The 288,358-nt window shown below is 49.5% G+C and overlaps 2 protein-coding genes and 2 long non-coding RNA genes across 15 annotated transcripts; 2 read left to right on the forward strand and 2 right to left on the reverse strand.

Moving 5' to 3' along the window:
• Positions 1-6,447: 6,447 nt before the first annotated feature.
• Positions 6,448-14,559, forward strand: LOC141276376 (uncharacterized). 2 transcript variants are annotated; one of them, XR_012325868.1, is made up of 4 exons: positions 6,448-6,496; positions 8,293-8,549; positions 9,260-9,443; positions 13,753-14,559. It is a non-coding gene; the product is annotated as an uncharacterized lncRNA (long non-coding RNA). The 2 variants fall into 2 exon arrangements; XR_012325867.1 differs by lacking the exon at positions 6,448-6,496 and having other exon boundaries at positions 8,192-8,549.
• A 960-nt stretch (positions 14,560-15,519) lies between these two features.
• ECRG4 (ECRG4 augurin precursor) lies at positions 15,520-97,816 on the reverse strand. Of its 6 annotated transcripts, none has more exons than XM_073790956.1 (4): positions 22,057-22,225; positions 20,144-20,191; positions 17,992-18,149; positions 15,520-15,895 (listed from the first exon to the last, which is right to left on the reverse strand). In XM_073790956.1, exons 1-4 carry the CDS (start codon positions 22,133-22,135, stop codon positions 15,737-15,739), a joined length of 444 nt encoding a protein of 147 aa, XP_073647057.1. In that variant the 5' UTR covers positions 22,136-22,225; the 3' UTR covers positions 15,520-15,736. The 6 variants fall into 6 exon arrangements, with proteins under 6 accessions (XP_073647057.1, XP_073647055.1, XP_019786592.1 ...); XM_073790954.1 differs by lacking the exon at positions 22,057-22,225 and adding exons at positions 83,460-90,002; positions 95,264-97,816 and having other exon boundaries at positions 15,521-15,895; positions 17,992-20,191; XM_019931033.3 differs by lacking the exon at positions 22,057-22,225 and adding an exon at positions 83,460-97,816 and having other exon boundaries at positions 15,521-15,895; positions 17,992-18,836.
• Positions 97,817-108,906: 11,090 nt separating this feature from the next.
• On the reverse strand, positions 108,907-241,303 carry NCK2 (NCK adaptor protein 2). Of its 6 annotated transcripts, XM_033838544.2 has the most exons (6): positions 241,071-241,302; positions 240,107-240,251; positions 177,895-178,076; positions 147,160-147,401; positions 127,660-128,369; positions 108,907-110,148 (listed from the first exon to the last, which is right to left on the reverse strand). In XM_033838544.2, exons 4-6 carry the CDS (start codon positions 147,383-147,385, stop codon positions 109,954-109,956), a joined length of 1,131 nt encoding a protein of 376 aa, XP_033694435.1. In that variant the 5' UTR covers positions 147,386-147,401; positions 177,895-178,076; positions 240,107-240,251; positions 241,071-241,302; the 3' UTR covers positions 108,907-109,953. The 6 variants fall into 6 exon arrangements, with proteins under 6 accessions (XP_033694435.1, XP_033694437.1, XP_033694440.1 ...); XM_033838546.2 differs by lacking the exon at positions 240,107-240,251 and having other exon boundaries at positions 147,160-147,398; positions 241,071-241,303; XM_033838549.2 differs by lacking the exon at positions 240,107-240,251 and having other exon boundaries at positions 147,160-147,398; positions 177,776-178,076; positions 241,071-241,303.
• Positions 241,304-243,472: 2,169 nt separating this feature from the next.
• Positions 243,473-246,522, forward strand: LOC141276377 (uncharacterized). The gene is made up of 2 exons (XR_012325869.1): positions 243,473-244,124; positions 246,132-246,522. It is a non-coding gene; the product is annotated as an uncharacterized lncRNA (long non-coding RNA).
• The last annotated feature ends 41,836 nt before the right edge of the window (positions 246,523-288,358 follow it).

Here is a 288,358-nt window from a genome sequence, read left to right on the forward strand (position 1 = left end):
GCTCGTCTGGAGCTTGTGCTCCGCAACAGGAGAGGCCACAACAGTGAGAGGCCCACATATCACAAAAAAAAAAAAAAGTCTACAGACAATAAATGCTGGAGAGGGTGTGGAGAAAAGGGAACACTCTTGCACTGTTGGTGGGAATGTAAATTGGTGCAGCCACTATGGAGAACAGTATGGAGGTTCCTCAGAAAACTAAAAATAGAACTACCATGTGACCCAGCAATCCCACTCCTGGTCATAAAATAAATCTGGAAAAGATAAAAACTCTAATTCATAAAGATACACGCACCTCAGTGTCCACTGCAGCTCTGTTTACAACAGCCAAGACGTGGAAACAACCTAAACGTCTATCAGATGAATGAATAAAGAGGATGTGGTACATATATACAATGGAATACTACTCAGCCATAAAAGAGAGTGAAATGATGCCATTTGCAGCAACATGGATGGACCTGGAGATGATCATACTAAGTGAAGTCAGACAGAGAAAGACAAATACCATGATATCACTTACACGCGGAATCTGAAAACATGATACAAAGGAACTTATTTACAAAACAAACAGACTCACAGACACAGAAAACACACTTATGGTTACGAAAAGTTGAAAGGATGGGGAGCGATAAATTAGTGGTAACAGGTACACACTACTATATTAAAATACATAACTAACAAGGACCTACTGTATAGCCCAGGGAGCTATACTCAACATTCTGCAATAAACTATAAGGGAAAAGAATCTGAAAAAGGATAGAGATATATGTGTATAACTGAATCACTTTGCTGTACACCTGAAAGTAACACATTATAACTCAACTAGACTTCAACTTATTTTTTTTTCTATATTTTTTTGCGGTATGCAGGCCTCTCACTGCTATGGCATCTCCCACTGCAGAGCACAGGCTCCGGACGTGCAGGCTCAGCAGCCATGGCTCACGGGCCCAGCCGCTCCGCGGCATGTGGGATCTTCCCGGACCGGGGCACGAACCCGTGTCCCCTGCATCGGCAGGCGGACTCTCAACCACTGTGCCACCAGGGAAGCCCCTAGACTTAAAAAAAGAGGAGAAGGAAGGAGAGCAGTGTCTGGACCATGCCACCTGCCCATGCCCAATTTAAGAGTTAAAGTTCTTGAGGGAACTCAGTGCTCTGTGGTGACCAAAATAGGAAGGAAATCCAAAAAAGAGGAGATACATGTATATGTATAGCTGGCTCACTTTGCTGTACATCAGAAAACAATATTGCAAAGCAAATACACTCCAATAAAAATTAATGAACCTCTTGGTCAGCATTTTCTCCCAATGGGAATTTCATTCCCATATTGAAGCTTTATATGAAAATGGTTGGTTTCAAATCCTGGAAAGTAATTCTGATCCGTCGAGGAAGACAGTATTTCTCAACTTAAAGGGGATGGTTGGAGGACCAGGTGGTGTGATTGGGAAAGCACTTGGCTCAGGGCCTCTGACCAAGCTAGGAGAATATTCCACCTAATGGGAGCACATGTATTCACCTGGCCATGGGGAGCTCCTAACAGAAGGCACCTGGCCGTCAGTGCAGTGTCGGGAGAAAACAGTAGTTTGCTATTTCCAGGCGCACTACAGGTTCCTGAAACTGCAGGCCCATGAGGCAAACACTGGAGGAGAAGTGAGTCCTGACAGGGGGGCGGGGGGGGGGAAGAGGGGGGCCCTGTCACAGAGGGAGTCAGGGGGACATGGATTAGGTAGACTCTGTGATAGAGGGATTCAGGGTGGCAGGGAGGAGATGGACCCTGTCACAGAGGGGGTCAGGGGACAGAGAGAAGGTGGACCCTGTCATAATGGTGCTCAGGGGGGCAGGGAGGAGGTGGACCATGTCATAGAGAAGGTCAGGGGGGCAGGGAGGAGTAGGACCCCGTCATAGAGTGGATCAGGGGGGCAGGGATTAGGTGGACCCTGACATAAAGGGTGTCAGGGAGGCAGGGAGGAGGTGGACCCTGTCATATAGTGGGTCAGGGTGGCAGGGAAAAGGTGGACCCTGTCATAGAGGGGGTCCAGGCGCAGGGATTAGGTGGACCCTGTCATAGAGCAGTTCCGGGAGGCAGGAATTAGGTGGACACTGTCATAGAGGGGGACAGGGGGGCAGGGAGCAGGCAACCCTGTCAAGGGGGGTGGTAGGAGGGCAGGGAGTAGGTGGACCCTGTCTTAGAGGGGGTCAGGTGGGAGGTGGACCCTGTCATGGAGGGGATCGGGGGGCTGGGAGGAGGTGGATCCTGACATAGTGGGGGTCAGGGGGGCCAGGGAGGTGTACCCTGTCATACTGGGGGTCAGGGTGGCAGGGAGGTAGTGGACCCTGTCATAGAGGGGGTCAGGGGGGCATCGATTGGGGGACCCACTAATAGAGGGAAACGGGGGCAGGGAGGTGGTGGACCGTGTCATAGAGGGCGTCCGGGGGGCACAGAGGAGGTGTACCCTGTCATAGAGGGGATCAGGGTGGCAGGGAGGAGGTGGACCTTGTCACAGAGGGGGTCAGGGTGGCAGGAGGAGGTTGTCCCTGTCATAGCGGGTGTCAGGGAGGCAGAGATTATGTGGACCCTGTCATAGAGGGGGTTAGCGGGGAAGGGAGGTGGTGGACTCTGTCATAGAGGGCGTCAAGGGGGCAGTCTGGTGGTGTACCCTGTCATAGAGGGGTTCAGGGGGGCAGGGAGGAGGTGGACAGTCATAGAGGGGGTCAGGGGAGCAGGAATGAGGTGGACCCTGTCCTAGAGGGGTTCTGGGTGGCAGGGAGCAGGTGGACCCTGTCACAGAGGGCGTCAGGGGAGCAGACAAGTGGTGTACCCTGTCATAGAGGGGTTCAGGGGGGCAGGGAGGAGCTGGACCCTGATATAGCGGGCGTCAGGGGGGCAGGGAGGGGGTGTACCCTGTCATAGAGGGGTTCAGAGGGGCAGGGAGTATGTGGATCGTATCATAGAGGGGGTCAGGGGGCATGCAGGAGGTGAACCCTGTCATAGATGGGGTAAGGGAGGAGGTGTACCCTGTCATAGAGGGGATCAGGGGGCGAGGGAGGAATTGGATCTTGTCAGAGGTGTTTAGGGGGGCAGGGAGGAAGTAGACCCTGTCATAGTGGGGTCAGGAGGACAGGGATGAGGTGGACCCTGTCATAGAGGGGATCGGGGGGCAGGGATGAGGTGGACCCTGTCATAGAGGGGATCGGGGTGCAGCGATTAGGTGGACTCGGCCATAGAGAGGGTCAGGTTGCAGGGATGAGGTGGACCAAGTCAGAGGGGTTCAGGGGGGCAGGGAGGAGGTCGACCCTGTCATAGAGTGGTTCAGGGGGGCAGGGAGGAGGTGGACCCTGTCATAGAGGGGTCAGGGGTACAGGGAGGAGGTACACCCTATCATAATCGGGTTCAGGGGGGCAGGGAGGAGGTAGACCCTGTCATAGGGGGAATCAGTTGGGCAGGGAGGAGGTGAACCCCGTCATAGAGGGTGTCATTGGGGCAGGGAGGTGGTGGACCCTGTCGTAGAGGGGGGCAGGGGAGGCAGAGATTATGTGGACCGTTTCATAGAGGGGTTCAGGGGGACAGGGAGGAGGTCGACCCTGTCATAGAGGGGGTCAGGGGGGCAGGGAGGAAGTGGACCCTGTTATACAGGGGGTCAGGGAGGCAGAGATTAGGTGGACCCTGTCATAGAGGGGACTAGCGGGGCAGGGAGGTGGTGGACTCTGTCATAGAGGGCTTCAGGGGGGCAGGTAGGAGGTAGACCCTGTCATAGAGGGCGTCAGGGGGACAGACAGGTAGTGAACCCTGTCATAGAGTGGTTCAGGGGGGCAGGGAGGAGGTGGACCCTGTCATAGAGGGGCTCAGCGGGGCAGGGAGGAAGTGGACCATGTCAGAGAGGGGGTCAGGGGAGCAGGAATGAGGTGGACCTTGTCCTAGAGGGGTTCCGGGTGGCAGGGAGCAGGTGGACCCTCTCATAGAAGGAATCAGGGTGGTAGAGAGGAGGTGGATGCTGTCATAGATGGTGTCTGGGGGGCACGGAGGAGGTGGACCCTGTCATCGAGGGGGTTAGGTGAGCGGGGAGGAGGTGGACCCTGTTATAGAGGGGGTCACGGGGGCAGGGAGGAAGTGGACCGTGTCAGAGTGTTCAGGGGGGGCAGGGAGGAGGTGGACCCAGTCATAGAGGGGGTTAGGGTGGCAGAGATTAGGTGGACGCTGTCATAGAGGGGCTCTCGGGGGTAGGGAGGAGGTGGACCCTGTCATAGTGGGTGTCAGTGGGGCAGGGAGGAGGTGGACCCTGTCATAGAGGGGGTCAGGGTGGCAGAGATTAGGTGGACCCTGTCATAGATGGGGTCAGGGGGGCAGGGAGGTGGTGTACCATGTCAGAGCGGTTCAGGGGACAGGGAGGAGCTGGAACCTCTCATAGAGGGGTTCAGGGGGGCAGGGATTATGTGGACCGTGTCATAGAAGGGTTAAGGGGAGCAGGGAAGAGGTGGACCCTTTCATAAAGGGAGTCTGGGGGACAGGGAGGAGGTGGACCATGTTATATAGGGGTTCATGGGGGCAGGGAGGAGGTGGACTCTGTCATACATGGGTTCAGAGGGGCAGGGAATATGTGGATTGTGTAATAGAGGGGGTCAGGGGGCAGGGAGGAGGTGGACCCTATCATAGAGGCGGTCAGGGAGGAGGTGGACTCTGTCATAGAGGGGGTCAGGGAGGAAGTGGATCCTGTCATAGACGGGTTCAGGCGGGCAGGAATTATGTGGACCGTGTTATTGAGGTGTTCAGGGGGGCAGGGAGGAGGTGTACCCTGTCATAGACGTGGTTAGGAGGGCAGGGAGGAGGTGAACCCTGTCACAGAGGGGATCGGGGTGCAGAGATTACGTGGGCCCTGTCATAGAGAGGGTCAGGGGAGCAGGGAGGACGTGGACCGTGTCATGGACGGGGTCAGGGGAGAGGGAAGAGTTGGACCCTGTCATAGAAGGGATCGGGGGGCAGGGATTAGTTGGACTTTGTCATAGAGGGTCATGGGTGGAAGGGAGGAGGCTGACCCTATCATAGAGGGAGTCAGGGGGGCAGGGAAGACGTGGACCCTTTCACAAAGTGGGTCAGGGTGGCAGGGAGGAGGAGGACCCTGTCACAAAGAGGGTCAGGGGGGCAGGGAGGAGGTGGACTGCGTCATAGAAGGGTTCAAGTGGTCAGGGATGACGTGGACCCTGTCAAACAGGGGGTCAGGGGGGCAGGGAGGAAGTGGACCATGTCAGAGATGGGGTCGGGGAGCAGGGAGGAGGCGGACCCTGTCACAGAGGGGTTCAGGGGGGCAGGGAGCAGGTGGACCGTATAATAGAGGGGGTCAGGGGGCAGGGAGGAGGTGGACCCTCTAACAGAGGGAATCAGGGTGGCAGGTAGGAGGTGGATGCTGTCATGGGGGCGTCTGGGGGACACGGAGGAGGTGGACCCTGTCATAGAGGGGATCAGGGAGGCAGGGAGGAGGTGGACCCTGTCATAGACGTGGTTAGGAGGGCAGGGAGGAGGTGGACCCTGTCATAGGGGGAATGAGGTGGGCAGGGAGGAGGTGAACCCTGTCATACAGGGGGTCAGTGGGGCAGGGAGGTGATGGACCCTGTCTTAGAGGGCATCAGGGGGGCTGAGATTATGTGCACCCTATCATAGAGGGGTTCAAGTGGGCAGGGAGGAGGTGGACCCTTTCATAGATTGGGTCAGGGGGGCAGGGAGGAGGTGGACCCTGTCATAGATGGCGTCCGGGGGGCACGGAGGAGGTGTACCCTGTCATAGAGGGGATCAGGGTGGCAGGGAGGAGGTGGACCTTGTCATAGAGGGGGGTCAGGGTGGCAGGGAGAAGGTAGATCCTGTCATAGAGGTGGTTAGGAGGGCAGGGAGGAGGTGGACCCTGTCAGAGGGGTTCAGGGGGGCAGGGAGGAGGTTGTCCCTGTCATAGCGGGTGTCAGGGGGGCAGGGAGGAGGTGGACCCTGTCATAGAGCAGGTCAGTGGGGCAGGGAGGTGGTGGACCCTGTCTAGAGGGGGTCAGGTGGGCAGAGATTATGTGCACCCTTTCATAGAGGGGTTCAAGTGGGCAGGGAGGAGGTGGACCCTTTCATATATTGGGTCAGGGGAGCAGGGAGGAGGTGTACTCTGTCATAGAGGGGTTCAGTGGGGCAGGGAGTATGTGTATCGTATCATAGAGGGGTTGAGAGGGCCAGGGAGGAGGTGTACCCTGTCATAGAGGGGGTCACGGAGGTAGGGAGGAGGTGGACACTGTCATAGAGGGGGTCGGGGGGCAGGGATTATGTGGCCCGTGTTATAGAGGGGATGAGGGCGGGCAGGGAGGAGGTGTAACCTGTCATAGAGAGGGTCTGGGGTGCAGGGAGGAGGTGGACCGTGTCATAGAGGGGTCAGGGGGGCAAGGATTATTTGGACCCTGTCATAGAGGGGGCCATGGTGGCTGGGAGGAGTTGGACTGGAGCGGATAATCATGGAGCGGATCGGGGGGCATTGAGGAGGTTGAACCTGTCATACAGGGGTCATGGGGGCAGGGAGGAGGTCGATCCTGTCATAGATGTGGTCAGGGGGGCAGGGTGCAGGTGGACCTTGTCACAGAGAGGGTCAATGGGGCAAGGAGGACGTGGACCCTGTCATAGAGGGGATCAGGGGAGCAGAGATTAGGTGGACACTGTCATAGAGGGGTTCAGGGGGCCGGGAGGAGGTGGACCGTGTCAAGAGGTGTCTTAGGGGGGCTCGGACGAGGTGGACCCTGGCATAGAGGGGGTCAGGGTGGCAGGGAGGAGGTGGATCCTGTCATAGAGGTGGTTAGGGGAGCAGGGAGGAGGTGGACACTGTCATAGAAGGGGTCAGGTTGGCCGGGAGGAGGTGGACCTTGTCATAGAGGTGGTTCGGGGGGCAGGGAAGAAGTAGACCATGTCATAGAGGGGATCAGGGTGGCAGGGAGAAGGTGGACCCTGTCATAGAGGGGCTCAGGGGGGCAGCGAGGAGGTGGACCCTGACATAGAGGGGTTCAGGGGGACAGAGAGTAGGTGGACCGGGTCATTGAGGGGTTCAGGGGGCCAGGGAGGAGGTGGACCCTGTCATATAGTGGGTCAGGGTGGCAGGGAAAAGGTGGACCCTGTCATAGAGGCAGGGCAGGGACTAGGAGGACCCTGTCACAGGAGTTCCGGGGGGCAGGGAGGAGGTGGACCCTGTCATAGAGGGGGGCAGGGAGGCAGAGATAAGGTGGGCCCTGTCATAGAGGGGGTCAGGGAGGCAGAGATTAGGTGGACTCTGTCATAGAGGGGTTGGGGGGCAGGGAGGAGGTGGATCCCGTTATAGATGGGGTCAGGGGGGAGGTGGACCCTGTCATAGAGGGGGTCAGGGAAGCAGGGAGGAGGTGGACCCTTTCATTGAGGGGTTCAGGGGGCAAGGTGGAAGTGGATCCTGTCATAGAGGGGTCCAGGGGGGCAGGTATTATGTGGACCCTGTCATAGAGGGGTCAGGGGTTCAGGGAGGAGGCATACCCTGTCATAATGGGGTTCAGGGGGGCAGGGCGGTAGTGGATCCTGTCATAGGGGGTATCAGGTGGGCAGGGAGGAGTTGAACCCTGTCATAGAGGGAGTCAGTGGGCCAGGGAGGTGGTGGACCCTGTCTTAGAGGGGGTCAGGGGGGCAGAGATTATGTGCACCCTATCATAGAGGGGTTCAAGTGGGCAGGGACGAGGTGGACCCTTTCATAGATTGGGTCAGGAGGGCAGGGAGGAGGTTGACCCTGTCATAGAGGGGATAAGGGGGGCAGGAATTATGTGGAGAGTTTCATAAAAGGGTTCAGGGGGGCAGGGAGGAGGTGTACCCTGCCATAGAGGGGGTCATGGGGGTAGGGAGGAGGTGGACCCTGACTTAGAGGGGATCAGCTGGGAGGAATTATTTGGACTCTGTCATAGAGGGCCTCAGAGAGGCAGGGAGGAGGTGGACTCTGTCACAGAGGCATTCAGGGGGGCAGGGAGGAGGTGGACCCTGTCATAGAGCGGGTCACGGGGGCAGGGAGGAGGTGGACCCTGTCATAGAGGGGGTCAGGGAGGCAGGGAGGAGGTGGACCCTGTCATAGAGGGGGTCAGGGGGGCAGGGAGGAGGTGGATCCTGCCATGGACGGGAGGACAGATAAAGGGGTGTGGGATGCGCAGCCTAATCTGAGCTCTAGTTCGTGTTCTGTTCGTAACTCACGTTGCGTCTTGGAGGTGACATTCTAACCCTCTGTCCATTGTCACCACGTGTAAACCTGAGAGTAGGTCACCTGTTCTTTCCGGGTGCAGTCAGGCTCCCCCAGCACACTTTCTAGAGCGATTGCCCGGACAGGCTCTGTGCGAGGCTCTGAAGACTTTCTGGCACAGATGGTGGTGATCATCATCCTGGGTTCACTGTCCACCTGGAGAAACATCTGTCCCACAATCCCCTGTGCGATTGATAATTTTCCCAAAGGAGGAGGCTTGGAAGAGGCACCCTGACAGGGAGATGCCCTGGAAGAGCTGGGGCGGAAAAGTGACAATGACAACACGAAGCTGTGAAGGAGGTCTGGGAATTAAGAGACAGAACTTTCCAGAAGAAGGGAGGGCAACGGCAGGCTGAAGGGGTTGGGAGGCTGGGGCATGTGGAGTCTGAGCCAGGGGAGTGGGGGAGGGAGGAAGCTGGCCAGGGAGGCAGAGGCCAGACCTCCTAGGACTCGTGCATTTTCACCTTAACCTCAGAATAACTGGAAGTTTTCACCCTGGATATATTACAGGAATTGCACTGGGAAGCCCTTCACACAGGGAGTTTCATGAATGGGGGAAAATATTGCATTATTTGTTTCTAATAACCCTTAACTCAAATTTACCCTTTTCTTCCATTATAAATGTCGACAAGAAACCGCAGTAGTGTCAGGTCTTACCTGGGACTTTGTCACCAAGTATACCTGTCACAGATCTCGTTATTTGTACCATGACGAAGAACATTTATTACCATGTCACAAATTTGTCTTTTAAAGTGTTGATACCTTTTTCAATATAGCTGCTTTCATTTGTAATCTTGTGGATTTTATGTATTAAAAAGCATTATTCTTAGAAGAGATTTCCTAAACACACTGAAATGGTGAAGACCGTATGATTTTAAATCAATGATCAAATGGGAGCCTCTAGCAGTGGCGGCAGATTAGATAGATAACCTGAGTCATCAATGCTCCGGTGGGAGCAGATGAGCTGCTGAGTACGAGTTTTAAAAATCTTTTTAAACTGCATCCCTTAGATGATACATGAAGCAAGGAATCTGCAGAATCCCAGAATGAAGCAAAAATGGCCTGGAGGATTCTGCAGAATCCCGTAGAGCCTGTGCTTCTCTGAAGGCTGCCTGGCACTCGGAAAAGGAGACAACGCCCGGGTCACATGCCCCCTATCAGACTGAGCCCCCAAAAGGCTGCACCTTGATGAGGGTAAGTGACAAACTAACCCATCACGGTGAAAAGGGCAGTTAGGAGGCTTCGGGTGGGAGTGGATGGGTGGGTGGGGGCACCAGGAGAACAGGGACCACGAGGGGTCCCTGTTTGGTAGACGCCCACCCCCCAGCCCTGGCCCCTGAACCTTAGGCCACTAGCAACAGGAGAGCCAAGTGCTGGCTGGAAGAATCCAACTTAACTCAGGCTCAACGTTGCGCGCAGCAACGAAGACCCAACACAGCCAAAAATATAAATAAATAAATTTTAAAAACCCAAAAAACAGCTCCAAAGAAAATGAGTACATCATGGTTAGAAATTACATGACATCAAGCAGGTGAGACACCATGAGTGAGAAGCAATGGGTGGCAGCTAGAAATAGAGCCGCAAAGACTTCAGATGGTGGAAATAAAGTTTAATACCTTAAAGGAAATGAAAGGGAAACTTGAAAATCTGAACAGATAACAAGACATAACTAAGCACATTTGAAAAAGGGAAAATAGAGAAATTTATACACCTGAATAAAGTTCAAGAAATAATAGGATGGGGAAGAGGTAACACTCAAAGAAATAGAATTTTCCAAATTTGTTGAAAGACACCAACCCTCAGATTACAAAGCCCAGCAAGCCCCAAGCAGTATAAATATATAGACACAGGTGTAAGTTACAAAGGTGGGTCTGTTATAAAAGACAGCTGGAGAGGACGCTGTCCCCTCCCCACAGGAAAGACAGGTTACAGCGAAAGCCTTCACATCAACAGTGGAAACCACAAGGCTATATGACAGTATCTTCAAAGTGCTGATTAGCTCAACCAAGAATTCTATACCGAGTAAAACAAGGCAAAGTGAAACTTGGGAGTTTACCATCAAGGGACCCTCACTAAACGGATTCTGGAGGATGGAATTAAGGCCAAAGGAAAATGAGCTCAGAGTGTGGTCTGAGTCTGAAGGAGAAATAGTGAACCAAGTGGATGTGTGACATCTAATCAAACCAGCAACTGTAAATGAAACAACGGTAACTTATGGGGAAATAAAGCAGACTAGATTTTAAATGCCAAGTTATTGGAGGTTATAAATTGGGAGGGAAGGTTGCAGAATCAAGTATTTTGGGGTCCTTGTACTGTCCAGGAGAAGACTATGGCTACTGATGACTGGTAACTTGTTAAATATGGATTAAATGGGCAAACACTAAGAACAGACCCAGTGTAACCTTCAAAGGAGGTGAAAGGAAAAGAATAAGTGAAGGAAAACGGTCCAAATGAAGGCAAGAGAAGAGGAAAAGGGGGAGAGGAACACGTAAAACGGGACAAGTCAAAATTCAAAATGCAATGTTAGAGATAAAACCAAATCACAAGGGACTTCCCTAGAGGTCCAGTGGTTGAGGCTTCGCCTTCCAATGCAGGGGGTGCAGGTTCAATCCCTGGCCAGGATACTAAGATTCCCGCATGCCGCATGGCCAAAAAACCAAAACATAAAACATAAGCAATATTGTAGAAAATTCAAAAAACACTTTAAAAATGGTCCACAACAGCAACAAAATCTTTAAAAAAGAAACGAAATCATAAATCACAATACATGTAAGTGGACTAAATTCTCCTGTTCAGACCTTAAGAATTATACCCTATTTTAAAAACAAAACAAATTTCAGCTATGTACTTTTTGCAAAAAACACACCTAAAGCACGCAGAAAGATAAAAGGCCCAACTATGGAAAAGACAGAGCAGGCAATTAGTAACCAACAGGAAGCAAAATATAGTCATATTAATAGCAAAGGAGAATCAGGCAAAAGCATCATTAGAAATAAGGAAATTTGCTGCATAACAATAAGTGATTCCATTCACTGGGAAAATGTATCGATTCTAGATGTGTGTCCCATGTGAATTTGTGTATAGCCTTGTGTGAAGCCAGACTGACAGCATTAAAGGAAAAACTTGTCAAATCCATTGTCATAGTGGATTTTAACACACTTATCAGTAATTGGTAGATCAAATGAACCAAGAAAATTAGTAAGAAAATAGAATATGAACACTGTCACAATCGGGCTTGAGCTAATGCATTTGACTGCATCTGATGTCTGGAAAAGACACATTTCTTTCAGGCACACGTGAACACGTGCTGGTTTGGCACATGCTCAGATGTAAAGCTGGCCTCAGTATACTTCAAAGAATTACAATCGGACTACATTGTTTAAAAACCGCAATGCAATTAAGTTAGAAAACAAAGCCAATAAGATAATTAGAAAAATTCATTCACTTGGAAATTTAATAACACTTGTAATCGACTCATGGGTCAAAGGAGAAATTGTCATTGAAATTAGACAAATTCATCATCTAACTTTTCACATCAAACTCATGGGATACAATTCTTGAAAGGAAACTTAGAATGGTAAGAATTTGCCTTTGAAAAAAAATAAGGCTCAAAACTGAGCTAAGGTCTAACATAAATCAAAGACCCACAGATGCAGAAGGAAGGAAATTAAGAGAACAGAAATTTATGAAATAGAGAAGCACAGCAACAAGGCAAAAACTACATGTTTGAAAAGACAAGATTCATTTTTTTTAAAGGCACAAATGAAATGGAGTGAAAAAAAGAACTACAGATGTTACAGAGAAAAGAAGATACTAAGACCAACTCTCAACACACTTCAAATTTTCATATAATCGATGACTATTGAGAAAGATAGAATTTAGCGAAACAGATTCAAGGAGAGAAACGAAGCCAGAATCATCATTTACCAGAAAAAGAAATGCATTCAACGGTCAAAAATTTTACCATGAAGGAAACACCACATGCAAGTGGCTTTATCAGAATGCTCCCAAACATTCAGGAAACAGATAATTCCACTCTTACATGAAAAAATGGTAAACAATTCATTTTAAGAAGACAGTATAAACTGGACACCCAAACTGCCCGAAACGGAATGGGAAAGAACACTACAGCCCAATCTTCCTCACGAAAACAGATGCAAAAATTCTGAACAAATATTATCCAACCAGATCCAACAATGAAAAAAAAATCATGATCAAGTTAGTTTTTATTCCAGGAATGAGACTGATTAATATTAAATGTATTACCAGAACTGTTAATTACCAGATTTAAAAGGATGTGTTATCTCAAAGATAAAGAAACTAGAATTCAGTATCCATATATGACATTTAAAGTTTTCTTAGCATATTTTTAAAAGAATAGTAATTTCCTTAACTTGACAAAAGACATCGACCAAGAACATCTAGCAAACATACTTTATGGAGAAGCAGGGCAACATTTAAGATGAGGAACAGAGTGAAGACGTCCTTCCCAGCTCGCCCGCCCCGCCTCCCCCTCAACACTGCACTGGGCTTTGCGCCAGCCCCAGAGTAGTTAAGGAAAAGAAACAAAAGGGTTTTTTTTTTTTTTTTTTTTTTTTTTTCCCCCCCAGGTACGCGGGCCTCCCACTGCTGCGGCCTCTCCCGTTGCGGAGCACAGGCTCCGGATGCGCAGGCTCAGCGGCCATGGCTCACGGGCCCAGCAGCTCCGCGACATGTGGGATCTTCCCGGACCGGGGCACGAACCCGCGTCCCCTGCATTGGCAGGCGGACTCTCAACCACTGCGCCACCAGGGAGGCCCAAAACAAAAGTTTTAATGTAACTCTGTTACTCAAGCTCATACTGCTCGCCACAGGACAGGCCAATAATCGAGAGACGAGCTGTTGGGCAAAGAATAACGACTTCCTTCAGAGAGACCCCAAACCCAGAAGACGGCAGGCTCATGCCCCAAAGAACCCTCTTGCTGAGTCAGAATTCAGGCTTTTATACTAAAAGGGGCGGGACTAAAGCCAAGCACTTCCTGGTTCCCGGCAGCCTCCAGAGGGGAGGTGTTAATTTCTCCCTCGTGCAGTCATTCACAGGTGGGCCTGCTCAGGAGGTTTCCTGGGAGCTAAACACAGGTATTTTAGCTGAAAGCCCATTACACCTGGGAGGCAGGGGTCCCAGAGATGGGCCTTATGGAGAATTTAAGCTTATAGGCAGCCTCGCCTTAGAGATTAACTGGTAACAGGATACAGAGGTTCTTCCCGATTACCGTTACCCACTGTCAACGTCCAGTCCACAGTTGTGGGAAGAGGCACAAAGGCTGCCCGGGCTATTTCCCACTGAACGGGGGCGATGGATGTTCTTTAGAATCTTTAGTTGGTAGTAAACATTCCCCATTTTTCGAGACAGAAATTCAAGATAAAACACAAACAGCACATACAAGTGCTAGCCTTCAGAGAAGCAAACGAACCAGTTCACGAATCGGGTCAAAGTCCAACAACTCTTTCCTCTCTCCAACAGGGTACACCCCACTCCAATACGAAACACACTGGCTTGTTCCAGAGAAAAAGCCCCAAACGCCGCAAAAACAAAACAAAACAAAAAGCCCCAAACGGAGAGGAATCAAGTTCCCGGCTGTTCACACCGGAGCCACTTACCCTACTGTACGCAGCCCGTCGGCTCCCAGATGATTCCTTCCTTCCACTGCCCAGCGCTGGGGCGGCCGGTGCTGCTTCAGAGAACTCTGAAGGCAGATCCCCAGGACAAGGGGTCCCGGCAGCTGCTAGGGTCTTACCCCAGAATTCCCCAGCCAGGGCTGGCAGGCCACGAGCAGCAAGGCTCCTGGATGGCTTCATCAAAATTCGTTACCAAGTCCAAGCTTGTACTGCTCGCCGCACGACAGGCTAATAAACTGAGCCGAGCTGCTGGGGCAAAGAAGAGTGAGTTTACCTGGGAAGCCAGCAGAGCAAGATGGCGGGCCGGACGCCCAAAGAACCGTCTAGCTGAGTCAGCACTCAGGCTCCTTTTATACTAAAAGGGGCGGGACTAAAGCCAAGCACTTCGTGGTTCCCGTCAGCCTCCGGAGGGGAGGTGTTAATTTCTCCCTCAAGCAGTTATTCACAGGTGGGCCTGTTCAGGAGGTTTCCTGGGAGCTAAACACAGGTGTTTTCGCTGAGTGCTCATTTACCTTAATCTCTTGCAGGCAAGGGTCCGAGATGGGTCATTGTGTGCAATTTAAGTTTATAGGCAACGTCCCTTTAGTGATTAACTTGTAAGAGAATGCAAAGTGTTCTTCCCTATTACAACTCTATGTTACATTAAAATGTAAAGTAGTACAACTGATGTGGAAAACGTGTGGTGATTTCTCAAAAACTTAAACAGAGTTACCGTATGACCTAATAATTCCACTTCTGGGTGTATCCCCAAAAGAATTGAACGTGGGGACATGAAGAGATGTTTACAGACCCACTGAACTATGCGTCTAAAAATGCTTAAAATGATGGATTTTATGTTGTGTATATTTTACCACAAAGTTTTAAAAGCTGTAAGGATTCCAAAGGATTGTCCACAAACACGGGTCCCCTGACGCTGGTAGGTACTCCTCACCAAACCCAAGGGTTTGTCATCTGCAGCTTGTGAATGAGGATGTGTTTCAGAGACTATATGCAAAATCACGTATCATTTTTCTGAGAAAACTTCCATCAGGCTGTCAGAGGGTCTGTGACCCACACGAGTTCAAGAGCCATTCTGCGGGCCCCTCCCCTCTGCATGTGTCACCTCCCCACTTTCCCCCCCTCCCCCTACCCACCCCCAGGACACTTTTCTCTTTCATTCACTCAGATTGTTTAAACATGATGCAATGTATATTCTTAAATCTTTCTTGAGCTCATTAGACAAGGTTTAATTTTTTTAAGACAAGGGAGGCTCTGAAATCAACCAAACTTCAGTGTTTTTTCTGTTACCCCCTTTTTCCTGCCTCACAACATTAAACAGGTCCGCCTCCGGCTCGGGATGTGCACAGCCAATCTGCAAACCCGTGTGGATCCTCAATCCTCCAAAACGTGTTCTGTGACCTTAAATAATTTCCAGCTAAATTTTCTTACTGTATTTTTATTTTTAATTTGGCATTTAGTGTGGACTGAATTCTAATACATTGAATACACCTGCTCGGTCCCATGGCCGGGGTGGTGGGGATTCTTGGAGGGGAGGTGCCTCTGAGAAATTGCTTCAACCTCAGAAACGTGCAGGGAAGGAAAACGCTCGCCAGCTCAAGTTTCATCCAAATGAACTGAGACCTTTTAACAAAATGCTTTTATTTCTATTTTTTAATGAAATGCATTGTTAGGTATTTGCATGAAATCTCGAAAGGCATTTACGTTCTTTGCTTTAACACTTCCTTTGTGGCCACAGAAAGCGGGTAGGAAAGATGAGCCGAGACCAGGCGCAGCAGACACAGGCCGGGCGTGGTGCGGAGCCCGCGGCCCCGAGCCCGCCTGAGGGACGGTCAGTAGTCGTCGTAGTTGACGCTGGCTCCGTGCCTGAAGCCATGGGGGCTCCGGGGACCGATCGCAGCGTCCTCATCGTAGTGGCGCTGGTGGTAATCGTAGTAGTCGTGCCCATTCCGACCTCTGTTTAGCCAATAGGTGATGTCATCCTCAAATTTCTGGAGGAAAGAGGATGAGAGGGGATGAACTCAAGGACACCGTTTCCCAGAGCACATCTTACGGACGCTGTTTCTCTGGGATTTTTCTTCAACGATGAACAACCCCTCCTAAGAGTAACTCCTGCCACAAGGACCTACTGTACAGCCCAGGGAGGAATTATATTCCATATCTTGTAATAACTTATAATGGAAAAGAATCTGGAAAAGAATATAACTGAATCACTTTGCTGTACACCTGAAACTAACACAACATTGTAAATCAACTCTACTTCAATAGAAAACAATAAATAATCATTTTTTTAAAAAAAAAATAACTTCTGGCTACAGCATCCCTGGGCCAGAGGTCGATACTAACCAGATGGAAAACACTGCTGAAAACTTTTTCCCCCAAAGGAGTACAACCCCTACCCTTGAACACGTCTGTCTGTGAGTTCTAAATATACCCCAGACTTCAACATTTTTCTCTTTTTCAGTAAAGAAAATGGACATCTGCCCAATACAGTAACAGCCGGGCCTGTCCCCAGGCACTGTGCATCTGATGTGGCAGACGCTGACCCCCACCGCGTCCCACCTGGGCTGCTGCGCAGGCTGCGGGCTTCGTAAACATGGTGCATGAAACCACATTGCAGCCTCGGGGCAGGGAATTTGGACACGTCTGGTGGTGACACTCTCACCCCTGTTGTGTTGCTCAGACAGGCCTGGATGCAGTGATTCAGGCCACAAACGCTTACCACGTGGCCACGATTCAACCCTCATCCCCGTCTACTCACTGGGCCTGGGGCTGCAGCCTCCTCTGACCCTCCCCCAGGCCCTGCCCTGAAAAGGAAACAGCTGGCTTGTCTCACAATACTGCAGATTTTCCCCTAGTGAAGCAGGCTCATTCCTTGGTTTCTCTCATATTTTAATCTTGTTTGAGGTTTCGGCTTAACATATTTTTTTTCCAAAAAATTTAAAAAATATTTTATGAAAACAGAAATAATGCAGGGCTTCCCTGGTGGCGCAGTGGCTGAGAGTCCGCCTGCCGATGCAGGGGACACGGGTTCACGCCCCGGTCCGGGAAGATCCCACGTGCCGCGGAGCGGCTGGGCCCGTGAGCCATGGCTGCTGAGCCTGCGCGTCCGGAGCCTGTGCTCCGCAACGGGAGAGGCCGCGACAGTGAGAGGCCCGCGTACCGAAAAAAAAAAAAAAAAAAAAAAAAAAAAAAAATGATGTTTCTGAAGAGTTCAATTTTGTTCGCCTCTTGCAGTATTTTGTATACACCTCCATTCACAATATGAGCCACGAGCCCGTTTGGAAAAACCCTTCCAGCTGCCTCCGTGGAAGATGCCACCCTCCATCCACTCCCTGGCTGGGGCGGTGAGCTGTGGTCTCCACATCAGGACTCACTCAGCACAGCCCTGTCCATCACCCTGCAGACTCGCTCCGGGGCAGCAGAATCTCACACCTTAACTCCGCCGCTGGCTGATCTGTGCCTGGTCCCCGGATGGGAGTCGGTGATGATAAGCAGTCTTTTTCCTTAATCTGGTGAATATGTCCACTCGTGCTACCTGGACACATGAACTGAACCGTACTTCCTGCAAATGCATTGACAAATTTTCCCAAAAACATCTGCAAAGACCCGTCTCTCTTTAAAAGTCGCTTTGCATCTCTTTCCATTATCCTCATGGGTCTTTGCATCGATCTTGCTGTTTCTGACGTTTATTTGAGGCAAAGTTGAAAATGTTTCAGGAGGTGGTGAGTTATTATTAAGGACACCCAGGCAAAACTGACCAGATACATTAAAAGAGTCCCTAAGAAAACCAGATTCTTGATGAATTTAAGTCCCAGCTGCTTTGGGCGGGGATGTCTCTGGAACTCTGCTTCCAAAACCTGATGGGAGAGGTTCCCATTTGGGCATAGTGGGATGGAAAATTCCAGCTGATACCCTTGTGCCTGACGATCATGTGGTCCCATACCTGGCAGCTCTTGACACAGGATGGGGGCTCTGACTTCAGGGCAGATAACAGAACTTAACTCTCTGTGCCCGTTTCCCCAAAGCAGGCCTCCCCACCCCCATCCTGCCCGGCGGGAAGCCAGGCTCCAGCCAGAACACCCACCGCTTCGTCGAAGCCCAAGTACAGGAAGTGCTGGTACCACTGCTGCACCTCGGGCCGCGTGCGGTCCCACAGCTGCCGCTTGAGCCGCCCCGGGCTGCTCAGGAACTCCTTGGCTCTGCTCTCCTGGACGGCCACCGGGGTCGTAGGGGGAGCAGGAGCTGAAACGAGGGGTTCCCCACCCGCAAGTACAGAGAATGAGTCCTTTCCTCCTCGGGGTGAATCGCTCTTCTCCATCGCCCTCCCCGCCCCCACCTGGCAGGAGGCGGCCTTAACTGGCGCATCCTCCCTGCAGGGCACGGGTACTGTGCGGGCTCCCGCCGTCTGTCCCGGCCTCCGGGGTAGCGAGCCCTCCTGTCCAGGCATGGCCACGTAACAGGCCCAGGGCGGAAACCGAACTCAGCTCCGCCTCTGCAGCCCCTCCCCAGGCCCAGACCCCGGGCCCCAGGCCCTGGTGCTCCCCCTGGGCTCTGCCGCGGGGAAACCGTCCGGTGTCCAGTGCCACTGGCTGCGCGTGCCTCGTCTGCACGAACACGAGCGTGCTGGGATTGCTTAGGGGGCCAGGGGAGAAAGAGCTGGAGCAAGGGTCTGAGCAGGCCGGCCAGCGAGCCCAGCGGAGCAGCGAGTCCTCAAGTCAGGCTGCAGGGTGACCATGAACGCTTCGACCGCCTCTTGATGGGGGTGACCCTCGCTTTCCCACGGCTTCCCCGGACGCCTTTCCATCGCGGACTCAGCTGCAGAAAAGGCCCCGCTTCGGCAGGCGTGCTCGGGGAAGTGCTGCCCGGCTCCGAGCCTCTGTGCCGTCATCTGCAACACGGGACTGATGGGCCCGCTTCCCCTTATGGAGGCTGCGCAGGAAAAGGCAGTCAAATGCCCTGTGTCCCTTGGTCACGTGGATAAAGATCAGGCAAGCACATTTGTGTTTTCACCTCCTGTTCACCTGTGCATCTCCCTCAGGGCCTGTTACACTGTTCTGTACACAGTAGGTGCTCAATGTGTGTTTCTTGGCTTGAGCTGAACAAAAGCTGAGGATGTACACGGAGGAGTCGTGATCACCTCGGCCGTTGCTCTCCAGGGCCCCCGTCACCCCTGGTGTCCCCGGGAGATGGCTGTCCAGCACAGGGAGGGGAGGGGCCATCTGAGGGGCCTGGGAGGTCGGGGGTGGACCGGGGCCTTGGGAGCAGCTGGAAGAGCCGGGGAAGATGCTGGCGGCTCCCCCAGGAGCCCCTCCCCCGAGAGGGGCCGTGTGTGCCCAACAGGTGTGTGTGGGGGGGTGTCCCCGCGGGGCCACCTGGGAAGCAGGTGCATAAGCGCTGGCGCCCCCCATTGGGGAGCAGACTTCAGCGTCCTGGAGCCCCCGTTAATCCAGGGGAAAGAATAAGTAGTTAGAAATTCACCTCAGAAATGTAGTCTTGGGAGGAGATATGGGGATGTATGCATATGCAGAGCTGATTCACTTTGTTATACAGCAGAAACTAACACCTCATTGTAAAGAAATTATATTCCAATAAAGATGTGAAAAAAAAATGTAGTCTTCATTCTAATAGATAGATAACTTGCTAATTTCCAGGTGAAGACGAGTTCTGCGGGAGAATGGCTTTCACAAGCCCACACAATGATCGAACTGATTACAGCGGGCCCGAACTCACCTGCGTGGCTCCCAGACAGTTCTGTTTCTACGACATTTTGCTGCGTTACCATATCTATCGGAGGCCGGTTCTTCACAACAGGTGTCAGTAACAAAACGGTCTTTCTGTTTAACCCTCCCCCAAGAGCTAGTTGGATACGGAGGACGCCCATGATACCACTCTGTGCTGCCCCAGAACGGAGGCTGTGTGTGCTCTCGATTCAGGTATGTGCTCTAAGGGGTATCACGATTCTAAAATAAACAGCCTTCAATTAACACTACAGCTCTGTTCCTTTTATTTCTGAGTCCACTCTGACAGCTGTCAGAAAAGCATTAACTGGCAATAATATTTACCTGATGAAATACCGCACCACATCCCCACAGGACGAGCCCTTCAGATCTGCTAACCTTCTACGGAGTAAACACTTTTGATTTTCCAAACACAAGCCTCAGGTGAGGACATCGACATCGCTGTTTCATTGCAGCCTGGTTAAGAACGCAACCCTTATCTGTGTGGGCTATACTTACCTTCCCCTTTCTGAAGCATCAGCTTGAGTTTGTTTCCACTTACGCCACCTAAAGGAATGAAAATGGAAATCATTTCAGGGTTGTACTGCGCCCTTAAATTTCTCACATGCAAAAATCCACATTGGAAAAAAATCACTTCATACCCCTATGTTGCTTTAGCAACTTGGTAGCATTACATTATTTAATGCTTGTTGCATTTCCTGTTGTGTAGAAAAAGCAATTCAGGCTGCCTGTGGCTCAAACTAGTGACAAGGACCATGGCCGAGCAGGGCACTTTGAGCTACTGGAGACCATCTCAGCTGTTCTCCAGGAAAAGTGACGTTGTCCTTTGAGCACTTCTGTCATAATATTCGGGCAGCCACCTGTCATATGCACCTGCCTGCAGACTTAACTTTTCATGGTACAGTCGATCAACTAGTGTCCCCCCAAATTCATACCCACCCAGAACTTCCGAATGTGAACTTATCTGGAAACAGCATCTTTGCAGACGTAATGAGTTAAGGACCTCGAGGTGATATGATGCCGGGTTTAGGGTGGGCTCTAAATCCAGTGACCGGTGGTGTCCTTATAAGAGGAGGTGAGGCCACAGGGAAGGCAGTCGTGGGAAGACGGAGGCAGAAGTGGAGCTTCTCCACCACAAGTCAAGGCATGGGGCTTAGAGCTCTAAAACCTCAGCCCCGTTTTGTAACTTGCCCTGATTGTCTTAAAATCAGGCATTATTTGTACCATTTATTGTTGTTTTGATTCAGATCTAAAAGCGTTTCTACACTCTACAAAACGATTTTCATTTGGTGTCCTAAGAACTTTCACATTCCAGCTCAATGATGATAATATTTTAACTGATTCCTATCACTGCATTCTCGGTATAAACGAAATAAGATACAAGTTCTGAAAAGGACTAGCGTATAGCCGATGCCCACTTGCTGTATTCAGATGTGCTTCTTAAAATGGGAGGAACAAAGAGGGAGGTGATAAAGCACGCGATGGGGAGTGATGGACTGGCCCCCCAGTGGTCCTAGATTAGAACAGCCGTCATCCTCCCCCCACCCCCCTCCCAGGGCTCCTGCTGCCCCGCCCCCAGCCCGCGCTGAACATCCAAAACGCCGAAGCTGAGCACCAAGGGGGTCCTGCCTTTCCACCCCACCGTGCGGCTGCTTTGCGGTGGAAGATGCACCAGCCTCAGGGTGCTGGGCAAGTCACCTCCCGCCCTCCAGCCTCAGCAACTTCGCCGTAGACCTGGGGTCATGACCCCTGCCTCTCAGAGCCCCGAGCCTCAGCGGCGGCCCTTGCCGGCATGAGCCGGGAAGGACGGTAGGAGGGGAGGTGCACTGTCAGGGCAAAACCTCTGATTTCAGGTCGCCCTTCTGCGGTGGGGATGTGGGCTCCCCAGGGTTCAAAAGTCCACACCCCGAACCCGCCGCATTTACGGCGTGTGTGTGAATGCGCGCATTCTGTAGGGAACCGGGATTTTCAACCCATTCACGGAGGGCTCCAAGAAGCCGAGAAAGTTAAGCCTTTCTCGCTTGAGAACTTTTCCCCAGCTGGGAGGTGAGGCCCGCTCGCAGCTCTGCAGACCTGGAACTTGACCGAGCCAAAGCGCCGGGAAGGGAACGCCTTGTAGGCACTCTGGGGATGGCCCTTCTGCTCCGCTCAGCCCCGGGCGCACCACCCGCCTACAGCGCCCACCGCGCCCGGCGCTTCGCGTTCAGCCCGAGGCTTCTCCGCCTCCTTTTCCAAGCTTGCCGCGCACATCCGAGCCCCTGCCCTTGACCCAAGCACGCCACTTCCCACCGCGCAAGGGCAGAACCCAGGACCCCCTGTCAAACCTTGGCCCTTGCCCGGGCTCAGGATGGGCGCCTAGCCCCCCCGCCCTCACCGAGCCTCTCCACGGCGCCCTGGCATCGCCCCCTTACCTGGGCCCACGCACAGCAGCAGGAGCAGAGCCAGCGCTGGCATGACCAGGGCGGCGGGCCGCGCGGAGGAGGCGGCCATGGCTGCAGAGTGCGCTGGAGGGAGATGCGGGCGCCTCGGCTGCCGCTGCGCGGGGAGGGTCAGGCGCGGAGGCACCAGGCGTGGGGGACTGCGCACGGGAGGACCGCGCATAGGGGTACTGGGCGGGCGGTCCCTGCGTCCCTGCCGGGGCGGGACCCGCCGGGCGGGCGCTGTGCCTTGAGGTCCCGGGCCAAGCGTCCGTGCCAAGCCACCGCGCCCCTCTCTCTGGCCGCGGCTCCTCCAAGCCCACGGGAGGTCCGGGTGCGGGGGCCGCCAAGGACCGCGGGTGAGGGGCAAGCGAGGTCCAGCCGCTCCGGGAGGGGCCGCGGCATCCAGAGAGGGGAGGCCTCCGCCCGGGAAGGGCTGAGGATGCTGTGCCGGATCCCCGCTCAGGCCGCCGGGTCTCGCGCCTACCTGCCCCCTCCGGTTCGCAGTCCCACGCCCCTCCGCACCGTGCGCCCCGGCCTCCCCAGCCCGCTCCCTCCCGCGCAGGCCTTTGGAATGTCCTGGATTACAGATGCCTTTGGCAGTTCTGTGCTTCGTGCTGGTTTGAACGTCTCCACACTCTGGGTTCAGAGCTGCGTTCCAGGAGAATATCTCACTCCAGACGACCCCGATAGACGAGGCTTTTATTGTTATTTTTATTTTTTTGTGGTACACGGGCCTCTCACTGCTGCGGCCTCTCCCGTTGCGGAGCACAGGCTCCGGACGCGCAGGCTCAGCGGCCATGGCTCCCGGGCCCAGCCGCTCCGTGGCATGTGGGATCTTCCCGGACTGGGGCACGAACCCGTGTCCCCTGCATCGGCAGGCGGACTCTCAACCACTGCGCCACCAGAAAAGCCCAGACGAGGCTTTTAGTAACCAGGAGCCGGTGAGCCCGTTTGGTATTCTCAGGACGTATTTCGCCCTCGTGCGCCCCGGCTCCACGCACACTGAAGCGGTACCGCCGTGAGGCCCCGCGAGAACCGAGAGTGCCTTCCCGGGCCGCAGGCCTGTTCGCACACGAGGACTCCTCGCAGGCAGGGCGGCTGCTGAGAACTAACCTCTCTAGGCCTGTCTGCAGCGCGGCCGCTTCCCTTTTTAAACCTTTGCACCCTGACCCAGCTCTCCGCGTGATGCGGCTGGCGCTCTGCAGAAAGAAGCGCGTTTACGCTGAGCCAGCAAAGACGAAAGGACCAAAGGGAAGGCGAGAGGGGCTCTGGGAGAACCCCAAGCCTTGGGCGCACGGGCTTCAAGAGGCGCCAGAGAGAACCCGGAAGGTAACCTCATACTTGCAGTGCTGGCGGGGAAGTGCTTATAAACCCCGGGGAGCTGAGATAGGATGAGAAGAAGCAAAGCAGTACCTGTCCCTCTGCCCAAGGACAAGAACGTTTATAGGGAGGAGGGAGACCCAAGCAAAGGACTGGCTTCGAACAGGCGTGGAAGATATTAACCGTAATCTCTCCCTTATCTTGCGGGGGTCTCCCGGCGCAGTCCAATCTCCAACAGCATTTGCTTCTCCTGTAACACTGAAATTCTCCTCTTAACCAGGGTCTGATCTGAACCCAGTAGTGTTGCCCGTAAGGACAGCAGCCCATCTCCTTGAGTTTTCTTTTTCCCTCTGGTGGAAACAGGCCTTCATTTCACACCCTCCCACTGACAGTTAAAAGGAACGTGGCAATTTTATTTTTTGTTAATTCCAAGACTCCAAGAGGGGAAAAAAAGTCTGCTTTAATCAGCTCATGCAGTTGTAGGATTTGAAGGCAAAGTAAATATTGAATCCTCATTTTTTATTAGCCTATATTTTAAAAAAACCCTCAGTTGCTGTTTTAATGTAGAATTGGTTAGAAAAATCAAGGATCCCACAGAAAATTATTTTACAAGAATTGTCAGTAAGGTGAGAAGAACACATCCTGAGAACTAGGCCCTGCTTCCTCTCCACAGGGAGGGGTGGAGGTGACGTCATTCAGCAGCATCCCCGGAACTGCTCCAATGACGTCCTTGGGGCCGGGCAGAAGCAGCCTGGGCCCCAGCAGGGCAGTGGTGACGTTGCCGGAAGTGGAGACCGACGATGCCTCTTCTTCCTGAGCTAAGCTTACACCTCCAGCCAAGGAGACAAAACCGGTGACCATCTGAGGTAAAGGACCGATCTGGTAATCACATAAGGCTTTGGTGTCCACTTGTCTGTTTACACTCTTTACAAAACAAGAATGGTTTCCAGGAGATTCCACAGTTCCCGGGGAAGGGGAACATTACACACCCTAAATAATGGCTGAATTCACCATCTCTGCCATTAATAGAGACAGTCCCTTTGTGTCAAGTTTTTATTGAAATGTAACATAATATAGAAAAGTGCGGAGATCAAATATACAACATAATGATGGAGAGACCACGTTACCAGCCCTCCGGGAGCCCCTGTGTCCCTTCCAGTCGCCCCTCACCCCACATATAAGTTTAGTTTGAGGCAATCCTCTTTTAAAAACACTTCACTGGTATTTTATTTTCATTTCCTTAAAACGAACAAAACTCAAAATACAAAGACTTTCGATTACCGGTAGGAAGATACTAACGATAAGAAGAAGGATTAAAGGGGTCAGATTCATGACTACCAATTGAATCCAAGTTAATTCAGTATCAATATCTGTTTCTCAAATGCTCAGCGGACATCCCTGTAGACAATCTTCCAGAGTGAAACGTCTTTGGCTCCCGTGTTCGTGTGCCTTACACATTGTCAGTAACATTTATTGCCGCGGAAAAGGCACACAGAGCATCGTGTCCGCCTGTCCCAGTCTTTTGTCCGCTTCCATCCATGCCACGTCTCTGGTTGCTTGGGTCCTACTCACTGGGGTTTCTCTGTCTCTCTCTCTCCTGCACAAACATGGGAGGGTTCACTTGTAGGGAGGGCATGGGAGAAAGGTGACTGTGATGGGGCCCAGGGCCATTACTGCCGCTTCGGTGAGAGGTTCGAGGTGTGATGAAACCCCCCATGTTTATTCACAGGAAAACAGGGGTCAGTAGCAGGAGCAGCCCCGTGCCTTCCCGGGGGCTGCCAGGCTCAGGTGCGCGGCTGGAGATGCTGTGCGGGTCCCCACGTCCAGCTTCCTTTCCGTTTGTTTACTTGTTCACCTGTATTTACTTATAAAATGAGGCACCATGAAAAGTCCTTTTCTTCCTATTTACTTAAATTCGCCATTCCCTTTCTCCCTCTACTAATGCTGGTCTAGTCCTTATTCCTTATTCCACCGTTTCTCACACTCGGTCTCAAAATCCCAAGGCGCTTGTTCAGGCAGGTTCCTGGGCCACACTCCCTGGAACTGTGACCCACTTGATCTTGAGGGAAGCTCGGGGCTCTGCGTCCTGCTGCCCTCGGCTTCCACTCCGCCGAGGTTGTCCACTGACACGCCTACATGTGGCCTGTCTGGCAGGAGGGGCCCGGGGTAGGTCCTGCAGGGAGGCTCAGGGCTCCCAGAAGAGTATCCCAAGATCAGCTGTTCCAAAAGACAAGAAGACGAAGCTGCCAGCACCTTAAGGTCTTGGCCTGGAAGCTGACCTGAGTTAATGCCACCATATTCGCTTGATGGAAGCAGTCACAGAGCCCACCATCCAGGGGGCCTTCAGGGCGACGCCAAAGGTCCCATTTCTCAGTGGGGGGGACGTCAAAGGTTGTGTGGCTGTCTTTAGTCCACTACACGGAGCCACCTTTCAAGGTCAAGCTTAGATGCTGCCTACTCCAGGAAGTCTTTCTTGCTTCCCCCTTTGGGCCAGGAGCATAGTTTCCTCTGAATTCCTCCAAGCCTATGTTCCCCATGAAGGTTTCCCCATTCTACCTTATTTTTCTTTGAGCTCCTCAAATTGTTTGTTCCCTTTTTTACGACCCCATAAAACTGACACCCAATAAATACTGCATGAATAAATGTTGCCATCTAAAAGTGAATCTGTAGTTACACAGACCTTGTACAAATGAGATCGTTTCATACGTCTTTAAGTTTGATACTAGAAAAGTACATGTTTTAGCTAACGAAAACTCACAGCAGCCCAAGAATAGTAATAAGGAAGGACCCCTGAGTAGAGACCCTCCCCGAAGGCCAGCGTAGAAACTGCTGACATTGCAGGACTGGCAACTGCAGGGTTAATCTTCACGCTCAGCGGTGGGTTCTCAAAACTCCTCTCCTGTTTATTAAGCAAAGTCCCACGTTGGAATTTTAATAACTTCTGCCATTTCAAATAACTAACTGAAGCCAAAGACAGGGAAAGCAGGAGTTTCCGTTCCACCTAAAAAAATAACGAGAGGCACAAAGTCCTTATTATGCATAGCTCTGCTCATGGAAGGCTCGGTGAGCAGGGCTCTGGGAGGAGCCAGGGACCCACAGACAAACGAGGTCTTAGGGATGTGACCCTGAAGGCAGACATGGCCCTTGGTGATGGTGTCCTGCAGGCAGACGTTGTCCTCGGTGCAGGTGAGCACAGATCCCTAGCCCAGGGTGTACAGACAGCCAATGTCTCGAAGCAATGGTCTTCGGATCCCTAAGGGGCGTCTGGTGAAAAGAGATGATGCTACTAAAACAGACCCGCATGTTCAATGGGGCCAGTTTCCAGTCTCTCCACACCTTAAAATTTCCAGCATTTTAACCAAAACTATCCTGAAAGCTGAGGAGACCCCAGAGACTCAGCGTGGACTGCCGCGGTTGAAGGCAGCGTAGCTGCCCGCAGCAGAACAAGCCCCTGTGAACTCTGCCTGAAGTCCTTTGCCCTGTGGGGCAGGGAGCACGCGGATTCTCAGCATAAAACCCAGAGCAGCGGCTCCACCACCCGGACGCAAAGGATGGTGTAATAGTTGGGGCTGTGCTGCTCCAGGCGTGAGGGGTCCCAGCCTCGGGCGCCAAGGCCAAGGCCAGAGGGCTGCTGTCAGAGCCAGGTCCTGGCTCCACGCTGGGTGGCCAGGAACCGATGAGGCCTGCCGTCGCCTGGCACAGATGGGGCCACAGTACCGACAGGGCCACAAGCACCACCGTGATTCTTCCTTAATGATTGACTCAAAGTCGTCCTTTCAGCTTTGACAGATACCGTGAATCCCAAAGAGGTGGGATGGGGTCTTGCCGCGGCCTCGTTCCTGCAGTCATGGGTCATCAGTGATGGAGCCCGGCTGGGGTCTCTTCGGGGCTGCCCGATTAAAGCATCAGCACCCACTTGGTCCACGGAGCTCCCCCAGATCGCTGGGCCTGTTGTAATCGCCTTTTGTTTCTGGTGGTGTTGCGTTTCATTATGCATTGAGGTTGTGAATTACTGAGTGCAGAATTTTAAGACAGCGGTATGGGTAGAGTGAAAGTGTGATTCAAACTAGCTCCCTCCAGCCCCGACGAGAGCACCCAAGATTCACTCCTTCTGCTAGGGCAGTGTACTTCCAAGACTCTCCACTCAAGTACAAATATGTGTGAGGGGGTAATAACAGTGAAAGATCCTCCCTTCACGGAGACGGAGAGCTGCAACGGTACCATCACTGGCCCGCATTCTGTCCACTCCAAGGATGGAGGCACCTGTTAGGTACAAAGGGTGGCCCAGGGAGGCAAAGCCTACAACTAAATGGTGCTTTCAGATTTCCGAGTCCTGCCCGGGTCCCGCAAGGCGGGCAGGAGCGCCCCCCCCCCAACATTTTACAGATTAGGAACCTGGGGCGTCAGAGGTTGTGACTTGGCAGTCAGCAGTTTGCCGATTCATCCCGGCGCACTTCCGTTCCTCTGGTCTGTTGGCATCCTCAGGTGGCCCAGAGACAAGAGGCCGTGCTGGGTGCCGTCCGTGGGGAAGTGTGAAGTCCGATTCTGGGCTGTTTGAAAGCTGTCTCAGAACTGGCATTTTAAGGGCCCCAAACAGTCACGATTCCTATCATTAGAAACAAGAATGATACAGCTTTATATAAGTGATTGATGGTTTATAAACACCTTCACATACAGTTCATCATTTCAAACTCGTGGGTCAGAGGTGAGGTCATTCTCTTCTGCCAAAGACCTGTCTCTTCGTCTTCAGATTCTGCTCAAGAATCTCGTCTCACCTGAGATATTTATGCAGGAAGTTTCCTTTTATCTTCGAGGGGTATAATGCTTGTTTAGATCATCTTGGCATGCTAGTTTCAAATCCTTTAGGTATTTCCTTTGCGACATTTAGTCTTTGCTCTATTTTTTCTCCCGCGTGTGTGCGCGCACATGTGTGTGTGTGCGTGCGTGCACGTGCGTGTGTGTGTTACACGGGGAGGGAGGTAGTTTTAAGTCATTTTTCGTGTTGCATCGGTCAGAGACTCCAGCTCGGGATGTGTACCCCTGAGTCACTGTTTACAGCCTCCTCAGGACCTCATCCGTGGAGGACTGCCTGCGGGTGCAGGAAAGGGGCGGGGTGGCCCTGGGCGCTGGAGCAGCTCCAGGACTCCGGGGGAGGGTTTTGTCGCAGAGGGGGGCCCCAGTGGCCCTTTTCCACTAGTCTTGTCTCTACTTGAAAGGTCCTGGGAGCAGGGGAGCTCTGACCCGGCAGGGGTGACAGCGGTCACAAGGCGTGGCCATACGACGACACCCACCCCCATCCCAGACCACGGTGGGTGAGCGCAGTGACCTTCCCTCCATCTGGTAGCCCCAGGGCACCAGTCAGTGAAGTAAGGAATTTATCGGAGCCCCGCTCTCTATCATGCAACCTCTGAGTTACCTTTATTTTAATTTTTGTATTGAAGTACACTTGATTTACCACGTGGTGTTAGTTTCTGGTGTACAGCAAAGTGATTCAGTTATACACACATACATATATATATTCTTTTTCATATTCTTTTTCATTATGGTTTATTACAGGATTTTGAGTAGAGTTCCCTGTGCTCTACAGTGGGTCCTTGTTGTTTATCTATTTCATAGCCTATAGTTTGTGTCTGCTGCAGCAACACGCGTGGACCTAGAGATGATCTCATCCTAAGTGAACTCAGACAGAGACAAATATCTGCTGAGTTACTTACATATAACTTTCCCCAGCTACCCCAAGCCTAAAAACGGAGGCTAATAACACCTACATTCCCTCCTGACTGCACAGGGGTGCAGCTGAGGAAGAAGCAACAGCCCATAGTTCAAGTGCGCAGTTCAAAGAGTTCTGAGGAAAGTACACAGCTGTGTAGGCAGCACGCAGTCCCAGTAAAGCATGTTCCCCTCACCCAGTGGGGTCCCCGCGCCGCCCCCAGCCTCCCCCTCCCCTGCCCTCTGGCCACCACTGACCTGCTTTCCACCACAAAACACGTGCATCTGACTTTTCTCGAATCCACGCGAATGGAAGCCTGCAGCACACACGGCATCGGGCTCCCTTCACAAAGCATCGTGTTTTTAACTTGTCCGTGTTGTTTTGTGTATCAGGACTGTGTTCCTTTTCATTTGTGAGATTTATATATATGTGGGTTGGAATATTCCTTGCTGTTTTTGGTTTTCAACTGATGAAATGATGACCATGTCAGTGGCATATTGGATAAAAGACCGCAGAAAGCCTGGACCAACCAGAACTGGCTCTGCAGCCCAGACCAGGACGAAACCTCATCTCGCCACGTGCAGGGAAGCGCTGCCCTGTCTGACACTGACGCTTCTCTTTCTACCTGCCTCTACCAACTCCCTGCCCCGCTCCAAACACGTGTGCCTCCTCTGAGGTGACCTGCTCTCCAGGTGTCGGTTGGTGACGCCAGGAGTGGACAGTGGATTCCAGTCTCTTCCCTGGGACACTTGGACGTGTGTCAGGGGCAGCACGGCTCAGTGTGGCCCAGGCTCTGCTGGGGGATATGGGGAGCAACAGCTGGGCCCGTGTTCGCCACGTGCAGAGCGTGTCCACAGCCGTGGAGGGAGCACGGCGATGAGACACGGGCAGCCAGAGCTCCGCCGGGTCCACCACCTTCCCAGGCCTCTGTGACGCGCCGCAATCTTCCCAACGAATCCAAGTCCTGGCTTTAGTGAGCTCAGTAGGACTTTGTCACTTTAGACCCAAAGTCGCCTGATACACAGAAATTTCCAGAGACAGGCGGCTCCTGACTCAACACGGACCCTGAAATGGTGTGAAAGTGACAGTCCCTGTCCCACAGAGAGTTCTCTGTTAGGGTTCATGTCATTGCACTTGCGCCAAAACGGCTGTGCACTTCCCTCTTACTCCCACCAGGCTGGCAGCGGACGGGGTGCGGATGCCCCGACTCGCAGGCAGTGCTGGAAGCTGCCGGGCAGGGAAGGGAGCCCATAGCATTAACAAGAAGCAACAAGTTCGGTGCTCTGTGACCACCAGAGGGGTGGCATAGGGAGGGTGGGACGGAGACGCGAGAGGGAGGGGATATGGGGATATATGTATACATAGAGCTGACTCACTTTGTTAGACAGCAGAAACTAACACACCATTGTAAAGCAATTACACTCCAATAAAGATGTTAAAAAAAGAAAAAGAAAGAAGCAGCAGCAACGAGGCTCTCACCTGAATGCTGGGGCATTCGTGTGATTTAACATTAAAGCACTTTGTGCCCATGGGAGGGGGGCGTCTTTCGAGCATCTGTCCTCCTGCCCCTCGCGTACACCCAGCCCCGGGTTGTCAAGATTGGACTTGGATGTAATTAGCAGTTACAACTCCTCTAAGGCCCCCTGTATACGCAGCCCATGGTGATTATACCAAGCACTGTGGTTTCTTATAATAGTTGATCAAGTCATATTTTGCACAGCACGAAAAAGGGCCAGAAGTATTCAGATACTCTGCCAGGAAATAAAATTCCAGAGGTTAAAAGTTTCCTCACAATCCCAAGAGGCTCAAAGAATATATCGGTACAATTTTTCAAGCTCACTGTTTCGAAGATCCTTCAGGGTGGGGGACATGCCTGCCTCTGGTGTTGGAGGGAGACTTCAAATAAATACCTTTGGTGGAATTTAAAGGCATCCCTGTTTAAAAGAATCTGCTTCGACGCCGTGGAAGTCTAATACATGATTAACTGAATATTTAGTTGGTCCAAGATTAATTGTCACACATGTTGGTGAAAAGGACTTCAATTAAGTACCACTGACTATGGATGCAAGTGAAACTATTTTGACAAAGCTTAGATGCACTTATTTTTTTTCTCGGTCAGCTTCTGTTTCGTCATCAAAATTCCTGATGATGGCAAACCTGTGAGAAGCTTGATAAAGAAGATTCAGTTGTTCATGATCTGACCTGTAGGTCCAATTATACTACCGACAAGACAATGCCTTTCACCTCCTCCAAGCGCATTTAATGTTCAAAGAGTTGGGAGATTATTTAAACATCAATGAGTACAATCATGCCAGCCATGCTTTACATAACCCATCTCCCTGCCTGTAGGAAGAGGAGAATTTAAAGTTTGTTCATTGACAGAATCAACGCCAGATCAAACAAGAATGGCAGAATCTTTCGAACGCAAAACAGCCACTTTCCAGGACTCTCTCAAGCTCTCAAATGTACTGGCAGAGGGACCAGGCTCATTCCCAGAAGTTGCTTGTGTTCTGGTAAACGCTGTGGGTCTGACTGTCCTGTGAATCCGCTATCAGGACGAAAGAGGCAAAAATGCAGGAGAAGATGGAGAAGATGGAGAAGGTCCAGGGAACAGCGGTCCCCCCATGACCCTTCCCCTCCCGGTGTTGAAACACCCACTGAGGTTGTTTCCTGAGGCTTCTTGCCCACTGACCCTTCCTCTCCCACATGACAGGGTAGCTGGAGGACCACAGCCTCCGTCACTGTAGGTCATCCCCCTTTAAGACCACTGGTTGTCGAAGGTGCGATCAGATCTTGGAATAACCGGCTGGAGACTAGCTCACCTTGGCTGCCAGGGGCTGGGGAAGGTTGCCCAGAAAGGACCTTGCCCAGGCCCGGTTAGGAGCTGCACTGGGAGGGCTGAACCTACCCAGGCTGGACTGGGGAGCTGATTCTGTATCTGGAGGGTCGAGAAGCAAGGGTGTCATGGGCGGAGGACAGCTTGGATGCGTGCGTAGGGTGGCCCCACATACTCTTGTCCAGGACCAGCTCAGGGAAGACAGACGCAGAGGACCTGTGATGAAGATCGGTGGATAAATAAATCCAGCCAAACTCAGACCTTGTCAACAAGGTAGTATCTGGAGCCAAGAGACAAAAAACCACAAAAACAACCAAAGCAGAGACTCAAGGGGAGGAAAATGGGGACAGGAATATAATCGATAAATAAACACTGGGTGGCAGGATGCACGTCGTCAAAACCCCAGCTGGGGTGTGAACCAAAACACACGGTGACTTTCACTGCTGCGGGCAAAGCCCAAACGTGGTGAGGGTCAGGGGTAGGGGTGGGCTTCAGCCCGACTCTTGTTACTACGGGGACTTAGTGTAGGAACTGTAGTGCCTGCCACAGTGAAAACTCCACTACACACACACACACACACACACACACACACACACACACACCCACCAAAAACCCCACAACAACCACCTTAACAAGAACACGTTTTACGGGATGAAAATAAACACCACAGACTCATGCTGGGAAGTGGACGCTGCCTGTTAGAGATGCTCTTCCCATAAGTCTTTCAAGTTATTGTCACATGCAAAGATGTCAGTTTGCACAGTTTTTGAGTTGGTTGTGCACATCACAACTTATCCGTTGCTGTACAAAGGGATAAAGAAATAGAAAGTAAATTTTAAGAGTCACTGCGGCTTTCGTGTTTTGAATCACCTGGCGAGGACACAGGAGGCCGGGCGGGAGGCCCTGAGCTGTTCCAGGTGAGAGATGATGGAGGTGGACGAAGGTGGTGTTGGAAGGGGCAGAGAGCTGTGTGCAGAATTCAGAAGACATTCGGGGTGGAGAATGGACAGGACTGGGTGATGGGTTGTGGAGGATGGGATGGCGAGAGGGGCACTAGGGTCTCTGCATTTCTGACAGATCTGAAATCTGGCAGATCTGTTGAATTTGAAAGACCCATGACACGCCCCGCGGGAGTGCCCAGCGGGCAACTGAACATCCACGACAGGTCTGGAGCTCACGTGAGAGGCCGGGCTGCAGATGGTTTGGGAGCTGTCAGTGTATGGGCGTCTCTGATTCCACAGAAGTGGAGAGATTCACCCAGGAAAATGGGCCAAAGTGGAAAGGTGAGTGCCTAGGATGGAACCTATAGGGAAACCGACATTTAAGGGCACATCCAAAGAGACACCTAGAAATAAGATGGAGGTGGGGAGGGTTTGGCTGTTTTTTAAAATTTAGGTACTCCTGGAAAGGACACATTATTAAATTCCTAACCCTTCAGTATAAAGTAGTGTATCAACTTTGTCCTGAGAGGAAAATGCATGAACACCTCAATTGCTAAAACAGACAGGTCCCCAGAGACCAAGTCTGAGTGCTGGATCGCCTGCCTACTCGTAATGGGAGAGCGGCCAAAACCTTGCTCATCTGTAAAGTGGGAACCCTCCTAACACATGCCTGCTTACTCCCAGGGCTGTGGAGAGAAAGGGGGTTATAGGAAAACTCTACCCGTGATCTCTGATCCTCTCATTGCTGTGTGTGTGTGTGTGTGTGTGTGTGTGTGTGTGTCCTCGTGCTGCTGTAACAAATTACTGCAAACCTGGTGGCTTAATTCAACACACACTTATTCTTTTACAGTTCTGCAGGCCAGAAGTCTGCAATTCATTTCACTGGTTCAAATCAAAGTGTGGGCAGGGCCGCGCTCCCTCCAGAGGCTCAGGGGAGGACCCGTTTCCTGGCCTTTCACAGCATCTTGAGCTGCGTTCCTTGAACTCATTGGCTCCCGGCTCAGGTTTCCATCACCCAATCCAGCAACATAGCATCTATGCTCTTCTGTGTCAAACCTCCCTCTGAGTCTCTCTTATAAGGACCCTTGAAATCACACCGGGCCCACCCCAGGGTTCCAGGACAATCTCCCATCTCAAGATCCCTGACTTAATCACACCGCAAAGTCTCTTGCCAGATAAGAGAACATTCACAGGATCCAGAGCTCAGGACAAGGACGCGTTTGGGGACCAATTATTCACCGACCGCACCACGTGTGCTCTGTGGGATGCAGGCGGGGGAGGAGGGGTGGTGCTGGGATGGGGAGGGAGCCAGCCACGTCTCAAGGCAAATCCAGCTTGATGGTCGAGGTCCCGCTGTGTCTACATGGGGGGTCGGCAAGGATGGAGGGGGGGCGAGAGTCACGCTCAGGTCTGAACCCGGGTCCGGCGGTTCTCCGACTGTGGTCCCCGACCAGCTGCACTAGCATCCGGGAACTTGGGAATGCACAGTTTTGACCGCACCCCGGATCCCCCGAGACAGAAACTCTGAGGCGCTGAGAGTCCTGCCCAGGATTCAGATGCTGGCTCGCGGTGGCTCAGGTCTGAGCAGGGCCCGGAAGGGGGGTGAGGCCAGCTTCTCAGCGCTGTGCTCAGCTCAGCAAAACCATGCAGAGCTTTAAAAAACTAACGTTCGAATCAGAACCTGAGGGGGGAGGCCCTGGCAGTGGGTTAAGTTCCCAGGTGACGCTAAAGTGCCCCCCGCCCAGTGCAGGGGCCCTACCGCACAACCTGGCCTTGTGGGGAGAAGTCGGGGTTCCTAAGTCAGCACTTCTCAAACTCGAGGGGGGTCAGAATCACTGGAGGGCTTGCTCAGACTCAGATTCCCGCCCCTCTGCACCCCGAGAGCGGAGTCAGCAGGTCTGGGTGAGGCCCGAGATGGTGCATTTCTGACGAGTTTCCAGGTGATGTCGACCGTGCTGGCCCAGGACCTCACGTGGAGAACCTATGCACTAATGTGTAACTTTAATACCAGCAGCCCACCCCAAACACGTCCCAGACCAAGTTAAGACCACTGAGCCTAAAAGCCTTAGAAATTAATTTATGAGATACTTTTCCCTGTTTTTACTTTAGGGCAGACGGCACTGGAACTTAACTATCAAAATTATGGTGTTTGTGACTTAAAGAAGGGGAAAAAAATAGGGTGGAAATGGAGTTTAAGGGGAAAGTGAGGGGAGAAGGACATTAAAAACAGGTGGGGGCTTCCCTGGTGGCGCAGTGGTTGAGATTCCGCCTGCCGATGCAGGGGACACGGGTTCGTGCCCCGGTCCGGGAAGATCCCACGTGCCGCGGAGCGGCTGGGCCCGTGAGCCATGGCCGCTGAGCCTGCGCGTCCAGAGCCTGTGCTGCGCAACGGGAGAGGCCACAACGGTGAGAGGCCCGCGTACCGCAAAAAAAAAAAAAAAAAAAACCCCAAAAAAACAGGTGGGATGGAGGAAGAATCCCCAAATGACCCTAACCGGCTTTTCAAATGGCCACACCTGACGGCGGTGTGTGTGTGTGTCCGTGTATGTTTGTGAGTCAGTGCCAGAGCACTGATTTGGTGAATAAATCCTCCGATGTTCAGAGACAGCTCTCGACTTCTAACTATGAAGGGATAATTTTCAGTTTGGGCCAAAAACGTAAGACGGTATCTGTCCAGACACCATCTGGGGGTCCTGCCTGCTCCCCTGACATCTAAGTCCATCACCCCCAAACCCTCAGTTCCAGGCCTCGCTAGTTCAGGCCCCTCCGGAAGATTCTTGTTAGTCTCTGGGGAACTTGAGTCATTGTAGATGCTGAAAAGGGCTGAAAACCTTTGACTTCCTTCATTCTTCTTTTTTCATCCCAACGGGAAACTTAGCCCTTTCACCAGTGTTCCATTAAACCTTTTAAAAGTCACTCCCACCAAGACTTTCTGTGGAAGACTCGGGGGCCAAGGAAGCTGCCTGGTGCCTCATCGCAATTCCCCGCGCCCCCTGCCCCGGGCCCCTTCACCTGCCTTGTCTCCCACCTCTTGCCTTGATCGTCTCATGAGCGGAATACATCCTTGTGCAAACACATCCCCCTTCCCCTCTCACACCTGAGGATTCAGCTGCGGTCCTCTGGAGCAGAGAGACCCGCCCTCGATTACAAAAGCCATCATCAAAACATCTCTTTCAAACAAATCATTAGATTTCTGATCACATTTTGAGGAATTCTGGTGAACAGTAATGTTCTCTGCTTTAGCAGGAATATTAGCTCTATTCATCCACTCTGTCTGCAATAAACTTTCCATTTTAGAATCGCTTCAGATGTAAAGTCAGTGGGACGCCAGCATGGAGAATTGCTGTATGCCCCACACCCGATCCCCTGTTAACATCGTACGCTACTGGGGTATAGTTTTCACAATCAGTGAACCAACAGTGACGCATTATTATTACTATGTCCATGCTGTGTTCAGATGTCCTTAGTTCTTCCCTAAAGTCCTTTCCTGTCCCAGGATCCCATCCAGGACACCATGTCACATCCGGTCATCATGTCGAGTGTGTTTCCCCAAGCTCCTCTGCAAAGTGACAGTTTCTCAGACTTGCCCTGTTTTTAATGACCTTTCCCACTTTGAGGTACTCTGTAGGAGGTCCTTCAATCTAGGTTTCTCTGGTGTTTTTCTCATGATTACACTGGGCTTATGAGATTTGGGAAGATGACAGAGGTGCCGTGTCCTTCGTGTCACATCATGTCATCAGTGAGTTATCACTGATGACACTGACCTTGGCCAACTGGTGGAGGTCATGTTGGTCAGGCCTCCCCACTGTAAGGTTACTCTCCCCACCCAAACCCACCTTTGTCCACACTGTCCTCTCTGGAAGGAGTCACGCAGCACAGTCCACACTTGAGGTGGGAGTTACACTCCAGCTCCTTGAGAGGGGAGTGGCTACAGACGGTATCTGGAATTCTGAACTAAGCGCTCCCCCCGCCCCCAGTTATTTATTTACATTCATGTATTTTTGCAAGTACAGACACATGGATATTATTCACACTTTGGATTAAAACAATGTTACATAGTTTTCTTCCTCAGATTGTTCTAGCTTTGGCCATTCTTTCAGTTGGCTCCTGTGTCCTTTTGACATAAGCCCATCATTTTGGTCTTCCAGCTCTTCTTCACTTTCTGGCGCTACAAGATGCTCCAGGTTCATCTCCAGGTACAGACCCTCCCGCATCCCTAGACTCAGCCATCTGTCCAAGGAGCCTTGGTTCCTTTTATTGAAGAACGGTATTAGAAACCAAGATCTGAGCACCAGCTGTGCTCATCGCCACTGGGGTGTCATTGCTCCTAAACCCTCTCAGCACAAGAGAACTTGGAAATACGGGAGTGTGTATTCACCTGTGTGTGTACTACTCACTGTTATTTCTGCATTTGTCCATCTGTGTCTAGGTTAAGCTAAACATGAATCTATACTGATGTCTTATGGACTCTCAGAATTCCACACTGTTCATCCTAGGCTTTCCCCTTGGTCACCTGTGACCTCCCACTGCACACACCTCTAAGAAACAACTTTATCACCTGAGTACAGTGTGCAAGGACAGTGTCTCTTATCTTCAGCCTTCCAGGCTCCTCTTGTGCCCAGAGGTACTCAGGACAGCACTGCCCTACCATCTTTAGTGAGGCTGTGTCATACTTTGTGACACAGTTAGACTCTCTTGTCAGTCTACATTCCATCCTGCAATCCCTGACCTCATAACTGATTTTTATAATCTGCACACATTAAGGTTTACTCTTTGTGCTGTAAGAGCCCATGGGTTTTGGGGCTTCCCTGGTGGCGCAGTGGTTAAGAATCCGCCTGCCAATGCAGGGGACATGGGTTCGAGCCCCGGTCCGGGAAGATCCCACATGCTGTGGAGCAACTAAGCCCTCGAGCTACAACTACTGAAGCCCGTGCTCTGCAGCAAGAGAAGCTACCGCAATGAGAAGCCCCCACGCACAGCAATGAAGACCCAATGCAGCCTAAAATAAATAAATTTAAAAAAAAAGAGTCCATGGGTTTTGGCAAATGCAGAATGTCACGTCTCCACCACTACAGTCTCATCCAAAAGAGATTCTTAGCCCTATGTACTCCCCCGTTCAACCTTCCTCCCCCAGCCAAGCTCCCGGCAATCACTGATCTGTCTCCCATCTCTGCGGTTGTTCCTTTGCCAGAGCGTCATATAAATGGAGTCATGGGAGCACACAGCCTCTGTAGACTGGCTTCTTTCACTGAGCGTAACGCATTTAAGATTCGTGCACGTGGTGTGGTTTGAATGTCTATTCCCTTCTAACCTCTGAATACTATTCCACTGTCTGGATGGACCAGCTTACCCATCACCTATGGAAGAACATCTTGCTTGTCTCCAGGTTGGGCAATTACGAATAAAGCTGCTATAAACGTGTGTGTGCAAGTTTTGAGTGCACGTAAGTTTTCAGATCAGCAGGGTAAACACCGAGGAGTGTGATCGCTGGATCAAGGGCTAAGGGTTCGTTTAGCCGTAGGAACTGTCAGACTGTCCTCCAACGAGGCTGCAGCGCTTTGCGCTCCCACCTGCCAGGAGGGAGAGTCCCCGCTGTCTCATGTCCTCACCAGAAACTGCTATTGTCAGTGTTCTGAATTTTAGCCATTCTTTAAAAAAGTGTGTACTGGTATCTCATTGTTCATTTCCTTTTTTTTCCCAATCCACGCTGGAGCGTGGCCAGTTTGGAGCATGGAACAAATTTTCCCTGGCCCTGGATTCTGTGTTTTATTTTTTAAATATACGATTTCATCAAGACCAAAGGGCTTAATGGGAAGCAGTAGCACCCAGCTCTTCAGCTGCCCCTGAACCGGTGGAATTCGTTAGTGTGTAAACAGAAGCATCGGCCTGGTTAAGGGGGATCTGGATAGAGAGCAGGGGAAAATAAAGTTACTAGAGAGTGGGGTGGGACACAGGCAGCTTTGGTCACGGCAAAAGAACAGCTTTAAATACCTCATTAAAATATTTACAAAGAGGCAAACATTTTTTACCTTAGGAGGTGGTGGTGGAGAGTGGAATTTTCAGTGTCCCCACTGCTCACAACTGTTTGCGCGCAGGACCAGGAGAAGCGCCCCTGACCAGCTGGTGTGCAACCGGCATGCAGCCCGGCCACACCCTCCTCTGCACGGGGTGTGACTCTCACTTACTCCCGACGAGCTCTCCAGGAGCCCCCCACTGGAGGCGTGCGCTCTTCTGTTTCAGGCAAGATCTTCCTGTTTTCCGGCCGCCTCTGTCTCACAACCAGCACAGATCTGTTTATGCAACTGTGCTTTGTCTCGAAGGGAACATCGCACGCCAGAAAATGAAGGAAGATCAGACTTCCGCCTCGAGCCGGCCTGCCGCGCTCCTTCAGCCTTTCCTCCCCCCCTCCCTCCTTTCCTCACTCTGATCCTTGATAGAATCTTTGGAGGTCTGGGATCGCACTGGCATCACATCCCGCAGCTACGTACACCAAGATCGCAGATCCCTGAGGAGACGTCGCTGGAGCCTCTGCTGACCTAGACGATCTCCCTGTTCTCTAGTCCACACCACGTATCTATTGTAAAAAACAAAAATATTTTTCTGTTCCTAAATGATCCAGTTTTTAAAGTTCACCAAAAATGATCTGGATAATTCTCAAAATACCATGTTGTAACCGAGCAGGACCCTATGGGGCCTTCCCAGAGCAGACCCCTGCACCCCGTGTCCTCTGCCTGCATTTTCTCTATAGAAAAATTTTAGCCAAAGAATAAATCTAATCAGAGAAGTGAGAAAATGCAAAAAGAAAGGAAAACAGTCAAGCAAGACAAAATAATACTTTAGCCATTAAACACAGTCAAGGACTTTTAGTTCCTCCTCAAGGGCTATAGAAACTATTCTGAGCCACGTCCTTTGAGCTGTTTTGCAGATACTGAAACCCCCTCCAGGTGGGAGAAGTTAACTGCTGCTCACAAGCACGGAGACCCTAGACCGGTTACAACCAGAAGGTTGATGATGCCGACTCCCGATGACCTCACCACCAGCCAATCAGAAGAGTGTCCACGAGCGGACCACACACCCCTGCAACTCCCCCCCACCCTGTCTTTAAAAACCTTTCCCAGCCATTTTTTTAAAAATTTTATTTATTTTGGCTGCGTTGGGTCTTCGTTGCTGCACGCAGGCTTTCTCTAGCTGCGGCGAGCGGGAGCTACTCTTCGTTGTCGCGTGTGGGCTTCTCATTGCGGTGGCCTCTCTTGTTGCAGAGCACGGGCTCTAGGCATGAGGGCTTCAGTAGTTGTGGCGCATGGGCTCAGTAGTTGCAGCTCGCGGGCTCTAGAGAGCAGGCTCAGTAGTCGTGGCGCACAGGCTTAGTTGCTCTGCAGCACGTGGGATCTTCCCGGACCAGGGCTCGAACCCGTGTCCCCTGCATTGGCAGGCGGACCCCCAACCACTGCGCCACCAGGGAAGCCCCTTTCCCAGCCTTTTAAGCACTAGCTGCCCCGGACTCCTTGCTTGGCGCCTGCGGTGAACACTGCACTTCCCTTCACCACGAGCCGGTGTCAGTAGACCAGCTTTACTGTGACTCTGTGGTGGTGGATTTATTTGAATTGAAGGTACCAGGATGCAGCCATGATTTAGAAAAATGTATTACTTCTCTCTCCCCACGGAAAGGGACGAGGAGTAATGATGCCCTGGGAGTGACAAGCACCTGCAGTCCCCAGAGTTTAGTTTCTTAGAATCCCTCGCCACTAAAACAGGGATCCTGGGCTAAATGGGTCTGGAGCAGAGAAAGCACGAGGCGAGCCTGGAAGTGCTCCCAGGCCAGTGGCGACTTGCAGAAGCTTCTCAGCTACCACGGGGTCCAGCCAGGAACCGACCCCAGCTCCTCAAACGCCAAAGCCAGCCGTCCTCTCCAGGTCCCTGGGCTGTGTTCTCCACTGTGAAATCTGGACCTTGGTGTCACTTTTTAATTTTAGCGTTTTGTCCCAGTCATCAGAGCAGTACCTCCCTCACCTTGTCTTCTCCTCCTTTGCAACAAATAAGGCTTTTTTTTTTTTTTTTGGCCATGCCGTGTGGCTTGCGGAATCTTAGTTCCCCTCCCAGGGATCAAACCCGGGCCCCTGGCAGTGAGAGCGCCAAGCTCTAACCACTGGACCACCAGGGAATTCCCCGATAAATTAGGCTTTTCCAAAGCCAGTCCCAGCCTGCCAGGATCCAGGCTTCGGCTCTGAGCTTCTTTGACGTTGTGAAGTCTGCAAAGCTTCCCTGTTAAAAACCCTGCGTGAAGGTCCAGACCAGAGATGACTTGGGGAAATGCGTCCTGCAGACCGTCCTTCCTGCCCTGTGTGGTCACTTCCTCCTTCTTCTCCTGGGAAGAAGCAGATGAGGAATGAGGGCAGGGGTGAGAGTGGCAAAAGCAGAAGAAATAGAAAATACACTTTTTTCCAATGAATATTGAAACTTTTCTTTTCTTTTTGGTAGAAAAGCTTTCGGTACCACAAATTAAATTGCACTCCTGACACGAGCTGAAGGCAACTTACATGTATCAAGTGCACAGAATCCAAAAGCGTTTCCCCCATTTTCCAGAATGTTCTCAGGAGGCTCCTCCCCTGTAAAATAAAGGGATACTGGGGCCTTCACCTCAGTATGGGTGCTGTGTGGGCATCAAAAATTATCTCCAGACCATTAATTTCCACATGCATCTGCTCGAGGAGTTCTTCCTGCCTCCATGGCATGTTCATCTCCATCTAATTCACTTTTTTTTTTTTTTTTTGGCTGCATTGGGTCTTTTGCTGCTGCACAGGCTTTCTCTAGTTGCGGCGAGCAGGGGCTTCTCACTGCGGTGGCTTCTCTTGTTGCGGAGCATGGGCTCTAGGCATGAGGACTTCAGTAGTTGTTGGCTCGCGGGCTCTAGAGCGCAGGCCCAGTAGCTGTGGCTCACGGGCTCAGTAGTTGCAGCACACGGGTCCTAGAGCACGCGGGTTTCAGTAGTTGTGGCTCACGGGCTCTAGGGCGTGTGGGCTCAGCAGTTGTGGCGCACGGGCTTAGTTGCTCCGTGGCATGTGGGGTCTCCCCGGACCAGGGCTCGAACCCATGTTCCCTGCATTGGCAGGCGGATTCTTAACCACTGCGCCACAAGTCCCTAATTCACATTTCATTGTCCATCTTCACGCTACAAGCGTTGTCAAGTCCTGTAAGCATTCGGGGGTCCTCGACAGCCCCCTGGGCTTCCCGACACCACTAACAGCTTTAATTTCCAGTCAGCTGCGATTCAGGACCACCAGGGCTCAGTGCCTGCCAAGAAGCGTCTCGCCAGTAGCTCCTCATTTACCAAGTCTGTGCAAACAACATGCTTACTTAGAAGTGAAGGCTGCTGACTTTCTCCCTGCTTCTTCCGGGTACTCGGGTCACTCAGCAGCGAAATCGACACTGAGCACGGCTGCTGCCGTCCCCTGAGGGCCTGGCAGGGATCCCCAAAGGCAGTTTCCCATCTCTGCGGCTTGGAGGCCTGAGACACCCGTGGAAATCATGCCTGCCGGGCTGCTGAGTCTTCCAGCCAGCGCTCCTCAAATGTGAGAAACGCACAGGCCATCTTAAAGGCGGAAAACTGTGCACGGTTGAGAACCCAGCTCAAAGGCTCCTCTTCGAACAGCACTGCAGAGAAACTGACACTTCATTTCAGGCAACGTCCTTTCATTGCAAATGAGCACGGAAAAGAGTTCTGTCTGCACAACTGGTGTAGGTTAGGACGCCCTGCAGCCCTGGCAGGTGGGGGATGGCTCTCATCCTGAGTTTTAGACTTGTTCCCTGGGGAGTTGAAACAGCTCACACTTTTACTTCTCACTCTGCCTCGCGGCCCAGCTTCTGGGTGTGAAAGTGTCTCACTGAACCCCTGCTGCCCAGCTGCTCTTCCATCCTCCAACCGTCCCGAGTCTGGAAGGGTCCTCTGGGTTTCTCAGAGATGGGAGGGGGGCGAAGCTCCCCCAGGGCCATGGGAGTAATCACAGGAGGCCGAGCCACATGCACTGCGGTGCCGGAGACCAAAGAGCCAGGGAAGGTGGCAAAGAGAGCCCTGGGGTGTCCTGGGGGTACCTGCACGTCATCCACACCAGACCACCCAGTGCAGAGCCAGGCTGCCTGCACCCGTTTCCAAAACAGAAAGTGAGAAGACAAAGCCCAGCCCCTTCCCTTGCTGAGTCCTGTAGACACAGGTCAGATCTGGGCTGGGAGAAGAGCATTTTGTTTTCTGTTTGTTTGTTTGTTTTTCTCTTTTTTTAATGTAAGTTTCAAGTTGGGTTAATTTTTTTTTGAATTTTATTTATTTTTTTTATACAGCAGGTCCTTATTAGTCATCAATTTTATACACATCAGTGTATACATGTCCATCCCAATCTCCCAGTTCATCACACCACCATCCCCACCCCCCACCCCTTTCCCCACTTGGTGTCCATACGTTTGTTCTCTACATCTGTGTCTCTATTTCTGACCTGCAAACCGGTTCACCTGTACCATTTTTCTAGATTCCACATATATGCGTTAATATACAATATTTGTTTTTCTCTTTGACTTACTTCACTCTGTATGACAGTCTCTAGATCCACCCATGTCTCTACAGATGACCCAATTTCGTTCCTTTCTATGGCCAATATTCCATTGTATATATGTACCACATCTTCTTTATCCATTCATCTGTCGATGGGCATTTAGGTTGCTTCCATGACCTAGCTATTGTAAATCGTCCTGCAATGAACACTGGGGTGCATGTGTCTTTTTGAATTATGGTTTTCTCAGGGTATATGCCCAGTAGTGGGATTGCTGGGTCATATGGCAATTCTATTTTTAGTTTTTTAAGGAACCTCCATACTGTTCTCCACAGTGGCTGTATTAATTTACATTCCCACCAATGGTGCAAGAGGGTTCCCTTTTCTCCACACCCTCTCCAGCATTTGTTGTTTGTAGATTTTCTGATGATGCCCATTCTGATTGGTGAGAGGTGATACCTCATTGTAGTTTTGCTTTGCATTTCTCTAGTAATTAGTGATGTTGAGCAGCCTTTCATGTGCCTCTTGGCCATCTGTATGTCTTATTTGGAGAAATGTCATTTAGGTTTTCTGCCCATTTTTGGATTGGGTTGTTTGTTTTTTAATATTGAGCTGCATGAGCTGTTTACATATTTTGGAGATTAATCCTTTGTCCGTTGATTCGTTTGCAGATATTTTCTCCGATTCTGAGGGTTGTATTTTCGCCTTGTTTGTAGTTTCCTTTGCTGTGCTAAAGCTTTGAAGTTTCATTAGGTCCCATTTGTTTATTTTTGTTTTTATTTCCATTACTCTAGGCGGATCAAAAAAGATCTTGCTGTGATTTATGTCATAGAGTGTTCTTCTTATGTTTTCTTCTAAGAATTTTATAGTGTACGGTCTTACATTTAGGTTTCTAATCCATTTGGAGTTTATTTTTGTGTATGGTGTTAGGGAGTGTTCTAATTTCATTCTTTTACATGTAGCTGTCCAGTCTTCCCAACACCACTTATTGATGAGACTGTCTTTTCTCCATTGTATATCCTTGCCTCCTTTGTGATAGATTAGTTGACCATAGGTGTGTGGGTTTATCTCTGGGCTTTCTATCCTGTTCTATTGATCTATGTTTCTGTTTTTGTGCCAGTACCATATTGTCTTGATTACTGTAGCTTTGTAGTATAGTCTGAAGTCAGGGAGTCTGATTCCTCCAGCTCCGTTTTTTTCCCTAAAGACTGCTTTGGCTATTTGGGGTCTTTTGTGTCTCCATACAAATTTTAAGAATTTTTGCTCTAGTTTCCTAAAAAACGCCATTGGTAATTTGATAGGGATTGCATTGAATCTGTAGATTGCTTTGGGTAGTATAGTCATTTTCACAATATTGATTCTTCCAATCCAAGAACATGGTAGATCTCTCCATCTGTTGGTATCATCCTTAATTTCTTTCATCAGTGTCTTATAGTTTTCTGCATACAAGTCTTTTGTCTCCCTAGATAGGTTTATTCCTAGGTATTTTATTCTTCTTGTTGCAATGGTAAATGGGAGTGTTTCCTTAATTTTTCATTCATACTTTTCATTAGTGTATAGGAATGCAAGAGATTTCTGTGCATTAATTTTGTATCCTGCAACTTTACCAAATTCATTGATTAGCTCTAGTAGTTTTCTGGTGGCATCTTTAGGATTCTCTATGTATAGTAACATGTCATCTGCAAACAGTGACAGTTTTACTTCTTCTTTTCCAATTTGTATTCCTTTTATTTCCTTTTCTTCTCTGATTGCCGTGGCTAAAACTTCCAAAACTATGTTGAATAATAGTGGTGAGAGTGGACATCCTTGTCTTGTTCCTGATCTTAGAGGAAATGCTTTCAGTGTTTCACCATTGAGAATGATGTTTACTGTGGGTTTGTCGTATATGGCCTTTATTATGTTGAGGTAGGTTCCCTCTATGCCCACTTTCTGGAGAGTTTTTATCAAATGGGTGTTGAATTTTGTCAAAAGCTGTTTCTGCATCTATTGAGATGATCATATGGTTTTTATTCTTCAATTTGTTAATATGGTGTATCACATTGATTGATTTACGTATATTGAAGAATCCTTGCATCCCTGGGATAAATCCCACTTGATCATGGTGTATGATCCTTTTAATGTGTTGTTGGATTCTGTTTGCTAGTATTTTGTTGAGTATTTCTGCATCTATATTCATCAGTGATATTCACCTGTAATTTTCTTCTTTTCGTAGTATCTTTGTCTGGTTTTGGTATCAGAGTGATGGTGGCCTCATAGAATGAGTTTGGGAGTGTTACTTCCTCTGCAAGTTTTTGGAAGAGTTTGAGAAAGATGGGTGTTAGCTCTTCTCTAAATGTTTGATAGAATTCACCTGTGAAGCCATCTGGTCCTGGACTTCTGTTTGTTGGAAGATTTTTAATCTCAGTTTCAATTCCATTACTTGTCATCGGTCTGTTCATATTTTCTATTTCTTCCTGGTCCAGTCTTGGAAGGTTATACCTTTCTAAGAATTTGTCCATTTCTTCCACGTTGTCCATTTTATTGGCATAGAGTTGCTTGTAGTAGTCTCTTAGGATGCTTTGTATTTCTGTCGTGTCTGTTGTAACTTCTCCTTTTTTATTTCTAATTTTATTGATTTGAGTCCTCTCCCTCTTTTTCTTGAAGAGTCTGGCTAATGGTTTATCAACTCAAAGAACCAGCTTTTAGTTTTATTGATCTTTGCTATTGTTTTCTTTGTTTCTATTTCATTTATTTCTGCTGTGATCTTTATGATTTCTTTCCTTCTGCTAACTTTGGATTTTGTTTGTTCTTCTTTCTCTACTTCCTTTAGTTGTAAGGTTAGATTGTTTGAGATTTTTCTTGTTTCTTGAGGTAGGCTTGTATAGCTATAAACTTCCCTCTTAGAACTGCTTTTGCTGCATCCCATAGGTTTTGGATTGTCGTGTTTTCATTGTCATTTATCTCTAGGTATTTTTTGATTTCCTCTTTGATTTCTTCAGCGATCTCTTGGTTATTAAGTAATGTATTGTTTAGCCTCCATGTGCTTATGTTTTTTATGTTTTTTTCCCTGTAATTCATTTCTAATCTCATAGCATTGTGGTCAGAAAAGATATGTGATATGATTTCAATTTTCGTAAATTTACTGTGGCTTGATTTGTGACCCAAGATGTGATCTATCCTGGAGAATGTTCCATGCACACTTGAGAAGATGTGTAATCTGCTGTTTTTGGATGGAGGATCCTATAAATATCAATTAAATCTGGTCTATTGTGTCATTTAAAGCTTCTGTTTCCTTATTTATTTTCATTTTGGATGATCTGTCCATTGGTGTAAATGAGGTGTTAAAGTCCCTCACTATCATTGTGTTACTGGCGATTTCCTCTTTTATAGCTGTTAGCAGTTGCCTTATGTATTGAGGTGCTCCTATGTTGGGTGCATATATAATTGTTATATCTTCTTCTTGGATTGATCCCTTGATCATTATGTAGTGTCCTTCCTTGTCTCTGGTAACATTCTTTATTTTAAAGTCTATTTTAACTGATATGAGTATTGCTACTCTAGCTTTCTTTTCATTTCCATTTGCATGGAATATCTTTTTCCATCCTCTCACTTTCAGTCTGTATGTGTCCCTAGATCTGAAGTGGGTCTCTTGTAGACAGCATATTTATGGGTCTTGTTTTTGAATCCATTCAGGAAGCCTGTGTCTTTTGGTTGGAGCATTTAATCCATTCACATTTAAGGTAATTATTGATATGTATGTTCCTATTACCATTTTCTTAATTGTTTTGGGTTTCTTTTTGTAGGTCCTTTCCTTCTCTTGTGTTTCCCACTTAGAAAAGTTCCTTTAGCATTTGTTGTAGAGCTGGTTTGGTGGTGCTGAATTCTCTTAGCTTTTGCTTGTCTGTAAAGCTTTTGATTTCTCCATCGAATCTGAATGAGATCCTTGCTGGGTAGAGTAATCTTGGTTGTAGGTTCTTCCCTTTCATCACTTTAAGTATATCATGCCACTCCCTTCTGGAGTTTCTGTTTAGAAATCAGCTGTTAACCTAATGGGAGTTCCCTTGTATGTTATTTGTCGTTTTTCCCTTGCTGCTTTCAATAATTTTTCTTTGTCTTTAATTTTTGCCAGTTTGATTACTATGTGTCTCGGCATGGTTCTCCTCTGGTTTATCCTGTGTGGGACGCTCTGTGCTTCCTGGACTTGGGTCGCTATTTCCTTTCCCATGTTAGCGAAGTTTTCGACTATAATCTCTTGAAATATTTTCTCGGGTCCTTTCCCTCTCTCTTCTCCTTCTGGGACCCCTATAATGAGAATGTTGTTGCGTTTAATGTTGTCCCAGTGGTCTCTTAGGCTGTCTTCACTTCTTTTCTTTATTCTGTTCTGCAGCAGTGAATTCCACCATTCTGTCTTCCAGGTCACGTATCCGTTCTTCTGCCTCAGTTATTCTGCTATTGATTCCTTCTAGTGTAGTTTTCATTTCAGTTATTGTATTGTTCATCTCTGTTGGTTTGTTCTTTAATTCTTCTAGGTCTCTGTTAAACATTTCTTGCATCTTCTCAATCTTTGCCTCTATTCTTTTCCTGAGGTCCTGGATCATCTTCACTATCATTATTCTGAATTCTTTTTCTGGAAGGTTGCCTATCTCCACTTCATTTAGTTGTTTTTCTGGGGTTTTATCTTGTTCCTTCATCTGGTACATAGCCATCTGCCTTTTCATCTTGTCTATCTTTCAGTGAATGTGGTTTTTGTTCCACAGGCTGCAGGATTGTAGTTCTTCTTGTTTTCTGTTTGTTTTTTAATTTTTTTTTTTTTATTTGGCTGCTGCATCTCGTGGCATTTGGGATCTTATGTCCCTGACCAGGGATCGAACCCAGGCCCCAGCAGTGAAAGCACTGAGTCCTAACCACTGGACCACCAGGGAATTCCTGGGGGAAGAGCATTTTGAATCAGATATAAAAGATGGAGAAATATAGCATATTCTTGGATTGGAAGAATCAATATTGTGAAAATGACTACACTACCTAAAGCAATCTACAGGTTCAATGAGATCCCTATCAAATTACCAATGGCATTCTTCACAGAATTAGAACAAAAAATTTCAAAATTGGTGTGGAAACACAAAAGACCTCGAATAGACAAAGCAATCCTGAGAAAGAAAAATGGAGTTGGAGGAACCAGGCTCCCCGACTTCAGACTATACTCCAAAGCTACAGTAATCAAGACAGTATGGTACTGGCACAAAAACAGAAATATAGATCAATGGAACAGGATAGAAAGCCCAGAGATAAACCCACGCACATATGGTCACCTTATCTTTGATAAAGGAGGCAAGAATATACAATGGAGAAAAGACAGCCTCCTCAATAAGTGGCGCTGGGAAAACTGGAGAGCTCCATATCAAAGAATGAAATTAGAACACTTCCTAACACTTCCTAACACAAAAATAAACTCAAAATGGATTAAAGACCTAAATATAAGACTGGACACTATAAAACTCTTAGAGGAAAACATAGGAAAAACACTGACATAAACCACAGCAAGATCTTTTTTGACCCACCTCCTAAAGTAATGAAAATAAAAATAACAATAAACAAATGGGACCTAATGCAACTTAAAAGCTTTTGCACAGCGAAGGAAACCATAAATAAGACGAAGAGACAACCCTCAGAATGGGAGAAATACTTGCAAACGAAGCAACGGACAAAGGATTAACCTCCAAAATACACAAAGAGCTCATGGAGCTCCATCTAAAAAAAACAAACAACCCAATTAAAAAATGGGCTGAAGACCTAAATAGACATTTCACCAAGGAAGACATACAGATTGCCAACAGGCACATGAAAGGATGCTGAACATCACTAATCAGAGAAATGCAAATCAAAACTACAATGAGGTATCACCTCACACCAGTCAGAATGGCCATCATCAAAAAATCTACATACAGTAAATGCTTGAGAGGGTGAGGAGAAAAGGGAACCCTCTTGCACTGTTGGTGGGAATGTAAATTGATACAGCCACTATGGAGAACAGTATGGAGGTTCCTTAAAAAACAAAAAATAGAACTACCATGTGACCCAGCAATCCCGCTGCTGGACACATATCCAGAGAAAACCATAGTTCAAAAGGACACACGCACCCCAGTGTTCACTGCAGCACTATTTACAATAGGGCAGGACATGGACACAACCTGAATGTCCAATGACAGATGAATGAATAAAGAAGATGTGGTACATACATACAATGGAATATTACTCAGCCATAAAAGGAACAAAACTGGGTCATTTGCAGAGATGTGGATGGACCCAGAGTCTGTCATACAGAGTGAAGTAAGCCAGAAACAGAAAAACAAATATTGTGTATTAACGCATATATGTGGAATCTAGAAAAATGATAGATATGAACCTATTTGCAGGGCAGGAATAGAGACACAGACGTAGAGAATGGACATGTGGACATGGTGGGGAAGGGGAGGGTGGGATGAATTGGGAGATTAGGATTGACATATATACACTACCATGCGTAAAACAGCTAGCTAGTGGGAACCTGCTGTAAGCACAGGGAGCTCAGCTCGGTGCTCCGTGATGACCTAGATGGGCGGGATGGGGGAAGCGAGGTCCAAGCGGGAGGGGATATAGGTATGTGATGGCTGAGTCACTTCGTTGTACGGCAGAAGCAAGCACAGCGGTGTAAAGCAGTTATACTCCAATAAAAAAAAGGAGCAAAGTGTTCCCTGGAGACTACACTAAATGTTTACAACAGAAAGTGACTTTTCTTAACATGTCATCAAGAGGCGTGACCCAGATGGAGAAAGAGATTTGATATCACATATTTGAGGCGGGGGGTGATTGGAAAATTCAAAATCATCGCATGTTTGTGTTGACGATTAAAACATCGTGATCACGTCTTGAAGGCTCAGGCTCGTGGGATGTGGTGAACAGACTTCCTTGGGCCTCAGTGGTCTGAGCCACACCACATTCTAGATGCCCTCGGCCTGCACGGCTCTCGTGACGTCGGTCTGTCTCACGTGATGGGTGTCACTGTTGGACACGGTCTTGATCGAGGGCCCCGTCATCAGCCAGGTGACCACCGAGTACGTGCAACTCTCTGGTTGGCCGGAATCAAACGTCGTCTCTTTAGCCACATTGGACACTGATTTGTCGACTTCCTAGAATCAGACTCTCGGTTTCCCTTGCTTAAATGTAAGACTGCACTACAAAGGCGCTCACACGTGCTCAAACGAAAGAGCCAATTGCAAGCCAGCGTGTACTTTGCGATTTAATTCCTGCAAAACAAACCACACATGCAGTCACTGCCCGCCCCCCTGCCCTCCCCCACTGAAGGCAAAAGGACTGGAAGCAAAATAGTGGCGTTTTCACTGGGCAGTGGGACCCTAGATGGTTTTTACTGCCTCCTTTTTCTTAATATGCATGGTCTAATTTTTATGCCATGAAATTCCCTCCTAATTAATGGTATCATTCCATGACATTATCCCCTTTGGAGAACTTGTGTTCACTTTGCTTTAAAGAGGAGGAGTATTAAGGTCGGATGGATCTCCACGGGGTTAGTAAAGCATCCCTTGCAGCAGACATCAGAGGAGAAGGGAAGTTAGCCCGAGGGTTGTTCAAGAAGGATTTAAGGGACCCACACTAATATCTGGCTCAGAGCCTAGAATGCACACTTTTACCATTGCCTCGTGGGTTCGTTTTCTAGGTTTACAGTCATTTTTCTCCTATGAAGTTAAGTCTTTACGAGGAAAAATTGCATTAAGATAATACTGAAGGTTTCAAGTGATCTTCTGTGTGGGCCATTTATTTTCTCACCTGAAGTGATAACTGCCTCTTTGTGACATCATAATTGCTTGCTGGAGACCTGACTATCACGTCACCAACAGAGGATGAAGCCTGCAGGTAAGGCAGAAGCTGCAGGAGCCGATGAACCCCCAGGAAACCAGGATTTAATTTTCATGCACATGTCAAAGTTAATAAAGGGAAAGCAGGAGAGGGTGACAATTTCACTTTCATGGTATGTCTGTGATCCTCACCACACGGGCCCACACTGTTTTCCATGAGCTGCAGCTGCCTTTCCGTTTCCTCCAACCTGAAACCAACAGGCTGTCCAATCATGAAGGCAGTGATGGAGGACACAGGCACCGCAATCTCCTTTCCGGTGCGAGCAGTGGAGGCGAGGGTGGGCGAGGCGAGGGGTGGTACACAGGCCTGAGGAAACTGGATCTTTAAGGCTGAGAGTCAGTGTCTAAAGATAAAACGTAACCTGCAATATTTAATTTAGCTAGTGTTTTCCCTAGACATGGAAGCTTTAAGTATTTCCCTACTGAAAGCAATTTTACTAATTTTGTTCTTTTTCTATTATGAAGCACACCATCTATTCTCTTCCTCCACAGTGTTTACATATTGTTAAAATAATTGCATATAAGGTAAAACCTCAAACAATGAAAAGGCTCACGGTTTAAATCTTCTGGTTAACTGAAGATTAAAACCCAAAGACTCTTGTTTTCACCTTGTGGGTTGAAAACATTTTTACACGTGAAGGTTCTGGATAGATGGGTCTAGTTAATTGACATTATATCTGTCCTTTAGATTAGGTCCACGACACTGTTTTCCACTTACAAGATCAGACCTTAACAACTGCAGGAAAGGCACGTGATTGTGGACATGACCTCACCGTCCAAGGAGCTAGATCAAATGACACTCGGGTTTGCCAGTCACTCATTTTCGAGAGTGTAGGTTTACTGCTAATAGCATTTTCTTTCCTCAGACCTTTCAGCTGCTTCAGAAGATAATTTCACTGTTGCCCTTCCTATAACCCTAAGTCAGCCTAGCCTAGGTTCATGATGTGGAAACAGACAGCGCTACATCTCCGTGGCTTAGCGCTTCAGAGCTAATTTCTTGTTCATCCAAAGTCTTGTACTGTCCAAAGGCAGGTGAGGCTTAGGCATCAAGACTCCGTCGGGCTCGCAGCCCTGCCAGCTTCACACAGGGTCCCCCCGCCTGTCGTGCCACCGACAGGGAGACGAGATTGAAGAGCAGCACGTGGGCTTTTCACTGCCGTGGGCTGGGAAGCGAGTTACGCACCGCCATCCACTCTGTGTATAAATCTGTGGCCACCCAACCACAAGATGCTGAGAGGCGTGCTTTTCTGTGTTGTCATCAGGAAGGATGCGGAAGCAGACTTGGGGTAGCAGCTCTTCCATGTCAGTCTCTTGAACCACTGTGAGGAGAAGTAAATGCCTTTTGTTGAGAAGGTCTGAGACCTTGACAAATTATATATATATATAATTATCTATAACAACAGAATATATGATATGAGATATAGATTTCAGGGTGCTCTGGAAAAAGAGGGGGTTCCACTGCCACAGACGCTGAAGGGCACTGGGCCCTGCCTTGCACACTCGGTTATTCACAGAACACTCTGATGGGGGCACGGAGAGGTCCACAGCTCCTCTCTGGAAAAACACATGTAAAACTGGACAGAATTGTCTCAAGTATCCATTCCAGGGCACCGGAAACCAAAGGCAGCAACAAACTTAGAAGCGTTCTTGGAAGAAGTGCTGGACTTCCGAGGAGGAGGCTGCGGCCTCGCTGCCCAGGGCTGCTCTCAGCCTCTCAGAACAGCAGCTGTGTTGTCAGAATGTACACTCCTGGGGGTTGGGGGAGCTGGGGGAAAAGCCCGTGACTGCTGGCGAAAAGTGCTGGGCTCAGTGGGGGATGAAGGAGGGCGGCGGAGACCGTCCGTGTCCGAACTGCAGGCAGCTGCCCCAGGCTCCTCTCGTGACCAGGCCTCCTCCTTGGGTCTCGTCCTCAGCCTGCACAGCCCTATTGTAGCCAGAATCCTTCGAAGTCAGGGTAGCACGAATCCCCCGCCTCCCATTTCTGATCCCCCTCAACATCTGATCAAGTTCCTATTTGCTGCCATCTCTCGGGGGATATCTGACCACGCTGGCCTGCCCTCAAAGAACTGTGTGAAGGCAGTTTAGCAAAAGCCTCCCCCACCCTTGATGTCTCCGCTTAGTAATTTTCCAGCCACCGAGCTGCGTCACCTGCCCCTTGGTCATAAATCTCCTCCTGTCCTTGCTGTGCTTGGAATCGAGCCCAGTTCTATACTGAGGGCTCTTTTCCCCCGTTGCGGTAGTTCCTGAATAACATCTATTTTTACCACTTGGACTACTCTCCAGCTCTGGTTTCTTAGCAAGGGAAAACCTGCAGCTTTAATAGCCTGAGATTGGAGACCCAATTAGGGCAAGCAGCAGACCCATGAGAAATTTAACAAAGAAATTGCAGAAATGAGAGAGCTATAGAAGGACTGAGATGAGCCCTCTTCACATCCCTGAGTGACTGGAAAACTATTCAGTGTGGAAAAGACCCAAGGGGGCCTGACAAAAAGCGAAACCGGAGGTAGAGCTGCAACTTACAACGCATTCTCCAACCCACACAGGGGTCCCTCAGAGAGGGTGTGAGCCTTACAGACTCGAGGCCTGAAGCACTGGTGACTAGAGAGCTATGTAGACACAGAAGCAGCACTTAGGAAAGGCAGGCAAAAAAATATAAGAACAAATAGTTAGTAGAGACATCTCCTGTACACCACAGGGGTGACAGATTCCAGGGTTTAGGTCCAGGCAATGATAAACAAGAATCACAAACTAAAGAAAAATAGAACAGAATCTAGAATTGCTATAATACATGATCTAAAATGTCCAGTTCGTTTAAAATTTTACTAGACTGAAAAGAAAACAGGAAAGTATGACTCATACTCAGGGGAAAAAAAAAGGCAATATAAACAGACTGAACGGGTCCATAGTTTGGATTTAGTAGACAAAGACTTCAAAGCACCTATTATAAATATGTTCAAAAAATTAAAAGAAAAGGGCTTCCCTGGTGGTGCAGTGGTTGAGAGTCCGCCTGCCAATGCAGGGGACACGGGTTCGTGCCCCGGTCCGGGAAGATCCCACATGCCACGGAGCGGCTGGGCCCGTGAGCCATGGCCGCTGAGCCTGCGCATCCGGAGCCTGTGCTCCGCAACGAGAGGCCGCAACAGTGCGAGACCCGCGTACCGAAAAAAAAAAAATTAAAAGAAAATATAACAACTCAACAAATAGACAATCTCAATAGTGAAACAGAAATTATTAACAAAATTAAAAATTAATTATAAAGTTGTAAATAATTAAAAAATGAAAAAAAGTCACCAGCTGGGCTTAGCAGCAGGTTGCAGATGGCAGAAAGGTGAATTAGTGAATTCAAAGATTGAGCAATAGAAACTATCCAATCTGAAGAACAGAGAAAAAAGACTGAAAAAATAAATGAACAGTCTTAGCAATATGTAAGACAAAATCAAGTGTACTAGGAGAGAAGAGGGAGAAAAAATAATTGCTGCAAACGTCACAGCTTAATCAAAACCACTGATCTGTAGACAAGATGCTCAGCAACCCTCAATAGGAAAAGCCCACAGAGAGCCGCAGCTAGACCTACGCACAGCGTTACCGCTATCGGTATCTCAACTAACGTGAGATATATATATATAGCAGGTGAATGACAAAGATGCAAGAGTACGAGACATGTTGAAGACGGCCAAAGAAGACAACATATAATGAGCCACTGACAAGATTAACATGTCTTCCCATCAGAAACGGTGCAAGCCAGAGGCCATGGAATTGCATATGCAAAGTGCCAGAGGTCAGCTGCAGACCAAGAATTCTACATGCAGTGAAATTCCTCTTCACAAATAAAGGTGAGATTAAGACACTCGCAAATAAACAGAAGCTGAGCCCTGATCTACGAGAGTATTTTTAAAAAGTCCTTCAGGATAAAAGGAAATTGATTCACAGGAATGCACAGAGAACACCAGTAATGGTAAATATGTGGGCAAATGTAAGACTTTATTTCTTTAATAAATGTTAGATTGTTTAAAGCAGCAACTGTAACATTGTATTGTTGAGTTTATAACATACATACGTACAATATGTATGATGATAACAGCCGAAAAGAAGTGGGGGCAGGGAGAAGGAAGTTATTCTGGAGCGCAGTTACTGTATTTCACTGGAATTGAATCAGTGGTCACCTGAAGAATACTGCGATACCTTGAAAATGCATACTGCAATTCCAAGAACAACCACTAAGAATAAATAACCAAAAATATAGCTAAAAATAAAATGGTACACCTAAAAATATTTGTTTAACACAAAAGAAGAAAGTAAAAGGGAACAGACGCTTTGTACTATCTTTGTAACTTTTCTGTAAATCTGAAACTATTCTAACATAAAATTTTTATATCAAAAGATAAGCAGAGGGCAGAAGACCTAAATAGACATTTCTCCAAAGAAGATATACAGATTGCCAACAAACACATGAAAGAATGCTCAACATCATTAATCATTAGAGAAATGCAAATCAAACCTACAATGAGGTAACACCTCACACCAGTCAGAGTGGCCTTCATCAAAAAAACTACAAACAATAAATGCTGGAGAGGGCGTGGAGAAAAGGGAACCCTCTTGCACTGTTGGTGGGAATGTAATTTGATACAGCCACTATGGAGAACAGTATGGAGGTTCCTTAAAAAACTAAAAATAGAACTACCATATGACCCAGCGATCCCACTACTGGGCATATACCCTGAGAAAACCATAATTCAAAAAGAGTCATGTACCAAAATGTTCATTGCAGCTCTATTTACAATAGCCAGGACATGGAAGCAACCTAAGTGTCCATCAACAGACGAATGGATAAAGAAGATGTGGTACATATATACAATGGAGTATTACTCAGCCATAAAAAGGAACGAAACTGAGTTATCTGTAGTGAGGTGGATGGACCTAGAGACTGCAATACAGAGTGAAGTAAGTCAGAAAGAGAAAAAAAATACCGTATGCTAACACATATATATGGGATCTAAAAAGAAAGAAAAAAAAAAGAAGAACCTAGGGGCAAGACAGGAATAAAGATGCAGACCTACTAGAGAATGGACTTGAGGATACGGGGAGGGGGAAGGGTAAGCTGTGACAAAGTGAGACAGTGGCATGGACATATATACACTACCAAACGTAAAATAGGTAGTGGGAAGCAGCCGCATAGCACAGGGAGATCAGCTCGGTGCTTTGTGACCACCTAGAGGGGTGGGATAGGGAGGGTGGGAGGGAGGGAGATGCAAGAGGGAAGAAATATGGGGACATATGTATATGTATAACTGATTCCCTTTGTTATAAAGCAGAAACTAACACCATTGTAAAGCAATTATCCTCCAATAAAGATGTTAAAAAAAAAGATAAGCAGAGGAGAACAACTAACATGAGATATATAGAAGGTAAATGACAAAACAGTAGGTATAAGTCCAGCTTCATCATTAAAACATTCAATGGGCATGGACAAAACAGTCTAGTCAAAAGACAGATTATCAGAATGGATAAAAAATGGAAGACTCAATGACAGGTTGTCTTCAAGAGACATATTTTATACTTAAACACTCAATCTGACTGAAAAAAAAGGACAGAAAAAGGTATACAAGGAAACATTAACCATAAGAGAGCTGGGGAGGCTGTATTATTATCAGACAAAATTGAATCAAGAGAAGTAATATTACTAGAGACAAAGAGGAACATTTCCTAATGAGAGAGTCAAAACATCAAGAAGAAACAGCAATGATAAATGTATGTGCACCTAACAAAAGAGCCTGAAGTTATATGAAGCAAAATTTGAATGAATTGAAAAAAGAAATCAATTCAACATTTATAGTTGGAGATTCCAATATTCTTCTCTCAGTGATTGACAGAACAGCTAAATGGAAAAAGCAATAAGGATATAGAAGACTTGACCACCCTGTATATCAAACTGACCTAATTTATATATATTCTCTACTGGCATGTCTATAATACTCCACTAAACAACAGAAGAATACATCATCTTCTCAAACGCACATGAAACATTCTATAGGATAGACCATATGGTAAATCACAAAGAAGTCTCAAGGAAAAAGGACTGAAATCATACAAAGTATGTTCTCCAACTAAAAGAAAATTAAATTAGAGATCAATAATAGAAAAAAACTCACCAAACCAGCAGTAGAAGGGAACTTCTGTAACCTAACCCACAAATATTAGAAAGCTAAACAACATATTTTAAATAATCCATGGGCCAGAGTAAATTACCAGGGATATTAGAAAATTTCTTGAACTGAAAAAAATGAAAATACAATGTATCAACTTTTATTGGTTAAAGTTTTATGCTTAAATGCCTATACTCACAAAGGAGTAAAATCTAAAATCAATAAGCTAAGCTTTGAACTCAAGAAGATAGAAGAGAAGAGAAAAATCAATCATAAAATAAGTAGAATGGAGGAAATATCAAAGCAGAATTCAATGAAATAGAAAGCAGAGAAAGAATAGAGAAAATCCATGAAACTATAAGTGAGTTCTTTGTAAAGATTAAAAATGCGATCAACCAGAGGTTGGAAGAGTTTTAGTAAAGGTTCAATAAGTAAATATTAAAAGCTCTGCAGGGCTTCCCTGGTGGCGCAGTGGTTGAGAGTCCGCCTGCCGATGCAGGGGACACGGGTTCGTGCCCCGGTCCAGGAGGATCCCACGTGCCGCGGAAGTGGCTGGGCCCGTGAGCCATGGCCGCTGAGCCTGCGCGTCCGGAGCCTGTGCTCCGCAACGGGAGAGGCCACAACAGTGAGACGCCTGCGTACCGCAAAAAAAAAAAAAAAAAAGCTCTGCAGATTATGTATGGTCTCTGTTGCATATTCTTCTTCTTCTTCATTTTTGTTGTTTTACAACTCCTTAAAAATGTAAAAACCATTCTTTATTCCTGAGTTATACAAAAACAGGCTACAGGCCAGATTTGGCCCATGGGCCAAGGCTAACCCCCGAGCTATACTGAGCAGGAAAAAAGACACAAACTGACAAAATCAAGAATGATAGAGGAAACATCATTACAGACTTCACAGTAATTAAAAAATTTATAACAGATTATTATGAACAATTTTATGCTAACATTTTAGACAACTTTGAGGAAAAGGAAAAATTCCTTGAAGGATACAAATTACAAAAACTGACTAAAGAAAAAAGTTTTAAAGTGAATTAGACTTCTATCAAGTAAAATGAATTGAATTAGTCATTTAAAATCTTCCCATAAAGAAAATCCCTGATCCAGATGGCTCCACTAGTGAACTCTATCAAACATTTAAGAAACAAGTCACACCAACCCTACACAAACGCTTTCAACAACGGAGAATAATGGAACATTTCCCAACTCACTTTACGATGCCAGTATTACTTGGTACCAAAGGCAGACAATGATATGCCAAACCACAAGATCCTATTCCTTACGGATATAGATGCAAAATTCTTCTAGAAACTTAGCCAACTGAATCCAGCAGCATATGAACAAGATTAGACACTATGACCAAGTGGCATTTATCCCAGGAATGCAAGATTAGTATAACATTTGAAAATCAATTAATGTAAGACACCATATTAATAGAATAAAGAACAAACATAATAGATGCAGAAGAGAAAACATTTGACAAAATCCTACATTCATTTATGATTAAAAACTCTCACCAAATCAGAATAGAAAGGAATGTCTTTGACCTAATACAGAGTATCTACAAAAAGCCACAGCTAACATCATACTTAAAGGTGAAAGGCACACTTGTTCCCTAAGACTGGGAACTGGGCAAGGGATGTCCACTCTCAGCACTTCTAGTCAGCATTGTACTAGAATTTCAATCCAAGGCAATTTATCAAGAAGAAGAGATAAAAGTTACTCAGATTGGAAAGAAAGAAGTAAAACAATCTCTATTTTCAGATGATGTGATCTTGTATACAGAAATGTTGATGTATATGACTAATAAACTATTAGAACTAATAATTCAGAAGGTTGAAGGGTACAAGAAAAGAATTCCATCTTCAATAGCATCAAAGAATAGGAATAAATTTAGATAAAGGGGGCAACACTTATACACTGCAAACTACAAAACATTATTGAAAAAAATAAGATCTAAGTAAATGGAATGATCCCATGTTCATGGATTAGGAGATATAATATTAAGACAGCAATACTCCCCATACTGATTTACAGATTCAGTGCAGTCTCTATCAAAGTCCTAGCTGTCTTATTTGTAGAAATTGGCAAGCTTATCCTAAAATTCGTATGAAAATTCGAGAGACCCTATATAAGTAAAATAATATTGAGAAAGAAGAAAGAAGTTGGAAGATTCTTAACAGTTATGAAACTCACTACAAAACTACAGTAATCAATACTGTGTGGTACTGGCAGACATATAGAGCAATGGAATAGAATTTGGAGTCCAAAAATAAGCCAGTACATTTATAATCAGTTATAATCAACTTATCATCAGTTGATTTTCAACAAAGTTGCCAAGACAATTTGATGGGGAAGCACAGTATTTTCAACAAATGATACAGGGACAACTGGTTATTGACACTCAAACAAATGGAATCGCGCCCCTTCCTCATTTCATACACAAAAACTGACACAGAATGAATCATTAATATAAATATAAAAGCTAAAACTATAAATCTTTTAGAAGAAAATACAGGAGCAGATATCCACGTTCTTGTGTTAGGCAAAGCTTTCTTAGATATGACACCAAAAAAATGAGTTGACAAAAGAAAAAATAGATAAATTGGACTTTCTCAAATATAAAAAAATTTCTGCTTCAATGAATACCATCAAAAAAGTGAAAAGACAAGACACAGAAATAGGAGAAAAATAGAAAATAGAAAAAAATTAACCCAACTTTAAAAATTGACACAAGATCTTAATAAACGTTTCTCCAAAGAAGATATAGAAATGGCCAATAAGCACAAGAAAAGACACTCAACACCATTTGCCATCAGGGAACCTCAAGTCAAAATCATATGGAGTCCCCACTTCACACCTGTTAGGATGGCACAATGAAAGAGACAATTATAACAAGCGTTGAGAAGGATGTGGGGAGATAGGAACCCTCATACACAGTCGATGAGAATGTACAATGGTGCAGCCACTTTGGAAAAGTCTGGTAGTTCCTCAGAAGATTAAACATAGGATTACTACATGGCCCAGCAATTCTACACCCAAATTGTTCCCACCCTCAAATGTACCCAAAAGAAAACATACGTCCACATAAAAACGTGTACATGAATATTCATAGCAACATTAATCAATAACAAACAGTGGAAACAACCAAAACTGATGAATCGTTAAGTACATCCACAAAGTGGAATGTTATTCAGCAATAAGAAGAAGCGAAGCACTGACACACACTACAGCGTGAGTGAAATCTGAAAACATTATGCTCAGTGCAAGAAGCCAGTTACAGACGACCACATGTGGCATTATTTCATTGTATGAAATGTCCAGAGCAGGCAAATCCAGAGACAGAGCGTCTAGTAATGCCTCAGGCTGGGGCGGGGGAACTGGCGCGAAATGGGGAGTGATTCCTAGTGCCGCTGCAGTTTCTTTCGGGGGTGATGAAAATATTCTAAAATTGACTGCGATGATGGTTGTACAACTCTTCGAATATACTAAAACCCACTGAATGGTTAGAAAAGCCCAATGGGCGTGCAGATGCAGTATGTATTTCACACGTGAGCTAGCTGGTGTTGTAGGGTCTAAATACTGAGCCTCCAGGGTGTCCACCACTGCGCTGGGTGATGAAGACAGACACACTTATCCTTCACAGAGCCCGGAGCCCGGCTTAGCACATGTCAGGCAGTCAAGTTCAACACTGACAAGTCTCAAAATAGAGAATTTAAAACAGAACAAATTCCATGCTTTCCTTGTGCTATATTCTGTCTCCGTCTGTCCACCGACTGGGAAGACATGAACCGTACGAACTGCGTGAAACCGAGGTTTCCAGGTGCTGGGACGCACATACCAGAGGGAGCTTGTAATAAGCTAGACCTTTGTGTCCAGGTGCAGGAGGTTTGTTTCAAGCCCCCAGGGAGTATTTTGGCGTGGTGTTGCTGGGTTGCTTTATGTATTTTCCTGATGGCATTGACCATAAATTTCCATCCGCTTGTAGGGGTTCCCGTTCTTCTCAGCAGGCCGCTGATCTATGCCATAAACGGGCCAGCCGTCCCGCACTCACCGGCCACTGAAAGTACATCCGCTCACAGACATGCCAACAGGCTGGGACCAAACCACAGGTCTTGTCTCCACCAGTTGCTCTTTCCATCTCAGTCTGGAAGATGGTTCCCTCTGATCTGTTCCCTGGTAACCTGATCCCCTCCTTTATCATCTCCAGGAGCCCCAGCTAGGTCTTCAACAAAAACTCCTGCACACATGCCTTCCCCTCATTCAACCACAAGCTTCTTTAGGAAGGGCTGTCTCTCTTTAGCCTTCTTTGTGTGTTCCTGTACTGAGACTCACACAGCACTTTCTATAAAGTGTGCACAGGCAATGCAACTTTCGGTTCAGCTACCACTATTAGCCAGAGACTAGCTGGGACTCTTAAAACAGATTTTTCCTGCCATCTATTTCTGGTAAAAGAAAGTAGATTGTAAAACCCAAAGGATTGTGCTAGCAATTTAAAAAACAAAAAGATTTTGTAAAAACCTTCTGGGATGCGTCCAGGATAAACAGACAGACGTGATCTTTACCTTCACAGTTTCATTTGGAGTCGAGGGCATGCTTGCCACACTTGCTTGAAATGTCATCCCTAGAGATTCATCTTTTAGTTCCAACACTTTTCCTACTGTGTAAACGTAAATTCTCGAAAGATAGGTAATATATCCAAGTCACATGGTTTTTACTGTTGTAGTGTGAATTAGTTGATTGGTTTCTCAGGCGACAGCTCACAACTCCTGAGGACTTGTTTTTGAAAGAGATACAAAGACACGGCCCCCAAGTTTATTATGGAGGCGGGTGGGCAGATCCAGCCGAGCAGTGATGGTGTAGGTGCGGAGTCCGCAGGTGAGCTGGCAGTGCCGGCACCCAGTTGGAGGATACGAGGTGCCTCTCAGGAGAAGGGGCAGAGGCTGCCGGGAAGGGAGGGGGAGACACACCCACCCCAGAACGCACGCGCTGCTGCCTGGGGCCGCTGGAGTTCTGCGCTCTCCGTGGAACGCGCCACTGCGGGGCAGCAAAGCTGTCGCGAGGTGTCTGATCCCAGCTCACCGCGGCCCTGTCGCTCTGGGAGGCTGCTTCTCTAAGCTGTGAGAGGTTCCTTGAACTCGGCCTGAAGGGTCCTCCAGCCTTCCAACCCTTTCTCCCCACCAGGCCCTACTTACATGTCAGAACTTCCTGACTCCCCGCTCGGGCTGCAGAGGAGGCTCCCCGGCGCCCGGTTTCTCTCAGGACCCCGCCGCCCTGGCTGCTTGTGCTTCACCAGTGACCCCTCCCCATGTTAGACCACAAAGGCCTGGAGACACAGTGATGCTATTCATCTCTACAGCTCCTGCGCCCAGCAGAGAGGAGACCCTCAAAAAAAAGTAATAACAAAAACAATTGTCTTAACAAATGAAGTGAACAGTTTACAGTATTAGGTTCACAGAAGTACAGCCATGAATCAGTATTTCTCCGAGAAAAGTATTCTTCCCCAAGGGCTTTGCCACGATGGGCTCCTTGGGTGGGTAGAGAGCTATTTATGAAAGCAGGCGTTTTCACCTAAATCCTCAGTCTCCTGGAGAGTTCAAAGCCCCTATGCACACATATTCTCAATTTCGCAAGGCAAAATGTATCTTTCCCACCTGTGGTTTCACTGACAAATTATTTACCAAGCTAGAAAGGCTTTCTGCTGGTCCTTTGAAGAGGTCTCTTTTGTTCTCTGCCATACGACTCAAAAGCAAGAGCAAATCCACACTCAGGAATAACTGCCGCATACCGTGTGGGCCAGACAGTGCTCGGTAATTCAGTCATCTGGGCCCTTTCCATGCGAAACTGATCTTGGCTAACGGGGACAGATGAATTATGCGCTTGGGATTGGGTCTGGCAACACCATAAATCACAAGGAACTAGGTATCCTGAGACTGAATTCCTCCTACGTCTTCCCTGCGAGGGAGGAAGGGTCAACCGACTGGGAGCCACAGACCCTTGGGAAGGCCGTGCTGCCTGCTGGGCCCAGGCGCTCCCTGGCTAACGGGGAGGCCCCTGTCCTTCGACCAGCTTTTCCCGTAGGGGTCCCCTGCCCTGTCAAGTCTGGGAAAATCAAACCAAACACTAAAAGACTACAGCACTAATAATACAGACTGAAGGATTTCCAGATCTCCAAGGATAACATCTTATCACAGATCATGACTAATCCATCCTTTTTTTTTGCTGTGATTTTTAAACCTCATTTAACCTTGATAACTTCTTGAATTTTTTTTTATTTAAATAGGTTGAAATGATATAAAAGCAAGTAAATAAATAGGCACATAAACTGGAAAAAAAAATCATTTTGGCTCAGGGATTCCAACACTGTGAAACTTTAATTAAGCACAGACCAACTTACTAGACTTCTAAATTAGCTAGGATTTTTAATCTCCCAGGAGGCATATATAATCACGTACTATTAACTTCGGTCTGTCCACATCTTTAGGTATAATGTTACACTGGCTGAATTTCTATAGCCCTTCATTTTGGAAACCTGGGATTCACTGATAAATTTACTATTAGCACCTTTTTCTTTCAAATATTCCATTTAAAAAATAGCTTATATACATATTTAAAAACAGCCTACACATGCTTATTTTTTTTAAATAGCTACCTCCCTAAGGGAAGTCTGATGGACACAGCCAAGTTCAGAAGGCGTGCAATACCACGGTGCAGCTCTGACACTGGCCAGGCAGTTAGCACACACTTCACGATTTACGGACTTGGCCCCAAAGAAGACTCCCCTCACTTCAGGCACCAGCCACAAGTCCCAGGGTTCCCAAGGCACCCACACTGCTGACCACCAGGCTACAAGTCCAGAGGATGCTCACATCCCTCTCGGGTTCAATAATTCCCTGGAACGACTCACAGGAAAACACTGTACCTATGATTCCAGTTATTATAAGGGATATAAGTCAGGACCAGCCAAAAGAAGAGACCCGGGGGTGAGGTCTGGGAAGGTTCCAACTGCAGAGCCTCGTAGGATTAACGTGCACGACCCTCCTGGCACATTGATATATGGTTACCCATCAGGAAGCTTAATGAAGATTTAGTGTCCCGAGTTTCTGTTCTGATTTTATTAAGTAGATGATTGATTAAACAACTGGCCACACTCAGTGCCTCCTTGTCTGGACTGTGGCTTCCACATCAGGGGTACACCCTGGGGAACATGCCAGACACCCCGCTGGACCGTGGAAAAGAACATCAGAACATCGAGTTACATCTATATTGATTTTTCATTTGTTTGGTAGTTTTACGGTGTGCAGAAGACATTAGTGTAGAAGTACGTGCATAGACATATAATGGGGCGATACGCTCAGACATTTTTAACGATAAGAATTGTGCTCTAAATCAGATGGAGAGCAATGTTTTAGAGACTGAGGAGGTAACATCTCTCCAGGCTAAAATCCTACATTTGGTTCCTTCTAACAGACCGTGATGTATTCCCCTCTCTTGATAAATTTACCCCAATACATGTTTGTTTTGTTTTGTTTTAATGAGGCCCTCAGACCTTGGGAATAATATCACACTTTGTACTGATCTCGTAGTGTTCAATGTTAGTTCTCTAAATTTGAAAAAAAATTGTTTTTCTCTCCACTCTGCTGTAACAGTTTCCACGCTGGCAAATGCAGTCAAACCACCTCATCTTTCCAGGGGGGAGGACCAAGATTGCTGGCCTAGGCTAGAGAGCACCTCCCTGTCTTCTCTTTCTCTTGTACTGGGGGCAGCAGTCAGTGTCTACACCTCCAGACACCTGTGGGAATCACAGAGCTGTCCTCAGGAAGCCAACAGGTGGTGCTGTGGTCCTGTGCTCCAGATGGAGCCTGGGACGCAGTCAGAGAGCTTGTTCCCAAAGGGAGGACAGAAGGCACCTGCCACCTACCTGCGCTTGTCAGGTAAGGATGCTCTGCCTCACTGTATGATTGTGGAAATAATGGCAATTCTCAAAGGCAGCCCTGAAAGCTGGCGGAGACTGAGAAGACGCTTCCATTTTCCCCCAAACACAATTTGACAGTAGCTTTCTTTTTGGCTGGAATTCGGGGCTGGAAATTATCAAAGTTCCCAAGGCTGCAGGACACGGCCGGCCACGGTGGGCGGCCCCAGCATTGGTGACGGTTTCCTGGAGCTGCACCTGTCGTGATGACCTGGTAAACAGTCCACGGGGGGCACTGGCTGTCCAGATGGCCCCTGGGATCCATCCTGTCAGCAGACCCCCTTCCCAGCCCACCCAGACCCCCAGGTACCCAGAGACACTCCCCGCTCTCCTTCCTCTTGTCACACACCAAAATGCACCTTTCCATGGCCTATCTGTCTCCGGTAACTGCAAAGTATTTGAATGAAGACTTCTAGAAACAATTTTTCTGTTGAATTGAAAACATTTTATCAATTTCAATTTCTCTAAAACTGGAATATCTGGCCAGGCGTCGGGGAGGCCAGGTGGGGATATTTACGGTACAGGGCACTCGGGTTCCCTTAAAGCCGTTGGTTTTCCACCCTGGCTGCACAGAATCACCTGGGAAGACTTTTAAAATCCTGCCGCCGTAAGGGACCCCTGCCAGGGCCATGTGAAGATCTTTGTGGGCCCCTCCTCTGTAGAAAGTACTGAAAATCGTATTTTACGACTGTGTTGGTAGAAAGACAAATATCTTAATGTTGCATGTTAAAACCTTTCATCTAAAAGCTTTTTCTTCTGATTTTAGACAAAATACAAACACTCTGTGGGCCCCAGGCACCATGCCAGCTGCGCCTGGTGGGTGAGTTGGCCCTGCCAGGAAGGGCGAAAGCAGACTCTTTTGGGTGGAACTAAGGCTTCAGTGTTTTTCCTAACATCCCCTGCTATTCCAGGGAAAAGGCAAGGTAGACGCTCACGCCAACCATCCCGGAAGGAATGCCTACTCGCCGGATGGTGAAAGAGAGACCAGAGAGGGCGCCTTCCTCTGGTCCCAACAGACCACAGCCAGCCAGGGTCAGCCTGAAATTCTGGCAGGACGAAGCAACACTAACTCCATCATCATCACGCCGCTGGGATTCTGACGCTCGCCTGCCTGATAAGACAGCCTTGAATCTTAGAGTGGAAGACACAGAAGACCTGTACACCCATCTCGTTTCTAGATCTGCAACAGCCCTGTTGTGGAACTGCCTGGGCCAAGGTCATGGAGAGGGCCTGGAGCCTCCACATTTCACTGCAGGCCAGGTGTGGGGCAGGACGGAGCAGGGCCCATCACTGTGCCCAGAGGCTTACTGGACCTGGCATCTCACAGATGCCATTTGAGCCGAGTTTTAACAAAGGTTCTTGGGTTGCCATGGAGATGAGTTTGGGGGCTGAGAAGGCACAAAGCTGGAATTGGAGGGGAGTTCGAGTGTCCTCCAGTGCCATTGACTTAAGTGTTTCCCATTAGGAATCAGGGCATTAATTAACTGCAAACACCTGAGTCATTTTCTTGGCGCCCTTTCTTGCAAAGGCAGCCAAGCAGCAGAGCTGAGAGCTTAGCTGGAGGAATTCTGTGTGCCTTCTGTGTACACCCCCTGAAAGCAAGTGACAGCTATTGTCCTCAAAACCTGCATTCGTACAGTTTCCTCATAGCCATCAGATTAAAAATTGGGATTGGTGCATAGATAAGACAGAGATGGAAATAGAGCCCAGAAAGTGAAGGAAAGGGCTGTGGGGAAGTAAAGCTTAAACGTTGATGACAATATATGTTTTCGTTGGTGGGGATGTCCTTCTCAACACTGCAATCAACACAGCTCGAACCAGCCTTTCTGAGCCCATTACTGTTGGCTAGTTATTATGGTTTCTCATCAAAGCTATGCCCAGCGAAGTACAGCATAGAAATGTTTTAAAAGCCCTTGATCTATCTTGCATTACTATTTTAAATCACTGCTTAGAGGAAGACTGAAAAGAAATATACCAGAATGGGCTTCCCTGGTGACGCAGTGGTTGGGAGTCCGCCTGCCGATGCGGGGGACACGGGTTCGTGCCCCGGTCTGGGAAGATTGCACATGCCGTGGAGCGGCTGGGCCCGTGAGCCATGGCCGCTGAGCCTGCGCGACCGGAGCCTGTGCTCAGCAACGGGAGAGGCCACAACAGTGAGAGGCCTGCGTACCGCAAAAAAAAAAAAAAAAAAGAAATATACCAAAATGTTAACAGGATTTGTGCTCGAGTGACTGGATTGTTTTATGGTTTTTCTTCTCCCATATTTTTAACTTTTTATTTTGAATTAGATTCACAGAAAGTTAGAAAAATAGTACAGAAAGATCCTGTGTATCCTTCACCCAGCTTCCCCCAATGCTTACATCTTACATAATAACTATAATACAATCACCGAAACCAGAAAGTTAACTATTAGCCTGACTACAGACCTTATTCAGATTTCACCAGTTTCTACATGCCCTTGTGTGTGTTTCCATGCAAATTTATCACATATGTAGATTTGTGTTCTCATGCTTTTAAAACTTTTTATAATGCAAATGTTCTTGTCTCATTATAAAGAGAAAAGCTTTAATTTAAATTCTTTTGTGGGAATCTCCCAGAAAAAAAATAAAAACTCTGAATATGTACATTGCTAGGCTCAAAAATATTTCTCGTTAAATTACTTATAAACAAATTTAAACCACTTAAGTGTCCAACTTGATGTAATTGAATGGAATTAGCTGGAGTACATTCGCTTACTGGATGTTGTGCAACCGTATGAACTGTTTATGGAAAAGGATGTGATAACAGGCAGGTGTCATGATGTGGTTAAGTGGAAACAAGCTACAGAACTGCTCAACCGGATAAGACTGTGCAAAGAGGCCGACACACACGGTGGGGGAACGGGAGGCAGACACACTGAAACCATTCTTCTCCACTTTTCCTATATTTTCCAAAATTTCCTTCTTGAGAAGGACTTTCAATTTTTTTTTTTCCCCGGTACGCGGGCCTCTCACTGCCGTGGCCCCTCCCGTTGCGGAGCACAGGCTCCGGACGAGCAGGCCCAGCGGCCACGGCTCACGGGCCCAGCCGCTCCGCGGCACGTGGGATCCTCCAGGACCGGGGCACGAACCCGCGTCCCCTGCATCGGCAGGCGGACCTCCAACCACTGCGCCACCAGGGAAGCCCAGGACTTTCAAATTTTAATGTGCATCACCGGTGACCTTATTCAAATAGATTCTGATTCAGCGGGCAGGGGTCCAGGCAGCAAGCAGGGGCCTAAGATATGGTTCCAACAAGCTCCCAGGTGATACCGATACTGCTACTCCATGAGCCACCCTATGCAAACAATGGATTATAAGAAAACGGACCTTTTAGAAATAAAGTGCTTCTTATGTTTAAAACTGGCCCCAAATGCCAAAGCGTACCAAAAAAAAAGCTCATCAAAATCTCCACATTCCACTTGGATTTCAAGTAACAGAAGTGCAGACCTGGCCTCGTCCAGCACTAGATGGTGAGATTATTCCTTTGCTCTGAGTTACCTGATTTTTTTGGCCACACCACGCGGCATGCAGGATCTTAGTTCCCCAACCAGGGATCGAACCGGCGCCCCCTGCATTGGAAACGCGGAGTCTTAACTAATGGGCCGCCAGGGAAGCCCCCTGAGTGCCCTGATTTTACTGAAGGAGGGAGCATAGTTTCCTACAAACTCTTAGCTGTACTTGCTTCAGTCCAAGGCTTGAGTTTTCCTGCCACACTGCCTCCTGCGGAGATCTTATTTTGTCCCCTTATCATGATGCCTAAGAACCTAGGACCACACAGAAGGCAGGAGAGCAGTGCTCTCGGACCCGACAACCACCTGCTTGTTCAAGAAAAGTAACTTGAGGAACCCAGACGCCCCTTATCTCTCGGCGGCCTGAACCATGAAGCACTTTATTTTTCTTTTAATCTTTCAGCAGGGGCTGTTTCTGTTCTTTGGTTGCCAAATTAGATTACGGTGCAAAACTTTCTATTTTTAAAACACCGCGGAGTCTTTCTTGGGAGTCAATAAAGCAATATATGATGCCTTTTATTTATTTCGTCATTCATAGATTCCAGGGCTCTTCTGTGAATAGATTTGACCTTTATGACATATTCTTATTAAAACACATGCATGTTCTGTGCAGAATATATGGACTTTACAAACTATAATCAGAAAACAAACTCCCTAAGCTTACACGAGGGTGTTTTTTGCTTTGCTTTGGTTTAGCCTGGATATAACATGCACATCTCTTTATGAAGTTGTTATCATACTGTATTAACAATCTTGTAATATCTGTGTTATGTTACTTCATCCTCAGAGTAGCCGTGGGAGGAAGCAGGGCAGATGTTGCTAATTCCAGGTCACCGGATCGGCTCACCGCAATGGTTATTCCACAATGGTTCCCAGGGCTGTCGAAACTGCTCCTTCTAGGACCTGGTCTGGCACCTCTACGGGGACACTGCCTGAAGGCCACTCACAGCCTAAACTGCTCCACAAATATATCGATGAAACAGACTAGGAGAAAGGGAAAGTTACTCCTAAATATTAGTTGGATGAAATGGAATTTATGGAGTACTGCCACCTTGGAAGAGGTGGACGCAGTGAACTAGACTGTTTCCGTCTGTTACTGAGTCCAAGCTCGTCCTGCTCACCACACGACAGGCCAATAAACTGAGAGACCAGTTGCTGGAGCAAAGAATAGCGGCTTTATTCGGAAAGCCAGCAGACCAAGAAGATGGTGGGCTCGTCTCCGCAAAGAACCATCTTGCTGAGTCAGACTCAGGCTCCTTTTATACTAAAAGGGGCGGGACTAAAGCCAAGCACTTCCTGGTTCCCAGCAGCCTCCGGAGGGGAGGTGTTAATTTCTCCCTCCTGCTGTCATTCACAGGTGGGCCTGCTAAGGAGGTTTCCTGGGAGCTAAACACAGGTATTTTAGCTGAATACTCATTACCTGGGAGGCAGGGGTCCCAGAGATGGGCCATTATGGAGAATTTAAGCTTATAGGCAGCCTCGCCTTAGTGATTAACTGGTAACAGGATACAGAGGTTCTTCCCGATTACCGTTACCCACTGTCAACGTCCAGTCCACAGTTGTGGGAAGAGGCACAAAGGCTGCCCGGGCTATTTCCCACTGAACGGGGGCGATGGATGTTCTTTAGAATCTTTAGTTGGTAGTAAACATTCCCCATTTTTCGAGACAGAAATTCAAGATAAAACACAAACAGCACATACAAGTGCTAGCCTTCAGAGAAGCAAACGAACCAGTTCACGAATCGGGTCAAAGTCCAACAACTCTTTCCTCTCTCCAACAGGGTACACCCCACTCCAATACGAAACAAACTGGCTTGTTCCAGAGAAAAAGCCCCAAACGCCGCAAAAACAAAACAAAACAAAACGCCCCAAACGGAGAGGAATCAAGTTCCCGGCTGTTCACACCGGAGCCACTTACCCCACCGTACGCAGCCCGTCGGCTCCCAAACGTCGATTCCTTCCTTCCACTGCCCAGCGCTGGGGCGGCCGGTGCTGCTTCAGAGAACTCTGAAGGCAGATCCCCAGGACAAGGGGTCCCGGCAGCTGCTAGGGTCTTACCCCAGAATTCCCCAGCCAGGGCTGGCAGGCCACGAGCAGCAAGGCTCCTGGGTGGCTTCATCAAAATTCGTTACCAAGTCCAAGCTTGTACTGCTCGCCACAGGACAGGCTAATAAACTGAGCCGAGCTGCTGGGGCAAAGAAGAGTGAGTTTACCTGGGAAGCCAGCAGAGCAAGATGGCAGGCCGGACGCCCAAAGAACCATCTAGCTGAGTCAGCATTCAGGCTCCTTTTATAGTAAAAGGGGCGGGACTAAAGCCAAGCACTTCCTGGTTCCCGTCAGCCTCCGGAGGGGCGGTGTTAATTTCTCCCTCAAGCAGTTATTCACAGGTGGGCCTGTTCAGGAGGTTTCCTGGGAGCTAAACACAGGTATTTTCGCTGAATGCTCATTACCTTAATCTCTCAGAGGCAGGGATCGGAGAGATGGGCCATTGTGTAGAATTCAAGCTTATAGGCAACATCCCTTCAGAGATTAACTTGTAATAGAATACAAGTTAACTCGATTAATTAATAGGTTCTTCCCTATTACAATTTCCCACTGTTAATGTCCAGTCCACAGTCTTGTGGGGAAAGGGATGAACGCTGCTCTGCCTATTTCCTGCTGAACGGGGGCGATGAACATTCTTTAGAATCGTTAGTTGGTGGTAAAAATCCTCTTTCCTTTTCTATCTACAACTACTTGAACCTGATGAAACCCCTTAGCAGTTTGTTGTCTAATTTGTAATGGAACCTGGGGTTTTGGTTCCCTATATATATATATATATATATATATATATATATATATATATATATATATATACTAAATAAAGATATACACTAAATCCTTGTGCTATTTACATGTACAAAATTAAATACGCTGCCCCTTCTCCGCTACAGTGGAATCCCCATCTACTTCGATTTGGTGGGCAGACCTGTTGGAGGTGAACTCATGAACAGAGCCCAAAGTTTTAACACAATCGGCAACCACTAGGTCTGTTAGAGCATTTATAGCTTCTCCCACCGGGCAGGCACCAGGAGCGGCCTTCCATACACTATTTCAAAGGGGCTTAATTTAAGCTGCTTCTGGGAGCCATTGATCTGTAGCAGGGCAACTGGCAAGATCTTATCCCAGGTTAAATTAGTCTCTTGACATAATTTAGAGCTGTTCGTTTTTAACGTGCGATTCATTTTCTCGTTTTTTCGTGTTGCTTGTGGTCTCCAGGATAAATGTAGTCCCAGTGCTTCAATCCAAATCAGGGGATAATTTCCTTAAGGAGGGCTTTAACCACTTCAGAGACTTTCTGTCCGGGTGACATACGCTTCCACCCATCCTGAAAATGTCCACAAACACTAGCGGGTTATCTGAAATTTCCTGCAGCTCAAGGCATTTGAGTCCAGTCCTCAGTGGCTCGGGTCCCCATCTGGGGAGGTCTGATAGCCATCCCTGGGTTATTTTTAGCACAAATCATGCAGGTTGGGTGACTCCTCTGCTGGACTTTGTAGGTTAGGCCCCATCACATATACTTGAGTCCATTGCAAGGTGGCATCTCTCCCGTAATGGCTGCTATTACGAATGTGCTGCAGGACAGGGTGCGTGAGCACCTCGGGAATCAGACGACTGTGCGCTACATTTCGAAGCAGGCGAGGTATGATCCGGTGAAACCCTGCTCCTCGGCCTTCTCTTTGTCCTTGGTGACTACGCTGGCTGGTATTCTGACCAGTCAGTCTGTGGGAGAAGTGACCCTCTTGCCTCAGAGGATATTGTTTTAGATTAGGTGTCCCAGCGGCCCTTTTTAATGCGGTTCATATTGGCCGTGTGTTTTTGGCCTTCCCGGGGTGCCATCCGCACCCACTTCTGGTCTTACCTTTTCGTAGACCTTGGGGAAGAGCTCTGTCTCCTTTCCTGCGGTTCTCATGAGCGCCATCCGTAGGCTTAACGCGCATTCTGGTGGGACCCTGAGGTCAAGCTGTTCTGGTGAAGGGCGAGGTCTATCAGAAAGCCCGTCAGCTCACTCCCCAGGGTCAGTTTCACCCGGGGCTCCTGTGGGACATGAAGCACCTCAGGTCCAAGGGAGCCCCTGGGCCTCTTCATTCATCAGAGTGTTCCCCTCTTTCTATCACGTGGGAGGCTCTCATCTTTTATTATTTTCCTTCTTATATTTTAGCCCAGGGCAACCTGTCTTGCAAGGTTCTTCCTCCTGACATTGTTCCTTCCCCAATGGGGGCTTACCGAAAAAGTGCCGTTTCCTTTTTGCATCTTCTTTCTTCTGTTGTTGTTTCCTGTTAAACACTTTAAGTGCCCCATCTACCAATTGAGAAGGGTTCATTCCAAATGCATCATCTAATTTTTCCAACTTTCTCCTGATTATCTAAGGCACTTTGCCCCAAAAAGTTCAAATTTACCATTCTAATATTTAAAGGGGCGGGACTAAAGCCAAGCACTTCCTGGTTCCCGGCAGCCTCCAGAGGGGAGGTGTTAATTTCTCCCTCCTGCTGTCATTCACAGGTGGGCCTGCTCAGGAGGTTTCCTGGGAGCTAAACACAGGTATTTTAGCTGAATGCTCATTACCTGGGAGGCAGGGGTCCCAGAGATGGGCCGTTATGGAGAATTTAAGCTTATAGGCAGACTCCCTTTAGTGATTAACTGGTAACAGGATACAGAGGTTCTTCCTGATTACACACCCAGCCTACATAATGACACTAATCAGAAGTGTATTAACACCAAGCCTCTAATAAACAGATTGTGGTCTTTGTACGCAGCGGAGTTCTATAGTCTAAGGAGAACAAATGCTCTCCAACCACATGCAACAGTATGAATGAATGCAACTGTAAACATAATATGCAGTGAAAGAAGCTATGCACAAAAGAATACACCCTGCATGGTGACATTTATATAAAGTGCAGACACAGACAAAAGGAATCCATGGTGTCAGAGGTCAGGAGAGGGTTCCCACTGGGAGCGTGGTGACTGGAAGTGGCAGGAGATAGGATTCTGGGAGCACGGGTAACATTTATTTATTTTGCTGTAATAAACAGACTTTTAAAAAAAACACTTCATTGAGTTATGATTGACGTACAAAAATCTATTTGTATTTAACATATAAAACTTGGTGAGTTTGGACATAAGTATGCACCTGTGAAACTATCACCTTGATCACCTACAAAAGGTTCCTGCTGCCCTCTTAATTATTATTATTCTTTGTGTGTGTATATATATGATAAGAACACTTAACATGAGACCTACCCTCTTAGCAAATGTTTAACTATACGATACAGTATTACAAACTAGGGGCACTGGGCTGGACAATATATCTCTAGAATATACTCATTTTGTGTAACTGAAACTTTGTACCCTGTGATAATACCTCCTCGTCCTCCCCTCCCCCCGGCCCCTGGCAATCACCCTTCTACTCTCTGCTTCTGTGAGTCTGACTTTTTTCGATTCCATGATCACGCAGTGTCTGTCCTCCTGTGTTCGACTTACTTCACTTAGTATCATGTTCTCCAGGTTCACCCATGCTGTCACATATGGCAGGATCTTCTTCCTTTTTAAGGCTGAATAATATTCAACTAAATGTATGTATATGCGATCATATATTTTTCTTAATCCATTTATTCATCAGTAGACACTTAGGTTGCTTCCATGCCTTGGATATTGTGAATAACGCTGCCGTAAACATGGGAGCAGAGATACCTGAGATCCTAATTTCGATTTTTTGGATACATACCTAGAAGTGGGATTGCTGATTGTACGGTAGCTCTATTTTAAACTTTTTTGAGGACTCGCCATGCTGTTTTCCACAGTGTCTGCACCAATTTATATTCCCACCGGTAGTGCACGAGGGTTCCCTTCCCCGCAAGTCCCCCCTCAGCAGCTCTTGCTATTCTTGTCCTTTTGATCATCGCCATTCTGACGGGTGTGAGGCGATACGTTTCTATGGTTTTGATTTGTGTTTCCCTGGTGATTAGTGACGTCGAGCATCTCTTCATGCACCTGTTGGCCATCTGTCTGCTCCAGGGCACGGTTCCACACCCTGAGCTTTAAAAAATTCTGGTTATTTGAGGATTTTATGTTGTTGAGTTTTGGGAGTTCCCTGTATACGTTGGATATTAACCCTTTGTCAAATATATGGTGTGCAAATATTTTCTCCCATCCTGTCAGTCGCCTTTCATTTTGTTGATTTTTTTCCCCTTTGCAGCAGCTTTTCAGTTTGTTGTTTCCCACTTGTCCATTTTTGCTTTTGTTGCCTGTGCTTTGGGTGTCGTATCAAAGAAATCATTGCCAAGACTGATGTGGAGGTACTTTTCCCCTACGTTTCTTCTTAGAGTTTTATGGTTTCAGGTCTTACATTTAAGTTGTTAATCCATTTTGAGTTAATTTTTGTGTCTGCTGTAAGATAAGATTGCAATTTCATTCTTTTTTATGTTGACATGCAGTTTTCCCAACACCATTTATTGAAGAGACTATCTTTTCCCCATTGTGTATTCTTGGTACCTTTGTTCAGATCAGTTGACAAAAGACGTTGAGACCAAAGAGAAACGTAAAGACTCTGAGTAATATTGTTTCGTGATATGGGAGAGAAAAAAGACAATATTTCTTCATTAAAATGTGATTTTTCAATATTTCTCATTATCAGGTTAACGGGCACGTATTATAAGACTCCCGAATACGTCACCCGTGTTGCTAGAAATTCACATGTTCAGATGGGCCATCCACTTTTCTGTGGGCTTTTCTCTTGGGGAAGGTGGCAGCTCTCTCTAAATACAGGGTGGCACATTTTGCTTCTTGATCTGGAGGAACATTGGTGCACTCTGGGGCCTTGCATAACCGGCCATATTCAGAAGGCGTCCCCCCGGCTGGGAAGGGGTGGCAGCAGAGACGAGACTTGCTCTGCTTTGTAGCCTAAGGGCAGATTGTCTGAGTCTTCACTCTTTGGGAGGATGCAGCTTAAGTCGTTTGGAGCAAATTTTTCTGGGTGATGTGAAAGAAGCATTCGTTGGAGCTGCGAGTGGAAGCAAAGGGCAGGGCCCTCACGGGACAGGAGGCGTCTGTCAGCGCGGTGGAGAGTGAAGTCAGGAGCTCTGCCATGGCTTCCAAGTCTAACATCCCCTGTTTGTAGCCTCTGTTTCTAAATAAGGGAAAATATGACCAAAAGTTCCAGAGGACAAGCCATCCTTCCCTCATCCAGTTCTCTGAGGACTGTCCACGTAGAGGAAAAATTAAAAGTGAATAAAGGAAGCCGAAAATGTTTAAAGGTAGAGTTGACAATTCTAAAACCTAAGGAATTGTTTTAAGAGATGAGTTCAAAGTAAGTAGGAGCTGACAGGCAGAGAAGCTGCAGAGCACTGAGACCACTGAGTGAGGGCGGGGTCCCAAGGACACCAGAAGCATGAAGAAGTCAGGTGCAGGAGAGCCTGTGCAGGGCTATTGGTGGCTCCATGAGTCTGTCAGGATCTGCTCTGTCATGCCCAGGCCTGTCCCATCCTCCTGGTCCAGGAGGGAGTGAAGCTTGAGCCACTTCAACCGACATCTAGGAAGAGAGAACTCTGACTTCAAGGAAAGCGATTTCCTGCGAGCGCCTTGGGCGGGTCTGATTGCATCTCATTACCTAGAACATCGTATGTGACCTCCGTAGCTGCAGGAGAAGCTGGAATGCCTTTGGGTTGGGCAGGAATGTGGATTCTGTTATTTTGAGAGAAGGGAAGAACGGCTATTTCTGTCTCCTCTACAGAGGGTCATATATAAAACTCGGGATACACAAAACAGGTAAGAGAGGTGATGATTCGCTCTCCACGTGACATTTTGTTTTCCCTCCATAGCAAAAGCCGTGCCCCTCAGCTCAGCGTCTGAGAACCTTCCTGACAGTCCCTCCTCCTACCCTTCCACACTCACCTCCCAGTCACACCCCAGGCAGCCCTGCGCTCCTGCTACACGAGGGACTCTGAGTTCTGAGCCTCTGCTCTCTTCATCCCAGCCTGAGGATCAGTTCATACATGAGGGGCCGTGCTGAAACCACTGTGTTAAACTAAGTGGGCAAAGCAAGAGCAACCTCCGGAAGGGAAGCTCGTGCGCACACACACAGGCACAGACACACACAGGCACAGACACACATGCACACACGAGCCAATGACTCCCCCAGCAAGGAGAGTCCCCTGTGCACAGATGAAGAGCCAGCGGGCTGGAAGCACAGCCTGTGGGATCTGTGGGATCTGATGCCATCTCCAGGGAGACAGGGTCAGAATTGAGTCGAATTGGATGACACCCAGCTGGGGTCACAGAGAACGGCTGGGTGTGGGGAAAAAAAGCCCATGTTGGAACGGGGTGCAGAATCCTTAGCCCCCAAAGGATTTATCTGGTTTATCGGCACTAGCTGAACCCTCCAGCCTGACAGCAGTTCTAGGCGACTGAAGAGCCAGGTCTGGGAGAAGCGACCAGGTGCCAGCAGGTCCCCACAGCCTTGCTCCGTGTCCCTCTCGGACCGCAGCCAGCGGGCGGGTTTCTGGGTGGAGAGCGATGCAGCGGGGACACAGTAGGGCCGCCACCAGCACACGTGTCACCAGGAAGGCAGGTGCGCAGAATTCTGCACGGCTGAATGAGGGGGGGTTTTCACTCTGCCCTTAGCTGAGCTGAGCTCTGGCCTCTTAGTGTAGAGCTGGGGCAGAGGAGAAACATTGGAACTTAGCAAAATGTTTCAAACAATGGTCTTTAAAACTTTCCTCATTTGCTTCCATTAAACTGGACCTTACTATTTATGTGAGACCTGGACATAAGTACATTGCTTTCTGTCAGCTGTTAACTGTATGAAATGATTCAGAGTCAACTCAGAGTTGAATAAAAGCTAATATTCTAAGTACCATTTAATATCTTAGTTATATGAAAATTTTTCAATAAAATATGAGATCTGGCGGGGAGGAAAGCCTGGGCCTGCTTGAGGTGACATGAAAAACCGGCTTTCACTAGCGCAGCAGGCGTGTTACACACGGCGTCATCGAATGCTGTGTCTCCAGGGTGCACGTGTGACCCAGGACTTCATTAAAGTATGTTAACCGCACAGTATGAAAGGGCATTCTCAAGTCAACAGGCCTGCATCCTTCAAATTTCCACAGTCCAGTGAGGGGTCCCAGAGCTACACTAAACAGGTCATGGGAATTAGAAAAGATTTGCTTACTTAAAGGACATAAGGTGAGATTTATATGTTGTTCTTGTGGTCATTCCCTAAATATAGTGAACCCCTATCTTAAGAGAAATTATCTAAAACTTGGAAATAAGGAGTGGGGCACAGCTTGTTCTGTCAGTGTCACACTGTGGCATTAACAGGCCTGCCCAAGGGGTGTTTAGATCTCTAGGAGAATATACCTGTTCCACATTGCTGGTCACTGGTTAGAGCCCAGGCTGTGCGGTCACCGGTCGATTTCTACCCCCTGGAGAAGCTGTGGTTCTCTCGTCCTGTAGAACATTAAACCACTGTTTACAGACAGAATCGACAATCTCATTCTTCATTCTGTTTTTCAAGATGCCTACAACTACCCCATTCCTTCATCTGCTTTCTGAATCATCATTATTATTATATGTGTTCCCTTATTAATCATCTAATAGGTGTTTGACATATTTATTCAAGCTTAGGATGACACCATAGTTTTGACTTGTTGGAAGTTATACTCTGAGCTGTGAAAGGTATGCAGGAGTATCAATGCCAACTCCTGCCCTGTCCACAGGGGAAGCACAGGAAATCCAAAGAGTAATGATTTAGAGCCAGAAAGTTAGGGAAGTCTTTAAGAAAGCAGGGATGTCTGCAAGAGCCTGGAAGTGGGTAAGGCGTGGGCCATGACCTCCCTGTGCTTTGGGAAATTTAATTTCATTCCCTCTTACTTTTACCTCTTTGTCTTTACTTTCCTTCACTTTTGAAAACTCCAGACCCTCTCCTCCTTCCTCATGCTCACCTTTCCTCTTCTGCTCCCATCTCCCTTTGCCCCCAACCCCTTCCTTTGGAAGAACCATCCTTAGAGGAATCGGGCAGTGATGCCTCCCTCCCATAGACCCGGAGCTGAGCTCGGCTTTCAGACAAATTGCCAGTTTTGTGCAGTGGGTTGGAGCTCATTTTAAGACAAAAAGCCTTGAGGTAACAGAGGATGAACACAGAGGCCACGGAACTGGGCAATCTACATTTATTTAAAACGGTTTCATGGGGACTTCCCTGGTGGCACAGTGGTTAAGAATCCGCCTGCCAATGCAGGGACATGGGTTCAAGCCCTGGTCCGGGAAGATCCCACATGCCGCGGAGCAACTAAGCCCGTGCGCCACAACTACTGAGCCTGCGCTCCAGAGCCTGCGAGCCACAACTACTGAGCCCGCGTGCCACAACTACTGGAGCCCGCATGCCTAGAGCCCGTGCTCCGCAATGAGAGAAGCCACCGCAACGAGACGCCCGCGCACCACAATGAAGAGTAGCCCCCGCTCATCGCAGCTAGAGAAAGCCCATGCGCAGCAACGAAGACCCAACACAGCCAAAAACAAAATAAATAAATAAAACAGTTTCATGGAGTCGGCTGTTCCCTTTAATAGGCAACTTAAAACAATATCGACATTTATGTGGCGTTTGTACGGCTGGGACTAATACTGCCACCCCCTCCACCCTGAGGCACTAAGGATTATAAAGACACCGGTGGTCTGATCCTTCGGGGGAGCAGAGCAAATTTCTCCCTGGAGCTGAAATCACTCTTCCAGGGAAGAGGGGGGCCGTTGGCAGCCCGGAAAGAGGAGCTGTGCTCAGTGGTCCCAGCAGCCCTCCAGGAGAGCGCGGTCCCCTGCCGACGCCGGCCGCCAAGCCATTCAGGCTCCTCCCTCATCCCTCCGGTCAGCCAGGATCCCGATCGATCCATCAGTCGAGGCACAGAGGCCGAGACTGCTCTCTTCAGCGGTTTATCCAATCCCGTCTTAGCTGGGCCAAAAGGAAGGAGCGAAGATGATTACTTTCCTCTTACAGACCCAAGCCATCTTGCTATCTGAGTGGATCCAGAAACAAACGACAGCAACGCGGGAACTAGGACCCCAGCCTCAGCCCGGCTCACACTCCGCACACGCGGCAACTCCTGGGCCCGGAACAGAGGCTGCAGGCTCCCCTGGGTCCCCACGTGCGGATCCGGACAAGAGGCTTTCGCTAGACAACTCTACTTTCCCGTGGAAGAAACAGTGGTACTTTCCCACTTGGAAACGACTTTTGTTAAAATTTCTTTTCATGGAGAGACTGAAAGCCCAACTGTGTTCAAAAATGGCTCAGCAGAGGGGGCTGTGATGTAAACAACGTCTTCCTCTCAAGTTGACAGAGGCTCATTATCTCCAAATCGCTTCCAGCATCACCGAGATCAGCCTGTGTTGATTCCGAATGATGTCACCTCCAAGGTTACAAGACACCCGACTGCCTCTGATCTGCAGATCCCTGGGAGCCTCTGATCAGCGAACACCGGCTCCTGACCTACTTGGAATCTGCACCAGTGGAAACTGTGGAGTCTTGTAGAATCAGGGACGGATTATAGGAGTACCAGGCAATGCTGCAGGCGAGGGACTTGCACTGTCACTGACCCCAGGGCAAGGGACCCAGTCTTTTGTCTGAGAAAAAGACTGCCAAGGAACCACGGGGCGGTCGAAGAGGCCTTTGGATGGTTGAAGACTCAAAATGAGGCTAATTGTAGAGAAAAAGCAAGGAAACAAAAAAGGGAGGGAGAAACTTCAGGAGAGGGGGTCAGAAGCGGAGGGCTGGGTTGCAAACAGGATCAGACATCAGAAGACGGGCCGCCAGAGGCAAAGGCTGGTCCTCTGGGCTGCAAACCAGCTGCCTATCTGGACTGAGATCGTTTCTTTGTTGATGAGACTAGAACGTCAGAAGGCTCGGGATCACAACAGTATTGGGGTTCTGTGCTTCCCTCCAGACCAGAATTGTCCCGCCTCCCATCTGCTGCCTACAGCAATCCCCGTGTTTCTAGCGACAGCTGCTCATAGCCTTCTCTCCTTTCTAAAACGTGAGCAGCAGGGAGCACACCCCTGATGCTTTGTTGAGCCTGCCTTTCCGTTCAACTAGCAGGATTGCATACTGAGAAGTGCCTATGTTGTATGCAAACACCACGCTGTTTCGTATAAGGGACTGGAGCATCCGCAGATACTGAGGGACGATAGTGTATCCTGAACCTGTTTTCGGGTTGCTCCTTGCAAATCCTCTCGGCACCCCAAGCGTTTGGTTCCCCCCCTTTTTTTTTTAATCTATGTTTGGCTGCGTTGGGTCTTCATTGCTGCGCACGGGCTTTCTCTAGTTGCAGCGAGTGAGGGCTACTCTCCATTGCAGTGCACGGGCTTCTCATTGTGGTGGCTTCTCTTGTTGCGGAGCACAGGCTCCAGGCACGTGGGCTTCAGTAGTTGTGGCTCGTGGGCTCTAGAGCACAGGCTCAGTAGTTGTGGCACGCGGGCTCCGTAGTCGTGGCTGGCGGGCTCTAGAGCGCAGGCTCAGTAGTTGTGGCACGCGGGCTCCGTAGTTGCGCCTCGCGGGCTCTAGAGCTCAGGCTCAGTAGTTGTGGCACGCGGGCTCCGCAGTTGTGGCTCACGGGCTCTAGAGCTCAGGCTCAGTAGTTGTGGTGCATGGGCTTGGTTGCTCTGCGGCATGTGGGATCTCCCCGGGCCAGGGCTTGAACCCGTGTCCCCTGCGTTGGCGGGCAGATTCTTAACCACTGCGCCACCAGGGAAGTCCCTGGTTTCCCCTTGAAAGCCTTCCCTGGGCCCGGGTAACTGTGTGTTCGGTTTCTGAATGCCAAGCCCTTGCATCATTTCAGCGTCCGCACAGGCTTGGGCAGGATAGCACAAGTGTTCCCACTCCCTCTGTTAAGCTGTCCATCCAGGAACTGAGGCTCTCCCCGCCGCCCAGCGCTCACCCGTCCATGGAGCGGAGATGGTCCTGACAGAGCCGCACAGAGGCCGCTGCCTGCAGCTCGGAAGGAGGAGGTGGGTGCGCCCTCCTGCTCAGAGTCAACCGTTCACATCTTTTTCCCAACAGGCGAGAAAGTCCAGGCTCGCTCGATATCTTGGCACCGAACCTAACAGATATTGTTCCTTCCTTTTTCTCAAGAAAGAGATTCCTGAGCGATCGTCCGTCTCCGTGAAGCAAGTACTGATCAGCATGCCTTTAGTGTTGCCCTTCCTTTTCCAAAAACGCGTCATCATTTATTGATGGGGGCAGGCAGGTCAGGGTCGAGGGGAGACGACGAAGAGCAGGTTAATTGTGAAGCCCAAAGTGATGGCGCGAGAGGAAAGGAAATGGGTCTTGATGTCTCCATCTGCAAGGGGACCTCACGCTGCAGGAAAGGAGTCCTGCTGCCTTCGGGGCAGGACTGCTGCTGACCTCGCAGTAAAGCTTGGAAGGACCACACCCGACTCACTTGACCAATGAGGACAGAGTCCTGGTTCTTGGGGCTGACCCCTTGCTTTGTGGAGGATGCCACCGAGGACCAGAGAGGTCAAGTGCCTCACCCAACATCACACAGAGCCTCTGTCACCCAGACTTCCGTTTTTGTTCCCCTCCCTCACAACTATTTTTAGCCAATTATGCCTATGTTGCTTATTTGGCAATGTTTTCATGAGTCTAAAATTTTTGATTTCGGAGCTAATTGTATTGTTTGAAAGAAAATTGGTTGAACATCAAGGTTTTCTAACCACTACACAGATAACTTTTGATTTCATCTGTGTTATTTTTAAATGTTTAAAATTCATTTTAAAACATTTTTCTTATTTCTTATACATTTAGAAATTTTAGATACTTAAAAAATTATGGTAAGATATACATAATATACAGAAGACGAAATTTAGCATTTTAATTACTTTATGTGTCTAGTTCAGGCAGAGGTGCCAGACAGCAAACAGAAACATCCAGGCACCCTGAGGCCTGGGCTCAGAATCGGCACCGCATCCCTTCTGTTCCAAGTCACTGGCCAAAGCGAGTCACGTGGCCAAAGTTTAGGGAGGGAGATGTGTTCTTCCTCTTGGGGAAAAACCATAAGTTCACACAGCAAAGATGCAGGTACGGGGGTTGCTGAAGAACTGGGGTCAGTAATGCACCCTCCAAATCCAGCTGTGGGAAAATAACCAAGAACAACCCATCCTCTCCGGAGAGGCAGTGGCAACCTGGAGGCATCCAGATGTGCTCCTTCAGCACTGGACTGAGGACCCCAGCAGGACACAGCCAGAACCTGGGGGGGAGGGGGGGAGAGAAAGAGCCACACACCTGCCCCTCCCAGGGCGCTACCTGGGGTCCCCAGCATGGCAACAGCCGAGAGAACGAGGCATTTGCCTTCCCCACTCGGGTGGAAATGGTCCCTTTGCCTCAGATTCTCTTCACAGAATCTCAACCTCAGAATTTCATTAAATGGCAAAAACAGTCTTCTGACTATTTTGCTAGAGTAAACCCTGCTCTTTCCTACAAGAGAAAAAAGAAAAGGTTTACCTTCCACCTTGCGCGCAATCCCTCCGGGACGCAAGGACCGTTGGCATCAGAGGCTGTTGTGATGGCTTTGCTCTCCAGCAGCTGGAGGTGAGCACCTGGGATGAGCTCAAAAGCAAACAGCTCAGCCCCTTCTGCTGCTGCTCGGGATCCAGGTGTGGGGCCAGGTAATTAGAGCGACGTGCCTGTGGCTCGTCTCACTGTGGCAAGGCGGGACACACGGGAACAGAGTCCCAGCCAGGCTGGGCTCCTTTCAGATGCCAAGTTCTCATGAACATTCCGGCCACATCGTGGTCCACATCAGGGATGCAGCCATGGGAGGGCTGGGAGGTCCCAAGTCCCCCGCTGTCCGGGTCTGGTCACAACAGGGAGTGTCAGACACACAGGAGGGAGGAGATGCCGGGGGCTCCCCTGCACAGCTGCTCACTTTGGAAGGGCCCGGCCGTGGGCACTCCTCCATCCTGAAAGCTCTCCCCAGAGCTCTTCCTCAGTCATAAGGATCTGAATGACCCCTTTTACTGAGACCATGTCTTGGGGAGGCAGGGCTCTGGGAAGCAGAGTTTATGCAAAAAAGATGATCGAGGTTGGAGGTGACATGATGAAAATGGACATCAGGGAGAACAGGAGAGAGACCTCTCTGTGGATGGGTCTAGACGTGGTTAGAGAGACAATAAAACTAAGTGTATTTGTATTGTTAATCCGTGGTGGACATGACAGACTTTTTTCCATTTTACCGAAGTGTATTACTGAGGACGGACAGATGTTGACAAATCTGCCCACCAAACTCTTTTTTTTTAGTTATTTATTTAATTTATTTATTTTTGGCTGCATTGGGTCTTTGTTGTTGCACGCGGGCTTTCTCTAGTTGCGTCGAGCAGGGGCTACTCTTGGTTGCGGTGCGCGGGCTTCTGATTGCGGTCGCTTCTCTTGCTGCGGAGCATGGGCTCTAGGCGCGTGGGCTTCAGTAGTTGTGGCATGTGGGCTCAGCAGTTGTGGCTTGCGGGCTCTAGAGCGCAGGCTCAGTAGTTGTGGCGCACGGGCTTAGTTGTTCCGCGGCATGTGGGATCTTCCCGGACCAGGGCTCAAACCCGTGTCCCCTGAGTTGGCAGGCGGATTCTCAACCACTGCGCCACCAGGGAAATCCCTCCGCCAACTCTTAAAATACAAAAGCTAACCCAGACCCACAGCATTTCTGTTTGTCCCTAAGTGTCCCTCCAAGGACTTCCTCACAGCCCTCCCCCGCGTCATGGCCGTATTTCCCTCCCCATCGGCTCTGGGCTTCCTTCCTTCTGGAACAAGGTGGACCATAAGCCCTTCGAGGGCAGGTGTCCCCCCGCCACCGCTCTCGCTGGAGCGTCCCGGGCTCTGACTTGAGTCTGGCGCGTGGAGGGTGTTCAGGCACCGTCCTGGCATGGATACAGCCTTGTGACACAGCCAGGACAGAACAAGCCTGCAGGACAGGAGCTCCTAGTGGGGGCAGCCTTAGACGCTTCTCCGGCCTCTCCCAACTTTAGCGATGGAGGTGGTGGTGACGGCAACTTGACGTAGGTGTTCTTTGCTCAGAGAGGAAACCCATGCACGACTCAGCTCAGTTTATGCAACATTCCCTCTATTTGGGGCCCTGCCGACCGCATCCTCCTGGGATCCTTTCGTACACTCTCTCCCAGGTTTGCAGGATCGGGTAGTGGGGGCCGTCGGCTCCACCAGATTCAGACCCAGTTCTGGCAAGAACTCCTCGTGGGCGGCGCTTGTTTTTCCTGGTGCGTCTCAGGAAGAGGCGGGCCTGCTGGGGGCCTGCTCAGAGGTCAGTCTGCCATTTGCTGTCACTGTAACTTCCCACCCAGAAAGGGTGAGAGGGGGTGACCTGTAAACTCCCACCAGAGTCTGCTCACATCCACTGAACACACTGGAGCACGCTCTCACCTGGGCAGTGGCCACACTGGTGGGGGCCGCCCTTCACAAGAGCTCAGCCTGGGCCCTCGCATTCAGGAGGCCCTCGATAATAGTGGCTGTTTCTACTTTATAGGTGAGAAATCCAGGGCTCGGAGAGTTAAAAGACTTGCCCAAAGTTCCCAGTCAGTGGGTGGCAGAACTGGGGAAAAAAACCCAGCTCAGTTTGATCTAGAAAGTTTGCTCTTACTCCCTGACCACACTGCCTCAGCGGAGACACGGCTGCGTGGCAGAGGCCTCGATAGCCAGACTGAGCCCCCAGGGGACTCTCCCCTGTGGGGAATGGGGAGCCCTGGATAGCTGGGTAGGAAGCCACCAGAGACGTGGTAACTTAGAAGCCCATCTGGTGGCACAGAGGAGGGGGATTTCTGTGAACAGACGCCAGGGGCAGGGAGACCAGCTAAGATTCTATTTTAATAGGAAAGGGTGATGGCCCGGGAGAACGCCAAGCTTCTGTCCGGTCCCTGGAAGATAATGGTAACATTGGGGGAGGGGACCCTGGATCCCAGGGTCTGAGGATCATAAAACTGGGAATCACCTTCTTCTCAGCCATGCTGCTCATTAGCTGGGCCACCCAGGCTTGAAGACATCTAGGCAGGTCTTATTCCTAAGGGTAACCCAACAAGGGAAAGAAGAGGGTGACATACAGTAACAGGAGGATGAAGTTGGGCTGTAAGTGGAAAGGAGTGTGTGTGTGTCTGTGTGTGTGTACGTGTGAGTATGCATGTGAGTGTGTGCTGGGTAGAGGTGTATGGGAGTGTGTATACGTGTGTGTGTGCATGTGAGTGTGTGCTGGGTAGAGGTGTATGAGTGTATGGGAGTGTGTGTACGTGTGTGTGTGCACATGAGTGTGTGCTGGGTAGAGGTGTGGGAGTGTGTGAGTGTGTGTGTGTCCACGTGTGTACGTTGGATGGGGCGTCTGAGCAGAAGACCAACTTCAAGCAGCAGGTACACAGTTGCATCCGGCAGTGAACATCGCAGGCACATCCCTTCCGTGAAGCTACCTTGGTAGATGTGCCCTGTGGTCGGGTCCCTACTCTGAACGCTGGACCTTCCGAGCTACGAGAAAAAGGAAGTCCCGGCATCTGCTGTTGTCGCAGGGATTTACCCTACACGCAGCCACACACTTCGTGCCCCAGACGGCTCGTGCTTTGAGGCCACGAGGACGGTGGGGCCGTGTCTCTGCCTCGACTCTGTCGTCCTGGTGGGCACACGGCGAGGTGGGGTGAGGCATAGGCTGGAGGGGAGCTGGTGAGGCCATTTCAGAAAAGACGGGAAACGGATGGTCAAAATACTGGCTGGAGCCCTCAACAAAGGCAAGAGAAGCCTTAGGTGTAATTTTGAAAGCTTTGACAAATGCAAATTAAATCCTCAAGAGGTTGGCTGCATGTTTTGGGCAGAGGGAGAAAAGAAAACTTTTTTCAAGCACAAGAAACTGGTTGAGAGGAGCAGATGCGTTACCAAGAGCAGCACTTAGTCACTTAGCCATCATTTCCTGGGAACTCCTAAAGCCTCTGCTTTTGGGTTAGAGAGGTAGCAGAGTGACCTCAGGAGGAAAATCGGATCCAGGCTAGATTCAATCTAAGTCGATTCCAATGACTCCAAGACCCAGGGGCATTTTAAACACCACACCTGCGTCACTAACTACTTAAACAACTTGCTGACGGCCCTGTCATTTTTGAGTGGCTTTTGTAGCTTCTCACATTTCTGACGCAGCCATATTTTAAGTAAAATATTATTATTTTTAAGGTATTCTGTCCTTTCTCATCATCTTAAAAAGATCTTTATTATTTTCCTCCAGGCTGATTTCGTTGCTCTAAGGTCATCAGAGGAATCGCTCTGGTTTCCGAAAGCTTGCCTTGGAAAGCCAGCGCATGGTGGAGACCCAGTGTCCAGATGCAAGACTCACACAGCCGGGCAGCAGGAGGGCCAGATGCCCGCGCAGGCTCTCTGCTCCGACCCTGTGCCTCAGGGCGCCCTGCACCCTGATGTCCGCGTGAGGCGGGGACGGGCTGCCCCAATGCCCGGCCAGCACCCAGGGAGGTTCTCGAGTCTGATGACACCCAGGACCTCCACTTTCCTGAAAGGTAGAGACATGCTTCCAGCTGGGGGCCTCCAAGGTGAAGCAGGCGCCTGGTGGGCATCCTAAGCGGGGTGTTCATTACTTTGTACAACAAATGAAACAACTTGAAAACGATCCTGGAATGTCTCATTTTCCCTTAGTTCCTTCTTACGGGTCCATCGCTCCTGAATTTCTCTAGAATTGTTGAAGCGGACGGATCCGTGAGCACATCTCACCTTGTAGATGGGTCCAGCGGGTGTGGATGGAGAGACAGGGCTACCCTGTGTCCACCCCCCTGCCCCTCGCTCGCCCCGCCTCTGCGCCCAAACCCAAGGACGAGCCACGGCCTGGAATCTCTACGTCCTGCATCGTCCACCACTTGGGGTGACGGAGAGTCCAGCTGTCCTACGAGCGTCACAAGCGCTGGTGGCTTCTGTCGCTGGGCTGTGCCCTCCACATCCCTGTAGGCAGGTATGAGCCCTGACCTCCCCTCCTGGGGTGTAAGCCCCAGAGGGGCTGGCACTGCCCACGGTGCACCCTGAGTTGCAGCACTTGGCCTGACCAGGGCAGTCATCAGTTAACCTTCTAGAATAATGAACAAATGACCATCCCTCCCAGCGTTACTGCTCCTTCCAGGCATCTTTCCTAATCTCCTTAGCACGTCTCCAAGTCCGGGGGATAAAGAATGGCTTTGGTGTTATTTCCATGTCACCAAGTAATCCTGTCTGTCCTTCTGCTTCTGACTGTGTCACCTCCATCTTCAGTGTGAGGACAAGACACCCCTGGCAGCTCCAGAATATGAGCCCCTCGGATTCCCTGAGGCTGGGTCCAGTCAGAGCCAGCACCTCGGGGCTCCCTAATTTCCCTCTGAACAAATCGGGGTGCGGAGAAGCCCTTCCTCTTCTTCTGCAGCTTCTTCAGCCTTGTGCACTGGCCCCTGGCCGCAGGCGGGCTGGTCACCCACGGTATCTTGTACTGACTGCTATGGGTGTTTCTATTCTGTCTTCCAAAACCCACAGCCTCGTTTGTGCAGTTTCTTTAAGGGTCCGTGACCTTGGCCTTGCTTTCCAGTGACATTCCCATGGAACTTGAGAGATGGACGCTTTCAGAGCACACGCTGCCTTGGTGACATCAGCGGACTGCCTGGGTCTGCGGGAACGTCAGGGCCACGGCCGGCACGGCAGCGCCAGCTCCAGGGCAGCAGGAAGGAGGGCGGGGGGCGGACGCGGCCTGCTTGGCGGCGTGTGCTGTTTCCTTTCTGCTCCTTCCGAAGGGGAAGAGCCGAGACCCGCTTTCTTGGCCACATGCTCTCCAAGGACGTAGAGTCAGGGGAGAGAAGGGAGGTGATGCTCTGGGATGAGGTCTAGAGGATGCACGCGCCGGTCCAGCCCCCTCGTGTGGGGCAGTCACGGGCCTCCCCTCCCTGCAGACAGCAGGTGGCGGGGTCTCTCGTTGGCGCCTCCCCTCCACCCAGCAAGGCTCTGTCCTCAGAGACAAGAGCCTCTGTGACTCCTTGAGGTGGGAGCAGGGAGCAGGCCCTGAAGAAGTCTTGCTCCCCCAGAGGTTTCCCGGGACTCAGCCCGTGGATCCGGGCCTCGACCTGACCCGGCAGAGTCAGCGCTCACGAAAGTGGGGGAAACTCCCCAAAACCACACTGTCAGAAGACAGGAAGTCACAAAACGCTGGATACTGTGTTTAAAAAACCAGACTCTGCACGGAAATAACTACCTTTCATATAGAAAGTACGAGCGTTTGATAAGCAGATAAGGCAGATGGGGGAGGGTGGAGGTCCTCGGCTGCCACCCCCCCAGCCCCCTCCTGTCACCACTCACCAGGCGGGGCTGCCCCCAAAAGGCACGGAGCCCCCTTCCAGGGTCCAGTCACGACTTGGTTCATCGAAGACCACTTGCGCCGAGATAAAATGTTTTCAGCCCTTCATTTTAGACTTTTCACCCAACCATCTTTTTAAGCCTGTCAGAAGGTAGCCGTGTCACTGGGTTTCCCTGTATCTCCCTTTCCGCAGCCTCCTTTGGAGAGACTTGAAAAAAACAACAAAAGTAAGAGAAAAGTGGCCAACGAGGCCGGATGTGAGCTGGAGGGGGCTGGCGGGTCCTGGGGCAGGGCTGGACCGGACTCCTGAGGGGAATGGGGAGCCGCTGCATGAGCTGCGAACGTTCTTGCCGCTTTAAAGCCCCTGGACAGCGTGGCAGATCCTGGCGCCCCGTTGGGACCCGGGTCACGCAGCATGTCGAGGTCGGGCCTGCAGGAGCTCAGAACGGCCGGCACCCAGCTGGGCCTCTTTGGCTGCTCAGGCATCTGGCCTTGTGAAGGGAACGCCTTCAAGTCCATCGCGTGGTACCTTCATTCCGGAACCGCAGAGCAGGAAGGGCTTGTTGGAGGTCTTGGGGCCAGGACCTCTGCTGCCCAGGTCCTGGATCGCTGGGTCGCCGCCATCCCCGCACTGCCCCGAAGTGACCTCTTCCCAGCGTTAGCATGTTTCTCTCCAGACAGCCCTGGAAGGCTGGGGCCTCATGCTGCAAAAAGGAAAACCAGAACGTAAACTGATCAGCAACTTGGTCTTGTAGGATCCTGGGGGAGGGCGCATCTCGGTAAACGTGGCAGAAACCGGTGGGTGGGGAACGGGGAGTGTGGCTGGGTGGCTCCTTGTCCTGCTGGCAGGCCTGCATCCCCCGGAGGCAGACAGCAAGGCAGAAATTCAGGGGATGGGGGTAGGTACGGAGCAGCCCACCCCAGACCCGCTTAGCCGAGCCCTGCCTCTGACAGCCCCCAACCGGGGGGCAGTGCCTGCGAGTTCCAGGTGCTTCCACGGAGATGGGCAGGGAGGGGTCCCGGGGAGAACCGGCTGCCCTCGCTCTGCCCCAGGGGGACACCTGAGTTGGGGCTTGGGACGTGGAGGCCACTCAGTGGATGTCTGAGGAGTTGGCCACATCCAAACTCACCCCCTGATGGGACTTAGACCCAAGTCTGTCCAATTTGAAGCACGTTTTGTTTCCTGGATCAAACAGAAGAAAAAGTGACTGTTCCATGCAGACCATCGATGTCAAAGGTCAGAGAGCCAAGGGGGTGGGGATCAGTTGCACAGACAGACAGACAGACACGGCTCGTCAGAGGGGAGCCTGCTCACCACACGTGTGCCAGGAAGAAGCAGCGATGCTGGGGACTCAGGTCACAGGAGACTTTCGGGAAAGCAAAGGACCAATGTGTCTGGTGACCACACGGTGATTAAATGCTGGGGCCTCCTGGAGGACTCCGTGATGGGTAGGGTTCTCAGCCTCGAGATTTCCCAGGACAGAGGGTGTGGGCCGGGATTCTCCAGAGACACAGAACCGACAGGATACACAGAGACATACAGATGGGGTTTATCACAGGAATGGGTTCACACAGTGACGGGGCTGGGAAGGCCCACGGTCTGCCGTCTGCGAGCTGGAGACCCAGGAGGCCGGTGTGTAACTCAGGCGAGTCTGAAGGTGTAAGTTCTGGACGGAATCTGGAGGACTGAGGGCAGGAGACGGACACCCAGCTCACTTGGACGGCAAGGTCTCCTCCCCCCACCTTCCCTCTCCACCCAGGCCCCAGGGGATTGGACAGCGCCCACCTGCACTGCAGAGGGTGGTCTTTCACTCAGTCCCCCAATTCAGATGTATTTTTATGAAGTCTAGTTGATTTACAATGTTTCAGGTGTACAGCAAACTGATTCAATTATACATACATACATACATATATCTATTCTTTTTCAGATTCTTTTATAGGTTATTACAAAATATTGAGTATGGTCCCCTGTGCTATACAGTAGGTCCTTGTCGTTTATCTGTTTTATATATAGCAGTGAGTATCTGTTAATCCCAAACTCCTAATTATCCCTCCCCTCTTTCCCCTTTGGTCATCATAAATTTGTTTTCTATTTTTTCTATTTGTTTCTGTTTTGTAAATAAATTCATCTGTATCAATTTTTTAGATTCCACATGTAAGTGACAGGGTATTGGTCTTTCTCTGACTTACTTCACTTAGTATGATGATCTCTAGGTCCGTCCATGTTGCTGCAAATAGTGATATTTCATTCTTACGGCTGAGTAATAGTCCATTGTGTGCACACACCACATCTTCTTTATCCATTCCTCTGTTGATGGACATTTAGGTTGTTTCCATGTCTTGGCTATTGGGAATAGTGCTGCTATGAACATAGGGGTGCATGTATCTTTCTAAATTATAGAGTTTTTGTCTTTTCCAGATACATACCCAGGATTGCTGGGTCATATGGTAGCTCTATTTTTAATTTTTTTAAGGACCCTCCATACTGTTCTCCATAGTGGCTGTACCAATTTACATTCCCACCAACAGCGTAGGAGGGTTCCCTTTTCTCCGCATCCCCTCCGGTATTTCTTATTTGTAGACTTTTTGACGGTGGCCATTCTGACCGGTGTGACGTGACATCCCATTGCAGTTTTGATTTCACAGGTTCAGATTTTAATATAGTCTGGAAATACCCTCACAGACACACCCAGAAATAATGTTTGACCAGCTAATGAAGCTTCCCCTAGCCCAGTCAAGTTGACACAAAATTTACCATCTCAGAGGGGAAACCACAATTTAACCCAAATACTTCCCCAGGGCAGGGTAAACCTGGAACCTGTTTCCTGTCTCGTGCAGAAGCTGTACCAATCCAGGGCTGGGCTGTCCCATCTGGAAGCACCAGCACCTGCAGCCACTGGACCCTTGGAGTGTGCCTGGTCTGAACTGGGATATATTTAAGCGTCAAACAGACACTGGATTTAGAAAACTTACTTTAAGAAATCCCCAAAAAGAAAATATTAATAATTTTTATTGAATACTTGTTGAAATAAGATTATTTCGATATATTGTTTTAAATACAATATACTATTAACCTTAATTTCAAACGTACATGGCTACTAGGAAATTTAAAATGTCACCTGCGGGTTGCGCTTTTGTCTACTAAACCTGCACTGATCTAGAAGGAAAGCAAAGATTCCCTTTCGCACTTTTTCTGACTCCAGGACCCCAGGGAGGAAGGGCTCTGTGGGACTTCCAGAATTGTCTATTTTGAACTCCCCACCTGAACCTTTAGACCCTCCTGGGTCTCCAGAGTCAGAGACACCCAAGAAGATGCTCCTCCAGTCAAAAACATGCCTCCCCCTAAAAGGGCCTTGGGAAAGGGCCTTGGGAAAGGGACCCTGCAACAGCCTGGAGACTCTGCCTACAGCACCCCCAACGCCGCTACAGCATCCCGAGCCTGTCTCCAGGTGCCTGTTTCTCTGTGACCCGCAAAACGCTGTTAGCAAGCTCCAAGGGAGCTTTTCCTGGTGCAGGAATCCTCAGAGCCTTTATACGTCAATAGGTATTGTGACTCCCCGAGGGCCAAACACTTCCCATGACTTTCCCCAGATCTGACGAGGACAGATCCCTCCCGCAATTTTTGAACACTGGCTGAGCATGAGGCAAGGCTGTGTGTCCTATAACATCGGCCCTTCTGTTCACGGCCCTCCCCCTCTATAACATCGGCCCTTCTGTTCACGGCCCTCCCCCTCTATAACATCGGCCCTTCTGTTCACGGCCCTCCCCCTCCCTGGGGGAAGCGGCCAGAGCTACGAGGCACCGAGGCTGGAGCTGAGAGCGAGCTGGGGCTGCTTCCTTCTAGAATATTTTGTTCATCGGCATTTGGCAAAAGGGCAGCTGATTTACCAACAGGAGGAATTTGCCGATTTTCAACCACTTTCCTCTTCCTGGTTTTGACATTCTCTCCTCTAGCCCTTGGAACAACTTAAGTGCCCTCTGATTTACATGATCCTAGGAGAGCTCAAAAAAACATGTGTAATTTCTGTACTGGGGGTAAGAGAGGGAGCCTTCTAGCAATGTCTGATCCATTTAACTCTGGGGGGGGGAAATATATTTGGTTTCCAACAGTCAGCTTTAAGATTTGCAGAGTGTTGGCTGAAGGACCTTACTCAGTAACCATCCGTATTGTTTCATAAAGGGGCTCTAACCCTCCCAGCGTGTGGGGCGGCAGAGGATGAAGCCTCTCTGTGGCTGGTGGCAGGGAGCTAACAGCAGGCTGGGGCTGTCTGGCTGGAAGGGGGCCAAGAAGATCATTTTCTTCCATCCATTTTGCTCACAGTGGCTGCTATGACATTCCACCCCAGGCCCTCCACCCTCCTTGCCCCCTACCCCTCTGAGATCCTCCCAGACTCCACTCAGGCTACAGAGAAGCTTACAGCTCCTGCTCTCCGCGTCCATCATCGATCATTAGGGTCCCACATCTGGCCCATTTTTCTCAAAAACCAGAATGCTGCCGTAGGCTGGCCTTGTCACCCGAGGCATTTTCTTACTCCTAGCTCTGCCTTGGTTTCACATCACTCAACAATCGTTTATTAAACAGAGCAGGTACACGTGCCAGGCCTGGGGCTAAGGGTGGGTCACAAAGACAAGTTCCTTCTGGACTCTATGCAAATGGACGAAATCGGTTGAGTTGGGTTTTTTTTTAAAAAGCCCTCATTGGTTGAACACATTGTTCCTCCTGGTTTCTTTAATCTTGATGACAACTGAATGAAAGTTTGGTCCTGATTCCTGATTCGTGCTGGACCGCATCTGCATTAAGAACCCTCCCCGTGGAATCTCCCCTACCGCGCTGAGCTGGCAGCGCCCCGGCCTTGGGGGGCCTGCCTTCCCCTCTCCTTGGTGTGCAGCCCAAGGGCAGGGCCACTACCGGACGCGCGGCCTTCTCCGCCTCTCAGCAGGCCTGTCGCTGTGCTGACGCAGCAGAGACCCAGTTTCAGCTGACAACCTCATACCACAGGTCAGGAAACAAAAGAGCAATTCAGTTCTTGCGAAAACTTGCCAGATTTCCGTGCAACCGATTTTTCCTTCTTGAAGTCACTTTTTGTGTTTCCATCACAGAAATGAATTTGAAGCAAAGTGAGTCATCGCGGGTGCGCTCAGCATCGCTGGTCTCCCACGAGTAAGTCCATTCCTGCGTGAAGCTATTAATTTCCATTTCTAGGGTTTTCAGATGTAAAACAAACGTCTGATGTAACGCACACCACTGCCCTGTTACAATTAAACAGCCTCTCGCTGCCGTAATTGGCGAAGCACTTTATCGATCAGCCTAAATTGGGTCCTTGGGAAGGCTGCTTTTCCATTAGTTTGACACAGGGGAAAACAGTCACGAGCCTTTTCTCGATGGCCCCTCCCCGCCGGGTTCCAGCAGCTGCTGCTTCTTGCTGGCCTCGCGGTGATTCTCACGCCGGGGGATGGCCCAGTGCACATGGGCTTGAAGGGGAGTCTCCAATTATGGATCAAAAGGTTCCACTCAGTTCCTCTGCAACACCATTCTGGGCACAAGTGCCCCGTATGCACCAGAAGCTGGTCCTGGGGTTTAAGATGTGGCTCCCGTAATTCTAAATGTCGTCTTTCATCTACTTTTTTCCACTGCAAAGTGGGGGTGCTAGATTCCTGCCAGGCCTGACAACCTAGAATTCCTCCCATGCAGCCCACAGGGGCCCCGATCCATCCCTTCCTGCCCAATTATTAGGGCTGCTGGGCTGCCACACCCAGGCCAGCGCTTGCCCGGATCCTAGAACCGTGAGGGAGCTGCAGTAGAAAGGGTTTATCCCAGGCGGCTAGGTGGCTTCCAGAATGCTTGGGAGAACGGGAGCAGACCCCAGGAGGAGTCACCCAGCAGACCCAGCTGCGCCCATGATGACCAGGCAGGTGCCGCATCACCAGCGCCCAGCCCGCACCTGCTGGCTCCTGGGCCACCCACCTCTGCTCTCCTCAGGCAGCGACGCAAGTGTCTCGGGCTCTGCCTTTCTGGCCACCTGACTGGTTCCAAATGAAATCTCCCCCGTTTGCATCAGGGGGTGGGCCCGAAGCGATGCCAGCTTCCGGCTGCACCGAGGTGGGGGGGCTGAGGAGGGAGCCTCGGGCCTGCGGCAGCAGCTTCACTTCCTCTCGTCACCACCTCCTGGAAGCCTGCCAGGTGAGCCCAGCCCCCCGTGGTCTGTTACACCTCCTCCTCTCTGTTCCCGGGCAACATTATTGTCTCCGTAGAAAACCTAACGGAATTCACAAAAAGCTATTAGAATCAATGGGTTTAGCGAGGTTGCAGCTCACAAAATTCAAATACAAAAATCAAGTACTTACCTACATCCTAGGAACAAGCAATTGGAAATTGAAATGAAAATCAGTTTTACTTAATATCACGTCAACTGTATTAAGTTCTTACGGATAAATCTGACCAAAGGTGGGAAAGATCCGTGCGCTGAAAACGGCAAAACCTTCCTGATGGAAATGAAAGAAGATTTAAATTAATGGAGATATAGACCTTACTTTTAGGCTGGAAGATTCAATTCTACTCAAATTGATCCACAGATTCAAAACAGACCCAATCAAAATCCAAGCAGACCTTTTCCTTTTGTAGAAATTAACCAGCTGCTTCTAAAATCTATATGGAAATACAAAGGACCTAGAATAGGCGGAACAACTTAGAACAGAGTTGGAGGATTAATGCTCCCTGATTTCAACAATTATTGTAGAGCTACAATAATCAAGACAGAGTGTTACTGGCATAGACATTGGCAAACAGAATAGAGTTCAGAAGTAGACCCACCCATATCTAAACAACTTAATTTTGACAAAGGGGCAAAGACAATTCAGTGAAGAAAGGATAATCATTTCGACCAATGGCACTGGAACTATTGAATATTCATAGTTTCAAACATTCATAATTTACATTCATGTAAGAAGTTAAGTTTGGATTCATAACTTGCACCATATACAAAAATCAACCCCAAATGGATCAAGGTCTTAAATGTATAACAATAAAGCTTCTGGAAGAAAGCATAAAAGAAAATCTGTGTGACTTTGGGTTAGACAATGATTTCTTAGTTACACCACCAAAAAGAATGATCCATAAGAGAAAAAAATTAACCTTTGCTCTTTGAATGACACAGTTAATAGGATACATAGATGAGCCATAGGGCTTCCCTGGTGGCGCAGTGGTTGGGAGTCCGCCTGCCGATGCAGGGGACACGGGTTCGTGCCCCGGTCCGGGTCCGCGGCTGGGCCCGTGAGCCATGGCCGCTGAGCCTGCGCGTCCGGAGCCTGTGCTCCGCAACGGGAGGGGCCCCAACAGTGAGAGGCCCACGTACCGCAAAAAAAAAAAAAAAAAAAAAAAGATGAGCCATAGGCTGGGAGAAAATATTTGCCAGATTTATCAGAATATGGATTTGATAACTCAATAATAAGCAAACAAGCAACCAGTTTTAAAAATGGGCAAAAGGTCTGAACAGATATTTTACCAAAGACGATATCTGGATGGCAAAAAAGCACAAGAAAAGATGTTCAGCGTCATGTGTCATTAGAGAAATGCAAATTAAAGCCACAGTGAGACATCACGACACACCTGTTGCACTGTCTAAAATCTAAAAGTGCTGGCGAGGGTGTAGACCAACTGGAACCCTCCCTGGTGGTGGGCTGCAAAACGGCACAACTACTCTGCAAAAGAGCCGATTCTTGTGAAGGTAAACCTGCACCTGCTACGTGCCCCAGCTTCCCCACTGCAGGCACTTACCCAAGAGAAAAGAGGGCACAAATACATACCCAGACCGGGACTCAGATGCTTACAGCAGCTTTATTTGTAATAGTCAAAACTGGAAGCAACTCAAATGCCCACTAGCAGGTTGGGGGATAAATTCTGGTCCATCCCTACAATGGGACAGTCTTCTGCAAAGAAAAGGAATGGGTTGTGGAAACATGAAACAGCGAGGATAAGTCACAAATAAGCCAGATGAAATGTGTACACACCGTGTGATCTAGAAAATGCAACTCATCGTTGCTGACAGAAAGCAGTGAGTGGCTACCTGGCGGAGGGCTGGGGGAAGGGGTACAAAGGGGCAGGATGGGTCTGTTCATTATCTTGGTTTGGCGATGGTTTCGCAAGTGTATACCTGGGTCAAAATGATCAAATTGTGCACTTAAATAGGTGCAGTTTGTGGTATATCAGTTATAACTCAACGAAGCTGTTAAAGAAACAACTAGGACAGACTAAGTCTGCCCTCTGCTCAGACCCTCCACTTCACTGGGACGGGAAGCCCGGCTCATCCACTGGCCCGGTGGGACTCGTACCCTCCGGCTTCTCCCAGCCCATCTGCTCTCCTCTCTGCCTTAGTCACTCAGCTCCAGATGCAGCACGTGTGCTCTTCACACAGCTGTTCAAAGATATCAGGCATTTGTTACCCAGATATCTCTGTGGCAAGCTCCTTCCTTTAAGCCTTTGCTAAAATGTCACCTTCTCAACGACACCCACCCTGACCACATTATTAAAATCACATGTCCAACCAGCACCCCCCCAAAGTTCAGCCCCCTTTCCCTATTCTACTTTTTCCATAGCACTTACACTTTCTAATGAGATAAAGTAATTTACCCATTTTTATGTTAACTATTTATTGTTTGTCTTCCCTCCCCCCCCCCAATATAAGCTTCATGAAGGTGATGTTTACTGTTTTTCCCCCGATGCATGTCGAGACCTGGCACAGAGTGGGCTTTCAGTAAACATTTGTTCAGTGAATGCGTGAATGACTCACTAATACGTGAATAGTTCTCGCTCAGGCAGAGAATAACCTATATGACCTACGTAAACGCTGTTATAAAATCCAGCTCAGAAAATGCTGACAAGCTTCTTTGGAGAAACGGAAATTCTTCCTTTTAATGGGGCTGCATTTGTCTATTATTTCCCTCAAGGTTTACACATTTTATAAATTTTTTTTCCATTTCAAATTCACAAAAATCTTGTTTAAGGCGTCCTCTAAAAGCTTTGCTTTTCACATTTATGTCTTTATTTTGGCTGGGATCATGTCTCCTGTTGTAAGTAAGAGGGTGAGGGGTCCTCGACGGTGGGCTGGGTGGTCTCTCCTCCTCGCGGATTCGCGATGCCCTGCCCCCTTCTCTCGAGACCACCACCTAACAGCTACGTCTGGACCAAATGTCTGCATAATGTGGTAAAGCTGCCCTTTCCCAGTCGTTCAGTCTTAGGCACTTTCTATCACGTTCCTGCTGGACACACGAGGACTTAGCTTCTGCATCCCCTCCTCCGTCTGTCTCCCTGTACTGGGATCACTTTCTTCTGGCCATTTTCTCCCATTTTCTGGGGGTGGGAATTCCTCATAGTTGATGGTTAGTTCTTGTATATCCTATAATGTTCTTACCTCTTCTATTTTAGAAGATTTTTCTCAAAGTACTACTCAACCTCTCTGATAAACCTATAATAAGGGCATCTTATGTTTAATTTCCAGGAGCTTCTTTGTTTTCTCCCTCTTCCTGCTCTGTAGCACCATCCTTTCCCTCTCACGGCCACGCTGCGCTCCAAGGACAGAATTGTTCAACAGTGAGAGGTACGGGCTGGAAGGAGAAGAAGGGGCCCAGCTGGGGGACCTGGGGAATTCAGGTGGACAAACAGCCCAGAGCAACTCTGTCCCATAAAATATAATGTGGCCCAATTATGTCATTTTAAATTCTCTAATAGACACAGCTTAAAAAATGAAAAGAAAGAGGTTGGAATGAATTTTAAGAAAGCATTTTCTTTAACCCAATAGATCCAATACATTTTTATTTCAACATATTATTGACACAAAAACGTATCCATGAGTTATTTCACATTTTTTTGTGCGTCTTCGCAACTGGGTATGTAATTTACACTTCAGCACATCTGGACTCGCCACATTTCAAGAGCTGCACGCGCTGGACAGCTCAGGTCAGCTGCAGGCTCATTTCAAAGCTGCCCTGGCTCCCCCAAGAATGTCCTCCAGTCTTTCTGGAACCTGACCCCCAGCTCTGGCCGCCCTCCTGGCCCATTGCTCCTTCCCAGATCCCCGTCAGCCGGGCCTCACCGGCCCCCGCCTTGGACATCACCCGTATTAGTGCATTTGCTCCGGGTTTAAGCCCTTTGAAAGTGCTGGTTCCCCAGGGATTGCCCCGTCCATCTCTCCACCAGGTCTGGTTCTGTGACTGGCATCCTTGGGCTCCACATATGAGCCCAGCTTTGCTGTCCCAGCCTCTGTACCCTGGGCTACTGCCCAGCCGATCAGCCTCTCAACCCGGCTAGAAAGGCTGCAGCCTGAAGGTTTCAGGAAAGCTCGGACAGGGCTCATCCCTGAGATCCTGAGCCCTGGAGCCGGCAGGCGACCAGTTTCTGCCCAATCTCTAACTCTGGGTGGGGCGCGCCTCCTACGTGTACGGGCAGTTCTGGTCATGACTGGCTCAGGAACTGGGGTGGGCTGGGGGGCTGCTGTGTCCAGGGTCTGAGCTCAGCACCTCTGTACTGGCAGAGAGAAGGCAAAGCCAGGATGAGGCAGGACAGGGGCCCCCAGTGGTCAGGCCAGGGGCCAGGGGTGTGGAGTGAGGCCCAGGGCATCCTGGGAGCTCCGTCCGCCCCAGCCCTGAGGGAGGGGATGGGCAGGTGTGCCTGGTGAGTCAGCCCTGGGCCCCGCTGCCCTCCCGATGACTTCCAGCTCACACAATAGCACGATCGGGCCACCGCCTTTGGCTTCCGCTTCCGTTGCTACCCAGGGACTCAGCCCAGGGACCTCTAGGGACAGAGGGAATCGGCTGTGAGAGGTCTTTGTGTAAATCTGTCCTCAGGAAGGAGCCAGGGTCACGGAGAGCAGGGCTGGCCCAGGAGGAAAAGGAGCCGGTCCGACGAGCTTGGACCACTGGCCTCTGGGTGTGGGAAAGTGACAAGGAAAGCTTATCTAAGTGGTGTGGATTGACCGTGCATTTTAAGCCGGTTTGCAGACAAAGGAGCTTGAAAGTCTGAAGTCCAAGAGAGGAACCCAGTGATGGATGTCTGGGCCGGGGACCTCCCCCATCATAAAAAATCCCTGTAGCTGAGAAGGCAAACCCAGATTCCTTTTAGGAAAGTTAAGCCACATTGTTGGGGATGACAGTGATTTTTTTTTTTTTTTTTTGGTAGATAAATATATCTCAATCCTAGGAAGATTTTTGAATTAAATATATAGATGTTTAAACGAATTAAATTATAGCATTAATATTTTTGAGATAAGAAACTGTATATTTGGTAGTTCATGTATTTATAAAATTTAAGGGAATTTGGCTTGTTAATTTAAAATGTATAACTGAATTTAGACTTTTGAATTTAGGTTGGAATCTTAGCAAAAGTATAAACAGCACTGGAGTATCTAAGAGAGGTTAAGACTTAACCATATTTATACGTTTAATTTATTAGATTTCCAAAGACTACTTAAGTACTTGGAAAGGTTTGTTAATTACATAACTTAAGCACTTAAAAAGGAAATTTAATTAATAGACATATAAATGAATTTAAAATACTTAAAGGAGTTTAATTCCATTTTTAAATGAAAACAGACATTAATCAAAGTAATTAAAAGGAATTGCCTAATGCTGGGTTTGTAAATAGAATAAGAAGATTTGTAAGCTGGATTTTAAAATTTAAGGAAGAACCAGGGTTTGGTAACTGTATGTATGTGTGTGTGTGTGTATATATATATATATATATATATATATATATATATATATATTTTTTTTTTTTTTTTTTTTTTTTTTTTTTTTTTTTTTCGGTACGCGGGCCTCTCACTGTTGCGGCCTCTCGTTGCGGAGCACAGGCTCCGGATGCGCAGGCTCAGCGGCCATGGCTCATGGGCCCAGCCGCTCCGCGGCATGTGGGACCCTCCCGGACCGGATCACGAACCCGTGTCCCTGCATCGGCAGGCGGACTCTCAACCACTGTGCCACCAGGGAAGCCCCAACTGTATATTTTTTTTAACTCATGTAACTTCCTTTCGGATCTTTTCTATTCTGACACATGCTACAAGATGGATGAATTTTTAGGACATTATGATAAGCTCACAAAAGGACGAATACTATGATTCCACCCATATGAGGTCCCCAGAGGAGTCAAACGCACAGAGACAGAAAGTAAATGGTGGGTACCCGGGACTGGGGCGAGGAGCTGGGTAGTTAGTGTTTTTAACGGGGACAGAGTTGCAGGTTGGGAAGATAAAGAAGTTCTAGAGACAGATGGGGGGCGGTGGTTGCACAGCAACGTGAATGTACTTAGTGCCACCGAACTGTGCACTTAAAAATGATGAAGCCGGGGCTTCCCTGGTGGCGCAGTGGTTGAGAGTCCGCCTGCCGATGCAGGGGACACGGGTTCCTGCCCCAGTCCGTGAAGATCCCACATGCCGCGGAGCGGCTGGGCCCGTGAGCCATGGCCGCTGAGCCTGCGCGTCCGGAGCCTGTGCTCCGCAACGGGAGAGGCCACAGCAGTGAGAGGACCGCGTACCGCAAAAAAAAAAAAAAAAAAAAAAGATGAAGCTGGTAAAGTTTGTCATGTGTATTTTACCACAATTTTTAGAAAACTCACAATAGGTCACAGGCCACATGTGGTGTCTAGTTTAAAGGATTTTCCAGAAATGCTGTGGTGGATTAGACAGATAAGAAATAACAGCTCTACTGAAGGAGCCCCTCGGCTCCTTTCCAGATGGCACGTGATCGTAATCCGAGATGCAGACCCAGGGGCCGGTGGTCTGTCCTCCCACAAGGTTTCCATATAAATCAAAGTACCACTGGGACCTGGAATATACTTTGCGACCAACGTGCGATTATATGCCCGGGCCTCCTTCCGAGTGTTTAAGGTGGGTTTGGTTTAACTCTCATTAAGCCAGAGAGAAGGATGTGATTTTCATATTTCACAGCTTCCCTTTTTCTCTCTTGTTAACCAACAAATATTTGCTAAGCTCCTATAATATCGGGGAGCACAGTGTTAAGAACTTTGAGAAAAGTTTTTAGGTTGAACCTTAAGAAATTGTCAACATTCAACCATTCTGACCTGGAAAAAAAAAAGGCAATTTTGTATGGTTCAACCTGCTCTAGAGTTGTTGACAGTCTGACGGGAGAGAGGAGACACAGACACACAGAGAGGCTGGCTAGCAGCAGCTGGGCACAGATACACGCCGAGGTCTTCCTGGAGGGGCAGTGTGACTAGGGAGGACGTGGGGAGGAGGCTGGGACGAGGGCCTGATGCGCAAAGTCACTCTTATTACAAAAACGGCCGCAGAAGGGAGGTGGGAGTGCCTGGCAGAGCCTGTCTGTGGGATTGTGAGAACCTAGTTTTGATCAGGAGACGCCGAGGACCTGAGGGGCCAAGGGCAGCGGGATCGATCGCGCCGGCTTCTGGAGTTTGGACGTCATCGTGTCTGTGGGCAGGAAGGAGCGGATGGGCCTTCCTAGCAGCGAAGTGAGGAGGTGGAAGCCCACGTCCGGGAAGGACGGATGGTTGAGGGGAGGCAATAGGCAAGGCAGCGTGGCTGGCAGTTCCTACTCGGCGCAGCAGGGCGCTGTGAACCGGGGGCCCGTGAGCCCCTCCCGGAGGAAGAGGTGGTGCGGGGCTGCCCGAGAAAGGCAGGAGCAGGTGATGAGGTGGGTGGGGGATGGGAACACAGACGGAGACAGAGCTGGGCTGACCAAAAGCCGGAAAGACGATGGAACTCCACCTAGACTTTTGAAAGCAGAAGTATGGATGCGCTAACCGTTCCCAGTCAAGCAAGCATCTTTTTCAAGGGCCTCCTCAAGGCACGTCAGGGGTGAAAGGGCTGAGTCCACTCTCCTCTCAGGTTGATTCAAGCAGAGCTAGTAGACAAATATTGAGTACCTACTACTAAACACTGTTGGCAACACAAGATCCCCACCCACGTGGAACTTCATTTCAGCCCTGCGAGGTGTGTGTGTACAGACGGTAAATAATAACCAGAGAAAATCAGGGAATTATCCAGGATGTCAGAAATTGGTAAGTACTGGGTGGGGGGGGAATAAGAGCAGAATAAGGGTGATCAGGATGGCCAGGGAGGCTTCACCGAGAAGGCTCTCAAGGAATCTTTCCAGATGACCTCGATTACGAATTCAGTATTCTGCACCACCCACCGTGCTGTTAACTGACTTCGATACATTCTAAAAATTGACAAACAGGTTCCTAACAGGCGTTTTTGATGGGAACATTGACTAAAGATAAAAGTATGTTCTAATACCACCAGAAACCAAGCAAAGTCAGCAGCAGAAATCTCTCTCCTAAATATTTTTCTACAACCAGTGCAACCGATTGGACACTGATTTTTATTCACCCAATTTTGGTCCATGCCATTTAAAAAATAAAGAATTTTTAAAAATGTACTTTTCGGTCCGATCATTCATATCCACTGTAGAACATTTGGGAAATATTAGAAAGTGTGAAGAAAATAAAATGTCACCTTAAAATAATTTCTAGATAGTTTTATAACCAAGGTCACCATTCACACCTAAAAAAAAAACCCAAAATACAAAACAACAGCCCTAAGGATCTACCACGGGGAGTCAAAGGCTGCACCACAGTAGAGACGGGCTTTCTGCAAGGAACGAGCCAAAGCACTTCAGCAAAGATGTTGCCCCTAAACCTCCAACACCGAATGTGACCGGTGACGAGTTAACATCTATTTGGACATCTGCATTCTGGTTGGGCAAATATGTTCATTGGTTTCATTACTTCACGGTCATGCCTTATTATTCTCTACTATTCATGGCCTTGGAAGGGAGCGCCTGGTCTTTGTAGAAAGGAATTCTGCGTCTGAATTCCATCTGTGACTAGACCCATGTTCCAGGTTGAAATTGTTTGAACCAGGGCTCCGTGGTCCCACCAGCAGATGTGGTCTGGAAACTCGGATTACCAAAGGCTTCATTTAGATAATAATTCAGCACATTAATCTATTTTTCCCTTTTCATTAAGATCATTTAACAGGCTGTACAAAGGTTCTAAGCATTTTACGTTATTATGCAAAGCAGCTCACCTCATCTACACGTATGATAACGTCTAACAGTCATAGTATCACCCTTAAATGGCTGAGCAGAGAGTAGGTCTGCACCCGTGCTTCCAAGGCCATGAAGGCACAGGGGTTTCAGGACTTGGCGGAGGTCGTGCTGCTGGAGTGACCCAGGTCAGGCTCGGGCTTAGATCCAAGGTGGACGCCAAAGTTGCAGTTCAACAACCAGGAAGGGAGGACCGCCGCCTCCGTGGCCTTGGGGTTTCCCCAGGCCGCGACCTACTCTTCCACAGACTCACCCATCAGCGGGAGCTCGAGTACAAGGCTCTGGTCTTCGGTTGCTGACTTCGGCTGCAGAACCTGGTCCCCGAGCTGAGCTTAGGAGCTGGTCAAATGCCCGTCCCCTGGGGAGGAGGCCATGCATTTTAAGACACAGTCACCGTGAGTTTTTTGGGTTTTTTTAAACATCTTTATTGGAGTATAATTGCTTTACAACGGTGTGTTAGTTGCTGATGTATAACAAAGTGAATCAGCTATACGTATACATATATCCGCATATCCCCTCCCTCTTGCGTCTCCCTCCCACCCTCCCTATCCCACCCCTCTAGGTGGTCACAAAGCACCGAGCTGATCTCCCTGTGCGATGCGGCTGCTTCCCACTAGCTATTTCACATTTGGTAGTGTATATATGTCCATGCAGTGGGTTTTTATACCAGCCGTCGGGCCCATCCATCTTCAGTAGTGACTTCCAGTCAAGTAACAGGACCTCCCCCCCAGGATGGACCATCACCGTCTTTCCAGTTAGCTTGTGAGGCTGGGAGCTGTGCTAGGAGAGATCCAAGTGGAGGTAGAGGCAAATGAGGATTGGTTTGGTTTTTTGTGTTTTAAAAAAGCCCATTCTAGTCATCGACAACCAGATGTTTCTCTCCAGACACGGCACAGAAAGGGCAGGCTGTGAGGCTGCAGGAGGTGTGCACACAGAGTGGGAGGCAATAGCCCTGCCGTGCCGGCCCCACTCCCCACAGGAGGTCCCGGGAGCCCCTGCCCTCCAGCGGGTATCAGCGCAGTTGAGAAGCTCGTGGAGGAGTGTTTTCTCGCGGATGGAGCTGTTACCCTCAAGGTCTGAATCGCTGTATCCAGCAGTGGGGTACCACCTGCTGAGAAGAGGGTGCTCCGGGCTGCATGTCTGCATCTGGCCCCCCAACAGAATCTGGTGGTGGAGGGATCCCACTTCTCCAGTTTCTTCCTTTAGGGTAGTTTGCTGTACATGGAAAAGATTGTCATCAAACCTGTCATCTGATGATACCCTACTTAAGAACTTAGGAGACTATCATCGTTCCCCTAATATGGCAGTGTCTTGATTGAAGAATTATACTTTTAATTTTCCTGGTCACCTTCCTCGGAACAAGTGTATATTTTTAGTACGTCCAACTTTTTCCATTGCCTCTAAGTTAAAAAATATTTGTATTGCAATGGTTTTTTGTAATATTTGTAATGCAGTAGAAAACCGCATTTTCTACCATGAAAGAGGTAGACTCTTAAAAAAACAAAACTTTCTTTTACAATCCATTCAAGTCGTCGGCATCACCACATAGCGAGAGCAGCCAGAGAACCGTAAACACGTTTGTCGACCCTCGGAACCTACAGTAACGTGTGCATATTAACTAGGTATGCGGCCCCTCCAGCGAAGTGCTCGGAAGAGGCCACCCGCTGGCCCGGGAGGTGTCAGGAGTCGGGCCTTCGGGCGGCGGCAATGAGGGCGTGAGGGTGGAGCATCCTGAAGGGGTTAGCACCCTCATCAGAGCAGCCGGAGGGCTGCTGGCTCGCTCTCCAACACTGGAGGGTCCAAGTCGGAGGTCTGCAAACTGGGAGGCCCTCGCCAGAGCCCTGCCAGGCTGACGCCGCCACCTCAGACCTCCAGCCTCCAGAACCGTGAGGAGTAAATCTGTTTCCACCCCACTCGGTTACGGTATCTTGTCACAGCGACGGCAGCTGAGACAGGGCAAAGGTCTTCAGGACCTTTGGTCGTTGGCGCGTTCAGCTTTTGCCTGACGCTCGACGGCTACGGCGCTGCCAGCTGGGGCCGAGAAAGGTGAGGGCTTCCTCCCAGTAACATGGAGAAAACCAAGGGGTGTCCCCCTCAAGAGAGGTGACTTCCAGGGATGCGGGCTTGTCAGCTACCCAAGTGAGGATGCGGTCGAGCATGGCTTTGGGGCTGCAGCTCCGGGAGGAGGAGTTGGTGGGAGCAGCACGTCTTCAAACGCTGGACGAGGCTGAGCTCTAAGAGAGGGGGCGGGTTGGCTCTAAGACCGCAGGCTGAGGACCACGCTCCCTGAGGGCCTCCTGGGGCCAGAGCTCTGGGTGGGGCCCCTGAGGAAGCCCACGGGGAGCGAGGGCAGGGTCCCGCGGGTCACGTGACACACGGAGGCCTGGCTGGCGTCCCCTGTGGTCGTGGCCACAGCACACGGTCCTGTCCAGGGCGCCACCCCAGCTGACCCCTCACGACCCGCACTACAGAGGTGGAAGCAGCCCTACTGACTTGGGCGCAAACGCTCAGAAAGGCTGGATAATTTGCTTGAAGTCATGGGGCCAAGAAGGACGACCCAGCACTCCCACCGGAGTGGCCGCGTCTGCACAGGGGAGGCTGTTTCTGGGGACAGCAGAGGGCACCCGGGCCAGGTGTTAGAGCGGAAAGGATGTTAATTACGTGAACCAAACACTCACAGATGAATAACGCTGGATTCTAGTGAGCAACTGGCCAAAACTAGACCTGTGTCTATTGAAAAGTAGCATTTTAAAAGAATCCTTTCAAGCTTTTTCATCCTCTCAGTTCTGAACTTTGGTCTTGAGAAATTATTCTGGCGCTGGGCGGTAGAAATGGCGAAAAGAGTAGATTATAAACCAGTCAGTACGCAGAAACCAAAGACAAAACGGTAAGGCACCAGAAATGCTTTGTTGGGAAATGTCAGAGTTTCAGGAGATACAAAGATTCTAATTTACAATTGAAGACTTTAATGTGTGAGGCACTTTGGAAGAGAAGATGGACAGTTTTAGCTCCTAGAAACAGGATTTAATGGCATTTGGCAAAAGCCACTCGTGAAGAGCCTGGTAGCCCCAGACTGTAACGCACAGGCCGTTAATGGAAAATGAAGCCACGTTTAACGCAAACTAATGAGCAGAATCGACCTTACTGTCCTCTGCTGTCTGTGCAAAGAGGCAAGGGAACGGCAAAACCAGATTTGACCAGGAAATCTCTGGCCAGGCCTGGACAGAGCGTCGGCGGTCCACACTTCAAACCACACGGGGACCCTGCCTGACATCCCCTCCCCCGCACCCACTCTATCGACAGGCTCAGACTAGGACTAGCAGTTCACGCTCCGCTGGCCCACCTGGTGCTAGGACGTCCCGGAGTGCATATGTCCCGGAGTGCATAGATACGAATCCTGATCGACCCCACGCAGCTGGAGACTCCCACACGGTCGTTTGAGATGAAGAATAATTGTCAATGACAGCTATAAGCCTTAAAGAAGTTCCTGAAGCCAAAACGTGTGTCTGTAGTGTGTCCTTTAACTGTTTCCTCCTGAATTGCTGTGTAAATCAGTGTTTCTGCTGTCCAGGCACTCACGCTGTAGAGGGATTCCCGCATGATGTCGACGTGGTACACACAGCAGGCAGATCAGAGAATCGGGAAGAAGTGGGATTTCCATGACAATGTCCAGAACCCGCCTGTTCTGGCTAAGGTGATGGTCCACCTCACTCACCTGGACAGCTCTGTTCTTATGTAACTAGGTGCCCCCAACCTCAGGTCCCAGACACCAGATGTCTAATTTCAAAGGCAACAACTAAAGATACAATGATCTCACAGAGAGCAGGAATGGCAGATTCAGTGCAAACTCTCACCACATACCTTACATCTCCTGGAAGCCTCCCGGCCGCTGTTGGGAGGGCGTGGCCCCAAAGCCAGAGTCCTGGGCTTGTCACCTGCCCCATGAGGCACCAGCCGTGCCCGTGCGATCACCTGCCCCTCACCTTCTCCATCTGTGTGATGGGGACGATCCCAGGACGGCCTCGAGGAGCTGGGATGAGGATGCCATGGCCGGCCCAGAGGGGGCGCTGAGCACACGTCAGCTGTGGTCAGCCATGGGGGTGCCAAGGCCGCGCCCTGTGGCTCTGTATTCCCAGTGCCCAGTGCCCTTGGGGGCTCGACAAAGGCTTTCCCGAGCGCACGGAAGGCAGGCGGGACAGGGGAGAGGAAAGCTGGACGGGGGAGAGGAAAGCTGGGGGAGGGAGGGCTAGCTGACAACAGTCTGGTGAAATATTTTTAACAGATAATTTCCAAAGAGTAAAGGTAAGAGTAAAGGCAAGCTTGAGATTCCGGTTTCTCTTGGAGTCGCTCTAATTAAAATTATTTCAAGATTAAAAAATGCGGCGGTAGAGAAAGAAAACACACGAGTAATAAATTTGTTAGAACACCTCTCTAGAAACGCTCCCCGCTTCGGTCACTGAGAATTTCAGGAAAGGCTGCAGGGGCTCCTGTCCCACCGCTGAGTCCGAGCTTTGCCACAGATGAACACACACAGAGTCGTGTCATAATACTTTTTTATTACAATATCCAAAAAACTGAGTATGCAAGTTTAGGAGGTCTCAAGACCCCTTCCTCAGCTGTAGGAATGTGCCCATCTCAAGAGTGTATATTTAAACTATAAAGGAGTTCAAATGTAAAGAAAAAAGAAAATGCAATTTCTTCATAAACATTCTGTGTCTCCTACTACCAATCACATATCCTTTTGTAAACCCTGAAAAATTTCCCTGTAAAGCAAATTTTTTATATATATATAGTGTATGTGTGTGTGAAGTGTTGGTCGCTCCCCTTTCCCAAAGATCAGCTGTTTTCCTTAATCATCTGTATTAGTGTCAACAAATGGCTATAGATACATATTACTTTGAGAATTAAATACATCATTGTGAGATTGAAACGAGCCGCAGGGCAAGAGGAAAAAGCACTATATGCAGATGGCATCTCTTGGGGGAACATTTCCGAAACCTCTGTCTTTCCAAGTCTCCGGACCGACTTTCCAGGACCTCTTTTCTTTATTGCAGGTGCAGCCCCAAAGGCACTGGACAGCTTCTTCCCTCCCGTCTCACCCGGTGGTTCCAGTATTGCTACGAGTGCCCGGGGTCACCCCCGGAGAGTCTGGGAGCTGTGTGAACGCAAATGACACAGATCCAGGGATGCCGGGACCAGGACAGGTGGTCCCTGGGCAGGTGCCACCCAGGGCCCGGCCCCGCTGTCACGTGCGCTGTGGCTCACGGAAGTAAGGGCGGCTCCGGTGCACCCAAACCGCGCCCGATGTCTTTAAAGGGGGGGTTGGCTGGCACGAGCGATTTGAACAGACTAAGGCTGGCTCCCACAGAGAAGGAATAAAGTGATCTGACTCGTCCCCTTTCACCTCCCCGTCACCAAAACCGTCCAGGAGGGCCTGGGACGGCAAAGGAGGGCGGATGGCAAACGAACCGACCCGGACAGAAAGGGAAACCAGCTGGAGAGAGCAAGGACGGGGCGGCCACCGGGAGCGGGCCTGCGGGAGGGCCCGGGCCGGGGCGCCTTTCCGGGGCGCGTCCACTGGGCTCACTGCAGCGCCCGGACGAGGTAGAGCTTCTCCCCGTGCTCGCTGGTGAAGATGGGGGCCTTCTTGTAGTGATCCACCAGCTCGTCCATGGTGTGGAAGCGCCGCTGCCCGATGCAGTAGACGTTGTCCACCAGCTGCACCTTGAAATGCTTGTTCTTCCCTGATGCTTTGAGAGACACGGAGAAGTCACTGGGCTGCAGAGGAAAGAGGACACCAGTTACCACCCGGCCCTGGGCCACGAGCCACGAGCCACGAGCCACGAGCAGGGCCGGGGGCGGGGCACCGGGCTCTGCGTCCATGCCTGGGGCGGCTCCTGGTCTTTACAACGACCCAGAGGTCGGCTGAGATGCTCGTGTTCTGCAGTGAAGAAAACTGACACTTTGCTTAGTAGGGTTTCGGTGCTAAATGTATTTCATTATTTGAAACCTGGAGACTCGCTGTGGAATGGACAGCACCATTGTTAACCGCTGTTAAATCTTCACTTCCCCAAGCTATTCCTCGAATTTGTAAAAAGTCATTTCTATACAGGCAGCAGCTAGAAGTTTCACTTTCTCTAACTCCTACCACTATTAGAAGTTCACCCAACAGCGTGGTGCTGGCACAAAAACAGACACGTAGGTCTATGGAACAGAAAAGAGAGCCCCCAAATAAACCCACACACCTATGGTCAATCAATCTACGACAAAGGAAGCAAGAATATACAATAGAGAAAAGACAGTCTCTTCAGTAAGCGGTGCTGGGAAAGTTGGACAGCTACTTGTAAAGAATGAAATTAGAACATTCTCTAACATCATATACAAAAATAAACTCGAAATGGATTAAAGACCTAAATGTAAGATTGGAATCCATAAAACTCCGAGAGGAAAACACAGGCAGACACTCTGACGTAAATCGTAGCAATATTCTTTTGGATCTGTCTCCTAAAGCAAAGGAAATAAAAGCAAAAATAAACAAATGGGACCTAATTAAACTTAAAAGCTTTTGCACAGCAAAGGAAAAGAAACCATCGACAAAATGAAAAGACAACCTACTGAATGTGAGAAAATATTTGCAAATGATGTGACCAATAAGGGGTTATTTATATATATCCAACATATATAAACAGCTCATACAACTCAATATCAAAAAACAAACGACCCAATTAAAAAAATGGGCAGACGAACGGCATAGACATTTTCCAGAGAGGAAATGAAGGTGGCCAACAGGCACATGAGAAGATGCTCAACATCGTTTAATCATCAGGGAAATGCAAATCAGAACCACAAGGAGATACGACCTCACACCTGTCAGAATGACTGTCATCAAAAAGAACACAAATAACAGATGTTGGGAGAGAGCGTGGAGAAAAGGAAACCCTCTTGCACTGTTGGTGGGAATGTAAATTGGTGCAGCCATTGTGAAGAACAGTAGGGAGGTTTCTCAAAACACTAAAAATAGAACCGCCATATGACCCAGCAATTCCACTGCTGGGTATATATCCAAAAAAAAAAAAAAACAAAAACAACCCCAAATGCTAATTCAAAAAGATACATGCAGCCCAACGTTTCTTAGCAGCATTATTTACAATTGCCAAGGTGCAGAAGCAACCCAAGTGTCCGTCAACACACGAACGTATAAAAAAGATGTGGTACAGATATACAATGGAATACTACTCATTCATAAAAAAGAATGAAATTTTGTCATTTGCAGCAACATGGATGGACTCGGAGGGCATTATGCTAAGTGAAGAAGTCAGGCAGAGAAAGACAAACACTGTATGATCTCACATGTGGAATCTAAGAAATACAACAAACTAGCGAACATAAAAAAGAAGCTGACTCACAGATATCGGGAACAAACTAGTGGTTACCAGTGGGGAGAGGGAAGCGGGGAGGGGCAATACAGCAGTAGGGGATTAAGAGGTATAAACTTTAGGTATAAAATAAGCTACAAGGATATACTGTACAACAAGGGGAATATAGCCAGTATTTTACAATAACTGTAAATGGAGTATAACCTTTAAAAATGGTGAACGGCTACACTGTACACCTGTAACTTACAGAATATCTTACATCAACTATATGTCAATTTAAAAATTAAAAATTTTTCTAATTCTCAGCTATTTAAAAATAAATATTTTAAGAGCAGTGGAAAATTCTGGTTGCATTTTAACATGGTTCATAGTATCCCAGAGGTGGCTATACTATGGTTCATGTACAGATTTTATTGAGAAATGTTTAAATTTGTGATTATGTCAGTGCCCTAGGTATATGTGAATATATTATATCTTAGAAAGATATTATTACTTTTATTAAAATTAGTCTTTCATCTCATTTATTGAAAAATATGTAGGGTAAGACACTGAATGAGGAATATTCTTTGGGAAAAAAGTATTGCTGAATTCGATAAACAATTATTTACTGAACACGGACTCACACCAAACAGGCCATGCCCTGGCTGCGTGTGCATGAGAGCACAGCATGTATGCTCTGCATGGGCTTCTGCTCTCTTGGAAGTGACCATCCAGTGGGGGAAACAGATAAAGAAGGAGCTGGTACATAGGCGCAAACTGTGCTGAGTTCTGCAGAGAGAAAGGAGGGAGTACTGAGGTGGCACAGGGCATTTAAACTTGGGGCGGGAGGTCAGGAAAGGCCTCCACAGAAACCGGACCTGGGCCCGAGACGCGCGCTGGTGGGTGAGCGCTGAAGAGGGGAGGGGGGACGTCGGTGAAGAAAGGGAGAGGGTCCTGCCTCTCCGGAGGCACTAAGTGGCCGGCGCGGCTGAGGGAGAGGAGGACGGACACTGGCTTCCCTCAGCGGCCTCAGAATAAAATCCAGCCGCCCACCGCGGCCCACCAGGGCTGTCACCTGTCCCCGCTTCCCCAGATCCGACCGATGAGACAGAAGGATGCCCCTCCCAACCCCAGTCCCACTTTCACTCCTGTTCATGTGGTTCGAGCCAGCCTTTGTCCCCCTCCTTGGTCGACCATTCCCGTAGGTCTCAGCTCACAAGCTGACCGCCCTGGAGAAGCCGATAAGCTCGGCCCCCCTTGGCTACTGTCCAGCAGAAGGCGTCCTGACGCATCAGGCCGGGTAGGGCCGCGTCCAATCCACGGCTGTGTTCCGCAGGGAGCCCTACGGATGGTGGGAGCCGGATAATCCAGGTCTAAACTGAATTCCTAGAGCAGGCTGCCTCCTTTCTCCAAACCCAGGAACTTACTGCTGGTGAGCACCCACCAGCCCGGCCCCTGCTTCGCATCCCTCTCATCAGGACAACACCAGCAAGCACCCCGCCCCCATCCACTGGCTTTTACGCCGACTCTGCACACATTTGATTTAAGGTGTACAAATCTTGCAAAACAAGAGATCACTCCATATGAATGAATGACAACTCAGGGAAATGGGGGTCTGAGAAAATCCAGCTCTGGGGCGGGCTGCCACCTGTCACAGCTGTAGGCAGAAACGCATCTCAGAGACACATGGATTTATAGTTTGTATTTGTGTGTCCCTTTGCCCCACACCGAACAAATAAAAACAAACCTTTAAGGGAAAAACCTCACCTTATCTCCATACTAAACCCAGGGCTTGACGACTTGGAGGAAACCCAGGAAGAGATAGGAAGTTTTATCTCTGATTAGGCCTTGGGCTGTGTATTAGTTTCAGAATCATGGCCATTAGAGGATTAGGGGCCCAGAGCAGGTGGGGAAGGAGACACAGAACTTGAAAATTATTTCCCCAGCTTGATCTCTTAGAAATGAATCACCATGGGGTGAAGATCTTCTGAGCCAGCCCAGGAGGGCGAGTGTGGATGGGGCGCAGGGACCTTGGACGGCCCCTCAAAAAAAAAGGAATCATCACGAACGCTGATGTCACGATGACCCTGTCAAACATTTAAACAGCACAGGACATTCTAAGTAATCGTCCCGCACAATTCTCAAATCACTACCATCTTCCGGAAACTGAACACGATGGATGCGAGCTGGCCTCGGTGTTTTCAGTATTCCCGCCCAAGGTGCATGTTGTATACGGTTTTGAAAATAGAACAAACTAAAACAGGAACCGCCGGACAGGTGCTCTGCACAGGATGGCCCGGAGCACCGGCCCTGGGGCCACTGTCACACGGTGATCAGTCCTGGTGGGTGAAGGAGAAGCTCCGTGGGCAGTCACCACGCCCCTGGGTCCAGCAGCACATACACACTAGGGACCGCTCAGCTCTCTCCCGGGGCTTCAGGTTTTTGTGAAGGGACGTTTAGTTTCGAGCATCTGTTAATTTTTATAAGCACATACATTCTGTGCCATGAGTCTGTGCCTTCAGATAAGGACAGAAGGCGACTTCAGTTTCATAGTTTAGCACAAGCCAGGCACTGGGCTCCTTTTAGAGATACTTTAATCAATTCACAGACAAAGTGGCATCGTACGGAGGGAGTAGGGAGTCAGTCAGAGTCGGCGTGTGATAGGCTCAATTTTAATTAAGCCCCATGATCCACAGACGATTCTGAATTTGTTTTTAATTTAAGCTCCTTCATTTAACATCATGGTGTGTCATGTGTGTATGTGCATTACAGCAGTAAAACCAATGCAGCAGAGAAAGTAATTTTTAATTTCGTGGGCTCCTGAGTAGAAACCTTGACGTTAAGGACATAGAATGAACTAAATTTACGTCAAGCAGGGCTGCTGAACCTTTCGGGCAATCACAGTTCAGCAGGAGTACATTTTCCAATCTACGTACTAAAATGCACTGTTACGTGTTACCACTAAATCCTAAACGAAGCCTGAAGATGAAATGGATCAGTGGTTCTCAAACTGAGCTCCCAAGACCGCAGCATAAGCGTCTCCTGGGATCTGTCAGGTGAAAAGTCGAGCTCTCAGGCCCCTGAGCACGGAACCCCTGAACCAGCAGCTCTGGGGCGGGGTCCAGACATCTGTGTTTCAGGAGCCCTCCCGGGGACGCGGATGCAGTTTGAGAAATGGGCTCTGAGCCAACCACCAGCAGGGTTTTCAAATGCTCAGAGCCACGAGGACAAGACAGGAATGAGCTTTGCGGGCTAAGGAGCCTCTCGAAGGAGGCGGCCCCGCCGGGCCAAGCTCACCCCCAGGCGGCGATGCCCTTCTGACTCTGTCCTGAGAAGTCAGGCCCTGCTCTGGACAGTCCCTGTGGGGAAGCCCCCAGAAGAGACAGCAGGGACTCTCTTCCCTTCACACCGAGCCGGTGCCCTGGATCTGACGGAGACGCGGCTACTCCAGGCCCGGAACGAACTTGCCCCGCACGATCCCTGAGAAGTCGGCCCCATCGGCCTGGTACACGAGGGCTGTGATCCTTCCAGGCTCAGCTCCCAGCCTCCGGGGAGTCGAGTGAGGAAGGCCGGAGCCACACTCACCTGCACGGGCGGGGGGTGCTGGCGGGAGGACTCAGCGATGCTCTAACCCTAAGCTTGTCACAGAACCATGACAGGTGTCTGCTGGCCTGTCTGCATTGAGAAAGAGGACCGAAACCCACCAGCCCAGCAGCTGGGGCGCGAATGACCTGGAGACACAGGCCCACACGAGGGAGTGCTGTGCGCCTCCCATGCTGGGTACAGGGTGAGTCCCTCATCCAGAGCCAGCAAGCCACGGTCATTTCCGAGGCAGGGAGAGAGCTGTACCGGGAACCCCTCCCGGTGGTGGGAGCACGAGCCGGAACTGCTGCGGGCCTGGACACAGGGTCTCTGCACCATCGAGAAGCTGAAGACGCGCTTTCTCCAGGACCCGGCTGTCTCACCCCAGGGCGTGCTCGGGTTCAGAGGAGCGTGTACAGGTGCAGCAGGACTACTCATGCTGGCCCCAGGTGCCGACATGCCTCACGTCCACCGCAGGAGTCAATAAACACAGGAGGGGACGCTTCATCACACAACAAAATGAATGCGTCCACACGGACTGAACGATCTCACAAAGTGTGGACAAAAGAAGAAAGTAAGAACAGCCACAGTGCGATATCAACTGTACAAACCAGAAGCAGGCAGAACCCAAACACACAAACATACGTCTAAAACGGTAAAGAAAACGACCAGCTCCCAGTGAAAGGGAGCAGTGATCTCTAGCAGGAGGTGCAGTGCAATCAGGAGGCACATACAGGTATGTGAGTAGCTTCCAGAGGGCCGCCAACGTCCTATCTCTTGACCTTGACCTGGGTCCCATTTTTTGACCTTCCTGACCTGGGTTCAACAAGTACTTTTTAAATGAAATTTTTTTGTGTATTACGTGTCACAATGAAAGATGTTCTAAAGGTGCTGAACTTGAAACTGGAAGACTGGGCTCGGCCACTAGTGAGTCATGGGGCGGGGGCACATCCCTCTTCAAACACGGCTCCACCCTCCTGTCCACCCCCACCCCGACGTCCCCTCTTTGGGGACACCAATTACATGTATGTTAAACCTCTCACTTGGTCCTGTAAATCTTAGTTCTGTTTACGACAACAGAATACCGTAAACTGGGTGGTTTAAAAATGACAGAAGTGTATTCCTCACAGTTCGGGAGGCTGGAAGTCCAAGGTGAAGTAGCCAGGAGATTCAGTGTCTGGTGAAGACCTGCTTCCTGGTTCACAGCCAGCCACCCTCTCACTGTGTCCTCATGTGGCAGAGGGGCTGGGGAGCTCTCTGGGGTCTCTTTTATAAGGGCACTAATCCCATTCAAGAGGGCTCCCTCCCAATCCCATCATATTGGGGATCAGGCTTCAGCCTATGAATTTAACAAGGTGGGAAGTTGGGGGGGAAGGACAACATGCAAACATTCGGTCTGTAGCAAAATCTCTATGCTCTTTTCTGTATTTTCTGTCCTTTTATTTTTTTGCACGTGTATCCTAAAATCTCTCTTCCTCTGAGCTATCTTCCTATTTACTAATCCTTTCTTCAGCTGTGTTTAATCTGCTGTAAACCCACCAAGTCCTTAATTTCAGTTACTGTATTTTTTAGTCCTAGGATTCTCACTTGATTCTCCCTTATTACTTCTAATTCTCTGCTCACATTCATCTTGCTGAGTTTCTCGAACCTATTTATCCATATATCTTAAAGACTGCATTTCAAAACTCAAAATCTGGACTTCCCTGGTGGCGCAGTGGTTAAGAATCTGCCTGCCAATGCAGGGGACACGGGTTCGAACCCTAGTCCGGGAAGATCCCACATGCCACAGAGCAACTAAGCCCACGTGCCTCAACTACTGAGCCCCCATGCTGCAACTACTGAAGCCTGCGCATCTAGAGCCTGTGCTCTGCAACAAGAGAAGCCGCTGCAATGAGAAGCCCGCACACTGCAACGAAGAGTAGTCCCCGCTCAACACAACTAGAGAAAGCCTGTGCGCAGCAACGAAGACCCAATGCAGCCAAAAATAGAAATAAATAAATAATTTATGAATAAATAAAATAAAAACTCGAAATCTGTGGGTCTGTTCTAATGTCTTCCCCCACCCCTTTGATTTTGGTCATCTAGTTTTGTCTCCTGGTAATTTTTCTTTGAATGCTGCATATTGTGTATAAAAAAAAATCAAAGAGACACTTTGAGGTTCTCAATGGTATTACTGTCCTCCGAGAGGGTTTGCTTTGCTTCTGCACCCAGGGTGGGCAGGGCACCTTAGTTCAATGAGGGATGTAACTGATTACAGTCTGGTGTTATTCCCAGTTTGCCTTTGATCCCAGTGTATAGATTTTTGGGGGCCCTGCCCCCTCAGGGGGCCTGACCTCCCATTTCTGCCCCCCAGCACCATAGACTACTGAAGGTCTACTTCTCTGCTGCTCTGTGTTTGTCTCAATGTTTTGTCCAGCTATTCTAGCTGTTTTCAGAAGAAGCACCAGTCTGTAAGGAACCAGTCCACCATGAGCACATGGTCACGTGACACGGGCAGGCGGTGACCCATCCAGGCCCCAGTTCTCCACCACAGTCGTGCTGCTGAGAAGCAGGAGAGCTGAGTCACTGGCTCCACTACCAGGCTGCCTGCTCTCCTATTTTGGCTCCTTTACTTACTGGCTTTGAGACCTTGGGCAAGTTTCCCAACAGTTCTTCAGTTTTTGCAACTATGGAACAGAGATAACTCCTGAAACTGGGAAGAGACTGGGGCAGTTGAATAAACTACAGTAATGTCAGAAGCACAGCATCTTTGGGAACGTTTAAAGCAAAACTGTCACCTAGTGGCCCTTCTTTAAGCTCCTTCTATGAAGCTTTATAAAGACAGCCATCAGCATCTCGTCGATTTTTTAAAACGGCTTTCAATTAAAGTCTCCAGAGAACATACTTTCCACATCACCTACAAGAGGCCTACGTCCTATCACAGAAGCACTACACCGCACTGCACCCTGACCACTGTCATCAGTGCTTGTCTACATGGCTCTCCTACGAGGCTCTAAGCGTTCTGAGGGAGAGGCTCCTTCTTTCTTATTTTTATATATTTGGGAGAAAAAACTGGGCCTCATACATAATAAGCACTCAACAGATGGTCGCTGAGCGAACTGGCCCGGGAGTGACCGAGGCTGTACAGACCCCTACGTCTGCCACCTGGTACCTCTGAAGTCTCCTCCTGGGTTTCAGCAGAAGGAAAGGAACATCGCTGACATGAAAGCCACCTGTCTGTTCTCTCTTTAAACACAAAGGGCAAAGCACAACCTCCTGAACTTTAATGTTCAGTTCCAGTTGTCTCCTATCTTATTATGGTCCTGTTTTCTACCTGGGCCACTTGTACTATGTGTCTACCGCTGTGTAACAAATCTCTCCCAAATCCAGTGGCTTAAATAACAATTTCTAATTGGGAATCTGGGAGTGCCTTAAACCTTGACTGACCTGGGGCCGCCAAGCTCCATCAGGCTGTAGGGAAGACATGGGCTGAGGCTGCGGTCATCCGAAGGCCCAGCTGGGGAGGCAGGTCCACATACAAGGTGGTCTGCTCACATGAGCCGCTCGGAGGCCTCCGTCCCTGGTCTTGCAGCATCCCCATAGTCCTGCCTCAGCACCTCCACAACGTGGCGGCCGGCTCCCCACAAATCAAGCGGTCCCAGATGCAGCAGAGCCACATGCACGTACGACCCAGTCCCGGGAGTCGCCCAGCACCTCTCCTACCACATTCTATTCATCAGATGTGAGTTAGCAAGTGACACCCTGCTGACGGGGACGCCGTCGCCTCCACCCTTTGAAAGGACGGGTATCAGATGATTTGTGGACATCTTTTTAAGCCACCACGGGACCGCAAGTTGTTAAAGTTGTCTTGGGCTGGACTAAAACCTAGACTGGGTCCTGTACCTGTTTCCAATTTTGGAACACCTAGCTTCCGTCCTCCCTTCAATCCTATCTTCCTGCTTCTTCCCACTGTCCAAACTTCCCCATGGTTCCCTTTCTCCTTATTTGGTATAATTTCTCTTTGCAGAATACTGTGCTAACTTTTCAAATTGAATTCAAACATCACATCACTTCTTGTTCTCTCCTTCCCTCGGACTATTCTTCGAAGAATTGACTTTTCTATTCTCACAGGTTTTGAACCTGGGGTTCTGAAGAATTATCTGTTCGTTTAAGTCATTCACTCACCTGACATTTTCGGAAGTCATTTTCCAAGGGGAGTGTGAGGACAGCTGATAGACTGACAAAAAACCACCCTCTCTCAGGGCTTTTATCATCACTATTTTTGTTTTTAGATTTTAGGTCCCTATTTGAATATGAATCCCTCTGAGTACTAGACCCTGATTGCACTCCACATCTCCACACCGGATCACAGTAGGTGCTCAATAAATGCACTGACAGGTGAATCTCCAATTTTGAGCATCTCTTCCTCTATTCGTTCCTTCAGGTAATTCTTCCATCTTACCTCTTTGCAATTTCTGCTCACGACAACTTTTAGAAAGGAAAACCAATTATACCATCTTTGATACTATTTCTACAGCTTCACCAACTCGATCCATTGTTTCAAACACTTGCTGAAAAGCACCTTTATATTTTTATAAAGTAGACTCCCTGGTCAAATATTTCTCTCCTTTACTCAAGATTGAATCACGATTTTCTCAACACCAGTATTAAAAAAAAAAAAGGAGCACTGAGAAGAGTCCACAATATCCTTTGATTCATTCTCCATCCCCAATAGCCTAGGTATTCACATGATTTTTTTCTAAGCACGTGGCTGTGAAGAAATAATAGAGGAAGCAGGGACTTTGCTCCCAGGCCCTCCTGAGTCTTTAATAACCTTAAAACGTCCACATATCTTTCACTTCAGATTTTAGGGCAAGATGAGAATAGAAGTGCCCCTCGTGTGGCCTACTGAGCCTCCCAGGTGGGCGCTGGGTGGATTTCTGGTCATGCTGGTCTTCAAGCACCAACAATTGATACGAATATTTAAGGCTCTCTCTGCCCCCAAAGAGGGGTCACCTTGTCGATTTCTTATCAAAAGCTGTATCATTCTTTCCCCCTTGTCTGGTACATGGAAATTTTTCTCTCTTTTTTGCTTCTTTAAGGAAGGTACTCTTTTGTCCAGAGAAGTAGCTCCTTTGCCAAAGAAACCTGAGAGCCAGTGGGCTGAAGGCAGATTGTTCTCCGCTGATCGATACTCTCCCGGTTCTAATCTCAGAAAAGTGGCCTTCCAGGTCCATCACCCATTAGATCACCGCCACCCCCAGCCGTCCGGCAGAGGCTTTTTTCATCAAAATTGACTCCCTCTATACAGGAGCTCTCCTCTTTGTGTTTACATCAGCTTACCTTCTGACTGGCATTTTCTATTCTCCTATAAACGTGTCTCTGAAATATTTACTCTATAGGCCTAAAGCCAATCCCACAGGTGACATGATCAAATATGATGGCTCTCATTAGCTTCTGAAATAAACTTGTTTACGCAAGTGAAGAGAAATCGACCAGCAAACACAGTACGGCCCTCAAAGTCCATCTACCTAATCTTTCAACGGAAGTGTTTATGGTCCGTTTGTAAGTTAGTATGTGCGTGTGTGATTATCCCTCCCCGCGTCCCCAGATGCATTTCCTAAAGCTAATGGGAACACCTCGGAGGACAGACTTTTAGAATACTGCCCTTGTCATTCTCTGTCTTTTGGCCATGCCATGCCTGGAGTGACTTATCAATAATAAATGATATTATATATATATACACATATCAATTTACAGCCTGTGGTGTAAGTACAGACAGGGAATCAATTTTGATTAAAAGAAGGCTATATTGGGATTTCCTTGGTGGTCCAGTGGTTAAGACTCCACGCTTCCACTGCAGGGGGCGCAAGTTCGATCCCTGGTCAGGGAACTAAGATCCCACGTGCTGCGTGGCATGGCCAAAAAATAAGAAAATAAAATAAAAATAAAAGAAGGCTCTATTGGACGACTAGGGAGGGTGATCTAACAGAATGATAAAACAGCTTTCTGTGTTATGAGCTCCGTGGGGCGACTCTTTTATTTCTCTGTGCTGCTCTTGCAGTGCTACTGAGGCCACGTTTAGGAACTGCTTGGTAACAGCACCATGAGAAACACCCACAAATAGGCCAAGAGTGCAGCTGAGACTGAAAGGCTCTGGGCTGATGCAAATCGGAACCACAGTGAGACACCACTTTGCACCTATGAGGCTGGTTATTATGAAAAAACAAAAACACCAAAACAACAACTGTTGGCAAGGATGTGTAAAAACCGGAACCCCTACGCACAGCTGGTGAAAGGTAGAGTGGTGCAGCCGCCGTGGAAAACAGACTGCGGTTCCTCAAAAAATTCACCAACGAATCACCGTTTGCTCCAAAAACTCTGCTGGGTATAGACCTTCAAGAACTGAAAGAGGGACTTGCACAGACACTTACACACCCATGTTCACAGTGGCATTATTCACGGTAGCCAAAAGGTGGAAGCAACCCACCTGCCCTTTGACAGATGACGGATAAACAAAGCGTGGTCCATCCAAACAATGGAGTATCATTCAGCTTTAAAAAAGGAAGGGCGTTCTGACCCAGGCTACAGCACGGATGAACCTTGAGGACATTATGCTGAGTGAAGTAAGCCAGACAGAAAAGCACAGACACTGCATGATTGCACTTATACGAGGAGGTACTTAGTCAAATTCCTAGAGACAGAGAGTAGAAAACAGCCTGCGGCTGGGGGAGGGCATGGGGAGTTAGCATTCAATGGGGACAGAGCTCCAGTGAGGGAAACGGAAGAGCCCTGGGCAAGGATGGTGGTAACGCTTGCACAACAATGTGAATACGCTTAATGTCGCTGAACTTGCACTTGAAAATGATTAAAATGTTCAACTTTTATGTTATATATATTTTGCCACCACAATAAAAAACATTTTTTAAAAAAGTTTATGTGCTAAAAACTGGTGTAATTCCGGTGGAAACCTTATAATCTGGACAGAGGAAACCGAAGTAGCAGGATGGGTGAGGACACGAGCTCTCCTGCCTTGGAAGTTACTGCAGGAATCGGCAGGGGGGCCCTGGCAGAAGGGATGCTGAGAGGAGGGGCCTCGGCGGGGGTACAAAGGAACCCATCATTTCGTTCAGATCACCCTCGACACGGCTCAGACCCGGCTCCTGAACCAAAAAGGGTTGCCCCCCTCTGGCCTGGGGTCAGGCAACAATCGTCCCCGAACCTGACGTTTTTCTATCTCAACCTCCTTGAAATGCAACAGGGACTCTGCCCGGCTCTGGCTGGTACACGCACCGGGCCTCCTGAGTATCTGAATATCGGGACTGTTAGCTGCCTCGGATACCATCTCTGCTGGGCAAGTACGTTCCCTGCCCGCATCTCCAGACCAAAACGTAAATGCTTCTTGTAGAATTTCTTCTGCAAGTCGCCAAGGAACTGTTTCCAAAGGACACGCGGTGAAGACCCCTGGCAGCGGGGAGAGAAGAGGTGGGCCCGCCTGCCTCCAAGAAGGAAATGTTCAGCAAGCACCGACCAGAGCCGAATGCAAACGTTCCTCCCTCTGTCCAGGCTTCTCACCTCGCCCCACAAGGTGCTTCCCCTTCACCAGGGGAAGAAACCACAACCAGGGCAGAAAACACGGGCCGGAAGGGCCCACGTGCACCTGCTGGGGCGGTAGCCCCCCGTCCCTCACTCCGGGTCTGCCTGTGGGTGTGTGCTGTTAAAAACTACAGGTACAGGGCTTCCCTGGTGGCTCAGTGATTGGGAGTCCGCCTGCCGATGCAGGGGACACGGGTTCGTGCCCCGGTCCGGGAAGATGCCACATGCCGCGGAGCGGCTGGGCCCGTGAGCCATGGCCGCTGAGCCTGCGTGTCCGGAGCCTGTGCTCCACAACGGGATAGGCCACAGCAGTGAGAGGCCCATGTACCACCAAAAAAAAAAAAAAAAAAAGTTCCAATTACTATAAGAAATGCAATTTGAAAAATATAGCAAGGAACTATGCTAATCCTTCTATTCTGTTTCTTCCTGGCCAAATAATTTTAATAGATTTTTTTTTTAAGAGTAAGAGATGAAACCCAAATAGACTGTTAGTGTGGCCAATATATACAGTAAGTTATCTTTAGCAAGTCTTTTCACACGTGAATGTGCTGTATGACAAAAAATTAGTATCTAAATACTACTGTTGGACACAATAAATAAGGTGAAACAGATGCTCTCTTTGGGATCCCTAATGTCGTACAGAGAAAAATGCCTTCCTATACCACAGGCTGATGCTTCGCAGACCTCATCCTAGTTGTAACCTGTTACTTTCTATAGTAATGGAAGAAATAAAACACTGACCACTTACAGAGCACACAGAAATCTAGTTACTGGTTATTCTCCATCGTAAGCAGAGCTTCCTAACCATATCCACAGGATAAGACTGAACAAATATATAAGGATTTACGCTGAGCATCAGAAGGCAGGTAGGAATTTTGAATTTGCTAGATTTAATGAGGTTTGGATTAGCAGGTGGAGGTATGATGGTTAAATATGGAGAAGAAGAAGCCATACCGTTTCATCTTTAGCTGCTGAGGATAAATGACAATTGCAGGTGAGGGAGGAGAGCAAGGGAGGGGGAGAGAGAAGATGAAGAAAGAACAGTCGATATTAAGATTCAGGACAGGAAGGACAGCCAAAGCAGGGTGGTCTGGTTCATTCATTGACTGATAAAACATGTCTAACAGATACCTCTGAAACACCCAGCATATCACTGACCCGGGATGTTGCAGGCTATGCCAAAGTTTTGCTTCTTTTTCTGAAATACGCACATCCCTCCCTCCCCCTCCCCCCCGTATCCATCCCCCGCAAGCACAGATTTCCCAGGACTCAGAGCTGGGTATATTTTTACTTTTCAAAACAGAAAAATATGAAATACTTTTAAATGCAAAATAGCAAGCAAGAGTCGAGCTTATTTACCTTGGAATCCCTCAGGATATTTAAAAAATGAAACGCATCTTGAAGATGCACTCTAAAAGAGCTGTGCTTACAGAGGAGGTCCTGCAGTTCCCTCAACCCAAGGCGAGCCCTGGCCCCACAGACCACAAGGAAGGAAAGGAAATTAAATGGGGATGCCTCTGAGTCCGGCAGGAACGCTGACCCAGAACCTGCAAGATTATGAAGCTAAGGGCTCACACCGGCCTGGTGGTGGCTTTGGAGCCCAGGCTCTCACCTTAGACATGCCAAAATGCACAGAGAAAAAGACAAAGGAGGGGAGGAAGGAGATGGGGAGACAGTGGCAGGAAGGCAGATGCAGTGGACGGCGGAAAAGGAATAGGCAAGGGACTTGTCCATCTGTACATCCGGACGGCTCCTCGCCGCTGCAGACGAGCTGAGCACGGACTGGCTATGAGCAGGAAGACAGCGCAGCCGGCCTCTCTGTCATGGCTCTTCAGGGTGAGAGCAGCGACACGCCTGAGAGTCCGCTGAGCATGCCGTTGGCACAAGGCAGGCACGCGGACAGCAGAAGGTGCCACGTCACGGCGAGTTCCGTCAGGACACAAGCGGCCCTGCGCACCCTCGGGCCACCTGGCGGCCTTCAGCCCAAGCCAGTGCCACTGCGGGTGCAGAGTTGACCAGGTCCCAGCAAACAAACCCCTTCCTCTGCCCCGGGAATCAATGGTCCCAGCACACGATGAGCTGTCGTGAGCTTGGTTTTCTAAGTTAAAACGGAAGGAAAAAAATTTGGAAAGGCTCCCCTAAAAAATGGTTAAAATAAAATATAAACAATTAATGTTTCAATGATTTAGAAAAAGTTAGCTTTTTCTCTAATAATGTGAGACAAATGTGACACTGGAGCTTCTTCAAGTTCTGGGATGGAGGCCAGATAAAGTACCCCTCCACCTCCAAAAGGACTCAGTCCCGAGATCAGACAGTGACCACTGCCTGCATGTGTGTCCCATGGAAAAGTGACAGGTCCTCCCTAAGCCAGCGATGTCCCTCTACCTTCTGCCAAGGACTGTCCCCTAGCCCAGACCCGGACAGAAGGACGTGGGGCGCTGTCTCCACACTGGGGGGCTGCTTTCAGCCCTCTCCTTCTAAGACGTCTCTTCAAACCCAACATTCCAAAATCAAGACAATACTCCTCGACTCGGATCGAACCTGTCCCTTGATCACCTCCTACTCTGATCGGGTAACCGGTGCTTCCTCTGAGGTTCTCTCAGGAGGGCTGGAAGTGCTCCGGACCCGATTCTCTGAAGCCTCCGCCCTGATCTGTGCACGGAGCTGACCTCACGTTAGAACAACTTAACGTGATGTCCTGCCAGAAACCACCAACTCCGGATAAGAAAACCTCAGCGATATCATATGATATTTGTCTTTATGGTATCGCTTATATGTGGAATCTAAAAAAAAAGGTACAAATGAACTTATTTACCAAAGAGAAGGAGAGTCACGGAGGTAGAAAACAAACTTATGGTCACCAGGGGATAAAGGGGGGAGGGATAAATGGAGAGAATGGGGTTGACATACACACACTACTATATATAAAATAGATAATCACGGACCTACTTACTGTATAGCACAGGGAACTCTACTCAATACTCTGTAATGGCCTATATGGGAAAAGAATCTAAAACAGAGGGGATATATGTATATGTATAGCTGATTCACTTTGCTGTAGACCTGAAATTAACACAACATTGTAAATCAACTATACTTCAATTAAAATTTAAGAAAAAAAAGAAAGCAAAGAAGAGCTCAGTATTCAGACTTCAGATGCAGTTAGCGTTCAGGCCCTGTGCGTTTGCCCAAGCACAGGGCAGGCGGCGCCGACTCCACGACCGGCTGCCGCCATCAGGGGGGCCCGTTTCCACCACCACCACATCTGCCCCCCTCTCTGAAGGGGAAAATCACTTCTGGGGCCTCGAGCTCCTCCCAGATCAGTCAACAGGAACCTTGACTATGCACTTACTTATTGTGGCATCTACTTTCTCAGAAGACAACAATTACAGTACGTAGCACGAGCTTACCAGTCTTACAGGTTGCGTTTAAAAAATTAAACTGGGACTTACCTGGTGGCACAGTGGTTAAGAATCCGCCTGCCAATGCAGGGAACACGGGTTCGTTCCCTGATCCAGGAAGGTCCCACATGCCGTAGAGCAACTAAGCCTGTGTGCCACAACTACTGAGCCCGCGTGCCACAACTACTGAAGCCTGCACGCCTAGAGCCCGTGCTCTGCAACAAGAGAAGCCACCGCAATGAGAAGCCCACGCACTGCAACGAAGAGTAGCCCCCGCTCGCCGCAGCTAAGGAAAGCCCACGTGCAGCAACGAAGACCCAAGGTAGCCAAAAAAGAAAAAAGAATTAAAAATTAAGCTGAAGTCTGCAGGAACCAGTACAAAGGAAATTACACTGGACTCGATCTTCAAAACTCTCCTTTCGGGGGGACTCACTCTGGAAGGTGTATTTGCAGGGATCGACAAAATCGGTTTAGTAGTACCTCCACAATGAAAACACAAAAAGGCTAATTCGCGTGACACAGCCCAGTTCCCCCAGACGGGCTCGGCCATACACCTGAAACACAGACCTCCGAATCTGTGCTGGAAACCAATCTGCTCCAGGTCGAGAGGCCTCACGCCGCCGACTCCGCTCTCACACACAAACTCCTCTCTCTCGACAACTGTCTTTTCCGTTTCTGTTCTCTTCCTCAGTGCTTTAAAAGCTTTTCAGAAATAAACTCAGTGGTGCCTGAGGCAGAGATGTACTGAGGATTACACGGCTTAAAAAGCAAAACCAACCAACCAACAAAAGGCTGTGTCAGAACCCGGGTGCCCGCCTTGCTGAGAACATCTGATGTGTCTCAGACCCAGAGAGGAAACAAGGTCAGCCGCCAGGGCTGAGACGGGGTCATTAACGGGGAAACCAGGGGAGAGACATTTGAGTCTGCACGACAGAACAGGGGTGATCTCAGTCAAGAGGCAGCAAACCTTCAGAAGCTAACAACACACTGTACTTACCGTGCCACCTGCAAGAACGCACCTCCCGGAGGAGAGGTGCAGCTAAGGCCGGGCAGTCCAGGCGGATTTCAGCCCACGGCAGAGCGGGGGGTCTCAGAACACAGACCAACTGTGTTCATCCCTCTTAACATGAGCCCCAAATACCCTGGCTGTTTGAGGCCATTCACACACCTGAGAAGGGAATGGCACACGAATACACACACATACATACTCTCCGCTTCCTTCGAGCGTTCCACTCACCGAGGACTCTGTCCCTGATGAGCAAGCCACCCTGCGCGCCCCGTGCACACACGCACACGTATACACATCACACACACAGACCCGCACACACGTGCACACACACGGGCACACCCCTCTGCCCCCCCAACCCCGCACTCACCGAGGACTCGCTGTCGCGGACGAGGAAGTCGCCCTGCACGCCCCGCGCGTTGAGCGCACACTCGGCCTGGTGGCGCGTCACGTTCCCGTAGTACCACTCGCGGCCCGCGAACCGGCCGGCGCGCGCAGGCCCCGCGGGGCCAGAGCCGGCGTGCAGGGCCGGGCCCTCGCTCAGCACCACCACGTAGTTCTTGGGCACCAGGCCGACCTGGCCGCGCGCGTTGCGGCAGCGCCACCACTCGGGGTCGTTCTCGGGCTTCTCGATCACCTCCATGGTCTCGCCCTTGTCGAAGTTGAGCTCCTCCTCGGTGACCGAGCTGAAGGGATACAGCGTCTGCACCACGTGCAGGACCCGCGCGCCCTGGCCGTTGCTGAGCGCGGCGCTGGGCCGCAGGCTCGGGCCCCCGGGCGCGTCGGCGGCCGCCTCGTCCAGCTCCTCCAGCACGTAGTTGGATGGGAACCAGCCCACCTGCCCGTTGTAGCTGCCCCGCCACCAGCCGTCGCTGCACTTCTCCATGACGGTGACGCGCGAGCCCTTCACCAGCGACAGCTCGTCCTCGCGCTCGGCCGCGTACGCGAACTTGACCACGGCCGGGATGCTGAGGTCGTAGATGCGGTCGGCGCCGCCTCCGTTGGCGGGGAACTCCGCGTCCATGCTGGGTGTGGGCGATGCATCTCGGGCGCTTGTCTTCCTGCGGGTCCTGCCGAGGCCTGCGGAGACACGGCAAAGCTCAGTGCGGGGACAGGGCTCAGCGCGTGGGGACCCGGCATGGGCTCCACGCGGGCACGGGGCTCAGCGTCCGGCGACCCGACAAGGGCTCAGGGCGGGGCCTCGTCCAAGAGGCAGCACCTGCACCTGATATAGGACGGACTGGGTCCCGTGGCTGGTGACCAGCCACTCACCAGCAGAGAAGGTGACAGTGGCTAAAAGCCTAAAAGCTGGTTATTACCAAAACCGATCTCTCTGCTTTCCTCAAAAACCTGCTAGAGCACCAGCAAACCAAGAGGATAAAACAGTGTAAAGTCTGAAAATGATGAGAGCATCCCTGTGCCACTACTACAAAAGACCTAAAAAAATAAAATAAAAAAAAAGACAGAAAACGTCTCATGCGTTTTGGACGGGAAGTTGGACAAAATGAGCTCGCAGAGCCGCCCCAGCTCTCGGCACCCCTCAGGGCTGGCCTGTGCTCAGGTCGGCACCCTCTCCTCCATCCGAGGATACTCAGTGCCCTCCCGGGGCCACCTGGCAGTGGAGCGGCCCCACTGGGCAGAAACCCATACCCCTCCTTCCTTCTGTTCTTTTCTTTCAACACTGCAGAGACTTCCCACAAGTTGTGATGAGTGAATTAGAAGGAAAAAAAAAATAGCCGATACATTAAATCTAAGGCAGAAAATTTCACATTGATTGAAAAACCACTAATGGATCAGAAAATCAGTTTAACGGGGTTGTGACCAGCCTGTGTGTACGTGCTGTCTTCTTTTTAAAAGGGAACAAAATAGAAAATCTCAGAGTGCATCAAACATAGAATTGCTGCTTCAGTCACATATGTGAGTCAGTGCTGAGCTATAATGTGAAAATTATCCCTTCCTGTGCCTGAGGAACACAGCTGGAAAAGCCCTAAGGTAAAAATGCTTTAACCTGGTTAAAATGCACGGAATTCCGGAACCTTGTAGAAAGTGAGCCGAGGGGAGGAGGGCACGTCGGCCCCAGAGATGCGGACGTGGACCTGGACGGGGGGCCCGCCATGCCGCTCCCCCGCCACATCTCCCAGCTAAGTCAGGGAGGAGGTTTTCGTGGCATGGAAACTGTGGCCACTGGCAAACGTTTGTTTTCTCCTGAAAGGACACCACAGCGCTTTTATGGGTAGCTTGTACCTCCTTCTCCCTTAATTCCCTGCAGTAAAGACAGCTTGGTCCTGAGAATTACCTTTGCTTCTACTCCCCTGCCAGCTGGGGTGGTCAGAGGAATGAAAGGAGGCGTCATGATCGTCTCCGACCACGGAGAGTTGGGCGCTGGCTTCCAGAGCAGACCCGCCTGGCTGCGTTCTCTGCCCCGGGACACGTGCTCCGCTCAGTGCCACACGCAGGGCAAGGAGTGTGAGGTGACAGCACACCCGTGATAAGTGCTCACTCACTTGGATCTTCAAGTGGACACACCAATTCTTTTTTTTTTTTATATATTTATTTTATTTATTTATTTTTGGCTGCGTTGAGTCTTCGTTGCTGTGCGCGGGCTTTCTCTAGCTGTGGCGAGCGGGGGCTACTCTTCGTTGCGGAACACAGGCCCTAGAGTGCCTGGGCTTCAGTAGTTGTAGCATGTGGGCTCAGTAGTTGTGGCTCGCGGGCTCTAGGGCACAGGCTCAGTAATTGTGGCGCACGGGTTTAGCTGCTCCGCGGCATGTGGGATCTTCCCAGACCAAGGCTTGAACCCGCCTCCCCTGCACTGGCAGGCGGATTCTTAACCACTGCGCCACCAGGGAGGCTCCGAGACACCAATTCTTTAAGCTAATGGCTTCTGCTGTTTCTTTTTGTTCTTCAGCGTCTTACTCAAGTGCACGGGAAATAAAGAGTAAGCCGGGACACTGGACCAAGTTAAACATTTCGATTTCCATGTAAGAGTTCATTTACTTTACACCTGAAAACATGAACCTCTCAACCTCTGATTTCAAAGCTAGGTGAGTTCAACTCTGCAATGACACGGCATTGTGATGATTCAATGGCATCCTAATCCAGAGGCACACGGGACAGTTCATGGAAGTAAACTTCCACCCAGAAAGCTCGGGCACGAAGGCCTTCAGACCTCCCGGGGCCGTCAGCATGCGGAGCGGGAATGGCCAGGCAGAGTGCAATCTTTATGGGTAACGATTTCAAGAAATAACATGTAAAAATAACTCTCTAGGAGACCTTTCCAAATTTGTGAGTGAGGAAGCCTACCTGAAGAGCCAGGGAAGAGCCGCTTTTAGAATATTCATCAAGACGTAAAGGTGTCACTGCACACTCCTATACGTAAGATAGATAACCAACAGGGACCTACTGTAGAGCACAGGGAATTCTACCCAATACTCTGGAATAACCTATATGAGAAAAGAATCTAAGAATGAAACATATGTATATGTATGACTGAATCACTTTGCTGTACACCTGAAACTAACACAACATTGTAAGTCAACTATAATCCAATAAAATTAAAATATATATAAAAAAAGGCGGAAAGGTGTCAAGATCAACAGAAAAGACAACGGCAGACCTTACGCCTCGTAATACGCCATGGAAGACCTTATGCCTCATAATGCGTCGTGGAAGACACTTACGTAAGTCAGTCATACCGCTGAATGAACATACTGCTTTGTCTGCTTTTTTTCAAACACAAAATAATTTAATTACTTCAGCCTTGAGCTCCTTCCAGGAACCTTCCTAGACTCTGGGGAGAGTGAGGTAAGACAGGCACACTCCCTGCCCATAAGAGAAGCTTATATGTCTCTATCAAGACTGGAACTTTCTACATACAAACAGCCCTGGAAAATTAACCTGTTTTGCTCTAACATGACCTAAACAGTCTTTGAGGCAACTCCAGGTTGGGGTCTTGGGGGTAGCACAGCAGAACGACTGAGAGCACAGCCCCAGCAGGAATCCCGCGTCAGCCACTAATTAGCTGTGTGCTCTTGGGCAAGTTACTTAGCCTCTCTGGGTCTTAGTTTTCTTACCCTAAAATGTGGACGATGGCACCGGATCAGTCTGAGAGGGGGGCCGTAACAGACTGGGGGCCTTCGACAACAGAAACGTGTTTTCTCATGGCTCTGGGGGCTGGAAGTCACAGGTGAAGGGTCAACAGGGCTGGTTCCTTCAGAAGCCTCTCTCCCTGGCTTACAGACGGCTGCCTTCTCACCGCGTCTGCATTCTGTGTCCTAATTTCCTCTCCTTACAGGACACCAGTCATGCTGAATTAGGGCCACCCTAAGAAACCTCATTCAAACTTAATTACCTGTTTAAAGGCCCTATACAAATACAGCCACACTTTGAGATTCTGGGGAATGGGACATCAACATATGAATTTTGAGGACAAATCAGCCTAGAACAGGTACCTAAGTTCAGATTATGCATATAAAGCACAGAACGTGCTTTACGAATAATTATGACTCTTCCTAACTGGTGCTGAGCTGGGTGTTGAATTTCTTTTTTCTCAGATATTTTACCAGGAGAGGGTCTAAGTCCTCTCTGAACACTCTTGGCCGTGACCCTACGTGCCAGACGGCCACCCAAACAGAAACGTTGCCCGTCAGGCGTTTGGCACCTGGGAAACATTATCTTATGGGAGCAGAGATACATGGTGGCTGGCGCCGTGAAATGCAGGAGGCAGGTGTGTGTCAGGGGCGGGTAGGGAGGAGCCCGGCCGCACTGACATCTACATGATCTGAACCTCACGACGGTCCTGTGACAGACCCGGCTCCCCCCATTTCTGCAGATGGGAAACCGAGGCTGAACGAGACCAGGGAACTGGCCCAACACATGCAGCCAGTGGAGTGGCACAGACAGACCGTGATCCAATGAAAGCCTATTTAATCCAGAGTCACCAAGAAGCACAGTTCCGTCAGAGGCTAGCGTGAAGCGTGACGGCAGATGCTCGTTACTCGTGTCATGATTTCCATGGGCAAATGCATTCAGGGCTCTGAAATGGGGTTTCCAGATCCCCTCACGCACCCTCCCAAACTGTGATGAACACTTCCTCTGATTCTAGGGAATGAAATGGGCCCTGTGTGTCCAGGTGGAAGTGGGGCTGAGGTTAGGGAAAGAAGGTTTGGGATAAGAACTGCAACAGGAGCAACAGGCCGGGGCCCCAGGACAAGTCTGGGGACAGCTGGGGCAGGCTGGAGGGGGCGTCGGGTGGAAATGTGTAAACAGAACAAAGTCCTGGGTTGTTGACAAAGGCTCTCAGCTTCCTCTTCTTCCCCAGTTCTTCCCTGACCCTGATTCTGCCCGAGGCCAGACCCCGGGTGGATGGGGCCGAAGGGCTGGGAGCCCTGGGGAGCCCCAGGGAACAGCAGGAGGGAGGAGAAAGGCGTCAGAGGGAAGGGGACCCACCCACCAGCAGCCAGGGTGGCCTTTCTGAATGAGGACAACCAGGTGAATGGCTCCGGAGAGTCACACGGCCGGGATCACAAGGACGTCGAACGAGGAGGCTCTGGAGGTTCAGGACCCCGTCATCTCCCCCTGCCTGGACCTCCCCCGAGGCCACGTGACTGCCGCCGCGTGCCAGCTACGAGATGCCAGGTCGGAGGGGACAGAGACCCGTGTGTATGAGCCCCAAGCTCTGAACGGCCTTGGCGTCCAGGCTCTAATTCAAAGGCAAATCCGTTATCTTTTAGGGAAGGAGGCAGTGTGGGAACTCCCCTGCTCCCCACTTTCTCTGCCTGTGTATTTCCCCACATCTTCTGCTCTCTTTTTCTTTGTTCATTCAAGTCAGACCACCTCCTTCTTCCAGTTGTATCAAAAACACAACCTGACTCCAATGTGTGTTGTGATTTTAACAAGGATAATGTGATTAATTTCTTTCTATGATTTCACGTTTTTCCCGCCAGGAGAGGCAAGAGCCTCACACCCCTTCTGCCAAGTCCCGGCCCATCTTCACCTACTGAACAGCAACTAACCAGGACCTGGCCCACCAGATGCCCTCGCTAACCAGGGCTTCCGCTCGCCCCCTCTCTGGGCCGCATTTGGGAGAACGCGCTTCCTGGCCCTTTCCAAGGCCTGCTCCCCAGGGCCAGAGCACGGATTCCGGGGCAGCCTGGGCCGCAGACAGAAGCACCTCCCAGAGCAGCTGGCCACATTCCTCACCACACCCTGGCCTCGGGTACCGACCACGTGGTGTGGGACACCCAGGCAGCTCCGGCCAGGCCACGATGGACGGACCGAGGCCCTGGACGGACCGAGGCCCGGAGAGCACTAACATGTTTTCACAAGATCTAGGACGAATTCAAATGGTGTGCGTCTCTTTTAGTTCTCAAGTTCACCGTAAAATCCTCCACCGTACAGAATGTGGTGTTTGGACGTTTTGTTGCAGGTGTTGATGTGACCCGCACTGGACCCATCACATCATGGATGAGAATATGTAGAACGCGGCCACTAGGAAACCTTTCCTACTGCCAGCACGCTGCGTTCGGCGATGTTGAGTAACTTTCTTCCCGCAAAGTTATGACTTTCTCTAAGCTCGTTCAGTAATGTATAAAATGCCATACCTTCCACGAGGAAAGAACGAAGAAGGAATGGAAATCACTACTTTAAAAAAAAGCAAGGGCTTCCCTGGTGGCGCAGTGGTTGGGAGTCCGTCTGCCGATGCAGGGGACGCGGGTTCGTGTCCCGGTCCGGGAAGATCCCACATGCCGTGGAGCGGCTGGGCCCGTGAGCCATGGCCGCTGAGCCTGCGTGTCCGGAGCTTGTGCTCCGCAATGGGAGAGGCCACAGCAGTGAGAGGCCCGCGTACCCGCACCCCCCCCCCAAAAAAAGATAAAGGGATGTTATAGCAGACGACTTTAAAATATGTTCTGTCATCTTCCAGCTGGAACTCTGCAGATTTAAGATAAAATGCCAAACAAATTGGACAGTTCATACAAGTATTCCAGCCCATACATTTAGACAGCGCATCTGAGTTTCAGGAGCTCTACGGCAAAGCCATTTTATGCTACGAATCAGATGTGTGACATAAACCAGATGCAAGTAGAAAATTTCCTTGCACTTAAAATGTCATGTATACTAAGTTAAGCATAGAGGTTATTAATTTGTGGGGCTTTTTCCCCATCAGGGTTAGGAACGTCAACTGAAATTATTAATACAGAAGCTTTTTATCACTAAACGCTAAGGAGGTCTGACAAGATTGGTTCAGGGACAAAGTAGCTGAAATAACTTTTCATATAAGAGGATATATTTAATGTTTGGCTCCTAATAGCTATTCGTGGTCCTATATGTTCATTTAGTTTGTATCTAGTTTTTCAGACTAGCTTCCACTACTCAGAGAATGTCTAGTGCCAGGATTCACAGTCGAGTATCTGAATAAAGGAAGAACCTCACATTTACTAAACTGAGGGATTTTCTGAAGGGCCACCATTTAGGATTAATGCAGTAGTTCTCTCTTGCTTTAATCTGTTCCACACCCGCTACGTCATCTCTATTCAGCAGTTCCTCTCTTCTCGTGGTCTCAGCAGGGCCCAGCCCCAGGGCTCGGATCAGAACTCCCCCTGCAGCCTGGGGTGGGGGGAACCGGCTCTCAAGAGTCAGCCACACCTGTAGGCGCCTGTGTGAAGAAGAGGCCCAGAGACAGAACCTGGATGACATGAGCTGAGCCCGGGAATCCAACCACACTTCCCAATGATGTGAGCTAATCTCTTTAAATTCTCCTCTTCTTCCTGTTGTTTTTCTTTAGCTACTTTTGAGTTGATTTCTGGATTTCTGTCACTTTGATTAAGGGCTCTGGAAAAAATAAAATGACCCTTCCCCACTCTCGTTCCCCTGCTTCCACCTCACCTCCTGAAATACGCCAAACTGGTGAGCCCCCCTGAGAAAACAGGTACGTGTGGGTGAGTATGCCGCAGAAAACAGAGCAAAAGTTGGGGAGCCCCTAGGCTTGTGCGCAGGGGTGAGCAGACACAGGCCGTGCTTCCTAATCCCAGAGCAGCCTGGGGTTGAATATTTACCCCAAGAGCCCGCACTCGAGGTCTGTGATTCTGGGTGGCATGGACGTTAGGCCTAACCGACCGAAGCCCCCTGACCTCGACTTCTGCTCTGCTCTGCACGGGGACCCAGGGCCACCGGCCCCATCCGAGGTGGGTCTCGGAGGAACCCCCCAGGGCAGCCCGGAGAGCGACGGACGGGCTGGTCAGTGCAGAGCATCTGAGAGCCGGCCGGGGCTCAGGCCAAGCAGACTGGGGCGTGGCTGCCCCAGGTGGCACCTGCCCCTCCTGTCACTCAGAGGCGCAACCGCTGCTACCTGCTGGATGTGCGAGCCTGGGGAGGATGTAGAGTGTGTGGAGAACGGGGGTGGGGGGACTGGGCAGGGGTCTGGGGAGGGGACGGGGAGGGGAGGGAGGGGCAGAGACGCGCCCGGCGGAGGCAGCATGACTGTGGCGGGCAGGGCACAGAGCTGGTCCATCTCACCCTCGTCCCCACGTCACTGGTGGAAGATACTGCGCCTGGCACCGCGCCTGCCTCACTGACAGGGACCGGGTCCACTCGAAGAGGAGGACACCCTACTTCCCAGCCGCGTCCAGGACGGAGGACTAAATGCAGCCCTAGGGGTCAGCTTCGTCCTCCCTGGGCTTGCACGTCCAGCGGGTCGCACTGCGGTCACGCCTCTGAGTGAGTGACAGGAGGGCAGGCGTCACCTGGAGCAGCCGGGTGATGGCTCTCATGCCCAGGTCTGAGATGCCTGGTATTGTCCAGCTGGTCCCGGGGACCCATTTCACCCGCAGGAAACCGCAGCCCTGCGGCTGCCGCTGCCACGTCCGCACCAGAAAAGCAGACGCTTGCCCTGTAAGGTCCTGACAGCAAGAGCGGGGAACACATTCTCCTGACGGGCGGGATGTGCCAGGCCCCAGGGAGGTGAAGGGCTGAGGATAAAGTCGGGCCAGGAGCCTTTCTCCCACTAGCAGCTTAAATCGAGCTTTCGAAGGTGAAAAACACTGTCCTTTCCTAAAGCGGAGTCAGTCTGCTGTGCGGCCTGTGGGAAACACCGGGGGCTCCATGCTCCCCCCCCGAAACTGCCACGAACCCAGGGGGTTTACTTCTTTATTCCTAGGCACGCGCACCTTAGGTGTGTACCCCTCACCCTACGATGAAACGTGCCCTTACGCGCCGTATGGAACCCCCAAGTTCAGGGAGGGCTGGTCCAGGACGGGGCAGGGGGAGGAAGGAGCCTTCATGAGATGGATGGGAGCTGCCACCCCTGTGGCAGATCCACACGGCCCGCGTCGGGCCGCCAGCTGGCCGAGGGACAAGGGAGCCATTCACCGTCCACGTGCCCGGATGGTCCCCTTTCCAGCGGGTGGATGTACCAGCAGCCGGCACAAGACGGAGATGTGTCGGGGCAAAGGCTACCATCGCACAGGCCCAGGGCCCAGAACCGGAATTTCCATCCCTGCCCCCGAGAGAGCCCGTTCCCTCGTGAGCAGGCAGGCATAGAACATGACTGAATGTGTAAGTCTGAAGAAAAGTGGTTTAGAAGCACAGGATATGGTCAACCAAATGCGAAAGCCAAACGGTAGCACGGATGCGAGTCAAAAGAATTTTTAAAGAAATTGTAATTATAGATTGTAATTAAAAATACATATTCAGTACCTCCCAACACACATATCTGCTGCATCAGCACAAGCATCTCTGAGTGTGCAGAACAGGGGTGGGAGTGGGCCGCGCACGTGCACGGATTCAACGTGACCTTCTGAAGCACCACGCGGTGTCAGCCCCGGGCAGAAGCTCACAAGCGCAACTTTTTGAGCCCACGCCTGCTCAGCAAGATGAAATATGGTAACAAAAAAGAGAGCGAGCGAGTAAAGGGACGACACGCTGGTGGGGGCGAGCGGCTGGCAGACAACCGGACCCCAGTTCTGACCCCGCTCCTGCCCCACTGGCTTGTGGCCTTGGCAGTTCTGCCCTCTCTTCTCCCGTTTCTGCAGCCGTGACACAGGGATGTCAGTGGCACTGGTGGGGCGGCTGTGAGGCTCCAAAGCCTGAGGAGGGGACCGAATGTAGCGTCCCGTACACAGCAGGAGCCGCGCGACTGCGGGCGTGGTGCTTTACTGCTATTATCGCTCCTCTCTGGTTGAGGGCCAAGGTCCGGTGGAGAAAAGAACAGGTGATGCTTTCTCCACGGAGGTGTGCACGTGTCTGTTTTCTCCCTCAAATGCTCCTGCGGGACAGCCTGGCCTCAGTCCTGCTCTCTGGTTCAGGAGCAGCTAAGACACGAGGGCCCCTCTGATGCATCTCAGGAGAGGACGTTCTTCGGTGCAAAGCTGGCCTTCAGTTAGGAAGTGCAAGGGACACGCCATCTTCCAAGGCTGGACAGAAGGGCTTCCGGGACCACACGCTGCTCTGGACAAGGTGAACTCTGGTTACTAAGAGGCCAGGCCCCTGCCGGCTCCAGGGAGGGGTACTGATGTAGCTGGGCTCGGCCTCCAGGCCCTCGTTCCCAGCTGGCTTTTGTGGCAGTGCCCTGCCTGGGCCCAAGGCCTGCTCCTGGCTCTGCTGTGAAGCACCCTGTTACCCTGGACAAGTAACTCAACGTGCCTCATTTTCATAGGAAAGCTGTGGACCAGGTTATCTCCAGAGCCCTTTCCAGGATTCAAGGATTCTACACAGAGAGCCCAAAGTGTCGAATGAACTTCACTTTTTAAACTTAACTGTACATACTAGGCTACACAAAAACAACCAAAGGAGAACCGTCAGTGGCCCTTTTGGATCCTACAGCCAACTCCTGTCACCAGGGTCTGGCTGGGCATGTTGGGCTAAATACTACAGGACCGGTCACTTTAGATCAGCGCCTAAGGACCCCAACCATTTCACTACCAATCCACGCTCCACGATGAACACCCACTTGTAAATTTTCCAAGTTAGACACTCAACTGCTTTGCTCCGTGAAAAAAGCCAAAACTATAAAATCAATGGAGGTTCCCTGCAAACAGCCACCCTAGGATGGCTGGCTTCCAGGAGACCCCCAGCCCGAAAACTCACCAAGAGCTGCCCTCCAGGTGGCTTCCCAGCCGTGAGAACCACGGGGGACGATCTGGACGCTCACAGAATCCGTGAGTTTGGAAGCAGAGAAAGGAAGTTAAGAGTTGAGAGAGAGGGACGGCAGGCTGCAGGGGCTGATCAGGGGCGCGGCTTGTGGACAAAGTGATGTGAGCAGGTGCCCGCCCGTGCAGAGAGCAGCGGTGGCTGCAGGGCGCGGGGCTCAGGGCAGGAGGCGCCTGGTTGGCCTTCCAGCAGCCCCAGAGGCTCTGCAGTCAGCACCACGGCACCCGTCCTGAACAAACCCCCCTGCACCCCACACCGGCCCCGGCGACAGACACGAGCGTGTAATAGGCAAGAGGAACGTTCGAGACATATGGACGAGATCTGAAACTGAGTGCGGGCCATATGGGGAAGCGCAGTTGGAAACACGGAGAGAAGATTTTACTTAATTCTCAGCATCTGTAGTCCACGTTTTCTCTATTCTAAAACCGAAGGCTCCCACTTGAGTAACTTTGAGTCAAGAAAGGCTGGTATCGATGTTCTTTAGAAAAACGATCATTTTAATAAGAAGCAACCCAGGTGCCGGTCGCTGGGAAAGAAACTGGGAAATGCTTTACATGGTGTCCTTGTCCTTCCTCAGGGCTCGAGGGGCCCGGGGGCCAACGCGTCTGGCTTCAAGACCCCGTGTCACCGCACACCTGCTTCTCCTCTATCTCCCAAGCGTAGACTCCTCCTTCCCCATCCCCTCTCCTGGCTCTTCTCCCCTTAGCATTTTTTTGAACAATCTGTCTCTATTTTCTAATTATCCTCCCACTAATCCGTTGTGAGTTGTTTTACGTTTCTTGTTCTAAATACTTGGACACTTACGATATATGCAAACAAACCCAAGTGTATTTTGGGCTCCAGCACCACAAACGCTGTCGACGTTTCCACAGTCTGTGGGCATTACATTTGGCGGGTCATTCGTACCGCGAACGATCTCGCAGGACAGAATTCTAAAGAGTTCTAAGTTATGCCACATAATACCTAATTCGGGTTCGTACAACGGTAGATTATACAACAGAGACCGAAAAGGTCAACCTCAAGTGTTAAATGCAGCTCTGAAAACCCAGAGTCCCTGCTTTGATACGGGGAAGAGGTGATAGGTTGGAGAAGCTGGACCTTTAAAATCAAACCGAGATCGGTCAATCTTCTTCGCATGTTACATACAAACTTTTCATGGGGCGTGGTCTGGCTCTGCACTTTAAGTGAGAAAAATGTACTTTGTACTTTTTGTACTGATTCCTTAGAAGGTGACTGAGTTTAGGAAGTATGTTTAAGTGACATGTAAAAAGACTAACGGTAATTTTCTTATTCTTTATGGACATTCAACCTAGGAAACCAAACTACTTCTAAGACAAATGCACTATAAAGCATCAGCTTCTCCTCTTCGGTTTTATACAGAGCATCCTGACCACTAAGGAGCCGGGAGGCATGGACCAAACTCACGCGGCAAAGGTCCTTTCCAGCACGTGTCGCGATCAGGCTTCCGCGAACGGGTAGACGTTTCAGGACTGACTGCCTGGTGACAGTGGTTTTGATGCGAAGAAGTCACCTTTGCAACCTGATTTTGATTCTACGTGTGTAGAGATACTTAGCAAACAGATGCAAACGCCAACAGTGATTATTTCTGGGTGATAAGATCACAGGTGATTTTTGTTTTTTTCTATTTTCCAATTTTCTTTTTTTTAATAAGTATGCCAGTCTTCAGTGAACAGTTTTATAAAAGACAGGCATTTCAGAGAGGATAATTCTGAGGACTACCTGACTGCAGAAACCCGTGTCACACAAAGAGCCTGTGAATGGCAAAGACGGCTGAAATCTCACGCGCGCAGACCCCCCGGAACATGCCTGCTGCCGACACAGCTACTGCCGAAATAAGAATCGATCTGGGGAAAAGCAGGTGAGTTCCTGGGACACTCGGCTTCCGAATCATTTTAATTAAAGGCTCCTGCTCCCCTCAGTGTGACGGAACCAGGCGGTTATGGATAAGTGAACCCCCAGGGCCGGGAGGAAACGATGCTTATGAAGTATAGCTGGTCCCCTCGAGTCCCAGGGGCTGCAGCAAGGGTGGGAGAAAACCAACCCAGCCGTGCAGGCGGGACCAGGGAGCGACTGGATACACCAATACCGATGCCAAGCAGGCGGCATTTCCCTCACCCCCCAGGGCTCCCCGCAATCTGAATCCCCAACCCCCAAGGCTGACCAACAACAGCAGAGCTTGAGGAGTCGGGCAGACCTGCTCTGAATTTCAACCCATCACTTACTGCGTGTTCTTGGGCACACACATCCCTTAACCTCCGAGTCTCATTTTTTTCACGTGAAATATAAGGATGTTAGTATATTCCTCTGAGGGTTACTGGGAAGATTAAAGAAAAAGGTCTACAGGTAGGTAGCACCAGAGGGGCACACAGAAATCGTTATCACTGCCTACACGCTGGAAAACGCACACGACATCCGTTCCGGGTCTCGGGTTGAATCTGCTGCTGCATTAAGCTTTCCTTTTGGCTTCGGGCGTGACATGGGTGTCGGGAGCGCGGGGATGGTGGTTATGGAGCCCGCGGGTCCCAGGCACCGGCTGTCACAGGGCCTCCCTCCCGGGGGAGGGCTTGGGGGCAGCTGTAGAAAGTAGACGGAGGCCCCCGAGACCACGGCGGAGCGGACGCTTGGTGGAGGAACCTCGCGAAATGCCTCCAACGCCAGGGCTCCCCTGCAGGCCGAGATAGAACTGTTTACACTGGTCAAAAACTAAGTTTCCCGTCACACAGTGCGTGACAGCAAAATCTGAACTTTGGCTCCTGAAGTTGAGACGCATGCCTGAAGCGTGAGACATGCCCACCGAAGGGCCCGCCATCAACTCCAGCGCGTCTCGTCATCACGGCCCAGGTTCTCCTCCTACTTCCCTAACCCTCTGGTCCTTCTGCCGGTTGTTCATTCAGGCTGCAGACCCTTGAGTCACTTGTGACTAACCTGCTGCTTCACACCCAGTTGGCACAGAGTTCTGGGCCTTCCCTCGAAGCCCAGGGCTGGTGACATCCCCCCGGGCCACCCTGAGATCTCGTCCCCAGCCTCCTGCTGACACACTGGCACTGCCGCTCCCACCCCGAGGACCAGAATCAAGATGCCTGCCATACACCCCGACGGCCACCACCCCGTCCACCACAGGACAACCGCTGGGGCTCTCCTTTGCAAAAGCATCAGGCCTAATGATGGGGGCCTCCCCAGTGTGGGTCACCCAGGGCCCTCAGTGCCGCCGGCTCACTCACTGTCCTCCCACACGCCCCCTGCTCCCAGCCTCTGCCTCTCCCTCCACCGAAGACCAGCCCCGAGCATCCTTCACGTGACGGAGTTCAGTCTCAACCATCTGATGGGACAAGTGGTCCCTCATCCCGCCCGACAGACGCCGCAGCTGAGGCTCTGCGGCTTCCACGGCTCGCCCCAAATCGCTCAACTGGCGTGTGGGCGTGTGCCGAGCCTGGATCTGAAAAGACCCCAGCCTCACCCTCCTACGTACGCTGCTTCCGCAAGGATAAGAGAGGCCCGAGTGGCCTCATCCAGCCGTTTCTGGTGGGCCAGGAGGGGCAGCGCCACTGTCCTAATGACCCCGCGCATCCGGGCCACTGTTACTCTTCCAGTTACATCACAGGCTGCAGAGAGTCAGGGGCTGAACTCTACCCACCAGGTGAAAGAACGTCCAGCCGGCCTCCCCCGTCTGATCCACACACACCCTGTGACACGGAGCCGATCCCGACACCACGTCTGCATCCCTGCTTCAAAGCCTTTGGTAATTGTTCCCGAAGGTCACTTAGCGGGGAACCAGGTGGCTTAGAAGCGTTTCCAAGGGACAGAGCGAGGGAGGGACGACTCCAGCTCAGCCTGTGACAACCAGCGACTACAGCATCCGTCACCCGTGGCTCATCTGGACAGAGCCTGCCCCGCTTCAGCCCTACTGAGAACGCTTCTGATCACAGCAAAGACCACAGTCCCGCAGTGCCGGAAAGAAAATCCCCCCACGGCCTCCCCATCACGGAGGCTGGGGCCCATCTCTCGCCCCATCTCTGTTGTAACAAAAATGCCTACATTGAACTGGCCCAGAGCAGCCTGGGCCGCTCCGGCAGGAAGCGGGGTTCCCTCACCTGCCTGCCAGTGATACGGAGGGCACCTGCTGGATGATTACGGAAAGTTCGGAACCAAGTCCTGGGAAACCGTTCTGAGGAAGAAGCGGCCGGCACGTTCATACCCGGCGGCAACCTCGTGTGTTAGGTCCAATCTCAGCAGGTCCTCGGCGATCCTCTGATCTCTGAAAGACTGATGACGATTGTAAGGCTCTGCGGCACCGCAGATGCCCGGAGAGAACAGGAAGCCCGAGGTACAACCTCTCCCCTGCTATGATCCAGCGTCACGGCCTGGGGTAGTCCCTAAGCCACTCTACGTCTGCCCGTTTGTTCGATGTACAGATAAGTTGTAAGAAGAGCACAAAGACGTTATTTTCCCTGAACTCTCTGAGAATAGGCTGCCAGCGCCCTGTCCCATCACCTCAACACACAAGGGCATCCTCGACACAAAACCGGGACGTTAACACCGATACGCGATCACTGTCATACTCAGACCCCACTCTGGTTTTGCTAGTAAGGCCCTGGCTTTCATCTCTAAAACAGGGAACCCAGCATCACTAGGATTCCCTCTAACATCCTAGCTGCTTATCTCTGTGACGTAGCCCTGTCAAACGCCCACCCAGTAAGCCCTGACAGTCAACTTGGTGAAAAAAACCCCAGTCCATGCTAAAGGCATGTGACCCGTCTCTGTCACAGGCCTTCTCTTGGGGAAGACGCTCAGTCAGCCGTACATGGACATGCCTTGAGGAGCCCTGGGAACTTCTCCCCCAGGAACCGCCCCTCCCCGGCCAAAAGCATCAACCCAGACCGCGCAAGGGCTCCTGCAGTTAGTGAGCACTGGTCCCCCCACCGTGGCCGCTCTCTGCTCCCAGGGCTGGCTTGGAGTCGCAGAGGTGGGCACTGCTCCGGAGCTCATCACTGGCAGGTGACTACCTGGCCTCAGGCAGGGTCACACTGGGGCCAGCTCACTTCTGGTTCCACATGCCGCAGGAGGGTGGTCAGCAAAGGATGTGCATGCCTTGGAACAAGCCCTCCACGGGCGGATGCTAACAGATTATAAACGGCACCGTAGCTTCCTGGGTAGCCCAAGTCAGCACCTGGGCCTCAGGCAACCATCGCGAAGACAGTTAACCTTCAGGGCTTCGGCGGGTTCCAGCTGCCGTTGTCAAGTGGTGACAAAAACCGCTCTTCAGTAAAATCCCTCCCCGGGAGCAGCTTCCCCATCATGCAGGACTTAGCACAACACCTTCCAACACCTAACCTGCGTGGTTTGATGAGTCGGGTCGTGGAAAACACCAAGGCCAGGCCGGAGCCCAGGAATGCAGCGAGCCTTTCAAAACATCGCCTGGGCTCTGCCAGCAGGAACGGTTCTGAGGACGGCTCCTTGATATCCGTGGAAAAGCTCTCTTTGACTCATCATGGTCATAAGCTGAACGTGAGAGGAGACCTAGTGTATCGACATGCTACCCGTCTACAAACACGAGGTCATATTGTTTTATTTAATTTTAAATTATTAAGGGAAAAGGAAGAGCGTTAGTCCTTTCTTAACGGAGAGAACTTTTTGGGAAAGGTACCGCTTTCTGGAGGTTACTGTAACAAACTATTACATGCGATTAAATTAAATTGGCGACTGACCTCAGCACAGCACAGGGATACAGAAAGGCAGGAGAGAGTTCTGCCAAGTCACGGTCCCCGGCAGTTAGAGATGCCAACACACAAGGAGAACACAGGGACTTGGACGGGGAGTCCAGTGCTATTGTGTTTCAAACCAGGTGCCTGCCGGGGAAATCTTAACCGTGGCTTTAGAAACCGGGTGGATTTCCATGGCAGTAGAATTACAAATGCGGATGATGTCACGAGTCGCTATTAGAAGGTCCACATGTGTGGTGGTGTCTTTGACGTTGCTTTCACTCCTTCTAATACACAGGAGAGAGAACTTCCGCGGGGTGCGTAATCAGTCTATGATCACGCTATAATTCCAACAGCACACCCGTCACGGTAATTTACACAGGAAGCCACGGATGCTTTAGCTCCAGTCTTCTCTGTAACGGAGACCAGTGGGCGGCAGGAGAGGCTGCGGAAAGTTTTCCCACCTTCCTTCTCGACGCTGGTGCCTTGTCAGGTCTGACGATGGAGAAATAGTAAGTCACACCGCCACGGTGGTTCTTGTCTGGGTACCTCCCTTCTCTGTGACCCCGTTCAAGGGGGGCAATGGAAAACTCATGCCGAGACAACAAGGTCTCTCTTTGTCCAACAAAAGCAAGGCTCTGGGTGACCACAACAAACACATGGAAGCAAAAAAGACAGACAATGAATGCGGGCATTTCTCCTCGGCAATGGGGATACTGACCTCCAACAGTCTCTAGACTACAAATACTGACTACCACGGATAGATATGGACGTTCAGAACATAGCTTTGTTGGTGTTTTTACATTAAATAACGCTAGGTACAAACGTTTCCAAGGCAGTAATGTGCCTGACGGGGGAGGAGGCCTGGAAAAGGGTGGTCGGTCCACAGAAGAGCAGCAGGTCTCCCCAGCACGGCTCTCGAGGGCCAAGGAGAGCCGAGGGGAGAGGGTTAAGGAGAAGCCAACTTTGATTCTATTTCAGGAAGAGCTTTCTAACAATCTGTGTTCTCCCAAAATGGAACTTGGCTGGCTCTGTGGAAGGAGACGTGTGCCCGCAGAGCTGGGGGGCCATCTGTCGGGGCGGGGGAGCCAGCCTGGCACCCACACGAGGACAGGCTGGCTGAGCCAGGCCCCCCGAGTTCTGAGAGGAGCCCTGGGGACTGACTGCCACTCGTGAAAAACCGAACCCCAGCGCCAGATGTGCCGCAGAGCTCAGCTGTCTTCTCGTTCTAAAGACTGAAGGGAGGGATGACGAGCTGTTCCAGGGAATCGTAGGTAAGTCAGAGGGCTTTTGCTCCGCCTTATTTCACGCCCCAGCATTCCGTTCCATTTCTGGGTGTTTCCTTCTTTACTAGAATCTTGAGAATGTAGTTTTGAAAAAGGATAAGAAGACAAAACAAGTCAACAATGTTGAGCATCTCCAAAAAAAGGTACTTTAGTGGGTGAGAAGCTGAAATTGGAAAAAATAAATAAAATTAAGCGCAGGGCACTCCTGAAGTATTTACCTACTCACGCTTCCCGCATTTCTTAGCCACAGTTAATAGAGAGTTATAAGCACAGGACAACAACGTTTCTTTCAAGTGACTTGCTTGGAAAAAACAATAAAGAGGGTCACTTTTGTGAAAAAGAATCAGATTGCTCATGAAAAACGTAATTTCTCCATCATGCAGAATCTACGGTAGCTGGTGTGATTCTCACGCAGGCCAGTGCCTCATTTCTCTCTCCAAGTCGTGAAAATAACCTAACCCACAACACAAAATTACTACCCAATGAATGAAGGCTTTACTTGTTTTTTTTTGTTTGTTTGTATTTTGTTTTTTGCGGTACGCGGGCCTCTCACCGCTGTGGCCTCTCCCGTTGCGGAGCACAGGCTCCAGATGCGCAGGCTCAGCGGCCATGGCTCACGGGCCCAGCCGCCCCGCGGCATGTGGGATCTTCCCGGACCGGGGCACGAACCCGCGTCCCCTGCATCGGCAGGCGGACTCTCAACCACTGCGCCACCAGGGAAGCCCTTTACTTCGTTTTGAAGAGTCAGTGGACCCTTCAAGACTTCAGAAAATGAAAGGTGAATATTTTGCAACACTCATCACATTCAGAGTTTAATTTTCTTTTCAGGTTTCCTGCCTGTTCCCCTCCCTCAAGCGAAACTAATTCTCTTGTTAGAAATAAAAAGGAAAGCCTCAAGGAAATGATAACATTGACCTGTTTCAAGAGCAAACTCTTCCGTGATAACCAGTGGTCCCGGGGGCCACCCACATGGTGCTCACGGAAGGAGGCACTGCTGACCTTCAGGAAGTCACCCTCTCGCATCCTCTGCAGGACGTCCACGAAAAGGCGAGATCGGACACCATCAACTTCAGGGAACTCGGGCTCTTTCTCACGTCCGGACACCAGGGAAGGGAACAGGCACGTGGGAAGAAAGCTGGGCGCCCAGCAGGCCCCCTGCGGGTCACCCTGGCGGCCTCGCATCACACCGCCGCTCGAGTCCCCACCTTAGCTGCCACCGTCCAGGACTGCGCCGTGAAATGCCACCAGTTTAACAGAGGGAAAAAATTCCCCGGGTGCAAAGTACTTTTTTGCCATCTCCTCCTCTATGTGCAAACACCACACACACACAGGATTTCGAGAGAGAAAAAGCTTTGATGGAATGGCCTGGGCGGACCTGGGGACATGCCCGGAGGTGGTCATTCCATTTCAGGACCCTCCAGAAAGTCGATGCCAGGAGACAGAGACACGCAGGGGGGTCCGAAACACACAGAAAGGCCAGCTCACATGAACCTCCAAACTCGAGAACCTCTAGGAAATGACCAGCCGGGTATTTCTGCATTGGATCTCTCAATGTCCAGAGATTTTTTAAAAAGACAAATAGAAAGATGTCAATATTTAAAACATACCCTTTTTTTTTTTTCCTCAAATGCAAATGAAAGCGATGACCTCCACCCCGAGTCCCGCTGAGAAAGCACCGGGGCCCCGCCCTCCAGGCCGGGCCGGGGTCCTGCCACTCACCGAGCGTGTCCTTGAGGTTCTTCACGAGGGAGCCCTTCTTCAGGCTGTTCTTCCTCTCCACGTAGTTGGACGGCACGTAGCCCGTCCTGTTGGCCGCGTTGCGCACCCGCCACCAGGTCTTGGAGTCGTCCAGCAGCCACAGGCGCTCGTTCTTCTTGATGTCCAGCTCCTGGTCCTGCTGCGCCGTGTAGTCCCACTTGGCTATGACGATGACCTCCTCTGTCATCTTTCATGGAGTCCTTCTGCCAGCAAAACATTTGGAGAGGCTCGTTAGACACCCGGCCGAGGGCCACGGCTGCTGCATCCACTCGGAAAACGACACCCGGACAGCTTTTATTACGGCTCGGCAACCAGCTGTCTCCAGGGTCTCAAATACTCAACCTTAAGATGACCTCCTTTCAACAAGCTTTAGCACGCTGTTTAGAAACGGTGACCTTATAAAGCGAACCTTAATGTCGCACATGGGGAATTCTGCTTCTCTGCTAAAAACAAACAACAACAACAGAAAACTTGCCAAAAAATTCTAAATAACCGTATCACAATTAAACGTGTTCACTAGAGTAAGGAACACCAGATCCTTATAGCTCATATCTTTACATCCATTTTCTCAGGATAAGCTGACTTTTATGACCATATTTAATGACCATGACACACCCAAACCGCAACGTGGTATCCTGGATTGGATCCTAGAACATGAAAATTAGTGAAATCCAAGTGAAGCCAGTCAATTGTCTACCACTAAGCAACGTTAATCTCTCACTTTTGACAAACGTCCCTGGTCAGGTAAGACGTTAGCACTAAGGGAACCTGGGTGCGGGGTGTCAGGAATGCTTTGCACTATCTTTGCAGCTTCTTCATAAATATAAAATTATTCCTGGAACTTGAAACACAGATGTTTAGAGCAGCTTCATTCATAATTGCCAAAATTTGGAAGCCACCAAGATGCCCTTCAGTTGGTGATAGACAAATAAACTGTGGTCCGTCCAGATAAGGGAGTATTACTCAGTGATAAAACTGGGCTTCCCTGGTGGCGCAGTGGATAAGAATCCACCTGCCAATGCAGGGGACACGGGTTTGAGCCCTGGTCTGGGAAGGTCCCACATTCCGCGGAGCAACTAAGCCCGTGCGCCACAGCTACTGAGCCTGTGCCCTAGAGCCCACGAGCCACAACTACTGAGCCCGCGTGCCACAGCTACTGAAGCCTGCGCGCCTAGAGCCTGTGCTCCGCAACAAGAGAAGCCACTGCAACGAGAAGCCTGTGCACTGCAAGAGAGTAGCCCCCGCTCGCCGCAACTAGAGAAAGCCCGTGCGCAGCGACAAAGACCCAATGCAGCCTAAAATTAAAAAAAATTAAAAAGAACACAACAAATGAGCTGTGAAGCCACGAAAAGACATGAAGGAACTTCAAATGCACGCGACTAAGTGGAAGAAGCCCGTCTGAAAAGGGTGAGACTGTATGATTCTCACAAAGACTCTCTCCTTGACCAAACTTTCGTCAGGTTCCTCTGAATCCTCTTCCCAGACTAGACCTTGACTATTGTATTTCTGTGTCTGTACTTCCATGTCCATTGCTGAGTTGGTTCAGCCGGAATCCTCCACCCTCACCCAGGTGATGTCTGACCGTCCTGGCCTGTTTTCAGGAAGGACCCTGTTAGGTCAGTGCAGCCAGAATCCCCCCTCACCTCTGATGTTTCCTCTTAGTAGTTTTCCATCCGTCTACTCCCCACCCAGCTCCTGGGCTATAGATCCCCACTCTTCCTTCTTGTATGCGGGGTTGAGCCCAATGTCTCTCCCCTATGGCAAAAATCCCTCGGAGTCCTCCCCTGAGTAAAGTCTGCTTAACCGTTCTTTAACAAGTGTCAGTTTTTCTTTAATAATTCCAAGAATATAACATTCTGGAAATGGGAAAACTACAGAGACATTACAAAGAGCAGTAGTGGCCAAGGGCACAGGGGAAAGAGGGGTGATGAGGTGCAGCACAGGGATTTTTAGGGCAGTGAGACAATTCTGCATAATACTATAGTAGTGGACACGTGTCATGACACATTTGTCCAGACCCATAAAACATTCAATACCGAGAGTGAACCGTGATACAAAATTACTCCAAAATTAAAAGTTTATTAAAACAAACAAAAAAATACAGTACATTGCTTACCTAGTTAAGTCAATCCTGGAAGTAATAAAGAGCAAAGGTATACCTGAATGACTGTAACGAGTAGAGTTATGAGCTATTTCGTAACCTCTCGGGTAGAAGATGGGCATTTTTGCAGCAGAAAAATTCAACGTTCAGTCCTTTAAGTGACTAGAAGTTTACTCAAAACTAGGAAGAGATGAATAATGGAAAGACTATTGACTCAGATCCCCTTCTTTTCTGACAGAGAGGAGTTCTCATTATTTATAGGGATGGCTTCAGGAAGACAGAGGGGACCTAGCGCACTGACTCCACAAAAGCATGAATCCCATTTTAAAATAACATGACCCTTGCTGCTAGATGCTAAAGACACTTATAAATAATACATGTTCTCCTCTTTCATGAATTAACTTCCAAATTTAGAGCTAACAAACCTTTGGGGAAGGAGGAGATGTGTCATAAACCTTAGGCATAATGTATACAATATCTGAGAAGGGTGTTTACACAGATCTCATTTCCAAATTGTAGACAATATTGTTATCTACTTTCAGAAAATCTCAAGTCCATGCCGTACCTCCCTATATACTGAACTCACTGTCAGGTTAGATTTCTGAAGGTCATGAAGGTCGTTTCTCTTTTTTCAATAATAATGCGAGGGGCCAGAGCAGTAATAGGAATGGGCTTCAGAGAATATTTTATTTGAATACCGGGTTTGTCTTAATTACAGTTTCAAAAAGAGATTTGAACAAGAACAGCCCATCACTTAAGACCAGTCAAAACAATTTATAAATTTTCTGCACGACTTAACTACATGAAAAGCAGGTAAGTAAGGCACTGGCTGGGCCTGGTACGTCTCAGTGCACATCGAACAGCACATGGGAGGGAACCTAGAAAATGCTGTGCCCAGCTTCACCCCCACGGGACCCTCGAGGAGCGGGGCCCGAGCATGCACAGTGTGTCACAGGCCCCAGGTCACTCTGACAGCCCCCCTCACAGGTGCTCTTCCTGGGTCCGGGGCGTGAACTCAGCGCACTGCTCCGTCTGGGGGAGGGCACTGGAGTACATGGGGGCACTCATTCACTCTGCAAACACCCGCCTTTCAGGGAAGTGTGAGCTTTCGGGAGACAGAGGATCAGAGATTCAGTGCCTTGCTGAACAACAGAGCCACGGTTTGAGCGCAGGGCTGTGCTCCTGTGCTCACTTCTGGGGTGAGCTGGGGAGGAGGTGAGAACTAGTGTGGGGTCTTGGACAGGCTTAACCCACCCAGGAAATCTATGACTCTGGGACAGAAGAAAAATAAATTTCCAAGCACCTAAAAACTGAGCAGCTGTTCCTTGGACATAACAAAGGGCTTTAAACCTGTTGTAATTGACTTATGAAAGCTTCCCATCAGTATAAAGGCTTCAGGAGTCCACCAGATCAACAACCACCTCCCCCAGAGACCACAGCCCCCCGTCAACAACCACCCCACCCAGGGATCACAACCCCCCGTCAACAACCACCACCCCCAGGGATCACAGCCCCCCATCAACAACCACCCCACCCAGGGATCACAGCCCCCCATCAACAACCACCCCACCCAGGGATCACAGCCCCCCGTCAACAACCACCCCACCCAGGGATCACAGTCTCCCATCAACAACCACCTCCCCCAGAGACCACAGCCCCCCGTCAACAACCACCCCACCCAGGGATCACAACCCCCCGTCAACAACCACCACCCCCAGGGATCACAGCCCCCCACCAACAACCACCTCCCCCAGGGATCACAGACCCCAGTCAACAACCACCCCACCCCAGGGATCACAGCCTTCCATCAACAACCACCCCACCCAGGGATCACAGTCTCCCATCAACAACCACCCCACCGAGGGATCACAGCCACCCGTCAACAACCACCTCGCCCAGGGATCACAGACCCCGGTCAACAACCACCCCACCCAGGGATCACAGTCTCCCATCAACAACCACCACACCCAGGGATCACAGCCCCCATCAACCACCACCCCACCCAGGGATCACAGCCTCCCATCAACAACCACCTCCCCCAGGGACCACAACCCCCCGTCAACAACCACCCCACCCAGGGATCACAGTCTCCCATCAACCACCACCCCACCCAGGGATCACAGCCCCCCATCAACAACCACCCCACCCAGGGATCACAGCCCCCCATCAACAAGCACCCCACCCAGGGATCACAGCCTCCCATCAACAACCACCACACCCAGGGATCACAGTCTCCCATCAACAACCACCTCCCCCAGGGATCACAGCCCCCGTCAACAACCACCCCACCCAGGGATCACAGCCTCCCGTCAACAACCACCCCACGCAGGGATCACAGCCCCCATCAACAACCACCCCACCCAGGGATCACAGCCCCCATCAACAACCACCCCACCCAGGGATCACAGCCCCCATCAACAACCACCCCACCGAGGGATCACAGCCCCACGTCAACAACCACCCCACCCAGGGATCACAGTCTCCCGTCAACAACCACCTCCCCCAGGGACCACAGTCTCCCATCAATAACCATGTCACCCCAGCGAAGGCTGCCAACCACCAAGCTCTATCCCAGCACCTCTGAAGGCCAGCCAATGAGGACGCCTTACTCGAGTACAGTCCACCAATCAACAACCTGCTCACTTCAATGCTTCGCATATCAGCCAATCAACAGCTGTCCCGTTGTCCTAAGCAGCACCCGCAGTTAAGGGGCAACCAATCCTTGAGAACTTCCGCCTCAGATACTCAGCAGATACCGACCTGGTGGTCCGCAAAGCTTCCTGAGCCGGGCTGGGTGGGGGCCGAGCGGGCAGCCAGCGTCCTGCGTGAAGGCGGATGCGGTCAGCGTCCCTTAGGGCCCCGCTGTGGACCAGGAGAGGAGAGCCGCGTGGACGGGACAACGGGCTGGGGACTGCACGACCCAGTGGTTGAGGGAGGGACAGGATGTGAGGGCCGTGCTCAGGACGGGGCAGGAACCCAGGGCTAAGGAGGAGGAGTAAGTGACTCCGGAAGTGCCTTAGAATAAAACCGCGCATGCTTTCTCTCCTGCTTGTGGCCAGTCAGCGCACAGGAGCAGGTGCAGCAAGACCCCCGCCCCGCCCCGCCCCGCAGCACCCGGAACCCAGACCCCACGGCCTCCCCTCGGACGCCCATCCTGGAGGGAGCCGTGCGGGAGGCGAGAGTTGGGGGCTCCACACGAGGCCCCGGGAAACTGCTCCAGGAGCCCAGCCGGAGCGGTTCCTTTCAGTCACGAGCACTTTGCTATGAGCGTAGGACGGACTGCAGTAGGAAAAGGCTGGAGCTGAAACAAGATTATTCCACAACAGAAAGGAGAGTACAACTGACTTAAATTCCTAATATGGAAAAGCTGTAACAAGGAAAGTCTGAAAAAGTACATTCTGACTACTGAAACTTTAAGTCAGAAATGGGATTCTGATTTAGTCTAAGAATCACAGAGGTCACATGCAAAGCATAATGTACGTTTAACCCTCCAGCTTGGGCAGTTCAAGAACATCTAATTTTTGCCTTCATTAACTAAGCTAGTTATCACCCACCTAAAGACTACAGAAAGAAGAGCCACGAATTTAATATTTTATAGCCAGATCATGTCTCATGTCATGTGACCAGTTTGCAATAGAGCTTAGCAAGAACCCCATGTTATACCGAATAAAAGAAATTCTCAGAAAACCGAACATGATAAGCTGCTTTTCCAAGTCTTAGATGGAAGTAGATTTTTTTTTTTTTTTTTTTTTTTTTTTTTTTTTGCGGTACACGGGCCTCTCACTGTTGTGGCCTCTCCCATTGCGGGGCACAGGCTCCGGACGCGCAGGCTCAGCGGCCATGGCTCACGGGCCCAGCCGCTCCACGGCATGTGGGATCTTCCCGGACCGGGGCACGAACCCGTGTCCCCTGCATCGGCAGGCGGACTCTCAACCGCTGCGCCACCAGGGAAGCCCGAAGTAGATTTTTTTAAAAAACCCAAACAGACTAGAATAGCTATAAAAACTTTCTCGGCCCAGTAGTTGTCACTTAACTCCTAAAATAATATCAATCCTATTCTGGGACTCTCTTTCTAAAAAGGATCCCCGTAACTGCGTCTTGCCGGTTTATGACTGGGTTACATAATCCTCCTAATAGCCAACACCCCAAAATGCTCACAGGTACTTCCCAAGGGGTCACGGGGACCAAGTCGAACCACTCGGTCATAACTGCAAACAGAAAACATCAGTCAAGAATCTGGGATTCGACGCTGAGCTGAGCCATTTGTGCGTCCTCCTTGGCCTTCAGCTTATTCTGTAAAAGGGGAACAGCAATATTTGCCTCGCCTCGGAAGATACTTCGGATGCTCGCAAGCAGCCTGAGAATGTCGTGTTTAAGGGGTCGGGGTTTTGTGTCATATGGGCTGGGGTTAGAGTCCTCTGTGCACCTTAGCCCAGCTGCCCTTCTGTCACATGAGGTTCTAAGAACAGCACCTCACCTGGGAGCTTGTGAAGACAGCTCCGAGCCCCCTGCCCACACAGAGAGACTCAGAACGGGAACCACAGTCAGAAAGAAAGTGCTGTGTGCACTGCAGCACACGTGGTCAGTGTAGGGGGCGGGGCGGGGGGGGTTGGTCCAGTCTTAGTGGCCCCTCCCTCCCTTCCTTCCTTCCTTCCGTCAGGCTCTCCTGAGCAGCAGATATGCTTCCAGGGCCCCAGGGTTCCCTGGAGAGTGTACAGACCCAGGGTCTACTCTCTTGTGATTCAAGCCCCAGGCACAGAAGCACCTCTCCAGAGACCCCTCCCCTTCCCTCCCCATCTAAGTGCCACTGTCCAGGGTCTCCTCCCCAGAGGTCATCAGTGTACGACCTACGGCTGTCCTTCCCCGAGAACACTTGCATCACCTGAGGTTACCTGTTCACTGTGTGGGACACCCTGTTATGTGCTGACAGTGGCTGCTGAGGCTTCAGCCGCCCGGTTTAATGGGGCGGTGAAGGAAAGGGAGACTGATGACTCAAAGTGAATGTATTCAAAACATCTGCCTCATTCATCCTTCTACGGACTGACCAATCTAGCTGCCCTCAGAGAAGACCAGGGTCATACGGCTTTAAAAAACTGCCAATCCCACTGTGTAAGAGAAACCTTACATGGATGGAATACGATTTATTGAATTCAATTCAAAACAGAGACAGAGAGAACAGGTGTAACATTTTACCTCTAGGATGTTAACTCGGAATTTCAGAAAAATACCTGTGTGTACACATGGATACAGACATATCAAAATATAGAGCTATGAGCAAATAACTGGTTTAGAGAAGAACCAGGTAAGAAAAGAGACTGACTACATGGGAAAAAAAAAAGTCAAACTTGCCGTGATTTTCAACATACAGTCTGAATTACTCCAATAATACAATCTACTTCAAGATGAGTCGAGGATTTTTCTTTGTACCGTCTCATGCCTTCGAGGCAGTCAACCAATTATTATGGAAACTCACTCAAACAGAGGTTTTCTGTAGATGCAGTTGGAAGAATAATAGCCCAGCCCCCCCAAAGAGGTCCACATCCTCCTACCTGGAACCTGTGAATATGTCAGGCTACACGGCATAGGGGAATTAAGGTCAGCTCATCTTGAGGGAGTATCCCGGGGGGCCCGGAGTGACCACAGAGCCCCCATGAGTCGGAAAGGAGACAGAAGAGTCAAGGAGGAACCTGCCAGGACGAGGGCAGCCCCTAGCAGCTGGAAGAAGCAAGGAACAGGCCCTTCCCTGGCGCCTCCAGGAAGTACGAGGCCCTGTGCAACCTTTACTTAGCCCTGTGAGACCTGGGTGGGACTTGTGACCTCCAGAACCGGGAGAGAATACAGCAGCCACAGAAAACCAACGCAGTGAGCAACTGTGCCAAGGTCAGTCCAAACAAGGAACACTTTCTATGTTTTCCCTCATTTCTCACCGTGTTTTCCTCCCTATTTGCAAACACTTCAAGATAGTACACTTGCATTAAGGAGACCCACTCAAAGAAACAGTCTCAGAAGCAGCTTTAAAAGACCTTATAAATTCATGATTAAAGTTTCAGGTCGTGTTGTAGATAAAAGACTTTACAGAGGCCAACGAATTTGACAGGAGTTGGCAGGAACCTGTGGTGTCCTGGGGGGGACAGAAAGGTCAGTTGGTGGCTTTGTACAAGCAGTATCACTGATTACAGCTGATACGCTTCAACTTTAAGTAGGACACAATGTGGAATCTCACGGCTGTTTCAACTCTCGGCAAGTTAATTAACCTGTGACAGGGGTCAAGGTCTTACCACTTCCCTGAGGCACAAGAATACACCACGTATAAAAGAGAAAATAAACAACAGAGCAGGCTTGGCACTCCATCATAGGAGGAGCCGCCAACTCCCCTCGTGCCCGCTGGGCTGCTTCCTAAGTGTGAGCTCATCCGAGGTCTACAGACACCCTCTGAAACAGAGAGGATCTATACACATACTGAATGACTGATGAAACTGGGGCTTCGAGATATCAAATAACTCGTCCAAATCCACAGGCTAGAAAGTGCCTGTGCTGGGATTCAAACCCATGAGAACTGTCTCATCCCAAAGTCTGAGCTTCCTTCCTCTTGCAGCTGGTAGAGTCCTGGGTAGCAGAATTTTGCAGCATGGCCCAAAAAAAGAAATCCCAAGGGTAAGGCGGGTGCCAATAAACAAAAACTGAGTTTCAATTTCATTTTGATAAATTTCATCAGTGAAAACACCTGCGGGAAAGAGCAGTAGTTCCTGATCTTCCAGGTCTAATCTGGGAAGAGCCTCGCTGGTGTTGTAACGTTTTACTTGAGGAGAGGCCAAGCAAGCCCAGCCCAAGTTGAAGGGTAAACTTTCCCGATTTCAAAACACAGTGTCAGGGCTTCCCTGGTGGCGCAGTGGTTGAGAGTCCGCCTGCCGATGCAGGGGACACGGGTTCGTGCCCCGGTCCGGGAAGATCCCACATGCCGCGGAGCGGCTGGGCCCGTGAGCCATGGCCACTGAGCCTGCGCGTCCGGAGACTGTGCTCCACAACGGAAGAGGCCGCAACAGTGAGAGGCCCGTGTACCCGCAAACAAAACAAAACAAACAAACAAAAAACACAGGGTCAAAGAGCTCCATTCCTCACGCCCTTCCCTCTGGGGATGTGCGGGGGGTGGGGAAGCCCATCTCTCCTGCTGTCACCTGTCTTGCTGCCACCCTGAGCAGAGGCCTTCTTCCTGCAGCCGCTCCTGCTGGGCGTGGCTGACCAGTACAGGGCAGAGGCTTCTGAGTCTCTAAGACCCCAGCGACCTTTGCTCTGTGGTTTATTCTGGAGAAGGTCTTTTTATGATTTTTCTAACTCTGTTGGATCACAGTCAAAGGCTGTGGCCTGTACAGTCTCGGTCTTTGAGTCTGGAAAGGTCTCCTCTGTGGGCACCGATGGGAGCCATTCCTGGGAATGTTCCTCTCTGGTCGGAGGAGGCCAGGAATGGGAGATCCAGGCTCAGCACCTACCAGTGAGCGACCCTGGGGGGAAGCTGCTTAACCTCCGACCTCCGTTTTTGTCTGCAGACATCAGGATGAAATGAGACAATCACAGGAAGTACCCGATACCTGGTCAGTGCTGGATAAATGTTAGACATCCCCGCTCTACCTGTGTCTGTGTGACGCCCAGTGGCAGGTCTCACTGGACCATAATTCTATTTATGATTTTTTGAGGAAGCACCATATCACCTGCACCAGTTTGCACTCCCACCAGCAGTGCGCAGGGTTCCAGTTTCTCCACACCCTCACCAACACTTGTCGTTCTGCTTTTTGGTAGCAGACATTCTACTGGGTGTGATGAGGTACACAAAATTTCCTAAATGAACTTTCTTGAACAGGATTTGTTAGTGGATGGCAATTCTCAATCAAGACCAAATTTTATACTTTTATTATAAATCTAGGGTTTCTGCTGCACCCTCTCCCCATCTTTTATAAAGTGAATTTCTACCGTTAATTCATCCTTACTGCCAGGATCAGCGCTTCCCTCCCGCCCCAAATTAAATCACGTTAGAAAAATACCTTAAAACGTGAGTCAGTGTTCAAGAGACAATCACCCAGCAACTCATTTTACTATGTGAAATGCCTGGACAAAACCAGTATTCCAGAGACTAGCCTGTAAGTCAATACAACTCACTAGCACCTAGGAAATTTTACAGAAGAAATAGGACTGGGGACTCTGTTGTTTCAGCTAGAATCTGGGAAATACTATTTTTCCACATAATTTACTGCTCAAGCCATGGAGTTCCTATTCTGCTAACTTTTGCTAACCTCTCTCAATTTCCTCCTGGGTGTCTTAGACATTCATCACACTGGGAAGAAGGTCACGAACATTAGGTAACAGCCAAGCACCATCATTTTGGAGAATCACAGTCAATTTAATAAGCCAATTTTATTATAATTTTATAATTTTATTATATGGTATTAATTGTAAAACAAATGAAAGTCCATAAAACTGCACTGCACTTGGAATCAACACTGCCTTACACCAACCTGGAAGACATCACAGTTAATGGAGTGATGGGGAAAACACCAGCAGTGGGAAGATGTCCCCAAAAGTCAGAGTCACAGAGACAGAGCAGAAGAGTGGCTGCCAGGGGCTGGGGGGAGGGGGAAACAGGGAGAGGTTGGTAAAAGGGTACAGTAGAAGCTTTCAGCTATAAGTGAATAAGCTCTGAGGACCTAACGTAAAACATGGTGACTACAGTTGATGACGCTGTACTGTATGATAGAAACTTGCTGAGAGAGTAGAACTTCAATGTTCTCACCAAAAAAAGATAAACATGTGAGGTGACAGATGTGCTTATTAACTAGATGGGGAGAATACTTTCCCGATGTATACCTATATCAAATCACCACCATGTACACTTTAAATATCTTATAATTTTGTCAATTATACCTTGATAAGGCTGAAATTTTAAAAAGAAAAAAAAGGAAAAATACCCATTTTTGAAAATGGACATTGATATCTTTGGTGAAACCTGACTTTCCTCTAAAATGTCAAGAGAGCATGAAGTATTTTCAGACAATGCATACCACTGCTCCCGAAGTAAACAGACAGCCCGCTGTCACTGTATTTAGGGGTTTGCCATTTTTTTCCACAACCATGAAAGTAGTTGTAACTTCTATAACATAAACACCTGGTTCATAAACATCGAAGTATAAATGTCATGCGCTTCCTTGAATCACGCTAATGAATTCAGCGACACTATTGGATACCTGACCTTTCCTGGCTACCTTATTATTCAGGATTCTCTGCCTAATTATGAAACATACAAGGGTAAAAGAAGCAGAGTGGCTTACAAAACACACTCCCTGTGATCTGGGTCTCCTAGCGCTCAAATACGACTAAGCTGTCACAGTCATTGTAGTTCTTCAGATGTATGTGGTTTACGCCCACATTCCCACACATTCTGGCTTAGATTTTCCTATTTAACGGGAAAGGTAATTACAGAAAGCCCCTCTGTTCCTCACTCTGGGGACAAGGACCCGCACCCATCATGCTCAGCAGGGCAGGGACCCAGTTCCTGAGAAGGGACCTGAGCTACTCGGGTTTAATTACTAAACAGACACCTCTACAAATTCTAGAGAGATAAACGCTAACCTTTATCCCAAATGTACGCTTCTTTTAAGGAAATCTTCCCTATCGTTCAAGAAAACAATGAGGAAATAAAGATTTCTAGCATCTGTACGCGATTTTTTAAAATAAATTTTATTTTTTAGAACTGTTTAGTTTCCCCTATTATTAACACCTTCCATTACTACGATACATTTGTTACAATTAATAAACCAATATCGATACACTAACTGGAGTCCACGGTTTACTCAGGCCTCCTAAGGTGTTTCCCTAATGTCTTTTTCTGTCCCAGGATCCCATCCGGGACACCACCTTGCCTTGACTCGTCACGTCTCCCGAAGCCTCCTCTCTGCGTGACAGTTTTGCAGACTTCCCTTGTTCTGATGACCCTCCGTTTTTGAGGAGGGCCAGGCAGGTGTTCTGCACGATGTCCCTCCTGTGGAATCTGTCTGATGTCTTTCTCCCCACAAGGGCTGGGCTCTGGGCTTTGGGGAGGAGACCATAGAGGTGAAAGCCCACAGTCCCTGTGTTGTCTCGGGGTGCCTGCTGTCACTGTGACTGCCCCCTGGGCTGACCCCGTCACCTGGCTGAGTCCTGACTGTCCGGTTTCCCCCTGCAAAGTCCTTCTTCTCCTCTTCCCCCCACCCCGTGCTTTGGGGAAGGAGGCTCTGAGCACAGCCCACGGTTGCCGTGGGGGTGACGTCAGCTCCACCTCCTTGATGGCCAGGATCTGCAGAAATTATCTGGGATTTTGCCTGGGAGATCTGCCTCTTCCTTCCCATTTTTAGATTTATTCCATCATTTATTCATATTAGTATAAACGTATTTATTTTATACTTTGAGCTACAACCAATACTTCTTATTTATTTTGTTGCTCAAATTGTGCTAACTTTGGCTACTGGGAGCTCTTTTCGTTGGCTCCTGTGTCCCCGTGACACACCCTGTCATTGCAAGTGTGTGTCTGTGTGCGTGAGTTTGTGTGAGTCTGTGTGTTTGTGTGAATTTGTGTGTGTGTTTGTATGTCTGTGTGGTGAATTTGTGTGAGTTTGTGTGTGTGTGTATGTGTGTCTGTATGTGTATTTGTGCGTGTGTTTTTGTATGTGTCTGTGTGTTTTTGTATGTGTTTGTATGTGAGTTTGTGTGTCTGTGTGTGTCTGTTTTTGTATGTGTGTATGTGTGAGTTTGTGTGTCTGTTTTTATGTGTATGTGAGTTTGTGTGTCTGTTTTTGTATGTGTGTATGTGTGTGAGTTTGTTTTTGTGTGTGTGTGTATGAGTTTGTGTGTGTCTGTGTGTGTTTGTGTGTGTGTGTGTTTTTGTATGTATGTCTGTGTGTGTCTGTGTCTGTGCGTGCACATGTGCGTGTGCGTGTGCTCTGAGCACATCCTGACTTTCTGGCACCGCGAGCTACTCCAGCTCACCTTGTGTACCTGCCGCCCCGGTCTCGGGACCAATACGGCGGATTTTACTGGAACCAGCAGGACCTACATCCCACTTCTTGTGTGTGTTACACACAGAGCTCTCCTGCGCTGACTCCAGTCCAGCTCCTGGGTGTTGGTGAAAGGAAATAAGCTCTTGTGAGTGATGGGATCTGACTTGTTTTCCACGCGCCTTCCCTCCCACCACACGATGCTTTTAAGTGACACTTTCAGCTGGGTCCCCACCCTGCTCTTCACAGCGTCTGATTCTCCAGGTTTGGCGCCATCAGCCCCTCACTAACCTGCCCCGCACCGGCCAGGCTGCCCTGGTTCCACCTGCGGTCTTTGCTGTATGTACTTCAGCTCCTCCAAGCATAATCCTTTACCCTCGACTTAGCGGAGCCAGGACGCGGTAACACGTCAGGAGCATTTGCAGCGATGTCCGTGCGCACGTGCAGGAAACTCTGGTGGCACCCACTCCCCGCCAGCCCCAGGGCAACCGATCGATCGTGCAAGAGACGCACCCGCCCCCCGGCCCACGTCCTGTCGTCCTGTGTCTGACTCGAGGGAGCCTGGGGCTGCCTGGCAAGCCACGCCCACGTCCTCCGTGAACGCCCTCCCCAGTGAGGGCCGTTCCAGACCTTCCTTCTCCGCCCTTGAGCACCGCCTCCCACTCCCGCTGTGGAGCTGGTGAATGACCTTGCCTCTTCCTTCGCTGAGGAGGCAGAAGCCATCGGGGGTCCCAGGGCTGCAGGCGCCTCTGTCCCTCCGGTCCCCGGGTGACCGTCGGGGGCCACCTCCTCCATGTTGGACCCCACCCACCCCCTCTTCCCGAAGGATCGGCTCCTCTGGTCATTGCCCCTTCTCTCCACCGTGGCATGAGTACTCCTCTCTCTTCTGGGTCATCTTTCCTGCCCGCTGACGGCGGACACGGCCCATGAGCCCGTCGGGGGGAGCCGCCCTTCACTCGGCTGCCTGGGGTCACGCAGCCCTGCTTTGCCTCCTGCCTTGTCTCTTACTGGCCCCTCCTCGTGTTTCTGACCCAGAGATGCAGCAGCCAGGCCTCGATCCTCTCACCCCTGTCTCTACCCGAGCTACTCCCAGCCCGGCTCCCCTCCAGATGCCTCCTGCTACCCCATCTCAGCGACACCTCCACGTGGACGCCCCACTGCCCTCCAGACTCATCCAGACAGAGCTCGTCACCATCCACACCGAACCAAAACCAAAAGAAAACCAATCACATGAACAGCAACCACAAAATCCCGCCCCCCGTCTCCCCAGGTCCCCTCTGAGTATACGAACGTGAGACGACCATTCACCCTGGTGCCCATCGGGGCAAGAATCCTAGCACATCCCACAGAACGTGGTGTCCCCATCCATTTCATCAGCAAACCCCAGAGGCTCGCCTTCAAAATCCGTCTCAGATGCGACCAGCGCTGGCCCTGCCACCGCCCAGCTCCAAGCCAGCAGCAGCAGGGCCCGGACAAGGCAGCCTTCTCCTCCCCGGTCCGTCCCCACCCTCTGGTCTGACTCCCCAGCAGCAGCCTGTGGTACCTGCAAACAGACAGTGGTCTGGGCCTCCTCCGTTGAAGCCCCGCCATCCCTTCCCGTCACACCAGAACACAACCCGAAACCACTGCCAACGCCAGCTCTTCCCCCAGGCCCGCCCGCCCTGCTCCCTGGCATCTCCCTCCCCCTCACGTCCACATCCCACCCCTGATGACACCCAAGCCTCCGCCCAGCCCCACGGCCCCAGCTCATCTAGAAGAGCTGCTGCATCCCCCCTGCCGCCCCCGCCTGACAATTTCCCTGCTCTGCTTTCTCTCTTCCTGGCACTGACGGGGGACTTCACACATATTTTTGGCTGTTTTCTCGCTGAGTGGGACTCCTTGCAGACAAGGATTCTGTCTCCGCGCAAACCGAGCGCTTAGAAGTGCCTGAGCCCGTGCACCCAGCCAGCGCTTGAAGGCGTGCGTGGACGCTCTGCAGCTGTGCGAGCTCCACCCCCAGACCCCCCGGTGGACACAGGACACGGAGATGCTGCCTCCGACGCTGAAGCCCTGGTTTGCGGTTGGATTCAAATTTAAGAAACTTCGTTTAGAACAGTCTCACCTCTGGATACCGTCATTTGTTACTCTATGTAATGCGGGCTCTTCACTCATGAGGGAAGCCATGGAAGAATTCCAGGTGAAAATTTAAATTTTATGTCGTGCAGCTACTTTGAATAAAACGGGGGAAGAAAAAAAAAAAGAACCCCCCCCCAAAATACGGGGGAAGTACATGGAATATACATAAATATTCATGAAATACAGATCAATAAGGAAGGGTGAATCTTCCAACGTTTTCTGACAGCTGGTGAGGGAAGCAGAAGAAAAGCAAAGATGAAAGTTTAGCGCAGCTCATTAGGCTACTGAGAAGGCACCGTCTCAGACTCCATGATATACCTGGCAAACATCAGTGAAGTCCTGTCAATAAAATTCCGGCATTTCAAAACCTTGCATTTCTCTTTATCAGCCCCCCAATTTTAAAATAGGTTGTTGAACACTGAAACAACACAAAATATATATAAAACCCCTCCAGCAGAATTATAAGAATACAAGACTCCCTTTTATAAGAAAGCATTAACGTCTATAAATAGCGGTATGCCATTTGTGCCACGGCTGGCACAGTAGAAGACTCTGTTCAAAGAAAGTGTGGCTTCTCAAGTGAGAATTATCAATCTTCATAGATCAAAATATGACGAAATATACTTGTAACGAAACCAGTACCTATAATAACAAAGGACTGGTACCTAGAATATATAAAGAGTCCTGCAATTCATGAAGAAACAGACCCACAACTCAACTGAAAGCAAGTGAACACCAAGTCATTGCCCAGAAGGACAGCACAGATGATGAATCAACACAGAAAAAGCTGCACCTCGTCCATGATCTGATCTGACAGCGAGATGCCTTTTTATGCTAGATGGACAGAAATGCACCAGGTGATGGCGTGAGTGTCAGGGAGGCGGGGGGGGGGGGGGGGCAGTGGGAGTCCTCGTTTTCTGCCAAGACAGGAACACGGCAGCCCTGCCCGGGAAGACAACGTGGGGTCATCTGGTAAAGCTGGGCGCTGACACAGCACACGGGAAGCATCTCCACGCAGAGAAACTCTGCACTGGGTCGGGGGGCCTGCAAGCTGCATGCAGAGCAGCCCTGCTTACGTCGGCTAAAGAGGGGCCGTAAATGAGAAGAAAGGAGAAAGGAGCAAAAAGGCAATGGGTGGCCGAGTAAGTCAACCAATGGGGGAGAAGACCGGCTTCCCCAGGAGAATTCCAGGAGGTGACATGGGCGTCACACCTACCCTCAGGGCGGGCTGCGCCCGCAGACGCCCTCCCAGAGAGGACAAGCTAGGAGCGGACAGGGGACAGCTGACAGCCACGCCAACTCACCGACAGGTCAGATGCCCTGCGGTGAAGACGGAACTTCACCTCCGCGGTCCTCCCGCCAAAGACACGCTATCCTAGTCCAACGAGGAGAAAAAGAGCAGACAAATGCCACCCGAGGGGCACCCAACACGTCCTCCTCAAAACTGCCGCAGTCAGCTCATAAAAACAGGGCGAGCCTGAGGAACCCACAGCCCGAGGACACGTGGCAACTACCTGTGCCGTGCGTGATGCGGGTCCTGGCGGGACCGTCCACACCCGCGGTCGTCCTCACTCTGAAAGACACTTTATCTGATGTTAACACATCCATTCCTGCTTTCTTTCCATTGTGATGAACGTTTCCATGGTCTGTCTTTTTCCATCCTTTTATTGTCAACACATACACACACATCTAAAACGTCTACAAAGCATGCCAGGAGAGTAAAGGACACCCACTCGGCTGGTAGTTCACGCTGACAGGGAGGGGTGCCGTGGGGGACCAGTCAGGAACGGCCCCCGCCCCGGGGCTGGCGCCGGTCAAAGGAGCTCAGGGCCCTTTACCCGGGAACCCATCTGGAACCTGGCTCTCATCTGGGAATAAGAATTGTCCGGCATGTTAGTTATATTTTTGCAGGACAAGCCCTGAGTGACCAGGTGCTCTGAACACCGGCCCCCTCAAGTTTTCCATCCCTGAGACAGTCAAAGTGACAGCCTCCCCAGCCCCCCACAAATGTCATCCACACTGCAAGCAAAACACCTGTGGGGACAGAACTGGGTCTCCCGGGGTCAGCCTCCCAGGGACAGGGAACACCGGAGGCCCAGCCCTTGAGTCAGGAAGGACAGAGTGCAATCATGTTCTGGTTATATCAGAAGATCCGCTGGGATCCTCCAGGGCCAGGACCTCCGATCCGGATGGTCAGGACGCGTAGACGGGAGGGACTCAGACCCTGAGGGCGGGAGGGTCCAGTTCTGGAAGGGAAGGCATCGCGAAGATCTTCAGGGTTTGCAGGGTATGACACAAGTGACAGAGCGGGACTGACCACGTGCACTGCCTTCTATGAAAGTGGAACCAGTTCCCATCCCTCCTCTGCAGGTGACCCAGATACTGGCCCCACTGGGCAAGAAATCCCTAAAAGAAGAGAAATGATCATCTCCCTTTCACACAAATAATATGGACGCTGCGATGTGATTTCTCCACCAAGAACCTCCACCCCCCGGCTGGAATCTCCAAGCACAGAACACAAGGCGTAGAGGGCGGGTATCGGCTCCCGGGCCTGCTGGGATCCGAGCACCACGGTGCCCGGCGCTGCTGCCTGTTTCTCCGTCGTGTTTGTTCGATTTCTGGGCCTAAGAGCAGTCTCCCTCGAGGGCTAGCTCCCTGCAAAGATCAGAAACCACAAGTGCCAACACGCACTGTCAACAGGCATGGAATGGAATTGTTTAAAGGCTCGTGAATTATCTAACGTGTGAACATATGAAAATCCTCAAGTGCAGGACCTCAGAAGGTCCCTTTAGGGGAGACGGGTGTGAACATAAGATGCTCGGGCCCCTTCGGGCCGCTCCAGGTGGGTCTGGAGTGGGGTCCGAGCATCCCAGGCGGCCCCTCAAGGACAGTGCGCATTTCAAGGTGGCCCAGGGCACAGTGGGGGCGACTGTGCACAAGGGGAGCCGGCAGGTCCAGGAGGCCGACCCCCCGCCTCCCCCTGACCTCACTAGGCCTCAGCCCCAAACGAGCCCTGTGGCGCCCCCACTGGCAGGGGATGCAAAACCCGGGGTCCAGGTCAGCAGTTTCCAAACTGGTGATCAGAAGGGCTTGGACGCTCCACAGAAGAAGCACAAACGTCCAGGCTTCCCCGAACTTGAGCCCCTGGAGCTGGGGCCCGGGGTGCGTGTTTTCAGAGGTCCCTCCACGACCCTCAGAAGGAAGCAGGTATGGGGATGTCTCTGATGAAGCACTGACACCTCGGTTCTCTCCTCCGCCAGCTCCTTGGAATCCCGGGGAGCTTCCAGCCCCGGAGACCCGGACCTGCCTGCCCAGCCTGGAGTGCAGCCGGCAGGCACGAGGCGCCCGAGGCCTGTGTGCCTCTTCTGGAAAGAGGAGGGAGGTGGGCCGTGGTGTGTCCCTCTCCACACCGCCCCCAGCCCCTAATCCAGCGTCCGTGTCCCCCTGCGCCCGCCCCACGTGGCCAATGGGAGAACGAAGGCCAGCAGCCTCAGCCGCTGACGCTCAGGGAGGCCCCGGAGCCCTGTCCTGGAGGTGGGACTCAGGTGGCGGACGGGCGCCACGAGGTTGCTGCGCCTGGGGAGGGGTCTAAGCTGTGGCACACCCTGACCTTTGCCCAGAATCTGTGGGGTTGGCTGCGGCCCTGTCCCTAGATGCCCGGATCACAGACCCAGCACTCACCCAGTCCCTCCGCGTCACTGTCCGGGAAACTAAGGCCCAGAGGGCAACACACACGATGGGACGCTCAGCCCCTCCACCGCGCACCTGACGCTCCCGCCAGGAACTTCTGTTCCGAGCGCAAGTTGGGATCTACCCACTGGGAAAACATGACCAACGTTCTGCAAAACTGTCTTCACTATGAGCTTCCGGGTGATAACATGCGGTCATTTGAAGACGGCCTGTAAGCGTTCAGCTCCTCCCACAAAACAGGCCTCCACAGACCCAGGCTACCGACAGGGAAGATGTTCCTGCCGCTCCTGGGGTCGACGGCTTTCCTCGTTCTTGCCATCTGGGCACGGAATGTCCCTCTTAGCCTCTGTAGGTGCCACAAAATCTACCTCAAGAACTCAGGTTCAGAGCGTAGGCTACAAACGCCCGACGCCTCCAACCAAAGCCAGTCTGACTGGGGGAGGGGGTCTCGTACCCCCTCCATTTCCCACTCATTCCCAAGCAGAAAGCAGCGTTCTGTGGAAACACCCCATCTGTGGATGAAGCATTCTGCTCCCCCGGTGGGCTGGGGGCTGCCCTGGGCTGCCCTTGACCGCGGCTTGGCCCTGTGTGCCCAGGGAGGTCTGCACACAGAAAGGTGGCACGGTTACCCCACTCAACAAGCACTGAGGGGTACTGGCCTCCATTCAGAACCTGTTTCTGTTACTATCCTGTTCATTAACACAGCACCAAAAGTCGCTCTCCTTAAACTGTGATCTTCCACGGTCTGAGTTATTCATACTGTTTTATCACCATCTTGCAGCCGTACGGTTTCCAAAGAACGCACTTGTGGTGCTATACTAAAGGCCAACAGGAAAGTCGATCCTGAACAGCAGAGACCTGAAGCCCAAGGTGCTCTTCTGCTCTCTGCACTGAGACACGCCAGTGACGGGGGAACGTGGGGTCCCTGGGGCCACCAGGCTGCTCACTGCGCTTTTCCACACACCTGCTTCAGATCAGCGCGCGCTGCAGGGGGGGCCGTAGAGGGATTCCCATCCTGCCGTGGCAGTTCAGTGCTTTTCAGCTTTACTGAGGTACACTTAGCTATGCAAGGAGCTGCACGTATTAAATGTGTACAATTGGGTGAGTTTGGACATATGCAAACGCACTTGGTCCCATCACCACAAACAAGGTAATAAACACACCCATCACCTCCAAGAGATGTACCCGTTCGAGGTCTAGTTTGCTTTTCAAAAGCCTACACCCCCCTACCCGGCAATACACACAAACACACAGCACGGATACGTTTTGCTTTTCTGGAGGAAGGAGGCCCAGGAAAACACTTCACCTCTCCTACTTTTGGAACCTCAAGAGCAGCAGTGCTTTATTTAAAGCTCCGTGTGGCCTTTTAGAATCGCTCTCTCACATCTGCATCGTCTACACGCCTGGTCCAGGGACTCTGAGAGCAAACAGCGCGTGTGCGGTCAGCACCCAGCAGCCCCGGTGCAGCCGCGAGTCACGGGTCACCGTCTGCCGGGCCGTCTTGGCAAGTAAAGCAACCTCTCCTGGCTCTTTTCCATCTTTTATAAAACCGGGGTGGGGGAGACATATAGCCACATCACCTGATCTTCGAAAGAATTTATATGAAAATGCCTTTGTAAACTGTAAGGTACAATTCAGAGAATAGTGGAGAAATGACTGCAAAGTTACTAATTCAGTTCTACAATCTGTCCTAAGGAAAAGAACTGGGGGGGGGGGGGTGGGTGGGAAAGGATTCGCTTTTTGTGTTTTTAATTTGTGTCCAGCCTTCGAGGAAGCCACACTGCTGGGGCGTGTCGGCTGTGACAGAAAAGAGAAATGCTTGGCTAAACTTTGACCGTCACCTCAACCATCAGAAAAGGATGATTTCACTGCTACGTAAAGAAACGGTAAATCTCGACTCTATGCAGCTTCGCTCTGGACACAGGTGCCCTGGGAAGAGCAGGGGACCCCAGGGATGACCCCACACACAGTAAGTGTAGGAGGTCCTTCAGCCTCCACAGACGACTTCCCTCTCAGAGGTCAGCTGGTCAGCGGGGAGTCACAAATACACGGCAACATCTGGGAAGAGCACAGGTGCAGGTCCGAGGCCTGCTGAGCTGGCCCTGGGGTCTTCAGGAGGTACCGAGGCCTTTGGAAGATTCAGGTCCTGTCTCCTACACCCCAACCCCTCCCAAAGCCTTCCTCCCTCCTCCCTTCTTTAGGTTTCCAAAAGGGACTCGCTTCCAAACGCTCATTGGTGGCTCGAGGTTTTGCTAGGGAAAATAAATAAATAAAATTCACGGTCAAGTAAGAATGAAAGGCTTTGGGTCAGGAAGATGTGGGTTCACAGCCCACTCTGCCCTACGAGCACACGGTTTTGGCCAAGTTGTTTCATCTCTCAGAGCGTCAAGGGGTCCCAGGTTCAAGGTAAGCACTCAGATAACAGGTCGCTGCCGTGTCACTGCCGCAGAAGGTCAGAGCCTGGGAGCAGAAGCAACACGGGCTTGGAAGCAGCAGCTCGTGGCCAGAACAGAACACTGCTTGTGGGCTCCACTCTGTGACCCTGGGCAACCCTCTTCGCTCCCCTGAGGCTCAGTGTCTCTGCCTATGAAATGGGGGTAAAAAGATCTGCATTCCAGCCACAGATAATATCCTGCAGGAGACGGGGCGGGCGGGGGGGCAAGCACCTGGCAAGTGCCCGGTACGTTACAGCTGCTCCCACTGACTCACCAGCACGTTAACTGTGGTAGAATCAACACAGCAATATTTTTTTTAGCAACGCTCAATACCTACTGGCCAACTATTTAACCAATTATTACAGATCTAACCACTATGTCGACTGGAACGTCAAAGGCTACGGCCATCCCTAGACATTCAGTAGCCCCTAGAAAGACCCAACGAGTCCAGCTGCAGAGGCCCTACCCCAGGTGCCTCCGGGGTCCCAGTGAAGGGGGAGTGGTGGTAAGGGGACAGGATGGTCCCTTCTATTTTGGCAGAAACTCAACAAGTTACTTTCAGGTATCTAGCCTCCCAGCAACAGCTGTGACCCTAAAAACGTAATGACAGAGAAACGGGTCTTGCATGTGAAAAGTCTTTCTAAAGAATCTCTGTGGGTGCAAAGTGAGTGACCAGCAGTCTCCAAAATACCAAAAAGCTGGAATATGGTAAATTTAAGTCAACTTTACTTAGTATATGAACCGTGGGAAACTGTTGTTATAAAAATTGAGGCTGATATGAAGACAAGTAATAAAAATTTCCTTTACTAAAAGAAATATGACGGGATGCATTTTTACAAACATGAAAGTGACAGACATGCTTAACTTATTCTCTCCTGCTGGATTCACAATTCAACAAACCACTGCTGCTTCTATAGTAGAATGGAAAACGATGCGTACAGACTTAAAATCGTTATCAGCTTAAAACAGACTATTATAAGATGTTTCATGTAAGCCTCATGGTAACCACAAAGTAGAAACCTATAACAGAGACACAAAAGAGAAAGAGAAAGATATTGAAGCATACCACTCCAAAAAAATCACAAAGAAAAGAGACAAAGAGGTGAAAAAAGAAACAAAAGAATTAAAAAAACACTACGAAAACAATTTTAAAAAGGGAAGTACATACCTATCAATAATTACTTTAAATGTAAATAGACTAAATTCTTCAATCAAAATACACGGAGTGGCTGAATGAATAAAAAACAAGCCCCATCTATATGCTGCCTACAAGAGAGTCACTTCACCTTTAAGGACACACACAGACTGAAAGCGAGGGGATGGAAAGACAGTCCATGCCAATGGAAACCAAAAGAAACCCAGGGTAGCTCATTCTTATGTCAGACAAAATAGACTTTAAGCCAAAGACTGTACTAAGAGACAAAGGAGGGAATCATATAATGATAAAGGAGTTGACCCAAAAAGAGGAAATAATATTTGTAAATATTTATGCACCCAATATAGGAGCACCTAAATATATAAAGCAAATATCAACAGACCTAAAGGGAGAAATAGATAGCGATACAATAACAGTAGGGCACTTCAGTATACCACTTCCAACAATGGACAGATCATCTGGACAGAAAATCAATGAGGAGATTGACCAGATGGACTTAACAGACATTGACAAAACAGTCCATCCAACAGCAGCGGAATACATATTTCTTCTAAGGCACACATGGAACATTCTCCAGGATATCACGTTAGGCCACAAACCAGTATTAATAAATTTAAGAAGACTGAAATCACATCAAGCATCTTTTCCCATCACAATGGTGTAAAACTAGAAATCAGTTACAAGAAGAAAACTGGAAAATTCACAAATATGTGGAAGTTAAATAGCATGTTACTGAACAACCAATGGGTCAAAGAAGAAATCAAAAAACATCTTGAGACGTTAAGAGGTACAAACAACTATGTATAAGCAACAAGGATATACTGTACAGCACAGGAAAACACAGCCATTAATCTGTAATAAATTTAAATGGAGTATAATGTATAAAAATATTGAATCACTACGTTGTATACCTGAAACTAATATAATATTGTAAATCAACTACACTTCAATTAAAAAAAAGAACCTTGAGACAAGTGAAAATGGAAATACAATAGACCAAACCTCATGGGATGCATTAAGAGCAGTTCTAAGAGAGAAGTTCAGTGATAAAAACCCACATTAAGAAAAAACAAAGATCCCAAATAAACAACCAACTTTACACCTCAAGGAACTAGAAAAAACAAATGAAGCCCAAAGTTAGTAGAAGGAAGTACAAAAATCAGAGCAGAAATAAATGAAATAGAGTCTAAAAAGATCATAGAAAAGATCGGTAAAACTATGAGCTGTTTTTTTCCAAAAGACAAAGAAAATAGACAAACTTTTAGCTAGACTCACCTAGGAAAAAAGAGAGGACCCAAACGAACAAAATCAGAAAAAAAAAAAAAGAGGAGACATTACGTCTGATATCACAGACATAAAAAGGATCGTGAGAGATTACTATGAACAATATACGCCAACAAATTGGACATCCCAGAAGTGGATAAATTCCTAGAAACATCAAACCTATCAATATTGAATAGTGAAGAAATAAAAAATCTGAACATACCAGTTATTAGGAGGTTGACTCAATAATCAAAAACCTCCCAACAAATAAAAGTCCAGGACCAGATGGCTTCACTGGTGAATTCTATCAAACAATTGAAGAATTAATACCAATGTTTCTCAAACTATTCCCAAAAAACGAGGAGAGAACACTTCCAAACTCATGTTAAGAGGCCAGCGTCGGCTTCCCTGGTGGCACGGTGGTTAAGGATCCGCCTGCCAATGCAGGGGACATGGGTTCGAGCCCTGGTCCAGGAAGATCCCACATGCCGCAGAGCAACCACGCCCGTGTGCCACAACTACTGAGCCTGTGTTCTACAGCCCGCGAGCCACAACTACTGAGCCCGCGTGCCACAACTACTGAAGCCGCATGCCTAGAGCCCATGCTCCACCACAAAGAGAAGCTACCAAAATGAGAAGCCCACGCACTGCAACGAAGAGTAGCCCTCACTCACCACAACTAGAGAAAGCCCATGCACAGTAACGAAGACCCAGTGCAGCCATAAATAAATATTTTTTTTTAAAAAAAGAGGTCAGCATCACCCTGAAACCAAAACCAAGAACACTACAAGAAAAGAAAACTACAGCCCAATACCCCTGATGAACATAGATGCAAAAAGTTCTGAACAAAATACTAGGAATCTGAATTCAACAGCACATTAAAAGATCATATACCATGATCAAGTGGGATTTACCCCAGGGACGCAAGGACAGTTCAATACCTGCAGGTCAACCTACATGATACAGCACATTAACACAATGAAGGACAAAAATCATATGATTATCTCAGTAGATGCATAAAAAGCATTTGACAAAATATTCATTTATGATAAAAACTCAACAAAGTGGGTATAGAGGGAACATACCTCACCATAATAAAGGTCATATATGACAAGCCCACAGAAAACAACACATTCAACAGTGAAAAGCTGAAAGCATTTCTTCTAAGAGCAGGAACAAGACAAGGATCCCCACTCTTGTCACTTATTGAACATAGTATTAGAAGTTCTAGCCACAGCAATCAGACAAGAAAAAGAAATAACAGGGACCCAAATCAAAAAGGAAGAAGTAAAACAGTCTATATTTGCAGATGACATGATATTATGCATCATAATATCAAAAACCCTAAAGGAAACCCTAAAGACGCCACCAAAAAACTGTGAGAACAAATGAATTAAGTAAAGTTGAATGATACAAAAATCAGTTGTGTCTATACACTAGCAATGAACTATCAGAAAGAGAAACTAAGAAAACAATCCCATTTACAACTGTATCAAAAAGAATAAAATACCTAGAAATAAATTTAACCAAGAGGGTGAAAGACTTGTATACTGAAAACGATAAGACACTGATAAAAAGAAGCTGAAGAAAACAGAAATAAATGGAAAGATTTCTCCATGCTCATGGACTGGAAGAATTAACATCATTAAAATGTCCATTCTATCGAAAGAAATCTACATACTCAATGCAATCCCTGTCAAAATTTCAATGGCATTTGTCTCGGAAATAGAAAAAACTATCTCGAATTCGTATGGAACCACAAAAGACTGAATAGTCAAAGCAATCTTGAGAAAGAAGAACAAAGCTGGAGATATCACGCTCTCTGATTTCAAACTGCCGTTGACCCTTGAACAATGCAGGGGTTAGGGGCAATCAAAAATCCACTTAGGGCTTATAGTTGGCCCTCTGGATCCACAGTTCTGCTGTATCTGCGGTTCCACATCCATGGATTCAACCAACCATGGAAAGTGCAGCACTGTCGTATTTACTATTGAAAAAAATCCGAGTAAAAGTGGACCCCCACCGTTCAAACCCAAGTTGTTCAAGGGTCAACTGTATAGTCAAAACTACAGTAACCAAAACAGTATGGTATTGGCATAAAAACAGACCTTGAGATCAATAGAATAGAATAGAATAGAGAACACAGAAATAAGGTCACTTAATTGGCCTTATATGGGCACTTAGTTTACCACATAGGTGCCAAGAACATACAATGGGGAAGGTCAGTCTGTTCAATAAATGGTGTTGGAAAAACTGGACAGCCACATGCAAAAGAATGAAACTGGACCACTATCTTACACCATACACAAAAATCAACTCAAAATGGATTAAAGACTTGAACATAAGACCTGAAAGCATAAAACTCCTAAAGAGAAAACATAGGGGGTGAGCTCCTTGACATCTCTCTTGTGATGATGTTTTGGATTTGACACCAAAAGCAAAGGCAACAAAACCAAAAATAAGTAACAAGCATCTGCACAGCAAAGGAGACCATCAACAGAGTGAAAAGGCAACCAATGAATTGGGAGAAAGTATTTGTAAATCATATACTTGATAAGAGGTTAATATTCAAAATATATAAAGAACTCATACAACTCAACAGCAAAAAGACAATCAGATTAAAAAATATGCAGAGGACATTTTTGCAGAGATGTGCAGATGGCCAACAGGCACATGAAAAGGTGCTCAACATCACTAATCATCAGGGAAATGCAAATCAAAACCACCATCATATATCACCTCACACCTGTCAGAGTGGCTATCATCAAAGGGACAGGAGATAACAAGCGTCTGATGAGGGTGTGGAGAAAAGGGAACCCTCATGCACTGTTGGTGGGAATGTAAATTGGTGCAGCCACTATGGAGAACAGTATGGAGGTTCCTCAAAAAAATTAAAAACAGAACTATCATGTGATCCAATAATCCTACTTCTGGGTATCTATAAAAAGGAAATGAAAACAGGATCTGGAAGAGATATCTGTACCCCGCATGTTCACTACAGCATTAGCCACGAACGCCAAGATATGGAAACAACCTAAGTGTCCATCAATGGATGGATGGATAGAGAAGATGTGATACGTAGGTATGTATATGCGTGTAAACACACATACATACGCACAGGAATACTGTTCAACCACAAGAAGGAAGGAAATTCTGCCATTTGTGACAACATGGGCAGACCTTGAGGACATTAGGCTAAGTGAAATAAGCCAGACAGAGAAAGACAGACAATGCATGGTAGCATTTACATCTGGAATTTTTTTTAAAAGTCCAAGTCATAGAAACAGGGAGTACAAATGTGGCTGCTACGGGCTGGGGGCGTGGAGGAAACAGGGAGAGGCTGGTAAAGAGATTTCAGCTCTAAGATGAATAAGGTCTGAGGATCTAATGTAAAACATGGTGACTACAGTTGACAACACTATTATATAATTCAAATTTGCTAAGAGAGGAGAACCTAACTGTTCTCATTTTTAAAAAAGGATAAACATGTGAAGTGATGGGTGTGCTAATTAACTAGATGGGGGGATCCTTTCACAATGCATATGTGTATCAAATCAGCACCATGTACGCTTTAAATATCTTATAGTTTTATTTGTCAATTATCCCTCAACAAAGCTCAAAAAAAAAAAAAAAGAAAATCATGCCTGTGCCCACATTTACGTTTTGGGTATATTCACATCAGCAACTGACACAGTCTGCAATCCAGGTCTCGATTACTCTCCTCTACCCATAAGTCTTGTGCCCTACGCACCATCTTCCCCCGCTTAACGCCCACGTCCTTCCACTCACCAGGCTTCTCTCCTGAAAAAGTCTCCAAGTAGATTTTCAAAAGATAAACAATCTTCCGTACAGCATATGACGCTGTTCCCATCCTCCATCCCCAGGAAACACCAGCCAGCTTCCCACAACAGTGAATCACAGTCAGGGTTCAGTTATCCAGGGAAGAATTAAGCGCAGACTACACACTGTCAAGTTCATTCCAGTGGAAAAGGAAGGGGCTTGCGGCCGTGCTCCTCCCATGAGCTCCACTCCCCCTGTATCAGGCAAAGTCAAGCCAGGGAGTTCTGAAGTCCGTAATTTCAATGTGTGTGTGTGTGTGTGTGTCTGTGTGTCTGTGTGTGTGTGTGTGTGTGTGTGTGTGTGTGTGTGACTGTGTGTGTACAAGAATACAGGGCAGGGAAATGCAGTCCCTGGACACAGCGGGCTCAGGGACCCCCTCATGTCACCGTGAGATGCAGCTCAGACATCCCTCCCCAAGACCTCTCCCCTCGGCCCAGCCCCAGGGGTAGGCGGGCTGAGACGGCCCCAGCTTGGGCTGCCCGGCAGCGGGGAGGCGCTTCCGAGCCTGACCCCTCACGTAGCACTTTACCAGGTCGCCACTGCTTTCCTTTCTTTCCAGGACAGGGCAAGTGACAGGATGGCCAAGCCGTCACTTTTCCTGCGGGCACATCAAAGACCCCTGACCCAGCAGCACGTGCGGGTTCCCACCCATTACTGCTTAACCGACGTGGAGACCCATTACCCGCTAAGGCACCCAGCCTGCCCTGTGCCACGGGACCCATGACGCCTCAGCCCCACTCCCCGCTTCTTTAAAATTCACTCAGTTTACCCTGCCTCGGGCACCTGAAACTTGCTTTGAGAGCCTGACTGCAGCTGTCACCAGAGCCCCAGAGCTGTCAGGGTCGCGCCCCATCCCACAAGGCCACGAGAAAGAGAGTCCGGAACTGTATTTCATCTATTTTTGTAGCTGCTAAAACAGTCACTGCAGGAAAAACAGCCCAGAATCCAGCTGTGCTCACAGTCAATATTTATTACACGAATGGACAGCCCCAGTGGTTTTCCCACTGGACAGTTTTCAAAACCATGAAAGTAATTTTTAATAAGCAAATCAGGGCTTTGGTGTGGCTCTCATAAACGTATAGGAGTAATTATTTTAAATTACATGCATATAAATATTTTTGTAAGTATATCCGCGTGATAATCTATGTATGACTGTCCATCTAGTGGTACCCAGGCGTCGACTCTTGTTTGTGTGATGGTAACAGACTTCTCCTGGGCACCTGTGCAGAATATACTGCCCCAATTAAGCGTGTGACTTCCCCGACTCACCACTTTCTGGAAGAGGACCCTGACAGTCACTGAGAGTCTATTAATATCATCCATGACCAAGACCTTCTAAAGAAGTCCTGTCAGACTCCGTGACTGATGAATCACTAGAGAATTCTGATGACCAGATTCCAGGATTTGCGCTAATTCCTAGTTTATATTCCCATGAAATCTGACAAACTGATTAATACGTGACTGCATTTATAAACGACCAAGTTTTAAAAGGTTCCACTTCAATGACTATTGAAAAAATTGAATGGTCATAGCCAAGACTTTTTTATGTAATGGAAACCTCCGAGGATTAGACATGAAACACCCAAAGGCGTTCCACCCATATAAGGTCTGGAAGAGAAACCTTGGAGGGTCTGACCAGCGCCTGGGGGGATGTAAAAACAGTGAAAACCAGCAATGTCCTGGGGGGAGGGGGACCTCAGGGTCACTTACAGGGACACAGTAAGGGGGAGGGCTTGGATCAGCTGCTGAGATGAGCTCTAGTCTCTCAGTTCCAAACCAGGACCCAGAACTGGAAATCATAATGGACGCCTCCCCCACTTTAAACCGGTGGGAGACTGTCGTTTGCTCCAAAGAAATCATAAAGGAGAATTCATCATCTTACCCTATGAAACACTACATATTGATTCCATGCCCTTCTGCTCACCACACACCAACGGGGAATGTAACTGAAATCAAGGTGATTCCAAAAAAAAAAAAAAAAAAAAAAAAGTGGTTGAGGAGAAAAACCTGACTTATAGTAGTAGCTTTAGACCAAATGAAGGAAAATTCTAACTTATATTAAACTAATAAATCTATAGCAATAAAACCAAGAGAGTTTATAGTCCAAAGTTATACGTTCAAGAATAGCTTAAAGCCAAACTTATGGTTACCAAAGGGGAAAGGTGGGTATGTGTGTGTGTGTGTGTATATATTCAGTCATATATATATGACTAGATCACTTTGCTGTACACATGAGACCAACAGAACACTGTTCATCAATTATACTCCAATGTAAAATAAAAATTAAAAAAAAGAAATAGAATCATTCAAAGCAATTTATGAATACTAGAAGCAAAATAAGGTTTTGAGGGAAAGGTCATAAACTGGGTGTTACCCCTACACTTCGGGGCAACGCTCTGAAGGTGAAATTGGACCTTCTCAGAAAGCACTTCTACTGCCCAGCCAGAGCTGGGACCCCAGATGAACTGAACCATTAGACAGCATCTCTTATGATCTAAATCAAATGTCCCAAACCATTCGTCAGGGCTAAGAAATGTCTGTTACGACACATGCTTTTGTCCAGGGTCTGTCATGACCTCAGTCCACGTGCTGGATCACAGGCACGATTTTAACGCACGAGCAGATTCTCATGCAAACCCTTCCTCAGAATCCTTGTCTGTTTGCATGTTTTGATGGAGACTCATCTTCCCAGCATCCAAACTGGAATGACGCCTTCACTAGATGGAGCTCACCCTGAAGTCAGCTCCTATATATCCTGGACCACCCCCCGCCGGCCCAGGCGGCACGCAGGGGGCTCAGCTCCTCCAGACACAAGACTACCTGTCCGGCCCAGGAGCAGAGGCACTAGGGCGGCTCACAGGTTGGATGCGCCCACTGCCCTGCTTCCTAGCTGATGCCACCACGTGCCAAAGCAGGAACGGTGAGTCTAATTTCTGAACCAGATCCGTTGGAAACTTACGTTTTACGAGGCTCAACGAATCAGAGCTGCGTTTACTGTCATTCTACTGATGCAGAGCGAGCATCTGAGGCAAAAGCGGCAAGTGCTCCCGTCTGCTTTGGGCAGGAGGCCGCACTCACCTTCGGCACTCAGTTATGAGACAGGACGCACACACGGAGCTCCTCCGCAAGTGAATTCTTCAACTGACAGCACCCGCGAAGTCACCAAGCTGCAGGAATTCTCCAAATTCTCAAATCCAACTCAAACCTCAGCGGAGGGTTATGATCTGGGAAATCACTTGTAGAAAAGGAACATGGGAAATCTAAAAAGGAACAGAAAGAACCGTCTATTAGGACCGCTTGCTGGGTTGGTTTTAAGTCACTGGTTGAGAAATAACTGATGATTTATTTGCCTGAAACCATTATTTTTAATTGACCCCAGAAAAAAGGTGCTTATATTTACTGACCTCAACCCAAACCGAAACGCCCTCACCCTGCTCCACCTTCCAGGCCCCGGGCCGGCTCGGAGGCAGAGGCTGGGAGGGCTGGGGGCCCTTGGCCATAGCCGAGGGACCTGAGCTCCCAGGTGTCTCCAGCCCCCTCGCCCCAAAGCCCCAGTGCCCATGGCCTCGAAGACTGCCGAAAAGAAAGGCGCGGTTGCCAAGCGGAAATTCCAAAAGCCTGTCTGGGAGCCTAATTAGGGAGAAGAACCACAGAGCGTGGCTATCACTCGACACTCCATCTCCTGCACTGGCCGTGCACTGAGAGGGGTGCACCCCTTCCCCCCAACCCACAGCTTGTGCTTATTGGGGTGAGCATACACACACCACTCTGTATAAAACAGATACCTAACAAGGACCTACTGTACAGAACAGGGAACTCTGCTCAACACTCTGTTATGGCCTCTATGGGGAAAGAATCTGAAAAAGAAGAGATATATGTGTGTATAACTGATTCATTTTGCCGTACACCTGAAACTAACACAACATTGTACATCAACTCTACTCCAATAAAAATGAAAAAAAAAAAATCCCTGCAGGAATCTGAGGGCAGCACCCCGAAACTACAAGGAAGTCAAACCGAGGAGCTGACGGAGGGGACCCGCAGTCCCCCCCCTCCTGGCCGCGGAGCCTGCCGTCACCTCATGGCCACCACACCTGGGTAACCATTTTCAGTCCCAACCTATCATTGCAGGGGACCCTGAGGCTCTGTGGACCTCCGAGGGGGTTCACTGTCATCTTTAATTATGCTTCAGACCCAGAAGGGATCCGTCCTGACAGCTCACTCCGACAAGATCTATTAATTCACCCCCAGCATGAGGATGAACCAAAATGTTAAACATCCCACAGAAAAGTCGAATTCTATTTTAGTCAAATAGAAAAGGATAATTCAAGTAGGGCTTTCATAAAAATGTTATAAGGCAAGTTCATAAATTTTGATTAAAAAATGAATTCCTCTCTAGGCATTCTCTGGTATTATTTTAAGGGCTTGCATGATTCTTTTTAAACGTATGATTTAACACAGGACAAGGCACTGGGCAAACACAGCGGGGATACAAGATTGGGACAAGATGTTAGACATGCAACAGGAGGACGGCGCCCTTCTCTCTGCCAAGTGTTTACAGTAACACGACAGGTTCTGCAGAAACAGACGTTCTGGTATCTGGACTTGGGGATCCCGACCAAGGATTCTGGTTTCTCACTGTGGGACTTACCGTGACGTGCCATTTACTGGAGAAAGCCACCAGCTAAACACAGCTGTGCCCGCAAGCACCAGCGCCGTATTAGTATTTTCATGGGTCCTTCTGGACTTAAGTTGTAGTTTTAAATTTTCCATTGAAAAGTGAACATGCCTGAGTCAGATCTCCCCAAACCAATGCCCGTGGGCCTCTGGAGGCCTGTCTGGGTTGCCCTCCGCGTGTACAACGCTCTCACAGGGGGTGTTATTTAACCCTCCCAATAACCACCTGGGTTAGATATTAACACCCACTTTTATTACACGGGGATAATCTCTCGATATCTTTATTACACGGGGATAATCTCTCTAAGCTCTATTACATGGGGATAATCTCTCGATATCTTTATTACACGGGGATAACCTCTCGGTCTCAGAGAGGTGAAAGGCTCTCCTTAGTCGGCTCTAGCGTGAGGAATGCAGGCCTCCAAAGCTCTAAACCCACCGCACCGGCAGCAAACTTAGTGCCGGAGAGTTTACCTGCCCAGGGCAAAGGCACGACAGCCTGGCTCTGGAAGCCCCGTCCTCCGACACTCGGTGCAGCGGAAAAGCCAGACAAAGGTGCGGGATCTGAGCTAACGGAGAAGCCCCAACCGGAGGCTCTGCTTCAAGTTCACGTACAGATGCCCTGGCCGCCTGGGGACCGACTGTGAGAGAGGGAGGGGCAGCATCTTCCTTGAGAAAAGCATTTCACTGACGAAGCGTCAATGAACGAAGCACACACCTTAGACAGAAATGAACACAGAGACCAAAACCGCTCTCCTACTGGGTCTACATGCAGTCTGCCCACCACCATGCTTAACGTGGGTTATGGGCTTATTCTAAACCTCTGCTAAGGGTGAGCATTTCAGATCAGGTCTTCATTACAACCTGTGATCAAATCCATCAGGAACGCGTACACTTCTGTGCAGAAAACCACCTCCAACTGCAAACACTGCCAGGTTCAAGGTCACTGGGACCGTGGAGGCCCTCACCCAAGAGGTCACTCAAGGACTCCGCACAGCCCGCTCAGGCGGGAGGGGACACGTGGGACGGTGCACGCTCGTCTTTAAAGCTATTTCTCCACTAGCATCACCTGCATCTCCCCACAGAAATAGAGAGGAGGAGGAGGAAGGAGTGGAAAGGAATGAACACGAATACCAAATGCACCTCTTTCTCCACATGGATCTGGATCCGAATCACTTTACCAATGCAAAGTCCATGCGATATCTGAATTCCCTGCAACAATGAGGTTTTCTTTTTCCCAACTGTGTTTGGAAAGCCCAGGCCCAACCTGGGGGTCTCCACAGCCTCGGGGGGCATTTGGCTGTGTGCCCACACCGCCGAGGGTGCCCGGGGTGCCTGACCCAGCCGGCCTCCTGGGGAGTCGGGGCAGTTTCCCCCGAACCTCCGTGCATGTGGCCGTCCAGCGTCGGCGTCCATCACTAACGGGCTTCCCTGCAGTGGAGTCTTCAGGGTTCATGAGAGGCCCGCGCCCTTCTGCTGAGGCCCAAGGTCACTGGACACGCTGCCCTGCCTACTTGCCAACTGGCCGAACTGCCCAGAGGACTAGAATCCCCAAAAGGCTCCCCGCAGAGACCAGCCTCCCTCCTCCTGACCCGCAGAAACAGAGGAGCAGGCTGGGGAGAAGCGCTCGGACAGGCCCCAGGAGACACAGTCCCGGCGGCTCCACCTTCGCCAAGGCGTCGTCCACCTCCACGGCAACCCTGGGACACACACCTGACTATCAGCTCAGGAACGAAACCACCACACCCTCAGGCCGCAGCCAGGATTCAGGCCCAGGCCTGTCTGCCTGCAAAGCCCTCTTCCTCCCCACAAAGATCACCACTAAAGGGCCAGAACCTCGAGGTGCGGGCAAAGGTCATCTGTCGCCACCATCTCTCTGGAGTGTCTGCCACGCTGGGGGGCCCTGCTTCAGCCCCTCACACCAGGGAGGGACAGCATCACACAGCTTCCAGGACTCAAGCCCTCGACCACACACACCACCTTAATTTGAGAAAGGGGGAGGGGGGTGGGGGAGGGATGGTTGGGAGGCTGGGGTTACTAGATGCAAACTATTCTATATGGGATGGATAAACAAGAAGGTGCTACTGCAGAGCGCTGGGAACTCTATTCAGTGCCCTGGGGTCAACCATAACGGAAAAGAATATAAAAAAAAGCATGTCTATATGTGTGTAACTGGGTCACTCTGCTATACAGCAGAAATTAACACATTGTAAATCAACTATACCTCAACAAAAAGTTTTTTTAATAAATTATATAAATAAATAAAACAAAGGTACTGGGGCTTCCCTGGTGGCGCAGTGGTTGGGAGGCCGCCTGCCGATGCAGGGGACACGGGTTTGTGCCCTGGTCCGGGAAGATCCCACATGCCGCGGAGCGGCTGGGCCCGTGAGCCATGGCCGCTGAGCCTGCGCGTATGGAGCCTGTGCTCCGCAACGGGAGAGGCCACAACAGTGAGAGGCCCGCGTACCGGAAAAAAAATATAAATAAAAAATATTTAAAAAAACCAAACAAAGGTACTGTTTCCCTTAGATGTCAATGCAGAAAAAAAAATTACTGAGCAACGTTATCTGACTATTGAACACTGCACACAAGCAGAAGACTCCCAGGTTACAGCAGGTGAGCTTCATGACTGAACCTCATACTTTATGCAAAACACACCCAGGGAACCACCCAGACCCCTGATCTGCAGACAGAGCTAAAGGCAAATGTCTTTTTTCTTTTATTAACAAAGAAAAAACAGGGCTTCCCTGGTGGCGCAGTGGTTGAGAATCTGCCTGCTAATGCAGGGGACACGGGTTCGAGCCCTGGTCTGGGAGGATCCCACATGCCACGGAGCAACTCGGCCCGCGAGCCACAACTACTGAGCCTGCGCGTCCGGAGCCTGTGCTCCGCAACAAGAAAGGCCGCGACAGTGAGAGGCCCGCGCACCGCGATGGAGAGTGGCCCCCGCTTGCCACAACTAGAGAAAGCCCTCGCACAGAAACGAAGACCCAACACAGCAAAAATAAATTAATTAATTAATAAGAACAAGTCACCGAGACCTGCAGTTTAAAAAAAAAAAAAAGAAAAAACAAGCCATGATTATTATAGGCCCTTTCTTCGGCCTCTTCCCCGTCCCAATGGGACACCACTCTCCAGACCAGACCCCTCGGTGGCCCAGGTGGTCGCCCAGCTCAGAATGAACACCAGGATTGCCCCCTGACCAGGCCCACCTGGGCCAGCGTGGCCTCGCTGACCTCCCGCAGAACTAGCGGTATTTCACATCTACTCAACGACTTGGTGGAAAACTTGATTTGAGTGGGAGAATGCTGGTTTCAGACACGGAACAGAGGTACACAAAAGTCTCCTTGAATGACCTGGCTGAAGATGAACCCTGGTTCCTGCCTCGTGTGGACGGACACTGGGCCGCTGAGAAAGCGCTTCTGGATCTGACACCCGGGCTTCCAGGGAGAGGATCCACCCACCTCTCATCACCCCTCACGCAGCGGCCCCGCCAGGCCTCAGTGCTGACGGCCAGATGCGGGGTTCCACGGGTTAGGAGGTCCCGCCGAAATCAGGACTCTTACTCAAGATAAAGCTGTCCTGAAAAGGGAGCCATCACATTTCTCCGCAATGGGCTGGAATCGATTTTAAACGCTAACACTGGTTATCAGTTGATTGTGTCTGTGCATCAGAAGCTGATTAATGAAAACAGGGCAGAAGAAGTACGAGTTTCTAACTCTGTGAACAGCCTGAGGGAGACAAGTCTTCCAGGACTGAGAACAAATCTGCCAGTAGCGGGTCAACCACACACACCGGGACCAAAGTGGCCCAAGGCCATGGGTCCCAGGCCCGGCTCGGCCACCACACGTCCCGGCGGTCCTGTGCCTCTGTGTCATCTTCCGTGACGAGGGTCCCTCTGCTCCAACCTGTAGCTGTGAGATCAGCACATGGGAGTGGACGTGAGAATTATCCAAAATTGATGATGTGGTACCAGAAATGTATTAAAGCTTATCTAAAATACCATGACAAGGAGTCATAATGCAAACCTTAATGTGGACTTCAATTTTATAGTCGCCGCCTCAGAATTCTAGCAGATGGGAATTACATCAGGAACACCAATTCTGATGGTTTGGAAGCTTTTGTGTATATAGTTGATGTTAGCCTCTTAAATACAATAGTCCTCCATCCTCCAAAAGTCCTGATCGGTGTTTGTCTTGAGCTCTTTCCACTAACCCAAACCGTAGTTTTCAGAATCAGCATATATACATACGTGTGTGTGTGTGTGTGTGTGTGTATACATCTCAACGCCGTAACTAGACAGTCTAATTACATAAAACATTTTAAAAGGGTCACCCGCGTTCTTTATGAAGTGTCTGCAGGATTTCATTGTTGTCCAGGTAATTACACCACTAATAAAAAGCACGCTGACCAAATAAACCTTCAACACAAAAACACACTAGAATAAAACCCCTTTGGTTGAAAACGACAGACAGAAGGAAAGACAGACAGAAAGGAAGAAAGACACACACACAGACACTGAATTCTTATCTGAGATAACTTAGACACCAGGTGATCCAAAGGGCCCGTCTAACTGTGAGTCTGTGGAAGCACTATTTTGATTATTTTGCTGAAGTTCACGTCCCTTAACCTTTTGGGGATGAAGGACTGAAAGAATGAGGGAAACCGCAAGAAAGGCCACACACACACACACACACACACACACACACACACACACACTTTTTAAAAATAGAATCTTGGAAAGCAAGCAAGAAGCCCAGACCAGGTTGTGTTAAGAGGGGTTACAACTAATAAACTTGTGGGGCGGAATCAGGGGGGAGGTATTACTTTACTTTTAACTGGATTCTTTGCTGTGACACGTTCACACTATGTCTCTCTCGGGTAATTAAGATGGAAGCTGTGAGATCAACTCTGTCCTCCCTTCACTTCCCTCCTCTGCTCCATCTTCTGCCAGAAGCCCGGCCGGACACGGGGAGCCTGCGCCTCCACCCTCCCATCGCTGAGCGGGCTGCGTGGACAAAACGGATTATAGGGCTCCAGGGATCCGGCGTGTCACACACCCACCTGTGTCCTAGATCACATCACATCGCCGGCCTTTTAAGAGGCAGAACAGGCCTCTCACCGTGAGTGTGGAGGATAGGGTTTTGACAGCAATTAGATGAAGGTGATGGGAAAAAGAGACCGGGAACAGCCCACGCATGACCTTTGGCACCTGAGCAGCCCCTGGGAGGGCAGAACTATTAAGCTCTGCAGCAAAAGGTCGGGAAAGGTTTCGTGGGAAGGTTGGCTTTTTTGTTAATTTTTATAAATTACTGGTAACTGAGAAGCCTCCTGCAGAATAGATTTGGTTCTAAGAAACTGTGAGAAAACACCTCCCTTCACGTTGCCCTCCTTCACTTCTGATGGGTCATGAGTCAACGTGATGTGTTTCCCCCATTTCTGTGTACGTTGATGCTCGTGTAGATTACAGTATCCCATAAATGTATTCCATAAAAATTCCACAACGTATAGAATGAAAAGGGAGTTGAATAAACTAAATTTTCCCATTAAAAAAAAAAGGCTAATAGTTATAAAAATGTAACTTTCAGAGAACAAATTTATGATTATTCCAACTGAATAGAAATGTTAATGTCACTGTGTTTTTAAAGTATAATTAGGGGCTTCTGAATATTCTGAAAACGGTCAAAGTGTATTCACCCACATTTTCCCCAAACGCCAGCTGCTTTCACAATCCTGTGCCTTTATGTCTGCTATTTCTTCCGCCACCTGGGGAACAGCTTCCCACCTCCAGTCTCCCAAAGCCACTGTCCAGCCAAATCCAACTCATCGCCCAGGAATGAACTCAACCGCCCCATCTTCTGGAACGTTCTAAAGGAATGTCCTCCATTCCTGCAGCCATCGCTCTTTTATAACCAAACTCCCCTTTTAAAGGCTGTGCAGACAGAAGTGCCTCTAGGGAGGGATGTCCACAGGCTGGTGTCCATATGGCTCTCGGCAACATGACTCTTATCAGACATTCATCATCCAATAAGCTTCCACTTCCTCAGTGATATCTGTAAGATCTGATGCAACTACGGTTGCAATGCCTGGCCCACTCAGCGCCCCAGAGTCCAGAAGCCTCTTCTCCCAAACTTCAAACCGAGAGACCCCAAATCCCTTACACAACTACCCGAACCAGCCCTTCGGTATCGACACGGAGCCTTCAACACAGAAAGCAGCACATCTGTGCCCAAACCAAACGATGGTCCTGCTTACGAGCCGTATGTCTTCATTTTACTGCCATCAATTTATTTTTCTTGAGTATTTCATTTACTATATAAATTAGCAAGAAGCCGATGAGAGAGACTGAATGAATCAAAGAGGACTGCTAAACTCTAAAGCTCGAAAATGTATAGATGACTTCCCATGGCAGCTGCCCAATGGATGTCGTCCATAAGAGCCATTTAAATACTGTGTCTGGGCTGAAATCCAATTAAGTCATTTCTGTCTGAATATCCCCAAAGAGCCTCCTGCTGAGTTTGAAGTGGAAATAATTGCAAATGCCAGATTAGCTGTGTAAGCACTTCCAGAGCCGAAACCCAGCAAGAGCATGAAAACCTCCATGCCCAGCTTTTCAACTGGGCACAAAGGAAACACTTCAACGATCATCGGGCAGAAAGAAAGCCCACGTCCTGGTGCAGCCAGGTCTCCTTAGATAATCCTCGTCCCCCGCACGTGTCAAAGAAAAGCTGCGATCCATTCATTTACGCGCGCAGTGGAATGACAAACTTGGGCTCCACCATGCCATTCTGTGCACAGAGGAAACAGCATCAAGACGAGATTTCAAGCCTTCTCTGAATTCATTTCCCTGACCAACCCCTCATGCAGGACACCCTGAAATCAGTAAACCCTGAAATTCACCACCGTCTCCACGCGTGTAACTTGTTCTGTGAAAATGTTCAAGCAGAGACAGGACAGTAAGGGGATAAGATGAATCTCCCCTGTACCTTGCGATCCATGACTCAGATCTACGATTCAGCAAAACACAAGGTATCTTCAGGTGACGTGCAAGAGCTGAAACCGGCGTGTTCTAACCACACATTCCAGAGACCGAAAGGGTCCCCCCTGCCTGTTCACTGCACGCAGATCCCACTGAGACCTGCTGTACCGGACCATCTGGAGTTGGTTATGACACCAGCCCCAGGTAAGAACCACTGGTGCAGAGAAAATGAGAGCAAGTGAGAAGGGTCCAGTCGAAAAGATTTATCTCCAAACCCTCCGTATCGAACACCAGGCTTGTCTGAAAGAAGAGTCACCCAGATGACGAGGCCAGCCACGCCTCCGCATGTGACAAAGGACACAAGGAACCTCTTCCAGTGGCTGCACAGCCCAGTCTGCATCTCACCAGCTGCGCGCAGTGGAGGCTGCCACTTGGCCTTGGACGCTGGGTTTCCTTGGAGACAGTATCAGTCCCCTCGTTGATAAAAATAAAGTCACACTTATTCAATGGAAATGTGACGCACATCTGCTCCGCGCAAACACTGTATGCAAATGAGGCACAGCACAGATGCCGCCCTCCTTACGGGACTCGGGCCAGCGAGCGGCTAAAGGCAAACGTGGGATGACGCAGTGGTGCTTCTTTATTGTATCTGCTGCGAGAAAACCCACCTATAAAAAAATTCAGTTAAACTTTTCTAGGTAACTTCTAAAGCAGATGTGTACTATCCAAAGTACCTGCTAATACCTGCCTTAGAATTAAAAAAGAAAACGGTGGATACATGAACATAATAGTTTTACATAAGAAGTAACTTACGATGGACCAGAAAGCAGGTCTGATCTCTCCTTCCCGAGACTAACCTTCCAACAGTGAGAGGAACTGCGGTGTCCCTTCGGGCCTCTTCTGCAAGCAAAACCTTCCTAAGTTGAAAAATGACAGGTTTCCTAAATGTTCTCTCTTCTGGACGGACTTCAAGATAAGTCACCCCATAAGTATTTCTGAAGCCCTCCGAGCACTGTGCTGGGTGCTGGCCACACAACAGGCGACACAGACGCAGGCTTTGCCTCCACAAAGCAGACACGCGGACGAGTGGAAGGTAAGAGCCCAAACGGGGGAGCTCAGGCCCCTGTGGGTCACCCTCCATCACCTCTGTATGGGACACGTGGCCTCGGTGGGGACATCCCTGCAGAGAGTGGAGACGCTGACGATGCGAAATGCACGTCAGTGCTGCCCGAGACGCACCGCGTAGGCAGCATCACAGCTGCACGGCCTCTCACGCTGCACCTGGCAGGTGTTTTCTGAGAGGAAGCAGGGCACACGTGCATTTCCCTGACCCTCCTGGTCCACTTCTCCACTCCACTTTCAGTCCAGTGCTCCAGCTTCTCGAGAGTTTTCTTTCTGCTTCAGCCCTGGATGACCCCATCCCTCCATCAATGCCTCACCTGCAAACCCCACACGCCGTTTTCCAGGGCTCTGTCCACATTGCTGCTCAGATCGAGGTCAAGGGCAGGACACACCTGAGACCTTCCCTGGGAGGGAGCAAACTAGCAGACCATAGTCCGGGGACGGCCATCCTATCAGCTACCACTCCACGCAACAGTCCTCCCACGTAGGGAGACGGGCGTGTCACCTGGGCACGTGAGATGCCAGCTCCAACCCCGACTGGCCCGTCTTTCGACAAAATGCCTGTCTCTACAGCTCAGTTTCCTCACCTGTAAGATGCAGGATAAGGAGAAAAGCATTACCTTGCATACCTGCTGTAAATACTACACAAAGCACCTGGCAAAGTTCCAGGCCCCTAGTAGGTGCTCAAAGAAAAGGCTACTTTGTCTCCTGTACTAGCATCTTAATATAAAGGGCCGGTGGGGGGGCGGGGGCGAACAGAGGACCACCCTGTCCCCAAAACCCCACCTCTGAACTGGGCCTCCGGAGACGACCCGAACAACCCCGGCCATCGCTGGGGAGATAAGAAGCCGCTGGCGGGGGGCTTCCCTGGCGGTCCAGTAGCTAGAATTCCGCACTTCCACTGTGGGGGGCTCAGGTTCGAGCCCTGGTCGGGGAAGCTCCATGAGCCATGTGGTGCAGGCAAAAAGAAAATAAAAAATTAAAAAGTGTTTTTAAAGGTGTGCAATGCAACGGTTTAGAAAAATGAGAAGGAGAAAAGACAAAAAAAGAGAGAAGCCACTGGGGGGGTGGTGAGAGGACGTGGGGGGAGGAGAGGCACTCGCCATGTTTCCTTTGCGCCCTGGAGCCAGCCCTGGACTAGGGCCTCTCACCACTGTCCCTCGGACCTTCTCCTTTTCTTTCTGCGAACGTCCTACACCCTTTGTGTGTGTAACCAGACTGTGAAAGTAAAAACGCAACTGTCCCTCAACCATGCACTGGGTCACAAGACCATGCAGGGAGGCAAGGGAGCTGGTCAGCGGATGGGGCCGGGGCCCCACAGAGCACAGCGAGGGCGGATGACCACCGGCCGTCCCCAAGGAGCCGGCGGCCCAGGGCAGCAGGCAGGGTCCAAGGCGAGAAGGTAAGGTGACATCTAGACCTGAGGGCTGCGTTCACAAGGGGGTCCGAGCTGACCCAGCCGCCTGCGGAATCAAGCCCCAGGGCATCGGGGGCTGGCAGAGACGCCCACAGGCCTCCCGGCTTCACGCCCACTCTGTAATCTGTGCAGCAGTCTCTCTCCTGATCCTGCTCTTCCCTCCATTTAGAAAATCAGAACACCTGCCAGCTCCAATCTTCCAGCCCTCCTCTCCTTCAAGGCCACCGGAGAATCCCGGCAGGACTTACGCCAACCAGCCATGAACGCACATCATCACCCCAACTCGAGCTCTGCGCGTGCAGCAGCGACGTGCTCTCCCACTGGCTGCTTCCCGTCTCGGTGCAAGTCCTTCTCAATGGTGTGTGCTCAATACACTCTGTCTTGGAGATCATTCTTGTGGACAAAAGACAGCGACCAAAACACCCAGACACACGTGACACGTGACCCCGCGGGATCCTGCACCTGGTGGCATCTTGACGAGCGCCGAGCCCAGACGCCCCGCCGTCCTTTCAGAGAGACCAAAGTCAGACCCTGGAACGCGTGGGCGAACCTCCCTCACCGGGACCAGCTTCCTGCGTTCTCCTCACACGCACCTGCCCCTCTCTTATCTACCCTAAGCCCTGCCCCGCCTACCTTCACCTTCAGCCCACGAGTCCAAGAATTCCGTGCCGCGGAGCTACACACACCGAGGAAAGGAAACAGACCAAGGAACTGGCTGTCACTTCCTCAGCACTTACTGGGGATACAGAAGAGGCTGAGGCTCCTCCTGCGTTGTCACCTTCCGTCCTGACACCACGATGCCACTTCACTGTCCCCATCACACCAGAGAAGTCAGGGGATGCGCACAGGTGTGCCCGGTGCACAGGTGCAGTGAGAACTGCAAGCCCGCTGACCTGGGAGTCCCTAGCCTTGACCCTGTGCGTACTGCCCCTCGTGCGGAGACCAAGGAGAGCCAGACGGCGCAGGGTGACCGAGCCAGACGCGGCACTGACCCTTTCTTCCAGAGGAGCAAGTGCTTAGGGGGAAACCAGTAACGATCTCTGTCAACCATTGAGGTTTCACTGTGTCATGTGAACACAGACAAGATTTCTAAATGATACAGATTTCCTAAAGACCAGAAGCTAAACTTACTAAAGAAAGTTCTTCAGGAAACTCTTACATACTTTCCAAAATGTTCCCCCCCCCCGCCCCCATTAAAAAAATGTTGTCACTGGGACTTCCCTGGCGGTCCACTGCTTAAGACTTTGCCTTCCAATGCAGGGGGTGTGGGTTCGCTCCCTGGTCAGGGAGCTAAGATCTCACATGCCTCTTGGCCAAAAAAACCAAAACATAAAACAGAAGCAATATTGTAACAAATGCAGTAAAGACTTTTAAAATGGTCCCCATCAAAAAAATCTTAAAAAAAAAAAATGTCACTATTTTCATTCAAATTTCCCACCAGGCATCCTTACCCTCCTGCACCCAAGAACACGGCTGGCAGGATGCGGAGGGCGGTGCAGGCGAGGCCACCGTAATGACTCCTTGAATGGATGTTCATTTTTTTACCCACTTTTGGGTGCGCGATGGAGGGGGCCATCCGCCTTCTACCCCCTGCCAAACACTCAGGGACCTTCAGGCCTGTGCTGTCTCGTTTACCTACATGTAAGCACAGGAATGAGCTTTTCTTAGACTTTGATATAATGCCATTTTGTTTTGTTTATTTAAAGTAATGGGAAGATTTCAAAGAACTCACCTGTTCATGTTTGGTGTGGGCTATAAGGGACAGACTAATGACAGATGAGGAAAGAGGAACACAGACCCACAGCGTCTGGGAATTTGGTGCAGGGCACAGGGTACCGGCTCAAGCACTGGGGAAAAGGTAAGACTTCTCAAAACAAGGCCACAGGATGCCTTGGTAACCGTCCGGAAACTTCACATCCTACGACAGGACGAACTCCAAATGCACTGAAGATTTACAGTGAAAAACAGAAGCACAGGAGGACATACGGAAGAAATACTTTATAACCTTGAAGGAAGAACTTCTTTTAAATCTAAGATTAAAAATCCAGAAACCACAAAAGATGAACTCAATATATATAAATATAAAAACTTCTGTACATGTCAAAATATACTCCAGGCAAACTCAAAACACAAAGAGTTAGGGAAAATAATATTTGCAATTCATGACACAAAGGGCTACTTGTCCTGACGCAGCGAGCGCTCCCTAAAATTGATTAGAGGATGGTGGGAGGGAGGGAGGGAGATGCAAGAAGGAGGAGATATGGGGACATATGTATAACTGATTCACTTTGTTATAAAGCAGAAACGGACACACCATTGTAAAGCAATTATACTCTAATAAAGGTGTTAAAAAAATGATTAGAGGAAAAGAAAAATTGGTTAATTTGAAAGAAGAAAAACAAATCAAAAGAACAATGGACACAGGAAAACCAGGAAAGAAAATACCTGGCTCTCAAACATAAGAAAAGGTACTGCACTTCACTCATGATAAAATAAACGTAAACTAAAATCACACCAAGATATCACCTCTCACCCATCAGGTTGTGAGATCAGAAAGTACTGGGTGGCCAAAAGGTTCATCTGGTTTTCTTCCGTAGGACGGCTCTAGTAGCACTTAGTTGTCTTTAACTTCATTCGGAACAATTTTTGTTAGATTGCATGTGACAACTGTCATGTCAGTGTGCATTTAAAAAAAAGACTTATCATAATTGGTGAATTTTTGTGTAGCCGTTTTACTATCGAAGGTGGAAGAAAAAAGCAACATTTTCAGCCTATTATGCTTTATTATTTCAAGAAAGGTAAAAACACAACTGAAATGCACAGAAAGATTTGTGCAGTGTATGGAGAAGGTGCTGTAACTGATCGAACGTGTCAAAGGTGGTTTGCGAAGTTTCGTACTGGAGATTCCTTGCTGGACGATGCTCCACGGTCGGGTAGACCAACTGAGGTTGATAGCTATCAAATCGAGACATTAATTGAGAACAATCGATGTTATACCACGCGGGAGACAGCCGACATACTCAACATATCCTGATCAAGCGCTGAAAATCATTTGCGCCAGGTTTGGTTGTGAGTCACTTTAATGTTTGGGTTCCACGTAAGCTAAGCGGAAAAAATCCTCCTTGACCGTATTTCCGCATGCGATTCTCTACTTAAACGTTCTGTTTTTAGAACAAATTGCGACAGGAGATGAAAATTGGATACTGTACAATAATGTGGAACGGAAGAGATCGTGGGGCAAGCGAAATGAACCACCAACCACAGCAAAAGCCGGTCTTCCTCCAAAGAAGGTGGTGTTGTGTCTGTGGTGGCGCTGGAAGGGAGTCCTCTATTATGAGCTCCTTCCAGAAAGGCAAACAATTCATTCCAACAAGGACTGCTCCCAATTAGACCAACTGAAAGCAGCACTCGACGAAAAGCGTCCAGAATTAGTCAACAGAAGATGCATAATCTTCCATCGGGATAACGCAAGATCACATGTTTCTTTGATGACCGGGCCCAAACCACTACAGCTTGGCTGGGAAGTTCTGATTCATCCACCGTATTCACCAGACATTGCACCTTCGGATTTCCATTTATTTAAGTCTTAACAAAATTCTCTTAATGGAAAAAAATTCAATTCCCTGGAAGACTGTAAAAGGCACCTGGAACAGTTCTTTGCTCAAAAAGATAAAAAGTTTGGGGAAGATGGAATTACGATGTTGCCTGAAAAATGGCAGAAGGTAGTGGAACGACAAAAGGGGGAATACTTTGTTCAATAAAGTTCTTGGTGAAAATGAAAAATGTGTCTTTTATTTTTACCTATAAAACCGGAGGCACTTTTTGGCCCATCCAATAGGATAATAGTAGCAAGGCATCTGGGTCAACTTCCTACTTTGTGCAATTTGGTTAAGATGTGAGGGAGCTAGATGAAGGGTATACAGGAATTCTTTGTACTATTTTTGCAACATTTTGTAAGCCAAAATGTATTTCAAAAGTAGAAGTAAAACAAATTAATTTTAAGTGTGATGAAATAGCATACTGCAATGGGTGGCAGTGGGCGCAGGTGCTCACAGGCTGGTGAGGAAAGTACAGAGCCACACGGCTCCACGGGGAATGCGGGTAGGACGTATCAAAATGGACCGAAAGGACAGGGCCGGAATGCCATCAGTAGGCAAACCGTTTAATAAGTAGCACCGTACTGAAGCGTCATCCACCTGCACAACAGGATGCATGTCTCTAAGTTCTAAGTAGGCAAGACTTCCAACATACATACTTCACTCAGAAAAGTAAGGTAAGGACATGTTGGGTTCTTCTCTGCAAATGTATTTACCCACGAAGAATCTTAACTACCACTTTGCTGCCCAGTTAAGCTGCCTGTAATTACAGACCCGCAGTTTACCCTCCTGCTGAGATACATCACCCGAGTGAACTTAACTGTGTACCAGGAACCTTGGTGGGTTCACCACAGGCTTCTCCACCTAAATAATACATAAAAACATGGTTTTAACCCAAGCTACGCAGATCCTTGGGGAACCTCACTAGTCCCTTGTGACGACATGAAGATGAAAGCATTCCACGCTTCATCCATTTCTTCTCTCCAAATCAGTCCCCAAACTCTAAGGCTACTTTTTATTAAATCGAAATGCAATTCACAGACCATAAAAATTCACCAACTAAAGTGTACGATTCAGTGGTTTTACTTATCTTTAAAAATAAGTAAAGGAGAGGTGTCTTCATATTATAAGAAGAAAGAGGCAGAAAGCCAGAAGAAAACAAATGGCTTGAGTAACCTAGTACTTAGCTATTTCCAGAACATTCTGGATGTACACACAAGAAACCGTGGCCTTGGCCCTGCTGAGGCACCATCTGGATGCCTGAGACAGAAGGGAGGCTTCCCTTGATGTTAGGTTTCAGCTGCCTTTTAAAAAAAAAAAAACATGCATTGAAATTTTTAAAAAATTTTTTTCGACAAAATGATAATAGAAGAAAACAAAACTTAACAACAAGTTAACTTTAACTCCTACGCCTTTCACAGAATATCAAAATCCCACAGATAGTTATGTTCAAACACGCATCTTCGGGAAGTAGGAGATAATTTAATCCTGGCTCTGAAATAGATGGATCACGACGGTAAATTAATGAAAATGGAGTTGTAATTTGGTTCTCCTAGGAAATGACTTGAATCGATTAATACAGCTGGTCATCTGCAGTCAGACCTGACTGAAGGCGATGAAACTGCTCGGGAATCTGCAGTCAGTGTCAGAACCTTTAACAAGTTATGAAACCATAAACCGATGAGTCCACGCTACATCGCTGACAGAGTCCTTCAGTGCCAGATTTCTGAGCTGGTTTTCTTTTCTAGAAGCATCCAGTTTCTATGGGAAGGCAGACACCAATAGGATTTCCCAGTTTAAGGCCTTTTGCTTTGTTTTAACTGATTACGGTTACCAAAGGCTTGGTACCCACCCCTAAGCCCGACCGCGGGAGACTCGCAATGAATCCATGACGTCTTCCTTTACTGTTACGAGGAGCTTTGTCCACCGCTGGGCAGGGATCCCACAAGGCCAGGACCGTGACCCCCATCAATCCTGAAGCCTGAGGGGCTGTCTGGAACGTGGTCCCCCCATACCTGCGCAGGAGTGCTTAAGAACTTCATCCCACCTGCCCCCATCAGAAGGCCACCTGCCGCTAGGGGTGCCCTCTTCTCCTCCTTGGAAAGACGTGGAAACCACTTTGCCCTCACAGGGCACTACTCCCTGCCCTAGACCCTGCGTTCAACACCCACCACCCAAAAACAACACACACCGTTTATTTCTGTGCTGAATAAATTAAAAAATCAACCAAGGCTTCAGACCCTTGTCAACATTTAGGGGCTGCCCCCAAAGCTAGTATAAACGCTGAAATAGGGGTGAGTCCTTCCAAAGGTTCTCAGTGTCCAAGGGAAGAGGCCTGTAAGTCAATGTCAACTCTTCCTGAGAGGGGATGGGGGGAGGCAGGGGAAACACTGAACAAAAAAGGTTGGTGGCGTAAGATGCCAGTCAAAGGCCTAAAAAGGATAATAAATGTTATGTCTTGGGGCAGGGAATCTAAAATCAAAAGGGATTTTGGTGACTTGATCTATTTCTGCAGGACCACCCTTGTAACCATCACAGGACACTTTCACCCCCATGAGTGCCATCCAAGCAGCCCCAAGAGTCAAAGTTCACAGGAAAACGTTGAACAAAATGATCCTATTAACCCAGCTCTCCAAGGCTGACGACCTGTGAGCCGTCACCTTAGTGTCTGACTTGCCCATGACACCTCTTCCTTTCCACGGGATCAACCCGTACCGCGCTCACTTGTGTCACAGAGACATGATCAGTGTGTGTCCAGATGGCTGAACTGACCTGGTGGGGGCTGGGCGGTACTGGGGAGGGGAAGAGCGGTGACGCAGGACCTTACGGAAGGACACCACGTCACCTGTCTCCTGCATCACCACAGGCAGGAGGGATGCTGAGATCCAAGGCCAGCAAGTCCATCACAGCACCAGACACGACCACCTCCAACACCTGCTTCCGACGCCCCGCGATCACACTCCGGGCCCCCCTCTGCTAATGCTCGAGGGCAACCAGGGCCCTCGCCGACACCCCTCAGGTGTCCCGACATGAGAAAAGGAGCGAGCTCCACATCCATGTCACCTTAAACCACAACGGGATGGAATCACTCACCCCTCTTCTTAGTTGAAACTGAGTATCTCATACGACACTGAAGGGCGGCACGGAAAGTACAGAGATGGGAAAAGTTCCCCCAGAGGAAGGGGGAATGTCATCAATGACAAGAAACTTCCTAAGAGCAGCAGAGCTGCCCACCGCCCACTGGGCACCTACACTCACATGTGCCTTTGAATGAACGTCTTTCATAAGCAGGTAGCACGTCAGGATCCGCTGTGAAGTTGCAGTGTCACCAGAATCACAATTTCACCTTCAAGCACTTTAAACCGTCCTGCTGGTGGGTGTTCCACGTGCCTGCACCGAACAAGAAATCCCGTATTCCCGAGACACGTCATAAAGCAGGATCTGCTTCCTCCAAAATACTCGGTCACACACAGGGTTTTTACGACAGAGTGAAGGAAATGGTGCTTTCTGGTGCTGGGCTCTCCCTCCACACAAGCCGGCAAAGCACAAGTCATTGATGTTCTCCTGTCTTTTCATTGTAAATGGTTTACGTTTTCCTAAAGCCTTAGAGGTAAAAAGCTAGTTTTACTGGAAAAGAAGGGAGAAAAGGGAGGAAAAAGAAGAGAGGGAGGGAGGCAGGGAGGGAGGGAAGGAGGGAGGGAAGGAGGCAACCCAAGCTCTCAAGGCCCCTTGGAACCAGGCAGGGTTTCTGGCCAGACGCACGGACACGGACACGGGGCCTGATGCTTCTTGGCTGGAGGGCTGCCCCACGCGCTGCAGAAGCTGAGCGGCTCCCCAACCCTCCCTCGAGCTGTGATGATCGAAAACATCCCCAGACATCTGAGGCGATGCCACCTGTCCCCTGGGGATGAAATCACCGGGCTGAGAACCGCTGAACTAGAATACATGTAAATTAAACAGGCCAGGTTTGGGTTTTTTTTAAAACAGCAAAAATAAGACAGAAATATTCACGCATTTTCTAACTATTTTGGAATAGGATTAGAATATTTAGGCGGCAGTCGCCTTAATTATCCCTTCCAAAATAACCGAGTAAGTAGGCACACACGGTTTAACTCAATGTCACGATTAAGATACAACTTGCCCCATCATTAGAAGGCAACCCTTCAAACTCTAGTTTGGGGTAAGTGTATAGCCTGTGCTATTGTTTATTTAAGAAAACATCAAGTATTAAAAACAAATATCTAGGGCTTCCCTGGTGGCACAGTGGTTGAGAGTCCGCCTGCCGATGCAGGGGACACGGGTTCGTGCCCCGGTCCGGGAGGATCCCACGTGCCGCGGAGCGGCTGGGCCCGTGAGCCATGGCCGCTGAGCCTGCGCGTCCGGAGCCTGTGCTCCGCAGCGGGAGAGGCCACAGCAGTGAGAGGCCCGCGTACCGCAAAAAAAAAAAAAATCTAACTTATGAAGACATGTATGTGCTTGCATTAGAAAGCACTAAATACAAGGGGGAAGAGAAAAATCATCCGTTTAAAAATAGCGATGGAAGGAGAGAAGAGAGAAACACAAAGCGAACCTCTCTGAGGACACTCTTTTGGCTCTGGACCATGTAAACAGTTTACATAATTATAAACCAATATTAATTTTTTAAGTCCTAAAACTCAAAAGCAGAATGGAAACAAATTAACCAAATTATATATTGAGGTGGTGGCATTAACACAGAGGGAAAATACTCTGAAAGACTTTGAAGCTCAATCATTTGACTACATTTTCCTAGTGGGATAAATGGTGAGGACAAAACATCTTCAGCTGTTTTCAGTACTCACGGTGTTGGCAAAAGTATTGGTGGAGGTATCCTAAACCTTTGTATGGTTTGTGTATAAATAAAGTAGGATAATCAAGCGAATAAGTGATTACGTTCATGTTCTTAGGGACAAAAATTTTCGGCCTAAGAGAAAAGAGATACAAATATAAAATCAAAGAAGTAAAATACCTTGTAATTCTAATTTTGAATTAAAAATCGTGTAAATTTACAATAGATATGTTAAAAAAAATAGATCAAAACAATACCACCTTTGTCCACTGAAAAGCCCCAAACACAATGGCCAACCAGGGAGCACTGAGCATCCCTGAATCCCAAACTGTGGTCCCCGAATTCCATCTCCTACTGAAGGGAGCCCGGCCTGGGGCAGACACTGGCCTAAGAAGCCTGAAGCCCCACCAACCACCCCCAGGCAGCCGGCACTGGACGCAGCTGGGCCTCCCCACAGCAGCAAAGATTCAGCTGCAAGCGACGGAAACACTCGAGAAACGCCGGAAATCACCAGCTCCTGATTTCTCTAAAACCAGACAAAAGCCTCACTAGTGGCTTATGAGGATGCGGGGGAAGCAGCACTATTTCTTCTGAAAACTGCCAGCTAAAGCACTGATCTCCCAGCATAACTGGGCCTTGGACACAGCTGCGCGCTCTCCTCGCTGGGCTGGTACGTGTGGAAGGGCAGCCGGGGCCGAGGGCCAGCATCCCTCTATATTGATGAATCACCGACCATGGCCACAACCTCCACGCCTCCCGTGTCCCCCTGATACCAAGCAGGACCCTGTGGGGCTCCTGGGCACAGAAACCTTTCTGCCTTCCCCACTTCTTGATTACAGGAAATAGGCTTCATTCAGCCTCCAGAACCTTCCCTGAGTTCCAATGGGCAGATTCAAGCAGTTGGTAAATAGGGAAGGGAGGGGATGCAGAGACCAGGGAGAAACAAACAGTCGAGAGAAACAATAGCGCAGCCTTGGGGCAGGGTCCTGGTTCCCCTCAAGGGATGCACACGACAATATCTTTGAGCTGTTTTGCAGGTACTGAAACCCCCTCCAGGTGGGAGAAGTTCACTGTCTGCTGCTCACAAGCACGGAGACCCCAGACCGCTTGGAACCAGAAGGTTGATGATGCCGACTCCCGATGACCTCACCACCAGCCAATCAGAAGAGTGTCCACGAGCTGACCACGCCCTCTTTGAACCATTACTATGAAACTCCTCATTACCCCCTCCGGGTTGGGACACACAGTCTTGAGGGCATTAGCCCGCTGTGGCCCCCTTTGCCTGGCAAAGCAATAAAGCTCTTCTTTTCTACTTCACTCAAAACCGTCTCCGAGATTTAATTCGGTGTCAGGATCCAGAGGTCGGATTCGGCTTCACCCTGACAGAAGCATGCATGGTACCCTGGAGTCATCTTGCCAGAAAACCAGACCAGAATCACCTTTCCATCTGGCCAGCGGTTTACAGGACACACGAGGACACAGACGAATGCTTAACGGGGGTCTAGTTAGCAAATCGCAGCACTGGGAAACCCAAACTGGGGACAAAAGACCCGGTTCCTGCACCCCGTCAATCCACAGCAGGGAAAACATGATTCCACTGCAGTGTATGGACCTTGTTTGGATCTTGCTTTGAACAAGCAATTTTTCAATAAAATGTTTGAGAGAGCTGAGAAATTTGAACACTGCCTGCCTATTCGGTTCAGTTTATTAATTAACAAAAATGAATAAGGAATTTTTGTTACTGGAATATTTCCTATGATATTTTCAGATGAAAGGATATCTGGGATTTGCTTTAAAAATAAATTGTTGGAGAGGGTGGCAGTTTAGATAAACAAGACTGGCCATTAAGTGGTAAGTCCTGAAGCTGACATATGCATGAGTCATTCTTTGATTCCACCTTATGAAAACTACGCTGTGAACTAAGAAGTCCCATCTTACAACAGGACAGCATCAGAAGATATGAGAGCTTGAAGGGCCTTTAGAAAACTCTAGGCTCCAGACTGCTTTCTACACACGAAGGCCAGCGAAGCAGCTCCAGGGCAGAGAGCTGTTACCCGCGAGGCCACGACGGGCACCTCCTGTCTCTCCAGTTAGCAAGGCCTGACCGGGTAGAGGAGGTGGGGGAGGCCACAGAGGAATCGCTACAGAGCCTCGTGCACACCACACGAGCCTGCGGTTTACAATCAACTGCTCAGACACTAAGGCCGTTCCTGTTGCTTCTGAACATACTTCCAAAAAAAATTTGAAAAGGTTTTGAGCAGGTTGAACTCCCCCCTGCCACCCGCCCAAAATGAAATCCGTTCATTCGATAGTCTCACCTATGCAAAGGCTGCATATGCAACAGATATTAAAACATTTAGTGTTGGGCTTCCCTGGTGGCGCAGTGGTTAAGAATCCACCTGCCAATGCAGGGGACACGGGTTCGAGCCCTGGTCCAGGGAGATCCCACAGGCCGCGGAGCAACAAAGCCTGCGTGACACAACTACTGAGCCCGCGTGCCACAACTACTGAAGCCCACGCACCTAGAGCCCGTGTTCCGCAATAAGAGAAGCCACCGCAATGAGAAGCCCGCGCACGGCAACCAAGAGTAGCCTCCACTGGCCGCAACTAGAGAAAGCCCGCGTGCAGCAACGAAGACCCAATGCAGCCAAAAAAAAAAAAAAAAATGTAGTGTCCTACGAAAACACAGTGACTAACAGCAGCTGTGTCTCTTTCACACCGATCAGACTCTGCACACTCCTCCCGGCTCATGGGCGACAGGAAGGGTGTGAGGCCCTGATACGTCTGAATTATAAAATAATAGAAATGAAAACCTGCATCACGTCCTTCCTTACAGAGGTCACGGTGACCAGTTCTAGTATAAAGCGAGCCAATTAGAAATGCTCCTTCCTCCAGAAAAGGTGACCACATAAAACAAAGGAACACATCGGAATGCTGTATAAACATAAACTACACACATAAACATACAAGAGTAAGGACATCCCAGGGACGGTGAATCGAATCACGGCTGGAAGCGCCGGCTGGTGAGGACGGTGAGAGGGAGAACGTGCATTCCCTGAACACGCACCCCACACACCCTCGGCCCCTGCCGGCCCCAAAGGACAGTCATCCTGAAATCCGCACAGCTCACTAGTCTTCTGGGGTGAAGAGGCAGAGATGAGAGCACAGGAGGTTAAAGGGGGGCAGAGGAAACATGACCAAGTCCTTACAGTGCGGCTGTAATTGACATCCCTACCCAGGCTCCTCCAGGTGAAATCCACATTCTCTTACAAATTACTAGAAATTAAACCCTAAAGGGAAGGAGTAAAGCTCTTCTGCTCTAAGCACTTCATTTAACAAAGGAGAAAAGGCAGGTGCAGGACGGGTGAGCCCCAGGCCACAGGGTTTCGGGGTGGCTCACAGTATCAGGCGCCTTCGGTTACGCTAGTCCAGGGTATTTCCAGAGCCCCAAAGCGTCCTGAGCTGGAAGGGCAGCACCCCCGCAGTGTCCTCCAACTCCTGTCAAGTTCCAATGACAAGACAACTGTCCTCGGGGTTTGTGTGCTGATGTCAAAGGGGGGTCGTCGGGTTCTGGCTGATTCTTTATGAACCCCTGGGGGCGACAGCTCTCCTCGCCGGCCACACGGGAGTGGACTAGCCAGCCAGACCCCTCCTGGGCCACAACTCAGAGGCCAGAGCTGAAGAGGCGAACACTCCACCCACGTCCTGACCGTGCACACCAGCTGGCGGTGAGAGGCCCACCTGGACAGGGGACTCCCTCCCCCAGGTGCTCAGAGAACAGGGGCACCTTCAGCCCACCCGGCGCCCAGCTGTTCACCTGAAAGTGAGGACAGGCTGGGGGCAGCAAGACCCTCCCATGGGTGGTGAGACACTCCATGCAGCCTCGCCGGGAAACGGAGTCTCTACCGGGCTCCCCTGGGATGGGGGGGGTGGCTCGCGAGGAGGGGCCGGTGGAGGTTCACGGGGGCTCCCAGGCCCCCTGCCCAGGGATCCACTTTCCAGCAGGCCACGTCACCCGCGCCAGGCCCAGAGCCTCACCCCCTGCCAGCCAAGGCGCCTGAGAGGCAGAGCCCAGCATTGATTACCACCTTGAGTCAACTGTGCGAGAGCCACTAAAAATAGGAGATAAGCGATTACACAGGCTGCAGGAAGGGAGGAGACGAGAGTCTGCAATCATAATCGCATCAAAAGCGCCGCTTCCTAATGGCTACTTTCACATGTAAGACGCGTGCAGGCCCTCCTGGGGGCTCCGAGGAAGGAGACATGGGGTACCGCGTATTTAGCTCACAAATCAACTCTTAATCCCTCCCATCACACAAGCAGGGGATAACATTTCACACGGCAAAAGCAACGAACACTGAGGTGTTTGAAGATGGCCCACTTCTGTTCTTTTGCGTTCAGTGCATGCCTGAGGACACCAGGATGTTAGACTCCAAGGCAGACACCCCCCATCAAAGCAGGGAGAAGGCAGAGCCGACATCCACGTGTACAAGGTCAGCTAAGCTACCAACACCCGGGCTGTTCTTCCTTACCTCGCGGCTCCACCTGCGCCCGGACCAGCGGGCCAGCGGCAGCATCGCCTGGGAGCTTCTTAGAAATGCAAATTACTGGGGCCCACTCCAGACTCCTGAGGCAGGAACTGGGCACGGGTGGGGTGGGGGTAGCATTCTGTGTCTTAAAAAGCCATCTGGTTCATCTGGAACAAGTTCAAGTTTGAGAACCAGGAAACACAGGGCCGGATCCTCACAAGAGACCGTGACGGGCAATAATGTTTTACTGGGTGTTTTTCAGACCTTTATATTGGCAATATTATTAGGATGGTACCTGGCAAGAGAATCAACTTCATCAGAAAGACTCAGAGAAACTTCTTCACTGGGAAAGAACTCTCTTATTTGGATCAAAAGAAGTCGGTTAATTTTTTTCTCCTTGAAAGAAGTTACTAAACACCCGGGTTCAAGTTCACCCTCGGCCTGGTCATCACCCCACGGGAGGGTCCCAGTCAATCAGCTGAGGAAGGAGGACAAGTTCAGGCCCTGGACTGGCCCAAGCACTGGAGACTGGAGGCCTGGGGGAGGGGAGACTGGCGGAGAATGTGCATTAAAGAGACCACGGTCATCGTACAGTTTCAATAGGAATTTGTCTCTAGCCATTTAGAATTCTGGGAAGATGAAATGCAACTCCGATACATTTTTAAGAACTGAAACCAGTAAACGAGAGCTCTGTGGTCCTCTCTAGTCCTCCCGTGTCAAAAACACACAGAATCAGTACAGACGGCTTTTGTCTTAAGGCACAGGGAACTGAATGGCAATGGTTTGTAACTGACTTAAGCGCTTCTAGAATGAAGAAAAGGAAAGAAGAAGACAAGGGGGGGAATATGCCTTTTACGGATATAGAACACTGGAAGAAAACAAACACCAGGAAGCCCTAGGAGAAGGGACGCTGGGGGAAGGTCGGTCAGTTCTGCAATCGGAAACAGAAGAGTCTTACATGCCCTACACAAACTGTGACAGGTGGTACAGCTACATACATACGTAAATGTCTAAAGATACGGTATTCCTATGATTGGGCTGGCCAAAAAGTTTGTTTGGTTTGGAGTGACCAAAAGACACATTTTTCATTTTCAGCGAGAATTTTATCGAACAATGTATTCGCTAACTGAACGAACTTTTTGGCCAGCCCAATATCTGGCAAGAGATGAGGACAAAAGCAACAGTAGTTGCAGAACGTCTATCCCTGTTAAGAAGAACACTTAATCTGGGGAGACAGACAGCACCCATGGGGCTGCCGGGGGCCGGCAGGTGCCAGGTCCTTTACAGGGTTAACTTTCACGGCCCTGAGTGGAGGGAACCCCCAGGCATCTTGTGCCCAGAGAGGGGCGGGCACAGCGCCGAGGGGAGGCAAAGGCCAACCCCAAGGTGGGGAGGCCAGGCCCCCAGTCACAGGCCTTCCGGGGCCAGCCCAGGGGCGCTGGGGCGGCCGGGACGAGGGGGGTGCCGGGCACCAGGCCCTGCACCCAGCTCGCGCTCAGGTGGCGGTGACTGTGTCCGTCCAGCACTCTAGTCACGCTGCCCTCCACAGGAGAGTGGACCCATCAAAGGCCGGATGAGTGGATGAATTAACTGGTAGAGAAACGGACGGCGGAAGGGACATGAGAATAAGGCTGGTGAGGCAGGAGGTAAAGGAGAAATGCGACAGCCACACGTACATAGATGAAAAGACGCGAAGAAAAAAGAGGTGAAAGATGCTCAGTGCCGAGGAAGGCGGTCTGGGTTGGATCGTTGGCCTCTCCCTCGGGTATCTTTCGGGAACGGACCTAGCTCACCACCAGCAGCTACGAGCAGGGGCTCGCAGGAGCACGCCAGCGAGAACAGACAGGCACAGCAGGTCCCGGGAAGTAAGCCCCCTGCCCCGACCTCCTGCCAAGCCCCAAGGCAAACGGCACCTCGGGGCAGGGGAGGGGAGGGTTCCAGGCTGGGGACACTGGAATGACACCAGCCAGTCAGAGGAGCTCAGGCGGCTTCCAGGCCCCCGGAGCTGTTGTAAATCTGACATTTCCCGTATGCCCAGGGCAGAAAAACCCACTGGGTCCATGCAGAGTGTGAGAATAACCATAGTCCGGCTTTCCACCAGCTGTCTTTTGATTGAGTCCCTTTTATCTTTTTGGATAATAGGAATTACACCCCCATGACCATACCTCGACTACTCTCTCCTAGGACATCTCAAGGGAAGGAACCTTCCCACCAGGCCCCTCGGTGGAGGGGGAAAAGGACGGTCCCAGTTCTTTTCCCATCTGTCTATAAACACTACGGCCACCTCGGGCTCCAGCTGCCCAAGTGCACCCACGGTTTCCTAACTTCACCCACATCTCCACGCAACCAGCATCACAGGACGAATGACTTGTGTGTATCCTAGGAGCGCTGAAATGGGAAATGTCAGAAAGGCTAGTGGCCTGAGGTCACTCCCCTGCTGGCTCCTCGGGGCACGGACCGGTGGCTGGACCTCAGGCCCGGAGCAGGGAGCAGACGTGCCCTCCCCAGGCCAAGCCTTTCATGCCTTTGTTCCCAATTGTGATGGCGCTACGGTTTCCACGAGGTGAAGCGAGAACCTTTCAATGGAAAGTTACAGAAACAGACTCACAGACATAGAGAACAGACTCGTGGCTGCCAAGGGGGAGGAGGGGTGTGGAGGGATGGAGTGGGAGCTTGTGGTTAGTAGGTGCAAACTATCACATACAGGACGGATAAACAACAAGGTCCTCTGTAGAGCACAGGGAACTCTCTTCAATTTCCTGGGATAAATCATAATGGAAAAGGATATGAAAAAAGAATACATGTGTATAAGTGAATCACTTTGCTGTACAGCAGAAATGAACACAGCACTGTAGATCTACTTCAATAAAAAATAAATTAAAAAAAGCAAGTGTGTATTACAGCCTGACCCACAGATGTGCTCAATTGAAATGGGAGTGATTATTATTATTATTATTATGCTCACCTATGTTGTAAACACCCACAAACCTCTTCACACTGCACAGCCCTGGACCCCTCCCCACTGGGACGCGGGGAGAACGACATATATTCCTCTGCGCTCTCAGCACAGTGTCTGGTTCACAGTAGAAACACCAAGTGTTTCTTGGATTTAACGTGTCCCTTCGCCTCAGTTAAAGCAGCACCAACACTTACGGGCCTGAACAGGCTGTTTTCAACACCTTGCTACGGGACAGAATTAACCCCAACCCCTCCTCCCCCTTCCCCCACCCCCCAGCTCAACCAGCAGGTGGCAATGCTTCTCCCTGGGCACACCACTGGAGTGGGAAGAAAGATGGCAAATTTCTGTTCAAAATAACGTAGTAAACACTTTCCTGAATAAAAATGGATGACATCACTGCCAAATGCCATACACTGGACTGCGGCATGGAGGCAGCATCCGACAGAAGGGACCTGCCCCTTAGCGGAAGCGGGCCCAGACAATTACACGGTGACCCTGAAGGGCATTTCATTTTGTCCTGCAAATCCCAAACTCATTCAGATTTCTGACTGTCCCAAGCAATAACATAAAGAAAGAACAGAAATGACTCCTACTTTGCGGAAGGAAAGTCCTTGTCACCCGTCCCCGGGGCCTCTGCGTGAATCCCCACCACACACTCAGGGAACGGGCTGCCTTGCTGTTTTCACTCTCGAAGAGCTGAAGTTTTCTATTTTTAATCTCTTACCAGAGAAAAACGTAACCTGGACATATTTATACAGGACTACTCCTTGGAATGTTCATTGGGTTTCCTCATGCCAACCTGGTTTACAATCCCCAAGGCAGCAAAGTGGAAAAACTACACCCTTCTTCTAAGTGAGGGCTGCCTCCCTAGGAACCCGCCCACTGCGGGAACTACCACAGGTGAGCACACGCCAATTCAGGTGCAAAGCTGACGGCCAGCAAGATGGGCCGGCTCGGAGTCACGTCTGCATCAAGCTATTCTACCCTAAAGAGAAAGCATGTTACACGTGAGCTCCATGCAGAGTCCCAGCACATGGGCGCCCGGAATCACTCACTAGCTCTGCCTTTGACCGAAAATTCTATCGGAGGCAACTCCTATCCAGCTGTAGACCAGTTCACATCTCAGTAACATCTAATCGGGAACAAATTAATGCAGAGACCGCTAACCGGGCCTCCATCCTTCCCATCTTCTGGGCTAGGCTCTAAGTCGTTTAAGACTTTTTTTCTCCTCCCTCAGCCCACCTATTTACTTCCTCATTAGCTTATTGGGTTCTTCTTTCAAAATATCTTTGGGTGACTTGCCCTCTTCCCTCATCCCTGGTGTCAACCTTGTCGACAAATATCTCACAGCAGCTGAGCCCATACCTCCAAGAACAAGAAGAGCACCTACCATTTCAGGGCTCGCTGCCGGCGGGGCCGTCAGGGGAAAGGGGGAGGAGAAGGAAACACAGAGCACAGCGAGGCCAGCGAGGCTGCATCCACCGCGATGGGAGGGTCCAGCTGAGATGGCAGCCACACCCATGCATTTCCGCCTCAAGAGCTAAAGGGGTGCCCTGATGCCTCCCAGGGAGGGGCCGGACTGGCTGAGCCCAGGCAAACCCAGGAACCCTCATACACTGCCTGCTGCCAGGGCTGAGCCTCGGAGGAGCCCCGAGAGGCCAGGCGCCTGCCCTGTGGGCCGACCTGTGCCGGGAGCACCTGCAAACATGCATGCGTCCCTCCACGGCCCCCCAGTGCCCGACGGGGGACCTGCAGGGGTCACAGCGGCTGAGGGAGGGAGTGGCAGGGCCTGCTTCCCGCCGCTCCAGGACCCATGTCAGCTGTTCCGTGCTGCAGTATTTTTATTTACAGAAAAGTGATTTATCCACAGCAACTTGGCGCTAGGGTTGCGAATTGCTAAGCGTGTCCTCTTCTAACAGATACGAGGCTGGTCTTCCACCTGCCGTGCTCAGAGCAGTGACGTCTCTGAATTTACCTGTGACACGGCAACTGTACAAGCCCATTCGAGGGACAGGCCAGCACCCAACAGCTGAGCCGGGGTCGGGCCGAGATGGCCATGGAGGAAGGTTGGACGGACGTTCTTTTTTCCCCTCCCAACTGCACCCATCACAGCCGGAGCACAGCAAAGGGCGCCTGGCCCTATGCAACTGGTGTCCTGGTAAGAAGACGCAGACACACAGGGGCTGCCACGTGAGGGATTCGGGAGGCAAGGATGGGCGCCCACGACCTGGGAACCTGAAGCTGGAAGGGGCCGGGAGGGACCGACTCCCGTGCAGGTTACAGAGGGAGTGTCAGCGCCCTGACTTCCGACTTGCAGCCTCCAGAACTGTGAGACAACAGGTTTCTGTTGTCTTAAGACACCCAGTTTGTTGCCACAGCCCTAGGAAACCGATACAGTGAGTTTCTGGGAACTCGGGGAGGCCCCCAAGGCCAGACGGTGGCCGTTCTTCGGAAAGGCTCCAGCCTCGACAGCCGACGCCCTACAGTTCAGCGAAATCTAAGTAGCACCAAGGAGCCAGACCTGATAAAGAAGCAAATGACTTCCTCTTCGACTATAATAACTGGGGGGCTTTTAAAAACGGCTGTAAAGCCATACACAAAACACGAAGGATTCTCTTTTAGAGCTGGATCAAAGAAATTAAAAACACCTGGGATCAGACACGTGCTCTCACATCTCTGGGGAAAGAAATACACTGCGATAATCACTCAACTCACTGACCACAAAACAATGCTCTTTGAAATTTATAATGCTCTGAAGAAATACCAAAAGAAGTGACTTAATCATTTACACAAAATAAAAGCTTTAATAGGGGAGGGTCAAGAAAGTCACCTCCAGGGGATACGTATTGAAAATCAAATATCAACACTGACAAATCAGTAATGTTATCAGCACCAGCAATTACTAACCTACATCATCTCATACACACCAGACATAAGGCACGTAACACGCGGAACAGTTCACAAGTTGCCAAGCGCTCTTCAGAAGTGATCAGGGGTTGAGGCCAACTCCGTGCCCACCATCGGTCCTGAACTGTCATCAGCCACCAGCATCACACGGGACCCTGTGTTCTGCCCCTTCCCACTCGAGCAATCTCCACCCACCTGAGGCGGAAGAGACCCCCGTGGGGAGGGGGATGTCCCAGGACGATGCGTATCTTATTTTACCATCTGCCCTCCACCATCCTCGGTAGATAGAAAAGTACCCGCACATGCCTGCTCATCAAATTGTAATAAGATGTTCCCGTAAAGCACAAGCCCAGGCTCTCAGTTTCGAAAGATCTACCACCGTGCCCGGGCGGTTGACCCCTGACATGACCATCGGCGTTTCTGAGCACAGCGTACCTGGGGCAGGGGCTCCCGAGGAGCTGCAGATGCTGTGGGGGATGCCGTCCGTCCTCCTGGATTCGGCACAGCCTCGGCCGTTCCGAACAAACCCGCCCGCGAGAAGGGAGTTAGGGGAGCTGCCTCCGGTGAGTGACGAAGTGCAGGCTCCCCGGGGAGTGGGGCTGGGGGCCAGCCAGGCTCAGGCAGCTTACGGAGGGCCCTGGACACTTCTAAACAGCACTCAGCACACTCTCACTGCCACTGCGTGTCCCTTCCAGATCCTTACGTAGTTCAAAGAGAGCCCAACGCGAAGGCTCACTGCCGCCGCTTTGGTGCAAGTCCAGCGGCAGCCCAGAGCCAGGCTCGCTCCTTCCCGGCCCGCGGCAGGGGAAAGCAGAGCAGATCCCAGGAGGGGGACAGCCGACTCTCAGAGCTCTGCCCGCCCCTAACCCTCATTGGTCGACAAGCTCCGGCAAGGCAGCTCCCGTCCATCGGTCCGAGGTGCCCAGGAAAGGGCCTGGCCCCAGAGCAGCTCACTGCCCGTACGCTGGCGGGACAGCTGCCCCGCCACAGATCAGCTGCAAGTGGTGCTAGTAACGACCTGAAATAAAGGGGCGGCGCGCATCTCACCCACGGGCACGTCGCAGCAGGCAGCAATCACTGCCCCGTCACCCACCAAAAACGGCCAGCCTCACGATCGGGAACGTCAGGGACGCTGCGTCAGCCCACGTGATCTGAGGTCAGTTCTGGGGACACGTGCTCGGTGCCGCCAGTGCTGGAAAGAGGCATAACTGCCACCCGAACCCCGAACCCCCGCAGCTGCTGCTTCTCCACGGACAGCTCCGGCCAAATGATTTCCACGGATCCTTAGCAGGACGTGGGGACCCAGAGGCTCGTAGGAGAGAAGTGAAACAGTGAGGCGTATGTATTACAAAGTCGAATGCGATAAAGAGGCTGATGCGAGGGAGAAAAATCTGGAGCAGAACACACAGGCCCACAGCCAGCGAGAGACAAAGGTCCCGCGTGGGCAGTGAGAAGGGAGGGGCCGGGTTCTCACGGCTCCGGGGACCACACGCTACCCTAGCCCTGTGGCTGCAGGCTCAGCACACTTTCCACTCGCAAAGGGGTCCTGGTGTAGACAAAACTACGATCACCTTACTCCATTCCATCTGGACAGGTTGTAGGGCACGAGGGAGAAGCAGAATGTGCAGGTGGACATAAGAATTTTAACCCAGAGACCAAATAAAAATACGTGTGTGTGTGTGTGTGTGTGTGTGTGTGTGTGTGTGTGCGCGTGTGTGTCCTTTAGATAAATTCACACATATGAAGCCAGAGTATGAAAACCTGGTGATGGACATCTACGTGTTTATGACTATCAGGCCCCAACTTATCCCAGATGCTGAGAAGCAAAGGTTTTAATACTGAAAATATCACGTTTAAATCCTTTCAAATATTCTACAATAAAACTCATTACTCTTGATTAATCACGCAATTAGAAAATTTTTTTCAATTAAAAAACATATGTCTAGTTTCTCACGCATCCAAAATATACTTGGTTAAAATAACGTCATATCGGGGCTTCCCTGGTGGCGCAGTGGTTGAGAGTCCGCCTGCCGATGCAGGGGACACGGGTTCGTGCCCCGGTCCGGGAAGATCCCACATGCCGCGGAGCGGCTGGGCCCGTGAGCCATGGCCGCTGAGCCTGCGCGCCCGGAGCCTGTGCTCCGCAACGGGAGAGGCCACAACAGTGAGAGGCCCGCGTACCGCAAAAAACAAACAAACAAACAAAAAACCGCCATATCATAGGAAGAGGCAACAGTAAACAAACAGAAGCAGGAGTGGCTTATGAAAATCAGAGGAGAGCTGAATTAGACAATCGAGGGACAGCAAACATGTAAACGCCAGCGAACTCTCAGAGGTAAAGCGTATGCGATGTTACGTAAGCAGGAAGGAGAAGGGGGTCTGATCACACCCGGTTCCCGTGGGCGCTGGTCCCCCAAACTGCTCTTCTCACGTCAGTTCCTCCTTCTCTACAGCTAAGAAAATTAAGCCCATCGTACAGATTCAGGAGCTCCCCAAAATAAACATCCTGCCCGGGATGTGTGTGTGTACACAGGGGTGGGCTATACACCATGGACTCATCAAGAAGTCCAACGCCAAAGCTGATTCGTGGAATAAAATCAGAGTTCCGTCCCCCTTCCTTCTCCTGTGCACCCCCTCCCCCCACCCCAGAGTGGGGGGAAGCTCCCCCCTCCCTTCTGCACCGCAAGCCGAGTCACAGCACACGGCGCACCAGCTGGTCCTCCACGGCGTCCGGACTTGGGGGCCAAAGTCGGGCCCCGGAAACCAAGGTTAGCTGCGATGCTGCACCCTCCCCCTGGCCGGCGGTAGAGGGGGACACTGACACACTCTGATACGCAAAAGACACTATAATGACTAGATGACAATTGACCTAAAGCAGCCGCTTAATTAAATTAATGCGAAGAGATGAAAAGCCCTGAATGCTGGCCTTCGCAGTGATTCTGATAAACACTAATCATTGTTCATAAAATTACTCTCAGTAATTTCTCAATTTAAGTCTTTTAAAACCAGATTTCTGCATTTAGAAAACTATATATTGTTAGAGCATTCGTAAAGCTCTTTCTAAAATAATCTTTATCCCAATTTATGTGCACAACCAGCACGGTGACAGGGGCATCCTTTCCTCCCGTCCAGGCGCAGTGCACGGGGAGGCCAGCTGGGCAAGCAAACCCCATGGGAGGCTGCCCTGGGGCCCTTTTCCCTACGCCCAGCGCGTGGTTATTATGAGGGCGGCTGTCCTGCAGGACACACCCTCTACCCCACGGGGGATGGTTCCCTGACTGGCCGAGCACCCCACCCAGGAGGTGGGCTTCAGAGCAGAGCCACTGACAGACACACAACTCTCCCCTCGCGGCCGGCGGAGGCCACCTCCCACCATGCACGCTGGAAGGGGGACAGAGGGAGGGGCTTCCCAGGCCCCCTACATGCCCCACCCAGCGCCGCCAACATCCCTTGACAAGACACCTGCCCTAGTGACAACTTCCTCTCTTGCTCAGGGAGCTGGAGAGGGCGTGTCACCTCCCCAGGCCCACTGGAGAAGACAGAGGCACATGTGGTGACAGAAGCTGGGAGCCACGCAAAGTCTAGCCTGAAAAGAGACAGCCTCCCACGGTCAGAGGGAAGCTAGGCGGATGGACAAGGAAAGCCCTCTGCCCTGGCTCGACCCTCCTGAGCCGCCACCCCGACAATCTTCTCTTCGGTGAGAGCCAGGAGGGCGCAGCATCCTCTAGATGCCTGGGGCTGTTTCCTGCTTGGCGCTGGTGAACCGTCTGCACCAGGGCTTCAAAGAGAGGCCTGTCCCTCCACCCACCACGTGACATGCCAGGGGAACCGCAGGCCCCCGAGGCCTCACACTCAGCACCCGGATGAGAAACGCACACGCAGGCGCCCAGGACCTGTTCTCCAAGTCCAGCAGCGCCGGTCACCTCCGTTAGCCCAGGACCTGTTCTCCAAGTCCAGCAGCGCCGGTCACCTCCGTTAGCCCAGGACCTGTTCTCCAAGTCCAGCAGCGCCGGTCACCTCCGTTAGCCCAGGCCGGCCGTGCCAACCCTGCTCTGGTTCGCGTGTCAAACCCAGCGGGTGAGCAGGTCTGTGGGACGAGCGGACCCTCCCCGCCCTTGCTGGCCCACCTGTGACCCCTCGGGGAATACGCACGGCAGCTACCACCCTTGCCCACCACGGGCCAGCGCACTGGGCCACTCGCTCCGCCCACATCTCGAGTGCCCCCGCACCACCTGTGGCCTGCTGGTATGGGCATCAGCACCGCGCTCATGCCGCCGGGGAGGAAAACTGGAAAGCTCTGTTTCCCAGGCCCGAGCCAGCCAGAGGGCGGCCCTGGTGCGACATCAAAAGGCAGGCGGAAGGGCAGAGACTTGCAGTCCCTGCCGGGAGGCTCCACCTGCTTCCCGGGGCTGGGGGCCTGCGTGAGCCCACAGCTCCACTTCCTGCTCGGGGCGCAGTGCAGGGGTCCTGTATCTGCTCCCCAGACCGAGGACAGCGGCAGCTTCTTAGTTCCCGTCTTTGGGCGACTCACCTTCTCCCGTGGCTGCTGCAGCCCTTCTCACACTTCATACGCACCCCCTGTCCGATCCGGCCTGGCCGAAATTCCTGACAGCTTCCCATTTCCTAAGAGAGAGGCCGCAAGGAAGAACCCGCGGCCCAGGTAAAGCAGAAGTCACCTGGAAACGGAGGCAGTGGTGACTCCAAGTCGAGTCGAAACAGAAGGAGACCACAGAGGGCTGTGTCGCTCCTCACCTGTCAGCTGAGGTCTGATGGCTAACGATCCCTGGAGCCTGGGCAGAGCCCACATCGCCCTTCAGGACAGCAGCACTAGAACCAGCTGGGCAGGCAGCCTGCAGGGGAAGGCCGCAGCGGGAGGCCACAGGGGGAGGCCGCAGGGGGAGGCCACAGGGGGAGGCCACAGGGGGAGGCCGCAGGGGGAGGCTGTAGGAGGAGGCCGCAGGGGGAGGACACAGGGAGAGGCCACAGGGAGAGGCCACAGGGGGAGGCCGCAGGGGGAGGCCGCCGGGCGAGGCCGCAGGGGGAGGCCACAGGAGGGAGGCCGTAGGAGGAGGCCGCAGGGGGAGGCCGCAGGGGGAGGCCACAGGGGGAGGCCGCAGGGGGAGGCCGCCGGGCGAGGCCACAGGAGAAGGCCACAGGGCGAGGCCACAGGAGGCCGTAGGAGGGAGGCCACAGGGGAAGGCCGCAGGGGGAGGCCACAGGGGGAGGACGCAGGGGGAGGACGCAGGGGGAGGCCACAGGAGGAGGACGCAGGGGGAGGCCACAGGAGAGAGCCTGCAGGAGGAGGCCACAGGGGGAGGCCACAGCAGGAGGCCATAGGAGGGAGGCCGCAGGGGGAGGCCACATGAGGAGGCCGCAGGGGGAGGCCGCAGGAGAGAGCCTGCAGGAGGAGGCCACAGGGGGAGGCCACAGCAGGAGGCCATAGGAGGGAGGCCGCAGGGGGAGGCCACATGAGGAGGCCGCAGGGGGAGGCCGCAGGAGAGAGCCTGCAGGAGGAGGCCACAGGGGGAGGCCACAGGAGGAGGCCACAGGGGGAGGCCACAGGAGGAGGCCTCAGGAGGAGGCCGCAGGAGAGAGCCTGCAGGAAGAGGCCACAGGAGGGAGGCCGCAGGAGGGAGGCCGCAGGAGGGAGCCTGAAGGAGGAGGCCGCAGGAGGGAGCCTGAAGGAAGGAGGCCGCAGGAGGAGGCCGCAGGAGGGAGGCCACAGGGGGAGGCCACAGGGGGATGCCGCAGGGGGAGGCCACAGGAGGGGGCCATGGGGGAGGCCACAGGAGAAGGCCTCAGGAGGAGGCCTCAGGAGGAGGCCGCAGGAGAGACCCTGCAGGAAGAGGCCACAGGAGGAGGCCACAGGAGGAATGGAGGCAGCCAGCCCTCAACAGCCACTCAGCAACCAAACCTAGGAGGAAATTCTCAAGTTCCTTTCCCTAGTCATGTTCCAAACGTCAAAGATCCTTCTCTGGGCCAGGGGACAAGCAGCACGCTCGCATACAGCCCCCCTTGGGCGGGGAGGGGAGGCACCGGGAGCAGCTGGCGTCCACAGCTGGGCGGCCCTGCACCCGCCCCCAGATGGCCTACCTGTCACACGCCTGGTGACAGAGGGTCCCGCCCCCGCCCCCAAACTTCCTTTGGCTGCTTCCAGATGACGTTGACATTTCAAGACATTTGGAATGCTGTATGAAAATAAGGGAAAACGATAGGAACCGAGTGTGTTACAGGAAATCCAGGATGTGACCACTATAAGTGGGACAAAAGTTGGGGGCCTCCCACCCCACCCAGGACAGGAAAGGGAAGCGAGAGCTGCCGGTGACACAGGACAGCAGCGCAGACCCAGCCAGGACTCCTGGGGACGGCCGAGGGCCACACGTGGCCTCTTCGCACCCACCTTTCCCGGCGGTGGCCTGCAGTTAGGGACATCCGCCTGCTGCGCCACAGCAAAACGCCACGCGTTCATTTCCTCAAGCCCTGTCCTGGGTGGGAGTCATGAACTCCCTGAGCAACGGGGGTCAGCAATCATGCCTCATACTGGTTTTGTTTTTTTTTTTTTTTTTTGCAACCGCAAAACCAAAAGGGAACTTTAACAACCAGCTAGTCCATCTTGTTCACAGACGAGGAGATCAGGAACATGACTAGTGCATACAGGAAAAAAGTTCACATCAGAAGAATCCCAGTGAATCAGTGCAGCCCTTGGGAAGCTTACACACAGGGAAGTGGGGCACTCACTTCTGCCACCGGGCACGGCGGTCAGAAGGGAAAAAACCTAATTGTCAACAGGGTATCATTAGCTGATGATTCTTCACTTGAAAGGCAGCCTGAGACAGACAGCTCCTCTGTCTACAGCAGAAGCTATTTAAGTTAAGCCGCAAACTCATCAATAATGTTTAAAGCCCAAAGGAGACAATAAAGGGCATATCAAAGGGCTATCATGACATGTGAGAAAAATAAACAAATGAGAGGAAACACAATTAATTTCAAACAAACCAATTTGAAGTGAAATTTAAAAATTACATTCTGGTTAAAAATAATATCAAGAAATGATATATACCTGGAATCTGCTTTACAATAAAGCGGTGGGAGCACGGCAGGGGGTGGAGGGAGGGGCGAAGATGGGACAAGAATGGTCCCCAGCTGCTGACCGCTGGGGCCATGTGACATGCTTGCTGGGGTTACCACTCTCTATATTTCAAAACCGTCAAGAATTTAAAATCCACATCAAAACAAGCAAATTCTCATCAACTAGGTACCCCTGCACCACACACAGCGCACATTACTTAGCGCGGAACGGGCACGTAAACACCACCCTCGCCCGTGAACAACACTTATTGTTTTTCACGAAATACAGTTAAGTCAAAATCAGGGTATTCAGACGATGGGACATCACTGAATTTCTAAACGATTCAACCTGGTACCCATTTTAGAAAGTCTTTTTTCAATTACATGTCATATAAAAGTTTGTACCTGTATTTCATTAGATGAACACATAACTCAAAGAAAAAGTTGCTTTATCGATGATATACTAGGTATTACTCAATGGGAGTCCCACAGATACCGCATACAAGTTGCTAAATAAACGTGAGTTAAACCTGGATCTGCCTGTGGACACAGATTTCTGTGATGGGGCCCTACACGACTTGAGACCCACCCACCCCTGCCAGTGTCCCCCATGGTGGGGTCTGTGAGTCCTCTGGCCACAGCTGACCAGACCAGCCGTGGACCGCTGCCCTAACAGACAATTGAAGGGGCTCTGGGGCCCGGATACACCACTCCAGGGGCTCGGCACCAAAGGCACCCCTCTACCCTCCCCACACAGGCCACCAGATTCCGACCAATGCGTCAGCTTTATTTTTGCTCATATAGAAAACACTGAGCGTCGATCAGACCATCATCACACAGGGCAGAGGAAGGGCTGCTGTGCAGAGGACCCTGTACCTAAAACCTCCTTCACGGAGACACCTGTTAGGATTCCTAGACGTGTGGTTCACCTGGGGGCTCTGGCATTTTCCTATGATACAAATAGGGTTTGTTTTTTTAAAAAAACAAACTAAATCAGGTAAACAAATGATCCTCAAAGTACCCAAAGGAGTCCACACCGCCGCACGCTCTCTGAGAAGCCGCTGGGGTCGCAGGCTGGGGGAGCAGGGCCACCCCCTCCCCTGTAGGGACGCCAGGGCCTCCCACAGCATTCAGAGCAGACACTCAAATACTTGTTGGACAGGAGACTGAAGCTTGAAACCTTTCAAGGAAAAGATGACCACAGACCGAGAAGCTACGGTATTTAAGCAACGCGCTATGATGGGCCGAGGGGTCGCTGCTATGGTCTGAGTGTCTGTATCCCCCCCAAGTTCACACGCTGAAATCTTAACCCCGAAGTCATGGGCCTGGAGGTGGGGCCTTTGGGAGGGGATCAGGTCGTGAGGGCGAAGTCCCCTGAATGGGACCTCACAGAGCTGCCGGCCCCTGCCACCAAGTAAGGACACAGGGCGAGGCCCTCACTGACCGCCACCCTGGATCTCGCACGTGCAGCCCCCGGGACTGAGAGAAATAAACGTCCGTGTCTATAAGCACCCAGTCTGCAGCACTTCATGATGTCCGCCTGCAGGAACCGAGCCAGTCACTATAGTGCGCGCGCTCTCACAGGACTGGGGGGGTAGGCGTGAGGGGCGCAGACGACACAGGAGCCTTTCCACTGAGCCTAGAGCCCCCTGCTCTGCAGGCTACATACACACATCGCGGAGGGTCACAAGCAGGGCACGGGAGACGCGGCTGCCCTCCGAGATGCCCTCCCTGGCCGAGAAGCCAATTCCAGAAGGCGCTCAGGAAGCAAAACTCAGAGCCCCCAAAGGTGTGCCGTTTCCTGCCGCGCCCTCTGCAGGGAGGGCCCCGAGCTGAGCCCGCAGTGACACATCCAGGCCCGGTGCGGCCAGGCGTCCAAACGCAAGGCTGCCCTGCATGGGGGCAGGGGGTCCAGGCCCGGAGATCAGCCCCTTCCGGAGAGTCTGAGATGGGACGGGCTGTCCGCACGATGGATACAAGTGAGAACAGGACGCGCCCCACACTCGCAGTAGGGACCAGGACGCACTTTCCTTTCTCCAGGCATCACCCTCACTAGCCATGGGCAGGTGGATGGGACACGGTTCTACCTGGAAGGTTCTCTCTGGGGACTAAGAAAGCAAGCGGAGTGTATGAGCTGGGCCTTGAGAAAGTTAAAATCAACAGTCTAACTTGTGGTTCTCCAGCTTGGGGCCAGAAAGGTCAAGCATCCCCGAGAGGCTCCGAGAGGCGCTGGGAAGGGCCCCGGGGCACGGCCGCAGACAGGGGACAGCGCGCCTGCTCCAGCTCCCCGAGGCTTCAAGCTGAAGTCCTGGACGCTTCCGCAGCAGCAAACTTCTAGACGGTGACAGGGAGGGAACGGAAAATCAGGCCCTCCTACCGCCCTGGGAGGGAGCGAGTCAGCCAAAGCCCTGGGAGCAGCTGCAGGAGAAGCACAGAGCTGAGCGATGGGCCGGCTTGTTACGGAAGGGAGCCCCGGACACCACAAGCGTTTTCCACTTCAGACGGAAGAAAGTCAGGTAGGAGCGACGGCAAGGCATGTGCTTTTTCTAGAAAGGTTCACGAAGTCACAGCGCGTCTCAGTAGCTTCTGTTATGACTGAACGTCTGTGTCTCCCCCAGGTTCATACACTGAAGGCCTAATCCCCAGGGCGATGGTATTTGGAGGTGATTACAGGTCCAGATGAGGTCAAGAGCGTGAGGCTCCGACGGGACAAATGTTCTTAGTGGAAAAGGCCAGAGCCCTCTCTCCACCCCGTGAGGGCTCAGCAAGGAGGCAGCGTCTACAAGCCAGCAAGTAGGTCCCGGCAGAAACTGAATCAGCTGTTCCCTTGACCTGAGGCTTCTAGCCTCCAGAACGGTGAGAAATAAAGGTCTGCTGTTTAAGCCCCCCGGTCCGTGGTATTTTGTTACAGCAGCTCGAGCTAAGACAGCCTCTACTTAAGAAACATTAGCTTTTAAAAAATTATCCTTTAGTCACAAGAAAATAACATTTAAAATACATCACCTAAGCCATGTGATGAGAAAGAAAATACTCTTAAAATAACTGTCCAAACCGGAACTTAGTTTCATGCTTCTCACTATACAGTCAGAATGAAAACTATGAAAGAGGACAGAAACAGTGATGTTAACGGCAGGACTGTCAACATGGAAAACTGAAATCATAAGCGATCGAAAAATCTGTCTAACGCACTAGAGCTTACTTCCCTAAAATGACTTTCTTGAATATCTGAAAGAATAAAAAGGCTAAAAATACTTTTTCAAGCATACTTTTCTTGACCTGTTACAATCAAGGTGTCTGAAAGTCAAACAACAAAAATTAACTCAGACCACTGAGTTTCAGCGGCCATACAGGCAGGCAGCCCAGTGAGACTTAACACATGATTCAGACTCTAAAGTGGGACGCCCTTATTTTACAGATCAGAGGCCCATGTTTCTGGAGCACACTCTTCGGAAATGATAGGTTTAAAATCATAAAATTATTATTAATTTTCTAATTTTAAAATAAATGTATTATTTATAATTTTAAAATAATAAAATTATTTTAAATGGGATCATTTTGATCACACACATGCATTTTACAGTAAGTTTCAGCACTTCTTAGCTGTAGAAAAACACTGTATTTTATCACTATAGCTATAACTATAGTTATAGCTGATGTAGCTATAACTCTTAGAAGAATAAAAGCCAGGTACAAACACCACCCTTTAAAGATCTTCAACATTAGACAGAGCTTAGCACTAAGTCTGCTTCTAACTCAAGTCACAGTAACAGAAACTTTAATCATGCCCTTAAGGTTTGAAGAATTTCACGTAGGCCATGTCTAAAATTCTGATTACATTTTTTAAAATTGTGATTCTTAGAAATTTCTTTGGCAACCATGCCCCACTCCCACAGCCCCCGGACTCTCTGCTTTCACTCATTTTTCCTCATTTTTGTCTTCACGACAACCCATTTTCCAGTGAAGGCCACTGAGGCCTCGAGAGGCGAGACAACAGGCCTGAGACAGAGTCCTCCTGGTTGGCCAAGATCTGAACTGTTTCCAGAATCCTGGATTTCAAACTGCAAAGAAAAGCCAAGAAGTCAACACTAAGAATGCAGATGGGCTTCCCTGGTGGCGCAGTGGTTGGGAATCTGCCTGTCAATGCAGGGAACACGGGTTCGAACCCTGGTCCAAGACGATCCCACATGCCGCGGAGCAACTAAGCCCGTGCGCCACAACTAATGAGCCTGAGCTCTAGAGCCTGCGTGCCACAACTACTGAGACCATGTGCCACAACTACTGAGCCTTTGCTGTAGAGCCCACGATCCACAACTACTGAGCCCGCATGCCACAACTGATGAAGTCCGTGTGCCTAGAGCCCGTGCTCCGCAACAAGAGAAGCCACTGCAATGAAAAGCCCGCGCACCGCAACGAAGAGCAGCCCCTGCTCGGGGCAACTAGAAAAAGCCCGTGCGCAGCAACGAAGACCCAACGCAGCCAAAAATAAAGAAAATAACTAAAATTAAAAAAAAAAAAAGAATGCAGAAACATCACACAAGGAAGGGAGACCAAAGCCTACGTGAGGAATAAAAATCCCAGTTTTTCCCTGGCTTTCCTCCTAAACCAGTCTTACTGGCTATCCTCAGTGCACACGGTCCACGCCGGGGAGGAGCCTGACAGCCAGCTCCCAGCAGCAGGAGCTGCCAGGACCCAGATCTAATTGACCCTGCGGTTCCACCTGCAGCAGGCGGCAGGACGGCTTCTCCACACAGCCCATTTCTCAGAAGACCTGCAGCCACAGATGCCTATCTTCCACAGTTTCATTTTTCTTCTTGAAGTTATTAGAAGCAGAGTCGCAATTTTTGTGCCACACTTACGCAGTGTGTATCTCTGAGCTTCCCTAGAAATGTTACTATATTTTTCCTGAGAACCGGGAACTGGGGGAGTTAGCAGCACAGGGAGAGCCGTGATTAGTCCAGAGGGTAGAGAAGAATGTGAAACAAGACCGCATCAGCTGTTTCACAGAGGAGGAATGTTCTCCAAGGGGGCACAGCCCGCTGGGGAGGAGGAAGGGTGGGGGTGCAGCCAGGCGTCCCGATGCGGCTCAAATATGCGTGGTCCTGCTCTCCAGTTCCCGGTACAGAGCTCCTAAGGCCTGGGAATGTCCGGAGCGACAGGAACGTCCCTGGTTATTGGTAACCAGCCCCTTACCCCACGCCCAAGCTGAGGCTAATGAAGTGGCCCAGAGCTGGCCTCCCCTCATGGCTTCGGGATGGGGCCAGGAAGGACCAGCCTTAAGGTCAGAGAGTGAGAGCTGTCGACCCCACCAGGGCGAGGAGGGGACTGGAGGAACAAGATGCAGGGAGCCTGCGGGCTGCTAAACCCCCCGATGTGCTGGGAGGAGACGGTACTCAGACTCTGCACCCCCCGGCCCCCCGGCCCTATGCCTCTCCTCCCTCGGGCTGTCCCCGAGCTGTATCCTTTGGAATAAGCCATTGATGGTAAAGGGCTTTCCCGATTCTGAGTCATTACAGCAAATCATCAAACCCAAAGGGGGCGGGGGGCAGTCACGGGAACCCCCAGTTCATGGCCAGTGGGTCAGAAGCACAGGAGCCTCAGGACTTATGCCTGGCATCTGAAGGGGTGGTCTTGTGGGACTGAGCTCTTCACCTGTGGGTTCTGCACCAACTCTCAGTAGCTGGGGTCAGGATGCAACGGAAGTACAGGAGACACAGCTGGTGTCAGAGGATCCAAGACCTGGATTCACAAGTCTCTGGTCCCACGGCTACTGAGCGCCCAAGATGCAGCCGGCCTGGCTGTGTCCCGCTCTAAGGACACACCGGGTCTAGAGACGGGCATGGAAGAAAAAAGCACAAACGTTTAAAAATCACATATCCCGGACTTCCCTGGTGGCGCAGTGGCTAAGAATCCACCTGCCAGTGCAGGGGACACGGGTTCGAGCCCTGGTCCAGGAAGATCCCACATGCCACGGAGCAGCTAAGCCCATGCGCCACAACTACTGAGCCTCTGCTCTAGAGCCCACGAGCCACAACTACTGAGCCCACGTGCCACAACTACTGAAGCCCGCGCATCTAGAGCCCGTGCTCCGCAGCAAGAGAAGCCACTGCAACGAGAAGCCCATGCACCGCAATGAAAGAGTAGCCCCCGCTCGCCGCAACCAGAGAAAGTCCGTCCACGGCAACGAAGACCCAACGCAGCCAAAAATAAATAAATTAAATAAATAAAAAATGGACTAAAAAAATAAATAAAAATAAAAATCACATATCCCACTGGTCATTTTTTTCTAAGTTGGAATGATATTGGGCTGTATACACACATTACTGAAATTAATTTCATCTCTCTTCCTGCTTTCTTAATGAGATTACGAGGAAATTTAAAGTTCCCTATTTAGCTCACATTTGTGGCTTATATTACAGTTCTAGCGAGCAGCGCTGTTTTAAATGCCTTCATTTCTGAAAATTCAGGGACTGAAACCCTCTTTGCACCTCAGATTTTTACGTGTAGAAAGCAAGCGGCTACCAGGATGGGAGGGTGTGCGTGACACCAACGGGAAGAAAGAGCTGATACGCACTCAGGGTGTATGGTGTGCAGGGTCCGTGGGCTGGATTCACCCTAACGCCCCCTTAGTGACGAGCATCCCAGCCTCTTAGCACAGAAAGGCGCCGAGCTCCCGCCAGCAAAGTGACAGAGCGAGGACCTCCGACTTCACCCCCGTGCGACCCTGCACACCAGGGTGGGCAGACTTCTCCTGGAAAAGGGCCAGATAAATATCTCAGGCTTTGCGAGCCAGTTTCTGCTGCAATGACTCAGCTCCGCCCCCGTACCGGGAAGACAAACACAGGCCACGTTCTAATAAGACTACTCACAAGACCAGGCTGGGAGCGGGTCTGGCCCCCAGGCCAGAGTATGCCACCCCCTGCTCTATGCTGCTAAAAGCAAGACCATGGCCCCCAAGTGGAGTCACCTGTTGTAACCCTACGTCACCAAATGGAGACCTCATTACAGTTTCCGCTCTCCCAGAAACAGAATCTTAACCCAGTGGGTCAGGAACCGCCTGACCAGCACTGGTCAGCTGCCTGGTAGACTCCTGCCACCCGTCCCCTACAGGAAAGTGACCCTGTAATAACCCACCCACTCTGTCCAGCACCACGTCCTTGTCCCTGCTCCCTTCTGAGGATGAAAGTCCTTCATCCGTCCAGCTCCTCGAGGCTCCTCTCCATCTGCAGATGGGACACTGGCCGATTCATGAGCGCTGAACAAAGCCAGTAAGATCTCTAACACTTACTCAGTTGGATTTTATTTTTTAACAACACCATGAACAGAAATAGACGTTCCTAAATACGTGATTCTATCTAACATCGGTACGCCAAAATACAACACTTATAAAGGATACCTTTCACAGAATAGGGTACTGTTGAAACAAGGCTGACCCGGGGAAGCGAAAGCCTGCAAGGTCACTTACTGTTACTTTTACTGGACATCACAGCAGGCCATTTAGGTATCGTCCCTAGAGGCAGTAAGTTCACAGCAAATGACTCGCTTCAACGTGTACGACGCACGTGACAAAAATGAAATTAAAATGTTCACCCAGGGAACAGATGGAGGAATAAGGAGGCCTCCTGGTCAGCGTAGGTCCTGCCTCTGCAGAGGGAGGGGAACACCAGGGCCCACGTGTGTCGTGACCTGGGGGGCTTCCTGCACAGATGCCACGCACCTGGGGGGGTGAGCACCACCGTACTCGAGGTCCTCTTGGACGAGGTCCCCACGCCAGCCTTCTCTCCACTCCCAACTCTGACCGACACTCGCAGCACAGCAGGAAAATGCAGCAGGAAGGCTCCGGTCAATTATCAAACTAATTTGAACACTTTTAAAAATATTGGCTCATGAATCTAAGACTCACTACAGATGGAAATGGTTTGGGGGAAAAACCCACCCGCCCTCCAGGCGGAGGGAAGGCGGAGGAAAGGAGGTGTGGGGACCGAGCGAGGCAGCCAGGCTGTGCACCTGGGGACCCTGACTCCTGGCTTCTCTGCACGGACCACCCTGAAGGGGGCCTGGTGGATAAACCCCAGGGGACGCAGCACAAGCGCAAAAGAGCATCGAAACCAGGAGGCGAGGGAGACAGAAAGCCGTGGAGTCTGCCCCCTCCCTGTGGCCCCCAGCACCCCGCAGCTGGAACGGCCGGGCCCCTGCCCATCCCTGCCCGCATCGTGCTCCCCTCCCCCCCTTCATTCCTTCACTTTCTTTGAAAATCTTTTTAAAGGGTACACGAGAAAGTGATCTCTACTCTGCCTTGAGCCGACTAGGGTTGGTCACGGAAACCCGACACAGAAAGCAGGGCTGTCATTTCAGGGAGTCCTGCCTGGTAGGGAGCACAGCCGGCTGCGGGGCAGTGAGGACCGTCAGGCCCGGATGCCATCAGTCACCTTCCGCTGGGAACCACGCACGGCGGCTCCAAACCATGCGGCTGTGTCATCTCTGGAGCTTGCACGGCTCACCTGGGCACGTCACCTGTTACCGGACAACAGACAGCTCACACCCGGCTAGAGACTCTTCCCACGTACCTCTTCTAGGCATGCAAACGTACTGGAAACGGCTTGCAACGCTTTCTCTGAAATGGTCCTTTGAGATCAGATTACTGTTTAAACAAGAGTGGTCCCGTTACCTCTGTCTCACTTGGCCAGTGACCAAAACCAAGCTAATCCTATTCCATCACCCCCTTTACGCCCCAAACAAGGCTCCAAAGAATGATCTGCTACTAACAAAAGGGACAAGACATGCTGGGGACTCCAGATGCTGTCACAGAGTCCTTTCAAGAACAGCCACCAGGGCTTCCCTGGTGGCGCAGTGGTTGAGAGTCCGCCTGCCGATGCAGGGGACGCGGGTTCGTGCCCCGGTCCAGGAAGATCCCACATGCCACGGAACGGCTGGGCCCGTGAGCCATGGCCGCTGAGCCTGCGCGTCCGGAGTCTGTGCTCTGCAACGGGAGAGGCCACAACGGTGAGAGGCCCGCGTACCGCAAAAAAAAAGAACTGCCACCAGCCTGGAAGTAAGCTCCAAGCTCGGCCTTCGGGTGACCGGGAGGGAGTTCTAACAGCAGAGAGCTCTGGCCCTGTTTCACGGTCACTCTGAGGTGAGGCCTTCTGGAACCCGTCGACTCCAGGTGCCTGTCCAGAGGGGCCCTCACACCCTGGGGGAAACTGATGCTTGTACCTGACCGAGAATTGGCGCGGCCCCTTTAGAAGGGAGGGTTTTGGAAACACCTATCAAGAACCATAAAGACATCCGTACCACTTAACTCTGCAACCCCTCGCGGAGGAACTTATGTCAAGGAACAGCTCAGTGGAAGAAAAGAAATATAAAGGAGCACACAGGCACCTCATCTACTGGAGCAGGAATTTAAATGACTGAGTCAGCGGGAAGCAGCTTACACTACTGAGGGCGCTGTCCCTCTACGGGATATTGGGCAACAAGAAAACATCACCAAATTACTAATAAGGTGGGAAAATGCTCATATTAAGAAGAATATGAAACTGTACAAATGGTCACACATCATTTCAAGGACTGATGACAAACGTGAAAAGTCTCTCTTTTAGGATGTTAAGGTGACAGGAAGCATTTTCCTTTTTAAATACGGTCTTTAAGAGTTAGTTAGTAGGTTGCCTTTATCATTAAAAGAAACTCCACCAAAAAAAGACAAAAAGAGCAGTGCCAGAAAAGATGTCTCAAAAAGCCAGGTCTCATATGGGAAGGTGTGTGTTCAGCCTGCACGTTCATATTCGTACCTGGCAGTGCTGCAAACGTACCTGCGGAGACCAGAGCAAGTGACGGGGACCATTCTGCCCCTAGGAAAGGGCAGCTGGGAGAGAGGCAGGGACAGCGGGGGTGCGGGTGCACTAGGGGTGCGGGTGCACTAGGGATGCGGGTGTCTGCTGCGCCCCCCCACCTGCCTGGTGAAGACGCCCAGCCAGCCGCCACCAAGGGTCACCGCACACGTGTGCAAATACAACACACCCACGTGAAAACGCTCCAGAAAGGCCGCCAGGACAGCACTCGGATAAGTTCCCTATTTATGCGGGGCGGAGGCAGCCTGCGGGGGCACAGTCAAGAGCAATATTAGGGGAGGGCAGACGCAACGTTTGGTAAGGGTCTGCGGTCGTTACTGACGTGTTCGTCCTTGAGCAAGCGTCCTCCACAGCCCCGCAGCTGGTAGTCACAGCTCCGTGCACCAACTCTTCTTCCAAGCCACTTCTTATTTTATAACGTATTTCTGTTTAATACGGGGTCAAAAACTCCAGGGACCCTTCTGCCATTAACACCCGAGAACCAAAAAGTCAAACTCTTTAATGCGAGAGATTTTTAAAAGCCCCTGACAGTTTCCTGACGCTGGAAGTTACTCTAAACCCCTAAGTCCCGAATCCACAACCCAACCCAATCACTAGACTATTAACTCATCACAAATCCCAGAACACTATTTACATTCGTTTTTTTCAGATAATAAACGGATATGTATTTTCCCACTATGACGACTGAAATAATTAAATTTACAAAAACAATGACTAGGCCTTCTATCTGATTTAAGTACAATTATTCTTAGGTTTTTCTTACAGACAAAGGATTTTATGTTATGCGCTTGGGGGATGTTCCGTCATCACCGCATGACTGGAGAGACTTCTGTGAGGCAACAGAATTAAATTACTTTCCACGATGCCCATGTGGACCAGCTCTGGCCCGAGGCCTGGGTCCCAGCAGCTCCGTCATCAGACAAGACTGCACCGGACCTGCCAGGCCCCCGCCCTGTGCCATGCACGCCCTCCCCCCGTCGGAAGGGGAGGCCCAGGGCCTCCCACTCAGGATGCTTTTTAATGGTTTTCATTTTATGCGATTGTATGAGAAGACAGGCACTAAAGTATGACTTAGAAAAAGAATTTGAGATGCACACGTGCTTCTTCAGGTATGAATACGCTAACCAAGAGGGTACGGCAGGTCTAATAACCCCCGTAATTTCAAAGCAAGATGAGAGCAGCCCAAATCCCAACCACCGCAACCAGCACGACGTGGTGACGCAAAAGCCCGGCTCGTTTCCCTGACGGCCGTGAACGTCACGGGCTGTGCTCCCTACTTCCACAATGGAAGGAAACACTAATTCATAGCTAGCGAAGATAAAAATGTAAGTTTTTCACCCCACGGCCACGGACCCCCTGAAGTCCACCCTCTCCCCACAGGGCCCCCGGAATAAGAACCGCCTTTGGGGAACCACTCAGAACTTCCCATGATGCCACGAACCGGGGCCGATTCAACAAATCCCTAGATTCCAGACTCGGGCGGGGCCCCAGGGAGGACCCGTCAGAGCAGAGGCTCCTGTGCTGTTGTACCAGGAACGCGTGCGGATGTGAGGAGAGAGCCCGACCCGGGAGCCCGAGGCTGGACCAGTCCCCCGCTCCTTCCCACTCCCCTGGTTTGACGCTCTGCCGCCTACTCACTACCGTTTCCTCCAGCAAGTCCTCTTCCAGCTTGAAGCTGGAAGGAAGCTGAACAGACCACCTTGTTCAGCCCTGCTTCTACATATGGAACGCTGCTTCCAGCAGACTTGCTATAAAGAAAACCCAAGCCCAGCCAATTCCAAAAATGCTGTCCTTAAACGTTTCCCAGCAAAGTGGGAGTTCTCATTTTCATGTCATGATTCTTCTACACATAGACGCCAAAACTCACATCAACAACCCCAGTCAAAACAAAAAAATTCAGTGAAAGATTTTTTAACAGTTATCAGAAACTACAGGTCAAAATAGAAATCATAAATTATACTTTAACACGGAGACATGGATTTAAAGAAAATAATGTTCAAAAAAGCCACTGCAGATGTTTATATGCAGTCAATTTTAATAAACAAAATGCACTAATACAAGTTCTATGAACACGAATGAACATAACTGATTCTCTCTAATGTACGTAGCTCTGGGGAGGGCGGAACGGTAAGGAGTATCCCCACAGGGCGCCTTCCACCTCCACCCTCAAAGCATACCGTCCGTGGCAGGGCGCAGGGGAGGTACAAACAGGAAAGCGAAAGAGGCTACCGGCCCTATTACACCTGACCCTCTCTGCACCCCAGAGAAAGGCCAACCACTCTTCCGCCTGATCAGCGACTGGAGGAAAGCCCCACGCCATCCCCTCCCCAGGCCAGCTGCTGAGCCCACGCCCCGCAGCCCCAATCTGCTAGCACGCACACCTGGAGCCACGTCAGGGCACCTGGGCAGCTGGTAAGGGCCGCCAGAGCGGCTGTGTCCACAGATGCAGTGCACCTTCCCTGGGCTGAGGCCGCAGCAGGACCTCCGTCACCACTGAGCACTTCCTCTCGTGCAGGAACCATCTCAGGCCTCCGCCCCCCTTCACCGGGTCTGCCTGAGCACAGGATGGCCATCTCAGAGCATGAAGCATCGGGCCTGTGCCGAAACCAGGCAGATCTGCTGCTGGTTTTTATTTGCCCAAATTGGACAACGTCCGTGGACACTCCCATCGTCACACGTGCACACACTCACCTGCTCTCACTCACACACACACATGACAGAACCATTTCAGACAAGCCTGGCACTGCGGACCGTCCTCCTCTGGCCCAGACTGACCTTTGCAGGGCAGGGTTCACAGCTGTGACTCCATTTCCCTCCACCGGACCTCTGAGGGCATTGGGCTTCCTTCCAAGACTGCAGCGCAAACAGAGGAGCCCTGGGTCACTCCCAGTGGGCCCGCAGTGGACAGCCTGGCAGAGCCGACCTCAGTCAGAAAGTCAAGGTTAGTGGGGACAAGCCACGTTGATATCATGCACCCTGGACGGGATGTGATGAAAACGGTGCTCACCCTCTGTGGTCTTCTCCCCCAAACCTGTAATCCAGCCTAATCACGAGAAAAACACAAGACAGATCCCAACAGAGGAACATTCCACAAAACACCTGACTGGTCCTCCTCGACACTGAAAATATCGTCAGAAGGAGGAAAGTCTAGGAACTGTCACACCAAGAGGAGCCTCAGGAGGCACCATGAGTAAATGGAATGCGGTTTCCAGCATGGGATCCTGGGGCAGAAAAGACCATTAGGGGAAAAGTAAGAAGATCCAAAAAAGTATGGACTTTAGTTAATAAAGTACCAGTCTTGCTTCATGAGCTGTGGCCAGGGAACCAGAGTAACAGACGATGTTCACAACAGTGGAAACCGGATGCTGGGGATGGCAACTCTCTGTACTCTTTGGGATTTTTCTATAAATCTAAGACTTCTCTAAAATTAAAGGTTTATTTTAAAATATATATGTACTATACATCCTACACATAAATCCATATATGCAGAGCATAACATGAACGCCTTTCGACAATTACAAAGCGCACTTCGGAAAAATCAGTAAAAAGTCTACTCGGCAAAAGGAGATAAACACATTTATTGATTAGCTTAACACGACAGTATAAGGTTATTTACTTGGTTGAAACAGTACAATGTTTGCTGTTCTTCAGAGAACACGTGACCTGTACTTACACACATAAAATCATACTCTACACAAGTCTGTAAACGACAACAAAAACCTCGCTTCCTTGAACGCGACCCAAAAAGACTTATTGAGCAGGCATTAAACGTTCTCCTGTTAAGGTCCCTGAGAGCCAGGAATCAGTGTATTCCAATCGATCTCTAAAACGGCCAACACAAAACTCATAGTTCAAATTAAATTCTCGTTATTCTCAAATGAAGCTTCACTTAAACACTAAGTGAACCACAAATTAATTCCAATGCATCACAAAGACTATTTTACACTAACCCATGTCATCAAAAGTTAAAGGAGGAACTGTGAACCAGTTCAGTGTGAAACAGAGGACAAATCACTAATTATGATTTGCATTGTTTTGAATGCCAGGATTAAATTATTTCCGGATGCTAAACAGAAACACAGAAACTGGTCCACCGACTTGCTGTTAAAAGGGCACAATGATTTGGGAACTAGATGAAGCCGAGGTCAACGACCTGAAACACTGCATTTGAAAAAATACAAAAACTAACATCTATAATGGAGCGAACACATAGTTCACATTTCAAAGGAAACACTTCGAACTCGACAATCAGGATAAAAAACAAATCTGCAAATGCCTGAACAGGACGGATTTACAATATTCATCACCGATCCAGGCGAAGCAGTCATCTGACTAAATAAATCTTTTCTAGATTAAAATGTAACGGCATAATGCACTTACACCGTCATCAATTAGGAAAAAAAAAGAATTAGAAGTATCAGTGGGCTTCCTGACACCGGCATTCCATTAAAAGCAGCAATAAGTAGTTTTGTCCTTTTTCTTTTTAAGAGCTAAAAGTCGTAGGCAGATAAATCACATGTAAGCAGAGTTTACATAATCTGAAAATTACGGAGTAGTTGACCCCAAAACCACATGTTCATCCTAAGCAAACTGACAGCATGGCCTCACGCAGGCCCTGGAAGACAGCACCGTCCCGGGAAGGGAGGCTGGTGTCGGGGGAGGACAGGGTACCAGCCCCAGCTGCAATGCGGCCACAGAGCTTTACCAGCGGCAACCGGGACCATCCCTGCTCAGCGGACACTCCACGGTCTCAGGGCTACCTGACTCTCCCGAGAATATCTGAAACGAATTCTCCCTGGCCTTGAGGACTTTCCATGGGTCTCTCCTGCACCACCCACAGGACCCCACAGAGAAGCACGGGCACTCATTCTGTACACTGAGGCGAGAGTCGACCGTGAACCTGCAAAATCACTCTGCTGGCTCACAAGCTCCCTGAGGGCAGGGCTCTGTGCGGTCCACCTTCGTATGTCCATAGCTCCTAGCACGGTGCTTCTGCTGTAGCCGGCACTCAAAAGTATTCACTGGGTGACAACTCAGGGACAGCAAACTAGTCCGGCAGTCTGATCTGTGGGTCAGATCGGGATGGAGAAGGCAGCCTGTGCTTTGTCCCCGCACACGTGCCCTTCGGTCCTCCAGCCAGGTTCACAAAAAGGGACCAGCAGCCTCAGTTTACCACGCGCAGGCCGGTTCAGCCCACTCTGTTTTGAAGACCCTCCTCGAATAAGGAACTGCACAGCTGCAATTTCTAAACAGGGAAGCAGAGCCACAAAAGGTCTTTGAAAACATCAGCGTTAAGCCCCTGCTTCGCAGAAGATGAGACGGAGATAGAGAGGTGTTAGAAGCGAGCCGGGCAGCTTGGGCCAAACTAGCAGCAGGTGGACACGCGCACCCTCACTGCTCACAGGAAACCAGACGTCTCCGAGTTCACATTTAGACAAGCTATTATTGAAGTTCAGGATGAGGCTGTTTTAAGCCAGCCCCTATCATAATGAAAAGTCAGGAAGTTACTGCATGCCGGCAAACGTTTTATTTTGAGGGAGGAGGGGATTTCAATACCGTAAAGACAAAGCCCTAAGGAAGCCCTGTGTCCATAGCTCCAGATCCGGGGCATGACCTGACAGCAGGACCCCTGCGGCCAGCCCCCGTCCCTGTGACCCTCACGTTCCTTCTCTCCACAGTGGCCAAGTCACAGTACTTGCTCCTCCACCGATGAGTCAGGATCAAATGATACAGTGACACACACAGAACAATTAGACACACACAATGTTATGCAGCACACAACTGCAGAGTCTCCAAGTCTGTCCAGAGAGTGACTATTAATCTTTCCTAGGTCCTTCTCAGTGCACACGAGGATAGGAGGTTAAGGAAAGAAAAAGACTGCCTGTACTTGTAACCATCTCCACCGAGAAAAGTTCAAAAATTTCCAGCGTGCTCATTCTGTGTTTATCCTAGCAACAGAACAGGAAGAGAGCAGATACAAGAAGTGACCAAGTCAAAGGGGAGAGCAATACAACAGGAAATGATTTACAGAAAACAGATCTAGATCAAGCCGAGGAAGCTTCTAATTGGCAGCCCTCTCGATTTCTAGGCTTCTCTGACTTGATCAAGAAAAAGAAGGGCAGAGAGAACATGACGATCCAGGCCACCGCACAGGCAGCTCTGCCACTGAGCCAGACGCTGAGAGAGACGAACAACCCAATTATCATCTTCCCTTTCCTCCTCCCTGGATAAGGTCTAATTTGTGATATTTTGGTTCTCTCTCCCCTGAAGAGTTTATTTTAGAACTATATAAAAAAAAGGAAAGAAAACATTCAAAAGCTGACAGATGTGACCAGCTCAAAGATTAGCAGGCTGAACCTAGGATCTTAAAAACTTTAGTAACAACAAAAACAGGGGTTTTTTTCCTATAAACAATCACCAATTGTAAGGATTCTGAGCTAAGTAAACAGAGGTCTTTGATTAAACCAAACTCTGAAAATCAACTACCTATTAAAAGCAACTGATAAGGGACCCCATTACTTCCCCGTTTGTGGACATTCTAAAGGGAATGCGTTGTCACCACAGTTCAGCCAGGTTTCATAATGCTTCCTACAAAATCAGCATTTCATATTTATCTGGTCCAAAGAGGGAGAAGTAGAAAATTTAAAAAACAATGCATGCCATACTTTACCACCAACAATATTATAGATAAACCACGGTTAACTCAGTTATATTAAACTTTCTCCTTTATACACTTAACTGTAGAGGTGTATAAATACTGTTTAGCTTTCTAAATAGGTATTATTTTTGATGTTTATAAAACTGCAGGGAGGGCTTCCCTGGTGGCGCAGTGGTTAGGAGTCCATCTGCCAGTGCCGGGGACACGGGTTCGGGCCCCGGTCCGGGAAGATCCCACATGCCGCGGAGCAGCTGGGCCCGTGTGCCACAACTACTGAGCCTGCGAGCCACAGCTGCTGAGCCCACACGCCACAACTGCTGGGGCCCCCGCGCCTAGAGCCCGTGCTCCGCAATGAGAGAAGCCACTGCAACTAGAGAAAGCCCATGTGCAGCAACAAAGACCCAACACAGCCAAAAATAAATAAATAAAATAATTTATTTAAAAAAAAAACTGCAGGGAAAAAATGATCTCCAAGAGGGCAACTGTGTGAAGGAATACATGGGCCATTAATTGAAAGGTTTAAGCAAAGTACATGAGCAGTCGCTCGTAACAAGGCTGCTGAAACACTGACTTTTCAGGCCAGTTAAGCCTCTGATGTGGGGACAGTCTGCTGCATTGTGTGAAGCTGGGTAGCATCCCTTGTCTTTGCCCACTGGATACCAGGACCACTCTCCAGTCCTGACAACTGGAAAATGTCCTCAGACACCACCAATTGTCCAGAGGGGCAGAACCACCCCTGGTCGAGAACCACTAATTTACATACAAGAGTAGAGGGTCACGTCTCAAGTTCCTTTTTTTTTTTTTTAAGTATTTGTTTACTTACTTATTTTGGCCGCGCTCTGCGGCATGCGGGATCTTAGTTCCCCAACCAGGGATCGAACCCATGCCCCCTGCATTGGGAGCGCAGAGTCTTAACCACTGGACTGCCAGGGAAGTCCCATCAAGTTTCTTTTTTTAATATTAACACCTGAAAAGGTGTCCTCTTGTATTTGCCAAAGTGAATTGCTTTTATTTCTTAACCCAAATCTACCAGCTAGGAAAATTCAAAAACGAATGGGAATTTTCAGGTATGCAGTATGTTGAAAACATTTTCTGCCTTTGACTGTAACAACCCTCTCCGACCTGAGACATTAAGGAAAAGAGGATCTCCTTCTTCCAGAAAGCAGGGCAGCCTTCCCTCCCGGGGCTGAGCTCGCCTGGCGCAAGGCACAGTCAAGTTCAAGCAGCGGAGCCATCATCTACGACCCTCGACGGAGCCTCAGTTCCACCCAGGCACCCTTCAAAGTGAAAATGACAACAGCAGAGGGTCTGTTGTCCTTCCCCCAGTTTTAAGAGGACAGTTTCTTTATAGTCACCACCGGGTCTTATCTCCTGAACCATATGAAAGAGACCTACGACGGAGACCCTAAGAAGGGAAATGACGCAGCACAGACGTCTTAATAAAGGGAGGGGAGCTTGTACACACAAGCCAGGCCAGTCCGAAGAAGGCAGTAAGTGAACACATAAAGGAAAACCACCCGAGTGCAGGTAAGGAAGGCAGATGACTTAAGCTGCATGGCCAGGGTCGGGGAATCACACACGAATGTGAAATACAGGGAAGAACCAAAAGAAAGGAAAAATCTGTTTTTATAGCCGTCTTGCCAGATTCTGCTCCAAGTATGTTCCTTAAAAAAGAAAGCAGGGCTTCCCTGGTGGCGCAGTGGTTGAGAGTCCACCTTCCGATGCAGTGGACACGGGTTCGTGCCCCGGTCCGGGAAGATCCCACATGCCGCGGAGCGGCTGGGCCCGTGAGCCATGGCCGCTGAGCCTGCGCGTCCGGAGCCTGTGCTCCGCAACGGGAGAGGCCACAACAGTGAGAGGCCCGCGTACCGCAAAAAAAAGAAAGAAAGAAAGCAGTTTGGTGAAAATTCACTATTCACCTATATCAAATGTCCTGAAACTGATTCTAAAGTAACTCCCTGAATCCTTCGTTATTTCGTGGTCTCTTAAAAATACTCCAGCAGCTTGCAGTTTTTACGTCCATGTCCCCAGGCTGGTTCCCATCACTCAGAGCAACAAGAGAGCTGTTTATCCCCAATCTCGACATCTCCCCACCACCCCTGCCCCCAACACACACGGACTTGAAAACAGGGACACAAGCTTTTAAAGGTACTGCCCTTAAAACGAACACAGCTGGAAAGGGGGAAAGAGAGACAGAACCGCTCTTCTGTAGCCAGGCTTGCAAGTGACGTAATTAAAATATCTGTTGACTTGCAGACATCCTTAAACGCTCAGCCAAAACTCACAGGATACGAAACTGAGGCACATCCTTCAAGGAAGATCGATGCCGACACTGATGGGCTTCGTCCAATGAGACAGCCGCTGGCGCCTTCTCTACGCGTCTCACGCCCATCTCTCCCTCTTCTAAGATTCCTCCTGAGCTGGCCGCCCTCACCGCGGCTGGGAGAATTATTAAGCTTGTTTAAGTAAATAAATCTTTGCTGCTCCCCCTGGGACAGGCTGCATGGAGAGAAGCAGCTGGACTGCAAATCTAAGCCTGTGAGTCCAGAGAGCCTGCCCGCGTGACAGCCCATCGGAGACCGCCTTCCCGACCTGGAAACACACAGAAGTCCCCCCCACAGCACCACACTCTCGATTGTACGTCAGTTCCATCTGCCCCGAGGGGAGGCTACCCAGTGCTTCCAGGGCCCTCCAACAACGGAAGGGCGAGTTCAGGATGGTCCGGCACTACGAGCCTCGCTTAGGACGGCAGCCGATGTCGAAGTTCCCACAAAGTTAGATCAGCAGTCTTGCAAAATTCCAAATCACCTGAGAATTCATCAGAAAAGCAAATTCTCAGGCCCCCCTGCAGACACACTCTGGTGTGTGTCCAGCCATGTGAGTTTGAAGGAACCCTCCAGGGGTTGCTGAGGCCCTGCTCTGGGCTGGAGAGTATGCCTGTCTGGGGGTCCCCTGGCCCGCGGTACTCAGAAAGGAGGGCTGGCGGGCACGAGCCGCAAGGCCGGGGACGCTCACGGGTGCGCCTCTGTGACTCTCCGCGGCACACCCGCCAGGACCACTGGAGCAGCGGGTGCTTATTCACGATGTCCTTCCAAAGTCCAGGGCCTCCAGCATAACTTGGCTGGTAAGAGGTTCCCAGAATGAACGACCTCCAAGCTCTGCTCCCTATCAATGGTTTTCCATAATGTTCCTCCAATCTTACACCACATAAAAGTTTACAGCTCTGTTTACGCATTTTCAGATACACCTTAATGAAGAGATGGTGGCCTAGCTTAGTGGCTAAGAGCAGAGCCTCAGAAGTCTGAGTGTGAATTCCAGATCTGCCACTGACCAGCTCTGGAACCTTCGGCAGCCTGACCTGCTATGTCTCCATATCCTCGACTATAAAGAGAAACACAGCAAGAAATCACACTCAGGCTTTTTTTTATATAAATTTATTTATTTTTATTTATTATTTTTGGCTGTGTCGGGTCTTCGTTGCTGTGTGCAGGCTTCTCATTGCGGTGGCTTCTCTTGTTGTGGGACACGGGCTCTAGGTGCGTGGGCTTCAGTAGTTGTGGCACGTGGGCTCCAGAGCACAGGCTCAGTAGTTGTGGCGCATGGGCTTAGTTGCTCTGCGGCACGTGGGATCCACCCAGACCGGGGCACGAACCCGCGTCCCCCGCACCGGCAGGCGGACTCCCAACCACTGCGCCACCAGGAAAGCCCCACACTCAGTTTTTGAAGGCATTCAATGGGCTAGTATTTTGTGTAACGTGGTCAGCACAGTCACTACAACGTGTGGTGTGTGTGCGTTAGGGAAGAAGCCCGTGATCACTAAAGAAATATGACTTTTAGGTTCTATACTTAGAAATTAAGTACTTAAATATATCGGAAATACACTGAACACTAACATTCCCAAAAAGTTATTTTGCATTGGTAACGTAACCTCTAGAATTCTACACACATTTTAAAACATTTGTAAAATATACAAGTATCCTGATTATAGGTAACCACATCTGGTTTGAGCACTCTAAAACTGCTTGAGTACCTGAAATACCACAGTATTCCTTAGAACTACAGAGTACACCTTTCCCACTACAGAATAATAATTACCATTATTATGATCCCAGGCTGCTTCCTCTATGTCTTTTCAGCTATCTCAACTCAGGAAAACACAGGCTAAATGAAGCTTGCATCATTAAAGTGTACAGACCTGTGCCCTCCAGCACGCAGCCACCAGCCTCGTGGGGCCGCTGAACACCCCAATGTTGCGAGGGGAGAGGTACGCCATGAACGGAGAACACGTGCCGGCTTTCAAAGACTTCACACAAATAGGAGAATGTGAATCATCACATTAATAACGTTTTATGTTGAACACGTGGAAATAAAGATACTTTGGCTCTACCAGGTAAAAGAACAGACTGTGAAAATTAGTCTCACTTGTTTCCTTTTACATCTTTAACGTGGCTACTAGACAGTTAAAAGCCCCCCTGTGGCTCGCGTTATATTTCAATGGGACAGCACGGCTTTTGACAATCTTCAAGGGGCGTTTTCAGGAAACACCCCACATGAAAACAGACACAGGCAGCGTTTTCGGCGCCAGCCTCTCCTCCTTCCTTAAGGGTCAGGTATAGTTCCGGGGCACTTGCGCCGTGATGCTGTTATTACAAGGGTAACACTGAATCGGCCCCAAAGTACAGAAGTCTTTAAAAATGAACTCACAATAAACGTTATCACAACTAGCAGGCTGCCATCCAGTGTGTACTGGGGGCGGGAAAGCATATTTAGAGGCTGAGAAAGCAGTGAGGAGCCCGTGGCGCAGGCCCACAGTAGCCACATTGAGGACGGGGGACGCTGACCCGAGGGCAGTGGGGAGCCAGCGATGGGACCACGGCCAGGCTCGGGTACCTGGGCGCAATGAGCAGGGTGGTAGGCGTGGTGAAAGAGGTGTTCCGCCAGTGCAAGTGAGAGGGGAAGTACCGCAGGGCTCAAGTGTAAGAGATCTTTTGGAGGTAAAATTAATAAGATTGGGATTTGGGAGGCAAGGGAGAGTCCAGGATGACGCAGTGAGTCAATGCTGGGGACATTAACGAGAAGGCAGGCAGGTCAGGAGGCGGTGCCAACAGCTGTGATGTTCAGAGTTTTCAGTGGAAATGACCGGAGGGAGGTCGGATGATTCACTGGAATGACCGACTGAGTCAGGAGTGAACAGGTTTGCAGCTGGAGAGCTGCGGTCACACAGGTGATCACCTAGAACAGCTCCCACCGGCCCAGGCCAGCAACACAGGCAGCGATCAGCGTGGACGTCACCGAACCCTCCCGCACCCGCCAAGGGGACGCTGGCTCCCAGCAGATCCACAGTCTTAGCAGCAGCCCCAGCGATGCTCCTGGCCCCAGGTTCCATCCGTGGCCAGGAAACGCTCTCGTTTCCATACCAAATCCAGCACTTTCCGTACATCTTGTATTTGACCATGATCCTGATCCAAAAACCCTGCTGCAGCTGAGCCAACACCGGCTGAGGGGAAGCATCCACAAACGGAATCGGTCAGGGCTAGTTCTCTCTCCTAATGGTTCTCCTCAAAGCCTGAAGCATCTGGATCCCAGCGGCCGCCTTCCCCGCGTGTGGAGGCTGCGTGATGAACGCTGAGCTGCCAGCCCCTCCCCTCCCCGCCACAGATGTCCTCAAGCACCAGATTCCAGATCGGGGTGACAGAAGCCACAGGAAGCCCTAAAATCATCAGCCTGGTTTTGAACAGAGTGACGCACTGTTATGAACTGAACTGCCCCCCGAATTCACATGCTGAAGCCCTCACCCCCGACGTGCCTGCCTCTGCAGAAAGAGCCCTGGCAGCAACTAAAGTTCAATGAGGTCAGAGGGGTGGGGCCCTAACCCAACAGGACTGGTGTCCTCCTAGGAAGAGGAACAGACGCCAGAACGCCCCACATGCAGGGCGTGTGAGGACACAGCAGGAAGAGAGGCTCACCGAGAACTGAGTCTGCCAGCACCTGGATCCTCACTTTACAGCCTCCAGAAGGGCGAGAAATAAGCTTCTTTTTCACGCTCAGCCTGTGGGATCTGTGAGGGCAGCCTGAGCAGGCGTGCACACACTGAATGGGGACAAGCGCCCTTCAACTCGCAGAGAATGTCCAGGCCAACGGGCTCAGACACCAAAATCAGGACAGGAGGTCACCTCCAGAGTGAACTCACCTGCCCGCCCTGCTCCCACCTGCAGCCGGGCAGGGGCCCACACGCTCCGCCCATCAGGACCTGCGGCAGACCCGCAGCCTCCCAGGGACTACCACGCCCAGCACGTCTGGGGGTCGTCTCCTCCTGCTGAGCAGCCAGGGGGCTCTGTCACCCCGCCACTGTCTCTGGGCTCCGGGGTCCTCACACAGACATCAGGGCCAGAGCCCACGTCACCATGTTATTTCGATACTAAGTATGGTGGTGGATGGGAAAGCTAATTGGTAAGCCATAATCTTCCATCTGAACACTAGTACCTGTTATTTTTATCTGACTTGGGCGTTTCAGATCTTCCTTTAACTACCAACCAGCAAAACGATCCCACTTTCCAAAACTCTCAAAAGGGGAAATTGCAGTATTTCGATTCTGAGTGCACTTGAAGCTTCTTTTCTTAAAAACATTAAAAAACGGTATAAAAAGAGGTAAGAGGACACTACATGGCTAGCTTACCAGGCCGGGATAACAAATGCTCTGTCCAGAGTTTCCAGTTCAGGTTAACCTGGACAGACAACCTATTGAAAAGTAAAATATTTAGGCATCCCACCAGGGGGTGATGTAGCTGGTTTGCTTTCCATCTTGCTTTTTTTTTTTTTTAAATTAATTTTAGCTTCAGGACTATAAATGACTCGTTTGACAGAGAATTTACCAAATAGAGAGGCCACCAGACCAAATCCTCCCATTGTCTGGACCTGGACGTTCTGGAAGCAAAACCTTATGAACCTAGAGCCTTAATGACTGACAGGCTCAGAACTCGATATTCACGTGTTCAATCAGTATTTTCTGGGCATCCGTGTGTACAAGGAATGAACACAAGCCACGGGGCCAACTGTGGCAAATGCATGTGTGTGCGTTGGGGGAGGGAGTTATAACTGGTTAATGTTAATTATACCTTCAGAAATTGACACACTTTGGGATCCATTCAAAGTGAAACGCAGGAAAAGAAAAAAACAGTCTCATTTTTAAAACTGTGTTACTAAAATGGCCTAAAGAAACAAGAAACTATCTTTACTTTAGCTCCATACTTTGAAACCGTTAAATGGCTCTCCTGACCTCCTTCTAAACTGTCTTAACTCAAGCATTTAACAGTATCAGCACGATGTCATTTTTAGCCTTTGAAAACAGGCCACAAAGGGTTTCCATCACTCATTTTAGGAAAGAGAAACATTTTGGAAGGGCCATTTGCAACTCATCTGGATGGGAAAACTCATCTTGCAAGCCTCGGATTTGAGTCGTGGGGAGTTTCCAGTTCATCTGTGAAGAAAGTCAGCTTACTAGATTTCCAAACATGGTCCACCACCCTACCCTGCAGTTCTAGCGAGCAATCTTCTGCTTGATTTTTCATATAGGAGAAGCATCTCACCGGCCCTCTCCCCTGGTTCACGAGAGGCCATTCTGGGCAGTGAGAAGCATGCATATCCCGGAGAAACATGTGTAACACAGCCTCATCCAGCCAATGCTAATGAAGTGACCGAGGAGAAAGCTTCAGGTCATTCTGGGCAATGGAGAAGACTTCAGGGTATTTTAAAAGGTTATCCAGTTTGTATACACACAAGGAAGACTTCAGGTATGTTTACAGTGGATGACAGCACGTCTCAAATACTGTGTACATGTGATCTGTTTGTTGGAAAACCTCAATAATCGCCCAATGCAAATATTTTAACAGAGGCTGGGAAATGTGGCAGCTTCAAAGAGATGAGGGATGAAGAGAACTGAAGTACAGGGCACGTAATAAAGAAAACCTCAAAGCCTGACAAATGAGCACAGCTAGTTGCGATCACCTTCATCAGGCCCCACCTTAAATGCGGAGCGAAGGGGACGGGTCAGCCTATCCTCCAGATGGCAATGCCATCGCGTGGCCCAGAATCAATCCTGCTGAGTACTTAGGTAGCAGCTGAGACGCTCGGGGCCCAGGTGAGGCCTCTAGGTTACTACCAGCTCACAGCTGCTTTAAGTTCCCAATTTCAGCCTCAACTAGCTGCAGCCAGAGGACCACTAAGATCCGGCCACTTTCTTCAAAACTACATCTAACCAACCTGGAGGAGAGAAACATCACAGTAGGATTTTCCCTCCTGGTCACTAATTCAGAAACACGGGTAACACCCACATCTGGGGAAACCCCTGTTCCAAACACCTAAAAGCCTACACCGACAGCTGAGTCTCCTGGTTAGGCCCACTCGACCTGCTCGTGTTCACTGGCTGCTACCCTCTTTATACGACCCCACCACCCATGCCTGAATCCTGTCATTCATTTACCCGTTCATCTAGGGCCCCTGGGTAAGTGAATTAAGGGAGTGTTCAGAAGAAAAGTTTAGGTCTGCTTTGATAAGTTAATTTCAGCCCAGATTAATTTCATTTTCAGTCGTTTTAAGTCCTGTTGCTTACGATATCAAATGCAGTGGGATGAAACACACCCTGAATAACTCTCATTCCTACCAAAATCCCTTTGGCGAAGCCCAGGAGAAAGCCACACTGGGTCGGGACCAGGTAAGGACCCCCCTACCTGTGGGTCCCGCAAGCCACACCCGGTGGCCTCTCGGGGTGCGGTTTCTTTGGGGTCAAAGGAAGGGGTGGGCCTGCGCGGGCCCAGCGCTGCGGCCTGCTCATCCCGTTGTGCAGACGCAAACTTGCCAGGTTCAGCCTTAAACCTGTTGGCAAAATAAACAAAGCCAAATACGGGGGACACTGCCGACCTGACCTGTCCTGGGTGCCAGAGGCCGACCCGCGCCCGCTCCTGCTTTGTCCCCAGCGCTGTAGAGACGCCAGTGAGTCCGGAACCCCCGGGCACCCGCGCAGCCCTTCCAGGGCGATCTCCACGGTCCACAAACGAAAGCGTTTTGCGATCACACCCCCCGCACACTCCACGCCGACTGCGCTCACCAGGGGAGTTACCGTCTACGCCCTCAAGTCACACACCGAATTCTTCCAGAACCTCTGGGTGGTTCGATCGCCCAGAATAAGCCCAGGGCAGCGCGATCGTGAGAAACTTTGTTTCCGGGGCCGGTGATCTCGGGCAAGATGCGGAGCCCGGCCCCGGCACAAAGCGCCCCGGCCCGGAGAGCCTCCCGTACGCCAAGTGACAGCAGCTCCGCAAGGGTTCGCAAACAGTCGCGACCCACAGAAGTTCCGGGGGCCGCGCTCGCCTCCCGCGTCCTGAGCGGAGCCTGCGATCCGCGCGGTCCTCCCCGGGGGCGCGCCCGGCCCCCGCGCCGCGCCCCCGCGCGGGCCCATTCCCGGGACCGCCGCGCAGGCCCGCCCAGCCCGCCCGGCCCAGGGAGGGGACGAGCCGGAGATGCCGGCGGCCGCGGGGCCAGGCCGCGAGGGCACCCGGCCCCCGGCCCCGGCGCGCCCCGCCCCGCCAGCCCCGCGGCGCCGCAACTCCGAGAGCGGCCCAAGTTGGCGGCCCCCGCCCCGGCCCCGGCCCCGGCCCCGGCCCCGGTCCCGGTCCCCACCCCGGCCCCGCTTACCTCGCGCGCCGCCCGCCGAGGCCGGGGCAGCGGCGCGGGTCCCGGGCGGCGGCCGCGCTGCGCCCGCCCAGGCGCCGCTCTTTGTCTGCGCCCCTCGCTCCTCCCGCCGCTCGGCGGACGCTCAGGCCCGGGCGGACCCCGCGGGCCCGGCCGACCCCCGCCGCCGAGCCCCGCGCCCGCCGGCCCGCTCTGCTCCGGCCTCCGCTCCCGCCGCGGCGCCCCCGCCCCTCCCGGCAGCGCCCGCCGCGCGCCCTTCCTCCTCCGCCTCCTCCGCTCCGCCCCGTGACGCCGCCGGGGCCGCCCAGGCCCGCGCGCCCGCCGCCCGGGACCCACCTGGGCGCGCACGGCGGCCGGGCTCGGGCGGCGCTGGGACCGGCGCGGGGTTCGCGGCTCGCGGCTCGGCCGGGGGCGCAGCCCGGCCCGGGGGACCCTGCGCGGAGCCGAGCGGGGCGCGGAGGGGAGGGGAGGGGAGGCCCCGCTCCGACCCTGCGCGCTGGCGGAGCGAATAGGAGGACGGGAGAGGCGAGCGAGGCAGCAACTTCGGTATCGAAGGACCGGCGGGTGGTCTTTCCATCGTCTTTTTGTTTGATTTTCTTATCGGGACGCCCTGGGGCTCGGCCACCGCCCCCCTCCCGGAAGCCTTCGCCTGGCACCCTCGGCGAGGCAGGCCTGCGGTCCATCAGAAAAGTGACTTACAGAAAAATGTCACTTCCTCTCTGTAACTGCTTCTGGGCATTTTTATTTATTTGCCTTGTATCTATTTACTTTCCCAACCAGACACTTTTTGACTCTCTGTTATCGTCGGAAGCACTTCTTAAAAGCAGGGGAGGAAACCCAAAGTGTGTGCCTGAGTTCCCTCGTGTCCAGCTCGAGCCCGCCCACCGGGCAGAATCCTGGAAGGAGCTGTAGGAATGTGGGCCCCGGAAGGAGTTGTCACTGGTAGTGGGACCCTCCCGTCACCTGGCCACATGCTTACCTGTAACCCCAGAGGAGGGGGAAAGACGCAAGGTTCCTTAAACAGGCACAGGTATCCAGATGTCTGTCATCAATCCCCTCCCCATATGGCTTCCCAAAAGGAAATCCTAGTATTCAAATAATTCTGATTTCCTGGTGGAATAGCCCCGATCCATGTTAATGAGTTTCCTTCTTAGGCTCCTGGTTTCTCATTATATTAAAGCAATAATAGTTTACCCAAGGTGACAAGGCGTTGTCACTGAACGAACGGCTCATCCCCTTCCTTGTTCCCCAACAGAAGTACCCAAGGAGGGTCCTTGGAGCCCGTATAACTTTGAAGTCGCAGTTGAGTGGTTGACTCTCTGCTTCTTCAACTCCGGAACAAGTGTTTCTGAACCTATCTAAAATCTATCAAATGGGGAGATAATATTTACCTCGCTCCCCTGTAAGTCCCCGGCATGCTTCCTGGCAGTAGGAAGCAGTCAGTGGTCAGTGGCTGGAGGGGATACAGTGCACTGAGCCAGGATGGGTCCAAAGTCAGGGAGTTGGACAGCCATCTGCTCCATGGTGTTGAGAAAGAAGCTTCCTCAGTCTATTGTTTTGTGAAAACCTTGTCTTCCTAATAAGGAAAGCAGAATTATAGTAAGTGGTCTGGCCCAATTTTAAATTAGTTTACTCAAAATGGGTATAACAACATTGACCCAATTTTTTACTGCTTGTCTGTTTTGTAACCTTCGCTGAATCAGGAGTTGAAGTCCTCATCCTTCTCTGATTCTTTTTTTTTTTTTTTTTTTTTTGTGGTACGCGGGCCTCTCACTGCTGTGGCCTCTCCCGTTGCGGAGCACAGGCTCCGGACGCGCAGGCTCAGCGGCCGTGGCTCACGGGCCCAGCCGCTCCGCGGCATGTGGGATCTTCCCGGACCGGGGCACGAACCTGCGTCCCCTGCATCGGCAGGCGGACTCTCAACCACTGCGCCACCAGGGAAGCCCCTTCTCTGATTCTTTGTAAAGTCACCAAGGACATTATCTAAAACCCAATGTCTCTTTCTCGGTCTTTATCCCATGCAGTTTTCCGAAGCACGTGGCATTTGTGCTATTTCCTGAAATGCGGTTGTCTGTTCGATTATGTAACACAGCTACCTTTCTGACCTGCCCACGTCTATCCTTGTCGGATATGCTGTCCTCCCAAACTCTAAAAGTCATATTCCCAAAGCACACTTTGGCCCTTTGTTTTTCTTCTGATACGTGCCTTTTTTTTAAAGAGAGTTGGTCATGTTTTGTACGTTTCCAGCCTGACGTTTAGTGATTAACTCCCAGATCGGCAGGCTTAGACAGCTTCCTGCTCATCTGCAGCCCCTCTGGGCAGCTCCTCAGCTTTTCAACATCACCAGGTTCAGAAGGAAACTTATCTCCTTCCCGAGGGAGCTCCTCCTCCAGTGACCTCAGGCTTAGCCAAGAGGCCACCAGGCATCTCAGCTCCTGGGAGAAAGTCATTGCAATTCGACTTCTTCCTTCCTTCTCTCCAGCCTTGGCCTTGGCAGGAAGCAGAGTGGCCTCCTCAGCCTTTCTACTCCCAGACACCCCGTGAGAACAAATGGCCTGGAATGGGCCAATAAACCCCTCCCACTCAGGACTGAAACTGGAGAGGGTACCAAAGGCCAGGGAGGAAGAGATGGAGTTTGCTTTTGCCGGAAGGATCCCAGAACTTCCCTACAAAGGCCATGAACCCTCCTGGTCTCCCCCCTCTCCCAGCTCCTCCAGCCCCGCCCTCTGCGAACTACCTGATATCCTTCAGTAAGTCCCTGTTCTGCTTAAGATAGCCAGAGGTACTCTCCCTTCTTGCAACCAAAACCCCCAAATGATGCAAACACTAGGATTTTGAAAGCTGGAAACAGATGGGGAGGGAGCTTAGAACCCTGAGGACAGAGAGGGGGAAAGTGGGAGGACTCCAGGAGGACAGAAGATACTCCATTTAGAAGGAGCAAAGGATGCCTGCAGAGGATCCTGAGGAGATAAGACCAGGAGATACAGGAATTAAGTGTGGACATCATCATGGTGGCGGGATGACTCATTTGGTGACTGTACCAAAGAACGCCGAAAGGTAAGAAAAAAAGAGCGGTCAGACGTTTGCGACACTTACAAAAATAAAAGATAAAAATGTAAAAATAAATTTAAAAAAAGAAGTCTGCAACACTTAGAAAGGTAATAACTCAAACTGGGGTGGAGTGACTAGACGGAGGAGGGATAAACTGGGAGATTGGGATTAACATATACACACCACTATATATAAAATAGATAACCGACAAGGACCTACTGTAGTGCACAGGACACTCTACTCACTATTCTGTAATGACCTATATGGGAAAAGAATCTGAAAAGGAATGGATATAGGTATTTGTATGACTGTATCACTTTGCTGTACACCTGAAACTAACACAACGCTGTAAATCAACTATACTCCAATATAAAATAAAAATTAAAAAAAAAAGTTTGCGACACTTAGAATGGTAATAACTCAAACTGGGGTGGAGTGAACCAGTCTAGGACAAGTTGAGGGGAAAAGCCCAAAAGGAATGGGCATTCCTGGATGTGGGGGCGGAGGAGAACGGGCCTCCAGTGTCACCTACAGGTTTGGATATGGGTAGCGGCAAAGAAGATGGTGCCCATATCAGAAATAGAAAAGTTGGGTAAATTGGTTTGTGAGAGATAAACAGTTCTGTTTTTGTACGTTCAGTTCCATTGAATGAATCTTTATTGCTGACGTACTACACAGAGAGCGCTCTACAGGGAGCCAGAAATGAGCACGGTTCCTGCCCTCAAGTGACTTTTTGCTAGAAAACTAGTCATTAGTGCTGTACGCATTCCACTGAGGTAATGAGCTTTATTGCTCTTTGTGTCATCCTCTCAGCTCGGATGTAAACAGCCTGAGGGCAGGACCATGTCTGATTTTCCTCTGTGACTCCAGCGCCTTTTCCTGTGTCCCCGGGACACAGCAGACACTTAATACATCTTTAATGATGGACGGAAACGCCAAACCTTTATGAGTTTGCCAAAGAGAACAGAGGACTGTTAGCAAGGAGGCCTTTATGAACTCACTCTAAGAATTTCAAAACAAATGCTGGTGGACTTGCAGATTTCAGCGTTTCATCTTATCCACATTCTGTCTACAGGGAGAAGGGAGAGAAAGATGGCAGGATAATTTCTTACCAAAACTCCAAAGTACCTCCCCATTACCTCTTCATCCATCTTTCAGGGACTGACAGGATTTTGCTGTTTTAAAGCCACACATACAAAGAGTAAAGTTCATACAAACCAAAAAAAGTAACATACTGCCCATGTCTGATCAATACAATTCTCCTGCTTCTAGCTCTGAATAACGATCTGGATTTCAGGAAACAGCTATGCGTTACCTAATTGTTTAAAGAAAAACAGATGAGGTAACACCATAAAGTCAAGTGCTATTTAGCATAAAAGGAAAATGGGAGGAAAGTTAGCATGCTATGCAATCTTTAGTATGTGTTTTGTCAAAGAATACTTCCTGTGGTTATAGATACACATGTCAGAACTTTAAAACTTGAAGCCTGCTTGCTCTGAAATAGAAACATGATCAAACTTTAAATTGTTTTTGATTATTAGCAGCAGGATGAAATTGGAGTTAATTTTAGATAGGAAAAGTCTTAAGAGGAGCTCCATAACTTTAGAAAAGCTAAGAGGATCTTACTCACGTTTCCATTTTGAAATCTGCCTTTAGGTGAACATCACGTATGAAACATTTCTGTGAGATACAATAAACCCTCAGGTAATCAGGCTGCCTCAGGAATGGGCTATTCTGCTAAATTAAATTTTCATTTGGGGTAAGGATTAACCAGAAAGCCCCTTTAGCTGGAACATAAGTTGAAATCTTAAAAATATATATTGCAAATTGCTATCTCACCTTAAAAAATGTAGTATAGTAAGTGAAATGAACCTTTTTGATGTTGGGGTGCCCATAATGCCTCAGAGTCACCATTCTGAACACAGATCCTCATTTTATGGTGCTAAGTGTGTATAAGATTGGGTGGAGTGTGCACCAAGTCAAGGCCGTGCGCTAAAATTGCTTTTTAAAAAGTTAATAGGACTTCCCTGGTGGCGCAGTGGTTGAGAATCCACCTGCCAATGCCGGGGAAATGGGTTCGAGCCCTGGTCCGGGAAGATCCCACATGCCGCAGAGCAGCTAAGCCCACGTACCACAACTACTGAGCCTGCGCTCTAGAGCCCGTGAGCCACAACTACTGAGCCCGCGTGCCACAACTACTGAAGCCCGCGCGCCTAGAGCCTGTGCTCCGCAACAAGAGAAGCCACCGCAATGAGAAGCCGGCGCACCAGAGTGAAGAGTAGCCCCCACTCACCACAGCTAGAGAAAGCCCACGCACAGCAACGAAGACACAACGCAGCCAAAAAACAATTTTTTTAATAAATAAATAAATAAAACGTTAATAAAGCATATTTGTTTTCCTGAATTTACTACTTGTTTTTTCCCTGAAAGTGGAGTACTGAGCAGGAAGACGTACAGTTAGTGAAGGTTCCCGTTATGTAAAAGTCTAGTTATTCAATGTCTTACAGGCATATTTTAAAAGGGAAGATTTCTAGAATATAAAGCAATTCTCAAGTAGAGGACTGGTGGATAGAATGTTGCTTTCATTAATCACGCTCTTCGCTAAAGCACAAGTTAATGCAAAAGTACGTTCTACAAACACCGTGATCTGATACCTTTTTCCCTTCACTGTTTGTGGTGTGCTTCTCGGAACAGCTCTCTCTAGTCAGTGGATTTGGTGGGAAATTTTAAACTGGAAACTGGCTGTGTGTGAGGAATAATCCTGAGCGGTTTACACCTGGTGGTCTGGGACACCCTCCCTTCCAAACAGTGTCTTCCACTCATTAGTCAGTAAACCCTCTCCCTCCTTGGAATCCCTCTCACTCCCCACACTTCTCCTGGGAGACCTCGATTTAGTCATTTACATCTAAGTGATGCTGAAAGACCACAAGCTGACTGAAAGCAGGAGTGATTTCTTTGAATTCTCCAGAGTACCTCATACCAAGCTGGGAGTTAATAATGGTTTTTTGAAGGGATGCTGTGGGATTAAATTAAACTTTTGGACATAGTGTTTTTTAAATGCAATATATGTTCGGCTATTTATATTGTAAGTTATTATTAATGCTATAGTTACTCGTTCACGGTGCTCTTACCGCTTGCCAAGCGCTTTGTCTGAGCCTCACAGCTCCCCGAGGGAAGCCCCGTGATCCCCATTCTAGAGATGAGGCTTGAAAACCTTCAAAACCGGGCTTCCCTCGTGGCGCAGTGGTTGAGAGTCCGCCTGCCGATGCAGGGGGCGCGGGTTCGTGCCCCGGTCCGGGAAGATCCCACATGCCGCGGAGCGGCTGGGCCCGTGAGCCATGGCCGCTGAGCCTGCGCGTCCGGAGCCTGTGCTCTGCAACGGGAGAGGCCACAACAGTGAGAGGCCCGCGTACCGCAAAAAAAAAAAAAAGAAAAAAAAAGTCTTCAAGACCTATGTCAAGGAGCTTATGGCCTATGTTTTCTTCTAGGAGTTTTATGGTTTCAGGTCTTACATCCAAGTCTTCTGTCCTTGGCTTGCGGATAACCACTTTTCCGCTGTGTCCTCACCCGGTCTTTTCTCTGTGTGCGTCCCTGTTGTGTCTTCCTCTTCTATTAAGAACACCAGTCATGTAGGATTAGGACTCCACTCTCACAACCTCATTTAACCCTAATTATCACTTTAAAGACCCTATCTCCAAATACAGGCACATTGGGGCTTAGGATGTCAACATATAAATTGAGGGGGCGTGCAATTTAGTCTAGAACACCTACCAAATAAATCACTTGCACTCAAATCATTATCTGAGGATGTGACCCCAAATTAAAACAGCCATATACCAACTTGCCTTAGACCTTGAATAAAGCTGTTATAAAGGACACACACACACACACCTGGTTTGACAAAGCGGGGGTTCTTGACATCAGAGAACGCACTGACCGTCACAAGCAGTTTCCTGGCAGGCTTGGATTGCATAATCCGAGCATAAAAGTTGGGGTGGGTGGTTCTCCTTAAAAGATGAGCCTCTGGATTCACAGGATTTTGCCTTTTCTGCACTAGTTACTTCCCATTTACCATCGTTCTGCACAAAGGCAGGTTGGACGCGCAGCTACCCTGATGGGTGAGAGGAGACTCAGGAGACAGATTTCCCAGGGGAGTTCCATCTCAGGAAGGTGTCATGTGATGTGTTTTCTGGGCACAGGAACACACGTCTAAAGCAGTCCCATGGGAGACCTTTCAGGGTCCTCCTGACATGATCCCCTTTGAGACCAAGGCCTACCTTCAGCTGAGAGTCACTGCGGTGGGTCCCTGACCAGTGTGCTCTCCCCACCTGCGGTCTGAGCAAACCTCACCTCGTGCACTTACGTGCATTAACTGCTATTTTTCAAGTCCATGCAGATGCCATGGTGAGGAATAAAACACAAATTCGTTTTGTGATATTACCGAATTCACTGTAGCTTTTAGTCCTGTGGCCGTCTAATCGAAGGATATTTAAACTACTATCACTAACACAAGAAGATATCTGAAAGAACATGTGTTTATGTAAAAAGGGATCCTCCTGTTCAAAATTTTGGAGTCACTGTTCTAATCTGTAACAGAGAGACATTTCTGACTCAGCCGGACCTCCGTGGACAGGGTCTAAGGACAGAGTCTGTAATCTGCTTCCTGTCCAGAGCCCCTCATCCCCTGAATAGTTTCCTCCTGGATTGCCAGGCCCACGATCCTTTGCTCTAGCCATCCTCGTCCTCTGCTTCCTGTCTCTTGCTCTCTTCTGCTCCCTATATTTTTAATTCTCTTCAGGTAGGCCTTCCCTCCTCACCTGGATCAGTGCTTTCTATCTTCTTCAATCCCTTCTTTGAATCACCATCTACAAGTATCCCTGTCAGGTTTGAAGAGCTCGCCCAAATGCAGAGCTGGAGAATTAGACTAGAGAAGGTGCACTCGGGTTTGTATCCGTCCTTGAAGGTCGGCTGCACCCAGTGTAGCAGACACAGCTGGTGTCCAGCCACGTCCCTGGAACCCACCTTCTCCCTGCCCGTGGGCCCGGCTTCCGCCGCCAGGGACACAGTGCTGCAGGCTCTCTCTGGCTCCGTGTCTGTTCCCTTCAAGCGCAGGGCAGAGGTGTGAGGGCAGGAACACCTCCCAGAGTCCTCCCAGCCAGTGACTGTTGAGGACTGCTTGGCAAACATGCCAGCTCCCTCCTCCCTCGGGTGGGATCGCTGGGGTGCGCGCCCCACTGGCTAGCAGAGTTCCCCGTGCGATGACCGTCCAGGTGTCTGCAGGAGTAACTTGCTTCGTAAAAAACCTTATGTCACCCTCCTTCCTTCTCCTGCTCCCCCCAGTGATGTTTCCTGGGCTCCCTTCACAAATAACCTCATGCTGTAGCCCTAGTCTCAGAGATTGCTTACGGGGAACTCCAGATTAAGATGCCCTGGGAAGTTCTTCGGCCTGATACCTTTGGAAAGACCTATTTCTAGATTAAAGAAAAGGGTATTTGGCGGTGGTCTAGTACTGCTTGGATTTATAATTCCATTACCTGGATGGGTACTTAAATAGTTGGGACCCAGATAAGCCACTTAACTTCTTCATGCCTCGGTTTCCATACGGTAGAATAAGGGTCTCAACCGGAGAAGTGATTTTCAAAGTGTGGAATTCCCCTGAAGGATTTTAAAGATTCTCCAGAGCTCCAGACAACAGTAAAAGCTGAAAATGAACGGCTCCCATGGAGTCCTTCGAATTAAATTGCAACATTTCGGGGCAAGGGGAAGAACGTGCTATTGGGTATGAGGAAGTGATTATAGGTCTTTCATGTTTGTTCTCATCCTGCCAACAGAGGCACGAACAATCTTTATCCCAGACCAGCCTTTCAAAGATGTTGCACAGCAAAGAGCCTTGGGAAATACAGGGAGTATCTTCCAATGGGACGGGACAGGTTTCTTTACTGTCCAGCTGAGCAAATGTGATTGCTTGCTGCCCATTATAAGAAGCTCAAGTGCCCTGAGCTCCAGGTTTTTCAGCACTGATGTAAACCCACCACATGCACAGCACCTACTGGGCCGCTCTGTGGCACCCCCTTGCGGCTGGAGGCTGGGGGAACCAAGGCAGACGCGAAGCTCATGCTACTTGCTGTCTGGGAACACTCAGCCCTTTGTCTCTGACCCAAGCATCTCGTGTCTTCTGGCGGCGTTCATGAGGCTATGCAAACTAACTTTTCTTTTTTTAATAGATCTTTATTGGAGTATAATTGCTTCACAATACCGTGTTAGTTTCTGTTGCACACCAAAGTGAATCAGCCATATGCATACATATATCCCCATATCCCCTCCCTCTTGCGTCTCCCTCCCACCCTCCCTATCCCACCCCTCTAGGTGGTCACAAAGCACCGAGCTGGTCTCCCTGTGCTATGCGGCTGCTTCCCACTAGCTGTCTGTTTTACATTCGGTAGTGTATATATGTTGATGCTACTCTCACTTCGCCCCAGCTTTGCCCTCTCCTCCCTGTTTCCTCAAGTCCATTCTCTATGTCTACCTCTTTAATCCTGCCCTGCAACTATGTTCATCAGTACCTTTTTTTTTTTTAGATTCCATATATATGTGTTAGCATACGGTATTTGTTTTTCTCTTTCTGACTTACTTCACTCTGTATGACAGACTCTAGGTCCATCCACCTCACTACAAATAACTCAATTTCGTTTCTTTTTATGGTTGAATAATATTCCATCATATATATGTGCCACATCTTCTTTCTCCATTCATCTGTCAGTGGACACTTAGGTTGCTTCCATGTCCTGGCTATTGTAAATAGAGCTGCAATGAACATTGTGGTGCATGTCTCTTTTTCAATTATGGTTTTCTCAGGGTATATGCCCAGTAGTGAGATTGCTGGGTTGTATGGTAGTTCTATTTTCAGTTTTTTAAGGAAGCTCCGTACTGTTCTCCACAGTGACTGTATCAATTTACATTCCCACCAACGGTGCAAGAGGGTTCCCTTTTCTCCACACCCTCTCCAGCATTTATTGTTTGTAGATTTTTTGATAACGGACATTCTGACCAGCATGGGTGATACCTCATTGTAGTTTTGATTTGCATTTCTCTAATAATTAGTGATGTTGAGCATCTTTTCATGTGCCTCTTGGCCATCTGTATGTCTTCCTTGGTGAAATGTATATTTAGGTTTTCCACCTGGCAACGTCGGGCCCCTACGTTGGCATGTCTTAAATTACAGTTACAGTGTCAGGATTGAAACTGAGAACTAAAGTTTGGACTCAGGAAGAAAAACAAAGTAGATTAGACATTTAGAAACTTCAAATTACTATCTGACAAAGAATTCTGCACCACTGTATCTGATTTTTAAAAAATTAATATAGTTGCATATTGTTCAAGATTACATGGAAAAAGTATTTCCTTCCCAGTGATAATGAACACGGGCTGAGGTATTTGATCAACCATCACCAAATTTAACGACTAATGATTAAGAGCTAACAGCGCTTCTTTGATATTGCTAGATAAAAATTGCCTCACACTTTCTCTGTCAAGCTTCTGAATTAGCTTAGTTGATGTGTATCCTAGGCTGCTAAAAAGCTGTTTATAAAACTTTTACAATTCGGAGCTACCTGTCTTTGTGAATTATAATTGTTTTGACTCTGTTCAGCTACACTGAAGGGGGCATAAGACTGCATCTGAGACCCGTAAGCCCTGATTCTTAAACTCTGTATTCATACTATAGTTCTCAGTGATTTATTTTATGAGTCAATGTTATAGATTTGAATATGTAAATAAATATATGCTAACAAAATACCATCTTCTTTGTTTTACATGTTACAGTTCTACCTAAGATTTTACTTTTGTAAGAAACTTCTGGGGGGAAGATATTTTGAAAATCCCTAGACAAATTGATTTTTAAGTTGTTTTTGTTTTTTTATTTCTGAAGAACCTGTTCCTCTAATTTGAACTTAAACTTCCCAATTTTCCAAAATTATTGAACCAGAAGACTGAAATATGAGCCAAATGGACATATAACCAGAAGATACACACACACATGCACATTCTTGCCGTTCTGTCCCAGCTTTGCCTTCTCCAATGTGATCTAGTTGCATTTGTTAGTCACTCTCTAAATCAGACCTGCTGACTTTGCTGATTATTCAGTTTGTAAGTCCGTGTTTCTCTTCCCTCAAGCTGCTTGTGCTCTAGTTCTCTGATCATCTATACTTCCACTGAGGGGTGGATGGAATAATTTATGAATAACAATAACAAAGGAAAGCAGGTCATTTGGGGGTAGTTTGTTAACTCTAATACAAAGCTTTTAGTGGAGTAAAGAGTTAGAATTATTAACTGGGACACTAGTTTACTGTTTCATGCTGCCCTATGAAAATATCTGTAGGATGAAAGATTCTGGGGAAACCTCATATCACACAATTGAAATGTTCTGGATCTCTGGTCAGGGTGTTGTGTCCCAGGCTACGTATTAGCTATCTCTTATTGTGTAACAGATTACCCCAAAACGTAACACTTAGAGCCATATGCACACGTGATCTCACAGTTTCTGTGGGTCAGAACCTGGCGCAGTTTCCTGGGCACGTCTGAGTCAAGGTCTCCCGTGAGGTTACTGTCATGCTGTTGTCCAGGGCTGTGGTCTCATCCGAAGGCTCTTCTGGGGATGAGGCTCTGCCTCCGGGTTTCCAGGTTGACCCGCGTGGCTGTTGGCGGGATTCAGTCACACAGGCTGTTGGGTTGAGAGCCCAAGTTCCTCACTGCTATTGGCTGGAGGCCTCCTTCCATGCCTTCCCACATGGACCTCTCCTCGGTCAGCTCATAACACGGCAGCTGACTCCCCTCAGCATGAACAGGAGAAGGACCTCCCATGAGCCGGTGCCCAAGTCAGAGGCTGCAGGCTTTTTGTAACCTAATCTTGAACTTGACATCCAATCGGTTTTTCCATAATCTCTTTATTAGGAGCAAGAAACTAGGTCCAGTGCCCACTCAAGGGGAGGGAATTACACAAGGGCTTTAACACCAGGAAGTACAGATCAGAGAAGTCCATCAGAGACTGCCCACCACAGGGTGTGATGCAGAATCCGCGGTCCCCACCCTCCCAGCAAGCCCAGCTCCTAAGTGCGGATGGAGCCTGAGCGAGCCCACATCACACCATAGGTCGTCTGTGTGGCTGGCATCACTCTTCAGGAATGGGAAGGAAGCAAAGGCTTCCCTGTCCATATCATGCCAGCATTTTGTAGCCATCCGAGTCAGAGCAGAAGGAATGGTGGTGGACAGCCTCTGCCCTCATCACAGACACTGAGAGCCTTTCAGTGGGGACCCCCCCCCCCAGAGCTGGAGATGGCAACCCCGACTCTGCCCCTTGCAAACGGCAGGGCACATCACACCAGAGGGCCTCTCCTGCTCTGTAATCAGACCTTGTCCCTACCTGTCAGACTGTTACCATGCCTCACTGTATACAAAGTGACTTTTTAAGGTTAAAATAATTCTTGTAAAATCTTGTATATTCATGCATATATGTGGAACCTAGAAAAACTGTACAGATTAACCATTTTGCAAGGCATAAATAGAGCAACAGATGTAGACAACAAACGTATGGACAACAAGGGGGGAAAGCTGTTGGGGGGGTGGTGGTGCCCCTAATCGGGGTTGACATACAGCAGGTCCGCTGCAGCCGTCTTCGCTGCTCTGACTGGCGGTTTCCGGGGCTTGCTAATTGGTGTGCGCCCAGGTTTCAGCACTGTGCTTGCTTCAGCACCTACGGAAAGCAGCAGCTGATGTGCCAAGATCTCTGTGTGGCCCAGCCCCTGCTCCCCCGTCAGCAGTAGCCGCATTGAGAGCCACCTGGGTGAAGCTTGGTTACCTGTCAGCTGCCACTGCTAATAAAAATAGCATCTGCATGATGCGATTAAAGAAAGCGCTGGATATAGGTGTGGGAAACGTGGATGTACATGGAAAAACCTGTGTGATGAGTTAATTTATATCCTGAAATGCAGAGTAGACAAGAGGAGGCGATAGTGTCAATTTGGGGATGAAGTGGAATATCGCTCCCTGGAACACCCACGGAAGGTGACGTCAAAATGGGCAAGGAAAGTTCTGGCTTTCGTCAGTTCGCAGTAAACCTCACAGCATATATGCTTCCAGACAGTCCAAGTGCAGATCGGTTTTTGCTCAAAGTTACGTTACAATTGCAGTCTTGAGGACTTCCCTGGCAGCCCAGTGGTGAAGACTCCACGCTTCCGCCGCAGGGAGCGTGGGTTCGATCCCTGGTCAGGGAACTAAGATCCCTCATGCTGTGAGGCACGGCCAAAAAAAAAAAAAATTGCAGTGTTTACCAGCTTGTCTGAACCTGACTGCCGGGGTGCTGGGATTCTGCAGGAGCGCTGGCGATCGCAGTGGCCAGAGCAACTGGATTCCCTGAGGGTTCAGCTGCTCCACCTGCCAGTGCAGAGTGCAGGGTGAGGGTGAGGGGCGCAGGCGTTAGGCCAGCAGCTATCTTAAGGCTTGTACATTAACTAAAGAGGCGAATGTGTTTTTAGTCCAAATTTATAAATGTTTATTACCCGAAACCCAAGAGGGATGATGAGAGCCAGTTGGCGGTTCCTTCCCTCCCCAGCAGATCCTCATCGCATTCTCAAGGTGAAGCATCAGAGGTATTAGAATTCTTCTCCAAGCAGCTCTTCAAACATGCATTAGTTTTGACTTTTAAACTTTGCCAGTGCTTTGGACACACCCGGCCCACTTTTCTTTCCTCTAGGTCCATTCTCCCCTGTCTCTTAAATAAAACCTCTGAGCTATAGCAGAACAGCTCAGGTGATGCCCAGCTGTGCTCCCATCTCCCTGGCAGGTGGGTGAACCGTGCACCTTCCAGGTGCCTTTACAAAGAGAACTGCAAGCTCTTTATTCTCTCTCCTGCCCTCAGACCAGAACTCAGCCTTGCTGATGGCAAACAGAGTGGCCATGTGGAGAGGACAACAGCCTGGAGGGTGAACACAAGGAAGGAGCCTGGGTCCCTGGGTGGCCTTGTGGAGCAGAGCCTCCTATCCTCATCTGTTCTGCGCCCTCAACAACCTTGGCCACCATATATCTTCCTAAATAATTACTGAATGAAAAATTGAATGACTAACTGAATATTAAAAATGGAGGCCAAAGACAAAAGATAGAAGAAGTTCATGGGAGAGGAAATATGATCGCTCCTGAACACGAGAAAGAATGTCCACTTTACTCCTGATACGACAAAGCCAATTAAAATAGCACTTTTAACCTCTCAGATTGGCAAATGATTAATACAAATTGATAAAACAAAAAGTGCGCTTCAAGTAAATAATCAAGGAAAGGATGCAAATAAAAACCATACAGAAAACGAAATACATATTGAAAACAAGCCAACATTTCCGTATATTAATTGGCAGCGTCGCCAGTAACAGGGTGAATCGTGGACGTTCCAACAGTGTTGAGATGGTGAAACGGGTGCAGCCCTTATGGAGAACCGTCAAATTGGTTTTCTGTTAGCCTTTGACAATCTCTTCTAATGAAATGATTCAAAATGCAGCAAAGGCTATAAACATAAAGATATTCATAGCAGTCATTCGTAACAGCCAAAAATTAGACTCAAGATGCCCCCAAATATAACACGGTTATTGTGTAACCCCCCACTGGAATCGCACAGTCCTTTAAGGCACTACTATGAAAGCTGTAGCCAACGCCACAAAGACTGATGTGCTTCTTTAAACGGGAAAAGGAAGATTCACAACTTATACACATTCATTTTGCTGTTTCGCCTTCTAGGCCTACACCGTCAGACTCTGTATCTTCAGCCCGGATCTGTCGTTTCAGCAGAATTCTGAATTTCAGGTGGATATTTCTACCGGCACACGCCTTGTCCTCCTCCAAGAAATCTTCCGCGCTTCTGCCAAGTTAATTCATCCACCGTTTATTCAACAAATATTTGTTGAGGGCTAGTCTCTGGCCAGGAAGAATTGCAGAAGCAAGGATGCTCCGGTCAACCCAACAAAGGGCTCTGATCGCCCAGAGCTTGCGCTCTGGCCGGGGAGACACACCGTAAACGTAGGTCAATAAACTACTCCGTGTGTTAGAAGGTGGTTAGTGCCGGGGAGAGACTGGAGCGCTGAGTGCGGGTGGCTGTGAGGGGGGAAGGGGTGCAGAATTAAACAGAGCACTCGGCATAGGAACCCAGTCAGAAGGGATATGCAGGAAAGGAGGGGAGTTAGCCCGTGGGTATGTAGGGCAGCAGCACGTCAGGCAGAGGGAGGAGTGCAGCCAGAGCTCCGAGGTGGGAGGCTCTCAGCGGCGGGGGGGAGGGGAGCGTAGGAGAGATGGAGCCCCTGTGAGGATTGTAGCTCCGACCCCGAGGGAGGTGGATCGGCACAGCAGCGCTGAGCAGGGAAGGGCAGCTCTGGTGGTTGTGGAGGAAGAGTTCCTCCCCTGGGCTGAGGATAGAATGAGGGGGCGACAGGGACACTTCCAGGCATGGGGGAAAGATGAGAGGGTGAGAGTTGATCAGATTCCAAATATCATTTGGAGCCAGAGCTACAGAGTTTCCTGGTGAGACATGCGAGTGGAAGAGAAAACCAGGGAGGATTCCAAGCCTTCTGGCTGCAGGAACCAGGGGGATGTCATTGGTGGCTGGCAGGGCAGGGTCTGGGGCAAGGTGAGCGTGAGAAGGAAATGGACAGAACTTCGAGGAGTCCAGCGTGAGGCAGGGAGGGCAGGCGTCCCGGCTCAAATTCTTGCCTCTGTGAACCCAGACCTACCTCTCAACATCTCTGTTTCTTTATTTATAACCAAGGACAATAAAACTGTGTCATAAGGTTCAGTGTGTGTAAGGACTGTGAAAGTTTGGGACACACACGTGCCTGCAGGGCTGTGTGCTCAGTAGATGTTAATTTCCCTTCTTTTTGCTGGGATATTATAACATCCGAAGTGTTATTGATCTAATAAATCCACACGCTGCGATGGCTGCTAACGATTTTGCGGATATCTGAGATGCCTTAACACTGACCCTGGTTCTCAGATAATCAGGCTGCGTACTTATATAACAATAGCTGAGGCTGACAGTTTTAAAGCACCAGCCAGGGCTGCAGGCTTTTGACCTGTATTTACAAAGCCGCCTTTCAGAGGAGATACAAGCCTCAGGAGCGGGAAGCCACGCCCCCCCAGGTCTGGTCAGTAACAGAAGAGGCAGGTGCTGACAGCCACCAGGTTCTAACCTCCCCCACCAAGCCCCCACCCCAGCCTCCGCGGCTCTGCAGGTTTAACTGGTCCGCGCAGGGCGTGAACATCCTTATCAAGGGCTCCTGCATCCTAAGTGCACAGGCAGCTCCTGCTGAGTCAGTCTTGTTGATCTGGTTCAGAGACCCCCATTCACTGTGACTCCAGCACAGCTATTTTCACCTTTCCTGTGTGGTTACAAGGCTACGATGACATTGGCAAACATGTGATGTGGAATGAAACAAAGCATTCCTGGAAGCTGGATTTCAGCAGGGCTGTCACTGTCTGCCAGCTTCCTCTCATCTCCCCCCCCGGAAGCCCCCCGCCCAAGGGATGGAGGCCAGAAAACACCCTCCTACAAATTTCCACCCTGACACTCTCTGCCAGCCATCTCTCCAGTTCATGTCCCGCCCCTGCCACTCACTCACTGAGTCCTTCCACGGGACGGGGGGATGTCAGGATGTCACAGTGGGTTACTTCACGTGGGAGGTCGTGCCATCTCTGTGCCGTCCTGGAAGGACCACCGTCAGATCTTCAGGGCTTTGCAATGTCAAGTCCCTGTATTCATCTAGTTTACTTCCGTTGACAACTGACTGACTGAAAATTGCCTTTGACTCTTGTTCAAACATTTGAAACCTGCATCTCATTGTTCCTGGTCCCCAAGAGACCCTCAGGAAACTGCGCAAATCCGATGACTGGATGGCAGATTCCTGAGCGTCTGTCCTGTCCTTTGCTAGGAATCCGCCTCAGGCTCCACGCATCGAGAGAACGAAAATCTTTGTCCAAAAATTCTACTGTGTGTGAGCACAGGAAAAGGTGGAGGGCAGGGGTTGGGGGTTGGGGGAGGTGTTTGTTGATGATGAAATCGACATTCCTCAGAGACAGGAGGTACTGTCTATTCAATACATGCCAGACACCTGAGGTCAGTCATTGCAGGAAGTGACAGCTGAGCTGTGGAAGGAGGAGGAGGGTAATTGGCTAAATTAAAATTTAGGTCAGAGTTAACACAGTCCCATGTGTGAACCTCACAGCGTGATCTTAAGTTGGGATCACAGTACTGTCTGGGCTGCATTTGAATTTCACTACCCGTCCCCATTCCTAGCCGTTTCCCGTCCCACCGCCTCTCTTACCTGAATGGCGTGAAAGGACCAACCTTCCACAGCTCCCCCGACGGGGTCTCATCACTCAGCGCTCCCACACGTGAGGAACAGGGGAATCCCGGGGGGGGGGGGGATGCTTCATAAAGCACAGACTGTCCAGCCCACCCTCGGAGCACTGGAGTCAAACCTCGAGGGTGGGCCTGGGGACCAACATCTCTAACATTTCCAGGTGATACTGATGTGAAGCTGCTGGTCCGCGGACCACACTTTGAGAACCACTATTGTACGTAACACGGACTATGAATCTTTCCTAATTTCTGTACGTCCCGTGGAGCTGGATTAAGGATGGGAAAGGAAATGGTCTGGGATTAAACAGAGTCCCAGCACTGCCAATTACCAGCTGCGTGAACCTGGAGAAATCCCTTAACCTCCAGGAGGTCCAGCGTCCTTACCTGCAGGACATGGACAGTAAAGCTCCCTGCAGAGTGGCTGTGAGGACTCACAGGCTGCAGGGGCCCGCAGACATCCGCTCAGAGGCTCGCTCCACCCCAGACCTTTGTCTCCACATAAACCTTGACTGCGGGTAACAGAGCCTTCCAACATGCTCACTCCTAAGCCTTAACCCACACCCAACAAACACGAATCTGTTTCTGGGACATTTTGGCCTCTTATTTGTATTAATATGCCTTTTTGTTTTGGTTCCTATTTCATCTGACTACATGGGCAGCTACAGCTCTCTACTGATTTTGTCGAGAGAGAGAGAGAGAGAGAGAGAGACTATCTATCCAAACTGACTGGTACGTGTCCCAGGATCACAGCATAGACACATGGAGAATTTTGCATCAAAATGTCACCTGTTAAAAGTTTGGCCTGCAGTTCTTAGTAGCTCGTGGCTGGCAAGTGTAACCACATCTCTACAGTGTGTCCAGTTGACTCTGGTATTTGCTGGGGTTGCACAAAGCTACACGTGAGCCTGGTGAGCAGACCTTGGATGAAGTCTCCCCCAGACAATTCCCGCCCATGATAATTCCCAAGAGAGAATGGGGACCAGGCCAGTGATGATTCAACTACCGTGACCAAGAACAGAGGCTCAGGAAGGTGACTAAGCCCCTCCCAGTGGCCCTGTGACCTCAGTCGCTCCGTGTCCCATTTGGTTAAACACTAATCACTCAAATGAGATTTTTAAAAAATATTATTCAAATTCTTACCTATCTTCACTGAAAACTCGGGTGACACGTTCATAGCAACATTATTCACAAAAGCCACCGTCCCACAACAGGTGAATGGATAAACAAAATGTTCTTTGCCTTAAAAAGGAAGGACATTCTGTCACACAGTGCAACACGGATGAACCTGTGCTCAGTGACTGAGGCCAATCACAAAAAGACAAATGCTCTATGATTCTCCTTATACTAGGTACTTAGAGAAGTCCAGTTCATAGAGACAGAAAGTAGATGGTGGGGGCCAGGGGCTGGGAAGGAGGCGGGGAGTGAGTGTTTAATGGACAGAGTTTCAGGTTGGGAAAATGAGCAAGTTCTGGAGATGGAAGGTGGGGATGGCTACACAACACCAACGTGAATGTGCTGGGACTTCCCTGGCGGTCCAGTGGTTAAGACTCCGTACTCCCAATTCAGGGGGTGCAGGTTCGATCCCTGGTCGGGGAACTAAGATCCCACGTGCTGTGCGGTGCAGAAAACAAAAAAAAGTGAATGTGCTTATCGACACTAAACCGTACACTCAAAAATGGTTAAAATGGTAAATTTCACATTGTGTGTATTTATCACAATAAAAACAAATTAAACAACAGCAACAAAACTCCATGAGCTCAGCTCAGGGCCAGGGCTGTCACTAGATAAGTGTGGAGAATGAATAAAATCTGGGTCCTCTGGCTTCTAAGTTACTCCTCCAACATGAGGGTTAATCCACGTGGTGTCTGGAGGCTCCCTAGACCCACTTTAAGTCCATCCCACCAGCAAAGAGCAGAAGGAAATAACTCACACGAGGAAACAGTAAGGTTCTGATGAAACCAATAGGCTTATAACAAAGCCTTATGTCAAATAAGGGCCCAGCATTTCCTCCAGTTCACTGAAAGAGAAGAAAACCATTGCAAGGCAGTGGGGATTAAATCATTTATTTCCCCCGGCTACACTTTTCTCACATCCACCAGCCGATTCTATTCCCTGTAATTGAATCTCTGGGGGAGCCTCTGGACATTCTAGAAAATGACTTTTACTGACAAATTCATTTTGCAAAAGCAATGGAAGAAGGGTCCACCCGCAGCTTTGTCCTGTGCTCCTTTGAAAGGCAGAAGGAGCTTTAGGGCAGAGGGACAGGGGAACCTCAGAACCCCTCCCGTATCTCTCAGCCACACTTCCCCTTGGGCACAGCCCTGTCGGCGAGGCCCTCCTCCTCTCATGAGTGCCATTTCTAACATACAAATCTAGGCACAAGTGAAAGCACATGGAGACGCCTAACTCCATAGCTCCTTCAAGGATGGCCTTAAGCCCTTAGAGAATTGCAGAGGTGGGACACGCCACAGGAGGGGGAACCGTTATGGGTATGTAGGTGCCCGGTGCCGTTCCTGGGCTTTTCTCTTGTGTTCCTCACAACACCCTGTATTGGTGTTACCCTTATTTTACAGCTGAGTAAACGAAGGCTCAGAAAAGTTTTAAAAATCTAAATCAGATCCCACAGGTACTGAGTAGACAAAGTAAAACTTGCCATCAGATCGTTTGCGTTTTTATTCCCACTGATGAAAAAACAAACCACTGATTTTCTGTTTCCCTTTATAATCTCTGATATAAATATTCCTTTAAAATCAGGAAGAATCAAGAATGTTTACTAACACTTTTTCTAAGTCCCAGTCAATGCAATAAGAAAAATAACAAGAGTAAGGATTTGAAACTACCATACTTGAGGTCTTTTAGTGTTTTCCTACAAGAGAAACGTCTAAAGGTCAATTGCCTTAGTTTATTCAGTTTAAAGGCCCTTAAGACCTAGTGATTGTTGAGAGGAAAAAGATTCTAGCTCTCAGGGAGCTTGTGCTCAAACATCATTGCAAAGCAAATCCACTGAATCAGAAAGCTACATGTAGAATACAAAACTAATAAAAACTAAATGTCAAACGGATACAGGCTATCATAACATTCATTGTATCAACCATCTATTTTGTCAAATACTATCACAGATTGACTCTTCACATTGGCCTCAGAAGTTAGGCATTTTTACTACATTTTATATATTAGAAAACTAAGACTTGACACAGTCACACCTAGCAGACCTCAAAGAAATGTCAGTTCTCAGGGTCCCTCGACATAGATGTCGTGATGTGTGGGCTCATCGCCCACAGGGGCCCCAGTGCAGGTGACCGGAAGCTCCGGCCGCCTCCCAGTGTGGCCTGGCCTTTCCTCCACGCGGCTACACGGGCTGGCTTCCTCCAGCCCCCATGCCTCTGCGGGTGACCCTTATCCGGGCCCTCCTTTTTTCCATCCAGTTTATTGAGGCAAACTCAAGGCCTTAATGTTCCTGGGCCTTCCCTTTTGAGTCTCAAGAATCTTTTCTCAAACAAAAGCCAATACTTGCAAATCAAAAGCGCGGGCTTTCAAAACCATTGCTTCTGATGCCAGCTTCCAGAGCCTATTTTAGAGATCAAGAAATCACACTGGCTGTTTCTCTTTCCATTCCTGCTACAGCCATCTTCAATTCTAACTTTCCTCTTGGCAATCTGAATACCTCTAAATGACACTTGGAGAAATGTGCGTATTTAAGAAAGACACCCCAAATATTAATATTCTGAAGTGTTATCTTCCTACACACATAGCAAGATATTTTTTTCTCCCCCGAATGAATCACGTTAAAGTTTATCTCCTCCTGCCTACACGGTTCTAGCACCGGGCTGCCTGAGGGGCACGAACCAGACCCAGCTTCTCTGCCTGTCTTTCTGGAACTTACGTTCCAGTGGGACCCACAGACCAGAAGCCAACGAATGAAATAATTCTTTAATGAGGATTATGAGACGTGCTTCAGAGAAGACTTACGGGACGCAGCGAGTGTGTGACACTGCGGGGAGGAGGCTTTCCCAGACTTTCTGGATCTTGTTTCTGGACGTTTGGGGGTTGAACCCAGATCTCAGAGAAGAATCGGAGTTAGGATGGAGAGAAGGGCAAGGAACGAATTTCTGGTCAACGAATACTTTCTGTCGCATGATTTTAAGTGACTGAAGAGTATTTCTCTATAATTTATTGAAGCAATTTCTTATTGTTGCAAATTTAAATCATGTCTTTTCCCTCGCCTACTATCAACACTGTTCCAAGGTAGGCGAATCTCTGAGTACAAATATATTTATTTCCTCAGGATAAATTTCTAGAAGAGGAACTCTTCTGTCAGAGGGGATGCAAAGGTTCGGATGTTTGATCCATGTTGTTAAAATATGCTCCAGAAAGTGTGTACCTTTTACACCCCTGTCAACAGGGCATGGGAAACTCACTTTCAGATTCTGATGATAACTATTACTATCTCTAAAAAGCTTGCCAATTTTATAATGGACACATAGGATATACTTATTTTATTTTATAGTGTGTGTTTTATTTCTGGTGAATGTTGACATATACTCACATGTTTAGCAGTTACTTAACTTTCTTCTTTCACTAATTGAATACTTACTTCTTTGCCCACTTTTATAATATGGTGTTCTTTTCTTGATGAGGTTTGAGGGCCTCTCATGTATTAAGAATATTCGTTCTTTGCAGCACATTACAGTTGGCCTTTTACTTTTCTTTCTGGTGTTTTTTTCTTTTTTACATACACAAGTACATGAATATTTCCATATTAGTAGGTGTGTATACATACACATATTGGTGCAATTGTGTCAGTATATCTGTAATGTAAATTCCTATAATATAAACGCAAATGGAATTACTGGGTTGAAGAGTATGTGCATTTATTTATTCATTACAAATTTATTTATTTTTGGCTGCATTTGGTCTTTGTTGCTGCACGTGGGCTTTCTCTAGTCGTGGCAAGCGCGGGCTACTCTTCGTTGTGGAGCACAGGCTCTAGGTTCATGGGCTTCAGTAGTTGTAGCACACAGGCTCAGTAGTTGTGGCTCGCGGGCTCTAGAGCGCAGGCTCAGTAGTTGTGGCGCACAGGCTTAGTTGCTCCGCAGCTTGTGGGATCTTCACAGACCAGGGCTCGAACCCGTGTCCCCTGCATTGGCAGGCAGATTCTTAACCACTGCACCACCAGGGAAGCCCAGGAGGTGCATTTAAAATGTTGATAGCAAAATAAAATAAGATAAACATAAAATAAAACAATGCTGGCTGTTCCTAATTACCCAGCTCTTTTGATGGGCACAGCAACCCTCTGAGATTGTTATTATGATTGAGGCTCTGGTGGCAACCTGCTCAGAGGCACCCAGCTAGAAACTGAAGAGCCCAGGTTGGAGGCCAGGCCTCTGCCTCTCACCCCTGTAGGCACTGTCTCTGGTTCATTCTACAAGGGGGAAAAAAAGGACCCGATTTTCAAGTTCTCAAACGTTTCATCTACCAGAAATTAGGATCATAGAGACCAAATGAAACAGTTTATTTTAAACATCAAAAGAGAACATGACCTCAGTTAGGAAAGGGGAATCTAAATTGTCTGCCACGTGATGGTCTCAGCGCTGTGGCCTCCTCCAGCATCGAATGCCTGACGTTGCTGAGAACAGACATCTGGTTCTATCCTCACAAGGGACAGCCCTTCATGTCAAATCATAGAAAACACATTCCTACGTCCTCAGTATTATTATTATTTTATAAATTAATTTATTTATTTTTGGCTGCACTGGGTTTTTGTTGCTGCGTGCCGACTTTCTCTAGCTGCAGCGAGGGGGGGCTACTCTTCATTGTGGCGCGCGAGCTTCTCGTTGCAGTGGCTTCTCTTGTTGCGGAGCACAGGCTCTAGGCGCGCGGGCTTCAGTAGTTGTGGCTCGCGGGCTCTAGAGCGCAGGCTCAGTACTTGTGGCGCACGGGCGTAGTTGCTCCGCGGCATGTGGGATCTTCCCGGACCGGGCCTCGAACCCGTGTCCCCTGAATTGGCAGGCGGATTCTTAACCACTGCGCCACCAGGGAAGCCCCTCAGTATTATTTTTTAATGTCTCTGAGTATTCTAGAACTGGTGAGAAATCTAAGAAAAATTTTGCAGGCATTGAAAAATAATAGATTTTCTATTTTATTCTGCACAGTAAAGAAAAGTTTAGACGAAAGCAATTGAACCTAAAAAGTGATTTCAGCTTGTGAGCAACACGAGAATGTACGTAACACTTATTACTCTTTTTCCACTGAGAAACGATCCCATTTCAAAACGGGATAATGTAATGAACTTTTCTGTGACAGGAAATAACTTCAGCTACTGCCATGGAAGTAACCGAGTGTTTCAGAAAAGGCTCCCAGACGAGCTGAGGGAAGACACCACTGAACTTGACCCTTCGGAAGATCCTGTCTTCCAGATCCTTGACTCTGTCATAACTACACAAAATATAAGCTCCTTGTGCCAATTTGAAAACTCCCCTCTTAAGGGATGGAAATGCCTCTTTGGGTGCAAAGTAACCTAATGAGAGATGATAGTTACATAAAAGGAGGAAGAAGGTGACGTGGCCTCAGTGAAGGATCACGGATTTGGAATCCAGAGTCCACTCTGGACAATCCTGGGAGGCAGAAATGGGGTCAACGTGCAGCTCTCAGAAAGGAAGCAAGGATGGCCTGGAGCCCGTATCTCAGAGATTCCAGGGCACACATCTTTTCATACGTTAACACCTCTGACATGTGGAAGGTCAACGGCATCTTACAATGGACAGCTCGCCTGTTTATTTGTCTCAGATTTTTTGTCCTTAGTGGAATAGAGGATAATCGTGCATCTTCCAACCACTGGCACCCTAAAATCGTGGAAGCAGAAATACTGACGTACAGACGAGCAAGGAGTGGGGAACATTTGAAAGGAGCAGGTGGCCATCACTCACACCCACAGTTATCAGTTAAGTGTAATTACAGTATCGGGGGCCGGCACACAAGACTTCAGAGCAAGGCTAAAGGGTACTGAAGCATTTGAGGAGGAGAGGAAGGTGAGAAAGGATGCTGGGACTGCTCGTTCACTGTTCAACGAAGACCACAGCCTGAGCCCAGCCTGGGAAACCGCCACATGACTTCATCTCCCAGAAGCAAGTAAGCAGTTTATTATTTTTTTTAAGTGCATTTCATATAGTAGCATTTGAGACTGAAATCCAAGTGAATCAGGGTTTTTATTGAAAGTATTGGATTGTTTTGAACACAGTGTTTGTAACTGTGGATTGTAACAATTAATTAATACTCAGATGTAACATCTAAACAAAACACTTCTGTTCTAAAACGTGATTATAGAATTGATTTTCTACAAAACATTTTAAAGCGATGTGGAGTTAACACGGCTAGGGAGGTGTAAGGGGAGGAGCCTTAGAATCTGAACTGGAATCAATTCCAGCCTTTTTAATTTGGAAAAGTGCTAACAGGACACCAAGCCGTGACCCCAGAGACCCCAGACCCAGTACTGCCTGAGCCTCGCTCCCTCACTGAGCAGGAAGTTGGGGGAGATATCCGTGAGGTCCTTTCCAAACACACACGGTCATCGTGAGACCAGGCCACTGCCAGCTGCTGTCACATGAGGCCTGGGAAGAGGAGTGACACAAGGGGGGATAAATGCCATGAGTGTTCGAATGACCAAGTCCTGCTTGGGATGGAGGAGAGAAATGGCTTCATGGAAAAGCCCACGCGAGATGGGCTCCCAAGGGGGGGTTCCATGATGATTCTGTGATGAGAAGGGGGCAGGTGGGCCTGTTCCATAGAGAAGGGAAAGCACCTGCTAAGCATCATGGCAGGAAGAGCCGTGTTCAGGATGGCGGCTCTCGGCCTGCCCGCGTGTCAACATCACCTGGAAAGCTTTAAACAGGCGATGCCTGGGCCCGGTGCTGCCCCACCCAGCCTGATGTTTACGGTCTGATCCGCCTGCATAGGGCTGGGTGGACCCCCCCTGTCCCCCAGGTCAAAGGAGCCAGACTCTCTGAGGGTGGAGCCCAGATACTGATGCTTTAAAAAAAAGAAAAAAAAATTTTTTTGAGTAATTCTGATGCGCAGTTGGGTTAAAGTCCTCTGATTTTTGGTGCCCCAGGTAGAAGAGTTTCACTGACATTCAGGGTATGAGTTGGGACGGTCAGAGGAGATGAGAACTAGATTCTTCTCTTTCCTTTGGGATCTTCTCCAGAGGGTTTGTATCGTGACGGTCCTGGCAGGAAATGGAATCCAAGTCAGCCGGGTCAAGAGGCTGTGGGCAGCGGGAGGGGCCTCAAGGAGAGACACGAGGGCATCCAGATGGTGGCACAGGCAGCAGCCCATCACGCCTAGACGTGGGGAAGGAGGAGGCTTCCTGGAGGAGGAGGCTGGCGTCCTGGCATGGCCCTGAGCAGGACGGGGGCGCCTGGGGGGAACGCAACCCCTCTCTTCCCGTCTTGCAGTTTCCTGCAGCTTCTCCCCACTGTCCAAACCCAACCAGAAGCCCCTGGGCTGGCCTCCCAAAGGCAGAGCCCAACAGGGCTTAGGCGGGGTGGCGGGGAGGGAGGTGGCAGATGGAGTGTAATCGCACAGCGTGAAGGGCATCCGTGGAAGATTTGCCGGAACTTGGAGTCGTGAGTAGAAGCATGCCTTTAAATGTTTTGGCTCCGTGCTATTAAACATGAATGTGAGTGGGAAATATGGACATGTAGCTTGATCGAGGCCGGAAGGAAGCCGGCGATTTCCGGCCTGCACGCTGCCCTGCGGGTCAGAGGGCCTCCCGGGGCCGGAGACGTCGCCAAGAGCAGTGGGTGACCCGCGGCAGCTGCCCTGACCTTGGCCTGCCTGCACGACTTTCTCTTGCTGCAAGACTCCCTTCTGAAGAACAAAGGCCTGTCTGTTATTAACCCACATTTATGGGATGGCTTCATCCCGTGTCAACACTAAGGAACTATGGAAATGCTGGGACACACAGGAGCATGTAGATTCTGAGCTCCTGCGTGGGACTCAGGAACGGATACTTCCGTGAAGAGGTGTGAGAGGGAGGGGGGAGGGCTTTCCAGCTGCAGCCGCCCTGGGAAAATCCTGGCCAAGGGAGCCGGTTCCACATTCGCGTGGGAAAAGGACCTCTGAGGCTGTCACTCTCCCGTGGTTCTGAACCGAGCGCTCTCAGCTGGGGCCCAGTCGAGGTACCTCCTTTGCTGTGGGTCAGCGGTGAAGCTGAGTCTGTCTGTAAGTGCAGCTCCCCCGTGGCAGAAGGAATGGTCCCCTCCCCCTGGCCGTTTCTAAAGCAGGAGGACAAAGGAGAATGTTCAGGGATGACCACTGAGGTCCAATGTGTGCAGAAACTCGAGCACTCAAACTGACACATACGCACTACTATGTATAAACCCGGTAACTGACAAGGAGCTACTGTCCAGCAGAGGGAGCTCCGCTCAGTACTCTGTAATGACCTCTATGGGAAAAGAAGCTAAAAAAGAGTGGGTATGTATGTATGTACCACAGACTCACGTTGCTGTACACCTGAAACTAACACAACATTCTAAATCAACTCGACTCCAATAAACATTAAAAAAAAAAAAAAGGAATATTCTGGCTTGTGAAACGTGAGCTGTCCATCCTCACAGGGGCCCCAGCAGGTGCCTGGCAGGGACACGCATGACTGGTGTTTTGGAAGTCGTTTCTGCAAAGCGACCAGAATGAAGGTTGAATTGGGTGACCTTCTGTCATGGGCAGAATTGTGGGCTCCCAAAATTCACCTGTTGAAGTCCTAACCCCAAGTACCTCAGGATGTGACTGTATTGGGAGAGAAGGTCTTTCAAGAGGTGATCAAGTTAAGATGAGGCCTTTAGGGTGGGTCCTAAGGCAAAATGAGTGGAGTCCTTATAAGAAGAGGCGCCTTGGACGCAGACACGCATGCATAGAGGGAAAAGGACACATGAGGACACAGGGAGAAGGTGGCCGTCTACAAGCCAAGGAGAGAGGCCTCAGGAGACACCAGCCCCGCTGAACCTTGATCTTGGCCTTCCAGCCTCCAGGCCTGTGAAAGAATAGATTTCTGTTGTTTAAGCCACTCAGTCTGTGGTAGTGGGTTATGGCAGCCCTAGAAGACTAACACATCCTTAATCTTTATAAGATTCTACTATTTGATTTGAAAATTTAAAAAAAACATTCACTGGAGTTAGAATAACACTCAGGATAAGGAGCCTTGGCAGTTACTAAACCAGCAGGAGCCTCAGGCCGCAGTCACACATCACTTCCCTTAAATAATTGAAACGGGAGAGTATCACAGAGGAGAAATCACACGCAGGATGTATTCACTCATCGGTGAATATCTGTTGAGGGCTCTCTGTGTGCCAAGCGATCAGCTGGCCCGGTTGGCAGGAGGCAAGCAGGGCTCGCCAGCAGTTGGGCAGGTGGAAGGCATCCAGGTAGGTGGACACTGGGTAGCTGGGTATTAGAATGTAGGAACGAATGGCTCTTGTATGAAGGAGAGAATTGGCTTTCTCTGCACTCCTCCAACTAAGAGCAAACAGCGGACGTTTCTGAGAAGTAGACTTTCCTGCATCATTAGAGGACCTAGCAAACTCCCGAAGTTCCATGGAGCGGAGATGGGTTTCCAGGGGGAGGAAAGGGGATAAAAGCATTGGCTTTATCATCGCAGGCACGGATGATCTAGCAGGGCTCAAGAACCACAAGTGAGCTAGACTAGAGCATCGTGGGAGCTTCCCAGCCTTGACCTCCCACCAGGTTTCAGGACAGTTAGCTCCACAGTGCAAAAGCCTGTTAGGAAGCCTTTGGAATCGTTCAGTTCTGAGAGGCTGTGGAGGCCCTGCCAGCGGAGTGAAGAGCTGGACGTGGAGCCTGCTCTGTATGGCCCGCTCCCTGCCTCCAGGCTCCGATGCCCTCTCCCTGCCCGTCTCCCTCTGGGTCTCAGGACGGCCGCAGCTTCTCCGCTCCTGGCCTGAGTTCCCGCACTTAGGTTCCCTGCACTGGGCCACACTTTTTTAAGCAAACCTCCTCGAATTATCCTAATCTGAGTGCGCCGTCTATTTTCTTTCTTCTTTTCCCTGACCCACACAAATTGCATAGCTGAATTTGGTCGAGGATAACTTTTTTGTGTATTTCCACATGCACTTCAACGCTGGGGGGGACGGTGTTTTGCGTGTGGCCAACCAGGTCTTCTCCGTTTACCTCTTGGGCTTCTCCCTAAAATTTTACGCATATAAAGGATTTCACAACAGAGACACAGTTTGAAAACCTCTGGGGAAAAGAAAACAATGCCTGAATTTAAAGGATGGATGGAGAAGCCAAGTTCTTTGTCCAACCCTTGTCACAGACCTCAGGCAACCCAGGATCTCGTCCGTTGCCTGGGCTGTAACTCCGCAGGAGGACAGCAAATGGAGTCTTGGCATTTTTCCATCTAATTTGATTAACGCACACGACTGGCAAGGTGGAGTGGCTCAGTGTCTAAAAAAATCCACTTTGCAGTCTAAATTTTTCAGGTAGCCTGTCTATATTAATCAAATCAGTTGGATCCTTGCCAAATCACCACTTCTTAGGGCTGAGATGGGAGGATGCCTCATATAGATGCCCTGGGAGAGAAAGCCTGCTCCTCTCAGAGCGGCAAGAGACGGCAGCAAATACTCGTTATAAAGACGGCTCTGCATAAAACGTGAGCATCAGGACGAACCAGGCCCCCTCGGGAAGAGACAGGGCCAGCACCGCACTCCAGACGTCTGGGGGACCGCGGTCTCCCTCCCAGGGCAGTGGGCTGTCAGCAGGGCGTCAGAAACACCCGCACTCAACGAAGACCCCCAGAACAGAAGCAAAAACGAACTGGAAAGGCAGAGGGCCAGTCATTTCAGGGCCATGTCAAGAATCGTGGAGCATTTGGAACTGTTTGGTTCAAAAGGATATTTCTGACTTCTAGAAAAAAGAAATGTTTCCGGTTTGCAAAGCACCAGACCACGGGGTGGAAGGAGGCGCGTCCGAAGGGCCGCCGCAACAGACACTGAGTTCTCCGCGCAGCTTCCGGGCTGGGGACCCCAGAGCGGCTCTTCAGTAAAAAGTCCCGCTCATCCCAGGCTGTCGTGTCTGGACACTACTTTTTTCCCAGCAGAAGGTGGTTCGGAAAGAACATTGATTGGGCCTCAGAAGAGCTGGGCGCAAGTCCCACTGGGTGCCACCTGCCCTGGGGGCAACACTAAAGGCACAATCGCTCCAGCAGAATCCACGTGGTTTGGAGGGGCGGGGCCCCAGGGGGGAGGGGTCTTTGATCTGCGGAAAGCTTAGTTTGCAAGCAAATTGAGCCAGAGGCAGCAGAGTGAGGCCTTCACAAGTGTGACCCTCCTGGGCTGGATTCCAAGATGGATCGGAGCGTGGCTGGCTGGCTGGGTCCACAGGGGAGGGGCCGTGGGATGGCGGGGGCGTGACCCGCTGCGCCTCACTGGGCTTCCCTCCCTCTACCCAAGAGGACTTGATCTAAACGATTCTGGCATTCCTTCTATCCCTAATGCTCTATGATTTTATATCTGTTCATCCAGCAAACACCAATTCTTCTCTCTGAACTAATTGCCCAGAAAAAATTAATAGAGTTCTTCACATACTCAGAAATCTTTCCCTTACTTTTATTTCGTAAAATAAAAAATTGAGACACATGACCGGTTTTCATAAACAAACTCTAAAACTTAAAAAAAATTTAAATGTTTTCTAACAAAACCTATTGTGTAGTTTTGAGTTGCTTTTTATATTAGAAGCAACTTTTTAATTGGTGGTTTTTAGCCGAGATAAGTGAAAGAGATTACCTTCCATGCGTTGGCAGTTCCATGGACAATGGAAAAGTCCCAATTCTGTGTCGGGCAGATCGGATCTAAAACCGTGAAGGTCAAAACTCAGAATCCGGGTTTCCCTGGTGGCGCAGTGGTTGAGAGTCCGCCTGCCGATGCAGGAGACGCGGGTTCGTGCCCCGGTCCGGGAAGATCCCACATGCCGCGGAGCGGCTGGGCCCGTGAGCCATGGCCGCTGAGCCTGCGCGTCCGGAGCCTGTGCTCCGCAACGGGAGAGGCCACGGCAGTGGGAGGCCTGCGTACTGCAAAAAAAAACCACAAAAACCTCAATATAGTACATGCTTTCAAAATAAAATAGAATAATCAGCTTATAATAAAAGGTAATGTTTTCCTACCCCATTTCTTCCAAAAGAAGTTTTAAGACCTTTATAGATTTTAGCTACAACTGTTTTTGGAATTCCTAATACATATAAAAATATGAATAAAACAATTCCTGAGGATGTAATGTACAGCATGGTGACTATAATCGACAATTCTGTATTGTATACTTGAAAGTTACTAAGAGAATAGATCTTAAAGACTCTCATCACAAGGAAAAAACCTGTAACTGTGTGTGGCGACTAGACTTCTTGTGGTGATCATTCTGCAAATACACAAATATCGCACCATTACGTTGCACACTTGAAACTAATATATTGTTAAATGTCAATTATACCCTAATAAAAATTTTTTAAATATTAAAATGCATCCACTGCCCTATTAAATGTAATTTTTGGCTCTAAAAATTAAAAGAATTTTTATCATTCTACTTTTGAAATTACTTATCTTCAAGTGACTCAGCAACCGTGGAAAATGCTGGAGGATTTTTGCAAAATGAAAGAAAAATCTACACACTGTTTTCAAGTGCATTAACATGTCCATGTATATTGAGTTTAATAATTAGCAAAGTTGATACATGGTATGTTTTGTAGACATTTAGGGAGTCCTTTGTAAATGTTAATTTAGCTGCTTTCTTTCTGAGTTTTGCTTTGTTTTGTTTGAAAGCATAGCTTGGGGTCTGAGAGTCTGGTTTCCTCCCCCTCCAATTCTTCCTGAGACTGTGGCCCGCGCTCTTTATATTCCCTTCCTGTCCCTCTTTTATATAATTTGTAAAATGGGCTCCTTTAATCCCTCATCTATGATTTTGAAACCCAGAGAGTTCGAAAACTGAGAAATTTCAGGCAAAATCTGGCCTGAGTCAGCGTGAGGCTCTGTACTCTCTGTGTTCATGCCGGTGACCGTACATGCTGCGTGTTGGATTCTGCGGGGGGGGGCTTGGGTGATATATGATATAGGCACCCTGTTTCTGTTCTGCAATCAGAAAAACTCTGAATTCTGAAACGTCTCTCCAGAGCGTTTTCGGTGGGGGGGTCGTGGGTCTGCAGCGCCCCCTGCAGGGCTGGCAGGAGGTGAACCAGATGGCGGGTGATGAGCGCCCAGCCTGGTGCACCGTGAGTGCTCGTGGACGGCACCCTTGATGGCCTCTCTCATCGTTCTTTCCAGGTCCCAGAGCATCCCGTATGCCCCTAAGAGCCCTGAGCCCGAACCCAGCCCTTCTCCCCTCAGCCCCACTCCCCGCTTTAACTGGTCTATTTTGTTATTCACGTGGGCACCAAGGCACCTCCGTATCGTGGCCTGGATTTCTTTATTCACTTCCCCCCCACACCTTGAGCCTTCACTACTGGTGACGCATCTGTCCCCCTCCCCTCCCTAGGAGAGCTCCCTCCCTGTTTCCTTTCCTCTGCTGGTGTGTTTCTCATCGCATCCACCACAAACACTGCCTCGTCTACCATGTCAGCTCTGGAATCGGTGACCCTGCGTCTCTTCTCCGGTTGTTCAACTTCCCCAAAGTGGGGGGGTCTTTAAAGGCTAAAGGTGGGCTTCGTATGACTACCTGATGTTTTGCTCTCATCCTAGCCGTATGAATTTAATTTTAGCTGTACCTGTGTCACACTGAGGCTGGGATGCCCGTGGAAGAACCAGGAAACATGAAGAAGGGCTGGGGGACGGGGTGCTCGGCCCCCGGAGGTGACCCCAGTGGCAGTGATGGACGCAGAAGCTGTGTTTCACCTTATGGGTGACGCTGCTAAGGAGACAGAGCAGCGTGGTTTCTGAAGCAGAAGTGACCGCTCGCTCCTGCAGATGAGAAAACTGAAGTTCAACGGAAGGCACTGATTTGACCCACGTCTTGTAACCGCAAAACCTTGGTAAGAGCTGACCTGGGCTGGACGCCACGTCTCCTAAAGGTCAGGTGTAATACACTCCAGGCCCGCCCTGCCGCTCCCCACCGGTGACAACAATGCTTGTTTGCCTGGGAGAATATTGTGTGTCCTGTGATGCCTTTCCTGGTGTATTCAAAATATAACCACAATAGGTCACTCTTAATGGCCTTTCCAGCCATGCTCGGGTGCAAACCCTGTCCTCGTTTGCGGGGGACTTATTTCCACAGCTGTCTAAGCGGCCTCCTCGCTTCTACGCTCCCGCCCGAAGCTTCAGCGCAGGTGGTGCCTTTACACCATGTGTCTGAGCGCGTCCCTGCTGGGCTCAGAGCGGCCTTCTCCTCACTCAGAGGTCAGAGCCCGTGTCCCCTCTGCGCCCTGCATGACCCCACTCAACCTCACTTCCCAGGGCTCTCAGCCTTGTCACCAGCCCCCACCCGCACTGATGGCCTTCTTGCCCCTGAGCCGCCCAGCTTACACCACACCCCCCTGACGAGAGGGAGGGGCAGACCCCTCCCCTCAGGCCCCGCAGTGGGGGGCCTTGAATGCCAACCTCACCACCCGCGTCTCTCAGCCTGAGGACCCTCTCCGAGCTCAGAGCCCCAGCAACTGGGAGAGCCAGAGAAGGAGCACGCAGCACCCCGTGCTTTCACCCACTGACCGAATCGGTGGACAAATACCCCAGCTCCCTCTCGCCCAGGTGAGGCTGGAGTTCCAGGATGCAGCTCAGGGTCCCCAGACGGATGGAGCGCCAGCTGCCCTCGTTGGTGGCTTGCTTAAAAACAACCTACTGTCTCCATCAGCTCCGGCTCTTGTGACAAAAAGGACTTGGGGATTAAAGGACAGGCGTTTATCTCCCACAGTTCTGGAGGCTGGACGTCCAAGATCAAGGCGCCAGCCAGTGCGGCTCGTCCTGAGGAGAACCTTCTTCGAGGCTCCCGTGTGGATGCCTTCTTGCTGCATGTTGGAGAGAGGTCATCTCGCGATGCTTCTTCTAGGGCACTAGTCCCGTGCATGAGGGCTCCACCCTGGGGCCCCGACTACCTCCCACAGGTCACACCTTCTCACACCATCACACGGAGGTTCAGGGCTTCCACAGGTGACCTTGGGGGACACAGGTTCAGCCCACAGCTCTGCCCTCTGCTGCCTCCCTTCATTGCCCTGGGACCGTCTTGCGGGTAAACTACTTGTCCTAGACTCCTTCTCCGAATCTACTCCGGAAAAACCCCAAGAAGACAGTGTGGCACAAATGACGTCTAGGGTTCCATTCTCCGAGATCAAGGACTCTAATGTTCAAATGTGAAAGGCCATGTTTTAGTTAGATGCTTTCCTCTTCAATAGTGATAAAGCAAGATTTGCAAAAATGAATGGCGTATGGCCAATTGCCTACAAATCAAGTTTGCAGGGTAGTTAGTGGAGAACCTTTACAAAGGAAAGTGCTCAAGAGTTGTTTGAATTTTCTGTTCAAGGTGAAGTCTGCACAGCTGGACCAGTTGTGCATCTGAGGGTGCAGAGTGGCGAAGCCGTGAGGCCAGGCTGGCCCCTGGGGTGCTGAGGACCTGCCCATCCATGGCAGCCACATGCCCCCCAAAACCGCCCAGAGGGCATGTCAGGCTCAGGAACTGCTTCCGGTGTCAGCGTACAGAAGCCCCAGTCCGTTTTCCCAATTTCTGATTCAAGAAACTGCAGGATCCTGTGTTCAGAGCCCCCGGGGTCATGCCTGATAGAGTGATCACAGCACCGTGGAAAGAGCATCTACAGAGCAGGCGCCCTGTCCTCACTCAAATTTCCTTCGTATGAAACCGAAGCCTACTTCTATTAAGACACAGGCATTTTTCCACCGGCTGGAAAACTAGCCCGCTGTATTTTGGTTTATAACAAACAAAAGAAGCAACAGTGCTGCAATACTGTTGCTTATTTATCCTTCAATTATTGGAGATGGGTGGAAGATTCCCCTGACTACAGCATGTAGGTACAATCCCTGAAAGACAGCGTTCTTCATAAAAAGAAAGGGGAACGTTGGCATCTGTGCCCACAAAGCACTGATTCACTGCAGTGGCACTGGGGCTGCATTGCGGGGTCAGCGCCTCACGCTGAAGGCCCAGGTCAGCATGCTGGACGCTACCCTATAAAACAAAGGCAGATCATCAGGGGGTTGTAACGTCCCCAGGATGCTCCCAGGAGCCCCCTTGGGCAGTACCTGGAGTTCACTGTCTCCTTACAGCCTCTGAAAGGAAAAGTGGGCAGGATAGAAACGGTTAGCTGGGTTCTAAATTTATTGATGTCAGTGATGAGAAGCAAGACTGATTTATACTTCTCTTCCTGGCATTTAGAACATGATTAGTTGAATATTCAAGAGGGAGCTAAAGTTAAATGGAAATGTGTTTTTGAAAATGCCTCAGAGCAGCGAGGGGAAAATCCTAGGACTGAACAGACTATTACCGTTTATTCCTATTCTAGAATAAATGGTTTAAAAACGCCTCTCTTCTCTGGCAGGAATGAGAACCATTTGACTCCAAATGCTTCTTTTATAAAAAAAAATTTTAATGGAAATATAGCTGATTTACAATATTGTGTTAGTTTCAGGTGTCTTTCCGTTGAAACACCAGGAAGGCCGTGCCTTAGGAGTAAGTTCTGTGTCTCAGGGCTGGAGGATTCACCCTAGTATGAAGGAAAAACCAGAATAGATTTCCCCCAATAGAGCACAAAACCAAGTCTTAACAATGCAAGGAGGTCAGCCATTAATTTATTTCCTGTTAGAACAAAACCAACACTCTTTAGAGCAAGAGCATACGGAATCACTACAACGTATCCTCCACAAAGGTTTAGTGCAAAAAGTTTCTTTATTACTCAACATGTGAAGAAATAGAAAGATGTGAACCATAATCAAGAACAAAAGTAGTCAACAGAAAGAGAAACTGAAATGGCTCAGACACTGGAGTTGAACTTTAAAACTGTTCATCTAAAGATGTTCTGGGAACTCAAAGGAGAAGATGGTCTTAGTGAGTGAATGATGGAGAATCTCAGTAGAAAAATGTGAATTAAAAAAGACAAAACAGGAGATTGGTTCAAGATCGTGGAGTAGAAGGATGTGCTCTCACTCCCTCTTGTGACAGCACCAGAATCACAACTAACTGCTGAACAATCATGGAGAAGAAGACACTGGAACTCACCAGAAAAGATACCCCACATCCAAAGACAAAGGAGAAGCCACAATGAGATGGTAGGAGGGGCACAATCACAATAAAATCAAATCCCATAACCGCTGAGTGGGTGACTCACAAACTGGAGAACACTTACACCACAGAAGTCCACCCACGGGAGTGAAGGTTCTGAGCCCCACGTCAGGCTTCCCAACCTGGGGGTCCAGCAACGGGAGGAGGAATTCCTAGAGAATCAGACTTTGAAGGCTAGCGGGATTTGATTGCAGGACTTTGACAGGACTGAGGGAAACAGAGACTCCGCTCTTGGAGGGCACACACAAAATAGTGTGCACGTCGGGACCCGGGGGAGGAGCAGTGACCCCATAGGATACTGAACCAGACCTACCTGCTAGTGTTGGAGGGTCTCCTGCAGAGGCGGGGGGTGGCTGTGGCTCACCATGAGGACAAGGACACTGGCAGCAGAAGTATTGGGAAGTACTCCTTAGTGTGAGCCCTCCCAGAGTCCGTCATTAGCCCCACCAAAGAGGCTCCAGTGTTGGATCGCCTCGGGCCAAACCACCAACAGGGAGGGAACCCAGCCCCACCCATCAGCAGGCAAGCGGATTAAAGTTTCATTGAGCTCTGCCCACCACGGCAACACCCCACTCTACCCACCACCAGTCTCTCCCATCAGGAATCTTGCACAAGCCTCTTAGATAGCCTCATCCACCAAAGGGCAGACAGCAGAAGCAAGAAGAACTACAATCCTGCAGCCTGTGGAACAAAAACCACATTCACAGAAAGACAGACAAGATGAAAAGGCAGAGGGCTATGTACCAGATGAAGGAACAAGATAAAAGCCGAGAAAAACAACTCAGTGAAATGAAGATAGGCAACCTTCCAGAAAAAGAATTCAGAATAATGATAGTGAAGATGATTCAGGACCTCGGAAAAAGAATGGAGGCAAAGATCGAGAAGAAGCAAGAAATGTTTAACAAAGACCTAGAAGAACTAAAGAACAAACACCTAAAAGAATTAAAGAACCAAGAAACAGAGATGAACAATACAATAACTGAAATGAAAACTACACTAGAAGGAATCAATAGCAGAATAACTGAGGCAGAAGAACGGATAAGTGACCTGGAAGACAGAATGGTGGAATTCACTGCTGCAGAACAGAATAAAGAAAAAAGAATGAAAAGAAATGAAGACAGCCCAAGAGACCTCTGGGACAACGTTAAACGCAACAACATTCACATTATAGAGGTCCCAGAAGGAGAAGAGAGAGAGAAAGGACCCGAGAAAATATTTGAAGAGATTATAGTCGAAAACTTCCCTAACATGGGAAAGGAAATAGCCACCCAAGTCCAGGAAGTGCAGAGAATCCCACACAGCATAAACCGAAGGAGAACCATGCCGAGACACATAGTAATCAAACTGGCAAAAATTAAAGACAGAAAAATTATGGAAAGCAACAAGGGAAAAATGACAAATAACATACAAGGGAACTCCCATAAGGTTAACAGCTGATTTCTCAGCAAAAACTCTGCAAGCCAGAAGGGAGTGGCATGATATATTTAAAGTGATGAAAGGGAAGAACCTACAACCAAGATTACTCTACCCAGCAAGGATCTCATTCAGATTCCATGGAGAAATCAAAAGCTTTACAGACAAGCAAAAGCTAAGAGAATTCAGCACCACCAAACCAGCTCTACAACAAATGCTAAAGGAACTTTTCTAAGTGGGAAACACAAGAGAAGAAAAGGACCTACAAAAACAAACACAAAACAATTAAGAAAATGGTAATAGGAAGATACATACCGATAATTACCTTAAACGTGAATGGATTAAATGCTCCAACCAAAAGACACAGGCTTGCTGAATGGATACAAAAACAAGACCCACATGTATGCCGTCTACAAGAGACCCACTTCAGACCTAGGGACACATACAGACTGAAAGTGAGGGGATGGAAAAAGATATTCCATGCAAATGGAAATCAAAAGAAAGCTGGAGTAGCAATACTCATATCAGATAAAATAGACTTTAAAACAAAGAATGCTACCAGAGACAAGGAAGGACACTACATAATGATCAAGGGATCAATCCAAGAAGAAGATATAACAATTATAAATATATATGCACCCAACATAGGAGCACCTCAAGACATAAGGCAACTGCTAACAGCTATAAAAGAGGAAATCGCCAGTAACACAATAATAGTGGGGGACTTTAACACCTGACTTACACCAATGGACAGATCATCCAAAGAGAAAATTAATAAGGAAACACAAGCTTTAAATGACACAATAGACCAGATAGATTTAATTGATATTTATAGGACCCTCCATCCAAAAACAGCAGACTACACTTTCTTCTCAAGTGTGCATGGAACATTCTCCAGGATAGATCACATCTTGGGTCACAAATCAAGCCACAGTAAATTTCAGAAAATTGAAATCATATCAAGTGAAATCATATCAAGTGTGTTTTCTGACCACAACGCTATGAGATTAGAAATCAATTACAGGGGACAAAAGGTAAAAAAGCACAAACACATGGAGGCTAAACAATACGTTACTAAATAACCAAGAGATCACTGAAGAAATCAAAGAGGAAATCAAAAAATACCTAGAGACAAATGACAATGAAAACAGGATGATCCAAAACCTGTGGGATGCAGCAAAAGCAGTTCTAAGAGGGAAGTTTACAGCAATACAAGCCAAGCTCAAGAAACAAGAAAAATCTCAAATAAACAATCTAACCTTACACCTAAAAGAACTAGAGAAAGAAGAACAAACAAAACCCAAAGTTAGTAGAAGGAAAGAAATCATAAAGATCAGAGCAGAAATAAATGAAATAGAAACAAAGAAAACAATAGCAAAGATCAATAAAACTAAAAGCTGGCTCTTTAAGAAGATAAACAAAATTGATAAACCTTTAGCCAGACTCATCAAGAAAAAGAGGGAGAGGACTCAAATCAATAAAATTAGAAATGAAAAAGAAGTTACAAGAGACACCGCAGAAATACAAAGCATCCTAAGAGACTACTGCAAGCAACTCTATGCCAATAAAATGGACAACCTGGAAGAAATGGGCAAATTCTTAGAAAGGTATAACCTTCCAAGGCTGAACCAGGAAGAAATAGAAAATATGAACAGACCAATCACAAGTAATGAAATTGAAACTGTGATTAAAAATCTTCCAACAAACAAAAGTCCAGGACCAGATGGCTTCACAGGTGAATTCTATCAAACATTTAGAGAAGAGCTAACACCCATCCTTCTCAAACTCTTCCAAAAAATTGCAGAGGAAGGAACACCACCAAACTCATTCTGTGAGGCCACCATCACCCTGATACCAAAACCAGACAAAGATACTACAAAAAAAGAAAATGACAGACCAATATCACTGATGAATATAGATGCAAATATCCTCAACAAAATACTAGCAAACAGAATCCAACAGCACATTAAAAGGATCATACACCATGATCAAGTTGGATTTATCCCAGGGATGCAAGGATTCTTCAATATATGCAAATCAATCAATGTGATACACCATATTAACAAATTGAAGAATAAAAACCATATGATCATCTCAATAGATGCAGAAAAAGCTTTCGACAAAATTTAACACCAATTTATGATAAAAACTCTCCAGAAAGTGGGCATAGAGGGAACCTACCTCAACATAATAAAGGCCATATACGACAAACCCACAGCAAACATCATTCTCAATGGTGAAAGATTGAAAGCATTTCCTCTAAGATCAGGAACAAGACAAGGATGTCCACTGTCACCACTATTATTCAAAATAGTTTTGGAAGTCCTAGCCACAGCAATCAGAGAAGAAAAAGAAATAAAAAGAATGCAAACTGGAAAAGAAGAAGTAAAACTGTCACTGTTTGCAGATGATGTGATACTATACATAGAGAATCCTAAAGATGCCACCAGAAAACTACTAGAGCTAATCGATGAATTTGGTAAAGTTGCAGGATACAAAATTAATGCACAGAAATCTCTTGCATTCCTATACACTAATGATGAAAAGTCTGAAAGAGAAATTAAGGAAACATTCCGATTTACCATTGCACCAAAAAGAATAAAATACCTAGCAATAAACCTACCTAGGGAGATAAAAGACCTGTATGCAGAAAACTATAAGACACTGATGAAAGAAATTACAGATGATACAAACAGATGGAGAGATCTACCATGTTCTTGGATTGGAAGAATCAATATTGTGAAAATGACTATACTACCCAAAGCAATCTACAGATTCAATGCAATCCCTATCAAATTACCAATGGCATTTTTTATGAAACTAGAACAAAAAATCTTAAAATTTGTATGGAGACACAAAAGACCCCAAACAGCCAAAACAGTCTTGAGGGAAAAAAACGGAGCTGGAGGAATCAGACTCCCTGACTTCAGACTATACTGCAAAGCTACAGTAATCAGGACAATATGGTACTAGCACAAAAACAGAAATATAGATCAATGGAACAGGATAGAAAGCCCAGAGATAAACCCACACACCTATGGTCAACTAATCTATGACAAAGGAGGCAAAGATATACAATGGAGAAAAGACAGTCTCTTCAATAAGTGGTGCTGGGAAAACTGGACAGCTACATGTAAAAGAATGAAATTAGAACACTTCCTAACACCATACATAAAAATAACCTCAAAATGGATTAGAAACCTAAATGTAAGACTGGACACTATAAAAGTCTTAGAGGAAAACATAGAAAGAACACTCTTTGACATAAATCACAGCAAGATTTTTTTTGATCCACCTCCTAGAGTAATGGAAATAAAAACAAAAATAAGCAAATGGGACCTAATGAAACTGAAAAGCTTTTGCAAAGCAACAGAAAGTACAAACAAGACAAAAAGACCACCCTCAGAATGGGAGAAAATATTTGCAAACGAATGAACAGCCAGAGAATTAATCTCCAAAATATATAAACAGCTCATGCAGCTCAATGTTAAAGAAACAAACAACCCAATCCAAAAGTGGGCAGAAGACCTAAATAGACATTTCTCCAAAGAAGACATACAGACTGCCAACAAACACATGAAAGGATGCTCAACATCACTAATCATCAGAGACATGCAAATCAAAACTACAATGAGGTATCACCTCACACCTGTCAGAATGGCCATCATCAAAAATCTACAAACAATAAATAGAGAGGGTGTGGAGAAAAGGGAACCCTCTTTCACTATTGGTGGGAATGTAAATTGATACAGCCACTATGGAGAACAGTATGGAGTTTTCTCAAAAAACTAAAAATAGAATTACCATATGACCCAGCAATCCCACTACTGGGCATATACCCAGAGAAAACCATAATTCAAAAAGACACACGCACCCCAATGTTCCTTGCAGCACTATTTACAATAGCCAGGACATGGAAGCAACCTAAATGCCCACTGACAGATGAATGGATAAAGAAGATGTGGTATGCAGTATATACAATGGAATATTACTCAGCCATAAAAAGGAATGAAATTGGGTCATTTGTAGAGATATGGATGGATCTAGAGACTGTCATACAGAGTGAAGTAAATCAGAAAGAGAAAAACAAATATCATATATTAACACATATATGTGGAACCTAGAAAAACGATACAGATGACCCAGTTTGCAGGTCAGAAATAGAGACACAGATGTAGAGAACAAACGTATGGACACCAAGGGGGAAAAGTGGCGGGGGGAGGGTGGTGGTGTGATGAATTGGGAGATTGGGATTGACATATATACACTAATATGTATAAAATGGATAACTAATAAGAACTTGCTGTATAAAAAATAAAATAAAATTCAAAAAAAAGACAAAATAAAAATTCTAGAACTGAAAACTAAAATATCTAAAATGAAAAAATTCAATGAATGCTCTTAGCAGCAGATTTTAGCCAGATAAATAATAATTACCCAATCTAAACAAGAGAAAGATAAAAGATGGGAAGAAATGAACAGAGTCTTGGTAACTTTTGGAACATAATCAAGCAACCTGACATGAGAGGAATTGGGACCTTCAAAGGAGAGGAGAGAGAAAATGCAGCAGAAAAAAAAATGTTTGAAGAAATAATGGCTGAATATATCTCGAATTTGATTAAAAAAACATCAATTTAGAGTTCCAACAATGTCACGGAAACCTAAGCAAGATAAACACATTCAAAAAACCACATTTAGACACATTATAGTCAAACTGCTGAAAACTAAAGATCAAGAGAAAATCTTGGAAGCGGCTAATTAAGGGGATTCCGTTATTACATGTAGATGGCTTTTCATCAGAAACAGTAAAGACCACAACAATGCAACAGCATCTTTTAAGTGCCAAGAGAAAAAAAAAAAGGTAACTCCAAACTCAACATTCTACATCTAGCAAAAAACTCTTTTACAAAATAGAATGAAATAAAAAAACATCTCCAGATAAACAAAAGCTGAGAGAATTTGTTGCCAGTAGACTTGTACTGTAAGAAATGCCAAAAAAATTCCTTCAGGCTAATGAGATAGGATACCACATGGAACTCAGATCTATAGGAAAGAGTGGAGAACCCTGGAAATAGTAAATATGTTGGCAATTTTTTTTAAAAAAAAGACTATTTTCCCTCGATTTTTAAAATAGAGAACCAACGGCTTACTACAAAACTATAGCACAGCATCGAGGTTTATGCAGAAAATGTGACCACAATAGCACAAAGGAAGGGGGCAAGTGGAATTACATTGTTCAAAATTTCTCACAATTTATGACAAGTGGCACAACATTGCCTCTATGCAGACTGTGCTAAACTAAGGATGGGTATTGTGTTCTCTAGGGAAACTACTAGAAAGATTATAGAAAGTGATATAATTAAAAAGCCAACAGAGGAATTTAAATTGAAGATAAAAAAAGTATTCAATTAACCCAAAGAAGGCAGACAAAGTTGTTGTATTCCCCTTACACACACGGGTAGCACCTCCATCAACTCATTGGAGAAAACTTCCACATCCGTGTCTGGGGAAGGAGAGATTGGGGATGAGGCCGGCAGAGGCCATCCTATACAAGACCACCCTCCAACCTTTCTAGAAAAGGCAAAGGTCTTTCAAACAAGTGATTCCAGAGAATGTAACACATACACTGGTGCTCACCAACCATCCACTTCTATTTGCTCGATATTATGGGAAAATGTGAAATTCGAGTACTGTCTTGGTCCACTCGGGCTGTCAAACAAAACACGATCAACTGTGTGGCTTATGAACAGCAGACGTTTCTTTCTCAAGGTGCTGGAGGATGGAAGTTCAAGGTCAAGGTGCCAGCAGATTCAGTGTCTGGTGAGAGCCCACTTCCTAGTTCATAGTCAGCACTTCTCTCTGTGTCCTCACATGGCGGAAGGGGCAGGGGAGCTCCCTGGGGTCCCTTATGGGGGCACTAATCCCCTTCATGAGGCTCCACCCTCATGACATAATCCCCTCCCGAAGGCCCCACCTCCGAACACTATCACTTTGGGGATTTGGTTTCAGCATATGAATTTTAGGGGGACAGAAACATTTAGTCCGTTGCGAAAACAATTTTCATATAGTCCACAGGGACATTCAATTATTTTTGTCCTTAAAAATGTTAGTCATTCTTTGTGTGGCAATACTTTTCTGTAATTATATGATTTTTGCTTTCTGGGGGTTTTAATGATAATGTTAACATAAAAATATTTTTTAAATGAGAAAGAAAAAAGAGTAGACTATCCATGTCATTATGACATTTTACTAGCATAAAATTCATGTAAAGGAGATTTGAGAAGTTGCTTTTAAAAAATACATTATTATGGATATCAGAGATTTATTTTATTAAAATGCATTCTACGGTTATTTCCTTATTGAATTAAAACATGACACTCCTTTTTAAAGTGCCCTTTAAGAAAAATGTGGCAGGAAATTTATGAAAATAATTATATTGGTTACTTTTAAGAGTTATACATATTTCCAAATATGTAATTATATGCTTACACAAAACCCCTCCTATTTAATTGATATTTTAAAGCACAGACTAGAATTTTCAGAAAATAAACGAGATATGCTATAGGAAACATTTATCAAATACAGTACAACTTTAGAACAAAGGCTAAGTTTTTTTAAGTCAGAGAAGATTGAAGTCAGACTAAGATGAGACTTTTTTACCCCAACATAGAACCGTGATAAAGGGCAGTGGAAATTTTTTTTTTTTATCTCAGTTCCCCGACCAGGGATTGACCCCAGGCCACAGCAGTGAGAGCCTGGAATCCTAACCACTAGGCCACCAGGGAACCGCAATGGAAATTTTTAGGTCAAAATTCCCAAAGCCATAATGGAAGCAAAGGAACTCTCTTCTTTGATCATATAATCACAAAGACTTTCTGTAAATATTAAGGTGTGCGCAGAAGGATACCTCTTAAAAATCTAGTTTGCAGCCTCTGGTCATGATGTCACGTGACTGTCTCATAGGCCAATTGGATTTGTGTGAAAAAGCTGGGTTTTACTGAAGTCTTCCTCGAGGCTGGTCTCGTCACTCCCCAACCAGGAGGTGAGTTTCAGTGGCCAGATGTTTCTGACATTAGTCACCAAGAACAGATTTGGCATTTGTAGGCCTTCCATTTGGAAATCAAGAGGAATCTCTACAAATAGACGTTACCAAAAAAAAAAAAAAAAGTAAACAGTCGTAAACAAAATACCCTCTTAGCCACCACGTGACTTTCCATCGCTGCAGGTGTAGTCTTGCAATTTAACGGTGGAGTCTTGTTTCTGATAACGTTTTATTTTGGGATGATGAGAATACCACTGAAAACTCGCCTTAATAAAAAGTCAGGTTCAGGCTTTTCCCGTTGTTTGGCAGGAGTGGGAAGCGGTTGCTCACTCAGGGCATCTTTGCCCTTTTCGGCTTTTCAGAGCACTCATTGTGCCCCCTGCAGACCGTCTCCTGGAGGTCATCTCGTCAGGGTCTGGTCTCCTCCTTCCTCAGAAAGCACGTCTGCTTCCCTGCGGCCGCCTGCCCCAGAGCATATCCACTCGATACTTCATCTCTCCAGGCCTCGGGCCGCGGCATCCTTCTGCTAGACGCCGTCTCGGGTTCCAGCAGGAGACCTGCTCTCAGCCACAGAAACCCGTGTCCCAGGGGCTACGGCCCAATCTCAGGTGCCTTACAGACGTACCCGCTGCCCAGCCGCCCATACACACACACACACACACACACACACACACACACACACAGTATATAAGCTGATACACTGTTTAAATTGTACAACGCACACATCCACACACTGTATAAACTCTCTAACACACGTACACACACTATGTAAACTGTATATAACACACAATATACATGCATACACATACACACACCCTGCAAACCATACACACACTATATCAACTATAACACACACGTACACATTATACACCCGTGTACACACACTATATATACACATTCACACACTATATCAACTGTATAACACATGTACACACACTATACAAACTGAATAACACACACATCTCTACACTATGTGAACTATATGACACACACGTACACACATTATATAAACTATATAACACACACGTACACCCTGTACACACACGTACACACACTATATATACACACACACTATATCAACTGTATAACACACGTACACACGCTATACAAACTGAATAACACACACATCTATACACTATGTGAACTATATAACGCACACGTACACACACTACATAAGCTGTATATAACACACGCCATATACACACATACACACATGCACACTATATATACACATACCATATAAACTATACACAGACATATACACACTATATAAACTGTATAACACACACGTACAACCTGTACACACACTATATAAAACCGAGACCCATTTGTAGAACACGAGCTCTACATGCCATGATCCCAGTAGTAGATCTTCAAGTCGTTCTCGGAATGTCATTTGGAATCTCCCGCCACCCCTCCCCCGACCCTTTTACATTAAAAGAGTGTTTGAAGGCAACTCTGAGTAAATCTGAAGCATGAACTTGTGGTGCCTTGTCTGATGGGCCCCGAGGCTCCGACAATATTTAGTTCTAGGACACGCATCTCCAAAACGTTGAAACCTGGCAGCGAAAGAGAGAAGGCACCACTGGTCCAGCAGGAGGCGGGAGACCCCAGGGGTCCATCCGTGGTGATGGAAGATGGTGGCCATGGCAGCTGTCAGATGGTGACAAAAGAACAGGGTCATGGGTAGAGGGGCCTTTCAGGGATTTGTGTTTCTGCCATGGGGATTCAAACCGAGCGGGGCTAGCGGGGGCCCACCTTGTGATGCTGGGACAGTCCTCGCGGGGCGGGCGGCCTCTTCCAGCCTCTTCTAAGGAGCGTCAGCCTCCTTGAACAGAGAAAGTTCCTCCAGCTTCTTCTAAGTCCAAACCGTCCTGGGAACTAGGGTCCCGAACAGCCGGCCCACCCAGGCGACATCCGCGGACACTTCCCTTCAGAGAGCCGTGTCCACCAGCCCTTCTGTGGCTCTGGGGCTGCAGACGGCTCAGCCTGCAGCCTTGGTCCCAGCTCCCTCCTGTTGCTTTAATTCTCAGACGAAGAAGTGATTTTCGATCACGCGGATGCCACTTTAAGACGTGTGAGGTATTTTTGTGCTGACACTCGGTAGGAGGTTTATTTCTCCCCTAAGTAGGATAAAGCGCCCCCTTTCCGCGGGTCTGTGAAGGGAGCACGGCCGGGAGCAAACACTCTGGACGGCGTCCTCTGGCCGCTGCTGCTTGGTTTCCTTTGCCTGCGATGCACGCGGCCCGCTCCGCGCCCCCCTGCCCCCCCCCCCCCCCCCCCCGTCCAGCCCGAGCTGAGCTTCGGGGCAGGTGCCCAGGTGTAGCCACAGCTGAGAGTGTGAGCCCACCTGGGAGAGAGCGAGGCGGCGGCACAGGTGTGGAGGGTACTTGGGGAGGAGCTCAGACAGGAGGTGGGAGCTCTGGGCTCTAGTCTCAGCCCTTTCTCCACTGGGGGCTCGACAGTCGCCGGGCTGGTACCTCCTGAGGAGCGAGAAGCTCTCGCATCGGGGCCTGTGAGGGCCGACCCGACCTGGGGCGTCTGAACCCCCCTCCGCACCGCGGGCACATCGTCCTCTGTCCGGCCTCCCTCCGACCACGAGCCTGCAGTCAGTGGAAGCTGGAGAGTCAACAGGACGCTAAACGTTACTGAGCATGTTCTGATAGCTAAAAAAACGGCAAGAACTTTCCAGAACAACTTGAGAACATCCAAGGGCCAAAATGTGCAGGAGAACACGCCTCTCAGAGATAATCAGGAGTTGGCTGAACCGCCTACGAAGCTGTTTACCCTAAACCACCAGGGAGAGGCGGACAGACGGCACGAGAAAATGCAGCTGAGGTCTGCGGAGAGGAGACGTCCTCGCCCCCTGCCCCTGCAGAATCTTCCTCCCAGGCAAAGGAGACACTCTTGTGTACGGAGAGGTGCCTGGTGATCTCACTTCCTCCCACTCCAGCCACTGACTCACTGTTTACGGATGGCAAGGGGCAGACACTCTCTGTTTTCTGTAATGAACCTCATCTGCGTCCCACAGAGACAGCGCAGTCGGCCATGTGTCCCACGCAGAGCAATGGCAAAGCCTCCCAGAATCTCCTACCATCTCAACCCTGGCCCAAATGGCTTTTTTTG

This window comes from Tursiops truncatus, chromosome 14 (genome assembly GCF_011762595.2).
Source record: "Tursiops truncatus isolate mTurTru1 chromosome 14, mTurTru1.mat.Y, whole genome shotgun sequence".
Classification (NCBI taxonomy): Eukaryota; Metazoa; Chordata; class Mammalia; order Artiodactyla; family Delphinidae; genus Tursiops; species Tursiops truncatus.

Excerpts from the sequence above, each read along its gene's own strand:
- ECRG4 (XM_073790954.1), bottom strand. The coding sequence starts at position 18,354 with ATGCCTGGACAGGAGGGCTCGCTACCCCGGAGGCCGGGACAGACGGCG. Across the intron at positions 15,896-17,991 it reads ACTTGGGCTTCGACGAAGCG|AAATTTGAGGATGACATCAC; the intron begins GTGGGTGTTCTG and ends TCTTTCCTCCAG.
- NCK2 (XM_073790958.1), bottom strand. The coding sequence starts at position 147,385 with ATGACAGAGGAGGTCATCGTCATAGCCAAGTGGGACTACACGGCGCAG. Across the intron at positions 128,370-147,159 it reads GAACCTCAAGGACACGCTCG|GCCTCGGCAGGACCCGCAGG; the intron begins GTGAGTGGCAGG and ends GTGTCTCCGCAG. Across the intron at positions 110,149-127,659 it reads TCCGCGACAGCGAGTCCTCG|CCCAGTGACTTCTCCGTGTC; the intron begins GTGAGTGCGGGG and ends TTTCCTCTGCAG.